The sequence below is a fragment of the Drosophila mojavensis genome, unplaced genomic scaffold, assembly GCF_018153725.1.
Source record: "Drosophila mojavensis isolate 15081-1352.22 unplaced genomic scaffold, ASM1815372v1 contig_277, whole genome shotgun sequence".
NCBI lineage: Eukaryota > Metazoa > Arthropoda > Insecta > Diptera > Drosophilidae > Drosophila > Drosophila mojavensis.
Window position 1 is genome coordinate 2162384 of NW_025318822.1, and position 279524 is coordinate 2441907.

The following is a 279524-nucleotide window of genomic DNA, read 5'->3' on the forward strand; positions in this document are numbered from 1 at the left end:
TTTGTCCTCAGCTTTATAATGCATTGAAATGGAATCCCGTTCTAATTGACGTGTCTTTGGTCAAATGTAGCAATTTTCGGATTTCTTTCCTATCATGCCAGTGGGCCAGAGGACATGCGACAGCAGCGCACGACTGCACTGCGAATAGATGGATGTGTGTGTGCTGTATGTGTAAGTGTGTGTTTGTGTGCCTGTGCGTGTGTCTATTGGTGTGTGAGCTAACGGACCAAACTTTCTGTCGCACGTGCTTTGTTGCTCTCGAACGAGCACTTGAACCAACTTGGTCAAGTTGACCCGAATCGTTCTTGGCCGGCTTCACTCCATCCTCGCCCGATTTGCCTTTGCTGCATTTCCTGGCCAGCGGTCCAAGCATTTCCGTACTTTCTTACTTCTCTTTTCCATACTTTTTTTAGTTTTCCTATTTTATGGCTTTGATTTCCGCTGCGCTGCACTGTCGTTGTCTAATTAGCTGTTCGAGACAATTGCTGTAGCTTATAATTGTCCGTGCTGGACAAGTTAAGTCTCTTAACAGATGCTTAACACAGCTCGGCCAGCTGTCCTCGAGTGGGGCTTATGAAAAACCGCTTAGGCCGACCCGAAAATGGTCTTCATGCGGCGCATTAGCATATTGTTTTGTGTTGGCTGAACTTTAACTTGTGCCCAAAGCGAAATGTGTTGCATACTTTGCAATACTTATGCAACTTATGCAAATGCCATTATCGGCCAGCAGGAGGACACGTCCAGAGCGGTGAGCGGGATCAGAGCAGACGCCATGTTTAGCCACAAATAGAAATAAACATGACATCCCTCGCATTTTTTTCAACACAGCTCAGCTCAGCTCTCAGCTTGCAAATGTAGATGGAGTTGAGGATGGGACAGAGACTGGGAAGGGACAGGGGCAGGGACAAGAGCAGTGGCAAGGAGAGGGAGGTGGCATCATTTTGGGGCACGCATATGACGCGCTGACACCAAAAACGACAAGGACAACAAACATGCAGGGCATGTCCCGTAGAAAATATGAAAAATGTAAAACAAAAATCTGGCGAAAACTTTTCTAATTTAAAACTGCCAACAAAAAAAGAGGAGCTAAAGTAAAAATAAAATAAGGACAGGAAAACGCAGCAAAGGGCAAAGAATATGAACGAGGCAGTTGTGCAAGACTATACGCAAATCTTTATAACATTTACTATACCCTGTTCATAATGTGTATACAAAGAATGTCGCTGCTTAAATTAGCACTGGCAAAAAATGGAATTCCAAAAATACACTGCGATACTTAAAAAAAAACAACAGAAGATATTGAAGACCATGACAAATAGATATAAGAAAAGAAATATTAGCTGAGTAAGTTAGTAGGTGGAAATGTTCTTCCAAACTATGTTGAATTGAAATTCATAATTTATGTTTCAGATCTCTCACCAAAAACTTTTTAATGATAAATGATATGTGTGTGCAGAGTGCAAAGGGTATTTAGGGCTTTAGGTACAGCAATATGCTTGGTTATCAGTGTAGCTGACATCTGGAAGAGTATTCAGTCAAGAAACTCGCAAATGATGTCTGTTGACAGTGGAGAAGTGAAAGTCTTTTGTTTTTTTGCTCAAGCTGGATGGCTGGATAGGGTGGCTTACTTGCTGCACATGTTGATGAATGCGAGGCCAAAGAGATTTCAACTTTCTAATTTAATGCGGCAGCCAGACGGATAACTTCAATGACAGAGACAAAGGCGACTGGCGAATGGTAAACGAAGCGAGAGTTCAGCCAACGAGCTCACAACCAAAATAAATTATATTGCAAATTACTGAGAAAGGCAATGTGGCGTATGCGTAATAGCTGCCTGGCATCAAACTCGCACAACTTGTACTGTATTGTGCTCAAACACTTTATATGCATGCTGAGTTTTTAATTGAATATAAACAGAGAGAAACGCGTAGGAAAACGTTGCAGACTATAGATATTTGAATGCTTGATAAGGGGCGTATGCGTGATAATAATTGATAAGCTGAATAAAACTAAAGTGAATGTGGAAGCACATATATGTAGAAGAGTCTGAAATAAATGGCAAGCTCAACGATTTCCATGTAAAGGCATTGAAACGAACATCAAAGGCAAATTCAATTAGCATAGGCAAAATATAATAATTCATGTATTTCCAATTAACAAAATATTTAAACACACAAACAACAATGAAAAAACCTTTAAGTGTTTAATTTTTAATAACAAATTGTTTTTTTTTTTATTTAAAAATTGATTCCACTTGACAGATAATTCATGAATTGATTAATTTATTATTAATAATTTATTGTAATTATTTTAGATTTATAATATTGCTGCAATACTTAAAAGCCGACATAATTGTTCGATAGATTACAAGAGTTCTGTGCTAATTTTTTTCAATTTTCAATTCAATTGGCTGCAAGTCCTTTTCTTTATTGTTGACTTTATCAGATTACTTCATTTTTTCGAATAGGACCCATGACTCGAGTTATGCTCCTTTTGAAGACCTTTCCTCACCTAATTAACCACCTGCCTGACAATGTCCGGCGGCAGCATGAAATTGCTTTTACGCAGTGGTATCTCGCTGTACAGACGGTCCACGGGTGCGCGTGTGTCGTAGAGTGAGGGCGACTGGCAGATGATGGCGAAAGTGCCGAACACACAGGAACACGTAAACAGCCAGAGAAAGAAGCGATCCAATACCATGGAAAAGAATTTCCAGTCCTCGACAATCTGTGAAATGAAATAAATCAATCATTTACGCAATGGCAAGCACTCAAAACTAGGCCAGAAGTAAAACTGAACTGTTATTCGATCAGCCAGAAGATTTTCCTTTTTAATAATTTTGGGATTGCTTCAGTGCTCGTAAAACATAGACGAGAGAGAGAAATGCTCGTATTGCGCTGATAAATAAATTGGTTTCAATTGAAGCCATAAAATCTCGTTTGCGTCTGTCTTTCAATAAACTTCCAGTGTAATAAAAATCTAAAGTTATGATTTAATATTTTACAATTCCATGTTGCACATTTCACAGCCTTGCCGCTCCATACCCCGCACTCGGTTTGGGTCTGTGCGGTGCTCAAAGCAAAGTTTTTTGGCAATAAACCATAATGGGAACGAGGGAGAATCGCAGGCGGATAATGTGCACGGAGGAAAGCAAAGTTCTGCCAGACGCCAAAAAAATGACAGCCCAGCCTAAACAATAACAACAATAACAGCCATAATAATTCGAGTTCGAATAGCAATACGAATACGAATCCAAATACGTAAACGAATTCAACACTCGGCTTCAATCTGCGATGGTCCTTGGTGTTGCCCAATAAAAGTGGGCAAGGCAAAGTTGGGCCTTGCCATGCTAGAGTAAGTAAGTGCTCTGTGCACCCGTCTACCCACCTCGTTATCCTTGTCGGCGTCCTTGATATGCTGCGCAATAAATCTGACCGCACGAAATGCCTGCAGCACTTCGGGTGTTAAGTTGCGTGGTATCACATTGTCGGAATCTGTCAAGACCCGTGGCGAGCGCATGGAATTGCAAAAAATTGAAATAAAATATTGGAATAATAAATAAATGGAGATGCCTCCTGCATGGCCCCCCAGGCGGATGGCAGCTCCAAATCTGCAATTGAATATGTGCACGCGCGTGTGTGTACGAGTGCGCCCGTGTGTCATATGTATATGCATAGAAAAATACAATATTATGGCCTAAGCGAAAAGCAAACCCCGCAGGCAACTGTAGCACGCTCAACTTTAAGACCAACATCAACAACAACAACAAGAACAACAGTCGAACTGAATTATGGCTGCCAGTTTATTTTCATTCTCGGCTTCCTTCGGGTCGAGCATTCCAGCACCTAAGTGAATTTTGCAACATGCAAATCAATTGAATGTCTAATTTGCAATCGAATATTCTTTTCTGCGTTGACATAAGTTGTTGAAAAGGTTCATCTGAGTTCATAGCGAAAAGGAATGGAAAACGACTGTTTTTAATAAATAAATATAAATAATACATTAATTTTGTTGATAATAATTTAACAGCTAATGTCCAAATAGCACTTTACTAATTTAAAAAATTTTAAAAACAAAAAATAATAATAATAAGATAAAATAATAAAAAAAAGAATGTTATTATTAAAATTAATGTAAATACAAATTTTTAATTTTTAAAAGACATTTATCAAATTTTGAACAGTTTAAAAATTATAGAAAATGGAAATATTTTAATTTTATTATTTAAATAAATAAATTATATAATTTATTTGTGCCTCTTATTAATTTTATATTATACGGTGCAAGCATAAATAGTCAAAACTAAGCTCTTTTAAATATATTACTTGTATATTTTAATTTATTAAATAATAATTTTCCCCATAAATAAGACGATTAAATATTACTAAATAATCTTTCTAATTAGAATTAATTTAAAAATGTACTCCTTTTGTGACTGTAATATATAAGTATAAAATACTACCTCATTTTCTTTAAGATTTTTCAACTTGAAAACCGTTTGCTGCCGCTCTAAGAGTTTATTTTTAAAGACAACGTGCCTGGGCCTCGATTAGTTTTTACTGTGCGCTTAGGTCATAAGGAATTCGTTCTTTTCACTTAAGCCGTTTTCACACATGGTTTGTTTTATTATCCCCCACACACAGACACACATACACTCACTCGCTCCATTCACATTCGTTTTCTCTGTGGAACCACATAGGCGTTTTATATACATTTACTTTTTTTTTTGTTTTTTTGCCATCAAAACATCACATCATCATCGTCATCGTCGCAGCCATCAGGAGTGTCCGGCGACGGCAAAGCGACGCTATCAGCCTTGAGAATGCCCGGCAGCATATTCGCTTCCATTTTATTGCATTATTTGCTTATTTTTATTTGATTTCAATTTCGACTTTTGGGTCGCGGTTAGCCGCGAGTGTTGCAAAAATATTTGTGTTTTTTATGGCCAGACAATTTCCCCCCACACAGTCGGCCGGCTATGTTCTTTGCTAGCAATCATGCCCCGGCCCCCAGCTAACCCCGATCTCCGGCACATCTACTCAAATACAAACTCACCCACTGAGTGCTGCATGCCATTATCGTAAGCGCCATCCTGGCTGTCTTTAAACTCGCTGGGAAAATCGCTGATGCTGTCGCTGAAAAGAACACACACACAAAGAAGCACAAACAGAAACATGGACACGCAGACGCAGTCAATGCGAAACAAAGGTTAATAAAAGCCGAACTGTGCATACAGGACTGGCGTTCACCTACCGCACATCGATCTCGTTTGTGTAGCCATTGCTGGGCGTGGAGTCGTCGTAGTCGGGCAGAGTGTACTGAGTGCGTCGCATCATCATCAGCTTGGGCATGAGGTGCAGGAACAATTTGCGACACAGCGGCGACATGTTGTGTGTCGAAGGGGATCTGGTGTCAGTTAATTTGGTTGATTTAGATTAATGCATTAATTTGTGAATGCAGCAGGAGGCATAGACATTAGTGGAGTGTGAAATTTAGCTGCAGATCTCTGAGTCGCTGCACTCACCTGAAGTGTATGTTGAGTACACAGACCGTTGTCCAAACGGACAGCGAGACGAGTATCATGGTAAAGAGCAGATACTTGCCCAGCAGGGGCACCGCCAACGATGTGGGCGGAATGATTTCGGCCAACAGCAAGAAGAACACGGTCAACGACACGAGTATTGAAATACATAACGTAACCTGTCAACGAAATGTTTACACAGTTTCTCTCTCTCTCGCTCTCCCTCTATCTGGCTCTTTCTGACTCAGAGTGCCTCTTGCAAAGCCTTCTGCTTTTATAACAATAACGACCACAACAATGACAATACAAAATAATAAAAAACAAAACTCAGACGCAAACGAACACATGGACAAACGCTTTACCAATCAATATCAATTATAGCCAATTACATATCAATTACGTATACGCCATGTGAAACAATAAAATAAGTTCAACATATATATTATTTTCATATGTTCTTCATTTTAAATTAAAATCATCAAGTGTAAATTAATTACAACAGTTTTTCTTCAATGACAAACGTGAAATCAGGCAAAGCACTCAGCCAATCTCTTTTTACTCACGCACTCAATGGCTTCTCAACAATTGAATCATACTGTAAACAATAACAATCAACACAACAAACAGCAAAGCGTTCTACTTATGCGTATGCCTGGGAACTCCTCACAAATATTATATTATGTTTTCTTAATAATGAAATGAAAATACTTATCAAGCTATTTTTTGCAACGTTTTTTTAGGTTTATAAAAATAAATTAATAAGTGGTAAATCTCATTGTAATTTATTGTAATTAATTTTTAATATTTTCAACTGAAGCAATTAGCAGATAATAGATTGGCAGCCTATACGTATATCCTGTTCTTCAAATTATGTAATATAAACAATATACAAATGCTGAGTGACATGGATAACCTGCTGGCTTATATTAATACAACTCAAAATTGTGCTCTAGTATTATATAGGTAAATTTCTTTTCAATTTTTGTTTTATGAAATAGACATCAATACATATAAATTTGCAGACTGCGCTATTTTTTACCAAAGCTATAAAGTTCATAATTCCTACGTAAGATAATTACCTAATCCATCATTTTAACAGCTCGACAAAAGATAAAATTAGATAATTCTAATTATTTTCTGTCTAGATCATTTTTAATGATGGGTAATTGTAATACTTCTTTGATAAGTTCGAGAGTTAAAGTTCACCATAAATGAATAAATCGAGGTGTAAAAATTATGTCAACGCCGAATTGAGTTTTGGAATTTTGGTACCTTTGCTATAGTTAGAGATTTTTTCCAAAACGAGAATTACCCACCCACTAAACTTTTTTTTCTCCATGATTTACCAAAATAATTTAGAGTTCGATTACTATCCAAGACGTCGTTAATCTGTTCATTTAATCCTCCACAAAGCTTAATAAATTTATTCTCGGACTTTGCTTAAATTTATAAAATTCTATTGCTACTTTATTACTCCAAGCAAATGATTGATTCAAACGAGACAAGTAACAAATATAACAACAACAAACAAACATCACTCTTTACTCTGTGTGTATGTGTGTGCGTGTATGTGTATGTGTATCTGTGTTTATGTCGGTGCGTGTGCGTGTTATTGGGTGCGTTTTAAATGTATGTATGCATGTAGGTGTTCGATGTTTTACGTGTCAGGTGAGTGAGGTGTGAGATATTTAATGCTGCGCTTAATTGCAGGACACCCGAATGCAGGAAAGAAAACTTTGGAGTGGTGGAAACTTTCGCTTTTAAATTGAAATCAATTTAAAGTATATTGATTCAATTTAATCATCTTTTGTATGCATTCGATGAAATTTACGTTATGAGATTTCACTACTCTGGAACAGCACAAATGATATTCGGCGCGAAATGAATGTGAGTTTATAGCGCGTGAATATATGTGTGCTGCATGACTGAAGGCTGGATAGGTCAGCTTGGAGTGCCTGAAACTCTGTGACTTGAATATGGATACAGTACTTAGTAAACGTATGTATATATTGCAATTGCTATTAGTTAGTTTATTCTATAGTAAATTAGATTCAAATGTAGAGCGATAGCAAAGAAGTAGATAGTTCTTGGGGAAATTATGTAAGTTGAGCTCTTATGGTGTATTTTCAATCTTTTCGTTTAGGAATGTATTTCTCTTGGAGCCAATTGGTATTAGCGAAATAACTAAAGAGCTCAGCTTTCACCAGTTAGATGTAGCCGAAGTGGAAGTTGAGTAAATGATAGATTCTTGAAAGTGCAGAGAGAAACTTAAGGATATATATATTGAGAGATGTTTAAGTGTTCTTAGTAGATTGTTTGTAGATAGTTGTAGGTGAAATCATATATGTATATGTTAACTAAATAAAACAGACAATAAACTACCATAATTTATAGCTACTATAAATTTACTGAAAAATAACAACATTCCACATGCTGGGATCTCAATCAACGTCAAAGGTCAAGGTATATCTCTTGCAGTGGCCTATTTGCATACTTAATAGATGTGCTCTTACCTTTTCGCCCGAATCGCTTGGTAGGTAAAAGACCAAAACGGTAAGAAAAGTTAATGCCACGCAGGGCACAATCAAATTCACCGTATAAAACAACGTTTTGCGCCGCATGGTCAACTTGAACGTAATATCTGCCGAAGACGTCAAATTTACATATTACAATGGCCCACCAGGAAAAAGAAAGAGAGAGAAAAAGAAAAGCAACAAACTCTTGTGCAGCTCACCTGAAAATGGCTCCAATGTGTCCGGATAGTATTCCTCGTTTTTGGTGGCCGGCACCTCGAGTATGTCCCACTCCACAGACAAGTAGAATTCACTTAAATCGATGCCAACCTGCACGAGATTGCTGCCAGGCACCTGTACATGAAATGCATATACAGACACACACACATACATATGACTCTTAGCCAGCCAGGTGCCCAAGCCAGACTCGGCAATTTGTTACGTAGCATGTATTTCCGCTACCCCAGCCCCCCTCCAACACAGCCCCCTCCGCTTGTGTCCGCATAAATTGCATTTTGTGCATTGGAGCGCAAAGCAAATTTGCATCCTTCGGTTGTGGCTTAATCGAAATGCGGTTTGGCTTACCTGATCCAAATGTTTTAGATCCACTTGGGCGCCGTTGTAGGTCCATGAGCCGAATTTCATGAAGCAAATTTGCTCATCGTAAGGAAAATACTCAACGTTCATTTCACAGGATGATTTGTAAATAGCTGGCGGCTCCCAAAACACCTCCCCAGTGTATTTCAGCGTAGCCTTCGTCATGAGGGTGACCTAACGAAGAAGTCAGATTGAGTTAGGACTGGATTACGAGCTGCTTCAATGTTGTAATACCTCGTAGTTGCCATCCCAGTTATTGTAGAGCACAATGTCGGGCACCCATATGTGCTCGGAGGGCACATACAATTGCTCTACGCCGCCGTATTCCTCCGGATCCCAACGCAGCTTGTAATCGAACCAGCGCTGAGAGCCAAACATTATAATGAATCTCTTCAAATTTAGTTTAGGTTGTGTTCACGCACCTGCTTGACCCACAAATTGGTGGTCATCACCTGATTCTTCAGATTGACCTCGATTAGCTGCGACAGCTTGAGACCCAGCCAGACGGTAAGTGTCTCCGTATTATTTACCACAGGTCGAATAAGGCGATTGTAATTGCTCAATAAATCATCATAGAGACGTTTCGTGTCCGGGTTCGCCTCGAAGCTAACAGGTGCTGCTCAATAGAAAATGCCCAAACAAAACAAAAAATCCCAAACATTGTTAGAAATTTCCCAAAACAAATGAATGCGCAGACGCCGAGCTTTTGCTCTCGCATGCTCTCTCGTTCTTTCGCTGGGCGCAGCCTCTTTGACAGCTGGCCAGCTCGGAGATACAGCATCCGATTCACACATAGTATCGGAATTTCCATGGATTTTTCCAAACCGAATTTGGAGCGACTTACGTGTTGTATTTGCCAATGGCAGCAGCAGGAAAAAGCCCAGCCAAAGCCAACGACTCATTTTAACTCTCCTTTAATTGCAGAGCAATTCGGAGAGTATTGCACTTTATATATACTTTTCTTGTAGAAGTTAATTAAAGCACTTGCATTTTGCTATGCGTGCTTTATTTGATGTAAACCTCACTCGGCCAGGGTCCAATCGTAACTGAGCAGATCTATCCGAATGCTGCTGCCCAGACGCAGCTCCTGTCAACTAAATTGTGCGCGGCCAAAGGGCGCCAAATTTAACTTGCTTTAAATTTTTCGGATTTTTTATATATTTAAGAATATTGTATTCAAGTTATTTAGACATTACCCTAAGTATTTGCTGTTATTATTTTATTAGTGAATGGTATTTATAAATTATTTTTTAAATACCCATATTTAACTGCAAATACGTCCGGCAGTAGGCGTTGTAGATTATAAATTCATTGTTTTAAATATACATATATGATAAATTTTATTTCGGGTAGAATTGCATTCTGTAAAACGTTTAACACGTGTGTGATTACTGTGTTGGTGAGTTCGAATAGAAACAAGTGTTATTAATAGAGCACAATTGATTTAGGGAAAAATCTGAATAGATGAGCTATGAATAAAAAATAGTGTTGCAGAGCTAAACCCTTCATAGGAAAGCTAATCCTGTTTTTGCATACAGTGAATAACAACCCCGAATTATAATTATTCATTATCTAAAATATTTTATAAATTATCATTGATTATAACGTAAAATGATTGATTCCTGACCCTATTAAAAAAAAAAAAAAAAAAAAAAACATTCTTGAAAAGCATAAATGATATAACTGATATCTATTATTTTATAAATAAAATAAAAAATATTTTCTTTTTAAATTTCTAAGGAACACTAATTTACTTTAAAAGTACTTTATCACAGGTATTTATTTCACAAATAAATACAACAAATAGTAAATATTAATTCTTAAAGGGAAAACAATTTAAGAATACTTTTACAATATATTAGTCAGCCAAGGGTAGTCAAGTTCTCTCAAATTGAGCTACGATCATATTATATATATATATATTAATAGGGCTGGGTTATTGGGTAATCCAACCCTCAATATTCAAGCCAAGTTCCTAACCAGCTGACAGCGTCAACAACAATAGTGGAGCACACTGTCAGCGGTTGCCAAGCAACCACTGACAAAAACAAATAAATAACGAAAAGCGAAAGCGATTGCAGCAAGCAATTGAATCAAGTCGAAAAATATATATAAGAACTTTCATTTTCAGCTGTCGATGAGTCAGAAATGGGCCACAAAAACAATTTTCCACAGGTGATGCGAGAGGCGGGCTTCAAGCTGCGCCAGTATCGAGATGGACCACTGGACTGGCGTCAGATGGGTAAATATGGATAGTTGTGGTGCCTCAGGAATGAGAAATGTTAATTTTAATGCTCGCCAGGTTCCTATGAGACGGAACGAATTCTGCGTGAGCAAAACTTGGAGGTCGTGGACGATGCACTGAAGCATTTATCGGAGGCGCCGCTGGGCACCATGCTGGAGACGCACATACTCGATGGCGGCATAGCCAAGTACTTTGTCATGTCGCAATATGCGATCCAGTACCTGCTCTGCTGCCGCACATACCTGGACGAGACCGTCGACGAGCTGCGCGAGGCGCACGAAATATCGCAGCAGGAGATTGCGAAGCTGCGCAAATCTCTGAGCGAATCGAACAACGAGGTGGTGCAGCTTCACAAGAAGATCACGCAAATCGAGACCATACGCGAGGTGGTCTTTCCCTGTCATCTGTGCACCAAAAATTTCATCAGCAACGAGGCGCTGAACGTGCACATCGGACGCAAGCATCGCGTGGGTACGCCCTCCTCCAATTTGGCTGCTGGTGGGACTGTCCGAGAAAAGGAGAACGATATGCAGCTCATCAACACCATCAAAATGGAGCTGGAAATCAAGCAGTTGAAGGAGCGTCTCAATGCCGCCGAGCGCAACATAAAGGAACGCAGTGGGCAGCAACTTCAGGATCAGACAACATCAACGATGAACATGCGCCATGTGGGCATACAAAGTAATTTGGGAGAATACAAGGAAAAGGATGAGGTCAGCATGGAGGCTGCCGAGAGTGAGGCGAGCGAACGTAAGGAGCAGCTTCACGGTCTAGCGGAACGCCTAAGCAGCTTTGAAGCTTGGCAGGCACAGCTTAAGCAGAGCAACGAAGATTTTATCCGGGGCATCAACCAAAAACTAGAAGACCTAACGTTGGCTCTGGAGCAGACCAAACGAAACGCAGAGTCGAAGGTTACTGCGCCAGCAACTGCCGAGGAGCGCGTGGCCACACCTTGCCTTGAGGACTTGGAGCGAATACTCACAGAAAAAGTGGCCGAAATCGGAAAAGTCAGCGCCAATAAGCTGGAGGAGGTAGTGCACCAACTGGAAATGGGCTACAAGGAAAAACTAGAAGCACTGGAACGGGATCTTAAGCGGCTCAGCCTGCATAAGCAACCCGTAGCTGAGGTGCAACAAGCAGCATCCGCATCCAAGATTCCAAAGCCTCTTCCCAAAAAGGAGGAAAGCATGGAGCGCATTAAGCGTCTGGTGGAGACTGAGTTCCTGAAAACCAAACGCGATGATGACACCTATTCCATAGAAAAGCCGCCACCACAGCCGGAACAACAAGCACAAAAACAAGAGCAAGCAAGTGGCAATAGCTCAAGCAGTCATCCGACTTATACCAAGCAAGCACCGGCGTCAGCGCCCGCTAGGAATGAACCAAAGCCGAAAGCCGCCATAAACCAGCCAGAGCAGCCAGAGCAGCCGGAAGCCACGGATATTAGCGAAAGCCTTAGCGGTGAGGAGAGCATCAGCGATGAAGGCAGTGAAGTCTTGACCTCTGAGCCGGAGCGACAGGTATTCATGTCGCCAAAAATCAAATCCGTCCTAAAGAATAGGTAAGTAGCAAATTTACTTAACAGGAAGTGATGTAAGAAACATCGGATGTTTTCAGACTCCCACCAAAGCCATTGACACGCAAAGATGCGCGCAAGTTGATCAACCAAAGACTGAATCCGCATGGCTTCAATATGAAGTCCAAGGCAATCTCCAACACATCCGCCAAACGCGTGAGCGCTGAACTGGCGCAGCAAAGGGCCAGACTAAAATTGGTAAGGAATATTGAATTAAATATATATTTACATATGTATATACATAATCTACTTGATCGTCTTCATGATAATAATAATGCTATATGTATTTTAATTTTTATTCTTACAGGACTATCCAAATTTCTATACAACACGCAATCGCATACGTAAATTTGTGGAGAAACTTTGCTCGGTCAAGATGCCGGAACGTGCTCAGATTTTGTTGAAAAATAAGACACCTTTGCAGCCAATGGAGGTGCCGAAGCGTAGAAATCCCTTGTTAACAACCACGGACGACGATGACGATCTTAATGAAGGTAGTGATGTATCATCGGCTTCACAGGAGATGGACAATGAGAAGGTTGATAATGCGTCAACAAGTTCCAAAGCGCAACAGCCAAATTTCAAAGCCCAATTGGAGCAACTGTTGGCCAAACCGGCGGCTCATGTAGTTTCCAAGCCCAATATGGTGCAGTTACAACAAGCAAAACCTGTGCCGTTGCCGCGCAAGCGTGTTATGTTTAATACGGGGAGCAGCAGAAGGAGCAGTGAAGATAACGTCGAATAAATTAAATACAAAAAAAAAAAAAAAAATACATTTTTTTTAAACAATGCTGTCATCCACCCGCAATTTGCGGTGTGGCAGCGCTATACAGGTGACCATCAGCCCACGATATATCGATATTTGTCCATGTCATCGATACGCGTTCACGGCGAATTTAGATTGCGATGCGGCGAAGTGTGGTTGCGCGAAAAAATTTCTTGACGTCGCAAAAATCTACAATAGCTTGCAATAAATGCACTAAAACGCAGTCAAACAATACGCAAACCAGTGACAAACGCTGAACGTACATGGCGTAACAGTTAAATATTGAAAATCCGCACCCGCAGCTCAACGCAGCTCTGTTTAAAGTGTATTACCTGACGACAACTACACAAACACTCCTACACACAGATATATTATACACACACACATATACACATATATACAGTAGTGGCCCTCTGCCCCCTGTTGTCCGCGCACACATCGATGAAATAACATACATAACGTATACCGAAAATACATAAGCTTAAGCTAAAACAACGGAGCCAGCAGTAGCAATCAGAGCGGACGCAGGTAAACAGATAAGAAAACAGACGGAGACACAGAGAAATAGGCGCAGGTGTTAGCGAAGCAGCAGCAACATCATCAACAACTACAACAATATCAGGAGCAGTTACAGTGTAAAACATGTCCGAAATCATCATGAACATTGACAGCATTATCTCGCGTCTGTTGGAAGGTAAATAAACTTATACACTTTGCACCTCAGATCACCTATATGCAAATTTGCTTTTCTCCAGTACGTGGTGCCCGTCCAGGCAAAAATGTGCAATTATCGGAGAGTGAAATACGGAACTTATGCTTAAAGTCGCGTGAAATATTCCTATCGCAGCCGATACTATTGGAACTGGAGGCTCCGCTCAAGATATGCGGTGACATACACGGACAGTATTACGATCTGTTGCGTCTGTTCGAGTACGGCGGTTTCCCACCAGAATCGAACTATCTATTCCTTGGCGACTATGTGGACCGTGGCAAGCAATCCCTAGAGACGATTTGCCTTCTATTGGCATACAAAATAAAATATTCAGAGAATTTCTTTTTGCTGCGCGGGAACCACGAATGCGCAAGCATCAATCGTATCTACGGGTAAGTAAAGATAAATGAATAAATATATAGAAAATCTAATATCTAGATCATCTATAAAATGTATAGTCAGCCAAGTATTTGCATTAATATGTGATATTGGATATTGCAATTCTTGTGAATACTGCATATTGAATGTTGTTATTCAAATGAAGAAGCTAAAACTGCTATCGATTAATGTTATTGGAATCCAAGTGAGAACGTTGTTGCTAGACGTTCTTATTGGATTACACATTGCGCACACAAAGAATACGTGTCTCATATAAAGTTTGTCACTTAAATTTCACATAACTTGAAATCAATTTTAATTGGAAATCGAAAATCTAGAATACGTACATAAACCACATTATTCTCGATACTTAATTGTCCAATTGCATACAAGCGACAACTATTCTTATATAGATACGTACTTTGTGATATAATCTAATTGGAAATGGCCTTTCGTGAGAAACGCTCGAGCGTTTATCACGCATTATTTGTTTAAATTTCATGTCTGTGCCTGATGTTACTTTTTACTGATGCATCTCTCCCGTTGACAGGTTCTACGATGAATGCAAGCGACGTTATACCATAAAGCTGTGGAAAACATTCACAGATTGCTTCAACTGTCTGCCCGTGGCTGCGATTGTTGATGAGAAAATCTTTTGCTGTCACGGTGGCCTGAGTCCCGATTTGTCCTCAATGGAGCAAATACGCCGCATTATGCGACCCACGGATGTGCCCGATCAGGGTCTGTTATGCGATCTCTTGTGGTCTGATCCCGACAAGGATACCATGGGCTGGGGCGAAAATGATCGTGGCGTAAGCTTCACATTTGGAGCAGAGGTACGTTTAGAGCTACGTGTCCTAATTAGATTATACTAATCTTTATTTCTATTTACTAAGGTTGTCGGCAAATTTCTACAGAAGCACGAATTCGATCTTATATGTCGTGCACATCAGGTTGTCGAGGATGGCTATGAGTTCTTTGCCAAGCGCCAGCTGGTTACGCTCTTTTCGGCGCCCAACTATTGCGGTGAATTCGACAATGCGGGTGAGTGATCACGAAATCTGTATATATATATACAAATATACATGTTTATACTATTCATGCATATATGTATATAATGCATGTGTACTCATACTCATCGATCCCGGACTTTAAACAACAAACGACGTGGGTGTTATCTCATTGTAAGAGAATTGTTAATGCGAGCAAATACTGTTGTCATATACTGTATAATTTGTGTAGATAATTTTTAGATTAGCACAGATTTTGAAGATAACCTTGCGGGCGAAGCACAGCAATTACGAAGTTGCAAGTAAATAAATAGGCTCAGAGTTCAGTGTTATGATAGAGACAGTTTAGCGGAAAACTCAGCGTATTGTGCTATTTTAGAAAATAGAAAATAAATGTAAACAGCGCACGCTCAAATATGGAAATTTACGTGTAAAAATGTTGGCATGCGTCAGATTTCTAATGCTTTGATAAGGAATCATATTTTCTTAAGACTTAAGGTGTATGACCATATGCTCTATATATATTATATATGTTTGCATATGATATCAAATCTTAGAGTTGGCATATGTTAGTCTTATAATGCAATATTAGAAAGCTTCATAAAAAAAATTCCATAATCGTTCTTGTATCTTTGAAAATGTCATTTACGGCACTAACAGCAGTACAGTTATTTAAAGTTGATGAGGTATTGTCATATATTTGACGTAATCTCATTACATTAGGGGGCGCTCGCAGAAATTTTCCACATATGACTCAGACTTGTAGCATTTGATCGTTGTCATCGAACATAAACAGAGTCTTTAGTGAGAATCGCAGGCTCAGATATCAGTAAACTATGATGTCGCGGTTTACGTTTGTTTAGACAATTAATATAAACAGAAAACAGAAACTGTGATTGGCAATACAAACAGAAAAACAGATTATACGCCTGCGATTCTGGTTACAGTTTGTATATTTAAGAATAATATGATGTCGTACTTATATATATTTTTGTTCTGTTTACTTCAAAGGTGCCATGATGTCCGTGGACGACACATTAATGTGCTCCTTTCAGATTTTGAAACCCGCCGACAAGCGACGATTTGTTTATCCAAACTTTGGCAGCTCAGGGCGTCCGTTAACACCGCCACGCGGCGCAAACAATAAGAATAAGAAAAAATAAGCGGCAAACAAAAAACAGCAACAATAATTTACAACAAAGCACACACAGAATCAATTCAATGCGCAGAAATGTTTGTTTTTAATCGAATATGTGTAATCGAATCGTGAGCAACGTTTTTAAGGATATGAAACTTAGCCTATTATCATTTGAAATGCGCAAAAGCGAAATACTAAAAAGCCAATTCATATATACACACACACTTACATACACATACACATACACAAATTGAGACACTTTAGTTCAAACTACTTGCAGTGTTAAACACTGCATAAGCAAGAATATCTCTTAATGTATTAATTTTATTTTGTTATAGTTTTTCCTTTGCGCAATGCAAACACAAACATAAACACATACAGACATACACACATACACGCACACACACATACATGCAGAAAGCTGAAGCTAAAGTAGGTACGAAAAGTGTACGCACACTCCAATTGTATTTTTTGCATTTTCAAATATCGCACAGCATTTGTTTTTTCTTTCGGTTCTTTGCATAGCACAACAGCCAGGGAAGGGATTATCCCCTTTGAGTATATATTAATGTTTTTTAATATAGCGAATGGTAAAATGTTATTTTTATAATTATTTGTGAATTTTAATCAATGCTTTTGATATGTGTGTGAGTTGAATGCATATGCCCTGTATAAGTATGTACGTATTCTTAGCGCGATTATATATATATATTTTTTTTAACTATTATTCATCATTAAAACTCTACTACATGTTTACTTAGTTTTAAAGCAAATGCAAATTTAGCTCGAAGGTACATAAGTTTGAATTGTTTAAACCAAAAATATTGAAATAAACAAAAAGTTGTGTATATTTTTAAATTATATGCGTTGACGATTAAATATAGAGTATGTGTAACACAAAGCTGCATATGATCGAAAATTAAAAAAAAAAAAAAAAAATGAAATCCACAAAAAATAAAGAACAAACAAACAAAAATAAAACAAACAATAAATATAATTAAATCCAAAATACAAAAAATTACAAACATATTTGTTTAACAAAATATACATATAAACCATGAAATGCTTAATAAGGCAAGAAACACATACAAAACACATAGAATTAAATAAAAAAGGTTAAACAGCGCTTAAAAAAGCAGCATACTTTTGAGTGGCACTGTGTGCCCTCTGCTGACGTCATCGACGCAGTAGATAAGGTTACAAACAACAACTACAAATTACAGCAAAATAAAAAACAATATATACGTATACAAATATATATATAATGAAACATGAAATTGTAAAACATCTGAGGCGTTCACACACATATATATATTATATATATATATATATATACACACACACTGATGCATGCACTGTGTGGATACATTCGTGTGTGTGTGTGTGTTCTATTTGTATTTGCGACAACAGTCGGTACATTCTAGTGCAAAAGTCCGCCACATTCAAGTATTATACTTATTATGCATGTACGTACGTCCCGACGTGAATAGTCCCCAAAAAGGTTTCGTTCGTATGATCCCCCCGCCCCACAAACAAACTAAAAAATAATGAATATAAAAATACAACCCGAGTTTTTAACTTGAATGTCCAGCTGCAGCCTAAACCCTTACCGAATTCACTCTAGTACTCTGTTTAATGTTGTATTGAATTCTACGTGCATAATTATATGTAAACAAAAGCAAAAACAAAACAAACAAAAAAACTTATTTAATATTATAGTTGATATTGGCTGTTTTAAAAACAAACAAGAAATTATAATGTAATATCAAAAATTGCGTCAAACAGCTAAAAACAAAAAACAAAGCAAAATATATATATAAAAAAGTCTCTTGGAATGAACGTAATAAAAACTTGTAATTTTTTGAAAATTTGAAAAGACAACTAAGAAAACCAAAACGCATTCAAAGCTAAAAAATGGCAAAAGCAAAAAAAAAAATACAAAAAAAAATAAAATCAACATGAAGCACTTGTAACAAAATAGCACTGTTTTATTAAAATGAAAAATGAAATACATATAGCAATAAAAATTATTGGCATCACGTAGTTTTAACTGAAAGTCGAATTAGCTGTGAATATGAGGTAAATAATATGGCATTTAATTAATTGATTAGACTCTTAATTATATAATGTCAATGCTTATATGTATTATTATTTGAGAACTGCTCTCTGGAATACTTTAAACGGCTTTCTTATGGCATAATTAGGAGCGTGAATAGCTCGAAATATCTACAATATCAGATAAGTTGATAGGCCATTGGCCCTCCAACTGATATTTTCCTACTATGTAATACTAATTTAATCTACGCGATTATATTTGAGAGCGCAGCTTTTCTCCAAGGGCGCGCACATTGCTCCCGAGCCTCGGCCAGTGGCCTGCTCCTCGCGTAGGCTCAGCTGCAGCAGCTTCTGACGCAGCGCATAGGGCGTGGTACCCGTTGCAGTTGTTATTGTTGTTGCCATCATGTTCTGTTGCCTGCACTCATTTGCTTTGTTCTTATCACGCTTTGCATTGTGGGCCACGCCCAGCTTGTCATAGGCCTGCTGCAGACGCAACTCATCCTGCCGCTGGTCACTGAAGCACTCGCTGGCATTGAGCAGCCGGAACTGCTGCAGCTGTAGCAGGCGCTGCAGCTCAGTGTTGCCGTTCGATTTGCAGTTGGGTGTTGGCGAGGGAGTCGCAGACATACTACTGTGAACCTGACCCTGACCTTCAGTTGCCAAGCGGCTAACGGCGCAGGCGCGTTGCTCATAGAGACGTCGATTGTAGGTGTACTCGCAGTGGGTATTGTTGCTGTTGTTGTTGTGACCAGTGCTGCTGTTGCCTTGGTGATCTCCGGTGTCCCAGCTCAGTACCTTGACGCGATTCTCGCGCTGCTTTTGCTGTGGCGCACAGCCGCAACTGCTGCACCAGCTGGAGCAATGACTCAACGTGGTTGCTGCCGAATTGCGTCTGCTGAAGTTGTGCGCGAGCTCGCTCTTGGAGTGACCCAAGCCCAGCGGTACCACGCCTCTCTTCAGGTTGGGTCGCTTTACAAACTGCGTGGGATATGCGCTCTGCCTGGACGATGACGTCACCGATAAGAGATCGCTGCGCAGTGGCTGGCGCTGCTGCAGTTTGTTGACGTGGCTCGTCGGCTTTAAGATGCTGCTTCCACCACTGTAGCCACAATAGCATCTCTTCATGACGATGCCGCGCTGTAACACGTATTCGGTAATGATGCCTTGATGACCAAAAATTTTCTATCTACTCAAAGAATGCTCAGCGACGACTGCTCAGCGTTTGGGGCAACCGGTTTGCACGAACAACTAACGCCCAGACACTAGCTGTAGCGGCGGCGGCAGCGACCTGCATTCCCGTTAGTTGGCTTAGCTGCCGGCTCGCAGCATTTGTTTATGTTTGAACAACAATTGCGCCAGTTTCCATAGACACATGCCGAACGGGCGGCCGGAGGTCCTCAGGCTGTATTTTTCATTTTTGGCTTGAAACAAATGACTTAGGCAACAAACTTCAATTATGGTTTTTTAGTGGTCTCTTGCGTCAGTGATTAGAACTAATTGGTTGAGCTCCATCGCCATGGGAACGGACTGGCTTTTGAAGTGTCGAAATAAAACGGGAATCTAATGCTGTAGGATTGCAGCTAAATCCATACATTATTTTTAACTGGTTTCTACATAGCTAGGAGAAATATGCAAACTGCGCAATAAAGTACTATTAATTAAATGAAATTAATGAGGGGATTATTTTTAAAAATAATTTATAGCTATGCTATTTATATTCGTAATGGTTGCCAAATTAAAAACCCAAAATGTTTAATGAACTAATTTTACTTTCAATTCGACTACAGAATTTTAGACTAGATATGAAAATAAATCGTCTTCTGTATGATTGTACATAAATGTGATTGTAAAATATGCATATTATATATTTGATTTCCATGATACAATACAAAAGACCTTTGTTCTTTGAAAACTTCCCCTTGAGCTCATATATGAAAACCTTATGGCCTTTCGATGCTCGTAAGCGACTTTAATCAAACATATAACTAACATTTGCTTACTACCGGCTACCCTGTAATAACACCCCAATTAAGACGTAACTCAACCTGTGCGTACCGCATTGCGTATATATACATGAATATGTATACATGTATGTACATGGTTAGTTCAATGAACCACCCCACGGCATTGGAAAGGGCATCAGAGGGTTGATGCATCGCCTGACAACGTTCGACAGTCGTTTCCACCGTATTTAACTGCAACGAGAGCGAAGTCGGCTCTGCAGCAACTTCACGATCACGAATGGACATGGATATTGGTTGCATTTTCCAAAGCGGTCAGGCGGAAAGCTAAAGTTGTTACTCACAATATACATACATACGCACATACATACATATTAACATATATGCAGGTTTATGGGCTAAAGCTCGGCTTCGACATGAATGTTTTTTTTTTTTCTGATATCTTTCGTATGCTTGGGAAGGGAGCTTTTGCCGAAGCTCGGTATATAAATCGGCCGCTCAAAGCATCCCGCCTCCATTGCGTAGTGATAAGTCGTCGTGAAGAGCAGAACCACTGAAAACAAAGCCCGCAGCAGACGCAACAACAGTCGAAACATTTGTCGTGCGCTTGTGCGTGTGTGTTCGTGTTTGTGTATCGGCGTCTGTGCGTGCTGGAATTAAAATCTTCAATTGGGCACAGTCCATATTGGCAATAGATTTCGCATATAGCATCCGATGTCGAGCGTCATCATGTCAAAACAATCGTCACTTATATTGCTGCTGCTAATCGCTCTGGTTGCGCAGGAGACCGCTAAATGTGTAACGGTCGCGCAAGATTTGCGTAAGTAATTTTATTGCAGCTCTCACAGCAGCAGCAGCAAGTGCAAATTGCTCGCAGCTGGTGATTTCGCTAGCTATGTTTTTATTATTTACATATTGAGCATTTGCTTCGGTCGCTTTTGGCTGTGGCCTCTGGGCCACCAACGCTGTTTATGGCCAAAACGTGATCAATATTGTTTATAGGTGGTAAGTTTATTTGTGGCAACATTTTGGCTAACGGCCCGAAGGTTGCTGTAATATTTTCTAATGGCTCACTATGGGAGGACAAGCTGAGCTTCCAAACTCAGAGAGCCATCGACTTACAGTGCACTGCAACTGCATCGATAGGCGCCAGTGGAAATGTTATGTAATCGAAACTGGTTAGCATATCGATATCAGCAAACGGGTTTGCACTCAGTCAGTGGACCACTTCCGCTTGCGATGACACATATTTTCCAAAATGATTATGCACAAGCAGTGGTGGTGGCTATGGCTACGTTGCCGTAGGTCATGAGTGGCTTTGTTATTTAGCCACATCTCGAAGATAAATATATTGCCTTGCGCTGCGACTTGACCTTGAGACCCACGAATATAAGTCTCATTTGTTATTTTGTGGCTTCGCTTAAGGCTTTGTGTGAAACTCGTTTTGTGGCCAACGAACTCTAGCTGAAGTACTGATCTTCGATTTAATGCTGGCACAATTACACATTTTGACGCGGGACTTCCTCGAGTTGTTTTCAATGTCATGACCAAACCTATTAATTTTAATATGTATTTATGTATTTTGTATTTTTACTGTAGCCGAAAACTTCCTGAAATGTAAGCGCGATGCAAACTTCGACAAGTGTCTTGTGGATGCTGTGAATCATGCGATTCAATTGCTTAAAAGTGGTAAGTATTAACTCCAAACAGAAAGTACAATACAATACTAAATACTTAATTAATTAAACTATCTACAGGCAACAAAGAATTCGGCATTCCGCCACTTGAGCCGCTGTCCGTGAAGAAACTTGTTATAGACGCCGGTAACGCACCCATAAATCTTCGTCAAACCTTGAAAAATGTGAAGGTGCATGATATGATTTCGACTAGCAAGATTCAACGATATAGGTAATTAACGGAATCGCGATAAAATTCCAAACCAATTATGAAATATGTTGTAAATCATATTCTTCTTCTGTCTTAACAGAACCGATTTGGATAAGCATCTAATAATCTGTGATAGCAAAACAGACCGCATTGAAATGATAGGAGATTACGAAATGTCTGGTCGCATTTTGTTACTGCCTATTACAGGGCATGGGAACTCCAACATAACTCTTGTGAATACAAAGATTGAACATCGTCTGATTGGAGAACCCTTCGAAAAGGATGGTGTGAAATATATGCGACTTAAGGAGTACCGCGTTAACATGGAACCCAAACGTGTATACTTACAATTTGAGAACCTTTTCAATGATAAAACTCTGTCTGAAGGCATGAATCGTTTCCTAAACGAGAACTGGGAGACGGTATTTAATGAACTGAAGGTTGGCTACTCCAAAAGTTTTGGTCTGGTTTTTAAAGAGCTGTCAAACAAAATTTTCGAAAAAGTTCCATTCGATCATATATTTTTAAGTTAATGCTAATATTCGATGGGGAAGTATGTAAGTTATGTATTTTATGAATTAGTTAATAAATTATAGAAAACGGTTTATTGATTTCGAAATATATTGTTTGAATTAATGGCGGTAAGTTTCGATAGGATTTTTCCTATAAGAATGTCAAGGGCTATCGATAACAAACAATATAAATATATATGTGTTTTTAAAATTAATAAAGGCAAAATATCCAGGTAATTTATAATATTAATTGAACAATTTTATTCGCCTACAGATCTACTTTTGATATAGACTCACTTTAAAAATTCAAAGTTACAAAATTTATTGGCGCCTCTTTTTAATCGATATATTTAGGAAATCACTGCAATTCGATGAATAGGTCGCTTTACCATAACTAATATTGCAGTTTTGGCACTTTCTAAGCGCAAAAATAGTTCTATTTGTTTAAACAATTAAATCTTTATTTGTGCAGAGTGCACAAGTCGGCGTTTCACCTGCCTACATGGCAGAAAAAATGACCAGCATGGATGCCACAGTGCCGGAGGCCAAGTATCAAAAACTGGCGAGTGAATACTCAAAGGTAACTAGCAACAGTTTACGCCCCATTCACAAGCGCTTTAATCTAATTTAATCCACATCCGCCCATGCTCCAAGCTGCGTGCACAAGCGCAAGTATTGAAGAAGGCGGTGCTAGACGAGCAGGCGAAGGAGGCAAGTCTTCGTGAGCAACTGCAACAGAACGCCACAGCGCTGAGGCGGACAGAGCAAGAAGTCGACTCACTAGGGTTTCGCAACAAGCAGTTAGAGTCGCGTGTCTCCCAACTACAGCAGGAACTAACGGTGCATGAGCAGGCTCGGAAGAAAAAGGAGACAAACAAACGCGGGCTTTTAGGGGGTAGTAAACATGAACCTCCCAGTGAGGCGCCAAACATAAATGCAGCTCAGGAAGCTCTTATCTTCGAGGAGCTTCAAAAGAAAATAATGGAAAACGCACAGTTGACGTCATTGGTAAATGGGGGCAGCATAATTCCAAAAATACATACAGCATACACGAATACTCACTCATTAAAAAAATTTCTCACCCGCAGATAGATGACAAGCAACGCGACTTGTTGCTGCACACGGAACGCATATCGGAACTGGAACAGAAGCTAGAGAAACGAATTGGCGACCAGAATGAATTGGAAAAGCGGTTGCGCAAAGAAATGGAAGCGCTGCAGCTGAGAAACTGTGAACTCGAAACAAAACTGGTCGATGCCGCGAGCATGGCAAGTGCTTAACAAAGAACTTCGTAATGAAATATTAACTTCCTACTTATGCCTACAGCTTGGCAGTGAGGATGCTTTGAGCGCCACTGGCAGCGACAGCACGCCGCTCCACAATCAACAGCAGCACCAGCTTAACACCAATATAGCCTTAACACTAACTGCCGAAGAACGCATCGCGCTACTCGAAAAGGAGTCGGCTCATTGGCGAGCACAGTACGAGGTGTCTAAACTTAACCAGAGCTTAAACACGAGCTCGAACTCCAACTCGAACACAAATGTGGATCTCAGCAAAACGTTGATGGATGTCAGCAGTATTTGCAGCTGTAGTACGGCTGCAGCCGGCATCACCGTTAAGCCATGCTGCCTGGAGAACAAGAGCGGCCAGCGCGCGCGTGATTCGCTGCAGGAGCCGCACGAGCCGCCCACCAAAGAGCAGCTCATATATAGCGCATTTAGCAAAAAATATGAAGAACTACTACGTCTCAAAGCGCTGGCCGAGTCGCGTGTACGGTCATTTGAGCAAGAGATATTGCATTTGCAGATCTGCCTAGAAAATGCCACGCAAGAACTGAAAGCCAAGGACGATCAACTGTCCAGCGTGGGAAGTGCCCTGCAAATGCTCGAGGAGGAGTTGGTAATCCAAATACAATTTACATGCAATGAACAAATTCTAATAACTGACTCTATTGTTACAGTCCACGACTCGATATAACTACGAGGAGCAGATCAGCGTACTGACAGAGCAAGTGATAAGCTTAAGCGAACAGTTGGCTGCGTGCAAATAAATTTCGGCCTGTCGCTTTGCTTTATATTACATGTAAATTATATAAAAGGGCCCGGCCACTGTCCAAATGCCTAGATACCGGCTGCGTTCTAAGCTCTGCCCTGTTTGTAAGCTGATTGGTTATTGCATAAACGAACCTGTCATGCAATCTGGAATTAACAGAGATGGAGCTGATAAGCAGAACTTGACATTAAGAGAAAGCCTTTAAAAAGCAATTCATTTCGATAGGTCGACGACTTACCTAATACGTAAGCCAAATACCCAAAAACCAACTAACTGCTATGGGGCAACAATACCATATTTTTTTAAATTTACAATCGATGCAGTGTGTATATAGCTGATTAAATAAATTTATATCTGTGTGTTTAAATATTTCACTAAAGTTTAACAATCATTGTACATTATTTAACTATTAACTACAATTTAATCGAGAACGATGAACCACATGAGCAGCCTTGTTCTGCGAGCGGATTGGCAATCATCCTAAATCCAGCTCGAATTAGCTCGCTATGATAATCAACAGTAGCGCCTGTACAATAGTCCAGGGACACTGTGTCAATTACCACTTTAGCTTTGTCCTCGCCAAACTGTAAATCATCTTCGTTTAGCTTGCTGTCCAAATCAAATTTGTACTGGAATCCAGAGCAGCCTCCGCCCTCAACTGTGATGCGCAAAAAGCTGCCATCGGTACAGATCTCACGCAAACGTTTCAAGCAATTTTCGCTCACCAACAACTGTTGTTGTGGAGTTGTATTTGTTGCAGGAGCACTTGCAGTTACGTCTTTAGCGGCTAGGCGCATTGAAGTTGGACTCCCATTAAGTAGAGTTCTGGAATTAAATCCATTAACTAATTATTGTCTTATAGTTTCCTGATCACTATTTCTACCTTAGCAGAACAGGTTTCGCTACCTGACGCAACAGGAAAGCCATTTTAGTAATGCGATTCCCAAATATAAATCAATTTAAATGTCTACAATCTCGTAACCAAAACAAAAGTGACAACAGCTGGGTTTTCTTTAATTTATCGATGATGCGTCGATATATTTATGGCTGCACTATCGATAGGGTCACAAATACATCACTGTATCTGCGCTTGCGCTTCTGTTTGTTCGCTTGTGGAATTTTGTACGTTGACTTTTGATTTTATAGTCAAAAAGTGTTTTTGTTAAGTGTTAGTAAATGTTTCAAGTATTTAGTAGAAATTTTATTTGACAATGACTATGCAGATGACAGTAAGCGGTAAACTTGATACAAATTGTAAGCAACGGTATAGATTTGCTGACCCCGAACGCGTTAAAAAAGATCTCGAAAACGAGCGTCGCATAACTCGTTTACAACAGGTAAGACGCAGTTACGTTTCTTCTTTGTATTTACACTATAATATTACGAAATCGAAAGGTACGCGAGAAATCCAACACTTTGGCTCGCCACATACGCCAAGAAGTGGCCACGGAACAAACGCGTCAATTAAGAGCCCTGGAACAAGTGAAACAGCAAGAGTTAGATACATGGCGGGAGCATGTTGTGGCCAAAAAATGTCAGGACTACCGTACTTCCATGTTTCAGGTAGGGGCCGCCCATCGAGCCGCCCAGGTTGAAACCGAAAACGCCGAAAAGCAAAAGCAGCTGCGAGCCGAGAAGATACAACAATGTCGCCAACTCGCAGCGAAACGTGCAACACAGCACAAACCAGCAAATGTTCTGCGCTCGACAGCAACACGGGGCCTTAATGTGGCGGGTCGCGCCACTGCAGGCACACAAACACCAGTACAAGTAGACAGACAGAGAGAAACCGGCGGCAAAGAGAACAGATTGTGCAATAATCATGCCTGCAAAGGAGGGAAAAGACATCATTCGTGTAAATGCAGTCATGATAAAAGACGTTCATCAACTAACGATCGCAATGAGAGCAACGAGGAGGAAGAAATATTCGAAATAACATCGGATAGCAACAGCAGCGACGATGACGGATCGCAACCAGCTGCCAATGATGCGAGCAGTGGGTCAACTCAGCTTCAACAGACGCCTCCAGTTATTTTAGATGTGGATGCCGAAAGTGAGGACTCACTGGAAATCTGCACACGCAATGGGATTGAAATTAACGATCGACACATGCAGAGCAATCGCAAATTTAGTCGCGTCGTTCGTCCCACTCCTGTCAAATCGTCAGGACTGCAGCCACCACCAGCATCGACCGCTGCTGCTGTGCCTGGTCGACCACGTTTCACTCAAATCAGCGACTTGGTGAGGCGTACAAGTACAAACTTGGAGGGCGCACAGAAACAAGCAGCTGAAGAGGGAGAAGACCGCACAAAAAGTCCGACGAGATCGTCGTCACGGTCCCCTAGAAAGCCAACAAAAGAAACTTCTCAAGCTGGTTCATCCAATGTTTCGCCTACTCGAACAGCAAAGGAGCCTAATCAAAAATCTAAGATGTTACCACCAGACAATCATCAGCAAATTCCAAAACGTTCCTCGTTGCGAACCAATAAGCCGCCCGTTCCTCCGGTTAAGGTAATAGATGCAGGATTGGGACGCAGCGCAGCACCGGTGAAACCAGCCAGTGTAACACCAGCCAATGCTGCTGGCACGGAAAATCCGGAGAAGGAAGCAGCGGCCGAACAGCAAGCCCGTACGAATCCCATGCAACAACCACCCGTACAACTGTTTCACATGCAGCAGCCACCAGTCGATCCGCTGCAGGTGCAACACATAAGTGTGCACCCACTGCCACCTTACATTCCTCCGCATCCAATGTACGTACCACAGATGATGCCACCCTATAATATGGTACCCTATCCTATGCCACCTTATCCTACGATGCCAACCATGGGCCAGTGTCCCGGAAAAACCCAGCCAGTTCCAACTTCGGCATCTAGTGCATCTGGTGCTCCTTCTAACACGATGACCAATAAATCGGCAGGTACCTCTAAAGGACTGGTTGGTGCAGCCAATAACCTTGGGCACGTCCAGTTCTATGATCACAATAACAAGTATCGTCGCAACTATAAGGCGCCCGAGAAAAGCGTGCAAGTGAATCAGCACGATTGCACAAATATGAATGCCATGGAAAATGCACGCATTGAGAATCAGCTGCGGCAGCTACGCGAACTGGAACTGAATAATCTACGGTACTGCTAAATTGCTATTAATAATTATCAAACAGTGGAATTTAATATGATTTCTTGTAGCCAAGTCACCGATGAACGTGGTCAGAAGGCACTGCAACGCGAGCAGGTGCGTCGCGATTGCGCCGAACTGGAGCAGAAATTGGAGGCATTAGCACAGCAGCAGCCACAACTGCTGCCGAGTGATGTTAGCTATATACTTTTCTTACCTTGTTCACTTAATCAATTTTAAATCCTTTTCCGAACAGGCAAATTTCGTGCCGAGTCACCGCTACGCGGATCTAGCATTGCGACGTGAACAGAAAATGAATGCAGCTATGGAGGAGATGCTCTTGCGTCCGGCCATCGTTACCTGCCCGGAAGTGGGCGTAACCAAGCATGTTTCACCTCGCAAAGGAAGCGTCCGTGGCAAAGCGAGCGTACCGGAGGCAATCAATGTGGGTGACCCACCGAGCAAGATAGATGATGCTGTTAGCACGGCCAGCTGCTGTTCTATATTGCTAGAGTACGTTGATGATCAGAGTAAGCAGCTGCGTACAGAGCTCAAGGGAATGCAGAGCAGTTCGTCCAAGTCAATGAAGCTAAGGAGTTTGCTGCAGCGCATCGAAAAAATTCGCACACAACTGCTGGCCGAGTTGCAGGCGGGAGATATGACGGACGATAATGCCCAGAAAGTGATCGACTCGATACGCAAAGAGCGCGCCAATATATTCACGGGCAGTGCAAGCAATATAAGCCAGCGAGAGATGGAATTGCGGCAGAAGGAGGAGTTGTTGGAGCAACGCATACGCGTGCTATACAAGCGGCAGAAGCAAAGCGATGGTCAGAAGGAGCGCAAGAAAAAGGATGATGGCCCTGTCGAGATCATAATCAAGGTGACGAGCGACGGTAGTGTTAAGCAGTGTATTCCCAAACATAAATCTATGGGCAAACTGCAGAGCAAGTCGAAACCAACCACATCTTCATCCTCCCAGCCCAGTGACAAATCACCCATAGTTACAACTGCTCAAGTCCATCGACAGAACTCAATAGATTCCAATTCAACGTCGTATCGTGAATTGCCGCCAGTCAGCTATAAAAACACAAATCCTGTAGAGGCAGTCAGCGCTACGCTGCCTGGTCAACCCGCTGCTGAGCCTCTGCATCCAATGCTCGTTCGTTATGTGGATCGCTTGCTAAGCATGTCGCGCGCCTCCATAGATCAGTTAGGCGCCTCCGGCTCTGAAGTGGCAACCCCAACGGAATCGATCATCAATAATCCTAGCAATCTGCCACTTGATTCCTTAGGGAATGACACCTTACTTGATAATCAGCGTATGGAGCGTGTGCAAGCCTTTATCCAAGAAAATCGTTGTTTTGTATCTGAGCTTGAGGACACGTTGCGCAGTCAACACAAAGATCAAGACAGAACAGGACAGGAACAGGGAGAGCAAATAGATAGGGAACGCAACATGGATGACGATCATCAGAAATGGAATACACTCTTGTCCAGGCAACAGTATCAGCCGCAGCAACAGCAAAGGCAGCAGCAGCAGGGTCGGCAGCAACTGGATCAAAGGCTGCAACAGCAGCAGCAGCAAAGGCAGCAACAGAGGCAGCAGCAGACTCAGCAGCAGAGTCAGCTGCAGCAGAGGCAGCAGCAGGCGCAGACTCAGCAGCTGCAGCAGCCGCGGCCGAACCAACCACAGCAGAGACAGCCGCAGCAATTACAACAGCGGCAGCAATCACAGCAGCCGCAGCAGTCACAGCAGCCGCAGCAATCACAGCAGCAGCACCGGCAGCAGCGACAACAACAATTTGAGAGACCGACTACCACTAACCGTGCGGTAGCAGAAGCGGATATGGCATCTCGTCAGTCGACACAGAATCAAGTAGCTACGACTACGACTGCGCAGAGAAACCAAGCCGCGGAGGGAACCAAGAGCAAGTCTCCGACCACGGAAAAATGTTCAGTACAGCAGATCGAACGATATGCCAAACTCACGGAGAACTGCACACAGCGTATTGCAGAGCTAACGGAACTAATAACCAAGGTGCGAGAGGAAAAGCAGCGACTGGTCGAAGTCACACTAACTTCGGCCAGTGAAGGGGATCGCCACTCCACAGAGTATTACGATTTGCCGCCGTTGCCAGGGCAGCAACGCTCTCGCTCCGCATCAGAGCGCAGTGACAGCCATAATACGACGACATCCCAGTCTGAAGCTCTGCCGTTGCAGAAGAACAAGCCAACGGGTGCCAGTTTGGATAGCGGTATATCTATTTCACGACCGCTAACAGCACTAGGCCAGGTAGATCTCCAAGAGCCCGAGCCACAGTCGTTGCCCCCCTCCACACCGAGCAGTGGAGCGCGTCGCTGCAAGGGGCCCCCAGCCACAATACGTCGCTATAGCCCACAGTTGACCGCAGAGGAACTGGCGCACGAGCTATCCACCATTACCGAGGTGGATACGCCAGCGCAGTCGCATATTGTGCCTGCAGCTCCGACAGCAGTTTCGTTTCCCAGTTTCTACCAGTATGCACGGGAGCTACAGCTTGACCTGTTGCACATGGATACGAATCAAACCAGTCGGCTGCAGCACGAATTTGAAGAGCTCATTCAAACCATCAAGAAACGAGGCCATGATGTTGACTATCGCGAGTTTCCCAGTATCAGTGCTTACTTACATAACATTACCGCAACAGCGACCCATATGGACAGCACGAAGGATCACCAATCCTTGCAAGCCGATGAGGTCCTGCAGCGCCTACGCGTACAGAATATCAGTATACGTGAATTTCCTAACAGACGCGACTACATACAACAGCTGCTGGAGAGGGAGCCCCCCGAGCAACGGGAGCTGATTGACAGCGCCAGCCTGGACAGCAGCGATTCCTTGAATGTTGAGGCAGAGCTGCGCCAGAGGCGCATACTCAGGTCATCTTTTAAACGGGATACACGACCGTGCGAGATGCCTGACCAGGAAATAGCCAGCAGCACACGTCGCGATAGCGCACCTCCGGATGTCACTTCATGTTCGCCCAATGAAAGTGGCATAGCACCATTGTCCAGGTCGCCGTTGACTATCGAAGTGCAGGTGGATATAGAGCGCATGGCTGCGCTCACTCTCAATCAGAGGGAGCAGCCGCAACCTGCTGAGCCAATGAACACTAGCGCCGGCAGTGCTTCATCAGGGCTCCATCAACGATTTTGTGGCGGCACTGTAGAACAACCTTCATTCAGAGACTCTGCTATGGACGCACCGCAAGATGTTAGTCAGATGGGGCGGTCACTTAATTTGCGTGAATTTCTTACCAAAGAGCTGCTGAAACACCGTGTGATCGGTAGAGGCAGCAACTCCGAGAGCACCGACGAATCGATAAAAAGCAACTTTCTGCAATCTGTGATTGATTCTCTGTCTCCAAGTTCAGCAAACTCTCCAGCGCTCGGACATGCCACCAATGGCACCAACGATAGACAAAAGACTTCGACACCCGTTGGCTCGTTTCACACCACGCAGGACAAAACGGGCTCGGTGCACAGCGTAGACACCCAACTATTCTCAGTTGAGAGTCGCATCTCCGCGGTCAACTACGCCGATGGCACACCGCCAGTGCCTTACGAGCAGCAAACCACTTCTGCGGCGAAATCGTCAGCAGGACGTAGCTCGAAGACTGCAGATCGACTATCGAGAAAATGATGTATAGCTTTACCAAGTTTTCCATGTAATTCCATTTTACTTGTATGTGTTGTTGCTCATTGTTTATCATCCTTACTGTGACATTCAACCTGCTATAATCGTCAAAACGCAATCATTATGAGAATTATTTATATATATTTTAATAAATTTATTAATTTCCACCGTTCTTAACTTATGTTTCAAGTATAAGATTTCACATTGCAACTGTTTGCTCTTTATTGATCAGATTATATCCAACCTTGAGTTATATATATATCAATGGTTTATAATTATTACATATTATAATCATTCCTAATTGTCTTATTAACACCTAAATTAGGTTAAGTGAAAAATTCTTCATTTACAAAAAATATCTGGACTATCAAAAGGTAAACGTTGCCAAAGATATATATCCAAACCAATAACCGGTTCCTCCTTTCATCATTGTATAAGATTAGTATGAAATAGGAATTTTTCACTTAGCCCTTGAATGCATTTTATGCTTACATTTAGATATTGCTAAGTACAATGCATTCGTTCAACTAAACTTTAAGGCAGTGTACTTAAATTTTGCTTAAGTAATAACCCGTACGTAGAAAATTTACTGATGATATAAAAACAAACACAAATAATATGAATCAAGTACAAATGGACGCTGGGAAAACATGAACTAACTTTAGATCATTTTGCATTTGAGTAGACCTTATGCATCTAACTAAAGAATGGACATATTTAACAAGTTAAAGTAGAATGTTGAATTTAAAAAGATTATGATAATGATTATTATTCACATTACAGCGAACGTGTTAACTGGAACTGTACTGATTGTCCAAGTCTTGATTCTGTTTAAGTAACTTAAGTTAAGCGCCAAGTCTGGAGTTAAATGCGAGCTTAATTATCATGCTCCTCGCTTGATCTCTCTCTCTCTTCTTCACGCTCCTGCTGCATACGCTTGAACGAGTTGTAGGCCACACTCTTAAGCGTGTCGGCCTCTCCTCCGGTGGCCTCGACCATTTGTCTGAGTATTCCGTGTGGCTTCTTCAACAGCAGATGTGGTACATCGAATTCCACTGCGCTGCCAGCATCCATCACAATAATACGATCCGAGTCCATGACTGTATGCAGTCTGTGTGCTACAGTCAATACTGTACAGTGCTGGAACTTGACACGTATTGTCCGCTGGATCAGTGAATCCGTTCTGTAAATATAAATATTTCTGTTTGATAAGTCATTCAAGAGTAGCTTAATTATCAACTCACTGTGGATCTACATTGGCAGTTGCTTCGTCCAGCACTAGCACCTTGTTGTTGCGCAGGATCGCACGTGCCAAGCAAAGGAGCTGTCGTTGACCCACACTGAAATTGCTGCCACGTTCGGTGACCAGAAAGTCGAGACCGGGAATCGCAGCTCGCAGTTCGACATCTTCGAGAGCGCGCCACAACTCTGCATCACTGTAGCGCTCAAAGGGATCCAAGTTATAACGGATGGTGGCTGAGAAGAGCACAGGATCTTGTGGTATAATGGAAATGCGGGCACGCAGTGTCTCCAGCGAGATGCTGCCCGTCTCGATGTCATCTATGTAGATGCCGCCCTCAATGTATGCCAGACGGAAGAGTGCGCCAATAAGCGAGGACTTTCCTGCTCCCGTGCGACCCACAATTCCCACCTTCCAGCCTGGTTCAATGATTAGGTTGAGATGCTTGAGCACAGCCGAGCCATTGGGATCGTAGCGGCAACTCATGTCACGGAATTCCACCTGCCCCAATGTGGGCCATTGCTGAGAGGGCTCCACACCCTTTGTCGTCTCCTCCTGTTCCAGCTCCGTGTACTGCAGCACACGCTCCACACTGGTCATCTGTTGCAGTGACTCTGCCACCTGACGGACACCATACTGCACCATGCCAGTTAGAATCATAGCCTGTGATATGGCCAGGCCCACATTGCCGCTATAAGTAGCTGTAAATGATTATTAAGATTAGTTGTTAAATCGGTTGCGAATGCTTTAAAGTTACTAAACTCACATTCGTTGGCGATTATAAAACTGAAAGTGACCGCCGTGAGGAACGCGCAACTGACGCAGTCCAACCACAGCCCCAATGCCGTATTGACCGCCATGGTCAGCTGCCAGACGCTGCTGTGCACATCTTGCAATAGATCGAATTCCTTGGCGACAACATCCTGTAGCTGACGTGAACGTATGATCGAAAGACCCGTCAAAGTCGAGCTCAGGTGGGAGAATACTGGACTGCGGCAAATGCCTTCTAGGCGCTTTAGATCTTGGGAGGGGCGCAGGTAGAGCTTTAATATGAGCATATCTATAATAGCCACAACTAGCATTGCAGCCAATAGTACAGGATTCACCACAGCGATCACAATTAATATGCCAAACATGACCAGAGCAATCTGTATACAATCCATCATGGCACGCGGCAGAAGCTCATCAATAGCTCCCATATCTTTGGAGAACCGATTCAGTATACGACCAGAGGGATTAGTGTCGAAGAATCTCATGGTTGCGTGCAGTATCGAGGTGAACATGCGGTCGTGTAGCACCTTGGACGCATGCATGCAGGTCTTGAAGAACAAAAATCCGCGAAACGTTGTCATAATCACGACGCCAATGATGAGAGCACCATAAATATAAATGCACTCAAAAGTGCTAACGCTGGTGGCTTCGCCTTGGGATCGCCGATGCTCTTCTTGCGTCCAGATATTTGCAAAGAAATCGGAGCAGCTGCACACCACCTGCGACATCAGCATGACGCACACCATGAAGCTAAAGCCCAAGCACGTGCTGCCCGCATGGAAGTATTCGTACCAAACACGCGGGGAGATGCTGCCCGAGCCCTGAGTCTCGGCCAGTTCATCATCATCTAGATCGGCTTCCGTTTGGTCACTGCTGTTCAGCTGTAATTGTTATTCATAATTGCTATTAAATAAATTAGTATTTTACTGATGCCCACTCACCGATTTGCTGCCATGTGTGGAGCTGCTTTGTTTCCGCAATGGATGGTAGCCATCCCGAACACCATCGATATAGGGTATATCATCGTCTTCCTCTATATTTTCCTGCCCATTTAAACTTAACGATGAGTCCAAGTTGTTACCAGAATCATCCGCTTCTTTTGGACGCTCTAGTAACTTGGCAAAGTCTAGGTCACTGTTGATCAGCTCCGCATAAGTTCCCTGTCTCAGAATGCGACCCTGATCCACAATGATAATCCAATCGGCTTCTGAGAGAAAGTGCACCTGATGGGTGACGAGTACCCGAGTCGCCTTCTGCTGAGCCAGTCTGCCACGTGGTCCAATCACTTCGTCGAACAGATGTCGTCCAACGTGAGCATCAACCGCGCTCAAGGGATCATCCAGGAGATAAATTGATGCTGGTTTGTAGACGGCTCGCGCCAAGCTAATACGAGCCCGTTGACCTCCAGATAGTGAAGCTCCGCGCTCTCCAACGATGGTCTTGTCGCCATTGCTGAGTTGCTGAAAATCTGTGGTCAGGGCGCAGCATCTCGTTACATCCTGATATCGCTTGCGCTCATACTGCTCGCCACATAGAATATTATTCCGGACGGTGCCGGTAAAAAGCCACGGCTCCTGTGAGGCATACGAGAGCTCACCTTGTATAATAACACCGCCATCGACTATGGGCAGCTCACCAAGTAGCAGCTGCAGCAGCGAACTCTTTCCAGCTCCAACCGGACCAATGACCGCACAGAGCTGACCCTTTTCTATCTGTAGATTAAAGTCCTGAAGCGTGCGTTGGGGTCGCTCCTTGTCCCAGTTGGCACTGACGTCCTTTAGGACTATTGCACGTGTCTCGCCGATGTCCTGCTGTCGTTTGTGCGTCAGTCCGTTGACAATCTCATCGCGACCCTCCAACTGAAGAAAGTCCTGAATGCGACGCAAAGAAACCAATGCTTCGGCTCCAAAGGTTACAGCCAAAGGATACCAAATGGCCGCCACCAACTGTAGGATGTTATAATAGCTTGCGGCCGAAAATACGAAATCAGCTGTAATTGTATGTCCCATGAGAGCAGCTGCGACCAGGGTGATATACAAAGTGGAACGCTCTGTGAAGACCATAGTGCTGAGGTAAAATCCACGCAGGTACGAAGCGTAACGAATCTGTTTTATCTCGCGGCGTCTGGCCTCGGCGACCACCGCCTCAAAAGGCTTTTCCCAAGCGTACATCTTGATGACCTGAATGCCCTGCACTAGTTCGTTCATGATTCCAACGCGCGCATCCGTACGCTCAGCTATACGCATGCGAAGCACCGAGGTTAGCTTACTAAGTGCCGACTGTATGGGCACCGTCTTCAGCAGTAATCCAATGACGCCCACTAAGGCCGGGATACCAATACGCAGCCATATTAAATAGCAGGTAAGCACCGCCTGGAGTGGCATAATCCAGATCCAATGCATAAATATGAAGCCGTAATCCAGGCGGTTGACATCATTTGAGAGTAGATTGATCAGATAACCAGCTGGTGTCTGGCCCGCCGTCTTCATAGACAGCCGCAAAGTCTTTCGGTAGATCAAAGAGCAACAGGCTATGCGCATTCGAGCGCCCATCAGACGTTGGCGCAGGTCAACGTGATGCACCATAAAACAACAAATCAAGGTTGAAGTGACCAAGACCGCGCCAAGACTGTAAACATCATTCCAGATATAATGAAAACCCTCCTCAAAAGCATTCATTTGGCTCGCATTGTATCCGGAATCTTCGTAGTCACTCTTCACGAGCTGCTTGACTGGATCATCGCTGTCCAATGCATTTGGCGAATGGACTGTAAACATAGATGAAATCAATTTAGGCGATAGAAATCATATATTTGTGGACTCTACTTACTCGTTCCATCATCTGAGGTTAGCCCCGGCGTTGCCACAGCCCGCACTGTGCGATTAGGCATAAGGTTTTGGTGTTCGCCTGCCCCCATTGTCGACACGGGATTAGCTTGATGCTGGAACTGCAGCAGCAGCTGTGCTAGTAAGGCTGGTATCAGCGTTCTACAAACATATTTTATTTTTATCATTGTTTTTATTACGTTCTATAATGCTAAAGCACTCTCTTACTTCATGATGATATAGAGAAGGCATATGAGGCCGTTGACTATCGTGGGTCCCAGGAAGCAACGAAATAAGGCATTTCGCAGGCGAGGCTTCCTAGATTTACGATGGGCACGCCCCAGTTCCTTGTACCACTCACTGTCACAAATAGTTGGCGTAAGTTTGGGTTTGAACTCGGAGGTCTATTTACTTACTCCTCCAGCCGATCACCCAGCTGCTCCGAATGATCCTCTTTTAGGCATTGCGTCAGATCATCTGTAGTCAGACCATTTCGTGATCCACGATACAGCAAAGGAACCGCCCAGGCAAATATCAGTTGGGAGAAAAAATTTGCGCCTTGGCGGGGATTCTTGCGTTCCGGTTTCGCGCTACTGTCCATTCTGTCATGGAAGCGCTGTGTGTTACCTTTTGTCAAGCAAAATATAACAGTCTAATAAATTTTACTGTTGATAAGCTTGCAACACAATCTCTGGGCGCGACATACACTCAGTTGGTCACATACATTCAATCAAGCCCGGCTGTAAACTATAGGGAAATCGTGACTATACGCAATGACTCCTTATCTCTTCGCACTATCACAGCCATAGTCACAGACACAGCGGATGACCTTGCACCGAATTAGCTCTCTGTATATGTACACATATCTGTTGGCGGCTCTGCACATTAGTGGCTAATAAGAGTATCAGACTATACTCTCACTGGCCCAAAATAATATATAAGGAACTAGATCATTTTGAATAATCATCGTGATTAAATTTATGCGTAGGCCACATCCATTTATAAATCAGATGTTGCACTATATTTTATTGAAGATCTAGCAGAGTATAGAACTAAAATATTTAGTTTACTTATGAAACGCATACTATATACACATAGAATAAAAACTTAATTATATAACTTATAATATTATAATCAATAGGGAAAATACAAAATAACACAGTTGCCGTTAGTACTATATGTGCAATTGCTATAATAGGGTAAAAGATAGAATTCCAAGATTTACTCACATTGTGGAGTGTACAAATATACATTTTTTTCTTATAGGTCATATTACCGATTCATTTCTGTAACTGTAAAGCTGTTACGGTTGAATGGCAAATATATACATATAATAACATAAACACAACTAGATAAATACAAATAATAATCAAGACTGAGTCTCTGAAGTGGATAATGTTTGTATTTATTTAATGCATTGGAATCTGCTCGTATCGGTCGTTCACTTAATTGTTTATTTATTTGACCTGTGTCTGCATTTGATAACACCAGACATTTGTGCGTAAATCAAATTGCATCTGGAGCGACGTTCTTATGACAATAATAATAATTTTTATTAATTGCTGTACATATCAGTCAGACAGAAGGCAAATGTGTGTGAGATCTAAGCTAACGCGATAAACAGCACCCATTTTTATTCATTTTTGCGGAACATAAATGTCTAAGACTCAATTCTTGAGGAGTTTAAGATCATTTCTATTTTGTAGACAAAAATCTTAATAACAGACTGTAAAGGTCTTTAGCTTTAGTTAATAACTAAATTACGTGACTCTAGACTGGTCTTTATGTGCATGTCTGCAGTAAGTGATTGCTGTCTCACTCTCTCTCTCTCTATGTGTCTCTATCTCTGTCTCATAAATGAATTGCATGTACTGTATACATACATATATAGAGAGGATAAAGGGTTGACAGTGCTTCAAGTTTCAGTAGAATTCCAACGTTCTCCCCAGAACAATCAATTAATAAAAATGTTGTCACGACAAAACTGTAAAAATCAACATATACATATATGGATATATACATCTGTAAGATTACAATGGTATTGTACATAAGTCGGACCGAATACAAAAGAAATCAGGCATATACATATATTTACGTATATTGAATAACACTTATAATCAGACAGCTATTAGATGTTTTCATATAGCAATAGCAGTGAATAGAATATAATAAAAAACAGACGTACATACATAAATAATTAATGAAAAATTGTTAGACTGGTTCAATCGAATTTGTCCCTTAAAAACTCTCTAGCAATGCCTTACAAATACAGAGTGTATTTAATGTTTTGCTTGTTCAAATTTTCCACTGCCATTAAAATAATTTATATATACAAATTATATACAGACGTAAAATTTAGATATTACAACCATTTTTAATCATAGGGAGTGGTCTATAAAAACAGGTAAAGTTATGGGGAGTGGCCGAATAGGAGTTACCCTGAATCCACCGCAGAGTTGTTATAGCAATCATTCTACTTTTATTTTCTACACTCTTATAATTATGTTATAACTCTCCTTCTATATATGTATGTGTGAATTTATATTTTGTTCTCTGGATTGTTGTGGCTTATGAGATTCCTGCGTCCATACTACCGAACAAATAACATGGATCGTGCGACTCACCCCGTTTCCTGATCTACCGCACCACCATCTGCCCGTTACATACAGTTTAAAAAAGAAACATGCACTGCATTTGTGAAGGGTATTAAAATAAAATTTCACGAAATTTGGCTCTTAGATATGCCAAATTCAAATATTTCACCACTCTCTCTCTCTCTCTCTTTCTCTTTGCCTGCTCTCTTTGTAACCCATTCGCTCTGCGTCTCTATCTCTCAATTTCGTTCTTGATATCAACAGTTGTTCGAACAAATCTATTTAACTGTTGCTAGAATAATAAATAATTGCAATGAAATAACAAAAAATATGCCTCAAATTGCAGAGTGTGATTAATTGTGCTTATAGAAAGTAAATTATTATACACGGGTACAAACATGCGAATGGTATGCGTGTATTTACTTTAAACCCGCCTAGCACTGAAGTCTGGCAGCGGGAAAATACATGCAATTATGTATGTATGTATATACACATATACATTTAAACACACACATGGTAGCAAATTTAATTGCCCAAATCAAAATATCGTCATTGTTTAGACTTATTACAACGAGCCGGCAAGTGTCTGTCTGGTTGCTGGCCCAGACCTGAGCAGCTGCATACTATGGGCGATTCAATGCCACGCCTCTAAGGCAAGGGTTGTTGGCCATTGACCGAAAGCAAAATGCTTAAAAATATCACAGTGGGCATAGCATAAGGCAATGAGTAACTGGGTGAATATATTAACGCATCGAATTGGGTAAATTTTATGACGTAAAGCGGCGAAATAATTACGCGAAACAAACATACAGAACATACGTACATACATATGGAATATTAGGTGAATCGTTCACATACCCTGCTTTAGTTACGTAAATATATGCAAAATATTGTTCTTTATCACATATATATTATATTTGATTAATTGTGAATATGTTTACACTTGTTTTGCTCTGCTTGCAAACTACTGCTTTCGATGTTGGCACACGTGCATAAATTTCACCAAGCATTGGGCTCCGACAAGTGAACTGGCGAACTAATAACCCGCAGATCCGACCAACCGCCAACTCGAGCACCGACGCGCCGCACAGCTCGATTGTAACTGAGAACGAATAACTGCAGCTGAATGGAACAAACCATTCACCTAATGCCCGCCAGTCTTTCGTTTTCATTCCCCCAGCGCGAAAGAGAGCAAGCGGCTTGGTTTGGCAAACAAACCGCTCGCTGAGCGAGAGAAAATGTGGAGAGCACACAAGACTACAAAAGTGTGATTTGAAAATTCAAATAATTGATATTAAGAATATATATTCTTATTTAAATTGAATTAGAAATATAAAATCGAGTGCATATATAAATATATCATAAATATTTTTAGATATGTATGTCGTCTTTTGCATTAATTAAATTTAAATAAATAAATATACATATGTATATTTAAGTACATAACACAGATATATGTGTGATTATTAAACAAATAAATAAATATTAATTAATTGATTGATCTAATCCACCTAATTGATTGAATCTCTCTCTCTCTCTCTTTTCTGTCATGAATACGATGTCAAGCGATTCACATTGATTCCTAGCTATATATAGCTATATATGCACATAAGTATATTTATTTTTGTGTGCACATATTTATGTATGTATATTTATGCAAAACCAAAACAATTCTGAAAGAGAACCGAGGAACGCTTGAGCTTGGAGGAACGTGATAATCAAAAGAAGTACGAGGAAGAACAGAGCCGTATGTTTATAATGTTTGGAACTCTTCAACGTTCGCTCGCCGAAAGCCGAATCTTCGGCCGCTCTGCGCAATTTGCATGGCCAGCAATATCGAAGGCGAACGCATTTTCAGTCCACTCAGCATCTACTTTCGTTGGAGTTTCGTTTATTGGATTTGCGCATACTATTAAGGCACACTGGCCTGAGGGACGGCCAAATAGGCGGCAAGTATCTGTCTGATAATATAGGCAGGTAGTCGAGCAATTTTGCCAAGCATTACAACCAAGGTGCCGCTGATCTTATCGCGCCTTTGAATGCTCAAAAACTCGGCCTCTTCGTCTTCGTCTTTACTCTTCGCATTTTCTTTTTTATTTTCGACCGTTATCGGTTATAAGGCACAAGCCGGACAGCATGTCGAGTCAGTTCTGTGACTGGCCTTGCCCTTGTCGTGCCGTGGTGAATTGGACTCAAAGTCGAGTCGTGGGAGAGAATCGTGTCGGCACTACGAGTATATCGCTGCCTGTCTGCCAGCTGGGCGTGTCGGAGTGTCCCCTGGCCTGATCTGGTTCCCAGGAGATGACCAAGCAAATGCTGTGCCGCGGCGGTCTGCTGCGTTGGGTTGTGCAACTGCTCCGAACGCTGCTGTTGCGCATTATGTCTCACTTTAAAGCCGAGCTGCAAACCAGCTATTCAAGCCCCAGCCTGCAGATTGTGCCCAAATATGTGCCCATACCACGCGTCAAAGGACTGCCCATTGTGGGTACACTGTTTGATTTGATAGCAGCCGGCGGTGCTCCGCAGTAAGTGTTAAGATTTCCTTGAGCTGAAAGACAGTTATCTGAAAACATTCTCGATAAAGCCTCCATAAATATGTGGATGCCCGACATCGGCAATACGGAGCTATCTTCCGCGAAAAATTGGGTGGCACTCAGGATGCAGTGTTCGTATCGTCCGCGAATCTAATGCGAAGTCTCTTTCTGCAAGAGGGTCAGTATCCACAGCATCCGCTGCCGGATGCCTGGACGTTCTATAACAAGCGACATGACTGCCAACGTGGACTCTTCTTTATGTAAGTGGCGCATAAAATGAATTGCAAATCGCACTTAAAATTCGATTCGTGAATTGTAAATTTGAGCAGGGAGGGCGCTGAGTGGCTGCACAACAGGCGTATACTTAATCGGCTGCTGCTCAACGGTAATTTGAATTGGATGGACGTGCATATTGAGAGCTGTACGCGCCAATTGGTTGACAGATGGCAAACGAGCATCGAGCAGGCAGCCGCAAATGGAGAACATTACGAGCTGCCAGACCTGGAGAGGCAATTGTATCGTTGGTCCATCGAAGGTGAGGCCATAAAACAATTCAATTGAAGATCCATCAGTAACTGTTGAATCCATCAGTGCTCTGCAGCATCATGTTCGGGTCGAGAGTTTTGAACTGCTCTGAAATGCAATGCGCCCTGGATGAATTCTCACAAATCGTCCACAAGGTGTTCGAGCACAGCTCGCGGCTGATGAACTTTCCTCCCAGGTTGGCTCAACTGTTGCACCTGCGCATCTGGCGGGACTTTGAGAGCAATGTGGGAGAGGTGCTGCAGCAGGGTGCATCCATAATAGAGCTCTGCATTAGCTTGCAGCGAGCGCAGCCGCCGTCGGAGCAGGAGCAGGAGGAGGCCTTATATCACAAGCTGCAGGCAGCGGCGGTGCCCAGCGAGATGATCAAACGAATTTTCGTGGATCTGGTCATAGCAGCAGGTGACACGGTCTGCAGCTGAGCAGTTTAACCCATCTCTAGTTACAATAATTTCCTATCAATTCCCCACAGACCGCGTTCAGCAGTCAGTGGGCCCTGTATGTGCTCTCCTGCGATCAGCCGCTGCAACGTCGCATCGCTCGAGAACGAGCTGCAGCTGAGTCGCAGCTGCTGCATGGCCTGATCAAAGAAGCACTACGACTGTACCCAGTTGCCCCATTCATTGGCCGCTACATGCCGCAGGACACACAAATAGGTGGCCATTACGTGGAGAAAGACGTGAGTTGTCCGCAGTCACTTTATACCCTTCGAATTGGACTGATGATCAGCATTTCTATTGCAGACACTTGTGCTCATCTCTCTCTACACATCCGGCCGGGATCCGGCACACTTTGAGCAACCGCTTAAAGTTCTGCCCGAGCGCTGGATTCTTGGGCAGACGGAGCAGGTGCATCAGTCGCATGGCACCCTGCCTTTTGCCATTGGCCAGCGCTCCTGCATCGGCCGACGCGTTGCCCTAAAGCAACTGCACATGCTGCTTGGCAAGTGCGCCTCGCAGTTCAGCATGCAGTGCCTCAATGAACAGCCGGTGGACTGCATCCTGCGCATGGTGACTGTGCCCAATCAGACCTTACGCCTGGCCCTGACCCTTCAACCGAAAGTGGCAGCACTCTAATATCGATTGGGGCTCATTTATAACCATTCTTCATATCCAATACACTAATGCACGTGAGGGGAATTAACTAAGCTGTAGCCCATACATATGTAGTTAACACACATCATTGTAATCTTATGTCTAATTTATGTTGGCTTAGTAGTAAAGTAAAGTTTTATATGCAGACTCGAGGTCTCTACGATGGCACTTGGTTGTCAACGAGAATTCCTGCAGTTCGCTCCAGCAGCATGAGCAACTGTCTCTCGTCCGTTATTTTCTTGCCGCCTGGCTGCAGCATTTCCTGGAATGATTTGCTGGCCAGCTGCCGCAATGCATCGGCCTCGCCGCCAGTTGCCTCCACCATCTGTGTAAGTACTCCGTGCGGTTTCTGTAGCAGCACATGTGGTACATCAAACTCCACTGCATTGCCGGCGTCCATTACTACAATGCGATCCGAGTCCATGACAGTGTGCAATCTGTGTGCGACAGTCAAAACTGTACAGGTCTGAAACTTGTCACGAATCGTACGCTGGATCAGTGAATCGGTGCTAGAAGGAGAACGGGCTTAGTAACTACGAACTGAGCATGATTGAAATATAGTTACAGTAGATCCACATTTGCAGTTGCTTCGTCCAGCACTAGGATTTTATTGTTGCGCAGGATCGCACGTGCCAAGCAAAGGAGCTGTCGTTGACCCACACTGAAATTGCTGCCACGTTCGGTGACCATGAAGTCCAGACCACGAATCACTCCTCGCAGCTCAACAGCTTCGAGAGCAGACCACAGTTTCAAGTCGGTGTACCGTCCAAAGGGATCCAGATTATACCGAATGGTGGCCGAGAAGAGCACAGGATCTTGTGGTATAATGGAAATGCTTGTACGTAGTGTCTCTAGTGAGATGCTGCCCGTCTCGATGTCGTCTATGTAGATGTCACCATCAATGTATGCCAGACGAAAGAGTGCCCCAATAAGCGAGGACTTTCCTGCTCCCGTGCGACCCACGACTCCCACCTTCCAGCCGGGCTCGATAACTAGATTGAGATGATTGAGCACAGCTAATCCATTTGGATCATAGCGTAAGCTCATGTCCCGAAATTCAATCTTTCCATGCTGTGGCCAAAGTGGGGAAAGTTCATTGCTATCACTGTGCGGCGACTGCTCCTGCTCCAATTCCGTGTACTCCAGTACCCGTTCAACACTTGTCATTTGCTGAAGGGACTCGGCGAACTCTCGAACGCAATATTGAACCATGCCAGAGAGAAGAATGGCTTGAGAGATGGCCAAGCCAACATTGCCGCTGAAAGTGGCTGAGAATGGAAGAGTTATTTCAGGTTATTTCTTAGGTTACTCTCAGACTGACTGACAAACCTCCGCTGAGCCCCATAAAGCTAAATGTAACAGCTGCCAGAAATACCGAATTGATTGTATCCACCCACAGTCCAAGCGCCGTGTTTGTGGCCTCTGCCAAGTGCCAAACGCCGCTGTGCACATCCTGCAGCAGATCGAATTCCCTGATAGCTGTGCTCTGCATCTGGCGAGAGCGTATGATCGAAATGCCAGATAAAGTTGATGTCAAATGTGAAATCACGGGACTTCGGCAAATTCCCTCCATGCGCTTCAGGTCCTGCGAGGGTCGCAGATACACCTTCAGTATGAGCATATCCAGGACAGTTACAACCACTACAGCGGGACACAGCATCGGATTGACAACGACAATCAAGGCCAATATACCGAATATAACCAAACCATGTTGTATGAACTCGAGCATATGTCGAGGCAGCCATTCGTCCATGGTGCCAATGTCCTTCGAGAAGCGATTGAGTATTCGGCCGGAGGTGTTATTGTGGAAGAACCGCATGCTCGCATGCAAAATGCAACGGAACATTCGATTGTGCAAGACTTTCGATGCATGCATGCATGCCTTGAGAAACAGGTAACCGCGAAATGTAGTCATGAAGACCACACCCAAAATGAGACCTCCATAGATGTACATGCACTCATAGGTGCTCAGACTGGTGGGCTCGCTTTGGGAGCGAAGATGCTCCTGCTGCGTCCAGAAGTTGGAAAAGTAATCGGAGCCGCTGAAAACGATTTGCGATAGCAACATGATGCATACCATGAAGCCAATGCCCAGCAATGAGCTGCCCGCCTTGAAGTATTCGAGGAAGACTCGTGCGGATACCCCTCCCGTTGCCTGAGTCTCAGCTAGGCTATTGTCCTTTTCAGGGACCTTCACATCCTTACCACCTTCTACCTACAATGCTCAGTCAATTAATAATAAGCAAGATTAAAGAGATCGACTTAAAACTCACCAAATGGCTACTCTGACTGCTATCCCTCCTCGTGCGTTTTCTCAACGGCATAGAATCATCGGGAAGAGCATCAATGTCCTCTTGCTCATCGTGATCTTCAGGTTCATTGGGTGGCAGAGCGTGTGCCTGCTTTTCAGCGTTCAAATCTTCAGTTCTTACAGGAGTTTCTAGTAATCTTGCTAAATCCACATCGCTATTGATGATGTCCTGATAAGTGCCCTGGGCAACGATTTGGCCTTGCTCCACTACGACAATCCAATCGGCTTTTGGGAGGAAGTGCACCTGATGAGTGACCAGAATCCGAGTCGCCTTCTGCTGAGCCAGTCTGCCACGGGGTCCGATCACCTCGTCGAAAAGATGTCGTCCAACATGCGCATCGACCGCGCTCAACGGATCATCCAGAAGGTAAATGGATGCATGCTTGTAGATGGCACGAGCCAGACTAATGCGAGCTCGCTGGCCACCCGATAACGACGCTCCGCGATCTGCTAAGACGGTCTCATCCCCATCGCGTAGTTGCTGGAAATCAGTAATCAGAGCACAAGCGCTGGTGACATCCACGTATCGCTTTTGATCGTATTTCTCCCCAAAGAGAATATTGTTTCGCACCGTTTCACTGAACAGCCAAGGCTCCTGAGATGCATAAGAGATCTCGTCGTGCACAATGAGACTGCCATCAATGATTGGCAGTTCTCTAAGTAGCAACTGGAGTAGCGAGCTCTTCCCTGATCCAACGGAACCTATGATGGCACAGAGCTGGCCCTTTTTGATGCGTAAATTAACATTGCGAAGCGTGTGCTGTCGTTTTTCCTTGTCCCAGCTGGCATTAATGTTATTTAGAGCAAGAGAATCCGTTGCTGTGTCACCTTTTCGTGGACCTTCCAAACTTTTTTCCCGTTCCTCCTGCAGCAGAAATGTCTGAACACGAGCTATAGAGACCACGGCCTCGGCTCGCAAGTTAATGGCGAGGGGAAAGTAAACGGCGGCAACGAGTTGCAGTGTGTTGTAGTAAATGACCACGGAGAACACAAAATCCGCCGTAATGCTCTGACCCATGAGGACGGCTGCAGCCAGGGTCAGAAATAAAGTTGTGCGCTGTATGAAAAATCTGGTCGTGCGCTGAAATCCATATAGATAGTTGGCATAGCGCAGCTGCTTCACCTCACTGCGCCTGGCATTTGAAACCACAGTCTCAAAGGAGTTCTCCCAGGCATACATTTTGATCACTTGAATGCCCTGCATAAGTTCGTTCATTATGGCCACCCGCACATCTGTCCGCCGTGCAATGCGCTTCCTTAGAGTTGCGGTCAACTTGCTCAGGGCCACTTGCACTGGCACCGTCTTCAGCAGCAGTCCCAAAACTCCGATCAGTGCTGGAACCCCAACTTGCAGCCAAACAATGTAGCAGGTGACCAGTGAGTGGATAGGCAAGATCCAGATGTAATGCGCAAACACTAAGGCATAGTCCAGTCGGCTTACATCGTTCGAAATGAGATTGATTAGATGACCAGCTGGCGTACCGCCCACTGTGCGCATGGAGAGTCGAAGGGTCTTGCGATAGACCAGCGAGCAGCAGCCAATTCTCATGCGAGCGCCCATCAAACGTTGGCGCAAATACAGATGATGCCACAGAATGCAGGAGATGAAATTGATGGCCACCAGCCACACGCCAAGACTGTAAACATTGTACCAAATGCCATCCGACGTGCCTAATGACCGAGTTTGGTTGGAGCTGTTGGCTAATACGATGTGGAAACAATCAAATGATGTAATTTGTGAATATTTTGACTTCTACTTACTGTCGACGACATTTTCCGGCGAGGATATATTGAATGTACCCGACGAATTATTATTGAGCAATTGAGGCTGTTCATTAATTTTATATAAGACAGTTTCTGCCACTTTTTGTTGCAACTGCAGCAGGAGCTGAGCTAGAATTGCAGCGATCAGCATTCTATAAGATGCGCGTATTCATAAATGATTCAGCTTTTAAACAAGTAAGAAGACTCTAGTCGAGACTGCTCGACTAGGAGATACCCTGAACCCTCTAACGTGATATTCTAATCACTCTGCACTTCTTTTCGGCACACATACACACACACGCCCGTATTAGAGCGCACTCTGCTAACTGCGCAGTAAGCAGCGACTGCGCTTGGGCTGCGCTGCAGTGTGGGCAACATTATAAGAATTAAATTGTTGATTAATTTAATTTCTAGACGTACAATCTTAATAAAACGTTCAGAACATAATCATAATCATAATCGTCTCTAGTACTTGAAATACGCCTTTTACAAAGGTGAGGGTGAGGGGGTGGAAATAAGGGTGGGGGGTAAATTACAACAAAAATCGAAATTATGTAAAATACATATAAGTCTACATTTAAAATTTGGAAGCTCTAGCTCGAAAGGTGTTGGAGATATAATTAAATAACTAGCTTTCGATAAGGTTTTTAATCGATAATAAAATATCGGGGGTAGTTATCGATATATAGAAAAAAACTATATGCGCGTGATATACACGGACCTAGGAAAAAGAAAAATTCAAGTCTCTAGCTCTTATATCTTCTGAGATCGACGCGTTCATACATACGGACGGACGGACAGACAGACGGACAGGGCCAAATCGACTCAGCTCGTCGCCCTGATCAAGAATGTATATACTTTGTGGGGTCTGCCACGCCTCCTTCTGCCTGTTACATACTTTTAACAAAACCATTAAACCCTGATTTCCCATTTTCAATGGGTTCAGGGTATAAAAACGTATTACTCACTTGAGTGCAATATATATGACGCACAGAATGCCATTGACTACAAATGGGGTCCAGAAGCATCGCAGCAAAGCATTGCTAAGTTCGGGTTTTCTTGACTTTCGTTGGGCGGTCGCTAGTTCCTTAAGCCATTCACTGGAAGCGAGCATATTTCAATCAATTGAAATAATTCTATCCTGATAATAATAAATACTCACTGCTCCAGTCGATTACCCAGCTGTTCGGAGTGATCTTCCTTCAGGCACTCGGTCAGATCGTCCGCATTGAGACCCTGCCGGCATCCCCGTAATAACAATGGCACAGACCAAGCGAATGTTAGACGGGATAGAATACTGGCTTGCGCACATGGATTTTTACGCGAAGGTTTGGCACTACAATCCATTTTTAATTCGAATTTTTAATTTGTGCGCGGAGTGCACAGCACGTCCGATCGCTTTAATCTCGCTGAAAAAGTGTGCCGCCGTCTCACACAGCTATACGCCCAGCCCAAAATAATCTTATCGTGCGCGCTGAATGTGTAAAATCCACAATCTTTTGAACATAAATGCAATTTAATATAATCTTATAGCATAATCTAAATGCTGAGCACTTCACGAATTATATACACTTCACTTCATTACATTTCACTTCCTTCACTTTGCATAGTAAGCTGTCACCTGACTGATGAATTCCTACGCCTCAATCCTTATCCTTATCCTTATCCTTATCCACGATAAGCTCATTAGGATTGAAACTTGTGATATCTAAAAATATTTAATTATATACATACATATATAAACGATACGAAACAAATACTTGTTTTGTTTTGTATTAATACACGTATAAATTTATATAGCATATATATACATCAACATTTATTCCAAGAAATTTGTGTAAACATTTTATACGGTTTTTGGAATTTCGCGAGTGCAACAATTCTATTTATAGGTCTATAAACAAAATCAAATTTGCATCATGCAATACGCACCATACAAAATAAAAAGATTGCTGTATTCAATATTTGAGAATGCCATTGTTCATCAACTAATTCAATTATTTATAATAATTGTGTGGCAGCTTTTCACTGCTAATGGAATAGTGACGATGCGTGCTTGACATAGCAAAAATACAAGATTAATCTTTATTTATTAAAAGCGATAAGACATAGTGAATACTATGAACATTTAAAAAGCCGTCGAGCAATCGGTAATGATGAGATAGTTTATTCATAAGCTTTTCACTGTGGGAAACGTTCAAAATGTTAATCATTTGTATAGTTCACTGCCTTCAAAGTCAAAGTATTGGCCAAATTTAAATTACATTTGCAGATTACACAAAAAGCTCGTTCAGGTTTTAAAAATATATAAATTTTATAATCAGAATACATATATAAATCACTTATGACAACAATGCCAATATCATGCAGTATATAAGGAGCACTGTACAGAGAAGCAGTAGGCCAATTATTGCCTCACCGCACCACAAGTGGCCAAAACACAATGCAAATATCATCAGACATATCGAGGGTATGGAGCCGAGCGGTCGTAGACTAACGCGCGGTGGTAGCTGCTTCTCGTAAATATCCACGTTGCCATTGCTTTTTTCAAACCACTTTTCTGTCATGGGCGCGTACAGCAATTGGCGTGAGAGCTTTCCATAAAAGTCGTCTCGCTCGTAAAAAGCTGCTATTCGGCTGCCATACTAACAGGAATTTTACGCAAATTAGCATCAATTGGATCCCACAAAAAACAGGGTGCTGGGCACTTACTTTGTTGTTGATAGCCTCCGATATACGGTGCAGCAGTCTCACCAGCGGTTTAATCTCGTTTGACTTAATTGGCAGCAGCGCAGGATCGACTGTGGGCTGCATGTTGGAGGTATTCAGTGACATTTGATGGGGAGTCAACATTGATGCATCCAGCACGTCATTCGAGTCGAAAAAGCTAAAATCTTGCAAAGAAGGGGAAGCCGGCGGACTCGGCTCCGCTGGTAGGGTTTCGTGCATAGACAATGTGCTCGGATCCACCTGATGAAATATGTAGTTTTACTTTAAGAAACACAGACAACTGGGACAAGAGGGACTTACATTGAAGGTGCGACAGAATGCATCTATACACTGACGGAGCACCTCGGGTATGCGACTCAGATCACGTAGCATTATTTCATCCTGCGTTGTCTCGCCAAGAATCTTCTTCAATAGATTTTTAATATAGCCCTCTGAACGTTGTCGGTCCATAATCTCCTTACGCAGCGTACTAATTATATTCGTCAGCACAGAATTTCGTGCCATGCTTATGCCAAACAGAAAGCTTTGAATTCTCGAATGCATATGCTCACTAAAAAGCAATGGTATATTGGAGCTGACCAAGGGATTCCATTGTGCATTGTAGGAACTGTTGTGTGATTTGCTGAAATTTAAATGAATGAAACCTGATTGCAGTTGCAGCAGACACGATTTGCAAATCAAACCTACTTCAACATATTGACCTGTCGCTGAGGCGAGTCAAAGCCATAAGAATTGCCCGAGTGCAGTCGCTCGAAGCGCTGTAATCGTTCAACCAAATCCTGCTGTGCGAACGTTTTGGCCAGGCGATGCAGCATGTAAGCATTACGATATACCGAGTAATCCAGTCGCTCAAATCGAGGCAACAGCTGCATAAAGATATGTGTATAAACAATCAGATTGTCTATTATGAAGCCGTCGTAGACAGATGTAATAGGTGGCTCATAATTTATTCCCATGCTGCAAGAGAAGAAAAGAGAATATAAATATGAATATGAATATGAAGGCAATTGAGACTTCTCAAATGCTACCACTCACGTTCGATTGGTAGCGCCCATAGTGTAGCGCCACGGTTGAATGTAGCTCAGCCAGAGCTCCAAAACGACACTCAACGAGCTGTCCAGCGGCCAGCGATCGATCAGACTGCAGAGGAAGGCATAGATGCGCCCCTTAACCATGTTTAGGGAGAGTTTTCTCAGCTGACAGAGCGGACTGTGATCCATACGAGAACCATTGGCAAAGAAATGTATCTGCTTGACAAGCGTACGAACGCCTCGCACAAACTCGCTGCTGGGCAGATGGTGCTCCGATTCGACGTCATAACGCAACCAAATATCAACGAAGAAATGCACCACAGACTCGGAGCGCCAGGTATAGATCCGGCTGGCAGTCGCATGGCCATCCGCCGAAGACTGCGACGACGTGTTTGCCACCCCTACACTTTCAGCCTCTCCATTTTCGTTGCGATAAGAGCTGGGCAGCTTAAGATAACGCAGCTGCCGCTGCGGCTGCAGCGACGGAGCGGGCAGCTGTTGCGGCGCCTTGACACTGTTAGCATAGTTTGATGGTTCAATGTTGGCATTTGGATACTGGGGCAAGAAGTTATCCAAATACTCGGCAACCAGCAGCTGATAGACTGTCTTCGTCCTCTCGCTGTGTATCTGCATAGCAATGGGATTGATGGTGTGCAGAGGCTGCAGCGCGTGCAGCACAAAGTGAAGCATATAGAAGTCGAAGGCGTTGAGGGAGAGCGTGGTCAACTGATGCTTTATAGGGTCGATGTTGATGAGATCGGAGTAGAACATTGGACCCCCTTGCAGCATGCTTATGAATTTACGCTGTGAATAGAGAATATAAGTTATGTTTACTACAATATTCAATGTTCAATATTCGATTTAATTAATTACCAACCGGCAATAAATTAATATCTATTTCGAATTTTGTAGTCTCGTTTAGCAGTCGATGGCAGATGTGCATCCAAATGCCGTTCACAGCAAAGAATTGATGCAGCCTGTTGTAAGAATGCACCGCATTTTCCAGTGTTGTCGTCCGTAATCCCCATCCCAGCGGATTGCTATTAACTCCAAATATCGAGTGGACAATGAGCGGGTAAATGTCCTGAATTTGACGAATGGTGCAGCGGTCGAATAATAACTCCAGTTGTGCCAGTTTGTCAAGCAGCGGAAGGCTGAGCACAGCCAGTATGTGGCTCTGCAAATTTACTCGTAATTTTAATTAATCAACCACCGTTAAATAGCAAATTCTACTTGCATTTATATTTTCTGGAGGCATCGGCTGAGACATGCTGTCGGCGTTTGAACTATGACTCTCAAACTATTTTTGTATCAAACAATTTTAGCAAGCAGAATAGCGTTGCCATTTGTGTCTGTGTCTGTTATCGATAGTGTAATTGAATGATGGAAAGGTGAAGGTGACACATAAAATAAAATCGTTTAACATAAGAATTAGAAGAAATTGCAATATATATTTATGTGCCTCTTTACTTTAAGCATTACTGTTAATGCTTATGAGCTTAGTAAGCTTGGTCAATTTTATTCAGGCAGGGCTGCAACAAAATATTTATTTTCTTTTGTGATATTTTATCGGTTGCTTCGTACGGTCATATTGTTCGCGGCCGGCATTTGTTTTGACATTTCGCAAAACTTTTTATTTGTAGTTTTGTATAATTTTCAAACATCAAAATGAAACGCCGCAGTCAAACAAACGCGCAAGCGACCAAGGAAGCCGACAAGAAGTCTAAGGAAAAGATTGGTACACTTACCCTGGATCAGTTCAGCTCTGATGTTATTTGGCAGGTGGGTGCTCCGCAAGACCTAAACGTTTACACATTATATGTGTTGCATTGATGCTGTTTTAGCTGGCATCACAGTACTGGTCGCCTGAGACTAAGGACAAACATTTGCCATATAATGCTGACATCATAGAGCGCATATATGCGGACGAGATTTCTAGTGGAAAGGGCAGCGCACGTCGCATTAATATGCTAGAATTTAGCCAGTACCTGGAGCAGTATTTGTGGCCCAACTACAAGCGCAAGTCGGCTACACACGCACACTTAATGTCTATCGTGATTATGTCAAACGAAAAGTTTCGGGAGCGCGTCGAGGTTTGGAATGTGTTTGAGCAGTTGCCGGAGGAATTCCCGGGATTCTTTCGTCACGTGCTGGAGAGCTGCTTACCCGACCAAGCGACAAAGCAAAATAAGAGCACAATGCGCGAGCGGACAGCATTGCTCATGTTTCTAAATCACTGTTTCAATAGCATGGAAATCGAGCTTTGTCGCGAGCAGGCAAAACGCCTCGTCTCCCTCTCTATGTGGCACTGCCTACAGCCGCGTATGTAGAATAAATCGTCTGCATGTATATATTTATTTAAATTAATGTGTAAAATTTGTAGGTCGTCGCGAACAAGAGCTGCGGGAGGTGCCCGAATGGCGCAAATACTGGAAGCGCTTGCAGAAAAAGGAAAAGGAGAATGTAAAGCCCGATGTCATGTGGGAACGTCACTTTATGCAGAATCTAATCATAGACTTTTTGCGCATACTGGAGCGCATTCCATTGGAAGGTGATCTCAATAGTAACGTGGTTCATTACTGCGAGCGCTTCTTGGAATTTATCATTGACTTGGAGGCTCTGTTGCCCACGCGTCGCTTCTTCAATACCGTGCTGGATGATTGCCACCTGATTGTGCGCGCAGTCATGAGTCCATTGGTGCAGCGGGAAGAGGGCAAACTATTTGGTCAGGTATGTATCAGACTTTTTTTTAATTATATCTTCTATAAATTAGCTTTAAGTACAATTCCCAATGTTTAACATTGTTAAACTACAAAAACACTTAGCATAGCTACGAGTAGATCTTACAATTAGTTGATGAAAAACTAAGGCCCAGACTCAACTATAACTTGGCTTTGGAGCAGGGGTGGAGGGCACTCAATATTCGTTGCCGTTCATGTAGTGCATTTCGTCACCCCAATCGTTCGCTGAGGGCGGCTCATTGTAGCAGCAGGACTTCTTCAGCAGATAAGTCACATGACGCTGCCTCAGCACGCATATGTAGAGCAGCAGCGGCGCCTGGAACGCATTCACTATGATATGTGCATAGAGCAGACCGTCCAAGGCAAGCCATGACATGGTCAGAAACAGCCAGGAAAACGACATCACTAGCAGCATTAGTGAGAACATGATAAAGCTGCAAGACAATTAAATTTATTCAATATCGATATGGAGGATAGACGACATTCAACTCACTTGGCCTTCAGCTTGTGTGCAATTCGTCCGTAGACGGTGCGCCGATTGATCAGTTTCCGCGTGGTTACATAGAAGAATATGTTCACTATAATCGTGCATGCAATGGGTGCAAAGAATATGCAAATGCCGAGCCAGCCAATCGTCTGCTGCTCGCCTCGCATGTTCTCCTTTTTGTACGAGTCCGCGTCCAGGAAGAAGTGTGCAAATACAGCGAGCACAGCCATGGTGGCCGTGCAGCCCCAGGCATAGAACGAGTAGTAGCAATACTTACGTCCATCGGTGACACGCAGAAATACATTCCTCGACCGAAATGTTTTCCATATGTAGTAGCCGAAGCTGTTCAGCCAGAAGAATGCGGCCAGAAGGCTGAAGCAGAGTATTATATCAGCCACAATGAAGCTGACGTGATTTGTGAAATCTGTGAAGATACAGACCAGGTCTGCCGCCTGACTTACCATCAGGCACATGGCTATCGTAGTCACTATATTCCCAACCAGATCTCTGCTAAACGAAACAAATGTGTCAATGAATAACATTATACATATAGTACTCCATATTCAACAACTGATCTCACCTTAGTGTGGGCAGTATGAAATAGATAATGGCGATGATCAGCAAGATAATCAGCGATATGCCGTGGAATAGGGGATTGAGTATTTTACGCAGCAAGAAGTTCGAATCATTCCAATTATTCTCCTTCCTGGCCAAACAGATGTGCGCAAAAAGGCTGTGTTTATGCTCTGGCGAAATGGCCTGAAATATACAAATTATTGTTGTTGTTGTTGTCGTATATTTAAAATACAAACCTTATCGAGGCAGTATTGACCCTGCTCATAGTCGTAGAAACGTGGCTTTTGCGCCTCAGCCAAATCCTCATCATAGTCCGTCTGCACGCCGCGCTGCTCGTCAGCCTCGTCCTCTGTATTCGTATAGTGCCGCAGTTTGCCATCATCCAAGAGGACCAACTTGTCGTAGCTCTGCAAGGGAAAATCATAAGTTAGAGCAGTTCCAATTGTCACTGCAGTTAGATGTGCTTACCCCCACATAGTCCAGAACAGGCCACATCTGTTTGTTGCCACAGTTGGGCAGGCCTATAACGAACTTAAAATGGGCCACTGGTCTGTTCTGATCGCCACTGTAGCTGGTGAACATCGGCTCGAAATAGTCTATTAAAGGCAAATACAGATATACGCATAAGGCATTAGTGCCGGATCGCATTAATTGAATAAGAAGAAGAAGAAGAAGAAGAAGGAGAAGGAGAACGGAGCGCATCAATAGAGCAACGGGGCAAGCACAGGCGAACAAAGCTAATCATAAAGCACTCCATGTCTATAAATATTTACGTGCTCAGAGGCAGCACAAATCCAGATTCTCTTGGACATACACACGCACACACACACATGCATAGACACATATATATATAGCTGCATTAACAGCATCAATTGACGCCAGACAATATTTCAGTTTCCAATATTTTCTGCAAGTTGCGTTAATTGCTTTAGCTTTCATTTATGTAGTTGATCATGTTGCATGATATAGCAGTCGAGTCGAATGTTAATAGAGGTCTTCGTATTTCTTTGAGTAGTCTTAATTGATATGTGAGAATTTGGTGCACTCCGACTTAAAGCTAGCTCGGAGGCTGTCTAGTATGAATGATACTAATAGATAAATAAATAAATATCCAACAAATCAAAATTAGGCGTGAACTGTTGAGTAAGTTATACAAATAATAGCGAACTTCTTAAATGCTTTGCTCGAATGGAAATGCGCCCAGTAAATCATAAATCATGTTAGCTCTGTTTATGAAAGAATAAAAAAGACTTTTGGCTAGCTGCGCCCATTCGGTTGCCCTATTGATTGCCAGCTAATGTGGCATTTATGTTTGGCCATATGTTGCATGCCAAGAGCCAAAATCCAATAGAGTTGAATGACCAAGCCGACAGCGGAGTTGAACTAATTGTGATTGGCGTCGCCCTTGACAACGGTCGAATGTTATGGAGTATTCCCAGCTATCCCAGATATCTGTTGAGGCTTTGGCAACTTACCCGTCTGGTTGACCTGCTGACACGTATTGTTCACGTGGATCTCGAACTTCTCACAGCATTTGTTCACCAGCACCAGATTGGGATCGTGGGCGACTGGCACTGCCGCCTGTATTGAGCTGTTATTGCCCACATGAGCGGAGACGGCAACGGCTAGTAGGGCGGAGAGAAGGGCCAGCAGAAGGCAGCTGCACTTCGCCAGGTAGGGCAGAATTTGCGCGCCAAGCGTAAATACGAGCATCATACTCAAATACACACAGCTAACTCAGATACACCTACGGACACAGACACTGACACAGATACACGTATTCGTACTCAGAGTTGTAATCGAATGCGTCATCAAAGCTGTGGCTGATGCCGGTTTCGAGCCAAGATCATGACTTGCATGCCAAAAACTCAAGCCACAGCAGACGACGAGCGAGAGTTTCTTTTCCTCACTTTTATTTCTTTGTAGAGTTCAACACAAATGCAAACAAACACACGTTTAGGGTTTCCGGGTGAATATGCAACTAAAGCTAAAGTCAAGCGAATCTGATCGTTTCACATAGTCTGCCGAATATACACGAGATACTATTGCTTATTTGATAAACAACTTTTGTTTGCCCTTTACACAGCAAGCGCACAAATTCCCAAAGACAGCCAACCGCTGCGAACGACAACTGACTGAGACTGCGGCTGAGAATGTGAATATGACTCTAGTGCGGCTCTCCCTCTCTCTCTCTCTCTCTTGGTTTGCCTGTGGAGCGCGTCGGCTCGCGCTCTTAACTTCTAGTGACTAGCTCAAGCAGACTGAGAGAGCAGCAGCAGTTGGCACTCGCTGAGTGTAGAGTTTGCTTCCCCTCTGAGTCGTCTCTTCTGCTCACCACATTCCACAACAGCAACCACCAAGCACGACAAATCGTTGAAGCAGGGCTTTGAGTTAATCTCGTTCTCTCCCTCTCTACATACACAAACTCAAGCGTTTTTCGTTTGCTTTGTGTAAATTGAACAACGGAAATTATCAATTGGAGCAAAAGAGGCGACTCAAAGAACCGGCAATTCCAAATGTGTGTTTGACTGCGTGTGTGTAGGTGTGTGCATGTTTGTTGTTTGTTTGCCTGTCCGTGTGATGATGTGATAAGACGCCAAGGCACTCCATCCACAGAGTTCGTATATGGCTGGCGTCTTTGTGCATCCCATCACAATGCATCTGCAACTGCAACTGCAACAACCCCTCGTTGCCATTGAAAACTCGTGCCTTGTCTTTCATTGCGTCCCACTAGTCATCACTTGGGAGTAGAGGCAGAAGCGGAACCCCAATATGTTTGTACGCGCGTCTCCCTAAAAGAATCCCTTCTCATATCACACCTACCACAAACATACAATCTACACCCATATATTTTCAGTTTTCACAAAAATCTCTGTGAAGAGAAGAGATTTCATGTCATTAGTGTGGGAATTTTTGTCCTTCTAATATATAAATATATTAAATATCATTCACATATCTTGTTTCTCTGCTAGCCTAATAAGGACTTCCGTCAACTGGACAAACTGCTTTTTGTTAACTTGTTCGTATAATTAGCGTTCTACACTCTCCCAATGCCAAGTTAAGGTTGACATTTTGTAGACTTTACGACTCGCACAGCTCTTAGTGTATTGTCCAAAATGATGACGTAGTGGAATTAAGCGGCTATTACAGACCGCCTCCAGGTCTCTCTCTCTCTCTCTCTCTCTCTCTCTCTCTATAGCGTCATGTTACCTGTGCTAGCGACTCGAAGAGAGTTCTTTCTAGATGCTTGTGTGCGACTCTATATATGTGTTTGTAGAGTTCTGAGCACAGGTAGTGGTAATAAAAAATACGTTCCATTCAATGCACGCAAAGCAACACAGGAGCGGTTCAGTTAGAGGCGTCCTAATAATGATGACTGCATCAGATGCATGTACAGTACCGAGCAAAAATGAGTGAATGTTTCACAACTTTGACTTTCATCACGCATAAAAATTAAACCATACAAGCAAATTAAGATTTTGTTTTTTATACTTGTTTATTAGTTTGTTCTTAACAAATAGAAAAAGTTGCAACGCTAAATCAGCTAAACTCAATTAATGAAAAATAAAAAACCAAAAAAATCCACATAAACTCAATTTTGCACGTTTCATAATTGCCAATACTTTGGCTCTTCTACTTCTCTTCTCAGCCGAAATCATCCAGATTTCCCCATAACTTTGCTCCTGGGGTATTCTTCTTAGTCGTAGATTGAGCATGTAGATTTACCGTTATCTTAGTCCTTTTAATATTCTTATTTGTAAAGCGATTTGAAGCACATTTTCTTTTCGCAACAAATTTAAAATAATTGGTGAAATATAATTTTAAAATGTGGAAAATTTCAGTCGACATTGAAAATAGTGGTGTGTGCCTGACCGGGAAGGGATTTCCTTCGCTTATTATTGCCGAAAAGCTTTGAATCAGCCAAAATTTGACTCCGAAAACTCAAGTCAAAGGTTGCAAAAAACTGTTCTCGGGCTCTGATGCTCGCCTAATGATGTCGAAAATTAAGAAAAACAAGCTGCTAGCACCAAAGGGTGTTTCTCTAGTAATTAATAAAAATGTTAGCAAATGGACTGCTAGAAGAGAAATTCGTGGCTTCGGATATGTATCATTCGTTAAAAAACAAACCTGCATTGTCCGAAAAGAATATGAAGGCGCGTTTGAAATTTGCAAGGGATCACAAAAACTGGAGCATTTATGATTGGAAACGAGTTGTTTGGTCAGATGAATTAAAATTTAACCGTTTCCAATCAATTGGAAAGCAATATTGCTGGTGCAGACCTGGGGAACGCATTCAACGACATCATGTAAAGGAAATCGTCAAACATGGCTGCGGCAGCATTATGGTTTGGGGATGCTTCTCTTGGTAGAACGTTGATCCTCTACATAGAGGAAGGATTATATGAATATTCTTCAAACCCATCTTCCCAAATTCACTGATAAATGTGCGTGTCCCCACAGAGAAAAGGGTTTTAACAAGATGGCGATCCAAAACATACTGTAAAGATTATTTAGGAATGGATAGGAAAGCAGAATTTTAAGCTAATTTTCGCTCCATACATATAGAGTCTATATATAAATCCTATCCCGACTTCAATCCTATTGAAAATCTGTGTTCAATAGTGAAAAGACGGCTGGGACAGTATGATGCAGCCCCAACGAACATTGACAGCTTATGGGAGCGCGTAGAAGCGGAGTGGAGCCAATTTCCGAAAGAAATGATTCAAAGTTTGGCTGAGAGCATGCCAAAAATAGTCAACAAAATTATTGCTAATAAGGGTTTTAGACTAAATATTAAAAATGTTTAGTTTTTTTTAGTTTTTAGTAGTTTTTTTTTAAACGTGCAAAATTGAGTTTATGTGGATTTTTTCGGTTTTTTATTTCTAATTTTTTGAATTTTGCTAATTTAGCCTTGCAACTTTTTTGTATTTGTTAAGAATACACTAATAAACAAACACACAAAAAAATTTGTTGATTTGCTGGTATGGTTTAATTTTTATGCGTGATGAAAGTCAAAGTTCTGTAACATTCACTCATTTTTGCTCGGTACTGTATATGTAATATACAATATCATGTTTCTGTTTTATTGCTAGTATATAATCGTTAATATTAATAATTATTACGAATATCGATATTATATTATAATGATCTAATTGCTAACACTGTCCAAAACATTCTATATAGCTCTTAGATATGCTCAAGTTTTACACCCGTTTCGAAATCAACGATGTGACGGGCAACTCGTTGACTGATCATGATATGACCCAGCTTCATTATAAAAAGATTACGTCTCTACAGCGCGCTGTGTTTGCCAAGTTCTCTACGTTGCGCATCTTTGCATTATCCAATGTGGCGTCAGTTGACACTCGTGAATCGCTAGAGAAACATTTTGGCGCATTGGATGCAGATGGGCTAAAGCAAATAGCCACCTTTCTTAATCTTGTGCCCGAGGAAGCCGTGGAGCCATTCGAATGGCATCGCTTGGATGAACAGTTCCTGCGTGAGCTGCTCATCATGCGACATGAGAAACGATGCTCGCAGCTGGAAGCGCTGAACGAGATGCCGCTGTATCCAACAGAGCAGATCATTTGGGATGAAAATTTTGTGCCATCCGAATATTATACAGGCGACACTTGCCTGGCTCTGCCCAAGCTAAATCTACAATTCCTCACGCTCCACGATTATCTGCTTCGCAATTTTAATCTATTTCGTCTGGAGTCCACCTATGAGATTCGACAAGATGTTGAGGATGCTGTCAGCCGGATGTTGCCGTGGCAGTCGGAAGACGGTGATGTTGTCTTTGGTGGTTGGGCACGCATGGCACTGCCTATCACCAGCTTCGCTGTGGTCGAGGTGGCCAAGCCGCATCTGGGCGAGAAGAAGCCATCGCGAGTGCGTGCCGATGTGGGGGTAACGCTCTCAGTACGCCGCGAGATTAAGGAGGAATGGGAGAATCTGCGGAAGCACGACGTCTGCTTCCTTATCACGGTAAAGCCCACGATGCCGTACGGCACAAAGTATAATCCCCGGGAACCGTTCATACCTCAAGTAGGTTTGGTTAGCGTGCGGGGCTGCGAGGTGGAAGGCATGCTGGATGCTAATGGGCGTGTCATTGAGGACGGGCCAGAGCCGCGGCCCATGCTGCCGGGTGAGCAGCGAAGCTATCGAGTGTGGCTGGACTCCAATCAGTATCGCATGGACATGGACGACTTGCAAGAGGTGAGCTTAGAATATCATCAGTTGGTCGGTAATGCTTACTTGATTTATTTAGGGTGCCGACGACGTCTATGAGAGTTTCAACATTTTGATGCGTCGCAAGCCAAAGGAGAACAATTTCAAAGCCGTGCTGGAGACCATTCGGCATCTTATGAATACAGAGTGTGTGGTGCCTCCCTGGCTACATGACATACTGCTAGGCTATGGCGATCCGGCAGCGGCTCACTACAGCAACATGCCTAATCAGGAACGTACTCTTGAGTTCAATGACACCTTTCTTGACTACGAGCATCTAAAAGCCAGTTTCCCCGATTACGAACTCAAATGCGAAGCGCCTGAGGAAAACAGGTCCCCGCCCTATCGTCTCACATTTGAAGATGTGGCTGAGCAGCGTGACAGTGATACGGAGGAAATGGAAACGGATCAGCCGCGCATTTCTAAATCAATTGTTGTACAGCCTTATAAATTCGAGGCGAGAGGTCCCTATCCTAGCGACAAACCCAAACAGTAAGTGTGTATGCCAAATGTATAGAAACAAAACCTTATTAAATTTGCCTCCCTAGGAATTGCATACGCTTTACGCCCACACAAATCGAGGCGATACGCGCTGGCATGCAGCCGGGTCTTACCCTGGTGGTTGGCCCTCCTGGCACAGGAAAAACAGATGTCGCCGTTCAGATTATCTCAAACATTTACCACAATCAACCCAATCAACGCACGCTGATTGTGACACACTCAAATCAAGCTCTGAATCAGCTGTTCGAGAAGATTATGGCTCTGGATATTGATGAGCGGCATTTGCTGCGTCTGGGTCATGGTGAAGAGGCGCTAGAAACCGAAAAGGACTTCAGTCGCTATGGACGTGTTAACTATGTGCTGGCCAAGCGTATGGATTTACTTACTCAGGTTCAGCGATTGCAGGAGGCGTTGAATGTTAGCGGCGATAATGCCTACACCTGCGAGACGGCAGGATACTTTTATCTGTACAATGTGATGGCACGTTGGGAGAAGTTTCAAAGTCAAATGCTAGCTTATAGTAAGGAAACGGATATGATTAAGCTTTGTGCGCTGTTTGAAGCTGAATTTCCGTTTTCCAAGTTCTTTGCCGATGCGCCACAGCCACTCTTTAAAGGAAACAGCTTTGATAATCTTATGAGCATAGCTCAGTCTAACTTTCGATATATATCCGACATATTCACCGAACTGGAGGAATTCCGCGCCTTTGAGCTGTTGCGCACAGGTTTAGATCGCTCTAAATATTTGCTTGTCAAGGAGGCCAAAATCATTGCCATGACCTGTACACATGCAGCGCTCAAACGTAAGGAGCTCGTGAATCTAGGTTTTCGTTATGACAACATATTAATGGAGGAGTCGGCGCAAATCTTGGAAATAGAAACATTTATACCGCTACTGCTGCAGAATCCGCTGGACGGTCTCAATCGCCTGAAACGCTGGATTATGATTGGTGATCATCACCAGCTGCCACCCGTCATTAAGAACATGGCGTTCCAGAAGTACTCGAACATGGAACAGAGTCTGTTCACTCGTTTGGTTCGCCTGGGCGTACCAACTGTTGATTTAGATGGTCAGGGACGTGCACGTTCCAGCATTTGCTCGCTTTATAGATGGCGCTACAAGAAACTGTCAGACCTGCATCACATCTTCCAGCATGATGAATATAATCACGCAAATACTGGCTTAGTCTACGATTATCAGCTTGTTAATGTGGAAGATTTCAAGGGCGTGGGCGAAAGTGAACCGAGTCCTTATTTCTATCAGGTAAGTGTAAATATTATTGAATATTCATGAAAAATTGATTACCAAGCTTTCTCAATCAGAATCTTGCTGAGGCGGAGTACATCGTTGCTCTTTACATGTACATGCGTTTGGTTGGCTATCCAGCTGCGAAGATATCAATTCTGACCACCTACAATGGACAGAAGCATCTCATTCGCGATGTTATCAATGCTCGATGTGGTAACAATCCGCTTATTGGTTGGCCGCACAAGATCACCACCGTGGACAAGTACCAGGGCCAGCAGAATGACTTCATCTTAATTTCATTGGTGCGTACAAAGGCTGTTGGCCATTTGCGAGATGTGCGTCGCTTGGTTGTAGCTATGAGTCGAGCACGTCTCGGATTGTACATCTTTGGACGCGTATCGTTATTCAAGAATTGCCTGGAATTACAGCAGACCTTCAAGTTGGTAAGTGGAGCAAGTGAGAAATGCTAGACACCGAAACTAATCTAAGTATATTCCAGCTCATGCAGCGACCATTAAAGTTGCGCCTGGTGCCAGCCGAAGAATATCCAACCAAGCGACTTACGAGCGAAACGCCATCTGACGATGTTTGTAAAACCATAGAAAACATGTCTGAGATGGCGCAGTTTGTCTATGAGCTTTACATGACTAAAATGGAGGAGCTCAAGAAGACGCTGCCCACTGAGGAAGAGATGCAAGCCATGCGTAGCCAGCTACCAAAGGACGATGCAGATGATTCTGATAACGATGCATCAGCGATTGCAACGGAAGCCAATGAACAGCCGCCTCAGAAAAAGGTAGCAAAGGATAATACTAAAAAGACGCAAGAAGCATTTAAGCCCACGCCAATAGTTAACGAGATCAACGTAGACGAGCCTGAAATGGAACAGCAGGAAACGCAAGGCCAAGAGGCTGACGCTACCACTACAGAGCAGGAAACTGTTGAATCGAAACAGGAAACTTCTTAGCGGATGCACATAACATTTAATTCCAATCATTTTTAACAATTTATTAAATGCGGCAAAATGACCGCACACACATAATATACCCCTTTTACTTCTTCGGTGCTGTAATGCCCTCCAGCTGGGCCTTGAGCTGTGCATTGGTCTTCTTAAGGAATGTGATCTCCTCAGTGAACTTCTTCTCCTCGGAGGCGCGCAATTCGGCATTACGGCGTTCCGCTTGCTCCTGTTTCATTTTCATGTCGGAAATGATTTCCTCCAGAGCTTCCTTATCTGACTCCAATGTCTTTACACGATCGCGCAGCATTTCCTTCTCTTCGTGTGCCTGCAGAGCTTTTCGCATGCCAAACGCCACAGAGCTACAGTAGAGAGTTTCGTAGGCTTCCATAGACATTGCAATCTCGTCACGAATGCGCAACAGGAGTAATCCGCGCTCCGAGCAATTGATTGTTACCTGTCGTATAATCTCATCTGTATTAGGAAACTTATTATAGTGTGTATGAAAGTAAATTCAGCATATAATAGTTCACCAAAGCACTGAGAGTAGAGCTCGCGACGAACGGGGCAGATGCCCGTCTCGCGGGCCTGTGTTTGCTGTAGGCGAGTATCCAGCATTTCCTGTAAATTGATAACATCCTGGCGAGTGGCCGGTGTGCTGGACACAGACTGCTGCCACAATTGACCATCCTCTTCCCAGCAGCGTGGAGGTAATATAGAGTTCAATATCTCCTCTGTCTCTTTCTTGGTATCTAGAAGAGCGCCTGCTGTTTGAGGGCGCTTCATTTCCATCTCCGTCAGCGGAGCGCCCTTCTTGTCCGGATGCTTGACAACCAGCACCGGATTATTGTAGCGGACCAGGGTCTGGAAATGGCCCACATTTGCAATTTCCATTTCATCCATCTTGCTGACTTTGGTGCTCTTCGATCAATTTCAAATCAAAACAGAAAAACAATAAGGTAATCTATGGAAAATATAATTGTGTGTATTCGATCCGACGTGTTCAACAATTTTTGTTGATTTGAAAAGCTGAAATGCCTGTATTGGGGAAACATCGAAAAGAGGCCTGAGTTTGTTTATTGTTCCTAGCAACTGTTACAGTCGAGCAACGGAGAAAACTTTTGTTTACCAGCCAAATATCAACAGGTGGAAGGGGTTTGTTAACCAAAGGGGATGTGGCTTACAAAAACATATGCTATTTGTTTATTTGATTGTTTATTATATCGTATTCATACTGTAAATGCAAACAAATGAGTTATGACTCTGTTCTCATGGACTCCATAGAACAGTTGATGTTGCACAAACGTCTTCTATGTATTTATATAATAATATCTTGAACTAAATATAATTAACTTAAGTGTATGAGCAAGCGCGGCTAATTAAACTATGAACTTAAGGACTAATAGTTAAAGACCGAAACTAACGTAATACGAATTGGAAGAGCAAATAATTTAGTCTTTTTCTAAATGGTATAACTTAGTAATACATAAAAGTGAGTTCGCGTTTAAACTAATATCGCGGCGTTATTCAAGTCGAGTAAATCAATTATATTAACCATAACTATCGCTTACATATTACGCTAGACATCCATATTTTCAGTAGATATATATAGGTATATATTTATATGCATGTATATATATATATATGTGCGGTTAGTTCATATATATTATTGTCATTATTTATGCGGGAGAAATTCCACTATGGGGTTTAGTTTGTAGCCGTTTACACACTAATACGTTAGTATTATAAAGTTTCGTTTTGTTTCTTGATTAGTTGAGCTTGAAATATTCGTTAGCATATTATATACCACTACGCTATGTATATATATATGTATATGAATATAATTGTGTATATGATAGTGTCTATATATGCACTTATATAAAGTTATATTTACGCAACGGCTAACTCGGAATATGCAAAAATTATATGAATTGAACTAAATCGTATCTACGGGTTCTCTATATAGTTAGCTACTACAACATTTACAATTCAGATTTTAGCTGCAGATTGAACTGCTTAAATAAGCTCGGCTACGGCGTCGTCACCATCCCGTATTGGTGCCTGGAATGTGGAGCCCGTGAACTCGTACATCTGCAAAATGAAGAGGACCCAAATTATTTTCTATTATTTTCTATATGCATTTCATTGGTCAATATCTTACAGAAGGAGCTCGATTATTGCGGAGCGTTGCATAGTCCGCAAAATCATTTCCATGCGGATCAATACGTGTTAGAAGCAGGCCAGCACCGCCAATCCCACCGCCACTGGCTGCACCACCGCTTCGCATGGAAATGGAGCCACCACCACCGTTGCCACCAGAGCCGGCAGTCAGGCGATTCTGATTGTTGCGTGGCTGGATGGTGGCATACGTGTTGTCCACCGACTGGCCATGATGCACCTGTTCCAGGGAACTGCGATGATCTAAATGACCTGGAGCATCTGAGTTAGATATGTGATCAGGCTCCGAAAATACTTGCATGGTCAACTCTTGCTCTTCATACAGCTTGAGTTTTCTATGAATAAATAGTAATTAAATAAATGAATGAAATTTAAGTTAAGATTAAGGAGTACATACTGTTCAATCCAGAGCGGATTCTCCGTCGTATTCAAGTCCTCGATTATTTGCTTTTTGATCAAGGCCTCCTTGCGACGTGTCTCTACGGGCACTGAGAGATTCCAATGCTTCAGACAGCAGCAGAGTACAATGAAGCTAATGACGCCCACAAAGAGCACTATGACCAGTGCGACAAGACCAGCCACGGCCAAATCAAACTCATCCTGCACAATCGCTATATAAGCAGGCACAACATTCTCTATGGCAAAGCCTGCATAGTAATCCTATAACGGGAGATGCGCGTGGATTATATCATTGATTATTGAAATTTTAAAAATATATACCTTGAGATAATCATAGTTTCTGTCAATGTCCTTCAGAATTTCATCGACGGGGGCTATTTGCTGTGATTGCGGATCCACGGCATGGAAATACAAATCGCACCAATCCATGCGAATACGCCCAATAGAGTCCAAATGGAAACGAATTTCGTCCACAATGATTCGATGCTGCGTAGCATTGCGTAACTCGGCTATGATCTCTTCCTGCTCCTGATAGACTTCCTCTGGCGGCCGGGATAGAATCACCCTGACCAATTGAGTACCATCAAATACCCAAATCTAAAAACCATAAATTATTAAATATAATCTCTCATTGTCTCTCGCTGCCTGTTATCTTACATTAACTTTGGTGTTCGCCGAGCGTTGCGGTTGCTCCAGTTCTCTAGCCACAATCTCCAACTCAAACCGATCTTGGTTGTACTCCGCCATTATTGTATTGGCTGTGATACGGCCATCTTGCGATATGGCAAACGGACTGGGGACAATGGAGCCCGTTGATTTTGTGGCACCGAATTTGTACAGATTTGAAGCAACGATCATGTACTCAATCTTGGCATTTTTACCCTGATCCGCATCCGTAGCATTTACCATCGTAATGGCCGCATTCATTTTGGCATTGGCATTAACTCCCGCATAATAAACGGGTTTCTCAAATACCGGCGCATTGTCATTTACATCGAGCACGGTGATAGCTACCTTGGCGACGGTATTATCTCGATTCAATGTCTTGATCGAAAACGAAGCGCGCTCCTCTTCAGATATATGTAAATCCGCCTTGATGCTGGCCAATATGTACAGAGTATACGCATCAGTCTCCTCACGATCAAGACTCTTATTGGTATAAATATCTCCAGACAGCTTGTCTACATAGAAAGCGCCATCTTCATTACCCAGTAACATGTAATAAAATATGTCCCGATTGTGTTTACTACGCGAGGCGGCTTGAATGTGCCCAATCTTGACGTCACGACCGCTGTTCTCATTTATTGAAACCTTGTACGGATTAGAGGCGTCCGGGAACTCTGGACGGTTCTCATTCGCATCTACAATGCTGACGGTCAGCAAGCGAAGGGACTCGAATGGGGGATTGCCAGCATCACGTGCCACCAATATGATATCATAACTGCGGAGATATTAAGGAAATCTAGATAAGAATTGTCCGTTTCAAATAAACTTTTCTCTAACTTACTTGGCACGATTTTTGCGATTGAGCTGCTGCCTCACGCGTAGCTCCCCGCTGGCCTCATCGATCTTGAACTCAGCCGTCTGCTGCACATTTTGATTATTCACCTGCAAATGATAGCTAACCTTTCCGATACCATCAGTGTCATTGTCCAACGCCTTGACGGTCAGCAGCAAATAGTCGGGTTGCACGATGTCGCCGGGAATTTCGATTGTGGCATTTGACAGAGCCGGAATCACAAACTCTGGACGATGGCGATTCACGCGCAGAACTGTGATGACGGCCTTTGCAGTTGTCTCCATGGTGCCTGAGCCCTGAGTGTCGCGAGCTGAGATCGTTAGCTCGTAAACACCATGCTTGCCAGCCAGACTTTGTGCTGGATATATTATGCCGGACTGTGCATCAAGCTTGAACAATGCCAGCTCATTGCCCGCTGTTATTATATACCGCACATCCCCATAAAGTCCCTCATCCAAGTCAATGGCCTGCACCTGCAGTAGTGCTGCTGGCGGCTGATATGCTGCATTTTCCGAAACCGTCGAATTGTACACGGATCGGGTGAAGACCGGAGCATTGTCATTCACGTCCAAAATATTGATGTGTATCTGGATAGATGATGAGAAATGCTGCATTAATATATATGTATATTTATGGGGATCTATCTGTCTAGAGTTCTGCTATATATATACATCTATATCTATATCCATATCGTTATCTAAGTATATACCTATCTATTGTCACTCACCGTTGCTGTTGCCGATTTCTGTACCGTGGCTGGTGCCTTATCCTGTGCCACAACCGAAAGCGTGAGCTCTTTCAGTTGCTCGCGATCCAATATGGATGCATTGGCCACCATCACATTGCCCGTGTAGGCATCGACGCTAAAGTATTTATTATTCTCGCCTATCAGGGTGTACGTCAGCTCGCCGAAGGCCCCCACATCGCTGTCGTGGGCCTCCACCTTGCCAGCAACTGTGCCACGTGGTGAGTTCTCAGTAATGTTGAAATAGTATTCAGCCTGGGTGAAGTGCGGCTCGTTGTCATTCAGGTTGATAATATCGATGACAATGTCCGCCGTAGCTGTCAGTGGCGGCACACCGGTATCGCTGACTGTTGCCGTGAGTTTCACCTCCTTGACGGCCTCGTAGTCCAGGCGGGCAGTTGTATAGATGGTGCCTGTGGTATGATTGATGGCAAAGTAATCATTGGCCGTTATGTTGAATTCGCCAATGCTGGAGTCCTCGTCGCTGGCCTGCAATGTGGTCAGCACGGTGCCAACTGGCTGCTCCTCGACCATTTGCAGCTTTATCACCGGCTGTTCGGGGCTCCACGGCGCATTGAATCTCTGTGTGGATAGAAAGAATGTGGAAACGAGCATGTTGTTTATGAAAATTCAGTCACATTATTATTTGGAAATTTAGCTGTTCTCAGGCGTTTGAAATGGTGCAAGATATGTCCTATGGAAAACTAAAGCTGCTCTTTATAAATATCGTTTCTGTATTGTATAAGGCAACCTCTTTGAATGTCCACCGATTACATCTGGATTTGCGGGAAGTCAAATTGTTGGTCAATGCGGCCAAGCAGGAGATCTGGATCCAAGAGATTTTTATATTCCTCATATCCGGCTTGATCCTACTGCGCTTTGTCATGTGCTTTGTTGGACTAGCATCAAATATCGTTGCAATGTAAGTTCCTAAGATAATCCCTTGACTACGTCAACATGCCTTTTCCCCCTATCTGTCTAATATTATCGAGTTATTAGTTAATAACTTGTTTGAATATGCTCCATGTCTATATTTTATACTTTGCAAAAAAAAAAAAAAAAAAATTATAATTTATCTACAGCTATTTCCATCTTTAATACAATATTATCGTTTGCAATGGATATCATATCATATATTGATTGCTTCATTATTTTTTGCCCTGCATAAATCTCAGCTATCCAATCCTGACAAATTCCCAGCCCGAGCTGCTGATGCCTACAATCATTGTGCAGATCCTTGACAGCGTGGCATTAAACATCTACGAAATAATTTTGGGCTATGCATGCATAAAGTATTTATACCCGCAATCCATCTCGGTTTTTGTGGTATTCTTCGCAAAAATGACTATTAAAACCATCTGCTACATATCGGTGCTGTAAGTGGCCTTTGACTAAATGTGCTGATTGTGATCATTTCTGGCAAACCATAATCAGCAACAGATCAGGAATAAATAAATCTCACACACCTCACATTTTACTCTTTCCACAGCAATATTTTCTCAGAAAAGCAGCACGAAATTATGTCACACATGACCTACGCCGAGAACGGAGCCAATCTTGAGCGCGAAAGCAGCGAAGAGTTCGAAATAGCGCATGTACAGTTTCGGCCAATCAATTCGTAATAAAGTATAAATTTATAAATTTGATAGTGAAAAGGAACTGACCGGTGGTATTTTATTCACATCGATGATCTGTATGATGAGCAGGCCGCGCCCTTGCTGCACATTGGGCGCAGTGCTGTCCGTGACGAGGACATTGATGCGCATTACCGCAAAAAGGTTGCGGTCCAATTGCCGGTTGACCAGAACCTTGCCATTGCGAGCGATGGCAAAGTATTCCTTGAACTGTTCGCTGTGTGGCAGCTCCTTGCCCTCCTTGTCGATAGCCGTGATGTCGTCGGTGGCAGCAAACTCGAGGGCATTGTGCGTGGCCACATCGGGATCTAGAGCGATCAGTGTGTAGACCAGGTGGCCAACAGGCGCGTCTGCACGCACCTCAGCATGCTGCGTGGCTGGCACGAAGTAGGGATCCTTGTCGTTACTGTTCTGCACATTGATTGTCAATGTGGCGGTGCCCGTGAGACTGGGCGTGCCCAGATCGGCCGCCTGCACCTGCAGGTGATATGTGTTGCGCCTGTCGTAGTCGAGTTTGCGGGAGACAAACACCTCGCCAGTGCGCTCATCAATGTCGAAGTCATTGAAGCTGCCCTGTTGTATGCGATAGCGTAGCTCCGCATTCTTGCCCGTATCCAGATCGGTGGCCAGCAGCTTCTCAACGCTGGTGCCGATCTCCGAGTTCTCTTCGACGACGGCACTATAGTTTTGCTGCTGGAAGTTGGGCACATGGTTGTTGACATCGCGCACTGTAATGTTGACGCCGCAGTTAGCCGTGAAGAGTCCATCGTTGGCTTCGACCACAAATATGAGCTGCTCGCTCTTCAGATTCGTTACATCCAGGCTGGCATTGGGGCGTATGCTGATCTGGCCGCTTCGCTTGTCAATGTCAAAGATGCTCTCGATCTGCGGTGAGCCAATAATCCGGTAGCTAATGCTGGACATTGTGTCCGCATCGCGCGCCTTAACAACCAGTGGCGAATCAAAGACCAGGGAGCCCTCATCCACACTTGCCCTGTAGAGGGGGCTCTCACATACGGGCGGTGAGTCATTGGCATCACTCACTGATATCCGCAGGGAGACCACAGAGGTCTGGCCTTGTCCATTGTCGTCGGTGGCCTGCATAGTAATCAAAAAATAAAAATCAGATTGTGTGAGAAATATATCGATAAGAGATTTTCACAAATGGCGTCACTTGAATACCCTGAAGTTGTTAATTCATCCGCTAAAAATAATTAGTTCGACGTTTTATGCGATCCCAATTAGTATATATGTAGGTATGTACTAGACCTTGAGCATTATATGCTTTTACTCCTTAGAGAAACACCTAACGTTTCATATCAAGCATACATTTTACATTTTTAGCTAATAATATTTGTTTTAATACAAATTTAATTTAAATCAATACATTTTCTTGACTTTTTGTTTTGAGTTGTAAGTAAACCAAGTGTGATACATTAGTATATACATCACATTCTGCTCTCCAATTGCATCACATAGTTTAGTGCCCCAATAAAAGCCCACGAAATTCATTGTTTGTCAACCTCTTCCCACACCCACCTTGTATGACAAGAAGTACGTGGTCTCCGTTTCATAGTCCAGACACGTCGCCGGCGCCTTGCTGCTGGCGGCTTTGTCGTCATTAGCAGCTGCCGCCGCTACCGCTGATGTTGCCGCTGTTCCCGCTTCTGCTGCTTCTGCTGCTGTTGTTGCTGTCTCCGACTGCAACGGCGCCTGCGTGATTAACGTGTATTGCACGGTGGGCTCTGTGTTAATCTGTCGCTGGTCGAGGCTGTGTTCCGCCTCCATGGAAAGCATTTCGAGTGCGTGACCGTCGCTGTCATTCTCATGGAGGTCACGTCGCTGGCGCCTGTTGCTCTCGCTCTGGCAATCGCCCAGGGTAATGACGCCCGTTTGCTCATTGACATGGAACAGCTCGGCGCCAGTGCCGGAGAGGCTGTAGCGTATCCCTGCATCACCGAAACTGCTCGAGTCCACATCCTTGGCGGTAATCGTAGTTATGTACTGTCCGGGTAGGGCTGCCTCGGAGACTATAGCCGAGTAGCTCTCCTGCTCGAAGCTCGGCTTGTTGTCATTAGCATCCAGCACACTTACAGTTATGGTGGCTGTGGAGGAGAGCTTGGGATTCGTTTCCGTCTCCTCCGCAATTACCAACACTATGAACTTCCGCTGATTGGGATTCTCGTAGTCCAGAGTCCCATTGGCAACACGTATGTTTACCTGCGAGTAGCCAGTGACTAGCTTAGGCTCTACGTCGAACACCCCGGACACATCCTCTAAGCGCAGCGCAAACTTCGAGTTGATGCCCACATCGGCATCACTGACACTCATGTCCAGGGCCAGTGGAGTACCCTCCGGGGTGTTTTCGAGCAGCGACACATCGTATTCCTTCTCATTAAATTTGGGTGGAGAGTCATTTACATCGCGTATGGTCACTGTTGCTCTGGCTGTGGCACTGGTCAAGGGGTCATCACTAGGCACATCATTCACCACCTCGCGGGCCCGTACCACCAGTGAAATCAAACCAGTAGAATCTGTCAGTGCCTCACGATCTAAGGGCTTCGCGGTGCGAAGTTCGCCACTGTTTGCGTCCAGCAGAAAGTAATCATTGGGATCTGAATGGATTTAGAGAGACGAAATGCAATCATGAAACGATAGATTGAGTTAGGATCTCATAAAGAATGTCTTCGGTCTACTCACTGCTCAGCAAATCGTAGACAATTTTCCGTGGTTCGCCCTTGTCACCATCACGAGCATGAACGGTGAGCACCAAAGTGTTGATGGGACTGTCCTCGTCGATGACCGTTGAAAGAGATCGCTGAAACACTGGCGGCTTATCCTGCACATCCTTGACGCGTGCCTCAAAAGTGGTTTGAGTTTTGTGCACTCCATCGCTTGCCTCGATTTGGAAATGATAGATCATGCGCTGGTTGTAGTTCAATGTATCGTTGACCACCACAGCAGCCGTTAGGATAGTCGGCTCCCGGGTTAGCAATTGCAAATGGAATCTGCAAAGATTAGTTAGATTTAGCTTGATAGTTATCGTTAATGTATGTCTGTGACGTACTTGCTGCATGCTTCAGGACTCTGTTGCTGTGGCACACATTTGAGATCAAGGCTGTCACCGATTGTGTCGCGATCCTTGACCAATATTTTGTCAAATATTGTGGTGCCAACAACCGCATCTTCATTAACGTCCGCTTCATAGGGGGTCTATCGGGTAGTAAAACAAAAATAATGTTAAGTCTCGCAATAAATCTCAGTGCTCCCATTCCAACTCACATTTTGAAACTCTGGCGGATTATCATTCTCATCCAGTATGATGAATGTAATAGGCTGTTCCACCACATTGTCCTGCTCGGATTCGCCGTTTGGATCCACACGATCTCTGATCGATACCAAAAATGTCAAGCTATCCGTTTCCTCGCGATCCAATGGCTTAATCAGTGTTATATTTCCAGAAATTGGATCCACGCTGAAATGATCGGAGCCAATGGAGCCAAATGTGACATTGCTCTCCTCAGGATCGTAGCCCTTTAATCGAAACACCACTGAGCCCACTGGCTTATTCTCGTACAGCACAATATTGTTGAGTGTTTGTGTAAAGACAGGTGGCAAATTGGTCTCAGCTGCAGGTATATTTAAAGGCTTTATTATAGCTTAGTCCATTTGGTAAAATTGTACAAAAAATACATACAGCTGACGAGGTCCGATGCCAGACAGATTATTAACAGCGTCAGCGTCCACTTCATTTTGTCGACTGAAAATGAAAGCAAATGTGTGTGTTTTTTTATTTAAGGGATATAGCATATAAACAAACTAAGCCAACAGATTTGCCAAATTACAAAATAAGAGAAAGAGAGAAAAGGAATGCTGTTTGCTTGTTTCCACTCTTGGATTTGCATTTTTTCGGCCATTTGTTGCGCAAACAAACAACAAAGATAAATTAAATTTCATGCTGAAAATTCAATTAGCTGACAACACACAACAGGAAGGCGCGTGCTATGCTATAGTAGGGCGAGCAGGGAGGGGCGTCGAAGGGGATAAGCGAGTGGCGTCAACAACAATGGCCATAACAATATAACGATGCTGATGACAAGCAACAAGACAACAACAACAACAACAGCAACAAAGGCCAGCAAACAGCAAGCAGCAACCAGCAACCAGCAACATTGTTCCAAATTGTGCACTTTAACTGGAGCTGAAGTCCGGGAGTTCGGGACTCGGGCATTGGGCATCTGCCGGTAGTTGGCCGCTTAAAGGCGCCAACGTTTTTAATGTCCCCGGCACGCACGACCGGAGCTTTGTGCATGAGGACCCAGCCTTAAAGCGTATCTTCCAACAGCAGCAGCCATGGCTCTGCTGCTGCCTGTAATCTGCCGGTCAGAAGCAGAGCTTGCCCACAGGGAGGCCATGGCATGGTCCAGATGCAGGGCCCGCTCCTGAACAGACAGACAGCCAATTAGTTTTGCATAAAAACTCCACTGGAAATATTACAGTAAAGCCTCGCATTTTCTGTGTGTTTTATTAGCACAGACTACACTACACGGGCCGGGCAACGCCGGGTCGGACCTCAGGCCAAATGTCCGCAGGCTTATGTGGTCCATAAATAACCTATTTACCTGTCCGATACCATTGACCATAAACCGAACACTTTACGGTTTCGCGAAAGCTGCAGATTGTTTGGCATTTCAAGCTCCGTATTAGCACCATTCCATTGAGATAAATGAAACTGCAATTTAAATTCTATTTCTGACTCCAAATTAACATAAGTATAATGCATCTAAAGTAATTATTTCAAACTCGTTTATATATCTATTAATTTAAATAAGCTTTAAGTATTTTTGTATTATTTTTATTTTATTTTTTTTCAATACTAATCCAAAGTGTAATTTTTGCATTCACAGAGCATTTTACACTTAGAAATGTAAATTCTGAGCTAACCATAAATATTTTGTTGGAATCCAATATATTTCCGCACAGAGGAAAATGGAAGCTTTAATGCAACTGGTTGCTGCTGCTGTGAATGCAATATTTACTCTCATGACTTGGCTTATTGCTGTGGCAGTTGCAGTAGCAGTTGTAGCTGCATTTGCAGTTGCAGTTGCCATTTTGCCGACTTTACATTTATGTCCTGCTAAATGGTGTTTAGTGCTGACATGCATAGTTTCTTGTTTTGAGACAGGACAGTTGATTACGAGTGTAATTTAGGGATATTTGAATTATGTAGCCAAATACTGAGCAGTCACATGTCTATTGATTGCAATCTGGCCACAGATATCCTTGCAGCTCCCATGACTCTTAATGTCCACAGTCCAGTTTGTCAAGTAACATGTACTAATTGCTGCATTACAATGGTTTTTCAATGTAATTGCCATACTTTGCATACGAGCTCTCCAATTTGTACAGAAATTCTCTCACAAAAAACTAAGATACGAATTAATTGCGAATATAAATGCAAATGAAACGACTTTCCTAAACGGAAGTCTAATTAATAGACACACTCCACAGCTAAAACATACTTGTGGAATTTTCATGAAAAAAGCTAAGAATTTAATACGCTTTCGATAATACGTTACAGCTCATTCTGATGCACTTACAATTCATGTGCTCAATCTAAATATTCGATCCCATCCATCAAAATCATCAAATTTCAATCATATAGTAAAATTTATGTGGTTTATATGTGTGAGTGAATTTTTCGTTTCATGTTTGTCAATCGATACTCAAACCTGTTGAGGGATATTTGCCGTTGCCTCAGCCTTTACCTTTGCCTCAGCCTTTTCCTATGCCTTTACGCATTCCCTGAGATTTAAGCCTTCGATGGCAATGTTATACCTTTTATATATATATATATATATATATATATATATATATTTTTTTTTTTTTTTTTTTGCTGACTTTTCTTCATCTTTCTGAGTCATCATCATAAAACGCAAAATCTACCTTAAGTCAAATTTACTTTATGCAAGGGTAAGGTTGCCATAAAAGGTGAGAGCTGGGGCAGCAGCTCGGACCATCTCATGTTCCTATTGCGTATCTTCGTCGTCGTCGTCGTCGTCGTTGAGTGCTATGTAAACTTGGCGTTCATGTTCCGTAATCCTTCATGCAGATTGCCTTTCATATGGCGGCAAGGAGCAAGGCATGCCAAACGTAATAAATCATATTTATTTAAAATAAATTGTATTTCTTCTGTTCTGCTCCCAGCGCAGACAGCCAAACAGCCAGGCAGCCTCAGCCAGCCACCGGGCTAGCCAAATCGCTTTTCTTGGGGCTAAGGGCAATAATAATTGAATTATGTGCGCATCAAAAACTTCTTAGCCTCAGCATTGCCGCCAGTTGCGACTAGTTGCAAATCCATTTTGCGCTTTTCTTGCCCACTTTTTGGAGGCAAGCAGTAGCTAATCCCAAAGCTGATGCAGCAAGCAGACTGCAACTGAAATCTGGATGCACTAATAACTTTTTGCTTCTCCTTCCCCTTCTCCATCCCACACACTCTCACACTTTCGTGTTCAGTGCCACCCTCTCCCTCTCTCTTTCTCTCTCTCTCTCTCACAGCGTGCCGCTGCCGGTAACATAATAAAAATGTCAAACTCCTTATGCTGTCGTTTGTAATACATCTTAGTCAAAATATGTTCTTTATGTCTACAACGTCTTTGCCGAGCTTATTTCCTTACACTGCTTTTGAGTTGCTCTGCTGTCTGGCAGTTTTTTTTTTTTTTTTTGTCTTCGGTTTTTTATTTTGTGCAACATTTGTTATGCAGCACGATGATGATGATGATGATCATGATCATGATAATGTTGATGGCGACAGCGATGGCGATGACGACGACCATGATGACGATGATGATATCGTGTCGTGTCGTATGCGAGTTCACAAAGTGCTCCACTTAAATATGCTATGTAAATCACCTGTGCGAGCTACAGCTCTACGCCGATTGCTCATCCAAACAACCCCAACTCTGCTTTACCCTCGGTCCCCATCTCCCACTCCAGCACCATTCATATAGCTCTGAGCAGCTTGCCAGTGCTGACATTTTCTTTATGTCCTGCACTTTGTTTGGCCCGAGGCTGCATCCAGCCGTCACCAGATTCTATTTAAACGGCATTATCTTCAGTTGCCTTCTTATCTTCGCTCTGCTGTTGCCTCCATGCAACGTCCTATGGCTATATCTAATACATACAATCAATTCACACTAAGGGGTATATTGCCACCGTATATCAATGTCTAAAAGACTATATGATAATTTTAGCAATTAAGTCGATTAATTTTCTAGTATTTAGAGTCTGCATACGAGATCCACAAGCTTAAATAAAATGTCACCCACACTCATTTTATATCTGTTGTCATTATGGGCAGCACTTACAGGATATGTTGCAGGGCAGTCATTCTCATGCCACTCATGAATCGCATTTAAATTGCCTTTTTTATATACGTCGCCTGTTTTATTTTCGAGACGCTTTCGCACTGCTGCCATATCTACGCGCTGCGCCTCTCGTTGGCCCGGTTTGCAAAGCGGCCTTTTCTTAATTTATTCATAAGCCTGGTGGCACCGGCACACATCTTGAGTGGAGGCAACAACATTACTATTACTCATGTGGGTGGCAGCAGCACACTCCACTTAGACACACACACACAAGCACCCACACTGACACTGACAGCCCACCTGCATCAACAACAACATCAACAACAACAGGAGCAGCAGCAAGCTGTGGCAACCACGTGCGTGCGGCATCGTAATTCAACGCCGCTTGTTTGTTTAGCTCCGGCAAAGGCAGTTTGAAGCAATTTCCTTGGCTTGCGCCACCTGCAGCCAACTCCAGCCAGTCAGCCCGTCAGCCACCCAGTTAGAGCGGTGTTCTCTACCTATTTTTAGCGTCCTCATATAATTATGCTTCGCATGTTGTGAGCCTTGTGCTCATTTCGCATTCACAACGTTTGTGACAGTTTAACAAATTTGGAATTCAAATTGCACCGTGCACCGCGCATCGCGCATTGGTCCTAGAGCCTAGAGACAGGCTAAGAATGAGACGGGTCGGACCTGAGAACCCCTTGCCCACACCTGTTGTTACTCAAGCTGTGCATAAATCTGTGCGAGCGTTAATCGCTATCGCAGTGGCTTCATACTCAAACTTGTCTGCCAGTGGCTCACTTAATTTCCAAAATCCACATAATTATGAGTGCTACGTGCCGCATCGGTAAAGTTGCTTTCCCGAGGCTTAAGGAAAAGCCAAAAAGCAGCGCCAGCGTAGGTCTTATCAAGTTTTCTCTCGCGGCACCATTGTTGCTTTTCCCACGCGTATTAAATTGGAGCCACCCCGACGCGGAGACAGGGCAACCCACAAATCTTCACCCGGGACCCACTCAGGTGAGTTGAGAACGAACTTTAAAATACTGCACAAAAATTAAATTAAAATTGTTGATTTTCGCTTCTTTTTTTTTTGCTTTTTGGTTTTTCTGCTATCACTTTCCGTAGGGTAGTTTGTTGAGTGTCTGCATATCGGGAGAACGTTCAGCAGCGAAGCCGCGTGTCGATTGTTCACCAGAAGCGTCTCCCTCAAGCAGCAGAAGTTTAAATTGGTTTTATGTTAAAGCCAAATGAGTGACTCGAGTTGTGCCTGGTATGAGTTTTTTCAGCTGGGTTGGACTGGGCTGGGCTGGGTTGGGCCAGGGTGTCCTGTTGCCAGTTGAGTGCCAGGAAATGAAATTTCTTGCGCATTCCTTTTTTATTTCATGTTTCTTTGCTTCACATTGCACAGCTTAATGGAATGGTAACTGCCATTGGGGCTCCGAGACTGAATCTTGTAACTGTGGAGCCGTTGGGGCACTGTTTGCTCCCGGGACCCCTGTCAGTTGACGAGTGGCCGCTTAAGTTTGACTGCTTGTCAAATACAGAAAATGTTTTGAAATATTTCATGTACTTGACAATATGGTAGCCATCTCCCTGAATAGTGACCCGCTGTGCAGCTGTTTTACCCGCACCACCCCAACACAGCGCCAGCAGCTCCAACAAAGCGCTCAAAATAAATCACAGTAATGTATTGGCTGAGTTTACTTTGACAAAGACGTTTCAAGGCTTTAACCTTTAGAAGAGCCGGTCATTACGGAATTTAGCTACAAGCATTTTGGTTTGAATACGACATTTAAATATATTTATTGATTATTGTAAATCCTCAAGGAAAGGCTATATTTTAAATAATATTTGTTATAAGAAGCTGCGAATAATCTACCCAAGTATATTTAAACAGCAAGGACAAACAACAAGGATCAAGTCCCTAGTAAAGCTAACAAGAATATTCTTGTATTATATTGCCCCATTTCAAAATTTGATTTCATATTTTTCGCCGCTTTACCACAACCCAGGCACAGCATTGGTGTTAAATGTTTGTTAATGGCAGACTCTAATGCGACGCAATATATAAAGTTAAACGCTTAATTTTTTTTCTCATTTCTTTACGCCTATGAAACAGAAGAAGAAGAACAGAAGTTTTTATGCGCTTATTGCGCTAACGTTGGAGTAACTTTTCCTTTCAGCTGGCGCAAGGACTTTCGCAGCTTTGTTCAAGTTTGGTCACCCAGACAAATACCGACTGCACTTATCATCACATTGTCACAGCCGCAGTCGTTGTTGCAGCCGCTGTTACAGTCACTGCTGCTGCCACTGTCATATCAGCAAAAACAGAGTACAAACAAAACAGCGGTAGCAATAACAATAATCATCAGTTTAGCTCTAGCCGCTTCTACTCTCTCGCTTGGGTGTTGGCACCGGGTTGGATGCCTCCTAGGCCTAATGCACTGGCACGGGCCGGGGGGTGCATGCAGGACAATATATATAGTTTGCATGTGTGTGCGTGCACAAATGTTTCTAGTTGCATATATGTATGTATATTTGTATTGAACAAAGCTTGTGGGTTGCAGGGCCATTATCAGTAGTTTGCAAGCTGCAGAAGCAACACGATATTCAGCTAAATACATGTTACCAATACTAATTAACACGGCATTAGTTTGTATATGAGTTGGGCAAATTTTAATTGAAATAATTTAAATGTGTAACGAAATACAGAAAGAGATACAAATACATAGATGAAATTGACATTTGAATGCCATGATTAAATCAATTGTCTAATTGACGTTCGAAATGGAATTGCTTTTTAATGAAAAGTTTATTATACTCGTTTCAAATATTTCAGATTCGAATTCCGCACACAATATGTGCAATTATATTAACTCAGTTTGTTATTGAAATAATCCACCTTATTTACAAAGTGCTACTAGCTATTTGTATTTACTTATTCGCAGCAGAAAAGCACAAGTGATTGGCAGTTGCAAATGCAATTGCAAGGAAATATTGATAATATAATATAGCAAATGCAGGAAAAGGAGAAAGAGCAAAAGGAAGAGCAAGCATCGAGTAGTCAAGTATCGAGTATCTATGCCGTCATTTTGGCCCTACGGCACGCACCTGACGTCGAATATCGAATTGCGTTCCGATATCCTTTCGAATTGCTCTCAGTGTATATTGCTGTATCTGTATCTCAGTAGCAGTATCTGGCAGACATATCAGCGGCGAAGCAAACAGGCAAGCAGCCAGCTAGGCAGGCAGGCGGCACGTACTAGGAAGCACTTAAAATATTTGCGTACGCATGACTGATGATGGCTGCGGCCATGCCCACGCAACCAAGTTTCCACATAGAAACACCAACGAGCTTCAACTGCACCTGTATCAAGAGTATTAACAGCAATATTTCATGCACTTGTTTGCCAGAGCCGTACGCAGTCTAAGTACTCCCCACAATATTATCGAGCCTACATTGTCTTCAGTGCGTTCGTCTGTCGATTTATTGAACATTGAGTGCCAAAGATGATTGCACAAATGACTGAAATAACATGGCCAAAGCTCAAGATTAACTAGGTCTATTATACGACTTAAATGGCGGTGCAAATGAGTTCGGCAATGTGTTTGCGAGCCGGAGCATTAGATACAGTTTCAAATATGTATATGTAACGGGGAGAACTGTAGATAATCGACACTAGAAAACACCTGTTTGTGCTCTCGAAAAGATAATTTATTTAATCAAACAAATGACAATCGAAGCATTAATTGTTTTTAATTTATTGTAAGCACGCCCTCATATATACATCTCTGAGTTTTTGTTATATTCTTATGAAATATCAAAATAATATATTTATGGTAATTGATCGCGTATATAAGTTAAGAAAAAGTATATCAATCAATCAGTTAAAATTTTCCGCTCTTTAATCAATCGAAAATTTTAAAATTAATCAATTTTGTTTGTTTAAAAATTTGATTAATCTGCAATAAGTGATATTATCTGAAATAAAACATAGCTAATATCCTCAAATTACTCAAAAAATATGACTAACAAAATTAAGAATTTGTATCTGTGCTGAAAGTATATTCTTATTATTTCACTTATAGTGGCCACACACAAATAAAGTTCAGGGTTAATGGTGATGCATATAGACCAAAATAAATAGTCGTTAAGTCAGGTCATTTTCATAAGATTCGTGGTGTCTTCATTTAAACCAAAACAACACGTAAATCGCTTCGTAATTTTTTGGCTTGAATAAGCAAATACAGACGCACACGTTTAAAACTGATGATACAAATAAGCGATGATAATGATATTAAAATGCAGACTAATATTCCACTTTGTCGAAAATTATGACTTGTGATTTATGGGCTTTGCTTATCAGAAAATCAGTTAAGCGCATTTGATGTCACAGAGAAAAATTAACGATAAAGAATAATAGAAAATAACAACAATATTATGACAGTAAGGGAATTATATCATGACAGCCACAAAAACAAGCTGAGAAGACCAAACTGTGACTCGTCTAGTAACCAAGTACTCTGTTATGTGTATCTCAGAGTTTCGGAGAGTTGAGGCGAGCCAAGACAGAGAAGTGCGGAACTGGTTTAGATATAAATACATATATATATACAAAGAAATGAAAGAAATAAGGGCTATTATCGTTATTACGTGAGCGAAATAGCCAACAGAATCAGCAACAACAAGCTTAAGAACAAGAAGAAGAACAACAACATAAAGAGCAAGTGGAACTATAGCACATATTAACAAACAATAACAACACCAACAACTACCGGAAAACTGAAAAGAATGAGAGAGAAAGAGAGAGAGAGAGAAAGCGACAGAGTCGAAGACGATGATGATGACGACAAAGTCACCAAGTGCACAGTGAATGATGTAGGGTAGGGCACCAGGCGCCGTAGCGGAAGTCAAAGGATGTGGCAGGAGCAGCAGGAGAAGCAGCCTGGAAGTGATTTCAGTAAGCACTTATGACACAAGTACTTTGCTGCTTATAGCTTTATATACGAATATATATGTATATGCATATACATGCATACACACACACATAATATACACATATCTACACAGACGGAAACGTATTCACGTATTTTGCAACCGGACTGGATGTCCACTTATCGAATAACGAAATTACATATGTTGAATGTTATGCAGATGTTTAATAAATAAAAAAAAAAGAACTGAATATTTGCCATACAACGGATATTTCAAGCAACATAAAACAGCAAATTAATAGCTTCATTATGCATATTTGTTGCAACAATATCCTAAAGGAAGCGTATAAACAATAACAGAGAAACAAACGTGCAACTAATTGAAATTTTTGATTAGCGCCGACAAAATACACTTAATTAATGGATATAAATTTCTATAAATTTAATTGTTGAAATAGGTGAAAAATAAATTCAATTAAATGTATACATTTTTTATATGAAATTAAATTTAAAATATTAAAAAATAAATAAAGTAAAATAAAATTAAAAAATATAAGAAACAATGACCAATCAGCTCAAAGCGTAATGTTTACCATTTTCCTAGAATGTAAAGACTCCTTAGTTTTAAAGGGCATATAATGCTTCCATTAAGAGGATTTGAACAAATCGCGAGTCTGGCACATGTGAAACACGCTTTAATTTTATTTGCTTTGCAGATTCTATTCAAATTACGAGGGATTTGGTGGCATTCAACATATGGTCGTATGCCATTGGATTGGGCGGCGGGGCAAATGCCAGCGAATTTAAACTGCTTATTCTGGGATTTAGATATAAATATGCTCAATGGCGCAGGCCATTCCAAACAAGCACAACAAAAGTAATCATGTAAAAAAAAAAAAAAAAAAAACATATTTGAATTGAAATTTAATGCAAATGGAAGTGAGTGTGTGGGTGAAAATGTATTGCATACTTGTGGGCGCACAAAAGAGGTGGCATATTGCGAATAGGCGTGGCATTAGCATTAAATATCTTTTTGTTTGTCTCTTGCAGCTGTTTGTAATTTTGTTTCATTTTTTTTCAGTATGATTCAATTTACACATTCAATCGTAGACGGCACCCCATAATATTGTTGCATAGTTGCCGATGGGTTCTGGCAAACCTTAAAACATTTCTGTTGTTGATTGTTACACGTTGACACCAAACAAACAAACAAAAAATACATAAATAATGACACATCCCGTCACTGCCGACTTAATACAAAGAAAAAAGTCGGTTTCAATATTGAAATATTTTATGAAGGGCGAAATATCATTGAAATGTCCCCACTAAAAATCTCCTCTCTCTCCACTCCATTTTCGCAGCACATGCCACTCCCGTTCCATATAGTGGGATTGTCGACTGATGCGTGAGTTTCGGCCTTTTCCTGATTTTTTTGCCAGCCCACTGATTGTTTTCCTTCTTTTTTTTCGAGAGGCGTTCCGGCGCTGTCGTTTTGCTCCCTGCTGCTGTTGTCGATTGCGGCGCAAAAAGTCAAAATCTATGCGTGGCTTTTCCTTCTTTTTTTTTATGTTATGTTATAAAATGGTTTTACCATCGACTATAAATTGATAAATATGATAAATAAAATTAAATTAAAGAAAACAATGTAACAGCGTCGTTAAAAATATCGATTTGATTGGAATGCAAAAATCAACAAGATCGATCCTAACTGCCACGCGAGTTTAAAATTTGTTGATATTAAAAGTGTGGCAGATGGTCGATTCATTAAACTGAAGACTCTTATTAATCCTTGTTCTATATTTTTACAAACATGATGTACAGTTAGTAATACTAATATTTTAATGTTTATCTGATTTCAATGAATATATGAATATATATATTTTAATAATCAGTTTATTATTTGTTTGAACACATACAAAGCCAAATAGAGAATATTAAAATAGTATTCTTATTATTACCAAATAACTCTAGGTCTATATGTGTGTGAATACATTCGAAGACCATAATGCCAGGGTATTAAGAGAGAGAACCCTCGGCACCTAATGCGCGATTTAAAACAAATTTATCTGTCATTTTCTTAAACGCCTGTCCAACAAAGGCATCCGCCTAAGGCTGAAGCTGTCATCTTAACTGCCAGAGCTCCGTTTTATAGACAATTGCATTCGGGGCCTTAACCCGCCAGGCACTCAAATATTGATTTATTGAGTTGCTCATATGAGCGAGCATGTGGCTCTGTGTCCTTGTAGTTGTCGCTGCTGATGCATTTTTTATATTTGGCCACAAAGTGCAGAGCAAATAGTGCATCGAGTCGCAGGGCTGCGACTGTTGCCAGGAGACACAGAAGCGGCTGCAGTGGTATGTTTTAAATTACTTTAGGTTAACCTCAAGCTCTCCCTGGCACTTTAACACAGTAAACTTAAAGTTTAATGTCTTTTATGGATGCTTGAGAAATTCTGTGTGTGTGTGTGTGTGGGCGTGGAGTGGGGCGTGTAGCTGGATGGAAGCTGTAGAGCTGCTTAGGAGCTTAGAGCATTGAACTTGACTGCGGCGAGACTGGGGTAAAGAATGTCAGAGCTAAAGCAGAAAAGTAGCTGTATGTCTCGTACTATAATAGAGTGTAATCCAGGAGCACAAAAGCCAAAGGCTTATGATGTAAGGACACATAGAGCAATTTAGTAAAAGATAATATTTAAATGCTTCGTAAATGCCATATGGTTCAGTGCATCCTTTTGCCATAGAAACTTGTATTAAAGCTCATATTTTGTTATTTGGAGCTCAAATTAGCTACTTTAGTTTGCATAAAATATACTCTGCTCTAGCAACGCTCTATTTACTATCGCCATTTATCGCTGTTCCCTCCCGAACACAATCCTATTCAGAGATGCCCCAAGGCAGACGATGCAGCCAAGCCACAAAACGGCGATTCCCGATTTTCAGACAGAGTCATAACAAACTAAGCCGAGGCGAACGCACTGATCACCCTTGAAGCATATATCATCTGTGCTTTATACCACACTCTATGGCTGCCTGGATTTTCACACAATAGGTGCTGGCTTGGAGTTGCTTGCGGGACGAGCTATAAAATTGCCGCAAGGAGCGCGATTACAAATTGTCAAAAGAAGCGAAAGAGGAGAGAAAAACAACTGGATGAGTTTTATAGTCGCATAAGTGCAGTGCAGAAGTTTAATTTAAAACCACTAAGATGGGAATTTTCTTTTTACGGCCCAGCGCTCTTAAAGGATTTCAGGCGGGCGCCATATATGAGATAGGGGAACCATAAGAATATGCACTCTTAATGTAGTTAAGCAGGTTGTAAATGCCAAAGAGAAACAATTGACAGCTTTTAATGAGCGGCAAACACAAATAACGAGCCCAGCAGCAGCAAGCAGCAAGCAGCAGGCAGTCGACAGTCGGCAGGAAACAGCCAACAGCCAACCGGCAGCAGCCAGCAGAAAGCAAATTGAAATTGCAAAGTGCGCGTATTCGACTTTTATTGCATTGCACAGGACAGCCAGGATAATGCCTGGCAAAAAGCTGCTAGCTTACTTGCAGAAATTGATGGGCTACAGACTTCGACGCTTAATGGCAAAATGTAAGCGAATGCGAAATTCGCCGCCATCGTCGGCTAACACTTTTAATGGCAATCGTAAGCCCAACACAGTTAGACAGCCGTTTGCCATTGCAAACAGAATTTTTAATTAACATTAGCATCCGGATCTGCCCACATGAAATGAGAAGCTTAGTTGAACTAATTGTATGAAAAACTTAAACTAAGCCAATTGATTATTTTCGCAACACTTCTTAAAGCTAGAAATGTTAAAAAAATAGTCACACTAAAATAAAGTAGAATATAAAGTTCATGAAATTATATAAATAATCCATTTACAGTAGGGTATTGGAGATATTTAATAGTTAATTACCATGAATAATATAAATGATTTTAGAGTTTAACAATTCTCTTAAAACTAAACATTGCATTTAAAACAAATGATTGGATCTTACGAACTGATTAAACTAAGGATTGTAATTTGGCTATTTGGATATTTCACGATATGTCTTCTTCTTCTTCAACCCAACCCACAATTATTATCCAAAATATTTATTTTTGTATAACTATTTTTTAGTGACGTCTTTTATCCAAAAAGCAATGTTCTTAGCTAACTTTAGTCATCTAATCTCTAATCATCTACCTTTCACTGATTAAACTGTCTATTATTCAGTAATCAGCCCAAATTAAATCTTCAACCTATAATACTGCAGCATATATATTGTAGTCAGACCAAATAGTAATAGATTAACCTTTTTATACATTATTCCCTACTTCTAATACCAAGTAGCTTCGATTAACACTCGATTTTGCTTATGACAAATTGCTTGCATTTTTTTTACTTAAAGGCTAATCTTTGTTAAACTTTGCTTAACTTGTACACGCTGTTTATGTATAGTTCAATACCGTTGCATTAAAAGTTAATGTTACAACTTTCTACAAGATGCACTGATAGGAGATGCAAACAAATGTTGGCAACCTTTTTTATTGTGTTTGTCCCTCAAGTTAAACTCAATTGCATTCCGTTTTTTTTTGCGAAAGTTATGCAGCGAATTGTGCGAAAACTGCAGCAAGCTGACAAAAGTGCATAATTCCATAAAAGGCATACAAATTGAAACACAAACAGAAGAGCTCCCTTCCCCCTGATGGCATCCGCTGCGCTTCCTTCTATAATGTCGCCCAGAATGGGGACTGAGATTGGGTCTGAGCCTGGGTCTGTGTCTGGGAGTGGCACTACGGCTGGGACAATGCAGCAGTGGCTGCAAATTTGCAAAGTTTTTCGGGCGTGGAGAGATTCTATTAAAAATATTGTCAACTCAATACAAGGCTACAGGGCCAACAGGCAGGCAGCAGGCGGGCATCTTGAGGCAGGCATGAGTTGATTGTCGTAAACAAAGTTTTCATAAAGAATTTTTGCAATACCACCAAAAAGTGCCAGCTGACAAATTGGCATCCTCGAAACCAGCAGCACACAAACTGCAGCCTCTGCCTGCTTATGTTGTTGTTGTTTTATTTCTATTTTTATTTTCTGGAAAACGAAAATCGCAGTAAATTTCAAGAAGGCATAAAAAATAAATTGACAATTTTGCTGCACGTTTTTGTGAGGCCACAAAGCTCAGGCACAGATACACACATACGCTTATTTGTGTGAAACCACAGCCAGAGACACTCATTTTTCGTATTCAGCCCCCAAAGTTCCCGCTCTCAGTTCGCGTTCTGCAATTCGAGGAATGCAACGCGGCGGTTTCTCCTCGGTTTGCCTTCTGGGTTACCAGCAACGATGAATTTTGTGGTTAGTCCCATGCCAGAGCGTAGGTGTTAAGGCTGGCTGATGGTGGCTTCTCGTTCTGGGTGTGCTTCTGCTGCTGCTTTGGGTTTCGCCGCTGAACCACAAATTAAAATGTGGCCAAATTTTCACAAAATTTATTGTTTGTCCCATCTTGGCAAAAGGACAACGACAAGGCTCAACAGCAGCAAATAAGTTAAATGACTTTTATGGCCAAATATTTAAATGCCAAAATAGAAATAAGCAAAAGGCGGACACTCTATACGCTTTCTGTATGTGCACAAAATGAAATGAATAACATGCTTCTATATATTTTCAAACCAAAATCCTTAGAATGAATAAACAAATATAGAAAATATATATTTAAATGGATTTCAATTCCATTCCAAGTTATAAATATAGAAAATGTTATATGCATGCAATGATAAGGTAGATATTGTAGTTCTCAATCAATAACTATATTAGGTCAACCAAGAATTTTTTGTTCTATTAAAGATAATTTTTCTTGAAGTCTAAAAAGACTCGCATAACCGATATTACAAAACCACGAGTCCAATAAATATTTTTTGTTTAACTGCAAACTCATAACCAAAATATATATTGTTTCTTTTTGTCTTATTCTAAGCTAACTCATTTTATTTATTTATATTTATTTACTCTATAAACTTTGAAAAACATGCGCCATGAGTAAAATGTTTATGAATTGGAAACAAACTCAAACAAACTATAAAAATTTGTGTGGGTGTAAGTAAACAACTGAGTGGGATTGTGGATAACCAAAATCAATTTACAGGAATAACTTTTCTGTGGTTTAAGTCAAAGCACCATCAATACATTTTCGTTAAAGCAAATCTGAAATCGTCTTAGCTTTGTTGGCCACTTAATAATGTAAATGTAATTTAACTGCTGGAGTTTGCATTCATTAAATTTGCTTAAGCATTGTAAATAGAATATTTAATATCATTTATAAAAGTGGTGTTTCAACTTTTCAATAATTTGGCCTTGTTTTGCCTTTCTCTAGCGTAAACATTGCGAACTTTATTGGAAGTTACGGAAAAACTTGGCGAAAGGAATTGAAAGGAGAAACAAATGTCCGTGGATAATGTGCTGCAACGCCGGCAACAATAAAAAGGATAATGCGACAAGTTGAAAACGAGCCAAGGCGACCGAATGACCGCCATTTTTGGGCGAGCCCGCAAAAGTTCGTGCGGCACAAAAATATATGGCAAAAACTTGGGCGCATTTAATGAGTTTATTGAACCAATTGCAGAACTTGCAAACTGGCGTCATTTGCCAGCTTTCGGTGGAGTTGGCAACCGTTTGCTTTGGCATTGTCCAGTGCCCGCTGGCATGTCCTGTTTATACACCGGACACAATGCTCGCAACGGATACCGTTGCACTCGCAGCTTGCAAGTGGCAACAGAAAGTAAGTCGGTGATGCAAGCGGCTGTGACTTTTGGCAACGGGACAACGGGAAATATTCTTATCTTCCGGCAAGAAGAAAAATGAAATTTTATTTACGACAAAGGATTTGGTGATTTCCCCTAATAGTTAATTCAGCCTCTGCTTCAGCTTCAGCGCTGGCTTCAGTTACAGTTCTAGATTCAGCTTTGCCGTAATTTTTTGTCTTTCCTTGGACTTTCTTAGACGTGGCAACAAAATTGCGGCAGACAGAAGTCATTTAAGGAGAATTTATGGGATTTTAACTGACATTTAAACAGTCAGAGCCAGAGACCGTGCCAGACCCACAGCCAGAGCTAGAGCTAGAGCTAGAGCCACGGAGCAGGAGACGCAAATGCCAACGGGGGCGAGCAGGCCAACTTGTCGGCCAAGATTAGCGACGACTGTGCAACAAAATGTTATGGACAGCCCGAGATAATGGATGCTACTTGGAGAAAAATGAATTGTAATTACATTTGCAAGCTGCAGAAATGTTTGCACTAACGGCTGAGCTAATGGCCAGCTTAGTTAGCTGAACTCACAACTGCAATGTAATTGACTGAAAAAAACTATTGAGACTTCAACAAGAATGCAAAAACCAACCTTGTACTTGTTACTGAAGTGCATCTTATCTTAAGATCTTACTTTAATGAGCAAGACATACTTGAAACTAGAATTTTACAGAACTCTGGCAATTACTTGTCTATTTAAGTTACATACCTTCGAAGCGCATCGTGCTGATAATTTGATATAGTTCCTGAAAGAAACAGATATAAAATAGATTAGAGCAATGTTCATAAAACAAATTCACACTGTCTTAATTAATACCCTTAAAAGAAATTGAGTCTTGTAAGTAATAATCCAAACAAGCTCTTAATCTGAAAATGAAACACAATTTTATGGATTTTTATATTTTTAGCTGAACTACAATAGCTTATATACTATGTATTCCTTTTATAAAATCAGCATTCCATGCGAAATCCGCACAAGACTTTTTTATCTTTATGTTATTTTTTATTTTTATAAGCCTCATAGTTAAATAATTAACTTAAAAACAGTTCTGTAAGCTGTCCAGCTCTGTGCTCAATATACATAAATGCAATACAACTACGACAAAAGGGAAATCCCTTTCAACCGAGTTTTTATATGTTTTGCGCTGTAAACCGAAACATAAAGAACTGTGAAGAAAAATTAAACAAAAATTAATGTTTACCGCTATATGTAGAGTTGCATATTAATATATACTTGCCAATGCCATAATGCGGAAGATTATATGATTATTTAAATTACTTTGCCAAATATTAAATTCATTCGTTTAAAGTTTCAATTTAAAGCATTTTTATTTTTCAATTTTAAATTAATTTAAACAGCTTGAGGCATTGTAAAACTATAACTTACTAACTAGCAAGGACCACATGCCAAACATGACCAACAGTATGCAAAATGTGAAAATGTTTCGCCTTTGAAATTTTAAGAAAATGTAAATTAATTACTGCACTTTACACAATGTCAACACGAGAGAAAGAACTGGCACACTTTTCTTTAGAAGCCAGAGAAAACTCTACTGAGCAGCTAATTACAGCACCTTCGATAAGTCAGCCACAACTAAAGCAGGTCATGCTAGAGGCCCTTTTCTGATAGCCAATTTTTGCAACTTTTTTTTTGCAACTGGCTGAAACTTTTTCCACTTTGCTCGCCCGAGTCTGGGAGCAAACCTAGTGCAATGCAATGCGCCTGATGTGTCGCTTTTAGCATATTTTCATAATTTTCTAAAGCTTGTTGAAAGTTCATTTAAGCAAAGCCAGCAAAAGGTAACACACAATTTGGTACTGAAGTGTATTCGTTTTGATTTTCTGCTACTTTTTTCTCTTTCTTGACTGCTATTTCACATCGATAGTTCCAAACTTTTCCAAACTGCACTTGTGAGTTGTTGTGAGTGCTCGGCATGTATTTAGATGTTGCTGTTCGCTGTTCTTGTTGCTGCAACAGTAATCGAAAAGTTAATTCTCCGAAAAACAAGGTAATTAGTGTAGCAGTGCCCATAAAAAGCAAACGAATGTGCAAAAATAACGAGAAAAGTTTGAAAAGTGCACAGTGCGACTAGAGTGAGAAAAGGTAAGAGCAACAGCAACAACAGTAACAGCAAAATCAGCAGCAGCAACGACGGCAACAACGGCAACGGGAAAGGCAAATGCAAAGGCAAAGAGCAACAAGAAAACTGTGTGGCATTGTTGTGTTGCTTGCAGCACGCTGTAATAAATGGCCATGCCGAGAGAGCTTCATAACAATAACAACAACAGCAACATCGTCTACAATGGCCGTGCGACTATGCCACAGGTAAAAGGTACTTGCTGCAGAAAAAGAACAAGCCAAAAAACAGTTTCCACTCGTAGCAATGTGCCGCATGCAGGGTTGCCAGGTGCAGCACCGAAGCCAATGTGTTAATATTGCTAACCGAGTTAGTCAAATAGGTATTACATTTAATTAATTATTTCATTACACACCAAGTTGGCAAATTAATTATTATGAGTGTAATGCATAGCATATGAAAGAACTAAATACACCTAATAGTTTAAGCAGCTTTAAATTGTTTTTAGCAATCGAGATGAAATGTAAGAAGAGAATGATCAATAAGATATTAGCAGCGTATGTAGTTATATTTTTATTTTCATGTTCACAATACTCAAGTATATAGTACATAAAAGTAAACGCCCTCAGCTCCAGCACGAACCTTCAATTAATTAATAAACAAAACTTTTAGTCGCTCGAGTGGCGTAAACAACTTTGCCGACTGTCATTTGTTACGCCAGCAACTTGAGACCTTTGCCACCATGTGGCTGGCGGTAAACAAGCCGACCTACATATTTATGTGTGCATGTGCCAAACAAACCCTTTGCAGGCCCCCGCTGACCTTCTCGTCCCTCTTTCCCTCCCACCTTTTCGCACTGTTTTGCCTCTGCCTAATGACAGCATAAAGTTTTTGTCACCACATCAATCAAAAGTTTTTCATCAACGTCATCAGAGTTATCAACGTGGCCCGTAGGCGGCTACAAACTACACCAACAACTAGAAATATATCAACGCCTCGATTTCATTTCTCTGGTCATGTTGGCAGACAATATCAACAACACAGTAACCGAAGCAGAAAAATCATATATGTAGCCAAGAGTGTGCACGCCTCGTATACATAATGTGCCGTTGTCTAGCACCAAGCGACACATAATCAGCATCTGAAACGCTCTGACCCAGCTAAATGTCCACATAATTTATGCTTAACAACAACAGCAGCCGTAGAGTTGTTGACCGCATGCCAGTAAGACAAACAAATACGTTTGCATCTACCTTACGAAAGAAAAATTACCCCACAAAGCCTTCAAATAATAACAATAACAACAACAACAACAACAACATCAACAGTAGCTGGCATTTGAAAATACCATCAACTAAATTGAGGCTTAGCTAAATAACTGAAATAAAATGACAGAAATGCCTGAAGTGCCGCAAAAATCTTTTTAAGCTGCAGCCCTCTGCGTATACGTAATATTGATAAGCCAACCACAGTTCATCTTCATCACTGGTCTACATAATCAGCATCAGCATCTGCGAATGGCCGACGTAGGCGCACATCGTAAGCAACGTTACCACACCTTAATCACACTTATACATATATAAATATATATATGCGATTATATATATAAGTAAGAATGTCTATATAGAGACGTGACACAGCAGGGATCAACCACCTCCTTACTCAGCCCGGTCCCGTCAACGACATCTTCATCTTTGAAATGCGTTTAATTATGTCAAAGCTGCATAGTGGAACCTTTTTTGCTAGGTCCTGGTCCCTTCACTGGCCTCAGGACAGGAACACACAGACAGATGTCATCTCCCAACGAGATGCGAAATGCGATTGGGAAAGAGAAGGCAAGAAGATTGAAGGGAGCAGCCAACCTAGCGCTCTTATATACCGCATATACCTTGAGCCATCACATTTTACATTTGTTTTATTTGCGCGATGTTTCACATTTAGCTTTGCAGAGTGGGCTTTTGTGCATAATCGTGATACCGTTAGCCGGGCTTTGGCTACCGTCTGCACTCCCCGCTCAACCCGCTCCATTCGCATTACAAATCCGAGAACGTGCTTCCACCCACCACAGCTCAGACTGTGACTGCGATGTCTGAATGGACGCTCTGACTAAGAATATAAGCTACCAATTACCAAAGTGTTTTACTCTAAAGCTGCAACAGCAGTAGTTCTGCTTCCGCTGGAAAAAAACGTCGACATGAGCTATACAGTCAAGTGATAATAAATTGCTATTAAATGAACTTAAAATACACAAGTTAAGTTCTTCTGACTTAATCAGAATGAAAACAAAATGTTTAATTATGTCTATTTTAATTAGTTTTGCATATCTTTGACTGTAGCCAATGTTATATGCTTGTCAAAGGTACACAATTTACTTACTGTTGTATAACAATTGAGTTTACCTCATACATTTACCTATATTTATTTACCTATTGAAGCAGAATTAGGTTAGCATACTTATTTCAAAATGCGGGCTTAATGATGCACATCGCATCAACCTTCTGATCATCTACTGCCCTACTTTAATCAAGCAGAAAAAAAGAGAAACTACTTCCGTCATTACAAACTCAATTTCTACATCGGAATCGTACTATGTATGTATAACTGTTGATATGAATGTAAGCTCAGGTAGCTGTCGAGATGAAAACCCCAAAAGCCGTAATTACTGAATGGCGCTGTTTACTAAGAAAAGAAGAAAAATTAATTTAAATATGGACATATGTGCTACACGAATAGATAATCTGTAATATGCTTACACTGATCGACAAAAATAAAAAAGTAAGATTCATTACTTTATTTTTCTTAAATTAAGAGGGTATGTCGCTGACTTCTCACACATTTTATAAGACAGAGGTTAAAATGTGAAGAACTCGCAGTTTGACAGTGGCCCTTCATAAATAAACTTAAGCTTGACACACAAACTTGCAAAGTCAAGGTGAGATGAATTAAAAGGCCACACACAATTATAAAACATCTTTTATACAAATTGCCATTTAAAACAGTCATATCTAAAACCATACAGAGCAGATGTACATTTCGACAGGATTTGGATCCGCAACAGATAACCAAAATCTGATATGCTCACTTTATAAATGTGCAGGGTATTCAGAAAAAGAAAAAAAACATAGACAGCACAGCAAATTCAATTGGACTATTCAAGCTCAAAGCACAAGCCGTGCTCATCTTATTAGCATTTCAGATTTAATTTCGTCAAAGTGGAGAAGTCAACAGTCGAGGTCGACCAACGACAGCGTTCATATGGGCGGACAGCTCCAACAACTCCGTCCCGTTGGTCCGCCAATAGAGAGCGCGTCTGCACCCACATGTGACCCACGTATGTCAAAGCCATGAGTATTCGACACATATAGATCGGAATGCTAATGGCATTTGCTATCTTTACACCCACCTGTCCTTTATTCGGCTTTGGCTCCGTCAAAGGGTTCGAAGCACGGCTGACTGGTAGGTTCATTGCTATTTCAGTTAGTTAACCGTACTCGACACGTTCCGCTTGGCTGGGTCAATATGCGAGTTGTTGCCGTCTGTCTACTCAGCGCTTTAGTCTGTAATTAAACATTTTTTGTACGCCTCTGGAATCTGTGGAGGCAAAGGTGAAGGCGAAGATTTCTATCTATGTAACCAGCTGTCGCTCCACCTGGCTCGGTCCCTCTGTGGTGCCTAACTGTTGCCCTGTTAGCTGGCAAATTAATGACTGTCGTTCGTTGCCTGGAGTCAGTTCATTCACCATTCACCATCCAGCAGCCAAGCTTGGCTTTGCTATTAGTGTATAAGCCCCAATTAGTCCTAACGCTAGTTTACAGACCCAGTTCTCTGGCCCATCGCAAATTCGATTTTAATTGGCAACTCTTAGCAGCGTAGAAATTGATGAGTAAACTTCGCTCAAGCACTTTTCTTTGTTCTCGCTCTTCTCGTAGCTTAAGCAAATAAATAAAGATAACAAGTATTCTTAATTGAATTAATCAAATTACAAGTAGAAATAAGTAGGCAAGCATTTCCAGGTAAATATATCCTGGCAAACACACCAGAATTTCAGTTTATTTTTGCCTTAACGAGAATTTTACAGTTTATCAAATAAGGCATTCTTTTTTATTGGGCCTGACTCAATTTTTCGCAATTTGTTGGTTCAATAAACCATAAAGTGAAAATTGCATTTCCAAGTTCGAGCACTCGAGTCTCGTGTGTGTAATACATAAAATTCATAAATACAATTTGAAGAGGACATCACTCAGGCATAGTCCAGTCCAGCACAGAGGCTGATAGACCCACACGTTACGTTGCTGTTGGCACTCTGAAAAATCGTTGCAGGATTTATGCAACACAATGAATTTATATAACACGCTCATACTGTATCAGGCTTTTTGTGCAACGGCACCGAAAGAGACAAGACATCAACGTCAACGTCATTCACTTTTTCGTGTCTGGCCAAACACAATTCTGTGTGTGATATTGTGCATTTTGAATATTTATTATAAGCCCTCAGCAATCATACTCATACCATGATCCTGACCAACACGTTATATATATATATATGTATGTCTATACAAATAATTCCGTACTCTTTAGTAGCTTTCATTGTGGGGCTCAATAGCCACCCACTATAATATTCAAAAACAGTTGAATCGAATGCAAATAATTATTCGGCATTATACAAACCGGCTGTTGGTTTAGGAATATCATGATATCATTGGCCTACCCCACTGGACTAATTGCATGAATGCGAAATTAACAAATTACGCATACGCCCCATACACACGTACACACACACGACGTACACACACTCCCATCTGCCCGTGCACACTGAGCCGGTTTGAGCAAACATGTTTCTGTCAGTTCGTTGTTCTTTGTGCAGAAGAAGAGATGTTTTAAATAATTACTGCCTGGCTGCAGCGCATTGAAATTTCATTTTACGGCCATTTTAGCCTTTGTAGTCAGCGGTATCACTGCATCTGCCGAAATTAATTTTTGATTTCTGTTCAATTTATTAGGAAATTATTTGCTATGGTAATAGCAAGTTCGTCTGGACATGGCTGGATGGCGATTATTGCCTCATGGCCGACTTTAAACAAAGAGCATTAAACTACGGCTGATTTCGCAGGCAAACAGAACCAGCTATTGTTATTAAACACTCTCTCTTACACTAGATTTAACTGTGCTTGTCAATGAAATGCTATAATCGACTTAATTGTTGCTTAATTAACTTTGAATACATTTATGCTTTTAATCATACAGAAAAGATTAAAATTTAAATTGTCATTAAATAGATGAATATAAATACATACGCGCAATCAGATTTAAACTCAATCTGATCGAAGGGTTTTAGTAGACCGTCAGTGGCTTGGAAAGCGTAGGTATTGTGCCAATAAAAACCCATATGAAATTGGCGTTCATTTTTATTATTGAACAAAAGATTTATGCCCAGGACCAATATGCATTTGACAGCGCTCGACTGAACCGACTGAAGTATGATACTTTGGTACAGCCCATAACGATTATATATACATACATATATTTATAAATACATATGCACGTATGTATGTATATATAAATCCAAGCACTTCACTTCATATGCCACACAGAAAACGACAAACTAATTCAATCTCTGGCGTTTGTGCACTCTTTTATCACTCGACGGCCAGCCAATTCCCAACCAATTCCCCCCACTCGACTCCGCTCTTTACAGGCCTAAACAAAAAGTCCATTCGTGTGAACTGCATTTTCATTTGTATAGAATTTTCATTGCCAGTCCGAGTGTTACTCTTCGCTTTTGGCTTTCACACATGTCCCCACAGTCGCCAAGCTAACTTGAACATGGGGTCCGCATGGGCATGGACATGGACATGGGCATGGGCACGGGCATGGGGAACAGGTCCATGTCTCGTGTTGCTTTGACAGTTTTTTGGCAAAATGCCAGACGGCCAGGGGCAACAATGCCACTGCCACTGACACTGCCACTGCCACTGCCACTGGCAATGCCAGTCTCGCACTGGCTATGGAGTGCAGACTCCCTCACCAGACCATCGAGGAATGCGTGCGGAAAATTTAGCACGTTCTACGTGCCATGGCGGCAAATAAAAAATTGAAGTAAATTTGGCAACTGCCTGACTGCAGTCGTTAGGATACCAAATCCATGGCATCAGCATTTGGTGTCGTCAAGGTTTTTCAAATAAAATTAAAAAGCGAAAGACGACGCAAATGCAGCAATGCGACATTGCAGTCAAACAGACTAACATAGACGAGCACACATACAGAGAGCGAAGAGAGAGACAGTCAAAGTAACAAAAGGAGTCCATCAGACAGACAGACAGCTAGACAAGACGTCGCCTGGCAGCAGACAGGACCATAAAATAGGTGTTGAGTTGCTCAACTCGATCTTGATCGTCTTACTTTAAGTATTCTTGCGAATACAGATTTAGTCTAATATTAATTCAAACTGACTGCTGGCAGTCAGGCTTACGTCCATTTGAACACTTTAATTCAATATGTTGAATTATGTGGTCAATATTCTACAGAACGGTAGCAAAATAAGTAATACACGAAATCTAATAAAAGTACATTACTTTAATAGAGGTGTACATTAAAATAAATTGAATTTGTACTAATTTATCATTTACTTAATGAAACCATTTCCAATTCACATTATTGTTGCAAAAGTTCATTTCCCTCATATTATTGGCTGTCTCACTAATATTAAAGTTAGTTGACTAAGCCCGAAACCTCGACACTTCAATTACTTAAAATTGAATGAGTTTTGCATGATTTTAAAGGCATTCACAAGTACGTGACGTATACGCAATGTGCCCAATAGCCTAAGCGAAATTTGAAAAAAGTCTTGCTTCCTCGCGGCCTGCTTCGAGCCTGGGCTTGGTTGATCTGCTCAGTGTGGGCGAGCACTGAGTAATATTTATTATGGCAGCCGCGTCGACCGCCCCACTTATTAATATGCAGAGCAGCCGAGCAGGTGTCTTTGCTGCCGTTTTATGCCACAATTTGAGCCACGTGGCGTTTTTACCACCATCGCTGTTGCTGTCCTGCTACTGCTGCTGACAAGGCTTTAATAATGTGGCCATAATCGTTGGCAGAGATTTTACCAGCTGTAGCTGAAAATTAACAATATCTAGGCAACATTTCGGCAGGCTCGCAACTCAATTTTGGCTGAGTTGAGCTGAGTTATTGGCAGCAAGTTGAACGGACGAGCATCAGAGTGCATATATGTCGGTGTATCCTGCACGGCAAGCAATTTTATTAGCGTGCGACAAACACCCACACACACATCGACACACAGCCACACACACACAGAGATACTCATGCACTCAGGTACCCGTTACCCACATGAACTGCTCATCAGCAGCTTGTTAACTGCTCGTTGTCAAGCTTTCCAGGTGGCTCCCGTCATCGCACTGTTGCCAACTGTGGACAAGGCAACTAGTGAGTAAGAACAACAGAAAGAGTGGAGCTATTCCCCTAGCCCAGCACCTAGTTGACCGCAGCCCGCAGCCCGCATCATCGGACGGATAAGGGCTCAGTAAAATTGTATACAAGCAGACAACATGCTCCAGTTCCATTTGAAGCGTTCAACATGGCACTCAGGATTCCCTGCGGCTTCCCAGAGTCCAGCACATAGACGATACTTAAATTAAGAACTAAGCATGTTGTCTGACTGATTGAAGCTCCCTGTTTGATGGCAAATCCGTTCGTCCGCTTAAGCCAGGTCCTTGTCATGTTCTCATTCGGCTAACGCACTGCAGTGGCAGCTGCAGTTTTATTCAATTACTACTCTAATTCATCACTTCAACTGTTTGCCGAGTTTGTCAATCAGAAATGGTTCCGAGAACGAATTTCTCTTGTAACTTGATGATGTTCTTTTCAACTGATTTGCCTATACAAAACAAATATTGAAGCACAAATAGAAAGTAGTCTGCTGTATGTCAGCAGGCAGCTAACTTTAACTTTTACATGAAACTACTCCACTTGTAACTGAAATGGCATTGGCATTGACAGTAGTCATCAATTTGGCTTTGTTATTTAATTTCTTGTGCAGTCAACTGCCAACTAAATCTGATTTTGACACAAACTGAAATGCGTGAAAATGTATAAGCGCTAATTAGTACAGTATTTCATTTTCAATGAATCAATGAATCATCAGCTGCACGTATGTGCACGAACCGTAAAAGTATTTTTATTAAACATTTATTTGAAATTTATCATTTTAAAATTACTAAATAAAAACTATATGTAAAGCTCAATAATAATTCAGGTGCCAATCAAACTACAGCGAATCAATAAAATACAACATGTGGATTACAGAAATTTAAAAGCAAATGATTTTTTAACTGGCAATATTAAATATCAAAATAGTTGTATTTATTACTAATTGTTATTGGTTTCTTTATTACGACACAGTTGGACAACTGTTTTCATTAACATCAGCATATGTCGATAACAGTTGCCTGCCAGCATATCAAATGTCAAGCGGGAGAGCGTGACCGAAACTACGAATGCTGCACGGGTGAGTATTCTTTCTCATATTCATACCCTGCACTGAAAATATGAATACCAGGAACAGTATCAAATTAAGCATGATTCTTTAACATACAAACAGAGTATGCATAAGAGTAGAGCTATTCATTCGCCTGTTTCTCTGCGTACAGCGTATCATCGGGAAGATGGTTTCACACTTTTGCCGTTGCTTTTCTTAATTTTCCGCATAGAAATCGGTTGCTTCCCCACGTTATGCTGCATCCAATGTAAAACATATGCATAAATTAATGTTATTACGAACATTGCAAGCATTACAATATTGCATTTGCTGAAAAAATGTCTGTTTCTCTGTCGCTCTCTTTCAGTGTGCAGGTGTGTCTTCCGTTACACGAATCCGAGGAGTCCTGCGTCCTGCGCCCTGCTTGGCGTTGCCTTCTTGCCACATACCTTCGTTAGCTTTGAAAGCTGCGGGTTTCGTTTTTGGCGAATTTGAGCATCAGTTTGGTCTTTGGCTACGGTTTGACATCGTTTACACTGCTGTCTGTATACCAGTGTGGTAGCGTCCTCCACGTTCACCTCCACCTCCATCTCCGCCTGCACCTGACAGCTGCTGCTGTTGCTTCTGCTGTTGCTGTTGCTGTTGCTTGGCTCTCACATAAAAGCTGCTCCAATTACTGTTTGCATAGTTGAGTGTCGTCGGCGGAAATTTGTTTATTTTACGCGCGTTGCGTTTTGTCTTGCTTTTGGCTCGTTGCCTTTTTTATTGGCAACGCTGCAACGCCAACCCGCCACGGAGAGCTAAGGAAGCAACGTCAGAGGTAGGGCACAATAAGGATAGACTTGCATATCCCTGCTGCTGCTCCTAAAACAAGCTGACAGCTAAATGCGTCACAGTCATCGCAGATTTCATTTGTGCAAATGTTTCGATGTGTTTTGCATTTCATAGCGTTGACATTTCACCCCTCGAAAATGCCTCGCACACCTGACACCAAAGCGCCGAACACAACACACCTCTGAACCTGCCAGCTACTTTCAGTGAAACTATTCGTAAATTTAGCTGGCTTTCAGTTGACTTTTGCTGGCAGTAAAACAAGCATGGCACTTGACGACAATATAATCTTACGACGGATATTTCTCAGAAACAATGCTCAAAATTTATGAAATTTTCCTTTTTCTCAATATAAAGTCGAAATCAATGATTTTTTTTTTTTTCAATATTAACTAACGTTTTATATTAATTAGTAATTTTGAAAAAAAAAATAACATTAGAATATAAATGGAGAACTTTGAATATGGATCGCCTATTGAAACATTGCCAAATCTCAAAATCTTGAATTCTTGATTTTTGCTTTGTTGTATGAGTATTCTCCGTTCTTATCTTTTCAGTTCTTTAAGGTAATTTTAAAATGGTGTACTGCTCTCAATCATATAATAAGCTTCATATAGTTGTAAATTATCACATTATAATTAAGCTACGTGTTTAATTTCGACATGAATTAATTTAAAGTAAGAGCTAACATTTAATATGAAAGTCAAGCATGCAAAGGTGTAATTTTATTTGTTTTCCCATATTAAAAAAAAAAAATAATACTAATAATAATGATATTGAAATTACAAAATATTCAATTATTTTAATATACTTTTTATTAATTATACTCATTCACGAAAGTGAATCAGTATATTGGTTTTGTGCAATGTCCGTCTTGCTGTCCGTCCGTCTGTCCGTCTGTCCGTCCGTCCGTCTGTCCGTCTGTCCGTCTGTCCGTATGAACGCAATCTATTTCGGCGCTATTGAAGCTAGAGACTTGAAATTTGGAGCACATACTCGTGTATATCTCCGATTTATAAAGTGTTAAAATTTTCCCGATCCGCCCACTAGGGGCGTGGCAAATCGGAAAATGCATTTTCCGATATACCAGAAATCATGATTGTTGAAGAGCTAGAAAGCTGAAATTTGGTATGTAGGTCCGCGCCGACCACCCAAGATCACAAGCTATGGCGGATATATCTCCGCCCATTGGGGGCGTGGCAAATCGGATAAAACTGTATCTCCTAAAGTTGTAAACCTAAAATGTTGAAATTTTGCATGTCAGCTAATGTTATGATTCTATAAAGTCTAAATAAAATTATAAGTCTACACCCATTAGGAGCGTGGCAAATCGGACCTGAAGATATAGTGATTATTCAAATTCTGCTATTTTTTTGACACTATTGATGCCAGAGATCTCAAATTTGTTATATATACTCGGGCTGATCACCCAAGACTAAAAAGCTTTGTCGGATATATGTCCGCCCACAGGGGGCGTGGCAAACCGCAAAAATGTATATCTCCTAAAGTATAATAGCTAGAAGCTTCAAATTTAGATAGTTGAGTTACTGGTAGCCTCCTCTATCGATTCCCTAAAAAATAATTTTCACGCCTCTTTAGGGGCGTGGCATATCGAAAAATACCCTGTAATTTTCACATTTTTTGAGAGTAAGCATTCAAACTTTGCAGTTAGGGTACTGTTATCTCGTTCTAGAAACTGACCGAAAATGAGGTGTCTACGCCCAGTAGGGGCGTGGCAAATCGGAAAAGCCTGTATATTCTACAGTATTAGAGCGAAACTTAACTACTAAATTGTTGATGGGATGTGAATGAGTATTCCGCAGTCGGTAACGCCCGACTGCAACGTTCTTACTTGTTTTTGATATTGTTTTATAATTCAAAATATCAATATTTTGCAGAAATTAGCATAAAATTAATCTCTTTAGAAAACATACAACACACTTTGAGCCATTTGAGAACAATGATTATGGCCGTAGAATTAAAATAACGCGTATGATGAGGTAGTCTTAGAGTGCATGCCACATGTTTAATTACAATTGCATGTTAGTTAAATATGTTTGTTGTTGTCATGTACTAGTTGCTTCTAACAGTTCCATTAACCAAAAGCAAAGTGAAGCCAGTCAAAGCAAGTAATTTATGCACGCTGTTGTGTTGTCTTGTAACTCGGCTACCCACACGCCCATTTTGCCTAGATAGTTGGCCTGATTGGCCTGATTGGCCACACCCAAACAAACATACGAACTGCCCGCCCCAAAGCTAAACATGGGCGAATATAATTTAATTAAATGAAATTTCGAACGGGCGCTGAACTGTTAACTGCGAATGCAAATTATTATTAATTACAGCAGCCCGACGACAGCGGAGCAGCAAACGACGACAAATGTTTATATGAGACATATGTAACCATGTGCATATGTATGCGTGTGTGTAAGTCTTAGTGTGCGATTGTGTGCATATGTACGGCTTTATTGTGTGGCAGCCCGCCGGAGTCATAACGTTGCAATTGTCGCCAGTTCATTGCAACCGAGCAGATATCCAGGTGATATGACCGTTCCTAGTTGTTGCCCGTTGTCTGTTGTGTGCTATCTGTTGTCCTTGCTGTCAGCCTTGTTTGTTTCTCTGGTTGCCTGCTGGTCCCTGTGTAGTTGGTAAATTGAATTAATAGACCTTCAACTACATTTCCTGTCCCCCATTTCAGTCTGTTAAGCATTTGCTGTTTGTTATTTGTCTATTAGCCTTGTTGTCAGTATCCAGATAAGCTTCTCACTCTGCCTGTCTCTCATCTGCATAGCATGAAGATGTGTTACTAACAAAACTGAAACCGAAACTAAATAATCACCAAATTTTATTTGGCATCAGTTAATGTTTGAACTTTAATTGTCGTAAATAAATTTTATACATAAATAAATGAATGGTCAGATGTCCTATTCAACTGTTGATACTATTAAAGAAATATATATATCTTTTTCTCTCTTTTTCTTTCTCTCTCTCTCTCTCTCTCTGTGGAGGCTGCTCTTCCTTCCTCTCTATCTGGCACACTCTATCTATATATCTACCTCTCGCTGTCTCTTTCTATCTTACTATCTCTCTCACTTAATCTATCTATCTCTCTCCCACACTGTCTCTCTCAATCTCTCTTTCTCTTTCAGTACTTTTCTCTCTGTCTCTCTCTCAATCTCATTCTGTCTCTCTATATCGCTATATCTCTCTCTATATCCCGCTCTCAGTAAAAATAAATGAAAAGTCTAATTTAATTATGCACACCGTAATGCAAAGAAAAATATTTGCTTTGTAAATAAATGTAGTCTGCAGTTTAAAATTAGATTAAAATAATCACACGACCTAATTGCTGGAAACTAAACTAACTAGCCAAAGTGGATGCGAATGAAAATATACGTATACTACATGTAGTTTGCCAGCTCCGAAGAACATTGCATTTTTGCGTAAATTAAAGGAACGAGACGCTAACTATAATCAAAGCCATTTCGGGCTGCTAAGCAGCCAAATAAACTGAGCCCAGCAAATGTTGTTAAATGCTTTGACCGGAATTTGCCGTAAATCACGTCACTTTAATTCAATAACAAGTTGCCTCGGCAGACCCGAACAAAGTTTGTCCAGCAGCAATGCCCAGATGTTGTCACTTCGGGAAGTTGACTTCTAGTTGGATCCCATGCCGCTCAGCAGAGGCATTGATTATGTTTATCTCTGATGGCAAATTATTCATTTGCTGGGCTGCAGCCCGACAACAACATCAATGTTTACAGACCGCTGTTCAATGTGGCCGTAATTTGGCCATTTCATTCCGGACGAGCACCAACGTCGATTACACTAACTACACAGTGCAGCAAGTCTGGAGCTTACTCGATTGACTTGATTTGAACCATGAGGCCATGGCTACGACTCCTCCACTGCTGTTTAAATGGTTTTTGCGCTTTACCATTTGCCTTCTACATTTTATGTTCATTTAAAGTGCACAGACAAACACAATAAATACAAAACGTATTCAACCTTGAACGATTTTACACAATACTCATAAATAAATATATAAATATATATATACAATATATATATATATACCGTGGAAAAAGCAAAGTTGGTCTGTCAAAGTTTGGAGTTTGGCAAATGTCACGGCAATTGAAAAATTTATGTTTGAATTGTAATTTTATTGTTGTTGTCGTTGTTGCTGTTTTTCTTCTTCTTCTTTTTTCCAACTTCATCTTGTTCTCTTATTATGCAAATCGACAAACACAATTAATGACAATTACGGTCCATTGATGATGTAGAAAATTGTCATTTGAAATTTGCTTTTACAAATTCTTATTAGCATTGCCGAAAGATTTATATTTATGTATTTATTTCGCCCTTACTTGGGCTATCACTTATTAAAATTTATGCGGGAAGTTATCTGTCAGGTCAAAAGATGCATAAATTAAATAAATCAAAAGTTTACAAATGCATAAATTATAGGCGCCAACAGCAAATGGACGATGAAAACTTGCTCCTTAAGTTTTCTGTCCCTCTCAGAGCAATTATTCATAATTACTCAAATCCAATTTAACGTTACACAACAGCAACAGCAAACTCGTGTTCATTGAACTACTAAGTAAAGTTAGTTGTTAACTTGATGTCTATAACTACATCCATTTAAGTTGTTGAAGCCAAAGCTGTTTATTTTTAGAGAAATAAAATATTTCTACATAAGCCACAAAATTGTATTTCAGCAATATTTTACACATTTTCAAAGGAATCAAATTCTATTTGTTCAATTTATGCTTGCTACTGTCTGAGTCGATTTGAAGAATCTGCTGCGAATAATTCCAGTCTAAAGTCACGTTTCATAAAAAGTCTTTGATCCACCTAGTATCCTCAACAATTGTACGTCTTTAAATCAATAAAACTGTCAGCTTGCAATTCTTTTCTATATAAAATGCAGGATTCAATCAGCAGGCATGCATAGGCACCAAAACGGTCACCACATTGAACGCTGTCAGTAGCAACAAAAGAGCTAAATGCAATTGGTTTCACAATTTTGCTCAACTGCTAAATATCAATATGTTGCCAACATGCACGCAGCACCAAATATCAACCATGAACACACAAACACACACGCACGCACACACAGGAACACGCAATCAATTCAAATATATTTATATGCAAATTGATAAAGCAGATGGTGGAAGGCAGCTTGTTCGTCTAGAAGCTACCCAGGAGTAGAAGCAAAACACACATTTGACATATGATTTCATATACTCTGTGATGGTTGCATAAATTCATATCCTAACCTATCCAACCTAACCTATCTAACCTATTCCATCTAACCTATTCCATCTCCATCATCTATGGCTTTAAAATAATTTAAATTAAATAATTAAGTTAAATAATTTATGCTTTTAATAGAGATAATAGCAATTGTACAGAGTTTATTAAATAAGGTACAACTCAAGCTAGCTATCATCAAATTGTGTCTACGGGGTACAACAATCAAATGAAAATGAATTCGGTCATCAGGTTATACTATGTCCACACTTTATTTTGCCATATAATAATGCTATGGGGCGAATAGGCAAAATGTGGTTAATGCTCAGTCGATTCCATATTTGATTGAAGCCAATTTGAAGACCATAATTGATTTTAAATAAGTTACAATATGGTTAAACAAAGACTATCAAACGATGAAAATTAATGACAAGGACAGGTGAAATATTAATAATTTAGAAAGTCAAATTCTTAAATGTATTGCTGGAATTCAACTTCAGGCAAATGTATTGATTTAATATAGATTTCAACTGCTGTTATTATTAAAAAGTTTGAATGACATTTCTGACTAAAATAATTTAAATATTTATTTTTTTAAAGTATTATAAAAGTATGTCAGATATTTCTGTGTTTTATTTACTTAAAAATTGTTTTAATACAGTTGGAATTGTCATTAAAGGGTCAGTCAATGTTTTATGGTTTTTATTCCCAAATATTCAATCCACTCTTCTTCGGTTTTATCAATAATCTATTCGAATTGGAAATGCGCAAAAGCCCAAAGAAATTTTTGCAATGTAAATTAACAGTGAAAAAGCCAAACTATGCAATAGCAATAGCAATAACAACAACAACCAGCCAACAACAAAGAACCATAACCCACAAAAAAAACATGGCACACATAATACATACAATACAATACAAACATTCACACACAGACAGAGACTTGCAAACACACATTTATTTTTTCTAGAGGCAAAGCGTAAAATTCTTCTATGAAATAATCCGCAACGACAAATATGCGCGATTTTTCCGTCTCTCTGTCTCTTGTTCGCTCTCCCTCTCTCTAGCTCTCTCCCTCTCTGTGTCTCTCTCCATGTGTCCATGTTTATTTGTGTGGCTTGGCCAGTTGGTTAGCCAAGCTTCGCACAAAGCACTTTTAAGCACACCAAAATACACACACATACACAGATTGCATGCACGTATGGGTGTACGAATATTTTGGTGGAGCCAGTTACCAGACGCCAGTGCGCAGCAACAATAGCAACAACTCGAAAACCACCACATACATAAACCGGTTCAACGAAATTCCTATCAAACCAGCAAAAGCCAACAACCAACAGCCGAGCCAAGTCAGACTCGAAGCCTTCTATGTCGAAGATTCGGCCTGAAGTGGCAAAAGCGGGAACAACAATGGCAACAGCAACAGCATCAGCAACTGCAACAACAACAACAGGAACAACAGCAACAGCAACAGCTGGCACTAAATGTCAAGCGAGTGAACGGTTTCTGACGACGGAGGTGGGTTCGCTGGCTCAGTGGGTTGGTAATGGTAGATGACCGCACACCAAGTGCAGCGGTGCAAAAAGCAAAGAAATCTGCAAGCTTAGAGACTAGAAGAAAATAGGAAATGTAAAACTAGAGCTGATTTGACCGACTCTGATTGGAGATGACAGCGTGATGGCAAACGCAAGCAAAAGAAAACAGAAAAATAGATAACAAGAATGGTGTGTAGAAGTAAGTTGATTAGAACAAAGACACGTTCCAGTCAGCAATAAAAAGAACCGCGCTGAAAAAAAAAATTGGTTTAGATCTGCATGGCATTTTTTAAGGCATCTGAGTCACTATTGTTTCAAAATCGACCTTCTTTAAATTATAAAACTATTGTCTTCCGATTCATCTAGGCTTAAAAAGAAACGGTAAATACCAATTCACTAGCTTATAGATTTCTGATTTTGCATATCAAATTGTATGTTTGTTGTTCATTCCAAATAGTTCCAAGTTTTGTATAAATATAGTTACTTTTTAGTGAGAAGATATAAGAAAGGTAAAGACTTCATACCAACTGTTAAATATTTATATTTAGTCTATATCCGAGGTTAAAAATACATACATCTTGTTGCACCTTAAACGGTATATCGTTTCCCATCAAATATGACGCAATCTCAGCAATCCAAAAAGTAAATAAATAAAATATCGGTTACGTGTTGCATGAGTTTCCACTTAAGCTTCATCTCTAACTCCTGCACTACGACTACGACGCAGACGACGACTTGAACGACAAAACGGCGACGGAAAATTTGTTGTAATCAATATGAACTGGCGACTGGCGGCTGCCGCAGATATCTGCACACACAGGCTATATATCTTCACTGTCTGCCTGTGTGAGTGTGCTCTTGTGCGTGTGTGAGTGTGTGCGAAACAGATTTGTGAAAAATGCGGAAAATGGCAAAAATGAATTCGATGAATTCACGGCAGACATTGCGTATACGCCGAGTGAGAGTATTGCGAAACACATTGCAAATGTACATTGGGATGCTGGCAATTGCTGCGAATCGGATGATTATGGGAATGACAGACTCCTATCTGTGCGGTCCTCTGGGAAGGGGGCCCTAAGTCTCTCTCCATCCCAGTCTCCCACTCTGCCATTATGATAAATCGCACCTTTTATTGCAGCATCAGCGCATGGGTAACTGATTTATAAACGTCCCACCCTGCCCCGCCTCCCATTGACAGCTGGGTTAAAGAAATAGACAAAAAAGATGGGAGCATAGAGCAGGGAGCTTAAGAGACAGAAAAAGCATTAAGCAAACATGACATCATTCGACAGCTACGACAACGATGCCAACATTGTCGCTTTTCCTCAGATTGCGTTTGACTACGACGAGAAAAAAAAAACAGAAAGCAAAAAAATCCTCACTTTTTCCAACCGCCCAATTTGACATCTCCCAACCATTAACACGCGCTCAATGAAGCTCGCACTTGCATTGCGTGTCTGCAGAAGAGAGCGGGACATGTGGGGCGAGTGGGGCATGTGGGCATCCCACAATTATGAGCGCATATTTTCAGTGGACTCGCTGAATACTTCGTATATATGAGTCTATCGGATGTGAATTCGTAAAAGCAGTAATCACCATACGAGAATATGCATATTAAGTACCGAAAATTTTTTACGTTTTTAAATATGCTTGGTGGAAAATGTGAGAACTAATGATCACATTGTTCGAAATGCTGATATATTTAACTCAAAGGCTTTCAGCTTTGCAATACTTCAAGTACACAACAAAAATAAACAACAAATGTGAAGTGCGCTCTTGATATCTATTAAACAAATGAACACTTTTTAAGATATGTTGCATTGTTATTGGGAAATTTTCTCAAGAGATACTTGAAGCCCAATAGACACTTAAAAGACTGTTGAATAATAATCCAAATGAGTTTAGAGAGTTCAAATTAAATGAAAAATACAAAATTGCTATAAAATAAATGCCTTGGTAAGTAAATCTTTAATTGTTAAATCTATAGTATATATAAAAATAAATAATAAAAAGGCTTAATTATTAATAAAGTTTAGTTTATTTTCTTATTTTTTATTATTTTGTATGCTAAACAAAATTAGTCAAACATAAATCATATTTTACTATTCTGATATAGGTTGACCTAAAACTGTGTCAGCTTCTCGCACATACAGTATCAACCCTTTTTTATATGTGGCAATCGCTCTACAGCCACTACCCGGAAACATTTATACGGGAGCATACATATATGCATGTCCCCATTGGCCCATTAAACATTCATCATTTTTCGTGGCCATTCGTCATCAATGCGTGCAAAAGTTAACGCTGCCAACAAAAGAAGATTACATACAGCAGCTTTGCCAATATATACCCTGTAAATTATTTCACGACTAGTTGTATGTATTAGAAATTGCCTTTTAGATATTCTTTCTTTTCATTTTGAAAAGTTGTAGATAAATAAACAAAACATACATATATATACTGTATATTTTGCTATCATTACAAACCTATGTCAAAGCTCTGCCTTGCCTTATAAAAATTGCTATAAGTTTAGAAAAGCAATTATAGGGTATCAAAGCAGGAGTAGGCAACGAACTCACTCGATCCATTTTTCTCTTTCTCTCAATCTTGACTTCTCTATTTGCCGACACTAGTATTTATGATGTATATGTAACTATATATTTTTGATATGGCATGTAACACGTTTGGCTGTCAAGCACACGAGTCGAAATACTTTTGCTGCATTGCAGCTGAAGGCAATGTTGAACGAAAAGGAAAAACTTTACTGCAAACGGCAACTAAAGGAACAGCAATGAATATGTTAAAGGTAAGAATATCAAATGAAATATGAAAATGCGTATGCGGTATAGACTCTATATTTGACCAACATCGAAAACGAAATGGTAAAGAATATTGAGACACCTGCAAATAAGGTCAATTGAGACGAACGAAGCACAAAAGAGACACCAAAAGACAACAAAGTGATGGCCCAATGTCAGTCAACAGTTTATTTGCCTTTGTGGTTAGCAGCAGAGGCAGCAGCAGTAGCAATAATCAAACAGCTCTTCTGCTTCGTTCACTGCCCCTTAACTCATTATCATGCTATGGGCAAGAGTGTAGGCAAGAGCAAGATGAGCGAATAAAAAGCTGAGCCAGAGATTTCGATTGAGTGTGATCTGCTGACTGGCCACCAGAGTCACAAAACCGGTTGCTCAAGCGATGCTAATGCAGAACAAGAACAACTAAACAGTATTCATTGGGACATGCAGCGAAAGTGGTGCCATAGAAAGTTTACGCAAATGAGCCTGGCATGGGGTCCGACTCAGTGTCTGACTCTCAGGTGCTTGCAACTTTGATGTCCACTTGTATATGCTGATAAAACTTTTAATTAGACCCCAAACTGCAACAGTCAACTGTAGTCTGAAAGCGCTTTGACCATGATGTCATTAAAGTATTAGCCTCTTTACTTTTTCATGGGACAAAGCAAAAAAGTATAAATAAAAAAAATTTCATTAATAAGTTTTAACATTTTTTAAAAATGTATAAATAGTTTTTTTCTTTAAAAATAAATCATTAGTTATTCATTAAAAACATTTTAAATTTAATAAAATTAGTAATAAATATACATAGATTTTAATTCAATCAAAAATGTTTACATTAATTGTTTAGTTTATTGAAATTTCTTTATAGACATACTCTAATTTCCTCTTAGGTTTCTCATTTGGCTCGCCCTGATTTTTCTTAAAATATATATATGTACATTCATTGAGAAAATTCTCCTGAGTTCGTTTTGAAAGCAACATGCTAAGAATATCCGGGATTTGAGAGTTTTTCTGCTATCAAGTTACTGGTAACTAGAGCATCTCCTCGACTGAGAAGCGCCTGTCAAGCAAATCTGGTCAAGATGAAGAAAGAAAAAACCCGAAAATACAAAGTGCAAAAGTGCTGAGCATAAAAAAAGTTTAGTAATATTATGCTGAGTAAGCGGCAGGAACATAAAAAGAAGGACACGGCAAATTTTGAAGTGAAATAGTGATGGGCACGCCAAAGGAGAGAAGCTGCCTGTTATCCTTCACTGTAGCTGAGCGAAATAGTTAGCTGGGTGAATAGGATCAAACAATTTGCTAGTTTACACCTTGGACGCTTTTAATTATACGCATTGTGCCAGGACGCCGACGCGCCGGCCTCATTAGTGGCCTCCACTTGAGACTGGAGTGCGCACCCTAGCCCTGCTGTCAGGCAGGAAGCTTCAAAAGCAAAAACAAAAATAACTAACATAAGTTGATGTCTGTTGCGAAAACTTGGGAAATCTCTTGAGCAAGTGACCTATAAGTTGGTTACAAGCATAACAGCAATAGCAACACTAACAACAGCAAAAGCAGCAACAACAAGAAGTTAACAAATGCCCACGCAGGATATGCCCCGTGCATTTATGTTTGCTTGTTTATATATCTGTCTATGTGTGAGTGCTGCTTGTGTGTGTGCCGCTTGCCTAATGAATATGCTGCCCCGGGGGAACGTCCCGAGCGCAACGGCGTTTACTTAACAAACTTGGTGTTGGTGTTGCTGTTGTGAGTGTTGTTGGTGTTGGTGTTGGTGTTGGTATATCCACGGTTCTAATTGCTTTGTTAGGCACCGGCGCCACGGTCTAAATTACGATGCCGTCGTGATGGCGGTGGCGTAAACGTTTTTGAGGTATAGTTATACTACAATCTAAGAGTTGGTCCACAATTTCTGGGCTTAAAGCTTCGAATTTAAAATAGTCGCGGTGACGATTTGTAAATCAGTCGATAAACTATTTGAAAATACCCAAAAAGTCAGCACCTCTATATACATTTAAAGGACCGTTGTAATGAGGATATCAAAATGTGATTGGCGTACAATGCATCGAGTACGTGTGCCAGCTGTTCATGAAGTGTTGTAGATATTACGTAATTTCGGACTTGCCGCTGTCGACCCAATTACTTGGCATGATCCGTAGCAGCTTAGCCACTGATATCTTACAGACGTTGCAGCAGAAAGTGGGTTAGTGGCACAGACTGTGATTATATTTCTTCATCTGCAAGCTTCAGCTGTATGATCTACTCTGGCGAGCTTTAAGCGATTATAAAATGATTTAAAATAATTGGCAAAACGCTAAAGCTTTTACATTGTTGCCAAAAGTGAACAGTTTTAACTGTCGAGCAAGTTTGATGCCAATTTATTTATTTATTTTAATAAAAGCTTGTTTTATAAACCAACTCATTTTACCATTCATAATTTAACTGACAAAAACTTTTTCTGTTGTATGTATATAGCTCGTTTACTATTCATAAACTTCTAAAACTTTTCACACTGACTAAAAGTTTCCGTATTAGTGTTTTCATTTATTTATAGCCTAAAACAATCAATATTCATTAGCACTTCATTTAGCTAACATTTTCCTGTTCTTTGCCTACAACTTTTCAAATCCTCTGAAATTACTTTCTAAACATTAACTTGGTTGGATTTAGGTGTGCCACCGGCGTGCAATTATGTATAAACACAATTTTTTTAGTATTTACCAAGGAAACTTCACAGAGTGTTTGACTTATCTACAGATGCTCGGCCATGAAGGGGGGAAAGAGAGAGAAACAGAGATACGCCCTAGGCGTATTGTTCGTACCCTGGCCATGTCACAGCCTTGTTGCAAGCAATCTAACTTCAAAAGCAACTTCATTTGACAAGTTTAATGCAGTTAAACAACAATTTGAAAATGTGAAAAAAGTTGTTTATTGCATTACTGCTGCTCGCCGACTAAACTTTTCAACAGAAGCCAGCGGTCAGTTACCAGTGGCTAGCGGGCAGGGGTCATTTAGCCAAGCCCAAACCAACTTCGGTTTACCCGCGCACCCGCTGTCACTCATAAATGTAAAACAAATCGCCAAGCCAAGCGGCTATATGTAGTGTCCCATAAGATAATACACTTGCAGAAAACGAGCTATTCAAACTTTGTAATAATGTTAGTAGACTTGAATCCAAGTTCAGCATAATATTGTTATTATATTCCATTCTCAATTACAGACAATGCACTAGTTGACACAGCCTTCAATTTATGACTGGAATCATTAGAAAGCTAGGATTATAGCACGTTGCACAGGTAATAGTATTTCCATTTTGTTAGGGCATATTTACTTGAATATGTTTGTAGCTTTGTGGCTTTTGAATTTGTCAACAGAAAATTAAGTTAAAAACTTGTTGTTCCCATATGGATGGGAACGTGTGGCTCCCTACTGATGCGACGTGTTGGCATACCACTAAGTGAAATTAGCGGTTGTTACTAATGAAAAGTGGTTTTAGGACGCCAACGAAGTTTTGCAATTTTCGGTCATAAGCACGACGATAATGGAGTGTTTTGCACTTGCCATTTGCTCTAGTGAAAAGCTTCATTGTGAATAACCAACGAAAAACAAATTCGACATTTTTATATATAAAACAAGTAAGAAAACTCTAGTCGAGAGTGCTCGACTAGATACTACCCTGAACCCAACATATAAAAATGCCCATTTAGTATGGCTGAAATTTAAATTTCGATGTATTTAAAAATATAAATAAAATACCAAACTCATTTAATAAAATATAAAAATATTTTGAAACAATTAAAAAAGTTAACTTCAGTTGCACCGATCGGGATTTGAACCACAATTTCTCGATCATGCGTCATGCAGCTAACACACTAGGCCATTTCACTCCTCCTAGTGGCGCTGGCAAAACTCAAATAGATTCACTGCTGCAGCGCCATCTACCAAAACTAAACGAAACTAACTGCTGATGTGATTCTAAGAATCTGCTAGAATAACCAAACTATTAAAAACGCACATAAAGTATAGTTAAAATTTCAATTTAGGTGTATTTAAAAATATAAATTAAATAGAAAACTCATTTATGAAAATATAAAAATATTTTAAAACAATTAAAAAAAATTAACATCAGTTGCATCGATCGGGATTCGAACCGCGACTTCTCGATCAAGCGTCATGCAGCTAACACACTAGGCCACCCCACTCCTGCTAGTGGCGCTGGCAAAACTCAAATAGATTCACTGCTGCTGCGCCATCTACCAAAACTAAACGAAACTAACAGCTGATGTGATTCAACGAATGTTTCTAGAAGAAGTTTGAATGTATGTGTGCACACGCATACGATGCTGTTGTAGCTGCTGCACGTGCGTTTGTTAATTGGCCAAATATTTGATTATTTTTTTATTAATTTTTGACTGAACGGAATTAAATGAAACTTTCAGCATATGATCTACATATTATATTGAATATTTGAGAAATTTAAAAAAAAGAAAAATCATTCACAATTAGCTATAGTCGCATCTGATTTGAACTTGAATATTTCTACTCGATAAAAACATAACGAGATGATTTAACGAATTTTAAAAGCAAACTCGACATCCGCGCTGTATATACGGTCATTTTTTTCGGAAATCGACGCGTTCAAACATACGGACAGACGGACAGACGGACAGGGCCAAATCGACTCAGCTCGTCGCCCTGATCAAGAATATATATACTTTGTGGGGTCTGCCACGCCTCCTTCTGCCTGTTACATACATTTCAACAAAACCATTATACCCTGATTTCCCATTTTCAATGGGTTCAGGGTATAAAAAAAGGTACGAAAGCGCACAAGCTAAAAGAGGATTAGTTAAAGCTGAAACATTTTCGAAGCAAAACTTTCAATACATTATAGATAGTTACGTTAGCTAAGCTTCAATATGCAAATAGTATGTAGTTGCAAATATGTACTCAAAATACTATCTAAGCTTCACTTTGAAAACTTTATCGAATTACAAAATATTACGCATTGTTATACTTTTATGCGAGGCATAACTAAAATATTAGTTACTTAACGCATTTAACTAAAATGTATATTATAACAGATTTAGCTTGTAGTAGCCAAACTTTAAATTCCACAACTGTGTACAGGGTATATTATACTCGATTTTAAATAGCCCTCCAACTACTGCTATTTGCCTTTGCATTGGAATGTTACTATTTTTTGTTGTTGCTACTTAATACAACTTGAATGCAGCGTCCTTTGGGAAAGTTGCTTAATAATAATTGGTATTGCCTTTTCGAGAAGAGTGTGATGCCAATAATCACATTATTATTGTTGGCAGCAAGCTTTCCGCACGTTATGCGCATAATTAAAAATTACTTGGGCACACACTCTCCCTTGTGCTGACCGTGTGCCCCGGCTGGGTCCTTTCAAAAGACAACGCGCTGCTCCTGCAGCTGTGCGCCCACGTTGCGTCTTTCTTCATGCATCTTCTTCGACGAGAAGTGAAATTAATGGCTTTTCTATTATTTTGCGCAAAGTTTCGAAGCGCATTTGACGTTGATTGCATTTTTTGCGCTCGCAGCAGCAGCAGCGGCAACAAAGACTCCACGAACGGATTCACAGCTGCTGGGAGCTGCTTGCTGGATACGGATACAGATACGGGCTGCTAGACGCTTGATTAAAAATTTAGTGTGAGCAGCTGATGCACTGGCGGCCATTTGCGCCGCACACCTCTCGTCCACCTTCTCCCACACCACTCGAACTCACATTTGGCCATTAAACAGTGGATCCAGGCGGATTGCACTGCATGGCAAATATCTTTCAAAACAATTGCAAAATTGTGGACACCCACAAAAAATAGCCACACACAAAAGTGAATAGCTCTGTAGCTTGTGTCCAGAGTTTAGATGTGATGTGTGTGTCGTGAGTGCTTTTAATAGATAGATGAGGCAAACAGAAAATAGTGCACCTGTTCAATGTAAATCGCATTTACATATATATTTACAGACACTTATTTAAATGATATTAATTACTATAATTGTATATGCGCATTTTAAATTCATCTACAATGCAAATTGAAAGATCCAGAAATGATTCTAAATGCATACTCCTTGACATGCGAACCACTTGATTTATCGAGTAATTCATAAAGTCATATATTAATTTCAATACAGTTTTCAGCAAAATAATTTGTGGCCGGAACTTAATAGGCTCACAATTCGGTACACAAGTCTATTTTATTAAAGCCTTTGAGTTTACTTTAATTTTGCTAAGAATTATAATAAACGAAACTCTGAATGCAATTCAGGTCTACAATAATCCTATTAAAAGGCTGCTAATTATATAAACAAAAACACAACCTCGCCTTTTTGTGTACTTCCAGGGAAAAACGTGTTTATAATATTATGGATATTTCAGCAACTATCCAAAGACAAAATCGCTTTTCAATTCAAGCAGTTAGCCTCGCTGGCGCATTTTCATTTTGGGGCATGGGGCCAGACACACGCCTGGCGAAAAGAAAAGCGTTAAGTTGTACAAAATCAACTTCCTTCCTCGCTTTCATCCTGCCGTGGCTAAGTGGTAGACATGCTCCCTGGCTGGTTGGCTGGTTGGCTGGTTGGCTGGTTGGCTGGTTGGCTGGCTGCCTGGCTGCCTCCGTGGCAGACTGACTGGGTGGCTTCTGGCGGCCAAATGTAATCCAGCGTAGCCGCCCGGCTTGGGCCAGAACTTTGAGGCAATCCCAGACGGGGCAGCCGAAAACTTTTGAGCGCATTTTCGGCCTGTAACATAAAGTTGTCTGCGCGGCGCCATCGAACAATACAAAATGAATGGCGGCTAAGGTGGACGAGGTGGTGTACGAGGCTGGGACGGAGCAGTTCAGACAGCAAAGACTCCACATGCACAAGCCCCAGCAGCAGCAGCAGCTGACAAGCAAAACAAGCAGTTAATTTCCAAACTGTGCAAAAGTAGCCCCGAAAAGTGCGACAAGCTGTGCAGAGGGGGTGGGGCGATTGTCTGCTAGGGTCGTTTCGTGGTCAGACTTGATTTGATACACCGCAACTAGTTCAAAACTACAGTAGGGGCCAGGGCATTAAATGTACTGGAGTATTGGCTGGGTGTGTGGGACTGGAACTTAAACTGGACTGGTTTTTAGCTGGGCGCAGCCTAGGCCCGTCCCGGCAAAAGAACTACAACAACAGCTGAGCGGAACTCGATGTACTGACTGGCTGGTCAGCGTCAGCGTCAGCGTAAAAACTATAAAACTTGTTTCTGTCCAAATACGGAGGCACGTTCGGAACCACTGTCCAGCTCTCTCGGCCCCTGCTAACCTCGCTTGTGTTTGTGTATATACAAAAGCCCGCGTCGCTGCAAGCCAGTCTAAAATATCTTCCGGCAAGCACCGACAACAACGACGCAAACAACAACAACACCAACTGTGCAGCACGCCATTTGGACGCAGTTCCGTCGACGACTTTCAGAGATTTTCTATTGTTAAGAAGGCGTTTCCCAAAAAGCCGCCGCCGCCGCCGTCTGTTTTGGTCTTTTCTTGTCTTTTTTGCTTTTTTTTTTCCTTCTGTTTCACGCCGTTCGCATTTTTCCCATTGTTTGTTGTGATTTGGAAAATTACGAAATTCTCTAGTGAACGAGGCTGAACCCAGTGAGGTGGCTGTAGGGTAAGAGTACGAGATATGCATCTATTGTAGTTTCGCAATAAATTTTACAAAAATAGAGGATTTAGTGCTTTTATAACTGAATGTTTCGATCTAATGGCTACATAAACTATAGATAAGGAGAGCAGAGGAGATAATTGCGAGGGGACAATAAGTGTTTAGTGTTAAAAATATAATTAAACAGTACAAATTTATTAATGAAACAGCTCGTGCCTTTATGCATTTATCGCTAAGTAAAATTAATTTGGAATTAAGTTTGCGTTGAAGCAAAATATACTAAATAAACTAAATTTTCAACCAATAAACTCATCTACATATATTTATATGTACAATTTACTTGAAGACATTTAATCCTATTGTTCATTCTAATTCTAATTTTTAGCTTGAAGCAATAATCTTCGGTCCGTTGATCAATTTTTGTAAGTTTCAATTTTATTACATGTTCACATTTTCCACAATCAATTGTGTCCATTCAATTTGAAAATAATATTATTATATGTGTTTTTGTCTCTCATCATTATGGCAGCAATAAACTTACGAAATGATTGAAAGGTCAACAGAGTAACGAAGTTCAATGCCATAGATCATACTCTCTCTTTTTCTACCACTCTCTTCATCTTGCTCTCTCTCTCTCTCTATATATATATGTTTCAAATTTATTTCGTTAATTGATTATTAAAAGATCATCAGAAATAAAAATAAAAATTAATTAACTGAGCGCTTAAATTGAAAATAAAAATAAAAAATAAAAAAGACCTTGGTTCAATTATAAAGTGATTTCAGAATTAACAATCACAGCAATATAACAAAATCGTTTAAAATACATGTGCATATACATACATATACATATATGTAAATATATATGTAGATATATTTATGCACATATATATGGAAGGACCTCTCAATACATAGACAGTTATAATATATATTTTTAAATTATTATATTCTGGTATCTTACAGAAATAAATAAATGCAAATAACTTTGTTGCATTTTATTTTGTCTATTTTTAATTTTAATCCAGACTTAAAATTGCAGAAGCTCGATTTGTGTCATATGACACAAGCGTGAAATCAATTTATTTTAGTCTTGAAATTCACCCAGTTTTTTTTATTCACTCACTTCATATTCCATTCGCACCTGATGTGCAAATTACCTTAACAACAACAAGAATTTGCTGCCAATTCACGTACCCCCAAAAGTCCCATAACCCCAAAGCCTATTTACCTCACAAAACACTCTCTGCACATTACATTAGAGGCAATAGCGATTCTTAATTAACATAATTAAGTCAGTTGGGTGGAATATGTGTTTTTTTTTTTTTCGTTGCTGTTTCTTTGATGATCTGAAACTGGCATCCTATTGGTAGATTCGCTACTTTAACGGCAAGTAGGAGAAGAAGACCCATAAACAACGAACAGAAAAAAGCTACAATGGGTTAGCGGAAGATTTGCAACTAACAGATACCCCATTTTTAGCGCAAAGTTGACGTAAAAATTTAAAATTTTAGTTTATGCATAGATTCGTATAAGGCATATTTAAAGAAAAAAATTCTGTTCTTATTTGAATTCATAATTATAGTATATTAATGCAATTTACCTTCACATATAATTTATTCATTCTAGGTACACGCAATGCGAACAGGGTATAACATGAATAGTAAGAAATCAAATACATGGGAACGATGTGGATATGAAACAATATGTAGTTTCTACGCAAAAATCTCTTTACATCGGCCGACGCGTCGGCAGGCGTAACAGCAAAACAGAAATAATAACATGAAAGACTGAAACCAAAGGACGGCAGGGGCGAACAACTCAAAAAAGAGAAGAAGACGTGGCAGCAGCAGAAAATTGGCGTTGATGTAGTTGACTTACCCACTGAGGCTGAGGCTGATGCTGATGCTGATGCTGGTGCAGCGGCTGTGCGAGTGAGAGAGCCGCTGGGCGGCTGACCTGAGCTTTGGGGGCCACTCGCTGTCGCTTGGAATGTGGCCGCTGTTGCGTTTTTTTTTTTGTTTTTTTTACGTGTTTTTGTTTTTAAAGCCAATGCCGGCGTCAATTGTTGTTTCTGTTTTGCTGAGCAAAAAATGTGACGGCACTCGTTCGCTGTCTCTCCGCCTCACCCTACGTTCATTTAGCTCTTTCTTTCGCTGCAATAAACAACCGTTACTTTGACTGAAGGGCAAAAACACACACACACACTTAAATATATATACACAGCCATGCAAACACAGAAACCACACCGCAAATATCTCAAACAATTACACTTTGTGATTTTGTTCACTTATTCACATATAAAACAGGTTTTATTCCGAAACATTTTTTTTTTTTTTTGCTTTTTTTTTTTGCTTTTTTAAATTAATAAAAATGAATAAATATTCAGCAAGAATAAATACATTTTTTATGTGACGTTTCGCGGCATAGCGCAAAACAAGAACAAAACAAAAGGCACGCGACGCACGTATTGCTGCAAGCAGCAGCCAGCAACCAGAAAGCGACGGGCAGCGACGCGTTGGCCTCTGCTACCTCAATGTCAACGTCGACGTCGCGACGCGTCGACAACCGCACATTGGCTAAATTGAATTTCTGGCCTGCAATTTGCGCTTTTAATTGAATCATTAGAAAGAGGGCAAAAAGATTATGATTACGCCATTTATGCTCCCAAGTTGAGCCCCCCACTCAAATGTTCCCCTTCCCCAAATATATTTTGTAATTGTTGTGATTGCCTTTTGTTTGTTGTATGTGTTTATATTTGTATTTGCCTATCTTTTGACTATTTGTTTATTTAATGCCAATTGCATTGGCAACTGAAATATTTAATTACAGCCCCAGGCGCAAATGCAATTCAAAGTAAATTAAATATTTGTAATTGCTTGTAATTGAACTGTTTTAGTTCACAATTAAATTGTTGCTGCACACTCACACACACACACACACACACATGCAAACGGATACGCAGCCTCATGCACAAACAAAGACAAAAACCAGACAGACAACTATTTTTACAGCCTACGCCACCGCCTGCTGTGCTGCTGCTGCTGTTGCTGTTTGCCGCGTTCGTCGCCACAGAACTCTTCGACTTGCTAACTTCTTTTCCTTAAAAAAAAATTTATTTTCTGTTTTCTTATATTTTTGCTCTTTTCCGTTGTTCTCAATATGCATTAGCTATTACTTGGCGGTATTTAAAAACTTACATATAAACAACGCGCAGAAGAACTTTAACACAAACACAAACGCGCGAGCACTGTTCAGTGAACTGATTTTATAAACAATGCCGCCGACGCAATTTAAATCGACGGCCGCGACACACCCGCACGCGACCAAAGAAGAAGACAAACTAATAACAGGTGTTCAACAGGTGACCAAACTGCTAACTGCACAGAAATGTAAATAGCGATGCCAACTTGTTTTTTGAACAGTTCATTTTGAGTTTAGCATTATGAAAATCAGCTGTTTTGTAAATGTTAATTGACATTCAACAACATGGATCATTTTCCTTGACTATCTTATACAAAAGTACAGTATACGAAATTGCTGAATAGCCAAGGGCAGAACCATGGCTTTGGTAAGCTAAGTTCCATACCAAAAGCTTTCATTGCTAATGCGAAACTTAACTATTCTTCGGAGATTTGTGAAATAGCTAAATTATAACCACAAAGCAAAGACGTAAACCTAAATGTAAGTGTAATACATCAACATCAACTAGATGGAGCAATGCCATCGCCGAATTTTAAGGAGGCTACAAACCACAAATATCTAACATAGCTTGAACTATAGAGAGCGCAACGATATAACTTCACTTCAGCAAATACATCAACCATAGTATTTAAATCTTATGCTTGAACTGCAGGTTCCGAATTTCTAGTCCTTTGCAAATTTTAAACTATAAATGGCGCCAAATAGTCACAATTAACAAGCTAAGACATCAATCATAGTTTTTAAATCTTGCATAAAACTATAGATGGTGCAATGTTATAGCTTGAATTTAGCAAGGCAAAGAATATATATAAAAGATGCAGTTTTGTGACTTCGACAATCAGAATTTTCAGAAAGCTGCGCATTCTTTTGAAACTCCAATAAAAGCCCAAACAATTAAAGACTGTAATTTTTTTTTAACAAATTTTTTGTATTTGTATTTTCAAATTTTTTTTTGAATTTTTTAAATTTTTTTTCTTTTTTTTGTAAAACTTTGTTTTAAGATTTATGTTTTTGTTTTGTTTGTATTTGTATATAAATAATAATACTTATGGCTACAATATAGTAAACGTTTTTCGATTTTGCTTGATGTTGTTTTGTTTTGTTTTTGTTGTTCTTTACTACCAAATTTTACTTGCTGTGTTTTGTTTTTCTGCAAAATTGCTATTCTTCCAATTACTTATGGTATGTTGGTGTGAGTGCAAGTGTGTTTGTGTGTGTGAGTGTGAGAGTGTATAATCGAAAAACTGCAACAATTGCAACTAACAAAGCTAAAGTTACATGTCATACGCGCTAATATAGATATATTTATCATATATATACTATATATGTATATATAATTGTTTTTACTTTTAACTTAGATGCTAGAAGTTGTTCTCTTCATTACATTTGACATTTTACAATATATACACTTAAAAAAATTTGCTAATAGTTTTCATTTATCATACCATTCTCCTCTCTTAGTTCTCCTTTTTCTCATTTTCAATACAATTGCAATTATTTGCTAGCGCCCCCTGGCGGCGATTGCTTGTTGGCTGGGCATTTGGGTAAAGTGGGATTGAGCCGCTTTTTATCGGGTGGGTGCTGTCGAATAGGGGGAAGTATTGGGTGAGGGACGGGGAAACATGCACGTTCACAACCTGAGCATAATTCGAAATTACTTTAACAGTGTTTCTGTTTCATTCATTCCGTTTCATTTCTTTGCTACAACAATTACACATATTGAATACTGCTTGGAATTGGGCTGTGGCGCCATTTGGATGGGCGTGACCAGCACGCTAAGCCCAACGGCTGCCACGGCCGACGTCTCCGGCGCAATCAAACACCTACAACTGATACTAACTGCCGACCATGATGTGAGCGGGCTGTTCCAGCTCGTTTGAGCTAGCGACGGTTGCGCTTAAGCCGTTCTTGAACAGATCGTCGGAGCTGAGCTTGCAGCTGGGCACCAGCTCGGTGAACTCCGATCCGAGACCGAACTCCATGTCCAGGAATCCGTACTCCCACGTATTCGCACCTGCCGACACATTCGAGCTGATGCTGCTCACATAGGACGACGTCAGCGAATGCGTTGCGGATGAAATCGTCGACAGAGTTGTGAACGTGGCCGTTGTGGACGAAGCTGAGGCGGAGGAGTGACTGCTGCTCTGGCTGGCGCTCGCCTGTACCGTGGTGAAGCTGCCACTGAATGCGAGGGTGGAGCCACTGCTCGCTATGCACACGGGCACCGCTGTGGGTGTGGCGGCCGCCGGCAGTATGTTGAACAGATCGTTGTTGTTAAGCGGATCCAGCGCCGACTGCGAGCTGAGGCTGAGCACTGAGCTCCAGTTAATGGAGCGCGTCGAATCGTCATCCGCATAGCCCGAGTCACTCGAGTCACATGCGCTGACCGCACTCGACGCGGAGCTGCTGAGGCTGCTGCCGCTGCCACTGCTGCTGCTGCTGTTGCTGCTGGTGGTGGAGGAGGCGCTGGAGCAGACTGCGGCCTGGCCAGCTGTAGCTGGGGCGGTTACGCTGCTACTGCTGCTGGTGCTGCTGCTGCTGTTGCTGCTGCTGCTCGAGCTGACGATGGCAGGGATGACGCTGACACTGCTCACCGCACTGGCAGCGGGTGGTGCAGGGGCGGCTGCTGTAGCTGCTGTCACTGCCACTGGTGTCGCTGTCGTCTGACAGGTGGGGAAGGGCGTGGCACGGCCAGATTGCGATTCCCGGAAGGGATAGTGATCGTACGGATGCAGCGTTGTGCTGCAGGACGTATCACAATTGCTGGTCGCCGAGGCGGCTGCCACATGCCCGGACTGTGCCACTGGAAAGCCACTGGGGGTAACTGCAGCTGCTGCAGCCCTGTACGGCGGCGGCGGCGCCTCCAGCCGCTCGTGATAGCCGAGCGGCGCTTGCGGCTGAAAGCTGGGCGCCTGCGCCAGCTGCTGATAGTGATCCATGTTGGCCAGCCGAGCGCAATTCAGCACAGGCGCATAGTCTTGATGGTGCAGCGGTGCCGGCGGAGATTGCTGCTGTTGTTGCTGCTGCTGCTGCTGTTGTTGCTGCTGCTGTTGTTGTTGTTGTTGCTGCTGCTGTTGATAGGCCGGATGATATTGCGCCGCCTGTGCGGCGGCAGCAGCTGCTGCGGCTGCTGCCTGCTGGTGATGCTGCTGCGCCGCATGGTGCAGCTCCTTGGCCTCCGTCTCGATCTCTCGATCGATGCGCTTGAGCGTATTGCAGATGAGCACCGAGCGATAGAGTGACTGCTCCGACACCTGGCGAAAGCGTGAGAGCTTGAACATGGACAGGTTGCGAATCTTCAGTCGCGTGTCCTTGTAGCAACTGCGATTGGCGCTGCACCAGCCGCCACGTCCGTCGCAACAGCGCTTCAGCGGCAGCCCGTGCAGCGGCAGTGGCAGTCCACCGGCCACAAACGGAGCCGGAGCGGCGACTCCATTGCTGGTGGGCAGCGCGCTGGTTGGCGTCGTCGTCGTTGCACTGCTGCAGCCCAGATCCATGTACGACTTGCCATTCTCGGCACAGCGGATGGTTTGTTGTGGTGCTGGCTGCGCATAGACGACGCCAACGCCGCCGCCATTCTCATAGAACTGCTGTTGCTGCTGCGCAGAGCTGGGCGTGGCCGCGGCACTGCTCGTCGCGCCCGCTGAGCCGGCGCCAGCTGCGGTGCCTGTCGTGGTCCACTGCGGCGGTGCAAATCCTCGCGGCGTCATATGCTGCGGGCTGCCGGTGCGCGAGCAATTCTGCTGCGGGAACGGCTCCGAATAGTAGGAGGGTCGGCTGCCATAGCCGGGAGGATAGCTGCGTTGCTGCTGCGCTGCCGCTGCCGCAGCCGCAGCTGCCTGTTGCTGTTGTTGCTGCTGTTGCTGTTGTTGCTGTTGCTGCTGTTGTTGTTGCTGCTGCTGTTGCTGTTGCTGCTGTTGTTGCTGGGCAAAAGGATGATAGCGAATGGGACAGTAGGTGGGTATGATACTCTCCTCCTCCTCGTAATCGTCTTCAAAATCATCATCATCGTCGTCCAGCTCGTCCGCGCTCAGCAGCGTCGTGGCGAGCGTCGAGCGCGTGGCAATGCTGCCCCAGGGATCGCTTGGCACGGCCACCGCCTGCAGCTTGGATATGCAGTCGACGGGCTCGCTGTTGACCGCCGCCACAGGCGACGCCGCCGTTGACCAGGGCTCGCAGGGCACCGCGGCCACCACCTCCAGCTTGGCGATGTTGTCCTCGGGTATCGCAGCGCTCGCTGTTGGTGGCAGCGGCACCTCCGCAGGACTCTTGACATTGCTACTGCTGCCGTTGGTGGTGGTGTTGTTGCTGTTGTTGTTGCTGTTGCTGCCGTTGTTGTTAGTAACTTCGTCACCGTTGCTAATAATACTATGCGCTGGCTTTACGGGCTCCACATTATTGTTGTTGGATTCCGTTAGCTGTTCCGTGGGCGTCTTTTGCTGCTGCTGTTGCTGTAGCGGTTGCTGCTCCTCGAGCGATTCCAGGTAGTTGTTGTTGTTAATGGCCCATTTGTTGGCCTTCACCGGGGGAGGCGCACAGTTGCCGGTGTACGTGGTGTTCGCATCCTTGCTGTCAAAGGTCAGCTCATGCTTCCGCTTGGTAGCGGCTGTTGCTTGAAGACCCATTGCTGAATTAACCTGCAAGCAGAAAAGTGAAATTATCTCGATTAAAGTTTGCCGCCAAAAAGGATCTAGCAGTGCGAAAAACTGCAAGTCATGACTTAAAAATACCCTGTAATTTAGATGACTATAAACGTGCAGAGAGCAACTACTACTAATAAGAATTCATAATACTAACTCAACTATGGTATATATATATAGATCAGGAAACAGAACTTCCTTGCAGTCCCATATAGCTCATAGAGCATAGCCCATAACGAGCATCTGAATGTTGTCTCATAAATTGTGAGCCACTGCACAAAGAAGCAGCTGTAGCAGCAGCAGCAGCAGCCAGTGATTGAGCCACCCAAACCCACCCAAGTACGCCACCAATAGCCACCCAGCTCTGGTTTGCGATTCGCAGCCAATGTCAGGCGCCTGTCTACGTGTCTACGTGCCTAGGGCCCAGGACAACGACAAAGGGCACAAAAAACTTATCAAGAAAATGGAAGTCAGGCGGCAGCCGAACGAGCGACAACAACAAGAAGAACTCACACCCAACAAGCCCAGTCGAGCTCATCGCAGCCACCACCAGCACCACCAACACCACCAACGCTGCACCATAATGAAAACGAAGAGACAGACACACAGCCAGCCAGCCAGCCAGCCATCCACCCTCGCCACTAACTGGCTGGCATTGCTCATCAGTGCTGCTGCTGCTGCTGTGGCTGCTCGAAATCTTCTTAAAATAAAACAAGGCAACGGCGAGGGGGAACGCTGCAGGGTCAGAGGCATCAGCGTGGGACTGAGACTGGAACTGGCAGCCGCTGAGGCTGATGGCTTCAATGTCTTCGCCTTTAGCTGCGTCGTCGTCGCCGTCGTCGTCTTTGCATTGCGTTCATTACTTCCGCCTTTTGCGTGAGTTTCTCGAAACTATTTTTGGGGGCCGCGTTTTCATGATTTTCAAAATCCACAATGAACAACAATGCTATAGCAAACGAGCGGGCGTTCCATTTCGTTTCATTTCAAATTTACGTTCCATTTGTGAACAGGCTTTTGGATCCATGGGAAGAACTAAAAAGTATTTCAAATACCAAATTGATGTGATGCCCTATCAATTGTATTAACTCTGATTCTCAATCAACTGCATGATAATGATTATGATAATTAAGAATATTACTAATAAACTTTAAAAAAATATTACTGCGGTATTCTATGTTGAACTTGAGTATTATATCAACAACTCAACTCAGATCATCAAAATTCATCTATCTTCTAATATATGCATCATCTTTATTTCCTTATATTGCAGTACTACAATATTGTTAGCCGATTTCAATTTGAATATTTGGAGCAGTGTTGCCACCCTATCTGAATGTCTATGAAACACTATCCTCTTGCTACAGCAACTCAACAACTCTGTCAGCCGTGCAGCACATGAAATTTGCTAACAGCACAGATGTGTGAACGTTTCGTTTCGTGCCGTGGACGAGTCTTTGTCATGCTTATAAGGGTTGCCATATGCTCGTATATTTCTGCATTCAGAGGGGGAATACGAGCCCGAGCCTGAGCCTGAGCCTGAGCCGCTGCCGCAGCCGCAGCAACAAAACGCATCGGGGTGAGTTTTCGTTTCGTTTCGTTTTCGTTTGCAGTTTCTTGTTTTTATACATATATGTATGTATGTGTGTGTATGTATATATATATATATATATTTTTTTTTTTTTGTTATCGTCATCGAGGTCGTCGTCGCATGTGTTTCACATTTTCCTTGCCCGTTTTTTCCAGCCCCGATTGGCCGCCGTCTGCTGTTGTTGTTTGCCTGCCGTCTGCGAGCTGGTTCGCTCTTTGCATTTGGGTCTGCATTTGGCTGCTTCTCAGCGACGGCCGCATCACCGTCATCCATTTCATCCCTCTCGCACGCTGTCTGCAGCTGTATTTACGGCATAGGGGCTCTGCCGGTCTAGACTTATGACTAACTGCATCGAGCAGCTTGCGTCAACTGTGGCGCATCTTAAGGCGAACTCGCAAATGCCGAGCTGATCGCAGTTCCTCATATAACTTTTGTCATCGATTCGCTGTTCGCTGTTCGTTGTTCGTAGTTCGTTCTTTGTCAGCTGTGGAGTATGTGCGTGTGTGTATGTGTGAGTCATTGCTTGTGCTTATCTACATCGCTTATTGCTCATTGTTTGCTATTGTCGCTGACCACTCGGCGTATGTGGAATGCTATTGAAAAGCTCATTGCGCATACGCCGCGTGCGCAAGCCGAGTTGAGCGGTTTTCAAAAGCTGCTGCGGCTGCTGCTCTCGCATTAAAAGCTCAGCTGCAAAGCTGCAAACGGAAATCAAAAACCCAAAAACAACAAACAAAAATAACTTTCTACGCTAATTTGCCTTCGAAAAAAAGTTGTTACAACAGCGTGCGGAGAAATTGTTGTTGCCGCAGTTGGTGTGAGTTAAAAAGCGTTGCTATCATTATAAGCAACAGCAACAACAATAACAACAACATCGCTGGCCAACAATCAACGGCCGAAAGTCATCTTCAAAACAGCCAAGAGAGCAGCAACATGATTTGAGCTGCGTACACTGAGATTGCAACTGCGACTGTTGGCAGTTGAATTTTATTGCCACACCAGCATCAGCATCAGCATCAGTCAGCTAGCCAGCCAGCCAGTGCCAAGTAGCTACAGCTATAGCCACAGCAAGAGCAAAAGCAACAGCAACAGCAACAACGGGGCACTCACAAAAGCCAGTCAGGCAGCCCCGTCAAGCGTTCGTTGCTTTTTTACGCTTCGCCAGCAACTCGTTTCAGCTGGCGACGACGACGACGACGACGGCGGCGATGGCGGAGACGGCAACTGGCTCCAAATTGACGGCTGAGGCTGACTCGAAAGCTCGCACGCAGCGGTGCAGTTGTTACTGCTGCTGCTGCCGCTGCTGCTGCAACGACAACAGCCAGCACAGCAACAGCAACAACATCGTCGTTGTCGCTGTCCGTCGCTACCTTCAAATTCCACAATATTCAAGTTTCAGGTTATGAGCCAACCAGGCGGCCGAACAAACGAACCAAATGAACGACCCAACGACCGTCCAAGCAACCAACCTGAGAGCCAGTCATCGTCAGCAACAGCAACAGCAACAACAACGGCAACAACAACGGCAACAGCAACACGAAATGTTTGCCCGAAAGCCAAAGCCAAGCCGAGAGCCCCAGAGTCTCGGAGCCAGGCCAACAGTTGAAACGTCGCAACGTCCGCTTCAATGTACAGTGGCGCAAAATCATGGGAAAACTTTAAATATTTTCAAAATATTTATTAATTAATGGATTAAAAAACATTAATTGAAACTATTTTATAGCTAATGCAAATGTACAAGTAGAAGTTTTGATTATCATTAAATCATATTTAAATTTATTCAATTGAATTATTAGAATTTAAATTTGACAAGTTTATTTTTTTAGTTGATAAGTTTATTTTTTTCTGTGATAATCAGTAAATAAAGTCATAATTTTAGAAAAACTAAAGCAAATGTAAAATTGGTATTATGCTTCATTTTTGGCAATCAAAGTTTTAGTTTTCGTACCACTGTGCTGGCCTTGCTTGGCACAACTCAAAAGTCGACTTCAACAATAAAGTCGGTCGCTGGCTCGACTGCCTGCCTGCTCAGGGGTCTGGGCCTAGCTCACAACTCTGGCTCTGACTCGGGCTTTGGCTCTGGCTATGTTTCTGTCTCTCTCTTTCTGTCTCTGCTCTCTCTTTCTTTCTCTCTCTATGTGTCTGTCTGCGGTGCTGTGTTTTGTGGCCACTTTGAATTCTTTAGTTGAAACAACGTGCGATAGCAGCAAATACGAAACGAAACGCAACAACAACAAACAACATCGACGGCGACTGAAAGAAAAAAACCCAAGTTTCAGCTTTCGACAAAGCCAAACTGCGGGCCAGCTCTCGACTCAGAGCCGCCGATCTCACAAGCAATTTAAATATACAAAGCGCAAAGAGGAAGAAGAAACTTTATAAACATAAAAAAGAGCGCTGATGAAGAAGAAGAAGCAGAAGAAACCGACAGAAAAAGAAAAAGACAACGAAGAAGCAGCTACAGCAACAGCAACAGCAACATTGGAGCAACATAATAAAAACCAGCTCCAACTTTTCGAGACCGAGACCCGAGTTCAACTTGGAACTGGCGACGGCTACAGCGAATGGCGGCTGCTCATCATAATAAAAATGAATTGAATTGAAGACGGGCTCTGCTAGCGGAGATGCTCTCCATGGTGGATGGTCTCTGGGCGAGGGCGTAGCGCTCAAGATGACGGCGCTGATATGTGCGACGATTGCTCGTTGCTGTTGTTGTTGTTGCTGATGTTTCCCATGCTGGTTGTTGGCATCGACTCTGGGTGAAAACTTGGCTGTGCACCCACAACGAACAAAGAGCGTGCAGAGGGGGAGGGCGGCGAGTAGTCTGGGTACGCAGTTATTTGCTTATAGCGGCACATGACGTTGTGGGAAAGCAAAGGGTTTGTTTTTTCCGCCTTTTTTGTAGTTTTCAAATGGAACTAGCCTAAATACGAAAACAATCGCAGTCGCAGTCGCAGTCGCCGTCGCAGTCTTGATGATGTTGCTGCTGATGAGAATGATAATTATGATGATGATGATGATGATGAGGCTGTTGCAAGGTTAATACGCTTGCAAGGCGGGTGGAACGGTAGCGGGCATTGGGTAGTTTGTTATATGCGCATATTTTGCGTCGGCCATTTCATGTTGCCGCACGAAGTGCGCTACACGACTGCGAGAGTCCGATGTGGATGCTCGATGGCGGAGTCGCCGTCGCCGTTGTCGTTGTCGTTGTCGTTGTCGTTGTCGTCGCCATCGTCGTCGTCGTCGCTGTCGACGTCGACGTTGTCGATTGGCACTGCAGGAAGCGCCGCACAAAAGCGAAATCAGCTGTTTTTGGCGAATTTAGAGCAATTTTCAATGCGGCCGCTTTGGTGGTTTTGGTTTTTCGATATGTATATGTATGTGTTTGTATATATGCATGTACAATATGTGCCTGTGTGTGTGAAGAGGATTTTTTGTTGCTCTTTTTTTTTTGTATTTTGCTGTGCCGTGTCGAAGATTTATAAGCAGCGACAGCAGGCAGAGAAGTTGGCGTCGCGCAATTGGTGACATTGAAAATTTGCAAGGCTCAGCTGATGGACGGGGCGTAGGACGGGTTACGGACTGCGGGTTACCCTGTCAGTGTGTCCATGCACGTAGTACATATGTCTGACAGTCAGCTGAGGCCATTCACACACACACACACATACACACATAAAGCACGCGTTGGTGGCTGCTGTATAAGAATGGCGCCCCAGTCACGGCTTTTGGTCAATGAACCGACGTTGCTCCTTTTTTTTTTTGCATATGTATAAACAAAGGAACGCGCGCCGGAAATTGAAAACCGAATCAGCTGATTGACCGAATTCGAGGCAAGGACATACAAGTATTTCTTGAAAAATGAGCTGAGCACTCAACAATCCTGCGACCCAGTGCCTAAGCTCAGCTACGCTCACATCTACCTAGGGTCGAGCCCTAATCCCTACAAAGGATGCAGCGCATTAGTCACGCTATTGCATCGGGGTTCAGGGTTCGGCAACCGAACTCTAGCTCTACCTGCGAACGATCGATCAAAACTGCAACTAACTGACACATTTTCCGAGAGTTGGGCATAAAGATAGACGTATCGATTGTGCTGAGGGGCTGCGGGGCATCAAATCAATTTGAAATCAACCTGTACAGGTCACCTAATAAGAAACGGATTAGAGTTGATGGGAAAAATATAATTTGAGTAAAAATAGCTCTTTTTGTGGTATAGCGAATTTAGAATTGGTTAAGATATACTTATTTATATAATAAGTACTATATATATGTGCCTAACTCTCTAATGCTTAAACTTTCTTTCTAACTTTAACGTGTAATTACCCAATTACCCCATCGAAAGTTTCAAGCGATAACTGTTTTGTTCTATCCTTCCCCATTGACAACTGGTTATCTATCGACAACAACAGCAATAGCGCCTTACGTCATTGCTCTGCTAGTTTGCCCCAGCCCTGAGGATCTCGCTTACTAACTGGCTGATTGACTGATTGAGTGACTGCCTGCCTGAGTACCTGACTGATAGCTGAACAGCTAAGCGCAATGATCACACTATCGCGTATCAGTACATCAGCATGCAAATTGGTGGGAGCGTGAAAAGCTAACGGCGATTGTTGTTGTTGCTGCTGCTGTCGCTTATCACGAGCAGCTGATAAGACAAATGCGAATCAGCATCGAGCAGCGCCAAGTGCGCGAATTGCTGCGAACCAGGGCTGGCCGAAAAAAAACAGCACGGCACACAGAACGAAAAAAAAAACGACAATTGCCGTTAACAATCGTCATCGTCATTTTCGTACACTGCGCAAATTGCACAGCGGCTATGAAACGCGGCCGTGCCAGTGCCACAAACAACAACAGTAACAGCAACAGCAATAGCAACAACAACAGCAACAGCCAAAGCTATCAAGGCGTACGTTCACCAAGCCGCTCGCAGCGGCCCGCTTGGTAAACACAGAAATACAACAACAAATACTATTGAAAAAATGTCTGTAAATATGTATGCGTGTGCGAATGTGTCTGTATGTGTGCACACAGAAATATACAGCCAGGCCCGGCCAGTCAGCTAACAACGGCAGCAACAACGTTGACGTCGCTCTACACACAATTTCCACATCGCAGCCGGGCCGCGCAATGCTGACTCGGCGTCAGTGTGGAATGAGAGAATGTCATATAAAAATACACACAAACACATACACATACATACATGAGCAGCCAAACAGCGAGAGCGAGCGAGCGAGTACAGTCGCACAGTTAAAAATAAAGTGTGGGTCGTAACGGAGAGCGGGGAGAGTTGCCGAGTAGCAGAAGAAGAAGAGTGAGCGTGTATGCGTGCGTGTGCGAGTTTCTGTATGCGAGTAAGTGAGGGTAAAAACAACAAAGCAGCGACAGCGACGCTGCTGCTGCTGCTGCTGCTGGTAAATAATGATGATGGAACAACAACACAGCGCTGTATTCGTGTCTGTTTGTGTGCATGTGTGTGTGCTTCTATGTGTGTACGTGTGTATATACTACTGCTGCTGTTGCTGTTGATAGCGAGGGACGTAATATCGCAACGTTGCCCGTTCAAACGAGCGAACGAACGTTCGTTCCGAGACTCGAGTTTAATTTTGTAGTACGTAGCAGAAAAAGAGGCAACAACAACGACAACGACGAAAAATAAATGATGGCGGCAACGACAACAGCAACGACAACGACAACAGCAACGGCGACTGCCTGTGCGACTGACTTGGCAGTGTTGCGTTCCGATTTTTGTTTCAAATTGTCGTTGTTGCTGCTTTTAGGTTTCGAAAACACTTTAAAGCGCAAAAGAAGAAGAAGAAGCACCAGCCGTAGCAGTAGCAGCAAACACCGTTTTCTAGTGCATTTCGCTTAGAATGGCAAAAACGGTTGGTCAGACTTTTATTTGAGGGTGCGCTTTGCAGTGAATGCTCTGCTCCTCGCTCGCATCGCTAGTGAGCTCGAGTACTCGCATTGGCATTCGTAATCATGCATACATATACACATATCTATATAATATGTGTATATACGTGCATGTTATTTGTTGGTGTGTGCATACGTATGTCGTATGCTGGCCTCGCATGTTTGCTGATTTGCCAAAGGTTGCCTCTGTGGTGGATTATTATTGAGGAGCAGCGCGCGTAAATTGACTTATTTTTGAATGAGAAAAGCTAACTTAATGTTATTTGCTCTATATGTGCACAGATGCCGCTCGACTTTTGTATTTGAATGTTTGCGAATCAAAGCGATCTTATAAATTTATATGTACTCAGATATTTATTTTTTTAAACCATATTATATGTAGATATTCATTTACTGCATTATATGAACATAAGGCAATGATCAGATCATACTAAGAATCACTTGATCAATATTAACAATATTTACTTTCTCCATTAGCATTTATTACAAACAATAATAAATATACTTGAATAATAATTTTCCCAGCTTATTACGGCTCACCCGTACACCCAATAAATCTACCTCGATCTTCGGCAAAAAGGTTCGAAACTTTGACAGACAAGCTTTCAATCCTTCTGCTCCTTAAATCGGCGTATCATCGTCAACGTGACCGTTTCCATCGCTTTAACGGTACTACGCTACAATCCAGAGCCGAACTCCCCCCATTCGAATCCACATTCAATAAAGTAAAGCACAGCAACAAAAACAACAACAACACAACTGTCGCTTTAACCATAACCGCCCACTAGGAGGGCGCCCAGCCATGACTATGACGGCGACGTTGACTCCCGCTACACCAAAAGCTGTCCGCACACACACACACACACACACACACTGTTCAGAGCAGCCATCAAGAGCGAGCACAAAGGGGAGAGAAGGATAGAGATAGACAACCCCCAACACTCCGAACTGTTTATAAAATAACCTTATTTCGCACATACAACACGTACAAATGTATATGTATATATGTGTCTTTATATATATCAGTATATATGTATACGTATATATAAATATGTATGCGTGTGTTAGCCGCTAGAGCTCTAACGCCCACGGGTTTGCCACGACCCCCTTGCCTCCACCACTCGGCTTGCCGTATCCTGTTTGTCCTCTGCGTCTCTTGCTCTCGTACTTTATGCCTGACATTATAATAATATTATATTCCTTATAATATAATGGGTTGGCAGCCAAAAACCACCTACACATCCATAGCCAACCACCCAGCCACCCACACATTGGTGTGTGGGTGTGCATGTATGTGTTTGTGCGTGCGTGTGTGTGTGTCGACCCTGCGCACTGGAATCGAGCGAGCGACTCGAACCGGCTTTTATAACCGAACCCAAGCCCGAACACTAACCTCCACAACCGACCCCGACTCCGAGCCTGTGCCGAATCGAAACGAAACGAAACGAATCGTAAGCGCTGGAGTGGCCTGGGGTGGCTCGGTGGTGGATTCTATGCGAGTGTGTGTGGTGAAATATGCCATGACGTATAAAAGCTAAAAACGTTGGCAAATATAATGAAATTGGGTGAAATGCGCTCTCGCCCTCTCGTTGGGCTGACATAATAAAGCCTACCACCAGCCCGCCAGGATGGCACGGACTACGGCGCGGTCTTCGGCTCTGGCACTGCCACTGCCACTGCCGCTCCGACTCTGACTCCGGCGGTGGCTCTGGCTCTGACTCGGGCTCTTGCCATGGGTGGGTGATTGGGCTGCTAGCGGCGGTGGTGAGGGTGGTGGTGGTTTTTGGGCCATGATGCCATGAAAACCACTTTTCGAATTGCACGTTGTACGTGGGCAGAGCGAGAGACGTCCTCGTTGATTGTCAAACGTGGCGCAGGCCGGGCGGGGGAAACGTAACGCTACGCAACGCAACGTAACGCATGAGAAATGAAAATGGAAGAGCTTTGTAACAGCTAAGAGAGAGGGCAACGCTGGGCGACGGGGGGACGTCTTCGTGTTACTGCGCTGCCGCCGCACGATAACTTTAATTTAGCTTAATGGAAATTTCTGCTGGGAAACGCTTCAGTTGATTATTGTTGTAGTTGTTGCTGGGTTATCCTTTGGCGCACAGCGTCCGAGTGTCTGAGTGTCCAGCTGTCCGACTGTCCGAGTGGCGAGCGCGCTTAGTAGGTGACGCAACCGCAAATTTGCGGCAAGCGATTTAATAATGTTAATTGTGTGCGTGCATCTGTGGCCAATGCCATAAATGTATCTGAATCTTTATATGTAACTGATGCTGATTGTTGTTGCTGTTGTTGCTGCTGTTGTTGCATCTGCGAGTCACGTCATCGTTGCCGTCATCATCAGCAATGCCGCACCATTTACGTCGCCGGTAAATCCCCCACTCGCCCCGCCCAACTCACAGCTGCAAGCCCCAAGCTCCCAGCGTATTAGTTAGCTAGTGCAAACAAGTGCAAGTGATGCGCACTCATTGATAAGATTTTGTGCAACACTCTGGCTGCAGCTACAGCTGTTTGTCGTTGTTGTTGTTGTTGTTGTTGTGGCTGTTGCACGCTTTGGGCATACATTAGCCGCAACTCGACTCTCCACTCTCTCCTGTCGCGCGTAGTAAATCCACCATATATAAGCATGTGGCACGTTTCGAGTTTGTAAATCTGTTAAGCAGCCCAGTCAATCGGTCAAGCGAGCCTCTGCTGCTGCTGCTGCTGTTGCTGCTGTTACTGTTGCTGTTGCTGCCACTGCTGTCCGCACCACACAGCGATGGTCAATGTCTTGCGCTTGTCAATTTGTCAGCTGGTTTTGAATGGTTTGACAAATTTGTCGAGTCAATAGTTGGACACCAAGCAAGGACGCCAAAACACTCGAGCAGACAGACACATTGTTGATACATTCGCACTGAAGAGTTCATGCCACAACTTATTTCCCATGGGATAGTGGAATACGAAATATAAGATCAAAAATGTCTATAAGTTCAGAAACAGTTATTGCTATTTAAATAAATGAATGGAGGTATGCAGTATAAGCTGTAACTTTATTAAAATCATCTTATCTGTCCACATAGGACATTTTCCCACGTTTTTATGTCTCCTCATCTCATAGCAACTCGAATGCCAAAAAAATAAGGAAAAACTTTTTAATAGACGTAATTGGGTCTTGGACTTATCTAGATTTCAAAATGAGGCTGGATACACACATGGCACATATCTTTTGTTTTAGAATAGTGAGGACCGTAAGATCTGTCATAACAATATCATTTGTTTTGTAAAGTGTCGTCATATAAAGAAGTTTTGATAAGTGAACATAATATCAGTAAAATATAAATACTACTCATGTATTAACTTTATGTATGTATAAATAATCTATTATATTGATAATGATAACTGAACAGAATGAAAAGAACTATGAGAAGCACTTAGATATTAGCTGTTATGTGTGTATATGAAATCTAAGGTATTATGAATTTTTGTTAATAAAAGCTTTTTAATTCTCTTGGTCGATCTCTTAGCCATTGAAAGCTTTGAACACGAAGTTGTTTTTCCGTTTAAAGTCGTGACTTTAGTCGATTACTCATGCGCGACAAGTTGGGCGCCCTCTGAGCTGCTTACCTGCTGATGGCTACCTGGGCATACCTCTTTCTCTGTGGGTGTATGTGTATGTGTTTGTGTGTGTGCGTGTGTCAGTTTCTCAAATGGCCATGCGGCATTTTGTTTACATTTTTGCGTCAAGGCTGTGCAAGAGGACAGAGTTTTACGTGAAGGACAAAAGGAGCAGACAGCGCGACGAATGGATGGGGCTGGGCCGGGAGGGTGCAACCCTTAAACGGCTGATTCCCTTCGCTTTTTTGTTGTCGTATTATTATTTAAACTTTATCATTGAGAGGTTTTCGCTTTCCGTGGTGCACTTGACCGCCAAGCAACAAGTACAAGAAGCAAGCAAAATTAAAAAGCCAGCAGCCAGCCCAAATGGGTCGCAAAGGATAATAATGCCATTAATGGAATGGAACACACACACATAAGCAGCACACATGTTGAGAGAGAGAGAGAGAGAGAGGACGAGGACGAGGACAATGACGATGACGACGACAACGTCGACGCGTCGCAAGTCGGGCCCCCAAAGGCATTTTTATGGCAGCAGACATATACGAGTGTGTGCGTGTGTGTGTGTGTGTGGGTCCTGCCTGCCACATGCATGCAAATAAAGCAATGCAACCACAGCAAGTAAACCACAACGACCGAATGAACGACCAAGTCGCGTTGCGCCTTCGCGTTTTCATTCATAAAATCGAAGAGCAAAGAAAATGGCACAGGAGGCTGCCTATAGCTCTACCACTACCACTGCCCCTGTCTCAGCCCCTACCCCTAGCCCCGCACTCATGCCTCATGCCTCTCATTCAGCCTTGCCGAACTGCACTATCTGTGGGCTGTGGCACAGCTACCAATAACTCAAAAGGCGTGCGCATGCAGCGCACTTCTGTTAATGTATCTGAAAGTGAAATCAAACAACTACAACGACAACGAGAAGAAGAGGAGCCAAAGCTAGAGCCGATGCTAATTCCGGTGTCGGAGTCGAAGCCGGGTCCGGGTCCGGGTCCGGGTCTGGGCCCATGTCGGACCGACGCCAATTTAAAACTATTTGTGCCGCAACAACAGCAACAGCGATATCAACGCCAACGTCAACGCCGACGACGACGCCGACGCGTCGATGCTTTCAGCGCGCTGTCAACGTCGCTGTCTCTGTCGCCACTGCTGTCATAGTCATCGGCGTCGTCGTCGCCGTCGCTGTCGCCGTCGCTGCTTGCTCAATTAAGTGAATTAAGTCTCGTGTCGGAATTTGCACCACCCTAAAAAAACAATAACAACGCGCACACACACAGACACGCACTTACACACTCACGCACACACATACCAGCCATACCATGCCAGCTATAAAGAACAATTAAAAATGAGGCACAGGGCAAATAATGAGAGCAAATTTTTGCGAAAATTTATGCACATGTGCCGAAGCTAAGATGCCCTTACAAAAGAACAATCCTATATCAGTGAAATGATATATAGCCCCATTTAACTATTCAAATATTTGAATTGTAATAAATGTAATGAACGGTAACTCAGACAAGCCTATCTATCATTCCCATAATTTATATTATATTTACATATATGTTTTAGAGTCAAGAAAACAATATTATCTTCAACTAGAAACTATGCAGCAGATACTTAGGCTGATAAAAATAAAAATACAAACAGTATAAAACTCCATTTATTTTTCTGCAAATTACTTAACGAACTTATAATGGCTTTTCTTTTAGCAAGTGCACAAACGGCTGCCGCATCCGAACTAAGAAATTAATATAAATCTGACGCGTCGACTGCGATTGGGACGACAGCAGCGACGCTAGCGTTTTACAACACGCTACTTTGGCCGCTAACGAAAGAGAAAACTTAATGGGCAGCGACGTCGGCAGAGATTGAGACTGAGACTGCGACCGCGGCGACGTCCACTAAAAGTTTGTTGCTGTTTTTCTTATTATTCTTCTTTATTTATTTATTTACTTTTTTACTGTTTCCTTTTGTTTATGTATGTGTGTGTGTGTGTGTGTACGTTGTGTGCCGAGTACTGCTGAGTGTCTGTAATTAATTAAACGGCCGCAAAGTCAGCTGTCTGCGACGCGGCAGCGACGTCGCGACGTCAGCGTCCAAACAATTGTTGCATTAGACAATGAAGACGTCGACGCCAGCTTAGCCGGCAGCGGCGTCAGCACCTCTTTAGCATATTGCGTTAACGCAAATGTGTGCCAATAGATGGCGCTGCATGATGGTAGCGCAAGCACGTGCAACTTTTTGCATTGTTTACATGACAGAGGAGCTCAACTGTTGTTGTTGCTGTTTTTGCGGTTGCCGTTGTGCTTGCTGTGATACACGCTGTAGGAGTAACTGTCCCTGCGCCTGTGTCGGTGTTGGTGTCGGTGCCTGTGCCCGTTATTATTATCCTGCCTGCAACAAAGGCCAAGTTGCACACATGCATATGCATATGTATGTGTATGAAGTGCACACACAGATACTCATGGAGCGACGTAGACCCAAAGCTAACCAGCCAACCCACCAACCACCCACCCACGCACGAGCAACATACACTGGCAATGCCAATAGGTGTAGGCGGCGCTGAAAATTCCGTATTGAAACCACATGTTGAAGCTTCAGTCAGCATTTACGCGCATTTCTAAGTAAAAGGTGCAACACACAGCGCGGCACACACAAAATATGAAAGCTACCCACAGAGTGGGAGAGGGCGAGAGAGAGAATCAAATGATTCACCAAAAAATCTAAAGTGCTTATGAATGGAAGCGTCAGTTGCGGTCGGTTTATTCGGGCAGACGGGGGCAACACAATCTGTTATCAGCGTAGAGTGAACTTGAGACAAGTTCATGCTGCACTGATAAGCCAGTCCAGGGGCTCGATAAAACTAATTGCGAACGTCAACGTAAAAAGGTAGATAAAACTTGTCTAGCTTAAAAGCTCGCGAGCGGCTAGGATCGTTAAGCTTAAAAGCTGTGCTATATGCAACAGAGTTTATTCTATTTGTTCGGTAAACTGGGCGATATCAGATCTTACTCTAGAGTAGAGGTGTTTCTCACAGTACTCAGAGTTACGAATGATGTTATTTTGGATTAGATATTTTCCTAGTTATTAAATAATTGAAATCAATGTATTATATATAATACATATAGAGAGTATATCCCTTACCATAATATAATCATAACCCAATACTATGAATGTTTCAGAAATAACAAACGAAATTCAAGGTACATATGCCGTTGTTATGATCAGCTCGCACACGGGAAAACCCTTATGCCTAGTCAGGAGCACAGGTAGTTTTCAGGTACAATTCTTTGGTTAATGAAGCCCGCCAAATCGCAGCTCCAATTGGCACTCGATTTCAAACTAACTGTTGGTCAAAGTCTTTAACTGATTTTTGATAACTGATATTGATATATTATTTAGATATATAGGTAAGTCAGTAAATGCTGGCTGATCTATGATCTATGTATGTCGACTCACCTCTGTGCACATTTTCGGCCGAGCCGTTTCGAGAGATGTGGGATAACTGTGTTTATCCAATTTTTCCAAATAGCCAATGGCCGTAGCAGGAAAATAACTAAAATATAGTTGCAACAGCTAGCACCTGGCTTTTCGTTGTATTATCGTCACTGTTACCAGTTTATTTGTATTATTTTGTGTTAGTTTTAAGTCACTAGATATACATATATCTTCAGCGGAATTTTACAGGGCAACCAGCAGTAGATGCATGGAGCCAGCCGCATGGTCCACCACATCACAAGGAACAGATGACATATTGGTGGCACTATTAGTACGTAAACTTCTTATTGTTTTCCCTGTGATTCACTTTTTAATTGAAATATATATATTTATTTATATATATTTTAATATTTCCAATTGAACTAGTTTAGTATTAATTGTATGCACACACTTTTTAGATTGCAATGTTATTTGAATGAATATTATTTGTGGTTTGTTTTGATAACTTTGAATTACGCGCGCTGCTGCAACTACGGGACCAGAAATTTACGTCGAATTCTTTTCGTATCGTTTTGCGTTCGACACGATTGCAAGAGCGACGTGTACCTCAGTCTGCCATGCTAAAATCACAAATAAACTGGCCAGCGCTCAAGAAGCAGGCAGCAGGCAGCAAAACCAGCAACGACGCACGCATACAGATGTAAGCAAACACATACACGAGCGCACGTACACAAACGCTAGCTACAGATACTTTTAGTAAATGCACCCCTGTACAGGGTACACTCACACAACAGCATGAACAACCGAGCGAGCGAACGAACTAGCGAACGAGCGAACAGACGAACGAGCGAACGAGTGAGCACGACAGCCGCTCTGCTCGCACCAGGGCAAGCGAACGACGCGCACTTATGTAAAAAGCATTGAAATTGAACGAGTTTGTCGGTTGTCAGCGAACGGGGAGGGTAGCGACGGCAACTCTCTAGCTGCTGGCATTGCCAGCTGCATGGGAAATGTACAGCATTGCCAGCATGATAATTTCAGTGAAATAAAGACAACCAGCAACAGCAATAGCTGCGAACCCAAAGCCAAAGCGATATCGCAGCGAACGTTGTGCAAACGGCCCCGGCTGCCGGCCGTAGGAGTGGCAGTGGCATCAGCAGCGGCTGTTATTTAAACGCTGCCAGCGTTGCCAGATCGGGTGTGCTGTTGAGGTGTAATATTTGAAAGTCGATTGGATTGTATAACTGGCTGCCAAAACAACTCAACGGCATTCGATACAGCTCCGAGTTTTAGCTGACTTAGCAACTTAAGTACCATATGTTAATACGTAAAGTATTTTTATATTCAAAACAAAATTATATTCAGAATAGATATGATAAGAGAGGCTGTAATAAATATTACTACTATATATAAATACTTTACTAAGGAATCCAGTTCATTTATAGTTATAAAAAAGGCAAATAATATAAAAATGTTATATATGGTTATATGGTATATATATAAAACATATAATAAATAAAATAACGATATATTAGACAGCTAAATACGATTTTAGCTAATTGTTATTATTTGTGAAATATATATGTAATGTCAATTAGGGATTCAGGTACAAAAATAACTTTAAACTAAAAATTCGCTCCCTTTGTCTGAGTTTTTCGATTCCCATGTTATGACGATGCACAACAGTATGGCAACTCTATTCAGTGCTGAGTAACTGTCTACACACACAAACGCACACGCATACAATATATAAATTTATATATGTGTATATATATAAATGTGTGTGTATATAAGCATGTATATTGCGTTTGTGTGTTGGCAGTCTTGTCAGTTGGGAATTTCGTGTAGTGTTGTGCTGGGTCGTCGTTTATATAAAGGTACATTTCCACAACGCACACACACACAGGGTAGAGACTGACGCATGCATGTGTGTGTGTGTGTGTTGTGTGTATTTGTGTGCATGAGTTTCGCTGTGGTATGTGCGAAGGCAACGCAAAGTGGAAGCAGAAGCAAAACTGAAAACTGCCGTCGCAGTTGCCGTTGCCGTCGCAGCGAAAACTAAAACTGAACTCGAGCTGTGGCTGTGGCTGTTGGGCGGACGATGGTGCTGCTACTGAGGCCGTTGCTGTTGCCGTTGCCGTTGCCGTCGCTGCTTTGTTCAACATTTTTGTTTATTTCAGCGCTGTAGCTGTATCTCTCTGTTCGCTGCATTTGTATCTGTATCTGCGAGTGCTGCTTGGGCATTTGGGCACGTCGTTGTCCAAGTTGCTGTTGTTGTTGTAGCTGTAGCCGTGCCAGGTACTTTTTGGTTGTTGTTTTTAGCTCGTCGCCCGCTTCGTGTGCGCTCTGTGCTATTTTATGCGACGAACTGACTGACTGACTGACTCGCTGGCTGGCAGGCGAATGGTGTGTGTTGTTGTTATTGTTATCATGACGCAGCAGCAGCAGCAACAACAGCAACAGCAGCGGCGGCAGCGACGCTATCGCTGTGCGAATTTCGCCTTGAAACATTTTTGCCGTTCGCTTTGCTACTGCATGCTAGCTGCTAGTTGTTTGCTTCTTCTTGTAGTTGGGCCAGTTTATCTTTTGGCCAAAAAATTGCATTTATCCAATCGGAAAGCAAATCGCGCGCCAATTCTAATTCGCTTGCCGAATTTTGATTGAAGGTCAAAGCAAGCGGCGCTAGCTGCGACGCCAGCGTTTGACTCTCAGTCTGACATCGACTGCGATATCGCCATCGCCATCGACATCGACTTTGAGTTCTTCTGCAGGCTGCGGACCAACGACGACTGACTGCGCGGACTCTAAACGGGGTGCCGCTTGAAACTGAACCTGAACCAATTTCTCGGCATTTGTATTTCGCTTTTGTTTTTATTTCCCCATTGTATCAGCCTCTGCCTCCGCCTCCGCCTCCGCTTCTGCTGCTGCTGCTGCTGCTGCGGCTGCCCGATGCGTGCGCCGCTGTCGCCCGTTGGCTCACATGATGTCATTATATTTGGCAAGGCAGAAACCAAACGGGACTCCTTGCAGCCTTTCTGCCAAAGTACCCTGTGCCACAAGCCGACAAGTGCATGTTGACCTCTGACTTAATGTTTGATATGAATATATACGTACTTATGCCATGTATCTCCATCTCCTATGAGAATCACTGTTGGAATAACAATTGGTCCTAGCCAAAATGTTTCAATATTGAAATAATGTACAGATTATGTTTGACATTATTATTATATGCTATTACTATATTCATTGACCATATTATGTTTCGTTTCCAATGCTTATTATGGAAATTTACTAAATATATATTTTATCTGTATTTGATTCCAGTTTTGATCTATCATTAATGGAAGTTTTCCTTTCATATTAAGATGAAAAATTCTTCACAAGGGAAGTATGCAGATATTATCAAAGTTTGATATCAAGTTTTGAATAGAGTAACTCAGGTCTTCTTAGAGATATACCTTTATATGCATATGATTTATTTAGTTATTTGTCTTCTAAATTCAATTTTACATAAAGTTGGTGAAAAATAGAGGGTTACTAACATAGCCCTTAAATGTTAGTGTCCCTCCATGTTGCACATAGTTACAGCTGTGCTTTGCAAGGTATTTGGCAGTCGGGCATGCAACCTTGCTCCTTGCTCCTTTTACGTATTTCTTTTTTTTTTTTTTTTGTAATTTTTGTTTTGTTTTTGTTTTTTAGCCGTGTCGGGTAGTTGTTTAGTTTAATTCGTGACGGCGTCGTTGAGCAGCAAACTTTTCACGTGAGAGTAAAAGCGGCGTCGCCTGGCGCTCTAAACGTTGTCGTCGGCGTCGGTTCGCTAGATGCTGTGCGTTGTCGCAGCCACAGCCGCTGTCGACGTCGACGTCGCTGTTTGCGCCGACGGCGCTGGCGATTTGAATATGTTATGATGTTGCATGCTGCTAACTGGTTTGGTTTCTACTCGCGTATTATTCTCTATTGCGTTTACTTCCGAGTTCAATGCAAGCGGCGTTGGCGTCGACGTCGGCGCTGACGTTGACGTTGCTGTTGCCGTTTCACGGTGGCAGCTGCGTTGTGCAACCGCCCACACGAATGTTCATCCAACGCCTCTTGGAGTGTGTGTGAGTGTGTGATTGCGTGTGTGTGTACGTGCAAATATTTTTGCTTTGCCAGCACTTGCACCCACTTAGAGGCAATGGCAACCCCATCAAACCACCTCGCACCCCCACCCACACAGTGCCCGCTACGATTTGCCCACATCTGTCTCCATTGAGTGCTAGCCGCTTTGCCGGCACTCTCAAACGCACACACACATGTTGCATCGCTTTTAGATTTAGACGGGTTTTCAGTCAAACGCGATCGTGTTGCAAAACAGGTGGCAAAGGCAGCATCCAACCAGGAACCATCCTGCATGTTATTTTTATTTTTTCTGCTCACCTCACGACTTGGACTTGTTGCGACTAAAAATCTATTGAAAGTGGTAAGGCATTGTTTTTGTATTTTTGAGAATGCTACAAATGCAACATGGCACACTTAAAATTGCAATAAGTTGGTCCAAGCTATGGGTAGTAAGAAAGCCTTTAAATATTTTTTTCTTATTTATTTTTTCTAATTATTATACTGATATAAGAGATAGGTTTGGCTACTATCAGATATCATATAGCCTAGCATTGTATGTACATGGTGAACTCATTGTAATCGAATCTTAAGAAATCGGATTAGCCGATAATTCTGTGTTTAAGCTGTCTTCAAATTTAGACGTTACTTAGTTTGTAATATGCAGTAAGATCTCTGATTGTCGGACACCCACTGCCAAGAGAGCACATCTTTCCAGTGCATGGATTTTAGCTAAGTTTTTCAAATGATCCGATCACTAAATGAGGCAACTCCAAAAGCAGAATTCGTCCTCTTATTACAAGTAAAAAGGGCCATGATAAAACATAATTATGGTTCCAACTGTATTCTAATTAGCTTTAAATCAAATATCTCATACTTTATTAATCTCTGAATGAATATCATACACAAGTGTAAGTAAATATATATACATATATGTATGTATGTGTGTATATTTACGTATAAACCATACCGATTTAGATGGAATGCCCAAAAGCATTATTCCTTGACTTCATTAGTTTAATTCATACATTTAAGGGCTGCAACTATTCGATTTTGCAGTTGCTTTACTTTAAAAAATATTTGAAGATTAAACCTGGTCATAGAAATTCAGCCTAATGTAGCCCATAATCTTAAAAAACGTTAAATAAGTAATTTCAATTGAATATGTGCAAAATACATTCATATGCTAAATGATTCTTTTGTACTATAATATCTTCATATACATATACATATACATATACATATCTACATATACATACTTTCATTCTTAGTTAATTTTCGATCCCAATTGTAGGTCTTATGCATCAAGATTTTTAAAATTCGCTATCCACAATCAATTTTTCTTTCAATACATTGTCTGTAATCTACATACATATATGCTCACACACATGCATACATACATATATTTATTTCTTTTTGAGTGTATAGGAGACTTTCTTCAGATTATGAAAGTAGGTCTCATTATCTTAAATCAAATGGTGATAGGACAACTTGTGCTTTTAAGTCTCACAGAATAAATAAAATATATTTAAGAAATTGGAATAGAAAATAGAAATATTGTAAACCTATAGAATGTTATTTTAATCGTGTAGTAATATTCAGAAATCAGGCGCAATTGTTTCATAACACGTATTACCTTTATAATACATGTTATGTCTTTGGGCTTTCCCCAATTTCAACGTTACAATGCGACCCATCAACCTGTTGAAGAGGCAGCTCTGACCTGACCAGCTGAACAAAGCACTACCAACTGATATTGATAAGAGGAGCATTCAGAGTCAAACAGGAAGCAATTGCGGTTGCCAACGCACAGAGCGATAGAGAGAGGAGCCAGGAACAATCAGCGAGAGTAGGAAAACAAACATTGGCACAGCTTGAATCGAACCCACAAAGAACACGTTCCAAGCAGCGGCTACACTTGTTCGAGAGCGAACCACTCGATCTTAAAATCTCGATCGATTGCCTTCCCGTTCATTTCCGCTTTGCTAGATTGTTTTTCGCAGCAGCAGCAGCAGCAGCCAGCAGCCAGCAGCAGCAGCCAGAAGCAACATCAAGCGGCAACAATAACAGAGAGATACTCGTAAACATCGCCATTTGAACATAGATAAAAGGCGCTCAATTGGAACCGAGACGCAAACACACAGCGATCATCGGAGCAAAATGAAAAAATATTACACCTGATTGCCTTGAAAAACCGAAATCAAAACAAAGCAAAATCAGATGTACGGCGAAAAACGTACATACCCACATAAACATGTTTATATGTATGTGTGTGTACGTATTTGCGGCGACGGCGACGTTGAGGCAATCAAACAGAAAACCGATCAGCCAACATGTTCTAACTGCGTCGCCAACATCGCTGCTAAATAAATGCCTCTCGCCAACTCTCTGCCGCAACACACAGCATCCAGCCACTTCCTACTTCGACTAGAAAAAGCTGCGCTCAGCTGTGCCAAAGACGACAGCAAGTTTTCAAAGCTCAATTGCTTGTGTTGTGTGTGGCGGCGACGGCACACAAAATTGCAGAGAAATTCCTTTGGCTTAATTAGCCTCTTTCGTTCGAGGCGAAAATATTTTCAACTGAGCAACGCAAGAAAGCGGCACAGCGAGCAAAGCAGCTACAGCTAAACAACAACAACAGCATCTACAATAACTACAACAATACAACAGCGGACAGTGGGCTGGAGGGTAAAAACAACTCAGAGCTCAGCTCAGAGCGGCTCAGCGCTGCAGCGCACAAATGAAACCAGTTTAGTTCATTTCGTTTCGTTTCGTTCATTAATTCAAAATTTCCATTTGAAACTTTTTTGTGTTTGTGTATGTGTGTTCCGACTCTGGCTCTGGCACTGGCTCCGCTCTGCCGCAGTCGTTGCTGCCAATGCCCATGCTCTCTGCCCTCTTGCCCCTCACCGCTTCTTGCTCAACGTCATCGTCATAATCAGAGTTTTAACATTTTATGTACAGTGAGCTACAGTCAGCACTCGAGTTGTTGTGCACAGCGTGCACACTATGCCGATATAACACACAGCAGTATTTTCAGGCAGCTCTCACTGTATATACATACATAGACTTCATACCCTCGCACACACAAACACACACACATATATATACGCATATATACAGAGAGCCGGAGCCAGAGCTCGTTTCGTTGGAACGACGCGACGTTCGGTCGTTCGTTCGCTCGGCTGCCTCTCCCACAATCGCAACGCAATTGACTCACACTGCTGCCTTTGTTATATACACATAACCTACAAAAATATGTATGTATGTATGTAGCTACGGCTCTGGCTTTGGCTCTGGCTCTGGTACGAGTGCCGAGTAAATGCGATACGATATTTGTGCGGCGCATCGTGTGCGCTGTCAGGCGGTTCGTCGTTGTGAAGGGGATTTCAGTGCAGGGGCAGGGGTCGGGGCAGGCAGGCAAGCAGGCTGGCTGGCAGACAGGCGGCATAACATCAGCAGCAGTACAGCAAAATAAGTACATAGGGTTGTCAAGCATTCAAAATGCCTTCGGCATTGAATTCACATTGTAGGCGTAGATGATTTGTATTTTGTAAATTTGATGTTTAGCAGAGTATAATTTTTTCTTTATGATTAAATTAAATACTCGCATTTTGTGCTTTTGTTTTTTTGCTATGCGTGTATACTTGTAAAAAATATAAAAAGAAAATAGTAATACATAAATTTATATTAATTATGATATATGCATTTGATGCATAACATGTCGATCTGTATAATATGTAGAAAAATTTTGCAGTGAAATCTAAAATGAATTGAATAGAAAAATATCGCTTTGAGTCAGCAAAATACTTGGCAGCCCTGTTACTATCGAGTTTTGTATGTCTGTACATGCGCTGACGCTGTCACGGCCTCTGCCTCTACCTCCGCCTCCACTTTTTCTTCTTCTACTTCTTCCACTAACTCTGCCTGTGCCTGTGCTCTGCCTGTACTGTGCTGTGCTGTGCTGTGCCTTTGCCATTGCCTCATGCCTTGCCGTCGCTTGCCTGACTGACTGACGCTTGCCTCGGCGCGTATGTGGGAACGAAATAATACCTATAAAAAATTTTTTTTCTCTCGGTTTTTTGCTGCTGCTGTGCTGCTGTGTTGCTGCTTTTGCTGCTACGACAACGAAAAAGAGAAAGACTTGTGGGTAGAAAACCAACAAAGTAAGACTATAAACTACGGAGCAGAGCGCACAACGACAAGGGCCTGGACCGGCTGCGGGGGTGCTTGCCATAGGGGTAGATGAGAGGGGATGGCGGCGGCAACAGCAAACAAAAATTTAAGATACTTTTTCGTTTGAATGGATGTGCAGCAGCAGCAGCGGCATCAGCAGCAGCAGCGGCTCTGGATGCGAGATCTGTTAGCTCTTAGCTCTGGCTGCTGCAAATATGTTGAAATGAAATTGGTGAACGATGGCGGCGACGACGGCGACGACGACGTTGCTGGCCGAGTGCCGGTTCGGGTAATGGGCTTCTGCCACGGGGGTGGCGGCCAAGTATTTGGCAGCATTTTGCTATTACATTTTGCTACTTGAGTGTGTGTGAGTGTGCTGTTGATGTTGTTGCTCGCCGTCGCATCCGAAAAACTTTAAACATGTTCGGCTGCTGCTGTGTGCTAGTTACTCGAAAATATCACTAAAATGCTGCAGGTTCGTCGCAGATGAATGTGGAACGGAACGCCAGCCGCCAACAGACGCGGACGACTCGAGCCCCGAGACAACAGACCGAAAAACCAGAGACCAGACCGGACAGAGAGACCAGCTGTTGGCCTTGTGCTGTTAATGCTTTGCAGTTGTTCCATAGCTGTAGCTGTGGCTGTGGCTGCGGCTGTAGTTGCCTTTGTATCTGGCATTATTTTTGGAGATGTCGGCGTCGTCGTCATCGTCGCGATGTCTGTTGTTGTCGTTGTTTCTGCCCCTCTGATGGATGACTCGACACAACGCTCGACTCGCCTCGCCTCGATTTGAATCGACTCAACTCGACTCGACACTCGAGTTAAAAATTATCAAAACAACAAAATGTGTATGCGACTGTCTATTTTCGCTCTGCTGTTTTGGATATTTCAGTCTGTTGAAACGATCGTGCGTTTGTCTGTTGGCCCGACCTATAGCATTCCAGTTGGAGGCAGCAACGCAGATCGCTGATGAGTGCAATCAGGTGCACAAATATATCGTATTGAGAACGTTGACTAAAATATTATAATACATACTTATGCGCAGCCAAAAGTATTCATAACTAGGCCTATATTTAAGTGTCTGAAAAAAACATGACATGGCACACAAAGTTGCTGAAGTGACCTAGTCACAATTGGTCTATGGGTTCGGGTTCATTAATCTATTATTATCTATGCCGCGTAGGTATGCTTTTGTAATTTTATGGGAATATACTAAATGGGTCAAATTATTATTTAGACGAATTGAAATATGAAAGGATAAACTTGGAGATAGTTCTATAGTTAAACGAGGAGTCTATAGGTAATATAATATAATTTACATATGTATGTATATATGTTTATTAACTAATTTTGAAAACAGAAGCATTACACGATTTTCAATTTACAATGGTTTCTGGGTATACAATTAATTTATGTATATTTAAGTAAAATACCAATTTGGAATTATAAATATACATATTACAGATAAATATACATATATGTAATTTTATAGACAATTTATAGAGAATAATAGAAGCATTAAGAATTCTCATCTACTTCAGTAAGCTAATGACAGTCTGGAGAACCTAATGCTAAGTTACTTAACCCCCTCGTACTTTAAGCTCTGAATGGAGCACACAGATCCTCTTTGGTGTGCATCCCTTGATTTGTGTCTCGATTTTAATTTCCAATACTCAAGCCAGCTACTGTTCTATTCCCATTCTGATTGCCTGTCCTGCATATCCCAGGCGGATTAGAGTTGGCCAACAGCAAAAGCTTGTGACCAGCTACAACTTTATTCTGCAGTTGTGAGCAGCAACAGCAGCAGCAGCAACGGCAGCAGCTGCAGCAGTAGCTTTGATGATTTTACAGTTGCCATACCAGTTGCCAATTACGCTCCTTTGATGCACTTATACACATATGACCGACCACCCACTCCAGCTGCTCTCTCTCTCTCTCTCTCTCTCTTTGGCTCTGGTCGTGGTTTATGTCCGCTAGCAGCAACAGCAGCAGCGTATTATGTTGCGCTCCACTCGAACGAAGAAATGCGATTGCCGATTGAGGTTATAATGGATTTCGACAGTCCAAGCTGTGCCAGTAACGGCGACAGCGACGGCGACGTCGCTGCCTCTCTGCCTCTGCCTCTGCCTCTGCTTGCTGCAACTGGCAATGCACCGCCGTTTCTTGCATTTTACTTTATGATTACGTTCGTTGTTCCTTTTTGCGCTTATTAGTTTAATTTGTTTACGCCGCTGTTGCTGTCTCAGTGGCCTGCAACGGGATGCGGATGCTGGCTGCTGGCAGCGCGCTCCATTCAGATTGTTGTTGTTTTGCTTAACTCCTTATTGCATGCAACATGCTGTCGAGTTGCTGCTGCTGTTGCTGGTGTTGTTGCGGCGAACTCACGAGTGCGCGAGTGCTCTTGTCGCGCTCGCCTTGCCTTGCCTCTCTCTCTTTGTGGGCCAAAAAGACTTCAAACAAGTTCGAATTCGCGACGTTGTCGTCGTCGTCGTCATCGTGCAAGGTGCATTACCAATCCGATTATGTGTGTGTGTGTGCACGTTTGCATTTGCATATGCAAAATATTTAGTGTGGCAGCAGGGATGCCGATGCTTGCGCTGACGCAGACGACAGCGGCGACTGCATAGTCGCGCAGCATCAGCCGAAAAATCTCAGACAGAGTCACATGTTGCATTCGACTTTAATTTATGCTGATTGCTCTGCACTTGCACATGCTAGCTCTCGCTCTCGCTCTCCGCTCGCTCGCACTCACATTCGCATTTTTGCTAGACCTCTTTATGGCTTTTGTATAAGTTTACAGTTGAAGCTATCAATGTCAACAGGCAGAGACGCTGACGACGACAGCGACGCAAGCATTGACGCTGACAGACAGGTAGCCACCGTCATCAGCTCAGCAGGGGTAGGAAGTTGAAGGTCGTTCGTTCTCAGACAAACATATACATACGCACACAAACACTCTCACACACACACACACACTCCAACATACAAAACACGCTCACACTCATATTTATTTATTACTTTTTATGTTGTTTTAATGATGACGACGGCGACGTCCGTCTCTGCTCTACTTCTCGTCTGCTCTACGCCTATGTGCATCTCTGTCTAGCACATGCGTCGCCAGCCTTTGCTCCTCTGAGCATTGGCTGCGATTATTTCGGGTTATTAAACCAACCACAACAGCAACAGCAGCAAAAGCAACAACAACAATAACATGATTAACAACAACAACAGCAGCGACAGCCACTTGCAGTTTTTGAATTGCTGATTAATTTTATTGCCTTTGCCTTGTTGTAATTGTAATGATAAATTCGTTTTTTCGGTTTTTGTTTTGATCACTGGTTTCGCGTGCCGCCACTACAGCATTGCTTCTCCCCTGCTCACGCCCCTTCGCCCACACTCGCCGTCTCTCTCACACTCTCTCGCTACACGTGACGCTATGTTGGGTGGCTGGTTGTGCTTGTGCTTTGCTTTGCCTTTTGGACAATGTCTGCCAACGCCGTCTATAATTTATTAATTGTGCTCAGAACAGCGACGGCGACGGCGACGGCGACGACGGCGACGTCGGCAGTGACTGCGACGTTGTTACCGATGCCGTTACCTCTGCTGCTGCTGCTGCTGCTGCTGCTGCTGCCGTTGCCTTTTTTGTTTTGATACGCGATTTCGTGCGCCACGGCGTATGAATGGCAAGTGGTTAAGGAGGTGGGCGTGGGCCTCGAAACGAGTTGCAGTTGCAGTTGCGACGCCACCTCTTAGCAGCTAGCTCCTTACAGGGGCAACAGCACCAACAACAACAACAACAACAACAGTAACAGCAACAATGGAACAGCTGTTAAGTATCGCACTGCCACAACAGAAGGCTGGCAAATGAGGTTATGTTTGCATAGCAGCCAAATCATGATTAATGTAACATGCAACAACGGCGCCAGTTGGACCTCTGCTTGAAGCTGGCCATGTATTAAATAATATTCTCCTATAATGTCAAAAAACTCGATCGACCTCAGTAGCAACACGACCGAGAGTAAAGCAAATAACTAATATATTTAAAATTCAAGGTCTTAGATCTTATTGGTTCGCTAAACTTAGCTTCATCCGCATGTCAAATAGTCAGATGTGTGCATGAAGATTTACTCTATAAGTTAGTTATGCTTTTATATTATCTCCAATCTCAAAATAAATAAATAGAATGTTTATGTTCCTTAGTCCTTAAAAGTTATGCCTATGCGTTGGCATAGAGAGTTATAATATTTATCAATAGGAATGATTGAAAAATTGTCTAATATCAATAAAATGGTATTGTTGACCATGGTCTTTTCGGCTCAATCACTTTTAAGCTGTTCGTATCGAGTCAATAACTTGGTGGGTTCGATTTGTCATTTAATAGAGAAACAAAATTACGTATGGGCCGGCGGTTCGTTCGATTCGGTTTCGTTTGACAATTTGAATGGTTTTTCTCACGCTAAGCAGCGCGGCTGGCGTTGACAGCGACTGGGACAGCGACAGCGGCAGCGGCAGCGACGTCGACGACGACGTCTGTGGCGCCGGCTTGTCTTTTATTCATTCATGCCTCGGCCTCTCGTTGCTCACTCGTTTGTTTGTTTGTTTGTTTTTCATTCATATTTATTTATTTAGCTAATAATATAAGTCAAATCGAAATTATTTATGATACCGGCATCGCAATCGACGTCGACGCTGACGTCGGCGACCCGGTCACGGAACGAGGGCCAAGCCAGCTGTATGAGCTTGATTTTTTATTATTATTATCATTATTCGTTTTTTTCTGTTTTGATCGCTATGTAAATGGCTGTGAGATGATTTTTATTGTTTTATTGCTCTTGGTATTTAGCTGGGCAGCTCATTGTTGTTGTTGTTCTTGTTGATGTTGTCGTAGTATTAGTCGTAAGCTATCCGAGAGGGAATATTTCATTGACGGCAAATGCGACGGCGACGACGACTGTGGAATTCGAGCAGTGCCAATTGTTGATTGGGGGACACCCATTCAATGAGTCTGTTCAGAACAGCGAATCCAATTAGATAGCAGTTTTTAATTTCACAGGAGTTATTTATAGCTTGTGTTTCTCTTTAAAATATCTGATTTAAATTGCATTCAGAATTGCTTAGCTTTGGCTTGAGTTGACTTTATATAAATATTATATAAAACGATTATTCTAAAGCTCAGATTATTCTAAAGCTATAAACAGTACTTCACTCCCAATCAGACCAATATGTGTATCGGATTGTGCACGCTAATTGGTCCTACTACGCAAAACATCTCTTTTATTTTCTTTTCTTTTATTTCAGCGTTTTTAATCTGTTCTCTGCCTTTTCATTGAGTTTGCCGAGTGAAAAGGATTAGAGCGGCGCAAGCAATCAAAGATTGGGGAATCCCTTTTAGCTGCTATGAATTATGTACTCAAGTACCACACACACACAAACACTTGCACGTATGTACATATGTATATTTGAGCGTGTGGCAAATGCCAAAAGAATTAGCGAATGCCGAAGCGGCCTGACAACAAAGTCATTCAGAGTCATTCAGTCAGTCAGTCAGCTTGCTGCCTCTGCCGCCGTCGCCGTCGCCGTCGCCGACGACGCAACGGCAATTTTGCTTTTATGTATTTTCTCTTGATTAGAAACTGCAAAGCAAAACAAAAAACCGGAAAAAGGGTTATTTTTTATTGCTTACTTTGGCCTCCATCGCTCGACGCTGCCGTCACCATGTCTCCCACTGTGTGTCAGTGTGTGTGTGTGTGTGTGTGCGTCTGTTTGTGTGCTGTATTTTCTTCTTAACTTTTGGCGATTCGCCTTTTTTTTATTATTGTCGCCGACTGCGCCGTCGCTAACTGCGCCGCTTGCGCTGCCGTCGCTGTTGAGCTTTTAGCATTTTAAATTGACGTTTATTATGCGCATTTATTGTTGTTGCTGCTGCTTGTTTTTTTTTTTTTTTTTTTTTGGTGTACTCAACATGTTGTGCGAGTATCTCTCCTTGTTGTTGTCATCGTCTCGCGTGGCACTGCCGGCGTCGCTGTTGCTGTCGACGGCGACGTCGCTGCTCGTTTCTTTAGTTTGTTTTGGTTTTTAATTTAATCGTTTTTGTGCCCCCCGCACCGCGTCCCATTGTCGACGCTATCGTTATTGCTCTTGTTATTGTTGTTGTTGCTGCTGTTGCTGGTTATCGTTGTCGTTGTCGTTAAATGTGTTTAGCACGTGCTGCCTGACCGGCCTCTCTAGTCTCAGCTGTTGCCGTTGCTGTTGCTGTTGTTGTTGTTATTGCTGGCGCTGCTGTGGCTGTTCGTTTTGCTTTTGCCCTTTTGTGTCTGCTCTTGATGCTTATTAGCGAGTGCCATTCAATTCTCACTCCTCACTCCGTTTGCTCACTCGCTCATTCATAGTACTACTATGTACACACAAACAGGCATACGTGTGCCTTCCTTTATGTGTATGTGTGTGTGTGTGAGTGTGTTGCTGTTGCGGCAGGTTGCTACGCTTGACGCTGTCGCTGCTTAGAAACAAGTGGCCAATAAATTATGGCCGGCCGCAAAGAGCAGCCCCCCATTATTATTGCCCTTTGAAAGCCTAATGGTAAATACACATAAAACCGTTAAATGCCCTCATATGTACATGTATACTTTTTTATGTGCGTATTTGTGCGGCTGGCTAAAAAAAAACGAAGGGTTCTGCTGCGGCTGCAGCTGTTTGGTTTTTTATGGCACGGAAACTGACCTAAGCTATGCAAAATCGGGAGGCATTTGCATGAGCGACCCGGCCACAGGCACCGATAATGAAATGTGCTCCATCTCCATTGGGGTGTGAGAACTGACGGCGCGTCGTCTCCCGCCGTCGGCGTCGCAGTTGCCGTTGCCGTCTCCGTCTCCGTCGCAGTCGCAGTCGCTGTTGCTGTTCAATGCCCAAGCGCAAGTCATGCTTGTTACAATATACATACATATTTAAGCGAGCATATGTATGTGCTTATGTGTGTGTGTATGTGCACTTTGTTGTGGTTGCCTGTCACTGTGTCAAGGACAAGTGGCATCTTTGTTTATGACCACTTTAGAAATCAGCCAAGCCAACTTCCCTAATCAACTTTGTTCGCTTTATTTCAGCCGAAGTTCATTCAACTTTTGGCATATGCTTAAAGATACTTATGTACATACATATATACATATACATGTATGTATGTGCTTATCAATGTACATATGTGATTATTAACAAAATATCTAGTTCCTATATTTGATACGAATCAAGATAAGCATACTTGGACTCGAATCTATAACACATATTGAACGATTTGTCATAAATGTGATTATTGTTATCGATTTACCCTCCAACGAAATTATTGGGCTTAATTACATCAGTCAAATATCGGTGTATATTTAATCCTTAACGGTGTAGTCTACATAACTATGTGTGTATATACATGAGTATGTATGTTTGTAATATGCATAACTATGTAAGTACCCGTATTAGCATATTGACAATATTTAAATTTTTATTGGATCTTACCTATTCTTGATTTTAGGTTGATTGAGATTTTGGTTTATTTGAATTTATTTTTCATTTGACAAAGCTATTATTAACTTGGGTGTCCTACAAAGATCTTTAAAACCCACTTTTGCACTATCGTTGACCGAGAAATAGAGCGGAATGAAAGTGTGTTGTATGGGAAATTATTAAATGGAATTTTGTAGCACAAAAAGTTTTCCGAGGTGAAGTAGTTTGAAAATTATCAGTATGCTGCACTCATCATATAATATAATGGAACCCTTGGTAATTGGATAATTTCGAATAATTGTAAAATATCATTTTATCACTATCACTATATTTATGCAGCTTACTATACTATATATATATATATGTATATACAAAGATGTATATGGAATGGTATTTTTAGTTCCATATACTATGAATGTGAATATATCAGTACAAATGTTTATTCTGCCACTTTGAGTATAGGCTGAATACTACAAAATATGTCTATAATCAATCGAAAATCTTGGGAGGTGTAGAACCAAAGAATGTTATTAATGTGGACACAAAAGGATAGCCTTGGCTAATGACGATTTTCAGCTAAATAAAATATAAAGGTCGCAATCCTAACTCATTGAACTACCACTAAGTATGAGTTCGTAATACCACATATGCACATAGAGTCAAGATATAATGTTGCGTATCTGAGACTCAGATGCCGCACATGGCAAAGTTACAGATGCTGACATTTAAATGCCAATGTATGTGTGGTATACTCGTGTGGGTGTGTGCGTGTGTGTGTAGACAGTGCCTACACCCCCTGACCCCGACCCGAATTATGGCCTACCCACACACATTTGCTATCCTCCATTTGGCATTTAAATAGTCCACGCCACATCGCCCCGCAGCGCACCGCACCGCATGGTTCAGTGCAGTGCATAGCACGCACACAATGGGCGACGTATGACATTTTTGCAGTTTTTGTTTTGCTCGCCGGCTTCGGCAATGCGGTGCCACCCCCAGTTGGCGCTGGCTCGCTGGCTCGCTGGCCCCGCACAGCCCCTGAACATTCCACGGTCGCACCTCATCGAAAACTTTCATTTAATTGCTGAGAAGAACAAGCAGAAACAAGTTGAAAGAAAAGAAAAAATATTTGCCGTTGGCTTTTGTTTACATTGCTTCGATTGTGCCTCGACATGGGAATGAAGAAGCATGGGTGAATGGTGAATGGCGAACGAATGGAGGAATGAGCATGCGAATTGATAGTGATGTTGACTGCGACGGCGACGGCGGCGGCGACGGCAACAGCGACGTCAACAGCGACTATGCGTGTCTGCCTGCTGAGTGGCTACGTGATGCGTGCCAACGTCTGTTCCTCTTCCACTTTGCCCCCACCCCTCCTCCACCGCCCTGGCCGAGCAGCTGTGCCCATTGGCATTCCCCAAATGGCTTTTCAATTGCCTCGACCGGTAAACGCACACCAACGAAGAAGCGCAGACAAAGCGTAAACGCTGCTGAAGCTCAATAATCAAAACAAAAGAACTGAACTATCGCATCATTATCATCAGTGAGGCAAAAGCTACTCCTTCTAGGGTTAGGGTCGCTTGCTGTTTATATGCGTGTGTGTGTGTGTGATCATTGACTAAGGATCAGGTTACTCACGTTGCTCGCTTCGGTCCACATTTTCATTGTTTTCATTGCAAGTAATCGAGGGAATTCCTTGACTGTAATAATTCTTTTGATTTTTGGCGCCTTTTTTAGCTGCTTCTCTTGTTATCGGTGTTGTTGTTGTTGTTGATAGATTAGCTGATTGGGGCAGCAGGTGCAGCAGGTCCCTCTAGTGTGGCCTCTGCTGCTGCAGTTGGTAGTAACAGTTCCACATTTTGAATGCACAACTAACCGAACAACGCTCGAAATGAAAAATGTTCTTTGAAATTTCGCACTGGGCGCGTAAATTAAATTTAAGTAATTCGCTTTAGCTTTGGCGCTTTATCAGAATTTTACGTATTTTTTGTCGTTGGCCGCGTTGTAGTCGTCGTAGTTGTCGTTGTCGGTGTCGCTGTGTTGTCTTGTTGTGCGAAGTGCAGAGTTCGTACTGAATTGCTTTGGACCAGGCCAACAAGCAGTCAGGCAAAGCAGGCAAGTCAGCCAGCCAACTAGTCAGCCAGTGTTGCCCTCGTGCCGAGCCGAATCAAATAGCGAGCAGCGAGCGACGAGCCTCAAACTCGTCGGCAACCCTGTCACATGCGCACATTAGTTGTTGCTGTTGCTGCTGCTGTTGCTGTGATTATTGTTGTTGCCTTCTCTGCCTGTGAATTTTCCGATTCGCCTTTTCAGTTGCTCCGTGGAAAGCTGCCAGGCGGGCCACACCAGCTGCCAGGCTGCCAGGGAGCGTGCGTGCGGCAACGCAGCCACTAAACCCAAACCCAGGCTCGAGCCCAAACCCAAACCCAAAACATCACATGGAGCATGGAGCGCAGTGCAGGCATGACTCTAGCTCTGGCTATGGCTATGACTCTGACTATGGCTCTAGCTCGTACATTATGAGTCGATAGGACCTCCCCTTCCCCACCCATCCCTACACACATTGACAGTTTAACTATTTCAGTGCATGGCAAACAAAGGCGGCGTTAGCATGGTTATGTTGTTTGCTCGTTTTATAAGGTCGATAATTCTGATTGCTGCGTAACGGTTTTAATCGATGCGACATACTGGGCACCAATATAAAACTTATCGATAAACATATTGAGACAAACACCAAGACTCAATGATAACTGATCGTTGGGCTGTTATGGTCTATAACTTATAGACGATCTAAGGGATCATTAGTTTTTTTTTTTAAAATATATTTTATTTGATATATTTGATGGATATTAGTAGATCTATCGATCTATCGCTATTGGGAGCATCCACATTAATATTTGAAATAGTTACTAGAAATAAATTTATTTATACGCGATTATATCTGGAAAAAATGTATATATAGGCGATCCTAGGTAATAATTTAATAAAGATATATACATACGAACTATTTTCTACTGAATTATCGTATTATTTTTTCAATTCGAAAAAAACAAAGAAAATGTATTGTTCATAAATAAAGATTTCCAAAAACTATTATCTCAATATTGCAACAATCAATTCGAATGTACAGAATAAATAAAAAATAGAAGATACAATAAATAATTGAACTATTTTTTCTAGGAATTTAATTTACAAAATTTTGAAAATAAATTAGTAGTTAATTAAAATAAACTAGAAAAATTTAATCAAAATAAGTCAACAAATGAACAGCATAGCAATGGTAATACTTTTCAAAAATTATTTGCAAAATACAGTTAACATAAAAATTGAAAAACATAAATAAGAAAGTAAAATTGTGAGATCATATTTGTAAAATATATTTAATACTTTCGCATTTAAATAAAGCTCTGAGTTGTTGCTCGCATAATCGAACAAATGATCGTTTCACATGCTCAGATCTGCGTCAACTGATCTTGGCAAACAGCAATTGCAAGTCAGGTGCTCAGGCGCTTCATCATGATCATCGTCGTCATCCACTCGACAATCATTATCAACATTCATATCATTATTCGCTGTGGCTCCACAGCAGAGTCGACCACATAGCCGAACGACCTTTTGCTGACTGATAAAAGTGGGTGGTTACTGTCGTTGGTTTGGGGGCCCCTGCGGCTGCTGGCTGGCAGCGGCTTAGCTGCACACACTCACATAAATCTATGTACATATACATATATATATATATTATATATATATATATATATAAACTCATGCACAACAACAGCAATTCCCCATTCCCTGACCCGACTGACTGCTGATTGCTTTGCTTGCTTGGTTGCTTGGCTGACGTGATGGCATTGCACAGAGACACACACACATAGAAACATAGAACACACACACACACACATACACATCATCATATATACATGGTGAGTGCGAGCAGCCACAGGCATAGACAGAGAGGGAAATTGCTGTTGCTGTTGCTGTTGTTGTTGCTGGTAACTGGGTGGCTCTTTGTTTTGCACACGCTCCACGTCCCCCAAAAGCGGAGCTCGTGCTTTGGCCGAGCCACTGCCGAGCGCATTCGTGCGATTCGCCTCGTTCGCTTTAATATAAATTGAGAATTGCTGTTGTTGTTGCTGTTGCTGTTGTTGGTGCTGTTGCTGTTGTTGGTGCTGGTGCTGGTGCTGCTGCCACTGCTTCTGCTGCTGCTGGTGCTGCTGCCATCGCTGCTGTTCGTGTTGTTGCTGTTGCTATTGCCGCTGCTGCGGCTGCTATGTTATTTGCAGTTAGCGCATAACGAACGCCAAGCCAAGGCAGAGTTGTAGCTGGCAGGCCGAGCCAGACCTGGTCCAAGCCAGCCAAACAACCGTCGACGGATGACGACGTTTTCCGACTAACAACGGACGCGCATTTTCCACCGTTTCGAGGCGAGCGCATTGAAAATGTGCGACGCAGCGCAGCGCCAATGTTTGGGTACCATCGACCATAGATAGAAGCGGAGCAGGACAGGGCAGGGCTGGGGGCGTATGTGGAGGGTCGGGGCTATGCTATGGTGCTATGGGGGAATTTAGGGTAGCTGCTGGTTTAAGCCCTAACGATGTTGGCTCTCTGGCATTCATTGTTCGCCTTCGAGCTCTGAAAATGCCATTTGTTGTTGCTGTTGCTCCGTTGTTGCTGATGCTGCCATTGCTGCTGCTGTTGCTGTTGCTATTGCTGCTGTCGTATTTTTATTTCATACACTTTGCGTATCCTTTCATACACACAGATGTGCTGTGTGTGTGTGTGTGTGTGCTCGTTGCTGATTTGTGCGCAAAACTTTTACAACATCGCCGCAGTGAACCGAGAGTAGCAGCATCAGCATCAGCAGCAACAGCAACAGCAACAGCAGCAATAGCAACAACGGTATCAGCAACATTAACGAGAAAAAGCTGCAACAGCAACAGCAACAGCAACAGCAACAGCAGCATCATCATCGTGCTTGTTGTTGCCAGTTTGGACTCTGGCTTGCCTATGAAAGGTTGAAGCCGGAGTCTGTGGTCTGCTCTCTGTTTCCATTCCAGTTTCCATTCATACCTCTAAGCGGGGCTAAGCCGTCGTTTCGCAAATAGTTCAAATGTGCGATATTTCGAGTTTTTGGGCGGGAACGATTTGAACTGAGTGCATGTTGCGAATTGTCCGATGCCGCTCATGGGGATTGCCATCGTTGCGAATGACACCTGCTCGTTTCTGTCTGGGCACAGAGATAGAGGTTGCCGCCATTTGAGCCATAGATTTTAAGATTGATATTAAAGAGGTTACAATATTTTAGCCAATCAAACAAAGTACTATAAGATCGGTTAGGACCCCAAATATTCATAATGATAATATACGTCATTGCGCCTTAAACTAAGTCTTAATTGCTATATTAAAAACATTTTATTTCAAGTCTATTTTAACAACATCTTTAGGACATTTACTAAAATAATTTTCATTAATTCATTATAATAACTTCATTATTATATTTTCCATTAGTATGTTTATTTTTGATTTCTGGGCCAACTCTTACCTGTGGACAGAAATGTTTACAATTTATTGATATTTTCTCTGCCGCAGGCCTTCTATGCGCTTCTCATACCACACTGAGCCTGACGTGTTGGACACTTGCTCGGTTTGAGTATTCGCTTTGATAATTTCGATTTGAAGGCTTATCAACCCCACAATCACAGTGAGCACTCCCTGATAGAGTTCGTCATTATTTGATGCCTCCCAATGCTTACGGTATGAAGCTCGCTTCAGTTTTTGCAGTCAGGTGTACGATCAACAATCGGCAAGAAGGATTTCAACATAGCAATATGGCTGGCTTTAATGAGAGCTTTCACTGTATATACACTATATGATATACTCAAGTACATGCACATTTATATGAACACTCGCATACACACACAGTCACAATCACCACATACAAACACATACAGAAACACACATCTATAAGTAAGCATATGAAAGCAAACAAAGCTGAAAATGCGGTAAGGCAGTGGCGTAGTAAAAGCTGAAAGGGGATTCAAGTTATACAACAAACTATAAATATTGTTTATTGCCTGAGCGCAAATTCTGATTTTGAATTCTGTAAAATATGTACTATTTTGAGTATACATACATATCAAATTTGAAAAATATTCATTTTATTTTTGTTTTTAATTTTATATATTGATACATTGCAATACATATATTAGAGCCAATATTGAAATAAAATTTATTTTAAATTAAATTGTAGACACTCTATTACAATTTAATTTATAAAAAATGGGATCTACATAAATGCATTTGATTTTTATTTATTTTTTATTGTATATATATTCTTGTAAATAATAAAAAGATTTTGCTTCATTATTTGAGCTTTGTAATATAAACTCTTTTATTATTTAGAGCGTTTGGGCGTTTTTAAGAAATCGTTAATAATAAATAAATATATTTAATAAATCTATTTTATTTTTATATATTTTTTTTCAAGAGGGTTAACTTATCTAATATTATATAATAATAAATAAATATATTTTAGAAAATTATATTTATTTATTTAATTTTATTTTTATGTATTTCAAGCTGATATTAAATTTGGATCTATTTGTGCTAAATTTATATGTCCATTAACCCCCCTTGGCTGTGAGATCTCTGGTGCTGTTGCTTTTGTTGCTGCTGCTGCTGCTGTGATGCGTTGGTTGTCTGTTGTTGTATTTTGCCGCAGCAACAGCAACAGCAACAACAAGGCGCATTCGTTCGTTAGATGACTGGCTGTGTGTATCTTGTATGTATGTGTGTGTATGTGTATACAGTCCTACATTTCCATCGATTTAATCTATCTGACTACGACATCACACACACACATACCCACGTATATACATATATATACACAGCAGCTACAACACAAAAACCCACCCCACAATACGTTCAGCGGAGGCAACCGTCTGACAGTTGGGCCGTCGGTTCGTCGTTTCGTCGGTTCGCCGTTTCGTTTGCTGTTTCGACGGTTCGGCAACATCGGTCCATACAAATAACGAAATGGCAATGGGGTGTACGATGGGCCTGTGCCCTGCCACTTTGACTGGGTGGTTGCTGCTCGGTGGCATGATGCTCGTTGTGGAAGTGGCTCTCGCTCTCGCTCTGGCTCTGGCGCTGGTGCTGGCGCTGGCTCTGGCTTTGGGCTTGGTTGGTTTTAGTTCACATTGCTTTTGGCCCCGACTTGGTTTGAGTTTTGGGTTTGGGTTTGAGTTTGGGCTGGGTTCAGCTTGTGCCGTGTGGACGGGCGTTTTTGGGTTGAGTTGGAGCCGCATAAATTTCTCGTCTCGTCTCGTTCGTCTAGTTTAAATGCCTGTGTGTGCCATTGTGTGTGCCCTGCCGTGCTGTGTGTGTGTTGTGTGTGCGCGCCCGGCGACGTCAACGGCGCCACAATTGAACTGTCAGTAATCTGGGAGCTGGGGGACCAGGATTGGGACCGGGAACGGGACTGGCAATAGAATCGAGGTAGTCCCATTGTAGCCCGTGCTACGTAATAAGTATTCGAATAGTGTTGGAAAATGACAGGAAATATGTGAGGAATAAAGAGCTTAAGGTGAAACTCGAAAGATATAGTTTTAGATGTTAGATTTAGCACTTAAATTTGTGAATCATAAATGCCCTATGGCCCTGTTGGCTAGACGTTAAACAACACTACATATTTATGAAGACTCAAAAAGTCAAGAGAAAGTAACTCTTTTTAATCTATGTCCAGGACTCTAATCCCAATGAGTATTTCATAATAATATTTGATTGTAGATCTGTATTATGTAAGTTGGGTATCAAGATTAAAGTAACTATGCTCTTCATCATCATCATCATCTATTGCCTTTGCTCTTGGATATAGCCCATAACAATTTTGTCAGGTTTTTGATAGAAGAGCGAGCTTTAATTATTATACATAGTAATTATTGATTTGCAGCCCAGCTGGCGATCTATGACAAAATAAAGTGATGTGAAAGTGTGGAGAGAAATAGGAGATATTTACGTCTAATAGTAAAAAAAAAAGTCAGCCTTATGGACATAAAGGACTTCAACAACTTTAGAGCTATCACAATCTTATGATTCGTGTTGGGTTTTTTAACTGCAACTTACAATATAAATAATATATGTGAATCCTATTATCTATGATCAGGAAATCTGCGAAGATATTTGATCGGAAATTCTAAAAATTTGTATTGAGACGATTTGATTTGACATACTATCAGAAAATATCAGATATAGACACACCTGTTCGAGATGTAGTTTTTGCTGCATCTGAAGCGGCCAATGAGTTGGTAATAAAGCACTTCAGTGCTATTACATATCAAATGCTAAGTCTGCTGGCAGCTTTGAGCTATCTAGATAATTTACAATCCAGATTCTTGATCCAGAGTTTCCGATTCGACTGGCAGCTAGTGTCAAGACGCTGGTTATCACAGATTGGCGTGAGTTGGCAGAGTTGGGAAATGGAGGGCACTACGACGAAACTCAGCAACATCAGTAGCGTCGCCGTCGTCATCGTCGTCTGTGCTTTGAACTCAGCTCGGCGCCAACTAAGTAGAATGCCATGTGTTGTGTAGTTTATCCACTGGTCAACAGTGAAAGGGGGCAAGTGCAGCAGGATTTCGTTGCTAGTTGGGGCCAGTTAGTGCGTGGAGTGAAGGATGAGCGGGCTGCAGGGTTAAGTCCAAACCAATGGGGGACAACAGTCGTTGTGGCGTCTGTCGATGAAACTAAATAGTTGCATGTTACGTATACGTAGCGTAGTACTACGATGGCTAGCACTAACGTGTGTAGACGCAAATGCAAATACATTTGCGCACACACACACACATACACACATGTCCACTCTCTCACACACACCGACTCACATAAAACAGATCTAGCTATAAACAGGCGCATGTACATGTGCATATGAAATATTGACCGCTGCATGGCGTTGCATTGGAGAATTCGGAGCCCAGTTTGTGGTGTCGGTCTCAACTAAGCAGACTTTGGGGGACTTACGCATATAACTAGATATGGTTAGATGGCTGTCAATCTTTCAATGGTCTGAGAGCAAGGCATGTAACTGCAAAGCAACCAAGCTTAGTCTACGACAAAGTGAATATTTGCTTGAATGTTTCTGAATGCTGTGCCAACTGACTTAAATATATAATATTTGTTTCTGATTGACATGTACATACATATTATTAATAATAATAAAAAATTCATTATATTAATAAAATAAATTTAAAATTACGAAAGGACATGTGGCCAATCTACATTCATTTCTTTTTTCATTCACTATTGTAATATTGTAAAGAATAAAATAAACAAAAAAATAATAAAATGAAAAGCGATAAAAATCTAGAAGAATTTTATAAAATTTACACATTCTAAGCTAGTATATTTTCCATTTTGTAAGAGTAGGACAATAAAATTTATTTTAACTATATTTATAAATAAATAATGAGCCTAGCATTGAATAAATTAAAATTTGTATACAATTTTCCTTATTATATGAAGTATGCTGATTGGTCATTTCTGTAACAGAAGACAGTTCTAAAAATATAATTTTGGCTAATGCATATCAGCTCAGATCCTATTACATTATTCCAATTACATTTACTTTATTTTCTTCTGTTTTCAATGTAACGAGCTCTATATTATAATAAAAATCGAAATATACGACTTAATATAGATGCAATAATATCAGTTAACAATTGTAAGTTTATTATTACATCATGAATCGATGGTTTTGTACATATAAGTAAGTATTTGTAAGTAGATTTAAATTGTTTTGGCTCTAAATATTTATTATTAATTCGTTAAAATATGCCTTTTTGATTAATGCATAAGATAGAACATAATAAAATAATAATGGTAAAAAATAACATAATATTCTCAATCGAATAGCAAATCATAATGTGCTGAAATGGTAATGGTAATGATAATGATAGCACCATGCACAACATTCTGAAAGCCTCAAATATTGAGATGCTGCATCCAATTAAGTGAGTGTACTTGCTTACAATCCCAAGACCAAGGCACAGCAAATTTGGCGAAGGACGTCGCCACTCACAACTGTCGACTAACTGTTGACAGTCGGGCTTAAGATACGCTCTTGAAGCAGCATTCATTCAACAAGTTGCTGGCTATAAAGCTGTCCGCGATGTTGCTGCTCCTGCTCGTGCTCCCGCTCCTGCTCCCGGTGATTTAGTCCTTCGTTTCTCCAGCACATTAAACTGACCTTCACTGTCCTCTCACTCATTAGCGTATCTACTCATAACTTCATTCAGTTTCATTCACATATACATACACACACACACACACACGCACACCTACAACAATCACTTGGGGCGGCAGCAACGTTCATTGAGAGTTTTTCACGCCTAATTAAAAGAACAGCCCAACAACGGTAATAAAAACGACAGTTCCCAAACAGCTGTGAACTGATTTTTTTCTTTCCTCCTTTTTCTTTTCATTTTGCTGTTGTTGGCATTGTTGTAATGTATAAACAGATTAACCGCAAGCCAATGGGCATAGGGTTGGGTAATGAGGTTGCGGAGGTAGGGGAGTCAGGATCGGGCTTTCCAAAAAGAGGGAGAACCACTTGTTACCAAGCGGCGACTCTTTTGGGATAGCGCCAACGCCAAAACGACGTCGCGACGGGAGCATTGAACGTAACACTTTCGCTGGCGACTGCGGGCGACGACGACGGCGACAACGACGGCGACGCCAACGACGACGTCGATGACGAGGAGGAGGAGAGTAGCATTGACTAATGATAGATGGATTGCTGTATTGGTGTATTGGTGTGCGGCTGACTGACTGCCTTTCGGTGGATGCTTCATGTTGTTGATGGCTTTGAATGGCAGGTTGCCGGCGCTCTGCCTGTCCGTCTGTCTGCCTGCCTGGCATGCATATATTACAAGGGTCCACAAGCACCACTGCCAGCACCAACAGCAAAATACCATAAATAAATAAAAAGCTGTTAACAACAACAGCAACAGCAACAACAACGGCAAAGGCAACAACAATAAATTGTTCAAGGTCGCCGCTTGTCTGCTGCCTTCGCTGGCAGCATGAAAAATGCAAAACAAACGTCGACTGTGACTGCGACGGCGACGTCTGCGTGAGCGTCACCGTCAGCGTCAGCATTCGCGGTTGCTGCGGCCCCAACAAAGTTCTGTCATAATTCACATGCGATGCGAATTCACAGCGCACAGATGCGAGCCGGGAGTTGGGTGTGTGGGGGGCGTCTAGTCGGGAGCGCAGCTGTGGAAATTTAAGTTTAGCAGCTGGCGAAAATGTATTAAAAGCAAACGCACGAAGCAACAGACGACGCAACAGCAGCAACAACAGCCGCAGCAACAGCCGCAGTAGCAGCAGCAGCCACCAGACATCTAGTCACTCAGCCAGCACAGGCTTTCAACCCGTCCCACGCCTGACTGCCACCCCTGAGCAGCTGCATGTTCCGCATCCCTCTAAATACAATCCACGACGGGGTGCATTGGCATTGGGCTCTGTCTACGACTCCTGCTCTGCCTCTGCCTCTGGCTCCAGCTCCGGCTCCGGCTCCTGCTCCATGTGTGTGCCACCTCTCTTGCCCTGTGCATACAAAACCATAAATTGAAAATACGAAGCCGATGCCAACGACGACGCTGACGCTGACAGTGAGCGCGTCGTCAGCGTCGACGTTGCGCCACTGCCGACGTTGACAGCGATGCCAACTGCGCTGTTTGCGTCGCAGTCGAAGGGGTTGCAAAGTTTTTCACTTTTCACGGAGAGCAACAAAAAAAAAAAAGCTGCACACATACACACACACACACACAACATAAAATCAAATTTGCTGGCAAAGAAAAACTTTCGCTTCGCGGCAACAACGCTCCGACGTCCTGAAGGATTCACGCCTTGCTGCCCAGTTGCCTTTGCGCTTATTAAGCGTCCCCACCAGCAGTTGAACACACACACACACGCACCCATAGTCTGTGTGTTGCATTGCTGAGTGCGGTTTCATTGTCAGACGCGACACCCCAGACAACAATAGCAACAGCAGCACAGGCAGCACTGGCAGCACTGGCAGCAACAGCAACAATAACAACAACGCCTATCCTGTTGCCCACGCCTGTTAGTTCTCCGACAGCTCTCACATTTGCATAACTCTTGCACGCACTTTGACATGTGGCTGTTGATATTTGGAGCCGAGTGTTTTGGTTTGTCTGAATGAACAGAGCCATTCGATGTGTGTGTGAGTGTGTGTGTGTATTTGGGTCACACACGCACTCGCTTTGCGCCAGACTCCGACATCTACAAGTCCCGCATCTCCAACTCCATCTCAATCTCCACCTCCATCTCCATCTCCAACTGCGATTCCACATCCTCATAGCGGCCACTCACCAAAATTGGCGCACACGGCCTGCGGTTAGTCGAGCTGACCTTACACAGCGGGCAGCGCCCATGGGGCATGGCGCTGTATGGGCTCGGCTTATAAGGCTGAGGTGTCGCCCCGTCGCTGTGCAATGCATAACCAATTAGTGGGTCATGTTACGTACTCCAGCAACAATGACGAGCATTACGAATGGGCGGGAAGGACACTCATTAGAGTAGGGCTTATCTTCAAAAATTGGCTATTGCAATACACATTTATTTTTGAGTAGTGCATAATGATGATGGCAAACGATGCTCAGGTTATTCACTAATATACACTTGAAAATAAAACGTTAAATATAATTAGCCCTTATATTAATATCGATGCTAAAATCCATAAAATGTATCTCTGTCTTAAGGACCAAGCATTAAATTTAATTTTAAATTAAAACTTTATAGTCAAAGACTATCCAGATTACGAACTTGGGGAAATCATATTAATGTTTATACTGATGAAATGATTCATTATTTTATTATTAATAAATATTTAAACTATGTGATATTCATTTAACATCGAAAGAAATATAATATATAAATTAATTACACTAAATCAAGTCAAGTACAATTCACAGATCGAGTTTTAAATTGTTAATGCACACCTAACTTCCTCTGACCTGATAGCTATTTATTCTTTTCGAACTCAATCGTGAATGTGTTTTATTATTGTAAAATATTTTCATAAATTCCATTAAAACAACTTCTAATTAGATGACAAGTTATGGATCTACCTAGCTATCAAGCAACTGATGCAAATGCAATTCAGTCGAAAACAATAGTCTGAACATGCTTGGGCCATAACGAAGTTTCTTTGTTTTAATTGCAGCTCACAGATTACAAGACATGATTCAAATTTGAGCTAGCTCAAAAGACATTAGCCTGCCAGGCGTTTTGGCATAACAGTTCGAAGGCATTCAATAATTAATGCCGAAGCATCTTTAATTGTGAAACATCTTACAGTTGAAATCCTTTGTTTTTGGCCTAGTCGATTTCTAATTTGAACTCAACACATCTCATGGCTTAAATGCAAGAAATTTAATAAACATTTCTGGTGGAATATATTTTCGGGTTCTTTGGTTGTGCGTTAGCCCGCTATTCGCCCTCCCAATTCCATTCAATCTAATGCCGCACCGAAGCCAGACCCGTCCGGCCCACATCCACCAGCCGAGCCAAGGCTCAAGCAGACCTTTCAGCTACTCGTGCACAGAGACTTGACTAGGAGCTGCTGATGCTGATGCTGCTCTGTTGTTCTGCTGTTCTGGTGGTCCTTCATTGCTGTTTGTAGAAAAACAAGGCGGAGAGGCGGCGCTTGGTAGGGCGAATCACATTACAACAGCAAGAGCAACAGCAATAGCAAGAGGAAGAGCAAGAGCTAGAGCAAGAGCAAAAGCAATGGCAACAGCAATAGCAACGGCAGTGGCAATAGCAACAAGAACAACGTTGTACATTCTTGGCGTGTTAGACTTTTTACAACAACAAGAACAATAATAATAACAACAACAATTGCAACAACAACACCAACAACAAAAACATGGCATTTTCATATGGAAAGGAACGAAGCAAGCAAACGCTTTTTGCTCGATTCGCATTCGCCTGTTTGGATAGCTCTAGCTGCCTGACTTCAGTTTCTATCTGCGCATCTCTGTAATCATCATCAACACCACGAGTCAGCCAGGCAGCCATCCTGTCCTCGTGCGCAATATCCTTGTCGGAGACGGTCCTTTCAGCCCCAAACAGCATACTGCCTTCGTCCCTCTGCTGCTGCTGCTGCTGCTGCCTGTCCCGCCTGTTATCCTGCCCATCCACAGCCAAACACATTTTCCATTTTCGTTTTCATTTTGGCCCAGAGACCGAGCCAGAGCCAGAGCCAAGCTAAAGCCAAAGCCAAGTCGACTGGCTGCCTGCCTGCCTGCCAAGGCTTGCCAGCTATCCTGGCTGCCTTGCTCGACTCGAGTCGAGTAGAGTCCTTGCTGCTTCATTATTTCAGCATGCTGCTCGATGCCTTTTCTATCTGATGGATACGTATACGTACCGTGTGCTCCGTTGTCGTTGTTGTTTTTGTTATATCTGTTGTTGCCGTCGCTCTTGTCGTTGTTGTTGTTTTTATTGTTGTTGCCGTGAATTTGCAGCATTTTATCCTTCGCTCGAGCATGGAGGCAACATTGAGCGTGTGTGTGTACGTGTGCGTGTGTCTGTTTGTGCTGACAATAAAAGTTTCCTACATACACACAAACACATGCGCATGAAAGCATAATGCTTTCAGTGTATATATATGTATGTGTATGTATGTATATAGATATACCTATATATGTGTGTATATGCATATGGTTGAATGTGTGTTTGTGTGTATTATAGCTGTATGTATAGTCCATCGTATTTCAGAGCAAGTTTTATACCCTATAACAATGAAACGAGTAAAACAGCCATAGACGAATTATCAATTCGTTTGCTGCGTTTGGCATGGAATACAAATTGAATAGTAATAATAATAGCAAAGTAAATTAATGATTTTTGTTTATGGTAAAATTTAAAAAAATTGTTTAATAAAAAATATATCTAAGGCAGACCATATAATCAATTTTTTAACATTTTATTTAGTTCTTAAAAATGAAAAAATATATACATTTGTATACACATTTATATTTAAATACATAATTTGCTATATGTGTATTTTTTTTTTTTAATTTATAGATCCTCAGTATATAAGAGTCATTTAAAAATAAAACACCATTTATAAGAACCGAACCGAGCCGAGAAGTAGGATACGAACTTATTCAACCATAATCGAGTCGCTTTTTATTTGCTTATCAATTTTTTATCATCGGAAAATTTTAGTTACTTAATTATTGGGTTGTCGTTCACGGAAAAATTCTCCCATTCACATTAAGCGTTTTACTCTAAGTCAAATATCAAATATAAATAATTCATAATTATTTTCTTATTTTTATCGTTTGCTTATAGAAAATCAAGAAAAAAGTATGGGATGGGATCTAATACCTGTATGATCAGAAAATTAATTTTGATTTAAATGGCAGAGAGTACAGTTTAAGCTGTAAGCTTATTCACAATAGATTTTAGAGTATTCGTGAGTCTGCTGTTTTCTACTGCAGCAGTCTGTTTTTTGCTGTGTTCGGTTGTCGCTGTGCCGATGCGGACAACGTTGCTGGATGGCTGACTGGTTGGCTGGTTGGCAGGCAGATCGTGTGGTGGGTGGCTGGGTGGTTGGGTGGTAGCTGGCTTGGCTGGCAGACATTTGGGTTCCACGTTGAGCTGGGGCGGTGGTGTCTGTGGGTCGCATAACGGTTACTGTGAAACTTTTGCCCTATTGTGACAAACAAACGACAACGACAACGCCAGCGACGCCGAGGACGAGGACGAACGACTGGGTGGATGGGTGGATGGGTTGCTGCCCGAGTGGGTGGTTGCTGGCTGACAGGCAAACGGGCAAACGGGCAAACGAGCGGCCGGGCGGTCGTCCGTACAAGCGGTTGGGAGTGCGGCATTCACCCTAAACGAATGTAACCCGCGCCGGCGTTCGCGCCGTGCTTCACGTTGGGCTCGTTGAATAGCAAAGTGAGCGACCGTCCGACCGAGGGACCGGCTGACAGGCGAGCACGGCCTGAAATGTGTGCCGTTATAGAGGGTGTTCCGTTGCAGCCCCAGCATAGTGGACAGCTCTAAGCTGGCTGGGACACCCTTTATGCGGCTGTCGCTTCCCTTGGATTTTTATGCATTGGGCCATGAGTTGAGGCTGCCTAACAGCCAGGACAGCCGGTAAAGAGCTCCCCCCAACTCTTGAAACAAACTATTGTTGCTGTCGCTCTGTGAAAACTAAATGAATGAGGTTTTTAGCATGTGTGGGTGTGCGACGGTGTGTGTGTGTGTGTGAGTGCGACCGTGTGTGCAATCCTCTGCGTCGTATTGGCAAACCTAGCTGCAGGCGCGAATGGCTAGAAATCATGCCCAGCTGTTCGCTCTGACTCTAGCTGAAGGATAGCTGCGGCGCATGGGTTCTGCTAGAGTTCGCCAGGCGAGACGTAAATAGCTAACCCGTTACGAACGGTATCCTTGAAATGTGGCGGTGTTTTCAAAACGAGCTGCTGGCAGCGTTGCTTTGAGCGCCATCGATAACTTTTTGCCCACGCCATTATTCGCAAAAAAAAAAAAAAAAACAAAAAAAAACCAACAAACATAAATGCAAAACACAATCAGCACAAGTTCAGTTTTTGGGGGCGCATGACGCATTCGCTTTTCAGGTTTTATCAGTTGTTTCTTACTCGCCGCTGCTGTTTGTTTTGATGACACACAGCGAATAAAGCTGAAGCCGAAGTCGCTGGAAGGTCCCAAATTGCTGTGCGCCATTGACTTGGCATTATTTCAACAGAAATCGAGAGAGCCCCATTTAACCCAACTGCTTAATGGGACGCACGTACGCCTGAAGAGTTTTCAAAACTGTGGGAATCAAATTGACTAGAAGCGGGATTAAATTTGCAAAGGCAATATGGTTAAATAGTTAGATCTATCAAATACAGCAGGAATCTCTACTTGATATGGGCTTGATCAGTTGGTGTCTTTTGTTAACTCTATAATAATTTTGGATAACTTTTTTATACACATATTTTCATTAGGCCGAAGTCCTCGGCTTTACTCTATAAGGCTTAATTTTAAGTAAATATGTTTTTATGACAATCGATAATTTTAAAACTCACCATGTCAAAATATTGGTTGAATGGCAAACGTTTCAGATTTGATCTAAGTTAAGATTTCCTTATATTTCTATGATAGGTCACTATCTAGCAGAATTTTAGGCCATATAAATTTGATGATAATTAAATTTTTCTTTTAAAATTCTCAGATCATTTGAATTAATATGAAAACAAATTCTAAGAATTTTCGAAAACCAGAGCTAAGGGAGGATGTTTATATATATATATATATATGGATATATGCAGAATCTGAATTATATAACACTTGATTAAAGAAATCAGGTAAAATATATTTTCTTTTAAATCAAAGTCTTTTTATTTAATTTTACAAAATTATTTTCTACATGGTTTTGTTTTATTAGTTAATGCTATGGCTAAATTAAGCTGTCCTTAATCTGATCAGCCGCTAACTATAATATTTATAGCTAATACATTCGTCTGAACTTCCAATAATATAATATATTTGTACTTATACCCTTCATGTGCTCTAGATATACATATATATTTACCCCAAATATGATAATTATTTCCCACCTACCCATATGAGAGTAAGGCTCCCTCTATTTTTATACACATACATCGATCGATGTTGCTGTTGGGTTTTCTTTTCTTTTCGATTTTTTTTTTTTTTTTTTTTTTTTGCGTTGCGCAAGTGGCAACTGGTCGTCGTCGTCGTCAACGTCGCTTTTGTTGCTGTTAGCCATGTGCTTGCTTGAGAACCAGAACCTACAAACCAGCCAGCAGCAGACGGCAATGGTCGTAGCTCGACTGCTCGAGCCAAAGACACAGTCAGAGTCAGAACTAAAGTCCCAAGCCCTACGTTTCAGAGCTGACGCTGTAAATGGGAATAAGGCAGAGGCAGAGGCAACGGCAATGGCAGCGGCAACAAAATTCAAGCAGTGGAGCCAGAGCCCAGAGTTGTTGGCGGTGACGGTGCCGGCGGTGCTGATGTAGCCTGTGCTGGAGCCAGTGTTGGCTCGGCACTAAAGCACATGAAGCAGCAATCGTATAAGAGCGGACCGACATTCGACATTGTTGTTGTTGTTGCTGTTGTCGACTGCAGGTTCTGACTCAGGGCTCGAGCAGAGTGTGCTCCGCTCTGTGGTATGCGGCCATGTGCGTCGCTTAGAACGAAAACAACAACTACAACGACAACGAAGACGACGACGTCGATGAGGACCGAGCACCGAGCACCGAGGACGACTATTCAGGCTACGGTATGCCCTGGCTTTGGGGGCCAGCTCTAGCAAATGTATTGTCACAGTGGTGTGGCATTTCCTTTATCGTACTGAAATGTGGTGTGAGGCGCTCTGGGGAGAGCTGGCGGGAATATTTTAGGCCTCGTACTCAGCTCCTGGTAGACAGCACTAGCGTTCCAACACTTGGGCTGCCGCCCACTCCTTGGTGTTTTCATCGTCGTCGTTGTCGTCGTCGTCGTCATTGTTGTTGTTGTTGCCGACAGAACTGCGTTCGTTGGGTTCGCTCGTTCTTCTTGACATTTGCGTTTTGCCCTGCCGCTTGGTAAGGTTGAATGATTGGAGTGAACAGTGGATCTACGTGATTAGAATGGAGCAAAGGATAGAAATATATATGTATGATAAAATCATATTAGGAATAACAATATACCCTCAATACTTTTATAAGTATTGGCATAAGCCAACTCTGTACTATAGTACTTTCATATTAAAATATTAATTTATATTAAGTCATATTTATTTGGAAAACAAAACATACAAGAACTTTCCTTAAATTTATCTAAGTGTCATATGACCTAGATAACTAATTCTAAACTCATTTTCTTCATTGCTTATGGTAATATTTCTTGTATAATCTATAATTTGTAAAAACAAAAATGCTTGTACAGTTAATAATTTATGACTGAACCGAAAGTGTTAAGGAAAGTTCTAGTCATTCGTTAATCCAGATCTTTCTTTGCAATTGTACTTTGCACCAATGTGCAGAGCTTAAGCGAATATTCGTTTATTCTGATTACAAAAGGCGGGCATGGGAGGCTATGGCAGAACGGGGGGCCCAGGCACAAATTCCAACTTTACTTCAACTTTAATGTTCGGTCACTGTCGGTGCTCTGTTCTCAGCTCAGCTCAGCTCAGAGCCCGCAGTGACGAAGACGACGATGAATTCGACAACGAACACGACGACTTTAACTCTAACGATGTTCGCTCTTTCATTTGGCATACTCTTGCGGCAGAGTCGATTCAATAAATCAATTAAGATGGCTTCAATACATTAACTAGTATTTAAAATAGATATAAAATATTAAATTATTTCTTCAATAATATTTTAGATATTTTAGATTGAAAATAAGATCTCGAGATATCAGCTATATAGAGTACTATAGAGTATGTAAAAGTAGGAAAAGTTACAAAACGAACGAAATAAACTAGAATTTAAATTTAAGAGAAAGCAATCAATAAAATGTTTATAAATGATAAATGTTTGCAATATTTGGAATCTAATAATAAATTATTGTTCATTTAAATAAATTCTTGTTTCTCTAGCTCTAATTTAGGTTTTATCAGATCAAGCTCAATTAAATACATATTTAAATAATGATGTTTACGAAATTTCTATAAACTTCTTTTACTAAGATGCAGGGTATATCTCTCTTCTCTTCTCTTTTCTTTGGAGAGGCAGCTAAAGCTGTGCTGCTCGTTGGATAGTTGACGGGCTGGTTGGCCTGGCACTGTTCAGAGTTGCAAGCAACGCCATCGTTGTTGCCTTCAACGTCTGCCGCTGTCGTTGTCGTTGTTGTTGCTGTTGCTGCTGCTGCTTTTATTATAAATTTTTGCTGGCACTGTTGGTTCGTTCGGTGCTGGGTTTTTTCATCGCTGTCGTCGTTTTCGCCTCAGTCTTGCCTGACGTTATAGCAGCCAACGCCATCGCATGCTTCACCTTCGCCCCACCGCACACACACACACACACACACAGAGGCACTCAAACAGTCACACACTTTGTGCGGCTGCTTTCCCTTGTCCCACTCTTCCCGCTTCTACATCCCTACCTAGTTCTCACTGTCTCTCTCTCGCTCTCTCTGCCATGTGGACGCCCTGCTCCCCACATTCGTTGCTGCTGCGACGAAGTTTCTTGTTTTCTTTCAACGTTGCTGCCGCTGCCCTCGCTGCTGCCGTCACTGCTGCCTCTTTGCTTGTCGTAATTTTACTTGATTTTTTCTCTTTTTTTTTTTTTATTATTGTTGTTGTTGCTGTGTGCTGCTTTCTGTGCGCTCGTTCGTTGTTCGTTGGCGTTTTTCATTTGCGTTGCTGTTGGGGCTTTTTTTTTGCTGCCACTGCTGCTGCTGGCTCTGTTGCCGTTGCTGTTGCTGCTGCTGCTGCTGCTGCTGCTGCTGCTGCTGCTGCCGCCAGTGAGTTGGTTTCGAAATAAACTTTAATGCGAACATTCGTTTGGTTAAGTTTCAGTTTCTGTTTCTGTTGCTCTGTTAAATTTTGGTAAAATTGTGCGCAGTCAGCTTCAGATGCAAATGCCGGCACAAGTCTTATGATTTTAAATAGTATATAGAATATAAACGAAAAATTATATAGAATATAGAATCTAAGGGCTCCATATTAGTCGATTAGGACTAGAAAGTATGGATAGGTGAAGAGTGTATTTCTCATTCGCAACTAAATTACTCTTTAAGTTCTATTATATTGAGAGTCTAGCAGGCGAGCAAATACTGATTTGCTTTAAATGGGTTCCTGAGGCTAATGTTACCCAATTGCTGTAACAGCTGCGCGCGTTTTTCAAAAACCTTCGCGCAGGCGAAGGCAGCCAACCAACGAAGAAACCAAGCCGTAACAGCAACAACATTTAAGCTGCCAGTTGGAATGTTGCTGCGGCTGCTGCTGCTGCTGCTGCTGCTACTTCTGTACATTAAGCTTAAGCTGCGTTGAGTTGAGTTTCACTATAAAATGAATATGAGTTTTCGTTGCTTTTGCACGCAAACGCACAAACGAACCAAAAGACGAAACGAAACGCTACGAAACGATACGAAATGAACGAACGGACGTCCTCGAGCAGCCCAGCCAACAGCAACCACTTCAGCAACAGCAACAGCAACCAGCCAGCTCCCTCCTCAGGCGTCGTACCATGCCATTCGCTATACAAACTGAAAATATACAAAAAGCAACAACAGCAACAGCAACAGCAAAAGCAACGGCAACGGCAACGTCGACATTTGGGACGTTCGTTCGTTAGTATCGCAACAGCGAACAGCCGGAGTCACAGCCATAGCCTCATATACACAGCAGATACAGATACAAATACACAGCCCACACACATACAGATACACACACATATATGTATACACACATTCACACATATGCCCAGCTACACGCGCGCTGGAAACAACGCCAGCAGACGATAGCGAAGAGAGACGAAACGAAATATAGCGAAGAGAAGAGTGGAGAGGTGAGGCGAAGCGACCGACCGACCGACCGACGACGACGACGATGGCAGCACTCGAAAACGACAGCATGAATAATGCCTTAGATTGGGACTACACTGGGGATAGCTATGCGCTACAATATATAGGAAGAAGTGGAAAAAAACTTTTCTTATATAATGAAAAATATAATTTTAAATGAATATAGAAGTCGGCTCTATAAACTAAATATTGGCTAAAGATCATTCAGTTAGTTGTATTAAAAACAGATAAGTTAATTAACTATACACGATCGATATAGTTAAGTTATTCAAGGGGCTTTATGACATTGAATTAAATATCTATTGAACATATTTTATACTTAATTTATCTTTAACTATATACTGATACATATATTTTTATTTAATGATGAATATGGAATCATTTTACGATTTTCTAACTTTATTTAATTGCAAATAATTCTATTTAAAAGATGATCATATTTTAATTCTTAATCATAAAATTCAGCACTTTATATATTCACATGACCTACTTGAAGAATAGAATTCGAAGCATTTCCAACACTGAAACCCATCTGGGACGGACTATCTACAGCTGTCTTAGTACCCTACGAAGCGGCTGTTCTGACGCACAAATCAAATAACGCCAAGACTCATGCTGCGGCTCGGGTCGGCAATATTCTTTGGGCAGCAGCCCGGCACCAAAACCAAGAGTAACGCCGACGCCGACGCCGACGCCGACGCCGATATCGACATCGACATCTACTTTGCCGCTTGCCCATCTGCACGCCCGCCCGCCCGGCCGTTCGTCTTTGTCGGTTGGTTGTCGTCATCGCCTGAATTTGAATGCAAAGTCGAAGAGTTGTTGGTTTTGTTGTTGTCGCTTAGGTTGTTGTTATTGCTATTGCTCTTGCTGCGAATAGCAGGCTGAAGCTGCTGCTGCAGCAACAGACAACAAACAAACGAAACGAAAATATATGAAATAGAGAATTCGCTCTTCCGTTTTGTTTCACATTCACCTCAGCTGGATGCAATGCCTTGAATTGTTCAGTGGAAATCAATGCCGGCCTCCCGTGGGCCTTGGCGGCTAATCGGCTGCTCCAAAAACAAAATGGATCCACAAAATGGCGACTCGTAAATGACGCTTCGGCAGTAAAACGAAGACAATCGGCGATCGTACATCCTGTTCAGCAATGCTTCGCAACGATTTTATCCATGTCTATAAATGGACGCAAGAAATTCCACCTGTATACTTATTTTTTAACCTACAATATGCACTATGCTTTAAGCAAAAAATATTTTTTTCTATATTAACATATTTATTATTTTCATCCATTATTGATTGTTTGTGCTATATGTACATACATATGTACAAAAATATAGATGTACATACATATCTATTTAACTGTTTGCTAGATAAACTACTTATTAAGTAGTAAGTAGTAAGTTTTAATTTAAAGACAGGCTACCATAACTACATTTAGCATTTTAGCTTGAGCGCTCATGTCAAGTGTGAAAAAAAGATCTGTTTGCCTCTGGTGTCTATTATTTGAGGCAGAAAAACCAACACCTAATCAAGTTTGTAAAAAATATATTAATTAAGGAGCCACTGTCGACTGTTTTCTGTACTATAGCTAGTTTCCAAAAATTGTCCAACAGAGCGCGCCCTGGTATCGTATACTGGGTGTTGGAGCAATGAGCTATATACAGCGAGCATGTAGTCGTGCCCATAATAACCGATAGAGTAAATCTATGATACAATCAGTAGAAAAATTTAGCCAATTAGAATACTGGTGGCAAAAATGTTTGGGTATGCTAAAAAATGAACGAAAATACATTGTCGTCTTTAACCAGTGTAGGTTTATTTATTCATACTATCACTTGATATGATATTCTTTATTCAATAATAATTTTTCAGTTAATATTTTATATTAAATATTATATTTAAAATTACATTTAAAAGGCTTTACGACTCATCGATATGTTGCAGAAATTTCCAACAGAGTGCGCCACAAGCGGTAACAATTTGAGTTAAGTTGGCTGCGTCTGTGCTAAACAGCTGTTTGCAAAAATTAAAACGCATTGCCGGTTAATAAAGCACGCATAAAAATGATGCAACAAGCTAGACACATTGTAAGTTAATAGTTTTACTACTTTGAACAATGAAATGTGAATATAATGGCACATATTTCTGAATTTACAGCTTAAGCCAGTGCTAAATGGATTTTGGACTCTGCCGGCACGAGGTGTCGCAAACACGACGGCCACAGCGCCCGCCAAAATTGAAAAAAGTGCGTGGAAAATCATTTTTAGATCTGCATTAATCTATTAACAAGTCCTATTATACATTTCAAATTTATAGCTGTCAACACAGTAACTATATTGGGGCGTGTGGGTGCAGATCCACAACTCCGCGGCTCGGTGGAGCATCCGGTGGTCACCTTCTCAGTAGCTACGCACACCAATTACAAGTGAGTAGAAATGTAACACATATATACATATAATGTAACTGTAACACAAATATTTCTTTCGCCAGATATGAGAATGGGGACTGGGCGCAACGCACCGACTGGCATCGAGTGGTAGTCTTCAAGCCCAATTTGCGTGAAACTGTGTTGGAGTACCTCAAGAAAGGGCAACGCACCATGGTGCAGGGCAAGATAACATACGGCGAAATAACCGACCAACAGGGCAATCAAAAGACAAGCACCAGCATTATAGCCGACGATGTGCTCTTTTTCCGTGACTCGAATTAACAATTAACAAGCCAAATATCTTCGTAATGTTAAGAACAAAGTTGAACTTGAATGCATTTAATTGCCTACTTATTCATACATATGTATCATATAAACCGTTATATTGAATATTAATTTTCAAAATTTATGACGAGCTGTAGTTGGGCGGGGTTTCTTGTGGCGTTTGTCTTTCATTATCTTGCCTGTTACTTTTCTGCATATTTTATTATAGCTTATAATAACCTTGTTGGCCAATTTGTGTAGCTTATCCAGTTTCTTTTCCAGTCCAGCTATTGCTGATAAATGATAGTCCATTATCCTAGTTACCTATGGAAATATCTTAAAGCATGTGTCATAGATACGGTTATTCTATATTCTCACCAAATTTGGGGACTCTAAACGCTTGATGGCTTCTTCGTTATAAGCTTTAAGTTCCTCTTTTAGGTTGTTACATTGCGCAGTCGATTGGTCCGCCGATAAAAGTAGCTTCAGGAACGTACGATAGCTGCTAGGTTTCAGGGGTATCCACTCTGGGCCCTTTGAGAAATCTATGTAGTTGGCCTGATATCGTGATAGAAGTTTATCCATTTCATCCAACTGAACTTCGTTCTCCTGTAATTCGAGCTCCGTTTGAAAGATACACTCTTGCATTTTGTTAATAAGCATATCCACGGTAATAAGCTGAAGACGATCGATTAGTGGCGAAAATCTGAACATTACTTCGTTTCAATATCTTACTTGTTTCCCATTCTCCAAGCAATTGCTTTCTTGTTCACGTATGAAATTCATTTTAAGATCAAATTCTTTTGCCGCCTCTTCAGCTTCTTCTAATAAAACTCTGGATAGCATGTCCAAATATAAAAAGGACATTGGATCCGATATCGATGGGTCACTCATTGCTAAAATTTAACACTTAAAAATTTTTTTTAAAAACAAAGATTAAATTTAGTAAGGCTATAAAAAGATATAATACATATGTATGTTTGAAAATAAATAGATATATTGATTGATGGGAATTGCTATGAAAAAGTTACTGAGAAATAAAAAAGAAATATGTTAAAAAAAAAAAATTGTATTTGAATGAAATAAAAAATAAATATGACTTAAAATTAGATTCCATGCTAAAGACCTTCATGAGGTTCTTTGCAATAAGATTTTTTAAATATTAATTAACATAATGATTATGTGAAAACAGTTTAAATAAAACATATGACTAAATATATTCTTTACGATTCAAATACTTTTCTTTTTATTTTGCAAATATATATTATATTTATCGGAATTTATTCTGACAGAGCAGAATATTGGAAATATAATTATATTATTTTTTTATTTTAGATTTTTTTTTTGTATTATTTTCTCCATCACAATGAATACCTGTAAAACAGTTGCGTGAAATGATAATCAATGTAACTTAATCCATATCTAATACTCATTTAGACGAGCCTTCAAGCTTTAATAACGTAAAATTTGGCTCTGAGCGACTTGGCAACTAGCAATTACATCTAATCTTGCGATCCACACGCTGCTTGGAAACACATGATGCTGATTTATAACACACACACACACACACTATCCCTCTCTTTCTGTTGATTTGTAAGCTTATCGATCTAGAATTATGTCACAGAATTGAAAAGCAACAACAATGAGGGCTACAACAAATTTAGCAAACACAAACACCGCGATCCACTCTCAATCGTCGAGCTCTTCTACACATATCGGCGGGAGCGTTTCGTTATCTGTGTGAGTGCGAGTATTTGTTGGGTTTATATGATATGTTCATGTATATGTATGTGAGTGTTATTCAGTCACGACTCGAAACTCATTTCGCGTACTCAAAGCCCATTCAGTTCGCATTTAGCTTTTTGCCAGCACGGCGGCGCTTGCCAATCTCCAGCGCACGTTACAAACGGCTTGGGGTCTCAGTCCCGCTTCTCGTGGCTCTGATAATCCAAATACCAACTTATTTACATCAAGTGTATTGCGATCAAGTATAAGCCATCAGAAGATGCAAATTGTTAACACTTGATTTATTGAGTTGAATCAAGAGGGAAGGTATTTCTCACCTGGAACAATATTTATTGTTGAACAATTACGCTATTTATCTAAGTGAAAATGGCTGTGGATTACGTTTTAGAGGACTTAATGGGCAAACTGGGTGAGTAGATAGGTCAATCACTCCACCAACGTTACAAAGTGAGTGGCTGTCCTTATCACTGTCGCATATCAGCAATGCGTTCGCTTATCATGTGCCCGGCATGGCGACTGCGTTGTTTCCGTTTATCCAAGTCGAAAATGCATTAACTACATATTAGATTCAGTTATCCGGCTGTCACTTTTAATTATCAGATGCGAGATATTGTTATCTCTTTGATATATGTCCGCATTTTGCTCGTCCCTTTGATTTCGTATATGTATGCGCTTGTGTACATACATATACACATAATCTTGCATATTTTTTATTATCATCGTCGGCTAGTCAAGTTTAATACAATTTTAATTGCCCCTGTTTGCTAATTTAATAATCATCTCAAGGTAAAGAGTCGTGTATGACTGACTGACATTTAGTTACAATTTCCTATATGGAGAACGCAACTCAAGTCAAAATCGTCGATCATCAGCCATCGATTGTTTCCAGTCGGACATATATGAGGTTAACTTTTACAAATATATCTTTGGGAATGTACTCCGACCGCATCGTCACGCGGTTGCAGATGAGCTGCTTATTAAGTTTTAGAATGGGATTGCGGTTTATTCAGGTAATTCACACGTTTATAGCTAAATGCGAGCAGTTGGAAAACCTCTATAAATATTGCATTGTAAGCTAATTTTTATTTTTGTTTGTTTTTGTTGTTTTTTATAAATACGCGCGAACTACGCTCTAAATTTACTTTAAACTTACATAACCTTTAATTAACATTGTGTAAGCCCTAAAACCATAAATGGAAATGCTTATCAATGACGGAATTCAATCAGTTTTATTTTGTTATTGATGCATTTATTGGTTAATTGGATAGCAAGAGTTCGTAAACTGCATTTGGCAAACTCTTCAAATCGAAACATATGAATTTTGACGCGGCCCACGCCGGTCTGTAGAAAACAAGTTTTTGTCATTCGATGCCAACCAGTAAGAGACTAATGACCGCATTAGCCACTTTTTCGTCGCATCAAAGTATATGTTAACATCTTGTATTTACATACATATGTATATCGCAAGTACATATGACGGCAAAAGATTTGAAAGTCCGAAAACAGGTTATACAATTTATGTTCTTCTAATATTTATACCTTTCATTATTTACTTATTGTTTTATTTATTTTGTTTTGCTTTGCTCTACCTCTTAGTGAAGGTGAGATTTGAATTGTTTCAATATTCCGTGACGTTCTAGTTCTTTTAGCGCTGTCATCCAAAACATGACTCAAGCACAGTGAAATATATATTCAGCGATTATATTTACCAAATGTTTACTACCAAAAAAAAAAAAAAAAAAAAAAAAAACTATTATATATAAATAAATATACTTGTGCTGATAAGAGCTCTGTTGGACTCTGAGGAGCAAAGGTCACAATGTTCTGTATAGAATTTATTTATATTTAACCTATATGTTCATATATACATATTTTATGAAAGAGTGCTGTATCAGTTATATAGGTGTGTAAATTATATTTATATGAGTGTTAGTCGAACTATTCAAAATGAATAGTAAAGGGCTTTGTTATGATAATGCAGTGCAACCTGTGGCGATTTACATGTTCCTCATGTCCAAATAGAATCAGGGCGTAGTCTAGGTCAAGTTTACATACATCGGCTCCATATATATTGCATTTTTGTATATATAGAATATAGAATGTTCTTTTGTTTATATTTACATTTATTTTGAATCGCTTGCTCGATAATGTGGCTACTGACCTATAGCAAATATGTACAACAACACACAGATTGTACCAATTACTTGCTGTAACACACTCGCAATTATTAAACAAACTTTTAAATATGCATATGATTGAGGAAAAATCCATCAGCACACTAAAAACCATATATACAATCCATACAACCGCACATTGTAGTGGGGCCAACCACAGTTGATGCACTCGATTCGTTTGTGCAACATTTGGCATTGTTCATTTTGTGGCTCACAGTTGTGCAATGGCTTAGTTATAGTGTGTGTAATTAAAAGCAAACATAAGTTCTAAATCAATGTCAAAAAATTTCAAATGTTAACGAAGAGAACGGAGAACGCAATCAAAATGAAACTTATATTCAAAGGGGGATTTTAATTATTTGTTTGTTAGTTGCATGATTTGAGCGAGCACTAGAAATATAATTGATCTTTAAACGATACATAATAGAATATTATTACAAACTTTTATAGTAAAATATAATTTTTTCACACAGCATAGCTCGCATCAATTTAGAGTTGAGTAAAGTATTAATACGCCAATCACTTTATGATTGATGGGTGTTCGTATTTAATAAGCTTTTAATTCGTTTAATCTGTTGATTGTTTTTGTTTGTTTTTTCATTGAGAGTCAAAGAGCAAATTTATATTGCTCTTTTATCTATTCAATAATAACAATTTCCGTGCTGTACATACAATATGCTCCATTTATGATGACAGTATATTTCAAATACATGGTTTATGTCATGTTTGATTACCAAGATAAACAATTCGTGTTCGTTATTGTGCCTAAGGGCTGTGTTCCACTAAACTGGGCCAAATACCCCACAATGCGGCCATAAACTGATGAAGTACTCTATGGACTGATTTTCTGATTATCCGATATGATTTCGCATTCGTCCGTTTGATTTCATATTCATTTTCAATATCATTACGTATCGACCGGTCGGTCGGCTGTATTTCTGATTATGCAATTGAATTTAATTAAAGATCGCCGGAGTGTGGAATTGGTATTAATTAAAAACTACATTTTTGTGCCCGAGATCTGTGACATAATTTCACACTTATAGTGTGATCAGTTCAGCAGTTTTACAAATTCTTAGACAATGGTATCACGTCTGGGAATTGTCTGTAACTTTTCTGGCATTCGTTCGTTGTTTCTCTTTTTGTCCACTCAACTGGTTGAACACATCAATATTGATATTGCTAGAGTAGTTGGTACCGCAAATCAATTGTAATTGTCGATTGAACATTGGACCGATCAAGTGACAAATATCTAGGCTACGTCCAAAGAAATTTACAAAGTGCCTGACCTCGAGAAGCCAGATCACAGCACAGCACAGAACAGCACAATACAGTACAGTACATGCAAAAAATATATCAACGCCAATAGTTCTCATAAAACATAAAAGAGAAGAGTAAACAGAGAAAAGCAAAACCAACTGTTGGCAAACAGTTTTCCGCGCATTTGTATGCCATTCAATTGAAATCGAATTGAATAAATTCCACTTGATTTAATTGCAAAGTCTGCCGAGTGACGACAATTCTATCGGCGCCGATAAACGCGTTGAGTTACGCCCAACGAAAAATATCTGATAAACCAATTTGACAACAAACAGAACTCTGTTGTCATAGATGATTATATCATATCAAGCACGACATGTGAAAGTGGATAATCCAATCCTTTTAAAAGCATTAATCTGAAAAATATATATGACATGTCAATTACATATTCATTTGCAATTGTAATCCATGTTGGATCAGCGTTCAATAAAACAAATACTTACCAAATAGCCAAGTAGCATGCGCCTTCCTTGCTTATCTTAGCTCATTCATTTCGTATTTATTTGCAATATTGTTGATGTCTGTTTAATTAAATAAAGCAAACACAAGTGCTTTCTATTATGAGTATAACAGTCAGTAGCCAATATAAAAGTGTAGATATATAAAATATTCAATATTAAGATCCTCCAAATTTTATAAAAGAAGTTAGAAAGTATTGATTGTACTGATTCTTGGCTACTTTTTCCTAGTATCTTTGGTTTCATTATTATCATACGATAAGAAACGAATTCCATTGTGGCCAAATCAATACGTCGATAATCTAGTTTAAGTCCCGACAATTCGCTCAAATCTATTTATTTTTCTTCTGATAAATAAAATTCTGATAAGCCATTCGGAAGAATGGTATCGCATTATCAACTTCCGTCCTAGACAGCATTTAATATTTTATTTAATTAAGATTCGCATATTGACTGATTAAATTTTTGTTCTTTAAGGTGAATTCGGCAAATACCAATTCGCCCAATTTTTCCTGCAAGTGTTGTCCGCATTGACAGCGGGCATGCACATGCTGTCCCTGGTGACTGTTGCATCAGTGCCCGAGCATCGCTGCTTTATAGCCGGCGTGGATAACAGCAGCCTGTCCCAGCTGCCATGGAACTCCAGCGCCATCCTAGAAGCCATTCCATTAAAGCCTTCCGGCGAGCTGGACTCCTGCCATATGTACAATGCGAGCGCTGGGGATCAGAGCCAGATACCCTGTGAGAAGTATGTGTACGATACAACATACTATAAGACTTCCCGCACCATCGACTGGGACTTTGTTTGCGATCGTCGCTGGATGGGTGCCATCATTCAAACGGTCTTCATGTTGGGTACATTCACGGGCGCTGTTACGTTGGGTGGCCTGGCAGATAAGGTCGGCCGCAAGACCGTCTTTTGCTGGTCGGCACTGCTGCAGCTATTTGTCGGTGTAGGCGTGGCTTTCATTCCGGAATACTTTTCGGTCATGGTGGCGCGTTTTATCCTAGGTATAGTGGGCTCGGCAGGTGCCTATATATGCGGCTTTGTACTGACAATGGAGCTGGTGGGCGCCACCAAACGGACAGTATGCGGTATTACATTCCAGGTGAGCACAAAATTTTGATTATCACATTGTAATACAAAGGTTTTGTCATATGAATATTCTAGATCGATATTCTGAATCTAAAAACCAAACTCAATCAATTCACAGCTTTGAGAAAATATAGGTCAAGGCTTTTAACAAAAAAAAAATTAATACGTCTCGAAAACTTGTAATGAAATTAAAGCTTAAACCGTGAAATTTACCAACAACGCCAATTGAATAGATGCCGACTCTATAGAGAAAATATTGTTCAAATCAAATCATTTCTTTCATGCAGCGTTAATTGATGTCTTTCTTTCTTTTTGCAGGCTGTCTTTGCTGGTGGCATAATGCTCGTTGCCGGCTGGGGTGCCATTATTAAGGATCGTCAAATGCTGCAGGTGGTATATGGGTTGCACGGTTGCCTGTTTTTGGCCCATTGGTGGCTGATGGATGAGTCGCCGCGCTGGCTGTGGATGCAAGGACGCGCCGCCGAGGCAGTGGACATTGTGGCAAAGGGACTACGCATCAATGGCTCTGGCATACCCATAGATAAAGACTACTATGTGCAGAAGGCCAAGCAACAGGCTGCTGTTGAGGAGAAGTCGAGTGCTGGTCTCGGCGATCTCTTCCGCACGCCCAACTTGCGGATGAAGACCCTGAACGTGTGCCTCTGTTGGTTCGCTAACTCAATTGTCTACTATGGCCTGTCGCTGAGTGCTGGCAAGCTTTACGGCAATCCCTATCTGATACTGTTCCTTATGGGTCTGGTGGAGTTCCCTAGCTATATAACCATTGTTTTTGTCCTGGATCGCCTGGGACGTCGCTCCATAACCTCCACTCTGATGCTAGGTGGCGGCCTCTGTTGCATTGTGGCCGCCTTCATAGCACAGGGAACCACATTGTCCACCAGTATTGTGATGTTGGGTAAGCTGCTCATCGCTGGATCCTTTGCTGTCATCTACAACTACTCGGCGGAGCTGTTTCCCACTGTGGTGCGTAACTCAGCCATGGGATTGGGCTCAATGTGTGCCCGTCTCTCTGGCGCACTGACACCCCTGATTACTCTGCTTGGTGATTCATTTGATCCCAAGATTCCGGCTGTGCTGTTCGGTGTGGTTGCCTTAGTGTCCGGCTTCTGGGTTATGTTCCTGCCGGAAACAATGAACAAGCCCATGCCAGAGTCCATTGAGGATGGCGAGAACTTTGGCAAGGGTGACACCTGGTTCAGCCAATGTGCTGGCCGGAAGCCACGCCAGGATAGTATTTATCCCGACGATCCTGAGCAAATGGTGCCGCTCAAGACCATCGAAAGTAAATAAGATATGCCAAAGTTTTGTTTTGTTAAGCTTAAGACACATCTATACCGACACATGCCCACATACACACTATCAGCTGCTTTTGCGGTGTTACTTTAGTTAGGTTTCATCATGTTAATAAATTACATAAAGTACATCTTTTTGGAGCTATGGACCAGAGACATGCAATCAAATGATGCTCTGAAGTCGCCGTATCTCACTGTTATTTCAAATATGTGCTTTAAGCTGTTTTCATTTTACATTTGAAGAGAAACGTAGCACTAAAGAAGCTTGTAGGATTGTCACATGGAAGATATATTCCATGAGAACTATAGTTCTGAGAAATGGAGGTGATCCAAAATATCAGGTTAGCAAATTCATTAACCACTATGACAATCAGATCAAGCTTAAAAGTATGCTGCTAGTATTGTTGCATGTTTATCTATTTATATTTCGGGCCGATATTTATTTGTTATGTTACATTTACTAATAATTAGAATTATATCTGAGAGTGATGAAATCATTTGGTTATCGTCGTCTTCAGAAGTTCGGGGCAATGGTCCGTTAATAACTAATAATTTGATTAAAACAGTAACAGGTGGTCTTTAAGTCAAATTCTATTTTGGTTTCTGTTACAAATCAGATGTAATTGAGCTGAATTTATATTCAGTAACAGCCTTGTTGAAAATGCACAATAAGTATGTGAGAGCCTGGGATGGGATTCACAAATCGCTGCAAAACTGGCAAACATATGGCGACCGCATTGCAAACAATTCACATTTTCTCACGTCAATTAAAGGACTTTGTATTGTTTTTTGTTTAAAATGGTTTTTGATTTTGGTTTTTAGGTACAATGAGAACATTCATTTTGAATTTGAATATAATTTCATTTTTCATTTACTTGTTATTGAATTGTAGCTAATGTGTATACATATATACGTATTTCAATATCAGATATAGATATCCGAATTCTCTCTGGCTTACAATTAGATTAACATTTACATATAAACTATATATATATATATATATATAAGTGAACATATACATAGTTTTATATCCGAATTTCCGTTTGCGATTTCTTCGTCATCTTGAGTGCAAAAGTTCGTTTTTTGCAGCTACTTGCAAACATATTTTGTTATATTTCTTTTTTAGCATGAAGGTACATTTAGATATTGTGGATAGCCACATCGATACAAATTGAAACAGACACCAAGAGAGAGACAACGCGATTTCGTATGCAAACAACAAACACATCTAGAATCAATTGGAGTTAACAGCTCCACTTGGCGTACATTAAGATAAGCTAATGTTTGTAAATGCTCGACGGCAACGCTCGCAGCAAATCATAAGGAGACGGGAAACCGAAACTTCAAAACGCTCCAAACGTGAGAGTACAAGTACTTAATATAAAACATAGCTACGTGTAAATTAATCACAATCGAATTTTGTTTTTAAGAAATTATTTACAAAAAATTCTCTCAACCGCCAGGCTGCCCACACTGCTGCCCATTCACAATGGCCAAATGTTCAGTCATCTGGCTTGCCATAGCTCTCATTCCAAACATTTCGTATTAAGCTCGTAGTTTGGCGCTTATGCGCGCTCCGGACATTTGGTTTGTACAATTGGTGCTTTGGGCTGGAGTGCTGTGCCTACGCTCCCGGTCTCGGGCAGCACAGCGGTGTGCACAATAATTGCTGGCTGATCCTCGCTCTGTGGGTGCAGCTCGTGGGATTCGCCGGGCGTCAAGCTGGCCAATGCAGCGAGCAGATCGTGGTTTACCAACGGCTCACCTTCCTCGCGCGGCTCCCAGCCGGCTGGTGGTGAGGCGGGCGGAGAGATAAGGAACTGTTTGACCGGCGCCGGTGGCTGTAGATTTTTGTTGTTAACAGGTGTCACCGGCTGAGCAAAGTAGCAGGTGATCACCGTCTTTTTGTTAAACTCGTATTGGTGCAGTTTAATGCGCGCGTTGGCCGCTGCAACGGCATTGTCATAGTTCACCCGCAGCCGGCGAAAGCTGCGCAGCCACTGGAAAGTAGCCGACTCGCTGAAAGTACGGAACAGCTCCTCCATGTCGTGCTTAAGCTCGGGATTAGCAAACACCTCCGAATGTATGTTGGTCACTATGATCGAGGTGGGCAGATCGTCAAACGAATCGGGATCCACCTCCGGCTCCGTATCGGTGTCCACGTCAGCTTCGGGCGGCAGCGTCGGGTGCTGACTGGGCAGACCGTCGGCTGCGTTTATATAAATATCCTGATCCGGTGACAGTTTGTCTATGCTTCCGCCGCCGCTGCTGTTCTGCGTTGACTTTAATTTGCTGCTGTTATTATTATTATGGTTGCTGCGTGGTAGTGTCGTCGTTGGTGTGACATTGCCGGCATCCCCATCTGCGCTCGCCGCGCTGGCTGCGTTGTTATTCGACTTGGACGTGTCGGACATGGCTGGGCTGTAATAGAGAGCGAGAAATAAAATTAAGTCAGTGTGAGTATTTCAACTATCTACAAAGCTTGTACGCATACGAGTTGTAAAGTGTGGAGCAAGATGTTTCCACAAACTATTTCCAACTATGTGTGAGAAGAGAAAGGCATCTCCGTTGTTCAAGGTCAGAGGAAAGCGGAAGTCTGTATGTTAAGGCAAGTGGAAAAAATTTATAGCCCACTCCACACTCCGCTGCTCACTTCTGGATGAAGCTCTGCCTTTTGCTAGAACAATTATATATATTCTGCTTTCAAAGGAAAATAGACAAGTTAACCAAGAAACGAACCTGACTGTTTTTTTTTTTTAGCCAGATAGTCAAATTAAGGACAGCAATCATCCTTTCATCATTGCCTAACTAATTTTTGTGGTCTATCACCAACAGAGATCATTAGCACCTTTAATTTATAATTGCAAATTAATGTTAATTTATCTAATGATACTCTTTTTGGTTAAGCGTGGCCACACACAAAAAATGCTCTTAAAGAATGAAACAGATCCTTTAAACCAACGTGTTAATTGCCACATTTTCCTAATTGCTAACTACTAAAACTCATTGACGTAAAACCGTTGGAGCAAGTGCTCCAAAATATTTACGACCAAAAAACTACAGACGTGTCTACAGATATTTAGAATACAAGAAAACTAGTAAAAAGGAAAAAAATAAAAACTAAAAGAAGGGGAAATGTGGATTGGGGTGGTGAAGTAAACTTAAGTATCGCCACGTGAAGGCAATCAATAGCGACTGTGAGCTCGCTTTGGTGACGCACTGTTGATTCACAACTGCTCTTGATTTTATTGTTATATATACATATATATCCTATATATGCTATATACCCTAAATATAGGTTAAATGAGGGGCTGGGTGATTAATAGCATTGGCGAATTTTTGTGAATGAATGAAAATGAGCAGAGTCGGCGCGACAAGGCTACGGCATGGGGACAATGACGTCCTCGTTGTCGTCGCCTTTGACGTCGTCCCTGCCATAGGCGCTGCTGTTATTAGGTTTGTTGTTGTTCTTTACGGCAGCACCTGTGACTGGGTTCAATTTGCCGACACGAAGCCAAGAAACTTTTACCCACTTTTATTATGATGATTACTATTTTGGGCCAAGCATAGTTTTAGATTAGCGCTCAATTGTATGCTATAAAATGCGTACTTCCTTGCAGACTGAGCGCCCGTCTATTTATATAGCGTCTAGCAACAGTGAACAAATATCTAGGCTTGATTAAATATTTGGTTAATATTAGTTTACAACAGATGACTGCTATTTTATTGTTTTCTTCACAGCTAGGTAGTCAAAGTGTTTTTCTATATCACAAAAAAATTATTAAAAAGCACAATAAAATTCTCATATAGATTTTTACAAAACCATTAAAACCATTTTTCCCATTTTTAATGGGCTCAGGGTTTGAAAATGATACAATATCAATCAGGGCAAAATATAGTCTTACTTGAATTTAAAAAGATATGGGGTAACAACTTCTATTGCTTTACATTTTTATTTTATTTAATTGCAATTATGAAGGAAAATCTTCCCACTTTCAGACACACTTCAAACAATCTAAAATTTAAAGGTTAAAATAAAATATCGAATCGCAAACCAGCATCTACTATGGCTCATCGTCTAACTTTAGTTACATAAATTCTGTATAACTCGCTCGTTTGTGCGTCATCAATCAATCAGTCGGGAGACACAAAACGAAAAGAAAAGAATTATACCTGCATTCGCTGATAATTGGACTTCAATCACTGTTTTTTTTTTTAATAAATAATTTCAACTTTTATTTCTACTGAGCCAAATAGAGTATAGGAGTCGCGTACTTTTTTAAGGCTCGCTCCCATTAACATATCTAAGCTGCCATTAACTCATTCCCTGCAATTGCAAATGGATAATTTAATTGAAAATGTGCTGGCGATTGGCACTTTTGTGGTTTGTTTTTCATTAAATTTAAATGCAATTACGAACATGGGCAATGTGCTATCTAGCTATTGACAGGGCTATTATGGCAAATTGACACATTCCCGTGGTTGAGGGCGAAGGCAACTGTCAAGCGCAGACTTTAAAGTGCGCGACTCGGGGCTCTAGGACGCTCAGCGGACTAATATCCATGTCACTGGACAAGATACGGTGACCGCCCGCAGTGAAAAGCTTTGGTTGTTGTTTTCGCGTTTTGTTTTGTTTTTTTTTTTTTGTTATTGTGGCCACGTTTCGTTGGCTTAGCGTGGCGCACAGATGCAAAGTACGAGCGCGATAGGAAGTACAATAAAAACAATGGCCAAATTCAAACAGTAGCCCCAAATGACGACAGCGACGCAGTAGACCTGAACGTGTCCACAAGAACGAGGACAACGTCGATGGCACTGGCGACTACGACGAGTTGATCTATTTCTGGATGATTGATTTGCTTAAAAAACATATACAAACACACATTGAAACATATACACACACATACACCCATAAAGTTCTTGCTCGTGCGGAAGTTAAGCTCTCTCTGTGTTCGCATGACGTATGCATTATTATGCTGAGTTTCGTTCAGTGAGCCTTTTACTGAATGGGTCTGCTGGAAATACGTTTCAATTGTAGTCTGAAGGTGAGCGTACTGCTAGGTAAATGGAAACCAAAAAATGCAAGTAACTGAGGGAGGTGATGGGCGGACTCTCTAGTAAACGAGCGGCTTGCATGCAAATTGTGTGGCTGCCTGGAGGACGTCATCATTTGTTTGCATGCCAAAATAATAGCAAAGTTCTCTTAGGAAAGGCGCCATAGCTATAAAAAGCAAATGTGGGAAGCCTGGCTTAAAATATATAAACGAATAAAGACAAAACAACGTCCAGCGCGGCTCAGCCTGATGATGAATTGGCCGACGCTCGTTATCCTGCGACCTTCACTCATTCATAATTGCTGTCATTATTATATCAAGTTGGTCCCTAGCAAATTATAAGAAGCCTCCGCCTAGTTTGCATAGTGGGCGTCAACCTGGCAGAGCTTGGTATGCTAAAATGTTGGCACACAAGTACGGAGAATTTTTGTAAAAAAAAAAAAAAAAAAAATATTCTGATTGCCATAAATAGATCAAACGTGGTAGTGCAGACAATGCAACAGCCGGTGAGAGTTGAAGGAGCTCGGTCAAGCTTGACCTTTGAATTTTACCAAAGCTAAACACATTCATTTCAATGTTTGAAGCATAACTTTATTGCTATTTTTGGCTTCTGCTTATAAGTTCTTGTAACTATGGCAAATTCATAGAGCTTTAAATAAGACTTAGAACTAATTTAATTGGATTCCACTTGAAAATACAATCAAGTCCTGATGAGAGCGTGCCTGCTAATAGTTAATCAGAGAGAGTGCAATTGCAACTGAAAGTTCACAGTAGTCTGTCATTTCCGTCGCCCTTCGCCTGACCTTCAGGAGAAAAACAGAACATGTTTCATTGCCAATGCGTGGGATAATCTAATTTGATTTCAACCAATCAATTCGAAACTGAACCTGCACACGGTATTCATATGTGGCACGTATGCTCGTATGCTTGCAACGCACATTTATTCAATATTTGATTCATGTGTGGGCTTGTTTTTGCAATTGAAACATGCCCAGTTCAATATTTAATTAAAAGTTTCTGAAAGTTGATTATGCCGCATTCAATGCGTCTGACCCATGTTCCGATTTCCATCTGTCCAACCCAATGCAAAGAATTTATGAATTACGCAGTATTTAGTTTTACTTATTTTATTTAATTTAGACTCACAATTTTTGCAGTTTTTGCTTTAAAACAAAATGCGATTTGCTTCTTCTGTACTGTAGTGTATGAAGACAGCAAATTATTTTTATTAACAACATTCTCTTTCTGCGTTTGCATGAATAATGTAAAGCCTTAAGCATTTCAAGCAACAGCAAAAGCAAAAGGAAGCAACACCCACAGCTCGAGCTATTTATGTACCTAGTATGCGAAACGCCCACCTAAAAGTCTGCAATGCTTTTTATAACACTCTATATATAATTTAATTGAGCATCATATGACGCGTGCAGCTTGCCAGGCTGCCACCCAGCTGGTTGCAAGTGTCAGCGGCAGCCGGTTCGTTAATTGTTTATAAAGGTGAACCGAACATTGTGTCATAATGCACCAATACATGTAACAACACAATACATGTAAGTGGATATGTGCCTGCACATAGTCATGCGTGTGTACACACTGCGTATGCACAATTTTCTTTATGTACTACGGAGCTGAAATAGGGTGGAAGGCTTCCGCTTGTGGATTGCCGTGTGGGCATGTCGCATGCTACAAATGCCACGGATTTCTTATCAATGGAATGCTTTCACTGCATTCAAAAATTCCGCTGAATTAGCAAGCACAGTTTTAACCCAATCCTGTTGTCAATTCATTGAAGTATATTATTGTTGTTGTTTTTTTTTTACACTTTTTCGCATTTGGTTGACTAATTAAAGGTAATCCCTTAATCCATTTGACAGTTGCCTACCGCATCGTCATTTATCGCGGGTTCGGCCCCACGCTGCCCACTCACTACGAAGCGCACACACATAATTCACCAAGTATATATATGTATATATATTTATATATTACACGTATGTAACGTTAAGAGTCATCCCTACGAAACTATATTTGTATCTATAATGCCCGCATGCGATTAAATCGAGCGCGTGTGGTTGGTTGGGTGGCTTTGGGTGTACTAGAATAGCCTCCGCAGCATGGATTGTTGCGGCATTGTGACCTTTAACATTGATGGCGTATTGCTGCTAGCCTGTCGCTGGCTGCTTCAAAGCTGCCTCAGAATGGCACAGCTTCAATTTCTGCTGGCTCAATGCTTTTGCCCGTCATGACAATGGCAGCTTTTGTAATTACCCGACACATTCAGGCACAAGCTGTTAATAAAATCGTTTACACGCCGATAAGCAGGCAATCCAACAAAATTGCTGCATTCCATGTATTCAAATAGATGAACAATATTCAAATTAATTACCTAATAATAGAAGCTCAGTATGTAATTACGATTCCACAATCATAAGATCAACTATTGTTAGGAATGAAATTTGATTGTAAAAAATATTTAGATAACCTTAGTTTCAGGCAAAAACATGATGTTTTAAAATTTTTTAGTTTTTGCATTGAAGTCTTTATAAATTTATAATTTGATATAAGGGAATTTATAATTTGATGTATGGGAATTTTATATAAATTTGATTAAATCGAATGGATTCATATAACTTGATTTGTTATATGATTAATTTATTTGCTGGCTAGAATATGTTAGCGCAAAGCTTTAATAGACACAACCTGTGGGGTTAAAGCGCCAAGCAACCTTTCAGTTGAGTATGTGACATTTGACAGTTATGAGAGCTTACTCTGGCGCTCTCAGCAGCAGTTTGGGTTTCAGATTGTTGGTAAAGAGCAGGCAACTACGTTATACACATTTTTAGCATCTGAGCGGTGGCATATAGGAGAATAATTAATTGAAAATTGCGGCATATCAAAAGCAGCAACTGCTGGCGACCATAAATGACGTATGGTTAAAGAATTCTTATAAACATATTTATTCAATTTGAGAGTAAGTCTTAAAAGAGCTCAAAAACATCAGTTCCACTATTTTCTTCAAGTATGAAAGGGAAGCTCTTTTTATAAAGCACCGCTCAAACCCAAACATATTTAAATCCATATTCAAAGTTGGCTTTGCGTTTTTTATATAAATTTTGTTAAAAGCCCAATGTGGATTTTCTTTGGGTAACAAGAGAAGTTTCAATTCTCGAATGTAAAGCGTAAGCCATATACGGTTACTCCGAAAGTCCTTTTAAGGTTGATTTCCGGAAATGAATAATTAAATCAAATAATTCTGAAGAAGCTTTAACAATTTATTAATAGCTTATAAATACGTCATTTCTTCATTCAACATCTTTAACATGAAAGCAGACGCTTGTTGTCGGACTCAACACTCCTGACATTGAGCGCTGGCTTCGGGGGAATATTTCGGGACCCACACAAATGACAGCCGTCCACCCACTACCCCATCTAACAACTAGATATGCTCACAACTTTTGATGGTTATCGAGCATAGCCTTGGGTTTCTGACACATTTTTGCAGACAGGCCCTTTTGTTGCTGGCTGTCAGTAACAACTGATGACATGCCAAAGCTGCCGCTAAAATAGTTTCATCAACTTATGCAAAATGTAGCCAATGCGACATGTGTTGCCAAATCCGAATAGGGAGTTAGCTTCTAAATGAATTATAAATATGGAGTAGAAGGAATTTAATATAAAATAATCCTCCACACAAACACGATAGCAATCGTGTAATTAATCATCAGCCCCTTTAGATAGGTATTAAATTTTAATACATATTGAATGAATTAATATATATCAAATGATAATGATGAAACGAAAAAGAAAATTATTTAATATATGAAAACGTAAATCATAGATGGTTAAGTTAAAATACAAAAACTGATACTTTAGGTAGAGTGTAGGCTCCTACTTAAGTCGCTATTTTCATAATTTGAGGTTCACATTGTCATACAGTCTTTTATAGGGAAATGTAGCTTAAAGCTAATTAAATTTTCAGACGATTGCTATAATTGATATAATAGAAACTTTTATGGTCGTCTTTCGTAAATTTGATTTAGCATAGATGTGAAAATTGCTATAAGTTCAATATATAAACTTAAATATCCTCTAATTTCTATTTGTATATCAATTTTGTATTTATAGGTGCCTATATACTTTTAAAAAGCATAATTTTAGCCATCTGCAAGGGTATTAGTGTAGGGGTTTATTTGGGGATAGCTTGTTAAGCACGTTCTGTTCTGCTAAATCGTAATTCATTGCCGTGGTGGTCGTCATTGCCCGGCGCTTATCATTGATAGCCCGGCGTTGACGCACCAAATGAACCCGGTTGCAGCTGATGTCGACAAGTTGTCCCCAGTTACCGACTAAACTGATAACAATTAACAGTTGTTATTATCGTTAATTGAGACGTACGCTCATAAAGAGGCATTGTGTTGCCAGTATTTATGCCCCAACTAGGTATGCTTCAACTCAAGTCAAGGCGTCGACAATGCCAATCAGCGCACTGATTCCATTGTGCTCAGCGAGCCATTCCACTCGCGCGCTCTGACGTCTGTTCAATTGCAACGCAGTCACCCAGTCTTAGTCTCGAAACTAACCGATTGACGAAAGAGCAGCCCCATGCTCAGTTCGTCAAGTGCCAAGAGCAGTGTATGGCGAGAGACTCGAGTTATGAATGAGTGACTGCCAGATGCTCTGTATGGGGCATTCAAAATGTTATTTAACTGGGATAAATGTATTTAACATATTTTTGTAGAAGTCACTTTAAATTTTCGTTATAGTTAGCCGCATAATAATAATGTAATATAATTTAATCAAATATACCTCTATCTCTAAAGGTTAATGTTTACAGGGTATGCCAAAATAGCGTAAGAGAAAAGTGAACGCAATTTAAAAATAGCCAAAGACGCGTTCAAATGGCCAACTGATATGAAAACAAGAACAATGAGTTGATTTATTTTAAAACTCTTCAAATTTTTTTGCGTCAGCATCAACGCAAACTATGCAAATAGTACGTAGGCTCTTTGTACATATATGTATATGTACGAATACATATGCAGACATAGAGACACGCCCATTGACCGCCTTTATCAAAATACCAAAGACTTTCGATTTCTGTTTCATTCGGATCGGATTGTGGCCAATTTAATGACAAAATGTATATACATAAGTAAGCGAGTGGAAAATTAAGTCTATAATAAATATAAATAGCATTTGAAAATAAAACTCTGAATCTGAATTTGTTGAGCTGACTAATTGACTAAATTGCAAATCAAACGCCTGTGTAAGCTGTTAATTTACTTAAAATAACCCTATTCTTTAAGTTTTAAAGCAGCGGAAAGGATGTCAATAGCTCATCCTCTGATTAATCGTCTGCGGTCAAATGCTATTGAACGGGTTTTTCATCCTACTTATCTTTAAGTCCTAAAAGTTGAAAATGTAATTATGACGTGATTAAAATATTTGTATAATTTTGATAGCAAATGAGTTCATAAATTAAGGAAGGCGTACTTGCATAGATTCTTGCCAAATACCAATAACTGAACTGTTTGGCCAGAGATTTCTTTTTATATTTTGCTAATTTTTATGATAGCCAAGACAAGTTGTTAAGGCGATGTCTGGGAGCCAAATTGGTGACAGTCAAAGGCTTCCAAACGGGCACTGTCCCGTGGCCAGACAAAGGTCGATATAGAAACCAAGGTCGAGCTTGGTAAGATGTGCTGCTACAGTGCGTGTGTGATATAGGTGTGTGTGTGTTTGTGTTTTCTTGGAGGCAATGTCTACGGCAACGCCCACAGCAATCGCGAAGGAGAGTAAGAGAGAGACACAGAAAGAGAGAAAGGCAACAAAATATATAAAAATATTTGCACAAGAGCCGATTTTTATTTGCATTTGTGAATTTATTGCTTTTGCCTTCTCTGCTTTCGCTCGGCTTCGACTCAGCAATTTTCATTTTCTGATTCTTGTGCTGCTAAGGGAATTTGTTACAGCGAGGACCGAAAGGCAATGGACGCTGTACGCGTTGCCCAAAGCAATTAAAATTTTCAAGCAACCAGTAGCAGTAGCACCGACAGCTAGAACAACAACTACAACTACAGCTGCATCACATCTCCAGACAAGGACGCCTTTGTGTTTAGAATTCACGAGGCAGGTGATAGGTGTTTGGGGTTACAGGCTGCCAGTCACGGTCATGGCTGAAGGAACCCCTTCCTCAACATAAAGATGCGATATGCAAGATGGACACGCCAGCTGATGGCCAACAGACATGGGCAGGAAATTCAATAAAGCAAACAAATTTACATATGTGCACAAACAACTAGCAAAAAATATAAAGTGCTTTGATCTAAACTACAAAATACCCTATTATGAATTATAATAATATTTTTATATGTAAAATACATTAAAAATATTTATACAATTTGTACTGTTTTATATAGTTTAATAGGGAGTTATGCTACAAAAATAAATATGAATACAAATCTTGATAGAATGGTATCTAATCATGAGATGGAATTCGCTCAATTGGGATTACAAAATATTATGTTGCTAGAATTCTAAGGCGCATCGCCATTGTGCGCCGCTGCAAATTAATGACTATAGAGCCATAATACCTCTCAATACTGTTATGTGTAGGGTATTAATGTATTCGCACCCACGCAAATAAGAGTGTCATGGAAAAGGCAGATTTGGAGTGTGAAATATCGAACTTCCCATACACTTTTTATAATAACAACAATTATACAGAAATATGTAAATAAAAGCGAATGGGCAATCTTAAATATACATTTTAAAAGTATTGTTATACGTATTGTAGTCAAAGAAGGTACCCGCTATAATATCGGATGTAAATATAATGTTTATTCCTGAATTATATATATAGATATATATTTAACAAAATATATTATCAGTCAATACGAGTAATCTCATAATGTACGGATGGCTAAATAAAATGAATAATAATATATTTGTAAATCAGTGTAGTTACTACTACTACTACGAGATTCCCTGCACTTGTTGAAGAATTGATATTTCAATAATTCTTCGTTTATTTTCTGCACATAGAAGAGTGCACATAGAAGATTACTCATACTCATACACACACATTTGCACGCACTATCCAAACCAGAACTCTTTAATATTTTAAACCCCTTTTTATTTTATGCAAATTTCAACGGAAAGGGGTGGACTTGGGACCGGCATCCAAAATATAACAAATATCAAAGATGTATAAGTCGGGCTAAATCGACCCATCCCATCGCCCTGATCATATATGCCTGTTACATACATTTTAACAAAACTATTATACCCATTTTAAATGGTTTCAGGGTATAAACGCGCAATTTATCAGAAGCGTCACAACAAATTTCCTCTGCCCTTCGAAATGTGCCAGTTTTAATGGGGGCGAGAATTTGTGGCAAGTGGCAAGTGGCATTAAGCGAAAATGTGGCGAAGGGGAAGGCTGCTCCGGTTTTAATTACGTTGCAGTGAAAATGCTACGCGTATGCTGTAATACGAATAAATTGAATTTGCAGCAGAGCGGCAATGGCCGACAGTTTCAATGTTTATAAACAAAACGTGAGCAAACAAAAGCGAAAGCAAAACATTTTTATACACACACATAGCCTTATACGTATACACATTTATGCACACTCATACATATCCGAATATAAAAAACTTGCATCTATAGACGCCGCCTTGGTATATGCATTACATAAGCAAATTGGAATTGCGATCCTCACGAATTGTGTTCGTCAGCATTAAAAATAAATAAATAATCCATTTACTTACCGTTTGAAAACTACTTCAGAACACTGACGCCGAAAACGCCGACAAATGTTGTGTATGTTGTTATCTATTCAGCGAAATTTGAGAACGATCCGAAACAGTCAATGGTATATTCTAAATGTTAATTCTGGCGGATATCGTGGCCGAGATTATTTAGTGTATAATGCAAAAGCAAAAAAGTTTTGCTTTCTGGCATCTGCTTAGCACAATTTGACTTTCCGACAGTCAGAACGCGACACAAACACTCCCCACAAGTTTCGCTTCAATAATATTTGTGTTAATTCCAGTGTAGCCAGAAAGTCCACTTCTTCATAATATACTAATAATGCACTTAAAATACGGTACTACTTTTCAAAAATACCAAATTGGTTTAACAGCTGACACAGTGCAGCCAACTTCATTGCACAGCATATGCTAGCGATAAGGTAATTGATTATTTACTTCAAGATATAAGTCGTAAAAAATTCTTTAATTATTTACTAGATGTTAATTTAATTTTTAAATTATTACCTATGCAAAAATTGAAATGCGTGCATATATCAGGTAACAATATTTACTTCGAGTATTTAGTGATGTGTCACGTAACCGTTACTTGCTAGCAGTTACATAGAGTGTCCCACCACTAGTTGTTATTATTTGGTGGTGCGTTTAATTAATATTTGTTTTCAACCGTAGCGTTTAAAAATAATTCAATTAAAAAATATATAAAATACAACAATATGGCCAATGTTGAGTCAATGATTGTGGAGGAAAAGACGCAGGTCAAGCAAATCGATCGCGAGAAGGTTTGTCACAACTATCATTTGGCGAACACGAATGCCGGCTATTTCGGTTAATATGCTTCCTCTTCTTGCTGTCATTGCAGACCTGCCCGCTGCTGCTGCGGGTATTCTGTTCCACGGGCCGGCATCATTCTGTCTCGGAGTACATGTACGGCAACGTGCCCACCAACGAGCTGCAAATCTACACCTGGCAGGATGCGACGCTGCATGAGCTCACCTCGCTTGTGCGAGACGTGAATCCAGATACGCGGAAAAAGGGCACATACTTTGACTTTGCTATTGTGTTCCCCAATTATCGCAATAATCACTTTCAAATGCGCGAAATTGGTGTAACTTGTACAGGCCAGAAGGGCATCGATGACAATAAGACGCTTGCTCAGGCAAAGTTCAGCATTGGTGACTTCCTGGATATATCCATAACGCCTCCAAATCGCATGCCGCCTACGCGACGTCAGCGCCCGTATTGAGTTGACGAATTTTACAGGCTATTCATATAATTTCTCACTTCAAACTTTACACACGATAATAATAAAGTACAGACGTAATTACAGATTAGTACAATTAAGGCGACGACTTAAGAGCTCATTGACTTAAACAGCTAAGTGGAGTTTGGATGCGTGCGTACGATTAGTTCCTGTAGATACTGTTGGGACGCTTGGACTTCTTCTTTCCGAGCTGTGACATATCGATTTCCAAGCCGTTGGGCAACACAGCGCGATTTTCCTCGTAATTGATGAAGCCATTCTCCTGTAGATCCTCCTCATTATTGCGCGCATTGGGATCGCATTTGATTCCCGTCTCATAGTTGTACTCACGTTTGTTGCCATCGGGATCAATGTAGCCATAGGTACCCCTGCATAGACATATTAATATATATTTGATTTCATTAATTTCTGATTCACCACTCACTTGGTTATGCAGTCGGTGCCAATGAGTTCCTCCTTAAAGGAGCCATCGTCGTTCTCATAGCCCCAGGTGATGGACCCATCCTCGTTCTCATCGCGCCACTTGCGTATGGTTTGGGCGACGGGACGTTGGCGACGCTGCTGTTGCGCGTTCTGTTCATCCTGTAGCTGATTCTGATCGATGAGAGGGCGTGGCTGAATGGGCTTTGGTCTTGGACGCTGTACAGAGACAGGTGCTGGCTCGGGACGCACTGCAGCCGCAGGTCTCGTGCGTATGACTGCGACACGCTGTGGTGGAGGTGGTGCCGCCGTAGCAGTGGGTGTTGGGCGCGACAAATCGAAGCGCTGAGAGTTTTCGAAGCGTCCGATGCCAAAATCGTTGAAAGATGGCCGGTTGATGGGCGTGGCTGCAGCAGGACGTTCCGAAAAGCGTGGTGCTGGCAAAATTGCTGTCGGCTGGGTGTCCTCATGCTGGAGCAGCTGCTGTACAGGAGTGGCAGTCTCCACGGGTTGCTGGCCATTCAGAAAGGCTGCGGCAGCCTGCTGGAACTGTGATTGCTGTGCTTGAGCTAGCTGCTGTTCGCGCAGCAGATTGGGCAGGAATGCGTCCGGCTGCTCATCCTCAGCGGGCTCTGTAACGGGTCGCTCCTCCAGTAGAATGCGCTGCGTAACAGCTGGCAAGTGCTGTTGCTGCTGCTGTTGCTGACGCAGCGTCACGCCAGGTCGACGCACTCGCAGCACTTGCTGGCGCTGAGGTATTGGCGCTGACACGGGGATTGCGCCCGGAATGCTCAGCCGTGGCGGATAGTTTTGGGCTTGTGCCAAGACAACGACGCTGCACAACAGCTGCAAATCGTAAGAGTTTATTAGTGGAATTGAGGCAGGGCTATAAAAGGCGTGGTCTGTTGAAACTGTTGCGGTTACTTCAACCCAGCGTGGCCAACATTTGATCTCTTTTGGCCACGCTTCTAATTAGCTGTGCGTACTTAATCAGCAACGGGTATTTTTACGAAACGTGTGCTCCACATACGTTCCACAAATGCACGAGGTATAACGTTTGACTTTGCGCTTGTCGTGCACTTCTTAAGCCGCTGTCGCCATAAACAAACTGGTTTACATTTATATGCCGCTTAAGTGTTACAACAACAATTTGTAATTGTAACGCTGTGGCGGGCATAACAACAACAACAACAGGAGTAAGTAACTGCAATAGCAACAAATGTGGAACATAAAGCAAATCGCAAAAATTGCTCGCCCGCCTCGCTGGTTCGATCGATCATAACAACAACCACCATCGCCAGCACCACCAACCACCGTCACCTACAACAACCACAGCAACAGAAAATATTTGTTGCTGCTGTTGTTGTTATCGGCGTCTCGGGCCGGATTGCGTAATTTGCATGCCTCAGCAGTTGGCGGCAGCCTAAAGTGGCACAAACTGGCAAAAGAAAAAACTCCATTGAGTTAGTTATGCGAATTTTTCCGTGGCATGTGGAAACCATTTGATCTCAAGCACGCCGAGTTTCCGGTACTCAGAAAAATAAAAAGAAGTCAGTGTCTAGGACAAGTGGCCGCCAAATCAATGGAAGTCGTCTATTGCGAGCTCGAATACTTTCAAAAATACCAGTCGTTGAGTCAATGTTTTGAGTTAATTTTTAATTAGGTGCCGCTTTAATAGCGATCGAGATCTGCGACACGGGCTATGGTCCGCGCGCCAGGTTAACAAAACCCACAGCAGCTCCACCACTTTTGCTTTCGCTTGGAATTTTTGTGCCACATTTCTATACTATGGGTAGTTGCAACGTTAAATAGATATATTAAGCGATTGAAAGATTCGACTTTATACGAACTGTGCTTTAAGAACTTTTCACTGTATGTAGTACCAAATGGATATGAACTAAAAATGTTAAATATATTTTTATTTATTTGACTTTGAATAAAATCTGTAACACGGCCTTTGAAAACTGGTTTAGTTTAGGTTAACTTGGTAAAAAATCAAAATGCATTAGACCAAATTACATTGATTATTTGGCTTGGGATACATATATACTTTATAAGGTAATATTTTATGAAATATATACATATCTTTGATATCACTACTACAAATAAATTCGACTAATATTCAAGTATTTTTATAATATCAGATCAATTTAGTTTGATTTTGATTTTCTGTTCTCAATTTAGTATTTTCCCTATTAATTTCTTAGCAACATTTCAAGTAGAGTACATAGATATATCCATTTTGTATTATTAGTTTATACAAAATGTAAACTATGTTCATTCATATATAGGTATAGTTATTGTACTTTACGCTTTGCTACTCAATTAAATGCACAGTGACTTCAGCTTATGCAAATTTGTATTATGCATTCACTCCATAAATATTGTTGTATAAATAAGTGAGTAGTTATTTTTTGTTGTTTTTGATTTTGGTTTTCTTAGCTCGATTTTCACAGCTTTCTTGGCCAGCAGGGTGCTGCTTGGCGTTGTTTTGTGGGCATTCAAGCTAAACATTCCAATGACCAACTGCAGCTTGGCTGGCTGCCCAACTCTACCTGGTCAAGTGAACTATTTGGCAAGGCGTTATAATATGAATAAAAGCAAAAGAGAGTGAGGGAGAGAGATAGAAAATCGAGCTCGCTTTACACGCTTTTGCAAACACTTGCAACGATGCGAGTATTTTTTGCTGCTTGGGAACTTGATTTAATTTAATTAGTTTTTATGGCTGCACCTTAACGACGTGGTTCAAGGAAACCGAAAACAAAATATTTCTTGATTTTCTTCTTATTTTTTAATTTTGAGACAAGCCCTAGCTAAAGTCATGTGGGCGTAGTCTGCGCTCTTATTCGAGTGCGATGAGAGAGGAAGACGATGTTGATTGGATGATGGCTCATTAGCAAAAATAACCAGGTAAAGGACTCTTGGCCTTGGTTACAACTGAACGGGCTATTGACCGAAAGGGAACGAAAACACCGAAAAACTTTATTGCACTCAAAAGATATTTCTTGAACGTATCTCTTACTCGACTGGAAATAGTTGTCAGTGCACTTTCAGAGCTCAGATATGTAACGCTTTATTTATGCTTATATGTACATATATACTTGTATACAAATATATGCTTATACATACATAAATATATGTATGTAACTATGAGTGTGCAGCGTACTCGTGTATTACGTAACACACTACGCCCAATTGCGTTATGGAGCAGACTATCTGAAAAGCGTTTCAAGTTGTGTTGGAGTAGCTGCATCTACAAAATGTGTGTGTGTGTGTATGGGTGTGTGCGTGCGGAGAATTTGCATTAAATGTGTGCAACTTACGACTTGAGTGCGTTGAGCTGAATCTCAAATAACTTGGTCAGTGGCTTGCGGACTCTGCCAATGCAAGTGAGCCGGGCCAAAGCGACCTTGAGATGCATAATCCAAGCCACCGTAAAATATGCCGCGATCAATTTTCTGTTGAATCATATAAAACTGCTCTTAAAATGCCCAAACAATTTGCCGACAACTATTGCTCTGAGTTTTACTATTATTAAGTTGTTTTTATATTTGAAAACCAATTAGCCAAAGCTATGGCCAAATTTTTGGACAAGCCCCAAGTCAAGCAATCAATCAGTAACATTAAAATCCTATTAGAAATGGTTATTTATGGCTTTAAAAAAGTTTCGCAATCTATGATGTTTGGTAATATTTGTATATATCTGAATTAATATTTGTATGTTAATAAATTCTTTAAAAAAAAATCCATGAAAATTATTTCATTCAGATGTATCTCAAAATCTCACGAATTTTTAATTACTTTCCCCAACAGGTTTCATGGTAATATTTATAAATAAACCAATAAATATTTATTACCAAGACTCAGAGGCAAGTTGCAAAGATAATGCTGACTGCGCTTATAGCCACTGAACATTATTGGTTTACTTTTAAAAATGTTGGCACACTGCCGTCATTCAATGGGGCGGAGACAAAGCCGAAAAAAACTCGTTAAATCTGTGACCTGAGGGCTTGGTTAACCAATTTTTTCAATTGGAATTCTTTGGTACCCATAAAAATAGACAATTGTTAATGATTGAATCGCATATTTATGATATCGGGGATTTGTGTTGCGTTTGCTATTTGACTTTTTATGATCGGCGAACGAAATGTCAATTGGTCATATTTAATTGCGAACTGCATTGCATTGAGCTACAAGTACACTCATAGACTTTCTATTAAATGCAAATAAAAACGCCAATGTCTCAATCGGTGCTCAGAGATGGAGATCGAGATCTTAAGCCTCAAACCAAACGACCTTGGGTGTTCCCATGCATACATGCAGCCGGACAATTGCAGTTTTGAGTAACTGAGTGAGTTTTCCAAAGTGAACATTTGTATTTAATTCTGCACTCAATGTGTTTTATGTGGATCTCTTTCGAACTTACCGCGACTAGTTGCAGTTTCATTTTGTGGCCGTTTGTATAACACTTCCGCAATGCTCCGACTCTACTTCTGATATAGAAAAACTTAAACTGTTTTATTTATTTTGAGACCGTCGTCGCTTAGGTAGATACTTTTGGCCAGCCGATAAACGTTAAAAATGCTGGGCGCCCGAGTTGCCGAGTCGGTTTTATAGCCCCGTCGCAGCTTTTCGTCTCTCATGTCCAGCACACACACCTGGAAATTTATGTGAGGCGTGTTGTGGCTGCCATGTGAACGTTTAAGCAGTTATAGCCGTTAACGCATCTTGAAATGAAAGTGAACGCAATAATGTTTTCAAATCTGCGATGGTTTTCGGATACATATTGCTTGTGTTGAGAATTGCATGTGTGCTCTGGGAACGTGCTTCAATTTTTAAACTATTATTATCGCGACTCTCAGCCAAAAATAAATACATGTGGCAGCACTGTACGTTGAGCTTTGCCAGCTTTTGAAAGCGTTGCGCTTTTAAAATACAAAGCCCAATTTGTGCTTGAACCACTACAGGGCGTATGTGCGATTTTACAGTGGGACGCACTAGGTTGTAGTATTGGCTAAATAGCAACGAATATGTAGCAGTAGCCTTACACATATAATTCACCTGATGAATGAATGATATTGGGGAAACTATGTTATGATTTCATATAGTTTTCGATTAATAGAGAAATTGAGAAAATCTATTCATATTCCACTATCTGATCATGCTCGATCAATTTTGATATTTTTATTTATTCTGTTTTATTTTATTTTATTTTTTAAATCAATGAACTTAACGTAAGGTAAACACTAATCGCAAACTTGATTTAGTGTAATGCTTATTTTTTACATGATTTACACAACCTTAAGCAGAAACCAAGAGGAGCATAGGTAGACAGACAAAGGCATATATGTCGATGATTAGCTATGTAGATGATAATGATCAGGACACTTTCTCTTCATTGTTAAATATAACTTTAACTAACTTAATATCACGAAGGAAATACGTCCGTTTAACGATAATAAATCTAAAATATCCGAGTCTACAGATAATATTAACAATTAACAAAAAATTTTTATAAAATTTCTAAAATTTAAATGATTTATAAATATACATACGTGTGATAAAAAGCAGAGAATTTATAGACAAAGGCTGAGAGAAATGATTTTGTGAAGGCCCATTGGCCGATATTGCCAATATATCACAGTTAGAAATGTACATAAAATAAATACATATACGAAGAGATAAAAACTATTCGACGTCCTTCATCAACATGATGGCAACAGCGCCAATCAAACCGCAAACTCCCATTATATTCAGAGGAAGCAGAGCGTCATAATGCTCCTAGAAGTTTGAGAAAAATAAATTATTCATTGGAAGGGTAACAATAGTTGGACCTCAGTAACTTACCAGCTGCCACAAGGAGGGGACCAGAATGAGAGCTATGCCTGATGCCAAGTTACCCATGCCGACGCCAAAGTTGCGAACAATAGTCGGATACTGCATAGCCGTGTAGGTGGGTATAATGGCATTATTGGCGCCTATTAAACACTTGGCTGGAAGGCAAAATTCAGGTTACATACAAGTACAAATACAAATATATATATTAGCTACTATCGGACACTCACCTATGGTGGCGAGAGCAATGACGCCTGACTGGTTGTGTTCGTTTTGGGGCACCAGGTTGGTGGCCAGACAGCAGAGGCCAGGCAGCAACATGTAGCCCAGCAGGCTGCGCCTGATACCGGCTTTGATGACTATGAATATGCTGATGCATATCGAAATGGACTCCACACTGCCGGCTACTGCGCTATTTATGTAGACATTGCCACCCAAGTTGTTCAAGTGGAGCGTCAGGCCAAAGTAGATTATAATTAGGGTGAACCAAATTATCAAAGTAAGCAGAGTGGTCCGCCAGTATTTGCTACCAAAGACCACAAACAGCGGATTTACATGCACATTCAAGTGAGGTACATCAGATGGTATCTTGTTCTCCTCAACGATTGTGGTGACAGCTTCTGTCTGGGATGTGTCCTGCCGTAATTCAATGGGTACGGCGGCTTCCAGCATCTTTTGATAGTTGTTGGGCAGCACAGTGCCGTTCATCTTGGCGGCGCCCTCAATTAGACGATTCAGCTCCTCTAGGCGTCCCTGTGCCAGAAGCCACCGTGGAGATTCCGGCAGCCAGTACCTGTTGAAGCAAATAGAGAATCAATGCCATCTCTTTGTATTTATTGCCTGACCAATGACACTTTGGAATTTTTCATTTTCTTTCGAGCAAGTCAAACAATGCCAATGCATAGCTACTGCAAATGCGGCTAATCTGAGCGAATCGCCACGAGCATCTGGGATAAACATTGAGGAATGTGTGGAACGTTGCCTTTGTCCGTTCGAAATCTAATTGATCCTACGCAACAAATGCTGTCAATCCTTGGTCAGTGGCTGTCAGGAATTTGTTACACATTTCGTTTTTACTTTGATGTTAAATGCGAACGTGAAAATAACAATGAAATGGTTACCTAAACTTTTTGCTTGTCTTTTTTTTTTATTTGACGCACTAAATGCGGTTTCAAGTCACATACTCGTAAACAATTCTGAAAGCTCGAACTTAAAACGATAAATTCAACAAATACAGACTTAAGCACAAAAGCAAGACACAGAGCTCTAGTCAGAAGTAGACGACTCGGAGATATCTTGCAGCATTGTAGTTGCCCAATTTACATATTCAAATATTTCAAATAACTATTTCCAAATTTACCTACATTATTTTGAATTAAGTTCTAACTACTGCCCATTTTTAATACAAATTTAGAATATGGATTTATTACTATATGTTACATACTTCTACCGAAAGCTTTGAAAACCTATTTACAATAAAATTTTTGTACATGTGCTACACGTAGTTACAAAATACGTTCATTTAATAAGTTGCTAACAATTCGTGTCACTCGTAGCAATTTCCTAAAGATAATTTGGATATTTATGTATTTAACACTACTTTAATATAGGCACATGACTAAGTGACAAATTAATCCAGAGATCTCATGGCTATCTATGTATATTTATATATAAATCCATCTTTTGTGATTGCCATATTAATTATTAGAAAATTATTAACACTAATTTCAATTCAGCTGGCAAAACTCGTTTAATAATAATAATAATAATTATATGTACAGTGGTAAGTACAAACGAAATAAATATTTAATATTTAGCGATATGACTTATCTTACACTTTTTTAAGAATTGCTTGAAATGAAAATAAATAAATAAATAAATAATATATTTTAAATAGATCGTAGATAGTAAAAAGTAGTCAAGTACACATGAAACATTAATATCAGTTTCTATACTTGAAACCGGAAAGATTTTTCAGCTGATTGAATTCTTCTGAAATTGCACTATAAAGTTAATTGCGTTGTGTTAAGGATTTATTAATAGACTAACAGCTCAAAGCAAAAGCGAAAATTTGTTCAGCTCTGACATTCGAAATGAACATAAAAAAGTCTTAAAATGAATTTGCTTGACTGAGAAATCCTGTTACGCGTGCTTTAAAAGAATTATAAACAAATATTTCATTCGGAATCAAAAATGTTATTATCTTCGCATACAAATGTATAAATTAAGCTTTATCATAAATAACGCAAGTTGTAAACACAGTTTTGAATCGAGATTAGAACGTTTAAGATTTTAGCAAGATTTACTAATTACTCATTTAATAATTAGTCAAAACAACAAACAATGTAATTAACACAATACTGAAATCAAATGATTTATGTATAAAAATTTTGTATTGTATAAAAGCATTTGTATTGTGTTCAAGTAATTGACTTTTAGACATTACGCGTGTGCAAACATACAGTGCCATACAAAATATATGTATATTATATGTATATATATTAATATATTAGATGAGACAGAAAAATTTAATATAATATAATATTCTCTCCTTCAATTTTTTATGGATAAAGATTCTTATTTTAAAATAATCGATCTATGGAAATTTTTAATATTGAACAAAATCATTATAATCTAGCACTTACCAAATCGATAACATGACTAGCCATGGCCAGGATATGACCAGCTGCAGTGTGCGCCAGTCTCGGATCAAATAGGCGATGCCAGAGGACAGGACATAGGAGACGGCCACTGGCAAAATGTTTAATATGCCGATTATTGTGCGCCATTTGCCGGATACCAGCTCGACGACTAGCACGAAGCTAACAACAGTCACGGTCATTGATGCGAATCCAATTATAACACGTAGCGACATGAACATGGCCACCGATGTCGAGAAGGCCAAAATACCACCTGTGCACCAGTGGGATAGAAAGAGAGCAAAAACATGTGAGGCAGACAGTGAGAGGGGGTATGAGGGAGTCAGGTGGGAATGCCAGGTGCAAGGCCAGGCACGTAAATAAGAATGTAAACTCAATTAAAATCTGTGCTGCGGACAAATGCAAATGCATGTGTTGCGAGTCCATACCGCACACTACAGACACCCACAGCCACAAAGACCCACACCGACACGTGGTCTGAAAAGTTTAATTTAAATGACATTTAGAAGATAGACGCCATGGCTGGACTGGACCAGCACATGCAATTTGCTCAGTGATTGCCCTATAAACTATTTAGTGGACTTACCGAAAACGGTTTGTATAAGCACAAAGCTCATCAATGTGTGTCGCCGACCAAAACGGTCCGAGATCCAGCCGGACAGCACGGCTCCAGCTGCTGCGCCTATCAGAAAACACATTTCCACATAGCTTGTAATGTTGTTGTCACAAACTAAGCCGAAATCCTGCACCAGGGTCTTGGCACCGCCATCGACATCGGAGAACTCAAATTGGTGACATTTTCTGTAGCCCACTGCAGAGGTATTGCTCGGCCAATTGATCAGTTGTCCATTGTCTAAAATCACCTGACTATAGTCAATGTCTAGCAGTTGGCAGCCATTGGGGGTTTGACTGAGATTCCGCCATTCCGTGATGCTCAGGTTCTGAAGGTTTGCTGGCCTGGCACACCAAAAATCCTTTGGCGCGGTCTAGAATGTAGAATTAAATGAATTAAAATAAATGGTACAATGAATCTCCAACTTAATTGATTATAAAAATGTTAGGTTTTAAATAAAATACTAAACGGGTTTAATTTGGTTTGATATTTACTTCGATTTCTGTTAGGTATAATCGAGATTGGTTTTTAGATAATTAAGTAGATTATGCATTCAAAAACAAACAAAAGATTCTTTATTTAATTTCATTTAATGATTTTTTTTTTGCAAGTCATTTTTTCAATGTTGATTAAACGAATGCATTTGACTAGAAGAAGCTCTTAAATTTATATCAATTTTTTGACTAAAATTTGTATTTCGAATAATTATTAGAGAGAAGAATTAGAGTAAAACGATTCGTAGCCAATGATATTGTTTAAGTCTGCCTTGTACGTAATATATCATTTAATGATTAATTAAAATTATACATGTTTTATATGTATGCATTTATATATGTATATTTTTATTCATTTAACACCTATTTTTACTGATTTCACTTTCACCTGAATTTTTTCATTAGTTATAACCGTTTGAATGTTTTCTCACTTGAGAACCAAGCTTTATTGCTCTATTGAACTTCATTTCATTAGCAAAATCGCTTTAGTTGAATTTGTTGATTCCGGTACCATTTTTTTTTCTTGATAGTTATAGTCGTTAAAACACTTTACATTTTATAATAATTTTCTCAAATTTGTTTTAGCTGTCTATGTTCATTTTAAAATAATTGACTTCCCTAGTGAAAAGTTATAAAGCATTTCGAATGTTTGAGCTAGATTAGTCTGCCAGTTATATTGCTAGCCAAATCAAATAAAAAAAAAAATTATTTTTTTATTATAATTGCAAATAAATAACAAACTGTATGTTTGAGGTCATACAGTAATACAGTAATACAGTAATACAATAATACAGTAATACAGAAAACTCCGTTAACAGCTATAATTCAAAACATTATTTTCAAATTGAATTTTATTTGTCATATGTTTAGATTTTTAATAGAACAACTACAGCAACTAGAGTAGAGCTAGAAATAGATATAAAAGCATCAAAAGAGGAATAAATAATATGAAAATTATTTTATATGTAACAATGTATTTAAGTAATACTTAGCACATGGTTGAATTAGGTAGAAGTAATTATAAAAAACTAATTTAAAAAACTATTTGCAACCAAAACAGATCTAAATTGAAATAAAGAAACTGTAAGTTGAATTGCCTGCGCAATGCCTGCTTTTTATTATTTATACCGTATATAAAGTATTTATGTTTGATTTGTATTCAATCGATAAGTCGATGTTAGGCTATACAATTAGCTAATGGCAACTGGCGCTTATGGTACTTGGAAATTGATTAATTAACGCTGCATGCATTTGTATTTTACTTTGGTCAATGGCGAAGTTTATGTAGATGTTGGCAGTAAAAAAACAACGATTGCATGTAAAAATAATAAAATGCAGGCCAATGACTTCTCATGAGTATTGAACATGGCTGTTACAGCAGGCGGGAAATTGGAAAACATACGGCTGCCTGGTTGGTTGGGATTGCCAGCGAGGCTGGTGACTTTAATATGGAACAGACAGTCGTCAATATCAAGACATAGGAGAGTGGAGAAACAGGGGTAGATGGGAGGTCATTCACCGGACATGAGTACTCGGACTAGAGCTACGGCGCATGGAGCGTATACGCTATGCGATTGTTCAACAGGTTGATTCGATTCCGCTTCGTACGTGCTTCCATTAGGAGTTGGTGTGGTTGTTTTTGTGTGTGAACAAATGGTTTCAAGTTCAAGTTGAAGTTCGTACTAAAACAACACAAAAGCATTAATAACAGCAACGACACCAATGTCGACGCACGTGGAAAGTAAATTAGTCGATTTAATGAGAGCACAAGTAAAAGCTAATGCTTAGCGAAACTACCGGCTGGTCTCGTTCCTTGATTATATATGTGGACATATAGCAATGCTGTTATCTATCCGTCTGTGCCGTGCTCTCACGCCATAAACTGTGAGTCCGTGTAGCCGTTGTTTGTGGTTTTAACTGTTGCGGCGCATACCTGTCACGTTTCAGGCATTTGCATACAAAACCAACATAGAATTTTATAGCATGGGCTCAGCCGCATGATCCCCACCAGGCTGCAACCATCAAGCCACACCACCCCACTGCACTACCGCTTATAACTTGTGTCGTTTTGATGAATGAGTTTGCAGATACATTTGCACGAGCTCGAGCCGATTGTTGACAGCGAGTATCTGTGTGCTTTTGTCTTATTTAATATTTGTTTTTTATTTTTATTTTTTCCACCTGATTGCAATTTAATATAATGACGACATCGGGCACACTGGTCAGCAGTCAGGCAATGTTGGATTGAAGTTTGCTTAACTGTTTAGAGCCTTTGTTAGAAATAAACAATTAATTGATTCCAATTAGGCTTGAAATTTCAGCCGACAATGCCTCTTTATATGAATAGCAAAGCGAAAAGTGTGATGAGCCTTGTTATGTATTTAAAGTTTCCAACTCTTATTTATGTGCTGATCATATCTAAGCTCATTTTAAAATGAAAGTAATTATTTATATTATTTTATGTAATCCATACATAATTTTTTATTAGAATATGACGATTTTGATGTAGACATATAAATACATTTTTAGGGGCGAATACTGAAAGATGACTGATTACAAATACCCCAGCATCACACAATAGATCTTGCAAGCCTGTTGGCTTTTTTGCATTCTATAGCCTATTATTAATTTTGCTTCATTGTGTGGGGTCATTGTATGATTACTAACCTACTGCAGTGGTATATACTTATAGATCAAATATATTCTGATATATTGGAGAACGGTTGGCATTTATATAAACGTAAATTTCCAAAGAGAAGTTTAACCAGTGTACGTCTCTCGCAGGCAAACAAACTGGCCCAGCAATATTTGCGTATTTTTATTATTCTTAGTTAATTAATATATTTAGACACATTTAACGGTCGCCATTTGCTCGGGGCGCCGGAGTAACCTTTCAAAGTTAACCTTGGTTAGCGCAACCTCTAGCCAGCACCTGATATAGATCAGTGGGTGTGGAAATTAATTGAAAACTTTTGCAGTCGCAACAACTCACATCCAAGTTTAAGGTGCTCGAAAATCGAGCATTTCAGGTAAGGTGAGTTAGTTATCAATATATGTTATATATCAGGCATTTAAGAACTCTGTCAGCTCAGCGCAGTTCGATTGAGCCAGCTGGTCTAACCAGAATTGAATAAAATTGCTGAGATTTGTGAAGTATTTAAACAAACGCGTTTCTTAATAAAAGATGAATAACAAATTAAATTATTATATCTCTATTTAAAAGCGCTTTAGACTATATTTAGAAAATTACTCATTATGATCAGTTATGCTGTTTTAAACAACATTTCGTTTACTACATTCAGACAATTCTTATCAACACTACGACTACTTATTATCACAAAACACGGGGCAATTCAAACAGAATGCTATAATTAAAGTTTTTCTGTGATTGTTCGCAGAACATCAAAGAAGGTTACAAGTTGTTGGGGCTTTTTCGTGTCGCTATTGAGGCGTTGAGGTGCAACGACGCTCGCAGCGACTGCGACTGCGACTGCGAGTGTAACTGCAGTTAAGTAACTTATATGGCCATTGTAAGGTCTTGGCTCTGGGGATCACTCACCTGAAACACATAGACGAATATGTGGAACGTACAAATGGCCTGGTGGATCGATAGCAGAGCGCACCACATGCGCTGCCAGCGGCTAACGGAGCCCAACAGTCGTTGCAACGTCTTCATTTGGAGAAGTTCCAACTGTTCGGTGCCGACCATGGGCGTGGCTAGCAACATGGGCGACGACTCGCCAGCTGTATTTATCTCGACCGTTTGCATACTAAGAGCGCTCGATTTGAATCGAATTAGAGAGCAAAGTCAACCGACTACCACTTGCGACACAATTAAACTGATTTAGAATGTTTGCGAATATATATATTTTCAGTTAAGAAACGCACTCAAAGCAGCAGCAAATGAGTAGAAAATGAGCACATAGGCATATGCAAAGTTCGATTTTTATGCGTAACTAATGTTTTCGTGTGTGATTGCTGAGAGCCTCGGCCATATAGTGGACCACAAGCGTGCTCTTTACTCTTACAACTGAGTTGTTAGACGGGCAGGTGTTGAAATCGAAGTGGAAGTCACTGTTGCACAGGTGCGCCATCATACAAGATTTTTAAAGGGGTATTCAGATAAAATTGAACAAAGCCGAAATGACGCTCAAAAGAGCTGCGCTTAACTGATGAACCGAGCTTTAGCATAAATTAACCCAGTTGAGTGTTGAATTTAGTGAAGCTCTCAAGCCATAAATCTCAGAGACTCTTTACGAAAAAAATAGGGATTGGAGCAAAAGAGTGAAGCCATTTTTACCACTTTCTTAGTGTTTCCAGAATGACATTTCTAATTTTAATTTAACATTTTTAAAAATATTTATTTATATGAGAATAGTAATATATATATTTTTTTAATTATTACAAAAATTATATTTTTATTTGTATAAAATAACTAGAATATTTGTAAGATTTTAACATATTAATTTTAACATTCACGTGTGAGCAGTGTCAGCTCAGCTTTGCACTTGACTAAAATATTGCGATTTTTCATATTTTATCTCAGTTAAATTTTAAAGCTCAGTAGCATATAGAGTGGGTAGGGTTAGGTAACGGAGTCAGAATGAACAATATCAAAAATTATGCCGATCCCAAAATTGTGTTAACATACAAAGTCGGACATTTGCGTAAGCATTTGCGTACTAATATGCAAATATCTGAAATATGTATATGTAAAAGTAATATTTTGTTCAAAAAGTAGTTGACAATATATTTTTGATTTTTGATTGCTTACATTTTTTAGCCCACTTTTAATTATAGGCCTTATGTACCATTATATTACATACAGATTTCATGATAGCAATACGTATATGGAGTTTCATATGATTGCAATTTTTTATAATATTACATCATATGCAACCGATCAATTAGTTAAGCTTAGGTAACATTAGCTGCTCGTTAGTTAGCCAATTTTATTTCTGTTCTTATAAGAATGGCCCCTTGATTGGGGGTTACGAACATGAAATTATTGACTGGTTAGTGGTCGTACTAAGGTACATATATCTTAAGTTCTTGACTTCTTGATGCTGCAATATTCTTTCGTATTTAGTAAGCTCTATTGTATGTACACCGTACATGTCAAGGTACACTGTGGTTTCTTTCTTTTTTCTGTATGTTTTGGGCTACCTTTTCAAATCCACATTAGCACGCTAGTCGATTATCGTTATTATCGTGCCCCGAATCAAACAATCGAAGTGCTTAAATCGGTGTTCGCAATTGACTTGCACGCAAATTTATCTAAGTTTCTGACAGATATTCGCTGTGACAAATGATGGCAGATTGCAAACTTGAGAAGCCCATTGGGTGCGTATAAAATAAGTATGAATGCTTGCAATGCAAATTTGTCGAAGGTCGATCATGAGCGGATTTCATGGCACACGCGACATCAACAATGCCTTAAAGGCATGCAATTTTAACAAATTTGTGTTGTATGTAGATTATACCACATATGTATTGCAAGTAGGTATTATTATTCGCACTCCCATGGACATTTATTAATTTCGACGTATTGCTGACAGGGTAAGAACCAGAACATTATCAAGTGGTGGCGGGCCGTATACTTATGATGCCCGGGGCTTTTATGTTATCACAAGTTTTCTATTTCAGCAAGATAACAGACTACCAGCGAGCGTCGAATGTGAGATTTGATATTATTTATTTTTCTTTTTGCACTTACTCATTAAAAAACTACTGAAGTGTCCACTGCTGAGGATCGATACGGTTGTAGTATTTTAATTGAAGCCATTTACGTCTTATTTATGAAGTAAGCTTTTGGCACACATTTCTTGGTATATTTTGATAATGGAAGAGATCAAACGAAATTCAACCAATCAATCGATTGATCAGCACAAGTATAACTTTCTCTTCCCATCACCGAACCAAATCAATTATTAAAACTGTTGTAATGCATAATTGCCCTCGATCTGTCTTACCACACAAAACACTAAGCAAAAAAACACCGCAGGCAATTTATAATTTGGCTTTGAGTGAGCGACGCAATCAACTGTGCAAATATTTGTCAATCCATAAACAGAAACTTACCTGAAACACAAACATAAACAAGTGAAATGTGGTGGGCAACTGGAAGAGGCAGAGCAGAAAGGTCCACATAAAGCTCCATTTGCTATAATGGCCCAGAAAATTGGATAGAACATCGCTATCAACATCCTGACTAAGGTCCTTGACAGGGCTAGCGACTGGCACGCCGACAGCCATCAGGCCGACCTTCTTTATGTCGTCGGAATGGCGACGAAAATCCATTGCAATTACTTTTATTTCCGGTGTGCCTGGAGCTGGCTTTGTCTCTCGGTAGCCGCCATAAAGGTTTGAATCAAGGCTGCCCCGTGAGCTGCCAACACAATCAAAATTCAGGGAACCGCGACGCAAGACACCACTCATAGTGCAATCGAGGAAATAAAAAATTTTTAATAGTCTAAGTGAAACACTTCTTCAAATTATTTCCGCTTCTGTACATATATTATTGCCTTTCTTTGCTGATCAATTGTACTGTTCGAAGTCGCGCCGTCGATTGTTTGCTTTGCTTTTCGCGACGATCTAAATCCGTTAAAAGTTCAGTCAAGCTATTATAAATGACGAAAAGCTCAAAAGCTCGAAATGGCGGCATTGCCAGCTGCGTCAAATCTAATTGCAAAACTTCGCCTAAGTCAACGACTCGAAAGTTGTCGTAGGTTGAAAGCTTTCCGCCTAGAGCCATATGTTGCTTGCAGTAAACATTTCCACACATATACATATATATTTATTTATTTTTATTTTTGTATTATTTTAAGCATATTTGTTTTGACACTAATTGATTTACGTTGCTTTGGTAATTTTGATTTACAACAAATTCATATATGTGTATGTCATAATTAACATTATTATTTTGTTCTTTCCTAAAATCCAGTTGCGCATTGAGCATATAACATCAGCTTTAAAGACGATTTAAGATGGAATATCGAAAAGTTAACATAGATTCTTACTTTCTTTTCATTAACATTGAAAAACGTAACTTGATAGCTCTCGCATTATCCTTTAACATTACAAATTCATCTGTTATATATATATTTTATGTTTTTTTTGTTTTTTTTTTTTTTTTTTTGAATCTTAAACTTACATGTGATTTTTTAATTGTATTATTTATTATTTTCAAATATAAATTTTGCATTTTTAGATAAGCATAATATAAGTTTCTACTTAGCTCGTAAGTACAATTCAAAATAATTCATAAACAAACATAAAAGCCTAGAGATAAGAACAATAATATTATAATATCTTTTGTAAGTACAACAAGCATTTTGACGGTTTCATATAGCAACAAATTTATAATTCTTACGCGATTTATTAATTATATTATATTCAACTACATACATTCATAAATTTAAATGCATTATTGTGGAAATTTGTAAATTATTGTTGATGATATTTCGTTAGAAACAAATTTGCAATATGAGGTGTATGAACAATCAACAAGCAGCATTACCTGTTCTCCATATGCATGTACGTGTCTATATACAAATACATATACGTCTAAATATATTTATAAATATGTATACATAATTAATATTTATGTAATATGCATAATTGACCGATATTTAGTAAGCGAATAATTGACTACATTTACCAGAGATAACACTTCTCACTTCAATTAATTAATTACTTTAATTTGTTTTGCATGTTCTATATATGTATATTAATTTGGTAATAGACGAGCACATCGAAGACGGCAACAACAACGAGATTATGTATACGTTGACATATTGACAAGACATATTGACAAGAATTTTTTGACTTAAATGTATTGTGGCTGTTGATTCCGTTGCTGATAGAGTAAATAATTGAGCAATACTTTTCAAATATATTCCTTTTTAGTTATTCGGACACCCGACGAAAGTCTCACAAAAATATGAACAGGATACGAGTCTAATATTATCAATATTATAAGCAAACAAAATCTTAAATACAATTTTGTATTAAATAAGAATGCCTTTATAAGAGGCCCTAAAAATAAACAATAAAAAATGAAATTTAATAATTTCTAAATCAGAAAAATGATTATTGAAATAATTTATATATTAAAGTTCCTGTTGTATTATATTTATGTGAAATTTGTACATCTTCGATGATACCGAAGAGATTGACCTACTCCGAATTGTGACTTCGTTAACAAGATTTATTTATTTACTCTTACACTATTATAAGCTAAAAGCCATTATTACATTACGAATAACATTTTTGTTTTAATATATTATTTCATTTTTAAATACTCACTACTTGCTACGCAAATAAGGTCCTGCCTGACTTTTAGACTTATGGCATTCCATGGACATTCGATTAATTGCGCTATTTACTTGAGTTCTTGGTTAGTAGAAGGTGGCGGTGGCTGAGGCGGTGGATATGTCAAATCGGGGCTGGGCAGCGATTCAAGTGGGTACGGCTTGATATTAAGTAGTTCTCTGGTAGCCTGTGTGCTCATTTACATACTTTGGACCAGCCAAAATATTTCTTAGGTGACAGGAGTATTGGGAGTGCGGTGAGGCGTATTAGAGCAACGCGTCTCTAATTTATTACACCTGCTTAGCTGCATTCTGGCGATTTGTTGCGGACGGGGCATTTTTTCGCACCGCTGTCTCCGGCAGAAAGAGCACCACAAAGCCGCCAAAAATGCTCCCAGCGGTAAGCAGCGTCATTAGCAGGTGGCCTTCGATTTTGTTCTGTGCAAAAGAGAATACAAATTTAATATATGTTGGTCTCTTAGTGTCCAATTTCATTTCATACCAGAAGCGATAAGTAGGGCGTTAATATGAGCGCCAATCCAGCAGCAACGTTGCAAGCGCCCACTCCCACATTGCGTATGGGCGTGGGATACAGCTCGGCGGTGTAAACGGGCATGATGGTATTGCCAGCGCTGATCGTAAACTTGCCCATCATCAGGAATGTGATCTTCAGCCAGAGCATGTCCTCCCGTCCCTCAGTGATCGCAGCACAGCAACAAGCGACGCCGGCACAGAACAGGGTGGCACAAAAGAGCCATTTTTTGCCCACCTTGGTGATAATGTACATGGCCACCGCAATGGCAGGTATTTCGACTAGGCCAGCTAGCGCCTGCAAGAAAAATCGCGGGCAGACAGATCAGAAAAACAGATCTACTCGAATGTTGGCGGACCGCACTAAATCAAAGCGGCATCAAAGGTGCGCTATGCCATGTCAAAATAAATTAACTAATAAATTTTCTACGGAAAAAATACTTTGGATATTATGTTGTGACAAGTGCTGCTCACTTAGCGTGATATTGGCTAGATTATATGTTCCTTCCAAATTGTAGTTATTCTAGTATTCTATTCTTGTCAGGCAAACTGTATAACATTTTGTAATTTCAAAATCTTGGCTTTTGCTTTAGAAATTCGATAAACATGTTTTTAGTGCATACAAAATATATCATAGTTTATAGAGCTGTCAACAATATTCAGTTATAAAAGTTGGAATGTATAGAATTTAGTAATAATATCACTTAATGTTGTTTTCATTCGGAATAAAATAATAATTTTGAAATATTTAAATTTATTACATTTTATAGAATATTCGAAATTATAATTTATTAATTTCACAAACAGCAGACAGCTTAAAAAGTTTTGTTTAAGTTTTTCAAAAATCTTTTTCATGCAACATTTGCCTTTGGCACCTCGCCAAATTCCGCACATGATTCTTAAAAGTTTGAATGAGGATAGAGGGGGTGATTTGGGCAGAAGCGGCAGCAGCAGCAACATCCCCAACCATTATTTATTTGAAGCTCTTGTAAGCAACATCATAATTTGATAGTAAACACATTTGCCTGTCCTTTTGACCGACTGTCTGCCTTGGACGTGGCACGCTGACACGACATTCAAATACGCACATACACACACATACAGCCATAGTAAATAGACTGACAGATCCAATTAGTGGACCGATCTGGACTGGGCGGGCACTTAGCACTTGTTAGATGTTAAATGTGTTCGCGACGCACTTGTCACTAGAAAATTGAGACTTGATGTTTGATGGAAACAATTTGAATTAAGTTACAGAGGAAATTTCGGGCCTGGAACAGAATTTCTTAATGCGCTTAAATCAAGTGAAATCAAGCGGTGCCTCGATGCCCTAAATGTTACTTAGCGTTCATGTAAAATGTTGACAACTTACCGAATTCAAGTAGACATTGCCTCCGAACGAGCTCATATTCAAGATAATGCCGTAGTAGACCAGATTCATGGTGAACCAAATGCACAGAAAACAGATGGAGATGCGCCTCAAGTAGCTGGACCGGAACAGATATGTGACGTCTTGTGAGCTGCTCTCCTGCGTAGGTGGCGTCAGCTGATAGTCTGGGGGCAGCTGGCGTCCATTGAATACCGCCGCAGCTTCAATGATGCGTTTCACTTCCTCAATGCGACCCTTGACCAGCAGCCAACGCGGTGATTCCGGCACCACAAACCTGCCAAAGAGAAGCACACCCGACATAGTTTCAGTCTCACACTCATAAATTAGACACCTCCTCGTCTAGTCAGAGACGCCTCGACTGTATAAATGTGTGTGCATGTTTATAATTGGGACACCCACGCGCAGTTTTTTCTTTATTGCCATTTATTGCTCAGCCGATTCAATGATCAATGCGGTACACACACATAGGCAGGCATAATAGTTTACTTATTGTTTATGTGTACACGATATTTTATTGGCAATTTACACCTTTCACGCGCCATGTTTTGTTTATCTTTGCGAACAGATTTTGCTTCAGCTGGAAATGTGATGAAATTAATTGATCTTACCAGAGAAAACAGAGGAAAATGCCTGGGAGACCAATGCACAGCTGCAAACGTTGATAGTCTTGCGTCAAATAGGCCAATCCAGATATTATCATATACGATATTGGCAGTGGGAATAGGTTGTACATGCCGGCTATTGTCCGCCACTTGCCATCCACATATTCGATTGCCAGAATGAGGCCCGAATAGGTCACAGAGACGGAGACGAGCCCCAACAGGGCACGCAGCGTTAAATATAGCTCAAAGGAACTGCAAAAGTACAGCCAAAGACCTAAAGGGATGAGAATATTAGTAATAATAGGATTGAATTTTAATTTACATACATATATGCATTGAAAATGAGAATCAGGGTATGTTAAATGTATGTGACAGGCAGAAGGAGGCGTGGTCGTGTCGGTCTGTCTGTCTGTCCGTAAGCAGAAGTAAGTATTACGTATTTCTTCTAAGTATTTTTTATAAGTGCTTCTTATTCGTGTTTCCTCTAAGAATTTCTCTTCGAAGTGTTTTCTCTTAGTATTTCGTCTAAGTATTTCTTTGAAGTATTTTCTCTAAGTCATTAATGCTTAGCTGCACGATCACGCACTTCACTTCACTTCACTTTACTGCACTGCACTGCACTACTGACCCCCACGGGGCCTGGGCGACTGAAGAAATGCTGCAACTGCTGCCCTATATATAGGGCGACTCTCACTCAAACTCTGAGTCGCACTCAAATGTTGAGCCCGAAGCCAGGTAGGTCTCGTTGCAGTCGAGCTTCAAATAACCAATGGAAACACCCTCTGCTACGTCAGGCATTCTAGCTTCGTTAGTTTCGTAGGGATCGTTGCAGTCGAGCTTTAACTAACCAATGGGAGTGCTCTCTGCTACGTCAGGCATTCTAGCTTCGTTAGCTTGTGACCTCTCTCTGCTGAAGGCACTCTCTAACTGCATTTTACTTAAATATAAGTATCAAATGAATACTGCTGCATACATATAGACAACTTAATTGATCTTCTGTAGTTTTAGACAGACAGAGGCACAGACGGAGAGGCAGATTGCGAGACAGACAGTGAGGCAGGCAAAGAGACATATATACAGACAGAAATACTAACAGATCTATAGGCAAGCATACACGCATAGTTAGATCGGATTGCCTCGTTACATATATGATTGATAAGACTAAATGTTGATATGCCAAATATGCTATGTACATTAAAATTAATAATAATTATTATTAGATGGTATAGAGAATAGACTCTTCTGTTCTATAGCTCTCTTTACGGCGAGGACTTCTGCATAGTCTGCCTCTGGCTATTCGGTTTAGCACTGCCCTTTTTGTCCATATGTGCTTATTGCCCTAACTAAACCAATTTTAAATAAATTTGAGACATGTACCTCATAAATGGATAGGCAAAGTACACACAATACATTGTAAGGCATCACGTTGTTGGCCAATTCATGCCGATAGCTTATTAGGAATGTCCTTTTGTATGCAAATTCCAATTACATTGAACGTGATTTAATCAACAAGGTTAACACAAGCAGGCAAATGCCGCAGATGCTGCAGTTGCAGCTGTAGCAACCACCTAACGTTGACCCCGTCGCCAATGCCAAGTTCAAAGTCAAAAGGCGACACTGGCGGCATTTGCCAATGTCACTTCCGTCTGTATGTCTCTGGGTGAGTGTGGGTGTATTGAGAGCTGGCAGTAAAGGTCACTGCGGCAGGATAATTATGTGTCAGCCAATGATGATGATGATGATGGTGGTGATGATAGTATAGGGCTGTGGATGTTATGTGGCCCACTTACCGAATATGGTCTGCAGCACGGCCGATATGAAGAGCATTGTTTTGCGACCAAACTTGTCGGAGAGGTAGCCGGAAATAATGCCACCTGTTGCAACGCCCAGCAGAAAGAACATCTCGGCCACATTTTTCAAATGTTCCTTGTCGCACACCAGATCCCACTGCGAGGTCCAAGTGTTACCGACATTGTCGTTTGTCGCATATTCCCAGCTGTTGCAGGCAATCAGCTTCCCGTCGTTGGCAGTCGTAGCTGCTGCTGCCTGTTGCTGCAAGCGGCGATAAACACGTTAGTTACCCGTGGCTGGTTGTGGATTTAAATGGGATTTCATGCATGAACACCCTATACATACCTCCATTTGTGAAGGCAGCGTTTCATTGCTCAGCTGGCTCCAATCGATGCCAGCGCGCATATGACAATTGTCCTGGGAGCTGCTCAGATTTCTCCAAGCATCCACGGGCAATTGCAGCAGATGTGGTGGACGCTGGCACCAGAAGTCCTTGTTGGCCGCCTGGTAGACGGATGAGGATATGTGAAACGTGTTTGGCACCTGGAAAAGCGACAGCAGCACTGTCATCAGTAGCTGCCATTTGCCGTAGTGACCCATTAGATCGCCAATCACATCGGTCTCATCCTCATCTTCAGCTGGCCCAGTTCCGGGCTCCGTCGTTGCCATCGGCGACTGTGTGGGCGTGGTTATGGGGGACGGTTTGCCGGCTGTGTCGTGCATGACGCACAAAGGAACTGCAAGGTTGGCAAAAATGAAAATTTTGTTTTATGACTTGAGCTGGATGTGCACATAATTTTTATAGAACGCTGGGAACTCCTTTAACTTAATCTTAAACTCACATCACGCCAAAATTATTATATACTAAATTTACTTGTTAGTATACTGTAAATCTGCAAAGACGAAATATTTTCTATAATTTATGTATTGAATTTGCATTCCAGATGAAACAATTTTGTTCAGTTATTCGCGTTCGGGCATTTTTCGGTAATTTAATTACTAAACTAAAACATTTTTCTATAATCTTCTATTACTTCACTCACTCATTAAGATGTTTGATCTCTGTTAGATCATAAATATTCATGATTTTGATGTTTACCTTAGGGCTTGGCAAGCTGCACGCATATTTCGATTATGCTTAATGGAAAAAAGCATTCGTATTAATTTTATGGCGCGTGTCAGGAGCACACAAAGACGCAATTAGTTAAGTGGCCAGTGACCAGTGGCCAGTGGCTAGCAATGGCTATAAACCAAGTCAGCCTCTCAGAAACAGGCAAGCGGGCAGGCTGAAGCCGAATGCAGCCAAGTCAAGCAGCAAAGAAGACTCTATTTCATTTATTACGCGAGCCCGCAGCCGTTTCCCCCCGATTGGCCGCAGCTGCCACCCCTTGCCCGCTGCTCGTAACCTGCGTTCGATGGAATTCAATCACATCGTGGGCGATTAACCACAGCCGGGCAAAGTCCGATCTGAGCCAGAGCAAACTGAGCAAAAGTTGTGTGGGCACACACAAATACAAAGTAAAAGAACAAGAATAATAGCTAAGATTTAATGTAATTGCATTGGATGGGGCTCGAAGGTCTGGCCGGTCGTCATGTTCGTGTCCTTTTCTCAGTTGGCTAGTTCAACATTGTTTTTTTTTTATTCTGTTAGTGGCTCTTTCTTTCAATGCGGTCAGCGCATTGGCTTTGTTAGGGATTTGCCAGCTCAGCCAGTGAGCCAGAGCCAGAGGTAACAATATCCATGCCAACAACTAACTAATACAATACAAAGAAATAAAGTTTGACTTAAATCTCATTGAGCCGCCCTCTTTTAGCTACACTAATCCTTTGCAAACTTCTCATTGAGCCTGTCTGCCTCCCTGACTGCCCTCCTGCGTGGCTGATAATTAAACACTTTGCTACACGTCAAATGAAGTCAATTTCACATTTCCTCAATATCATTAAGTATTTACTACGCCCATGCGTGGATATTGAAATAGGAAATAGGAAAGCAAAGTAACCAAATGCTTGCACAGGCATATTCAATCTTATGGATATGTTAATGAAGGCAATTAGAGCCGTAGCAATTAGATTAGGTCAATAATCTCTGATTTAGATTTCTGCTTGCTGTAGCTAAATAGTCACATATTACGATTGAAGTTTGCTTACTAATGGGGATCCAGACACTAAGTAATGTTTGCGATTGTACAATTATCTTAGCTGAAGGTCAAAGTAAGTTAACAAACATCAAATTAAGTCTAATATATACCCAATGCACAGAGTGCGCGGCAAAATGTTGTATCCATACATTATATTATAATTCATTTATATATTTATGAGAGCTTCAGCTTTAAAATTACAATGAAAATTAAATTAACTATCCAGATGCTCATTTCTGAAATGATTCTCTACATATTACCGCATAATTCAAGCGAAAATGCACATTCCTTTTCCTGCTGCATTCAACACGGCTTAAATTAGCATTTTGCATATGTATGCCGCAGATTTGTGGGTGTTTATCTCTCTCTCGCTCTCGCTCTTTCGCTCACTCAGTCTCTGTCTCTGTTTTTCCACATGTGGCCAGTGGCCATATGCCGCATGCCACATGCTGCATGCCGCATGCCGCACGTGATAGGCAGTAAAGCGCAAATTTTCACGCACTTGTAAACACAATAAGCGAAGCGTATACGCGAAAAGCCGCAAGCCAGGGCTGCCTGGTAGGGATTGAGGTTGGTCCGGCGACTGGATAGGGCTGCAAAAACAAGGCGCAATGGGAAGTAGCAGGCTGGCCGGATAATTAATTATCAATTTTATAAACGCCATGCGCTGCAGCTGTGACTTACACATGCACACAAATATGTCATAGCTGTCTGTGCCTGCAGTGCGCTGCCTTTTCAGTCGGTGGAGTCGCGTGGGGAAGAAGAGGACCTGCAGCATACCTACAACAAGTAGTAAATGTTTGTTTGCTGGCATTGCCGTTGACAACATAGTTAGCACCCATGGACAGGCACTGCCTGAAGGTCGTCTCACGCAGCAGGCTATCTGGGATGGTGATAGAGGGCTGCTGAACGGGGAAGGGGGCTGCTGATCCAATGTGTGTCGGCGACTCAGTCTCAATGCTATAAACTACGTCGTCACCATTACAATTTCACCTTCAACTCATTCGCATCAGGCGGGCACACATGCCGTATACACAATCTTACGCCACGCTGAAAATAACACTAATTGCATTTTGCACCTGTCGCCCGACTAACTGGCCAAGCCACCTAATATATCAGCCTACCCAGTGCCAGGCCCGCCTCCATTTTCATCAACACAATACCCATGTTTATGCAAAATAAAATCTACAGGTTATTATGTCAAAAAATTCAATCAACTGAAGTACATCATTGCAGCTGAAATACTCTATATAAATATTCTATACAATATTTATATATATAACCGTACTGGCTCAGCTAGATGTACTTTTCAATTGCATTATTTCAATAAATTTCAGTTGCCATTAGCAAACGGTCTAAGGCATTAAATTTACATATCTCAGCAATTCTACAAGACTGTTTGCTCAACATGGAATGGAATTGATTCCAGTTGTGTGTTGCTATTATTCTATTATTCACAGACCAATTGTTGATTTACTGTTGCCATTCACCGTTTATAAATATTTGCAGTATTTATTTATTCGAAAGTCATAAGTATTTGAAATATTCAATGAACTTTTAGCGAATAGCAAACTATATTTAGCGTTGGCGCTCTGACGTAGTTTGCATTAATCGGACGATCTGGTTTTTGTGGCCAATTTGTTAGCCGATTGCTCCTAAAGATTTTGTATACAAACTGGGCATAAATTTTCGTGTACAAGTCGCAGCATACGCCACTCTATGCAAATGCGACTGCAATGGACCATGTCAGTTTTCTAATTACTATCACATAGTAAGACTAATCTATGCATATTTCGATCGTACAAAATATGCATATTTATTGAAAGCATTGAGAGTCAGTTCACTCGCTGGCTGGCTCTCTGATAGGTTTATGATATCTGATACGGATGCATTTGAGTGCGATCTTTTGACACGCTCCAGCAGCTAGCTTTGGCTGACTTTACTCATCGCTCATCGCTCGGTCAATTGAAAAAGATATATACGATGCTCAAATAATGATTTGTTTCAATTGAAAAGTCAATGCCAGCACTCAAAGCCCTGGTCCAAGCGGATCCACCAACGGTGCCGTCCCCAACAACAACATCATCGTCTAGGTTTATTCATATGTATAATTAATTAAACGCTGAAACAACGCCCGTCTCTAATTAATTGGGCGCTGAGAAAGCTCTCACAGTAAATAATATTCAAAACTCTGCTCAAATTTACATAGTTCAATTTTGAATTATCTTTGAGCATACATTGCGAAATGCGCAATTCCGTGATTAAAAATTTCTTTGGATTTATTATATATTGTGTTAGAGCTAATTACTGATGACACACAGCTAAATAGTTCAATTGTTTAATTACATTTATTAGCAATTAATAAAATAAAGTAAATAAATCACTAATTAAAATATTAAACAATTTCCTAAAAATTGTCCAAATGTGCACCAATTTTACCTAAATTAAGCGATTTAGTGCTAACCCAAATTTGCATAGCTCTTTTCCAAACAGCCGCAATTAGCTGCAATTATATGCACTGCCACAACCAAAAGTGACACAAACAGCGAGTGTAAATTATAAAAAAAAAAAAATAATAATAGAGATTATAAGCGCCACAAAACGCGAGAAATGTGCTAAATAATTTTATACAAAAGAAATCGTTTAGCTCTGGGGAAACGTGGCGACAATCGCAGCAGGGGAGACTGCCTGAAAGACTGAGAGATAGACAAGCTGTCGCTGTAATTAGCAGCCATGCATATAAAAGTGCATTCACTTTCATCCTATGACTATGAGATGTTGATGATAATGATAATGGCTATGTTAATGATGACGTTGACAATGTGCAATGCTGACGATGCTGATGATGATGATGACGTTAAAGAGAGGACGCTTATGACGTGCCAGGCAATTTTCACATTTAAAGGATTTATTTATTATGCATTGCCATTGCAGAAGCCCCCAGCGTGCATGATAGGCACTTGCATTTAGATTATAGAATACTGCCAAGTGGGTAATACTATATAGTAGAAATCATTATCTGTGCACACACGTGCATATGCGACTATATGTTAGTCTTATAACTAGCTCTTCAGCGTGAGCAGCTTCCGCTGTGTCCACAGCACGAATAAGATGCCGACACTTAGCCGGATGACAGCTCATCTCTGGGCAGTGGTCGATCTGTCGTCTGGGCTGTCTGGCTCGTCACTTCGCTGTCTAATTGCAACAACAACGAAATCCGCAAGTATCGCGACGTGACAGGTCGGATAAAAAAATAAATTTTTGCGGCTTATGAGTAATATACGAGTATTCATTCAACAAATGCGCTGCACGGTGCTGGCTCCGGTATTGGCATCGTCTCGTTGGACGCATTTGCAAATGCTATAAATTCATTTGCAATTCTTTTTCATTATATTTGCATAATTTACGGTCTTTGCCAAATGCATTTATATAGGCTAATGCCTTTATGCGCTATAAATTAAAACAATTAACTTTTTATCCAAGCGATGTACGTGCTGGATTTAAAATTTCACGCCTTGCAATTATCGTTATTGATTTTGGCATGTGGACACACAATCACTCACACATAAATACTCACAAATAAAACAAACATACCATAACCCCAACATACAGTTGCTGTGATGTAGTATATGGGCTTCCTATAAATCACCAAAGATTTATGGCAAACTATTGCGACTAATCGTTCAGTAAATCTAGCTGCGAATGAATCAGTTTTATATAGCGCAGAAAATAAACTGCGAGCCTTTTGCCGATTTAATGACTGCGTGAAGAAATTTACGCAGTTCAAAAGAGAAATAGAACAAAGAGAAATTTAATTAGTCGCAGAAATGCCGATCAGAGCTATGTCGGTATAAAATTCCCACAAGAAAAAAATGTTCAAAATATGTATTGTTTTGCGTGATATACAAAAATTCAACAAGTTTAATATACCATTTTCAAGCAATTAATAAACATACCCAAACTTACTCCAACTTTGCATCAACTATAATTAAATGAAAAAAATTTAATTTGTAAAAAAAAAATTCAATCATAATAATCAATTTATAAACAGATTCATAGGTAATGTATAAAATAGATTTCTAAGAATTTATTTAATTGAGGCTTCCGTTTTCACAATTTCACCCATGTTTCTTAGAAAATTGTATATAATTTGGTATATCCTCCTTGTATGCATAGTTCGAACGCATACTTAATGTACAGAAAACGCAAATATCAAATTTCCAGCGGCTCATTTGCAATTGGGATGTAACTGATTTTATGGGCCACACATTTAATGGAGGGACTCAGTTCCGTCTTTGATAGCCACAAATTGAAATCGGCCTAACAATTTCGTCAACAACTCTCATAAAATAAGTACGAGAGATATTTACAATGCCAAAGATTGAATAGAAAGGCATACACACCCACGCACACTCACACACTCGAAAATCAAATGGAATCAAATCAATTGCGAGGCATTTACAAAGATTTACATTTTCGCAGAATTAATGAGGTGGGCGTATCTGTGTTTGTGTGTGTAACCTTTTGGCAGTAAACTGCAAAATATGTTGATATATTATGCAAATGTTTCCATTGTGTATCTTTACCTGCTGGCAATGTTTGCAAAAAAAAAAAAAAAAAAACATACATTTGCCACAATAGCAACAAAAAGGAAAATGTATCTCAGAGTACATTGCAATATTGGCAGATCCGTTTTGGCCGCAGCTCGGACTAGTTCGCTGCCATTGTTAGGCCGCATTGAAGAGTCCTTATAGACTGCCTTCCATCGTCTGCTAGCTGGCCAGCTGCCTGGCGGACTGGCTTCATGATATTCGCATTTGTTGTAAACAGACCAACAGATACACCGGTCCCTAGTGGCTGGCATGAATTTATATATATTCTATTTTATTTTAGCTGCGCTAACAAAATGTAGGTCATCAGTACCGTGGCTATCCATGAGCATCCACCTACATCCTTATTTTCGTAATTTTATTCATTTTTTTTTTTTTTTTTAAATATATGTATGAACGTCCATTGTTGTGAACATGAATTCGCAAATCTATTTCCATTTCGATTTATTTGGGTGGCTGTTGTTAATGCTTCTATGAAGCTACAAAGATGCCCTTGCAGCTGTTCTCTTCTTAATCGAATAGCAAATCGTTTAGCCATTTCAAATTTAGCCAACTAAGCAGCGATAGTCCACCAACATACAAGCACAGACATCCCTATGTCCCCATTACTTTGCCTTTTGCCGTTTGCCGTTTGCCCCTGGCCTTGCCCTTGCCCGTGCCCCTTGTCTTTCCCCTGCCACACTGTGAGCGCCTTTCGATTACAATTTCAATTTCAAAGTGCGCACTGATTTGCTACTTTCATGTGCTTCCAATCAGTCGTTATCGAGGCACAGCTTCCGCCATTAGCATAACCCAACATCGATGACTGAATGACTGGATGGATGACTCGTGAGCTGGAGGCGACGCCAACCGGCGCCAGGTGATTGCCAGCAATGTTTGTGTCTCTGTTTGATTCATTTTTCTATTTCTATTTTCATTTTCCTTTTCGTTTTTTTTTTTTTCTTGCATGCATTGTTAAGACTCGGATTCCAATTCCAATTGGCTGCATGCACAAGAGAGGACTTCGGCATGTATTCAGTTGCCCTTGGCCCTTTGTGGCTGGCAAGTAAGCCTTTAATATTTGCTGACTAGTAGATAACATTTTATGACATGTTGGTTAGTCTAGAGTATATTAGGAGTAACTTTTACTAGTAGAAGACATAAACTATCTAAATCTCGTAACGCTATCTATTAATAGTAGATTTGCTTGTACATATCCATTAGGGATTTTTTTGTTTCACAAAAAGACTAAAATATATTAGATATTGAAGTAAGGTTTGTGTTTTCCAAGAAGCATTAAAAACATATTTTCTTTCAAAAGGTTCATTTATGATGCAAAGCCTTTGAAGAGGGTACTTCTATTCTAGAAAACATAAGTAACTTGGCCCTTTAATATAGCATATAGCATAAATGGTTGTAAGATAATTAGAGTGTGATAAATATTCCCTTTACATTATTTTGTAAATGTTTACTTATTGAAATTCTTCTTTTAAATAGTTTACCTTGGAACAATTGCTTGAAAAAGTTGATAGCAACTATGACTGCGCAGTTTATATATTATAATTATTATGATTTTTTTATGATATGGCGTTAACAAAAAATATTTCAGATTTTTAACAATTATATCTTGAAACAATGCGATGTGCAGACATATTTTTGGAAAAAATCTCATATAAAATAATACAATGATGACTCGGTTTTAACGACACGACAACATGAAGTATAATATAGTTTAGTGCAATTGTTTAATATGCATTATTTTTTAAAATTTCTTTTAATTTTTATTTAAGTAACTGCCATTGTCGCAACAAAGGTTTATAAGCCAAATAGTTCTATAAGTCGTATACAAGCATATTTAAGAGCAAGCATTGAGTTGAAAAACTTGCGAATGCAAGTAGCTGTAGCATTTATATTTATATTTATTTTATATTTTATATTTATATGCCATTCAAAGGGTATATATGATATGTACAGAAAATACATAAAAATGTTCGTATACACGTGGACACACAGTTCAGGCAGCTGCTCTGCAATCTGTCAAGATAAAGTCATTGTTGTTGTTTGTAGTCGTTGTTATCCTTATTGTTGTTCCTGTTGTTATTTTTGCTAGCGCTATTTGCTCTAATGCACACACACACACAAACACACCCACGTACACACCATCTCGCACATACACACAAAGACACCAAATAAAATAGAAAAACAGACGGATAGACAAACAGGCAAATAAATAAACAAAAGCAAAGCAAACACCGCTGGCGGCATATCCGCGAGCCATGCAAGCATCAGGAGCTGCTCTAAGCATAAGGACAGCTAGGACACAATGTGTATGCTGCTGCTGTCAACATGGCGATGTTGGCAGTGCCTCGTAATGAGCTTACCTTATTGCTCTTGCTGTTGCTGTTGCTGTCGCTGCTGCTGCTGCTGCTGCTAGACTCGGGCTAATCCAGAAACGCGTTCTGCTGCACAATTGGCACCAAAGCGATGCTGTGCTACTGCTGTAGCCTGCCTGCCTGCCTGACTTCCTTATCCCGCTTTCGGGTGCTGTTGTTTCGATGCCCTGGCGCGGAAATCCGTTACCCGCCTTGTCGCGTTTCACTGCTCGTTGCGTTGATCAATTTTTAAAAGCGCACCAAACGGAAGCAGACACGTAGAACCAACTGTCCCGTAACTTTGTTGCTCCTCTCGTATAATGAACCTTTGACGAGTTAAGCGTTTTGCATTGTTCATGACATTACGCATACGAGGCGTAAGCCAAGACAAAATTGTTTTTTGTTTATTTATTATTGTCTACTATGTTTGCGGCGAGCTGTGTGTTGCAGTCGCAGTGCTCTCGAATCGTAAATGCAACTGTAATTTGCAATTGCGGATTTCGTTAATGAATGCTAGTGAGCGGGCGCGAGAGAATCAATTTCGCATTTGTTACTCATACGCCGCGTGGTGAGACAAACGAAATATTTTCGCGCGCTTCGCTTAAACGACAGCGAAGTGCAGTTTGGAAAACAAATGCAAGCGAGAAAACAATATAATAAAACTATCAACAACTACAGCTACATGCAATTTTAGACGAGCACAATTTGTTTTAGCTAATAGTCAAGTTAATGGGGGACACTAAGCATATATAAAAACAAAAAATTATTAGCTTATGGCTCTTGACCAAAAACCAAGTGATGCAAGAAATCTTTGCTTCTATTACTATTTTTGTTGTTGTTGTGTATGTGTGTGTGTGTGCGAGACGTCTACTATGCTCTATTTAACAGCAAATCTCGTCATAGTTGTCCAAACATTACCGGGTCGCCTTCAGTCTATTACTTATAACAAAAACAACTATAAGTATAAGTATTTCTATAATGGCACATATTTGTATGTATATATGTATGTATATATTTTTATGTGCTTGTATGTCTGTGTGTATTTGGATATAATAATATTGTTGCCGAGCTCGCATTTGTTGTTGTTGTTATTATTGTCACTACTGCTGCTGCCGCTGTTGTTTAATTTATTTATTTAATTTTATACTATGCGCACTCACGCACCCACAAAACGTTTTGTCTTTGGCTGCTCACACGAAAAAACTCTTCCTGCTGTTGCTTCTTATGATTCTGATTCTCTATGCGATGTCGATGTCGATGGCGACAACGATGGCGACAATGTCGTCTCTGTCCGCTGCTGTTGTTCTTGTCGTTGTCGTTGCTGTTGCTGCTGTTGCTACTGCTGATGATGCTGCGGCACAAGTTCACACAACCACAACGAATGACCGAGAGCAACTGAGCGCTCGTGCGAATTGCGAAGAACTTTTATAACTTTTGCTCCTGCACGCAACGACCAAGTACTGTGGTTTCTCGGCCAATTCTCGCAGTTGAAAACAAATTTCCTTTTTGCTTAAGTCAGTCAAACCCATTTAATGTTAGAATTTTAGCACAGAATATCTCAACAAAATGTTTATAGCACTTAATGGATTTTACGTGAAAACTCATATTTTATCCACAATTACTTATATTAATAATTTATGGGTAAGAACAGGTGTACATTTTAACACAATACGTCTTAACCATAATATAAAAATATTAATCAATATATTTACTAAGCAAACTGTATGCTATTAGCTTTTTAGCCTATGCAACTTTAGTAGTGCAAACATGAATCTGACCCACTGTGCAACGCTAGCAGCGCTGGTGGCTACGTTAACGCCGTCGATAGCGAAAGCGGCAATTGCTGTGGGGTCGCAGATGCTGCGCTAAGACCATTCTTTGGCAGTCGACGTCGACGTCGGCGTTCTAACTAACAGCTGCTGCTGCTGTTACTGCACCAGCTGCGCGCTCTCTCTTCGCATTTCGTTCTCTTCGAGTGTGCTCTCTCTTAGTTCGCCTCGCTTGGCGCGAAAAACTGTTGCTGTTGTTACTTAATCGCCGGCATTATTTTACTCAACAAACCGATACACTACAATTGTCTGACAGCTTGTGAGCTATTCCATTTAATTTGATGAATCAAAATATTGAACTTATTTTTGTTTTATAAAAACAATATATAGGCATTATTATTCTGTTAACTATTCGTTGAGTATTCAGAATTTGTGATGGAAGGACATAATTTATTATTGTTGGTTGTAATTTGGTCTTCAACAAAAAGAGTATGTACTCTTCTGACAAAAACAATTGCTGACGTGTGATATATTATGCACTAAAAATAAATCAATATGCATATGAGAAATGCGTTTCGCGTCAAAGTTACATTTAGTGCTTAGCGGCTCTACAACGTGCCCCATCTACATATATAGTTCAATGTACAATGGGTTCATGTTCTTTCTCTCTCTCTCTTTCTCTCGCTCCCTCTCACTCTCTCTATAATTATAGTAACAGTCTATTTGGCATTAGCCGGCACGTGGCCAGCACCGATCGCTGGGCGACGACACTCAGTGACAATTTGCTTGATAAAGATCATCAAAAAAATGCTGACAATTTGTTGACATTTTTGTATAGTTATTTGTTTCGGGGTATTCTGTATTTTTCTTTCTTTTTTTTTTATTGTTGTGGTGAGTGATCTTGTTGATGAGTATGACGATTGTTTAATGGAAATATTCATTTACTATGATAAAACTGTGACAAAAGGCGGAAACACCGATATATAAATGTGATTAAACATATGAAATTGTATTACATTGAGCTGAGTAATAGACCCATTGTTAATATATTTTATTTAGCACTTTACTCGCACAAAGTAGAAAATGTTAAAAATAAAACCATTATAAAATACGTTGACAATAAATTGGCATTTAGAAAATACGCCATTAATGATACAAAATAATGATATTCATATTTATCATATAATTATTTTCTGAGTGCAGCAGCAGCGTTTCTTTCATATAGCCTGTATTTTATTGATTGCAACTTCTGAACTAATATTTACTTGAAAACGACTTTTTAAGAAGGGCTATTATTTATTTATCATTTTCACACAATCCAAGAACAAAGGGCTAACACTGTTTAACTGCTTTAGGTGTCGCTAATTGAGTAAAACATCTCCAAAGCGAATATTCAATTGTGATAATATACAGGTTTCAAAAGCTAATAGTATTTATTGGCCATACTCTAAGTGATTATTTATATAGGTATACCACATACTTGTAAATGCACAATAAATTCTATTATTTGTTAACTTCCAAAAAAGGCATGGTACGCTGATTGGCAAGCAATTGTTAGTCATAGAACATCCTGTTGTTCGCACGGAAATTATTTATTAAGATAAAAAATATAAACTTTTCTGGGCTAATGAATCACTAAATATATTTTTTAATCAAATAATGAGTAAACTTAATAAAATTAGCCTAATATATTGGTTTTTAGGCTTATCCAAAATAATGCTCGCATGCGATAAAAGTTGCATGCGATAAAATTTGCCTTTCCACTTTTTGCCTTTAGTGTGTTTTTATAAAAATGTATAATAAACTTTAATATTGTTTTTGCAGATCGAAATCGAAGAGCATTTTGCTTATTAATGATTAACACTTAAATAAATAACAATTCGTTTGTTGATTTTATATGTTATTCAATGAAAAGAATGCGCAGCTGGAGATGAGGCATTGATTAAGATTCTGCACGGCGTGATATCAGCTCTGCTATATATATGGACGTGTGAGTATGTATAAGTGTGCTTGTGCATATTCTAATTAGATTTCTGGCCGCTACTCGATTTTCATAAATTAAATGACAAATATTTCGTATTCGACTCTGATTAGAACAAAAAGCGAGCCGCCTGCAGCTCAGTTAAGCTTCATAAGCGGGCAGCACTTGCAGTGTGCAAATGTCACTGATTTATGGCTAAGACCGGTGTATGTATGTGTGTGTGTGTGTGTGTATGTATTTGGGTGTGTGCCAGTTGGTTTTGTTTGACCAACTTAACTGGTTTAATAGCCCGGTGCCTAGGTAATGGCGCGTGTGTGGTACTCACTTTTGGCCTGCTCCTTCGACGACAGCAGCGGCCGCTGCAGCTCCAGTTCCAATTCTAGTTCAAGTTCCCGTTCCATACCAGCTGCGATGTCATGGGCCAAGCAAGCGTCGCTCTGACGTCTTGGCATTTTGTGTGGGCTTTGTTATTGTTTTTGGTCGTTTTGTTGTTTATAAATCATGTATATGATCAGTAACTAATTATTATTATTTGTATTATGCTCAGAATGCTTAGTTTGAGCTTTGATTTCAGTTTATTTTTACGACTTGGCGCCCCCGTCTTATCAGCAACGTGTGCGCTTATCACCGGCACTTGACCATGCGACCAGCTTGCTACTGGCAAGTAGGCGACTAGTGAATTGCTCTATATCTAAAGCCCTCCACTTACGCATACGTCACGACACTTAATCAGAAGCACTTTGCTAAAAGTTGCCGTAGTTAGGATTGCGCACTTGTCCCACATATATCACGTTTCAATAGCCCGCACTGCATATTCCAAATTGGGCAAACGTGTTGGCATTTGTTGGGATTTACTTTATTAGCTTTTGCAAAAATGAATCGATTGGGGCGTTGCTTGTATTGTAACTATTTTTTGTATTATTTTTTGGTCTGCCACTGCTTGAATATTTTTAGCCATTTATTTACGAGAATTGTCGCCGTTTTTGTTTATACATATATGTACGTATATTTTTTTGCGCAACGTGCGAACTGTGCAACGGACAGCGGCCAACTGACTTACTAAACGCTGCTCTGACCAGCCTTAAAGTCGCTTCACTTCTCTTCTCCTCCGTTCAGTTCCGTCTCTGGCCATTGAGCCGCACAGTTGAATCGAGTAGCCCAAAAAAAGAAAAAAGTCGCTAAAAAAATATAATGATAAATTCGCTGTGTTGCTGCCGGTTTTTGTTGTGTTTGTTTTGGTCTGATATTATAATTGCGAGTGGGTAGCGGTAAGAGCTCTTCGATTGGAAATCGGATGGAATTGGAATGGGATTGACTGGGATGGGAGCTGCTGTTGTGGGATTGGCGCATTAAAATGTATTTACACGTTCATTGAATATATTTAAAGCGACTCCCAATTGTTTATCACAAAAAATCAAAACAAAGCACTTGCTATGAAACACGGTCACGAATTTAATTGACAGCTGAATAACATCGCCAGACGTCGCGGTGAACTGAAATAACCCCGAGGTTATGGATGGCATAATATACTACTTGCAAATGTTTAGTAAGTAGGAGCTAACCCTTATCCAAATAAGTGATGCGTTGTTTGCGAATATCAAACAAAAGATGACCAATGTTTGAGATGAAGTAATTTTTTACGCAATTAATTTTACGTAAAATTGAGATAAAGAAATTTTTTACGCAGTAAAATTAAATAATATTATTTACATAACAATTTTAAGACGCATGTTCAACTACTCTTGAAATAAGGAAATTAATAATTTAATTTAATTTAAAGAGACAAAAAATTTAATTATTAGTGTCTACTTTCATCATATAGATTAGACTGATTTCAACAAAAACCAATTCAAAGATAAAACGATCGTAAAAATAAATGCCATGGTGTTCATTGTCAGCTTGTTGTCTATTGAATATATCAGCCGATATCAAAATTATTAAATCAGATATACGTGTGTTTGTAGTTGGTCTGTATATTTTTGAAAAACAGGAGATTAGATTTCAATTGAGGTCTTCAAGTTCTGCCGCGCCAAACTTTACCCCAAGAACTTACCCCAAAAGCGAAAGTTAGATGGGTTTCAAACCGAAAAGCACGAATGTGAAAGCTTTCGTAATATCCTCGTTGGAATTCACCTCGCATCGACGCTGTTTACTTTTCCCAGGATGTTGCTCGACCATAACCGCATAATAGGGCAGAGATTTAGCACGCATTAAACAACATCAAAATAAACAAACAATTTCGCAGACAATTGCTTCAAGCAGTTCAAGCAGCTACAACGAATTGCGGTCGACGGTTGAGGGAGGGGTTAGTCCTTAGTTTAGCACTGGAGGTGGGGTGGGATTATCCTGTGGAAAAGTATTCGCGCTTTGCTGGTCGTGTGTCAGCGTACAAATTCACAGACAAATTTTCCCTGGCCTTGTTCTGGTGTGGATGCAATGCACTAATCGATATGTTCCAGACGTAAGTCCTTTATCCACATAGTGAGTCGAAGGCCAGGATAACAGTTAGGGATGCTTGGAGTGTGTGCGAATGAGAGTGTGTTTGATGGCTGCTGCTCCAGTTGAGTACACCATAAAAACGTTTGACACTATCAATCTGTTTTTTGTTGTTGTTATTTTTAGTTGGCTACGAGTCGACCCTTGAATTGAATTATGCGAACATGGCTTGAAGCAATTGGATTGAATAACAGTTATATAGTGTCTTAGGATTAAAAAACGTTTATTTTATTTATCACGGGAAAATAAGAGGAAATAGAAAGGAAAATGACTTAAGAGAAATTCACAAAAAGCTGATTTCAAAATCCATATCTATATAATCATTGTAAAAATTTGTTTTAAAACATTTAAAATAATAAATGTACTTTACTTTAATATCAGCCGATTAATTTTATATTTGATTTTTTTTTTTTTTTTTTTATAATTTAAAATATAAAATTTATTTTGTTGGAACTCCTTTTTTAACTTGACCCAATACAAATAGAAATCCTATTTTAATCCTTTTCAAAATAAATAAGTATCTGTATATGGCCAATTATTTGGTATGACAGGCGACAAGTACGATAATATGCAAATCAAATGAGAGTAAATTTTATTTCCGTTCTTTCCCACAGTCGGATCAAGTCCAAGTGGATGTGTGCATTGGCGATAATCGCGTCGCTCGGGCGCACTCGTTTGAAATGCGATAATTTAATTGTGGTCCAATGACATATCCGCCGCATGGAAACAACAACAACAACTACTTCCACTTCAACAACAACCACAATGGAAACAACAACAAGAATAGTAGGTGAACGATGTTCAGTCGAGGGTAGCTAGAGCAATTGCCAAAGTTAAATTAACAATCGTGTTTACATTGGTTTGTAACAAGATTTCACTTAAGGATGTCAGCTTTGGGCCTGCACCGGTATCCTGGACACTTACCCTGCATCAAAACTGATTACTGTCATCAGGTCTTTGTGACGCGGAGTGTGCGCCGGCGCGTGTGTGCCAAACCAATTTGACTGGTAATGAAAAGGTTTGCGCATCCGCATCCGCCCTGACATATTGTTTGTTCATTGTTCGACTTTGCCTCGAGCTGGTTTTTCGCGCCTCGGGGTTAACGCACGTGACCTGGTCGCCCGCCGAGGCGGGGCGAGAGCTCTGACGTTGCTAATTTGTGCGTAAACCAAAACATCAAATAAACATAATTCAATTTCAACAATTGCTCTGACTGTCTGCGGTTTCAAGTGGTGCTCTGTCCGATACAGATACAGATAGACACATGAATGGATATGTCTCCCTATATATATACTGAGATAGTGAGAATGCGGCATTCGTTTAATGAGCTGTAAACTGTAACGGACTGCTCTGCGATGTGATCTAATTGTTGTAAGCTCTCACACAATTTGTCATCTCGTGGGAATCTCACTGTTTCGAGTAACCCTCCTACTCGACGCCTAAAATGTCAACAGGTTGAGCTCCGATCAACTTTCAAAACGAGGCGCCATCATGTTGATCTCACATTACTAACAGCCCAGCAGAGAGCTTTACCTCGCATCCATATTTTTGCTGGGGTAAATTTAGAGAGAGAGATACCACCATCGACGGCTGTCTACTTCTGGGGGTCTACCTCCCACACTGTTTTCAGAAAAACATGGCGGCTGCCTGCTGTGAGCAATATAATGGCAAAATGTCAAAAACAGGTGAGGTATACAAAGAAGAAGAAAAAACAACTTATGATAAGGTTGCTTTCGGTTATGAAGACCGGAATGTGCACTACATAAAACAGGAAAAAAATTTGGATATTCTAGTTTAGTTAATAGTACACATTGTTAAAATAGAGTCTATGTATATAAAAAACTACAATTTTGTGGATAATCAGTTTACATATTCTTATTTTGCTTAAATATCAAATTTAACCTTTACATAATATATAATCTTCAATTAGGTCTGAAAATATCAAATTTAGTCAGTCATAGGTTTCATTGAACAAATATGCCTTATTATTTTCTCACAGCTTCCGACAAGCAATTGCCTTGTGCGAAAACACCCTGTAGTACTTGACAAGCTCCGCCCCTCAGAAGCCACGGCGAATAGTTGCAAGGACATTTAGGGGTTGATGAGTACACACATGCAAACAGGCACACAGACGAAGCAGCAGAGCTGCGGTATTTCCAATTGGATCGACGATGCTATAAAAGGCTCTGAATTCCCTGGAGATGCTCTCATTACACATTTAAACTTATTGGACATCGCCCGCGCGTATATTAGGTTTAAGCTTAAGGTGTAATAAATTAATTAGATTTTACAAAATCAATAAATTGAATAAAGAAGTTAACTAAAATGTCACGGAATCAATTGCCAGATTCATCCTCATCACCTCCTATAAGGTGAGAAGCTGTCAAAACATAAAAAGTGAAAGAATAATTTTGATATTGTTATTTATTATTGCAATGTGTAATGAAAAATGTGTTTCCCGACGGCGCTTGAAACTGATTTTAAAATCATAAATTTTACCAACAGCCATTTACCATATCACAATTTTGACGATGATTTAATCAATGAGCTGCCATCCTGCATATATGCGGGTCAACATCAGAGTGGGGTCGGTGCAGCTAGCGGCGGAAGCTCCGGTTTGCGTCTTAATTCCAGCAATTTGAGACATATTCAACAGCATTATTTGCATCAGGGCAATGGTATGTAAATTTAAATATTTTATACAATTATTTATATAGTTTTTTGAGACCACTAAAAAAATTGATTTAACTTATACGATAAATGCCAATTTTCAATCATATCATAAAAACCTAAATAATATAAACTTCGAAAAAACGAACCTTGTTATTGTTGGAAAAGTGAAGTGATTTGAAAAAGATCATTTTAATAGATATCGAATATAGAACAAGATTTCTCAATTCGGGATAAAATAATAGAAAGTATATTAAGAGAAGAAAATACAATTATGGCATAGGACTGAATTCAAGTAGTGGAAGCTCTTCCTAAGACTTCATTAATGTTGCATATTGATTCACATGGCTCATTAATAATAAGTTTAGAATATTTAATACATGTAATTTTTTCCACACTGAATATCAACAGATAAATCCTTTCGGAATCAAATCCGTAGATATCTGTGGTATATTTGTTGTTGCATAGTTTAATCAACAACATAGTGTAATAATTCATTATTATTTCATTTTAGAAAACATGCTTGATTCATCTACAAATTCTAATAATCTGGTGTCTCTGAACTCAAATAATGCCACACCAATGATGTGCAATAGTCCAACGGCGACCAGTAGCGGCGGTGGGGGTAATGGAGTTGCAAGCGGTGGCGGGGGCGGAGGCGGAGGTGGTCCAGGACCTAGCACAGCAGGAGGAGCCTCGAGTGGAAGCTATGGTGCAGCCGCTGCGTCCAGTTACAAAATCCAACGGCAACAAGCAAATGTGCGGGAAAGGAAACGCATCCAGAGGTCCGCACCAACTGGGTACACTAAATGGTCTTTTCCATTGCACACTTAGCTATGCCCTGCATTGCCTACAACAAGAGCTAATGAGCATTTCTTTCTCTTTCTCCCTCTCTTTCTCTTCCACTATCCTTCTTTATATATTTTTTGCGCTCTGCAGTAGTATAAATTCCGCATTTGATGAGTTGAGGGTCCATGTGCCCACATTTCCCTATGAGAAACGTCTGAGCAAAATCGATACCTTGCGCTTGGCCATCGCCTACATATCACTACTGCGTGAGGTGCTCCAAACTGATTACGATCCACTGACCTATGTGGAGAAATGTCTACGCGGCGAAATCAAAGCCGACCGAGCCAATTGGAATACAAGTGATCTAACGGCACGCCTCTCCTGGATCAATTGGGAGAATCTGGGCGTCCATCCAGGACGACGCACCCTCCTCACATCGCTAGCATTGTCTTCGGAGCCAATGTGCGGTGCACATTGTGGTATGCCATAAGCTTACTGCGATTCGTTAAAATAAGCAATTTGTTTTTGCCAACAAATTTTTGTTATTCAAGGAATATTGAAAATATTCCCATTGGATCTCGAGCAGAAAGTTAGTGATTCTGGACTTACTTAAAATATATATATATTAAATTATTTTTTAATTTAAGCAGATATAAGCAATAAAATAGTTTATCAATATTTCCGGCATAAAATTCCAATGAGATTTTATGCCTGCATACTTAACTCCGAAAAGTATGCATATTGTAGGAATGCTTAGTAAATTATGTATCCAAAATATGTCTTCCCTGAAATACTAATAAAAGACGATCTCATTATCTAACAAATAGCAGTAATATTTATTTAAAAAGCATATTAGTTGCACTAATCAAACGACACTTCATATCATTTAAAGTTTACATTTGTTCGCTGGTTCGTAGAGTTTGGCCTAAAAGGCATGTGTTAACAAATCAATTCCTCAAATTATATTTCAGGATATACATATAAATATATATATATATATAGTATCAGTGTAGACAGTGAGTATTGCAACGTGCTCATTGGCAAACTATAAATACAAACGTCATAGTAAATAGCTATAGTGAGGTCTTCGTATTTGTCTGTTTGTACATAGCAATCAACTAACAGGCTTTCGCAAGTATTTAATAATTGAAAAGCTTTTTATAAAATAGATTCATATATAATCTAGAAATTTTCTACAAAACACAGCATCATATAAAGTATATATTAATATATGCTACAAAATAAATATTTTTTATAAACTATGAAAATAACAGCACACCAAAGAAACTAAACGTTTTAAATTTACAGACATACATAACAAATACTTGTATGTGGCGTATATAGGCGATTGATATACATTATATCTACATATGTATGTATGTTTTCTGCTTACATTTTGGCAACAACTACTATTAACGCACAGACACATATGTACACATACATATCGATATTGTACATATGAGTCTATGTAATTAGATTTGCTTGTTTATCGAATTGGAATTTAACTTTGGTATCATATTTAGTTTTGTTTCGAATAATACTCAAAATACATTGGCTACTATGAGGCTATACACAAATACACACGTAAAATATTACATATATTTATATGGATTGGACACATATAAGCTACATCTCTAATAATTGAATTTTACGATTGCTTTCTTTTGTTTCCATATTATTTTTGATGAGGGTCTTTTCTCTTGTTACTTTTTGTTCTATTTTGATTAACTGCTTAGTTTCCATTTAGCACAGCTATTTTGCGCAAGCTCTCAACCTCATTGCGTTTCAAACGCAAGGAAAACATGGCTTCTACAAAGCTATGGCAGTCGGTGACTATATTATCCTGAATCATATGATCGCGAAACATGGTGGCTAGTGCCGCAATATCGTCACAGCGCAATATATCATTCTTATGTGTAATGAACATGGCCAAAGCTGCGCGAAATACAATCTGCAAATACATATGCAATTATTATACATTGTTAAAGCTCATATTCCACGACTTGCCTTATAACCTTCAGCGAAAACACAATCCCATATTCGCAGCACAGTTTCCACGGGCAAAACTTCGGCAAATATGCAAATGAACCATTTGCTGGCTATCACCGCATAGGGTAAATCTGTTTAAAGCAAAGAATATTTTAAAAAGGTTGATATGATATTGTGCTTGCTTAGCGATATCCTTTACTTACTCATGTCTTCCACGTGTCGGTTAACAGCCGGCACACGTCTTATGACCAGCTCCCTGAACACAGCCAAGTCTCGCAACAGATTGGCCATATTATGTGAGTGATACTGCGGCACTATATTCTCAACGATATGCTTCAGCAGCCAGAAGGACTTCTCCTCGTCATCGGTGACAATGAGCAGCAGGCCGGCTATATAGTTGAGACCCTGGCAGTAGCCAACATCTCGATTATGATGCGCATAGGCGCAGAGTATGTTAAAGAGGCGCTCCTTCTTGGCATCGAAGTGAATATTGTCGGGAAACGTTCGAGGTAGATCGATTGATATGGAATCGCAGATTTCTTTGTTGAAATGCTCGATATTTAATAAACTATGATAAAGGTTAGGATTTCGTTGCTTTGCTTCATCGGCACCACTAATTTTCATCCAAACATCCGCGCGATATGGACCTGGTATGCCCTTGCGTATATATCGCTTTAATTTCGGACTTATCAGCCTGAAATCCGGATTCTGTTGAAGTAAATTCTCCCATTTAATTCGCCGGCGCGTCAATATCTTTAAATAACCATCCATAAACTTCCCATAGAACTTGTAATCGAACTTATCGCCACGCTTAAATCCGTACTCGTCCACATCGCTGAAATATATTGAAATACCTGTCATTACTAAGCACTAAACTATAATCATATGAGAATATGTGGTCATTTTTGATAATACTGACCTGAACTTGGAACTTGCGGTCGCTTCCATATGAATTATGACTAGTTTTTATTGCTCAGTTGGTAAAATTAAATATTAATTTTTTCTATTTTTCTTTGTTTTTAAACGGATTTCTGTCCGTTAGTCAGTTGTGCTTGTTGTTGCTGCTGCTGTTTGTCAGTTGTTCTTTTTGGTTCATGGCCCCCATTAATTGCTTTTTGGAATTGTGTGCACGTTCGACGCTTCCGCTGGCCGTTGCTGCCACTGCAACTTCAACTGCATAAATAATAGACAAAATTAAAATGAATAAGTAATCTTATTTATTTACACTCTTTTTCCACTACTATTTACATCGAATGTCCTTCGGAATTTCCTAAGCAGTCGCTGTTGCTTCAATTGTTGTTTTTGTAGGCGTTTTTAGCGCGCCTCGAGCACTGATAACATTACAAATCGCAAAAGCAGTGGGTGGTCGGTAGGTAAGGAAATTTTTATCACACGCCTAACGTTTCGACTTTCACTCTGATTGCAGTGCAGTATTGAGTTTGGGATTATAGTACTTTGGTAGCAATAGCTGACAATTGCTAATTGTTTGTTGCTTATCAATTCCAAGGGTTTATTTATCTTTTTTCTACTTCTTTCCGAGCGTTTTTCATTTTTCGATCAAACACAAGTGTAAGGCGTTATGTTAAGAAATGTCAACGAAAAGTCTTGCAAATTGTTAATGGATATGATCGGAACACTCACTTGCTGGCGTCACATTAAGTGCATCCTGGACTTTGGTGATGGAATTTTAAGTAATCATGTACAAATTATTTCATCTTATCTCTATTTTACTTTTCTCGCAAATCGCGAGACCAGGTAGCAGCACAACAATGTCTGCTTCTTCCATCGTTCGATGGTCACCCTAATGATAACAGCAATGTAAAAATAACTGCATAACATTCGCTGTTCCTAACAGTGAGCAAATTATACCAACTGTAGGAGTAACAAATTTGTGTCTTACAAGTAACCTGAATGATTTTAATACCCAAATATAATACTATATGCATTTATTGTAAGGTATTTGTTGTCTTTGAGAGCTAGTGGCAGTTAATTAGGGACACATGCATATAATTCCATTTATTTGAATAAAACAGTTTTTCTACAGCGTTGCCAGATGCAGCTAAATGACAAACAGCTGTGTGTTCGCCGACATGCTGTTCTTGTCAAGCAATCGCAACGTGCCGGTGACACATTACGCAATGTATGAAACAATCTAAGGTAAAAGGCAAACAAATTTTTGACAAGCTATAAATTCATGTTACAAATAACGTTAAATTTGCAGACGCTTCACCAAGATCACATTCAGGTTAACAAGGAAAAAAAACAATGCTGCGCAAAGCGTCGATGTTAGCTGCAGCTGTGGCCGTAGCTCCCACCGGTGGAAATCCACCACCGAAAGATTCGCTTGTGTGTAAACCAAGTGAATTGCCGATCTACGGTTCCTTGCATGCGTCAGAGTAAGTGCATTTACTGTGTTCTGATATACATATATCTATGTTTTTAAATCTATCAACATGCAGGCCACAGAAACATCCGGAGCACAAGCCGACAATTTCCCCATTGCAGAATACTCTGGAAGACGGCGTCCGTTATGTTCGGCAAGAAGTGGGAAAGGGCTGTAAGGTATTAGGCGAACAGACTGCCATCGTTAGCGACTATTATAATACGGCGAAAGATCACACGCAACGTTCCATTGATTTTCTGAACGAGCCACAGAACTCGATGCACCGCAGTGGAGCGATTGTGATGGGTGGTCTAGCTGGTTTTATATTTGCTGCTCGCGGCGGTTTCTTTAAGAAAGTGCTTTACACCACAATTGGCGCTGGCACTGTTGCGTCACTCTGCTATCCACGCCAGGCGGAGGAGAATGTGCGCATTGTATTGTACGAGGGGCGCAAGATATTTGCTGTTGCCTACAACTTCATCAAAGGCGTGAAGCCCGGCGAGGAGGTCTCCATCGAGCCAATTCAGAAGTTCCCCACAACTCTGAAGGATCTCAAGTTTCTGGCAATAGATCTAATCGACGAGGCTAAGGAAACAATCTTCCCCAAGAAGAAGTAAACATAAGCAACACGCAAGCAATACGATCCAACTGAGCTTTGCTAAGATTTTAGTCAAATTTTATTATATCAGTCGAATCACGATTTCCGATCATTCATATATTTATGTGTGTAGCAGCTTACTTACTTTCTGTTGACTCTGTTGGCCCACTGTGCCATCAGCAATAAACTTAAGTTGAGCATAAATTTGTTTTTTTCAGTGGACCACGGACAGATTTTCGCTTATATTGTTTGGCCATTGATTGAATATTCAAACTGGTGTCAAATGTCGTCGGCTAAAAAGTGAAATTTTGCTGTACTGTGAGCTGGCGAAGTCTTCAGTCGAACTCGTACTTGTACTCATACTCCATTGCGATTCTGCCAATCATTCCCACTCGATCACTGAGAAGTTAATGAATGGATCGAAATTGAGGCTGCCGTTAGCTGCAATTGTTGTTCATCATTTACGCACTTGACCATTGCGGGAAACTGAAGCTGAAGCATCTCAATTGAAGATTGTAATAATGATAATGCATAATTGCTGTATGCTATATACTATGTGTTCATGTAATTGTCGCAGCGAGGGTAGATTGATCAGTAATGGGTCCAGTCTAGACACATTTAATTTGTTGTGGATAATGATAATAATAATGTGGTTTTATAGAGCACATCATTAAATTATTCGGAAGGAAATGCAGGTTGTTACCATATATAAAAGATTAATTTTTTTTTCAATTTATTTCACCTTTAAGGAATATATATTTAGACACTTCAGCTATATATTGAATGAATTATTTTTCTTCTTCACAAATTTACAATATATTGTCAATAGATTTATTTGAGCTCATCTTTATAAATAAACTTGTTCTTTGGGCAAGATACAACATAATGATGTTTGTATGCGATTTGTTTCATAAGTTAAATAGATTTAATTAATTATTAATGCCTAGACTAATATACCAACAACTTTACAACGAAAATGACTTTTTGTTTTGTTCCGTTTTTTTTTTTTTTTTTTTTTGTTCATTTTTGTTTTTGTTTTTCTGTTTTTATATATATACACATATTGATGCAATTATATAATTTATATATATCCATATGTTAGACAACTTAAAGACAATTTTTGCTAGACTAACTTAGTGGGCCTGACTAAGTGTGTGCGGTCAATGCAAATTGTTAAATTGAAGCTAACTAAGCTTAAGATTCATTTAAATTAAAATCACACAATCTTAAAACATACATTTAATAATTTAAAACAATAACAAGAGCTGAGCATATCGACGATACAGATGCAGCTATCATCTCACATGCTCCAGTATCCAGGGCACGAATTTGGAGATGCGTGTGCAAACGCCCGGCAAATTGGCCTCGGCACAGCCAATGCCCCAGGATATGATGCCGGCTAGAAAGAAACGTCCGTCCTGCGACTTGGCCTGCAGAAAGCGGGAATTTCAGTTGAACATAATATTGTGATTAATTAAGATAGGGGGACTAGGCTTACCTGCAGTGGGCCACCTGAGTCGCCTTGGCACGAGTCCTGACCGCCCGTTTCGTAGCCAGCGCATAAGAAGATGTCTGGAATGAATTCCTGGCGGCCGGCGCGCAGAAACATGGACTTGCAATTGTCGTTGCTCACGATGGGCACAGAGACCTGCATTCAGTGTGAGTGAGAAAATATGACAGCGATTTGTTGCCAGTTTGCTTACCTCCTGCAGCACCGAGGGCAGTGTGCCGCCCTCGCTGAGTCGACCCCAGCCAGTGACCGTGGCATTCATGCCAATCAGCAGACTCTCCGTTTCGGGCAAACAAATGGGACTGACATGCGGCGCAAATTCTAGAGGTTGCTCCAGCTTAACCAGTGCCAGATCGTATTCGTATGTGAAGAAGTTGTATTTGGGATGCACCACCTTCTTCGATACGGCGCGCTCAATGTATGGCAGCTGCTCCTGCACATGAGAGAAGTCATACTCGCCCACGCGTATGCGAATCTGTGAGATGAGCAGACTGCAAATGAGTAGACAGAGGAAGAGAGAAAGAGAGGGACAGTGTGTTAGATAATAATAATGTTGCATGTGTGTGAGTGTGTGTGCTTGTGTGATGCAGTTGGTACTTGGTACTCACTCGTCTACACAGTGCCCCGCCGTGGCTATCCAGTTCTCGTTGATCAAAGCGCCACCGCAGCGATGTGTGCTAGAGAAGCCAAAGAACGAGGTGCGTCGCACAGACACCTGCCAGGGCCAACGACCGAATGCTGCGCTCTTGCCGCCCACAATCCGAGTCTCTGGACGCGTCAGCATCGGCACTCCACATTCTGCACACATACATACATACACATATATGAACATATATATATTTATGCGCAATTGGATTGTGTCAAATACATTAGGCGTGGCTGTACTTGGACTTACCGCTGCGTGCCGCTGAAATGGTCTTCACATGGCCAAGCATGCCGGCCTCGTCTGTGGAGGAGTCCGTTATCTCATTGGATTCAATGCCAGCCGTGGGCTGCTGAGATGTTGGACTCGGACGTGGTCTGTAGGTTGATACAGCAGCCGCTGCTCCCGCCGTTGTGGATGTAGATGTAGATGAGGATGTGGAAGCTGTTGTCGTGCTTGTTGTGGTGGGCCGCTGGTCGGGCTTGGTGGGTTTCCTAGTGGTTGTTGTTGTGGTGCTGGTTGTTGCTTTCGATGTTGTTGTTGTCGTTGTGCCCTTTGTCGTTGTTGAGGTTGTTGTTGTTACGGCTGATGTTGATGAGGAGGACGCGACTAATGATGTGCCCGGCAACAGCTAGAAGGTAGCCAAAAGTGGTAAACATTATGCTAATAGTTACCGAAGGAGCTCAACATATTTCACATGCAAAGAATCAATTTTTCATTCCACTGCTAAATCTCTGCGGAGGCCAAATGAAATGACTTTGCTCAAATCAACGTCTGTATACCCTTACCTTACCTACCAATAACCGAACTGAGGTTATGAAAAACCCCTCTATATTGTCTTGGAAAATACAAAAATTTAACAACATATTAATTATTGAACTATACAAATATTTGTGTATTTTATAAAAATAATATAAATATATATATATACATATACGTAGATTTTGTAAATTCATAAATACGAATGTATATCTTTATATACCAAACCATAATCAAAAATATATATAAAACTCTATATAATCTCTATCTTTCTACATGTTATAAATTTGATCAAATATCTGGAAATTTACTTTCCGTTAATACACAAATATTTTTTAACAACGCTTAAATAATTATTCAATTGAAATACTTTACTTGAACACTTTGTTGATACCCTAACGCTTGCCAGCAAGTGCAGAACAACACACCCCAGAGACGAACAGCTTGACTACGTCAGCATCAGCACAAGACAAATCTTACATCAGCTTAGGCTCTGGCTTTGTGCAAACAATAAAATGTCCCCGAAGGCTGTGGCCTCAGTCAGAGCATAAGAGCAGCAGAGCATCCCAGCCTGATCGAGGAGTAAATGACCTCGTCGCTCGTTTGTTTCGCTTTCGACATCAATGCATCACACACACACAGAGCGTGTGGCACAGGATGAGGAATTGTGGCAAGCAGACAGAGAGATGAAGACGCGTATTTACATACCTGAGGCCTGGTCGGTATGGGTTTGGGTTTGGGCTTCGGTCGCGTCTGCATCATTGTCGTAGTCGTCGTCGTCGTCGACGTCGTTGTCGTTGGCAGCGGCGTTGGAGGCCGCTCGTAGACAATCGGTTTCTTTGTGGGCTTTGCCGGCTTAGAGGGACGCATGGTTGCTGGCAAATTGACTATGCCGGGCTTGGTCCAGCCGGTGGGTCGCGGCCTGGTAATAAAGCTTGGCTCGGTGGTCATGTGCCAGTGGTGGTGCTGTGGCTGCTGCTGAGGCGGCGGTGACTGCTGGTGCGTTGATGTATGCCAAATACTATCTGTTGGTGTAATTGTTAGTTGTTTGTTTGTTGTTTGTGAGTCCATAACTCTGCCTTCCATAACAATGCAACAGGCGCCACGCTCTATACTCACTCGAACTGCTCGTCGCCTGGCTGGCTGCACTCTGCAAATCGGGCGGCGTCGTTGGCTTCGGATGTGGCCTGGATAAAGTGCCCTGATGCACCGGACCAGAAGGACGAATGACCAATGTACCAGCGCCATGTGGACGTTCAATAGTTGTCATACCGCTGCAATAAATAAAAGAAGCAAATATTCGATAATACTTACAGAAAATAATGAAAAATATTTATTTTTAATGTTACGGAAGGTAGCTTTAGTCATAGTTCATCTATTTGACAATATTCATTTGTAATTAAATAATTTAACTAAAGGAAACGCATTCTCTCATCACCACGTATTTAAGTGGAAGTACTCAAACACAGTTCTGTTATTAATCATAAAAAAGGCTCATCTTTTTTGTTTAAATATGTTAAGCAGACTTTTTGACCTGGAATAAAAAATACAAAAACAAAATATATAAATATTTATGCCAACTATTTTCTGACCCGCAAAGCTAAAATAATGTTTACTTATTTTCTTTTAATCAGAACTCAAATTAATTTTATTGTTAGCTACTTCTTGTCACAAATCGTTAATCACTTATTACATTTGAAAAAGTATTATATATTAAAGCTCGTATCTAACCAAAGGTATACTTAAATATGTAAGTCAAATGAAAATCCGAAATTGTCTATAATTTTTTTATAATTAATTGGGCTTACTAAGCTTGCGCTACTTTCAGCAGTTAAACAAAAAAAAAAAAAAATTTTTGTGTGCGAGGAAATTTCTTGTACTATCAATGGTATATAAATTTCAAAGGAAATTGGGTTAGAGCCGCCTTTATTTACCCACCTGATTAGCGGCTTGTGTGGCTGTGGTGGCGGCCGGGGCCTCATCGACAGGGGCTTGGTGGGTCTCGTGTATGAGAAGCCCGTGTGGGGCAGCACAATATTCTCGGTGTAGTTGTGGGTACAGCATGAGCCAAACATGAACGAGTCAACGCACATGCCCACGTGCTGGCCCTCGGACTTGATGCACTCCCAAACGAACATGCAGGTGCCCTCGATGCGGCCAAAGGAGCACGGCTTGGGACTTATCTTAAAGTTTTGGCTGCGCTGCAGATCCGCAGGCGTATAGTAGCCATCCAGGCGATGTGGACTGCGATAGAAACTGGGCAAGGATGTGCTGTCGTCATCCTCATTTGTGGAATCGTAATCAAAGCTGTTGGTGTTGCTGCCGCTGCTGCTGCTGCTACCGCTCCCGCTGCCCGTGTGCTGTGGTGTGATAAGCGCCGCCGTCGCCGCGGCTAGGCAATTGACTAAGATAAAGGCTACTAATACTGCTACTATTTGGTGTCTGCTGCTCTCTGGTATCGCTGCAGTTGCTCTGTTGACTAGCCAACGCTGTTTGGGCCACATCTTCGGGTCTGTGCTGCTGCCAAAAAAAAATGAAGAAAAGGAAAACGAAAGATAAATTTTAAAAAAAGTGTGCTGGGGGCAATTTAGCATTAGACTTGTTACCTGCCGGAACACTGGTCATGTTCCAGATGCCCCCATACCCTGCGCTTCGCTTTACCTTCTGATCCCTACTAATTAAGTGCACTTGTCGCATGTTGGGTACTCTAAGCAACTGCAACAACAACAACAACAACAACATTAGCGTTAGCTAAAAAACGGGCATGTCGCTTCAGCGATTTCTACTCTTTATGATTGCCACCTGTTTGCAGCGGCTGCCGTTGGTTGTTCGTTGTTATTGCTGTAGTCACAGTTGTTGCAGTTTTTTGCAAGACTGCGAGCAGCCAGTGACTGGTTTAATTACAACTTTTCACTTTTGCCTCATAATCAGTTTTTTGTTTGGGCGCACTATAATAGAAAAAATTTATTGTGATCGCACGAATATGTTTTACAACAGACGACACATGCTACAATTAATAATATTGTCTTGTGGCAAGAAGAAACAGAGACCCAAGTCAGATATCTTGGTCAGGCCGGGCCGGGCCGGGCCGGGCCAAGAGCTCATCAAAGCGGAATCATTTTGAAGTTTAATTAAAAGTTTACTCAATTCCAACGCAGAGCACACGCCATCAAAGTGGATGTTCGCGTTTCAGCTGATGCCACACAATGCAACCACCCACAAGCACGAGTACAGTAATCATATTAGCCCCTACAAGCCAAATGGGCCGCCCCTACCCCTACCCCTGGTTGACAACTCACCTGTGTCTGTGTCCGATTAAAGTTGCTTGCTTCATCGGTAACGTGCCGGGCGCATGTCTGCAGTTATGGAGTAGAAGAAGCGAAAGGTTTGTTATTAGTTGTTGTTTTGTTATTTCTGCTCGAGAATGGAATGTAGCAGAGCTATAATTAGTGGATAACTATAAATATATACTTCTATATGATTGGTCATGCATGCGGTGCAAGCGCTACATACGCCCACCCACCAATAAGAGCCCTACCATAGTGGTCCAGGCAATTGCATGTCTTTATCGTATATAGACTGAGGCAATATTGCCGATTATAATCGTCGGAGAATACAAGTGGAAATACTTTTCGTTGTGCTCCTTATACATATGGAATGGGAATGTCTTTCATATATTATGTAATTGAAGAACTGCATAAAAAAATATTTTTAGGTGTATTAATATATAAAAATTAAAAAAAAAATCCACACAATTGCTTTTTTCACTGCCGAAACAGGGTTAATAACAAAAACATGTAAGAGCACAATAATGAGAAAAAATACAATGATCAATAAAAGTCGTGTTCGCTAATTTATGAAGAATATTGTGACATTGAGAGAAAAGATAAAAAAGCCAGCGAAAGGGAAAGTATCAAATGAATATAAACCTCGCATATAATGGTGATTCGCACTTAAATACATTATTATAACCATTTACTTGAATAGACCTTTAAAAATGGCAAAAAACAAAATAATAATAATAATATTAATAATAATACTGTAAAAAAGAAATGGAAAAATGTATAAAATATGATTTTCGTTTAATTTCATATGCACTACAAATATATTTTAACACTTGAAGGTTTTTAACTTGTCCTAGTTTAATATAGACGTTTATTCCTTGGATATGTTATATCAGTCGAGCCCTGTATTGATAACAATTAACTTAAATCATTGACACATTTGAAAATGCTTGAATTAATGGGAAAGTTTATCGTAAATATTCTCAAGCCCCGTTTATCACTCTCATCTCTTCAATTTAATGGGCGTCATTTACACTGATGGTAATTACTAATCATTCAAACTGGAACCGAAATATTTCTGCACGTCATGAGCCAGCAGCTGATGATTGAAACTGAAAATGAGATCGAATGACTTTAATTTCAGTATTTGATCTCTCCACGTCTATTTATCGAGCGTTTCCGACCTCTATTACAACAGCTCAATGTACAACTGTTGACGCCAAACGTAATATTCACTCTAATAACTTTATTTCAGTTTGAAATGAAGACAGGCACCAGGTCGATCCGCCAATCGGCCGATTGCTCGATGGGAACTGGGAGCTGCCACACGCCATTTATGAGCCATTGAGCGCCTGAACCGTTGCAAATTAATTTCGTTACGTTTTCATTTCCTCAACAAAACGATCAGTTTAGCTGCTATTGCTGTGGCTCGTAGCTTCTTTTATTTTTGTATTAACTAAGAGACCCGAAAGGTAATTACCCCGCCTAAGCGCCCAGCAAGCAGAAGCAGCACCCGTACCAAAAGCAATCTTTTGTGCTAATGACTATCTTTTAGAGACCCCTCGACTAACAAAAAAACCAAAACAAAAAATAATAAAAAAAATACAAAAAGACAAGTAGCCAGAGACTGACAAACGATTAGACAGAACCAAACCCGAAACCCCGGCGCTGGCCATGCCAAAGGCCAAATAATTTTGTGGCAAAATCTTTACTGTTCAACAAAGTATTAGAAAAATGCTGCAGTTGAGAGAGAAACTGACAAACGCGGAACAGGGCAACAACTGAGGTATACTGCTGCTACGTGTGGATCACAGACCAAGCGGCAACCGATGCCACAACAGGCAGCTAGTTGCGCAGTAATTGTAATAAGAATTGCGCAATTTGCGTCAGTCACTTAACTCCAAAGGCGAAGGCGACGGCAAAGGCGAAAGCGAGGGCTACCGACACCAGCTACCAGTTACCAGCTTTCGGTTGCAGTTGCAGTTGCAGGTTCGATCTGCTATAAAGTGTGGAAAAGTCACAGGCTGCCTGGTAAATGGTGGGCTGGCAGGCGAACCTGCCCGGTAGGCGTTTTGTCAATCGACAGACGATCGACAGGCGACGGCATAGATGACAGGCCGCCCAGGCTAATGAAAAAGATAAACAACTGGATCACACGACCACAGACCAGACACGCAGCTGGGCCGCTGCTAAAGGCCGGCTTCTATCTCATACGTTAGATAGCACATGTCCATCTACAGCTCGACGTCGACGTCTACGTCGACATCGGCATCTTTTGAGCCGCTCTCTTGTTATAATCACAGCGCGTAACGTAAACACAATTTTTGAGTGGCTTCTCCATGTGAAACACACATTGCCTGGGGCCTGATACGACGACGACAACGACCACGATGATCAGAACAGTGAGAATTAAAAGTCATTGTACCTATAAATCAATATCGCTTTTACTGGCTAACGTAATAAATATTGTCTACGCAAATAATACATGAGTAAACTGTTAAAGCACCACACAAAAAGCTTGCTTCTATACGTTTTAAACAATTATGAAAAGAGATTTGATATAAATCAGATTATTATATTAATATAAATATTATGTATTTATTTGAGCTAAGATCGATTGCCCAAAACTTCTAAAGTAAAATATATTCTAAACATATTCAATGGAAAAGAAAAGTAAGGCTCATCTGAATTCAAATGAAGTCAATTTTATGATATTCCAACTAACCTAAGTAATCTAAGCAATATATCGCTTGAGCTATAAGATTGTAATTAAAGGTGTTTGCCGGCTTTAAATGAAGTTGAATTTTCTATTTATTTAGCTGTCCATTAACTGACGACTATCACTGTCTAGCTATCACCTGGCGCCTATTTGTTGAGCCGCAACTTTTAACGCTGCACATTAATCAATTATGTGCGTCAACATCAACAGCCATCACACATACGCAAGGTGAGCCCATCAAGGAACAGAGCGAGCTCGACTCTGCATCGTTTGCATGCACTTTCCATGCGGCAGAGAGTACTGAAATAAAAGCAACACGCGGCCGAGCTGTTAGGTGTCATAGACTGGGCCACAAACATAAATCACTCGGCTGGCGAGTGTCTCTGGTTTATTAACCTGCCTCAGCTAATGGCCGGCCCCGTGCTATGCAACCTGACGGCTTAGCTGCACTTGAACCTTTGACTGCACCACTCTTAAGCCTCTCAGACCCAGTGGCCAATGCCCAGAGCACAGTTATTGTGGTTGTGGTTGCCGTTGTTGTTGTTGTTGTTGTTGTTGTTGGTTCTTCTTTTGTTTGTCTGTCTGTTTGTTTATGTTTGGTTTTCAGCGTTTTTCCTCATTTAGAGCGACCCCGGCGGAACCTTTTGCCTTGTTCCCATTGTCCAAATATTTACTTTTTTCTATGCCCTGTGCAGAGCAGCATGACGCTGCTGGTTTTAAGGTCGAGTTCTGCGGCTTCTTATAATTTCATTTTACCCTCGAGCCGAAAGCAACATAATTAATATGGATTTAGTTGTCTAGTTGATTTGTTCTTGGACTTGCAGCGCTCTTCCCAGCTTGATTGGCCCAACCAAGCTGTTTATTCATGGCGATCCATTCTAAATAAGTTACTTTATTTTCAATATCATAACGGTCGCACCTGTTTCAATGGAGTGAAAATTAAAGACCCTTAAAAGGAAAGGGCTCCATCACAATGGGAAACATAAATCCAACTCAATATCAATCATGATCATGGGCTACGGAAGTGAGCAACACCAACAAGTGCGCCCAAGTCATTCACAAACCAACAAAAAAATATATATGCACACATATATCTATATTTATACGCAGCAACCAGCTCCATCGTCATCGTAACTGTTGTCAAGATCTGACATGCCGGCCACTTGGAAGTTGAAAACGTTAAAAGTTAAGTAAAATAAAATCGTGCGGCAATCACTTTTGATTATTGAATGCTCCACAAAGAGATCGAACAATGAGGCTCGAGTCTCTGTTCGTGAGTGTGACAATTTGACAGATTGAAAGTGAAAATCTTCAAAATAAACGTCTTTAAATGTCTGTAATGAACACAGACCCGGCCAGGGCAGCCATACCCAGCCAGGGAGAGGTAATTTGCATGAAATGCACGTTGCTGCCGTGCCCACAGCCAATGCTCGAGCACGCCCCGAGCATTCGGTTGCCCATTACCCATTATCCATCCACTACCCAGCTCCAGACTCAGTGGGTCAATCAGCATTCACTTGTCTCATTTTCAGACTGTAAATTGAATAGGGCCCAGGGCGAAGACAGCCAATTAAAGTGAATAGCCAGCTAAGTTGACCAGATATTGGATTATTCATGCACATTATTGCAACGAGCTGAAACAATATGATTTTCATGTATTTCCCACTATCCCGACTGCGACTGGGTATTGAGACTATGTCAAGCGATTTCGTTCAGGCGTCATAATAAACAGCTCGTCAATTGAATGCAAATAATTATTGGTTTACTGGTAAGTGTTGGCCATTGATAATCACGATTAGACAGACAGACAGATACTCGCTTGTAAATAAACGAGTAGACCGCATTCATTCATACATTCATTCAACAAAACTGGTAATTGTCAGTTTGCTGTGCGGTCATATTAATTATAGTTTGTAGTTTATATGGTCGAGTGCGAGTGCGAGTGCGGGTACAACTGTGATGTCATTGCATGTCAATGGCCTAGCCTCAGTGATGACACAGCACCAACAACAACAACAGCGACAACAAATGAAAACAATAACAACAACAAAAGAAAGTTGTTATTAATGTATTTTGCTTATAATTCTCACAGAGCTACACACTCCTTGAATTGCTTTCTATATTACTGATTATGTGACTGACCTGTCTAAAATGCATGAAATTGACTACAAATGAAATATTTATGAAGTGAGTATGCCAATTAATTACAATCTAAAGTTTTTATCTTAATGTCCTCTACACACCTACACCTCGCCGTTGACAATATCTTTTATTGAAGTAAAACGCCCCTGAAAGGCTTTATCAAAGGTTTATAAACTATATATTTGATAAAGTATTTCTCTTTTATATTATTTTCCGATTTTTAGACATGTTTTTATATCACCAGGTTTATATATTGGATTTGTTTATCATTTGAATTATATTGCATGTTTGTTTGTTGTTTAGAGCTATCATATATATACTCTTTTTTATTCAAACTCATACAAAAACTTCAAAAACCAGAAAAAAGTAATAATATTAGTATGTATATATATAACTGCACCTATGAATTATCTTTCTTTCATTTTCCTAAGCTATCTTTACGTTAGCAGTTTTATTACGGTCAGCCAAGAATAATTAATGGATATTCAGACGCAGATGCATTCGTTTGCATATTTTAATATAGTGGGATTTTGCTATCAGATTAGACTACACTCATTCTTAGAAGCTCATGCCTGTTAACGGTGGCAGCACATCTCTATGATATAACTGTGCATGTTTATAGCCAAGGCTGTTTGCGGCTGAGGCAAAAGTAATTTCATAATTTTCTCGAGGAAAATGTTAGCGCATTTAGCCAATTTTGGGACCGAGGTATGGCAAACAAATTTTGACAAATGGAATAATGAGTTCAAAAATTATATAATAATCCGAAGACGGTCACAGTTGTTGGCTGAGCTGCAATAAGATTCGCCAAAAGCAAACAACACTCACATGAAGTTACACACAAATACACACACACACGCACACTCGAATTTGCCGTCTGAAGAAGAGAAAAAAAATTCGTTTTACGCGCAAGTGAATTGGAATTATGTTTTACGAGCGCGCGCCTTGATTGCAATCGTCGTGGGGGGGAGCACGGTAATCGTAATGGCAAGGGGCAGAGTTTCGGGAGCCGCATTGCAACAATTATTCTGCTCGATGACTTTCGCTAATAAAACGACATACGGCCACGCAGCGGATGACAGAGCCTGCCAGCAACTAGTAACTGGCACTGACTCAATGCGAAAGATGGCTTCAGGTTTTATTATCGTAATACCGAGATAATCGCCGCATATGCCAGACTCTTTCATTGCGCACATACATACGCTTATGCTGATGTATGCGCAATAGTTTATAAACAATTTTATTGCAAAACATCGATATGCTAGTAACTCGTAAGCTCACACAGTCATTTGCAAATTAGAATGTCACATTACGTATACGAAACTTGATCCAACTTTATGACGACGCAGTGAAGCAATCAAATTAAATTTAAGCAGCAATTTTCGTTTAGAATGTGAAAACGTTTAAAACAAATGAGCGAATAGCAATTAAAAACACGTTTATGTTCATATCTGTTATACAAGAAGACAAGAAAGAGGCCCAGTGGGACTCAGGCCTAGCGCTTACAAATGATTGTCAAACAAATTGGAATTAAAACTTAATAAACTCATCATTGGAATTCGTTAGGCTCATAGCTAAGAGAAACTTATATTGGCTGTCGACAAAAAAAATAGTTATAATCAAGAGCTGACTGATAATAAAAATGATATTTTACAACATATCTCTCAAATTGAAATATCACACTTTTCAATTTGAAAACTTCTATTATAAATAAAAATGGAAATGCCAGCTACTTAATTTGAATTTTAATGAGGAGAAATATAAAAAAATTGTAAATTGGATTTTTTTTTTTACTTACTAGACTTTTCAATTAAGTATTAAGCTCCCAGACATAAATGGCTGTATTTGGATCGTTGCACAGAAATAATAGTTGAATGTCTTTGAAGACTTTTGGGCTACTTAAATGCGAACTGATTTTCACTAGTCGTAAAGAACAATGACCTGGTGCTGTAGCTAATCAAATTTGATTTTCACTGGCTGCCATTTTGGCCACTGGGATTTTGATTCGGTTTACACGCACTCGCACTTTTCTGTGCCGCTCTCCACAGATTTCGTTAATTATTTTGTTCGACCGGCACACTTTCCAACGTTTTCATGGTTAGTGGAACAGCAAGTCGACCGATAACTGCGTGTATGATCCAGTAATGGTAATCAAATATTTTGTTTAATTGATTTTCACTCTTTTCTTTTTTCGAATGCAATAAACTTTAGTAAATATTTGTGGGCGAGTTTATGGGGCAATAACTTAACAATCACGCCAACACTTCCAATCAAAACTAATTCACCACAACTTCTTTTCGACTTGGTCTTAATTAAATTCGTTTTAAGACCATAGGTTTATTCTTTTTCTTTTTCGGTTTCCTTTTTTATTACGATTATCTGTAAATGCGATATTTGCTTTTATTTTATTGCACAATTTTGATTTACGATTTTAGTTTTCCTTTTATTTTTGTTTGATTGCTTCTCACTTTTCCAGCAAGGGTCCGCTTGTGAGTTGATTCGCCTTTCTCTGTCCAATTTCTACAAAATAAAACATAATTATATACGTTATAAGCAACTCAGCGAGCAAAATCAAATAAAACGCTTGGGAATTTATGCAAAAAATATGTCGATAAACTTTGAGATAAGGTGCAGCTCGAAAACACATTCGGTGACCCTATTTGGGCCTGTCGTATTTGCATTTGATGTGCCACGAAATGCTAAATGGAATAGCCAAAAAAATACACACACACAAACAAACGGCCACTAAAATTCAAATAAACAAACGAACTAGTTAGTGCAGGTAGCTGGAACGCTTGGATAGATCAGGTGGGCAGAACTGGATGCTAATCTTTTTATGTGAAACACCTATGGGCATTGGAAATTAAATACGAATCTACCGTTTGGCCGATTTCGTCTTTCAGTGACAGCATTTTTAAAGCCTTTATATAATTTATTATGGTAGACATATAAAACTTTATGAATCTACAAAAAATATTAATAAAACTTGTTTAAAAAAAGTACAAAATGAATGAATGCAAAATGCACATAGTTTCATCTGGCAGCTAATCTGTCAACTGTAACTGTAAGATCGCTATTTGGATTGTTTTTTATACCGCCTGAATTTGTTTTCTCTTAGACACTAATTCGACGTTGAGTTTTCTCCTATCTGCGCAAGTTGCCAGCCAAGCAAATCATTCCCTTGCACTTACTGTCACAAGCAGCAACAGCAGCAGAGTCTCAGCCACCAGCTTCCCATCTCAGTTGCAATGGAAGACGCAACCACAAACACCACAGATACCACAGTTGCTGCTCATTAAACGTACATTTGCACTTCTTTTCGTTTTGCAGACAACGAGAACTTGTCAACAATTAACAATTAACTGGCTCAAATGCCGCTATTACTCTCTGGCTGTTGCTGTTGCCATGGCTGCTGCTGCTGCAATGTCTGTTATAGCAGCAAGTTCGTTTCCTAAGTCTTTTGTTTGTCGTATGTGCCAAAGTGCTGCCAATTTTTATTGCCAACTTATCGCTTCATCCTGTCTGCAGCTCTCGGCATCTGTCGCGGCCCCACCGTGGTGTCGTGTGTGGTGGTTGTTCCCACTAAAAGTGCTGCTATTCAAATGCTGTCGCCGTTGTACTTCACTTAATGAGAACCGTTAGCCAGGCCCCAAGTTGATTTTCGCAACGCATTCGAAGAACAAACATCAAACTGTTAGTGGTTGCTACTACTATTTTTCTTCTTCTTCTTCTATTTTTTTTTTCTAGTAGCCTAGCGCCTTAGCGTTAACTTAAGTCAGAGTTTTAGCTGTTTGTTGCCTTTGTTTTGCTTTTTGGTATCAAAACTAATTTATATGCAAATGCAGTTCAAGTAGCAGCAACAAAAGACTTCGTCGTCGAGTGCAACGCGAAAACTCACAGCAACTATTCAATAAACAGACTCAAAGAGAGATTGCAACTGAGAACAACTCGGGACGTTGCACGGGCCAGCTTCTAAGTGGCATTCTTATTCTCTGTCTTGCGAAATGTCTCAAACGGTACGACTTCTGCTTCTGGCAGAGGCAACAGCAACAGCAGCACTAACACCAATGTGGCATGATTTACCGTAGAGAACAACAAAGAAATTAATTAACTGCACCTGTATGGTTGTGAGCAGGGTGTGCGTGTGTATGTGTGAGAGTGTGTATTAGTTCATGTCTTTGTGAGAGCATTAGCTTTGCAGTTAAATGCTTTACGAGTAACTCGCCAGCATCTGACCGCAACAGTAACAGCAACAGCAACAGCAACAGCAACAGCAGCAACACCAACACCAATGCCCAGTGCAAGCCAGCGTTTTCATTTGACAGTCAGGAGCAGGCCTACTGGCCAGCACAACTTGCAGCACAGCTGAAAAACTGGCTGACTGGCTGACTGGCCAGCTAGCTGGATGGCTGGCTAGCTGGCTAGCAGCAGCGGGCACCACAATACGAGTATTAACTCACTTTTGCCTGCGTTTTTGTTATTTTGCTTATTTATTTTTTCTTCTATTTATTATACTAGCAAAGGCGACAGCAGCTGCTGCAGACGACGTCGCCCAATGTTAACAAGTGCCAAGTCGAGTGCTGTATGTGCAGCTGTATGCCACAAATGTGAACTAATTAGTGTGCATGTCGCTGACAGAGTTATCGGCATGCAAAATGCAACAAAACCTGTGCACAGGTCATTCGCCTGGCCAACCAGCCAGCCATCCAGTTAGCCAGTCAGCCTGACGGGCACTTGCTTTGCTGTTATCCTTTTTGTCAGCTTTCACGCACAACGCGTCGACTGATAAATTTTATTTCTTAATTAGCAGTTGCTCCAGTTGCGCCAGTTGCCAGGCCAATACAGCATCGGGGCATTGAGTGTTAATTTCAAAATTTCAACGCGTGCCGCTGTTGGGGCTGCTGCGCCTGCTGTGGCTGCTGGAGCTACAACGTACCATGTTGCAATGCGTTGACAGCGAATGCAATTTGAACTTGATGGCCGGCAACGTGACACGCATATTAAGCACCCAAAGAGCCAGACGGGGCCAGATACCAGAGCTGGGCTCCGGTTTTGTAATATAGGCGGCACTTTAAATACGCATAAAGCGGCCGCGCATGCGCAATTAGTCGTGATTGAGTCGCAAGTTTATTTAACCGACGAAAAGCAAAAGGTAAAATAAAAAAGAAAAAAAAAAGAAGGCAACAGATAACAGCAAAATTACCTAAAAAGCGTGGAAAACTCTCACTTTTAACTGACTGATTTCGACGAGTGTGTGTGTGTTTTTTTTCTCTTTATTTTTTGCTGTACACTAATTTTGGTTATGTTCAATCGATGATCGCGAATGGCATTAACTTTTGTCGATCGATTTCATTTCAGAAATTTTTCAAAAATTTATGCGTCTTTTTGATTGATTGCGTCTTGTGACTTTGGCTAGGTCTGTAGCCGCAGGCAACTTTTGATAAGTGTTATAAAGTTGAGGCACCTTTTAGAAATCAATAACCAGAAAGCCGGTGGCAATCAAATTGCGTTCCAATGCGACACTGAACAGCTGCGGCTGCTGCTACTTCGGTAGAATTGGCAACGCGTCGACAGTTCAAAATTTGCAGGCTCGCAAACGCAACGGTAATCAAAATCAAGTCCGTAACCGTATCCGAACCCGATCCGCACTCGTGCGCTGTGTAAACCAAACTGCGGCCGGCAAAGCAGCAGCCAGCGCATAAAACTGCGCCACTTGCGCCGCTAACCGTCTTGCCAGATGCCCAAAGAGAGTTGGAGTCACAGCGCGGCTCGCCAGAGAGAAGCAAAATGAGAAAGAAAGAGAGACCAAGAGCAAGAGACGAGAGCGAGCGTGCGAGTCCAAAGAGAGATTTATGACGGACAAGTTTGTGCCTTAAGTCTTTTGTCGAACAGCTGATTGGAAGCCCCCAAGCCAGCAGCAGTAGAAACAACAACATCGAAACTCTTAACTTGCATATTGATAAGTGAACGACGAGTGGTGCGAGAGTACCAGTGTACGAGTGTATATAAATGTTTACGGTTTGGCGACCTCGACCCCCCAGGCGTGTGATATCTATGTATATAAATTTTAACAACTTTTCTTTTGGTTTGGCCGCAATCCCAGTGCTGTTGTCACTGTTGGTCACTTGCCAGTTATTTTGCAAGCCCGCCCGCCCGTGTGGGTGATTCATGATTCAGAGGCTGAGGCTGAGGCTGAGGCTGAGGCTGAGGCTGAGGCTGAGTCTGAGCCTGATGCTGATGCTGAGACTGTGTCTACGTCTGCGTCTAAAGACTGAGACATAAATTGAAGCCTGAGTCGTACGATTATTTAATCTCCATATTAACGCAAGCCGTATTTGGTCAGTGTGCGGTTTCTTTATTGACTCACTATATTTTGAAAGTGGGTCAGTGTTAAAGATTTTTTATGTGATTTTTTTTCGGGGCTTTCTTATGAGCTATCAGTGTAACGGTTATATAATATTGGTTTGTGCTGAGTGCAGGCTATTGTGCTTCAATGAATCACAAATTGGTGATTGACACCCACGGATTATGAGGGCACAATGTGGATTGTAATATGGGGAAATATTATGTGATGGAGTCGCATTTCTCTCAGTGCACAATAAGCTTAGCGTTCTAAATAATACGAAAGTGATCGCACCTCCTACAGCTCTCAACTCTTTTGATAAACGATCACTGATCTCTGACAATTGATAGTTCGAATAGTTAATGTGACATGAGTAAAGTTAGCCGCTGCGATCAAATGACGATCTCAATCGCCAAATCGATTTGTCAATATGGAGAGTCTCATGTTAACCATTCTAACTTCATTCAACGATAGTTACAGTTCAATGAACTGAACTGAAGAGCTGCGCTTCGACACTAACACAAGCACAGCTGGCGACAATGAATATGAGACTGGTAAGGTAAGATATTAATTCATGGCTGACTGCTCCAGCTAAAAGATGACATTCCAGATCAGATCTGACTGAGCAATTTAGTGACAGAATACTTAACACCGATTGCTGATAACTTCTGTGCTACTCTGGCATCAGCTCTGCGCCAGTGTAAACCAATCATTAATCAGACTGAATTCAATTTTAATTAAGTGGAATGTCCAAATGCAAAACGGAATGAATTTACGATACAGAAATACAAAATATATTTAAGATATGCTACAGCTTGATTATAATCATATATAAAATGATATATCCCAAACTAAAAGTTTGATTAAACGAAATATCAACAGGTGAATATTTGGCTATGTGTCTTGTTATGTATAATAAAAATATACAGATTCCAAATGTTAAATCCCTAAGAATCATATTCGTTTGCGATGTAAAACCCAAAAACGACCAAAATAAGTGGGCAAAGCTGAAAGCATGAACGTTCACTTATTGACTGGAGGGCACGTGCACGAATTTTGCATTTCAACTGTCCATATTATTTCGAGGGGTGTTTAGCTTGTCAAGTGTTTGAAGCTGTTAGCAAACTATCGCCAATGAAAAGAAAATGAAAGTGACTGTAAGACTTTGGGCAAGCGTTGATTTTGTGTCTTTTTGTTTTTCGTCAAGTACTTTATCTTTTCATTCATTCCCAATTATAACAGTTTGGCATTTGTTTACGAACTGAATAGAGGAACATTATTAATTATTTAGCATTAGCCTGAACAAATATTTCAATACAATAAATCATCGAGATTTTCGTTTCTATGCATTAATTGACTAAGCCAAACAACAAGCCTTGAGTACATGTTGTTATAAACTTTATTAATACAATATTAAGCTATTAAGATTTCTAAAACCCCATAAATACATTTATTTAACGCTCTGCATGAGATTTATCTTTATATTCGCACCAATCAATTTGGCATAAACTCCAAAACAGAAATTAAGCGGCTGTTTTATGCCCGAAAAATACCACCTTACTGACCCATATAGCCTCGGCACAAAACTCCGGGCTGAGACAAACGCAGCCCGCCCGGCCCCAAAGCTAGAGAAAAGTCCAAGCCAGGGGCCAGCTGAGTCGGACCAGCCCCAGTCTAAGTGGCAATCGTTGCTAGAGACTTGATTAATCGTTTACACGTGAATGAAATCGAAGAAAAAATCGTTTATTCAAATGGCCAGCATACATTAGAAAAAGTCTAAGACGCTGTTGCTGATGCTGCTGCTGCTCACATTGCTGTTGATGCCAATATATATTGGCAATTATGCTGCGGCTGATTAGGCATGGCCCATGGCATTAACTGGGCCCGATCCTGCTGTCAATGTCAACTGTACGCAGCTGATTGACATTTGCATAATATAGTGGAGGGGCCGCGTCAGGGCTTAGAAGATGTGCGGGCCTGGCCAAAGTGAAAGTCCATGCGAGATTAATAGGTCGCAATTTGTCATGCAGCTCTACAGAGATGTCTTCTTGGCCTGGTCTGCTCACTTGGCGTGCACATCATGTCATTTTCATTCATTGTAATCTTATGCTGCCAGCAGTGCCACAAAAGCGCGTCAAATGACATGTGCGAACTCAATCGATTACCATTTGAGTAGGAAGTGTGCGAACTTGTGATGGGTGAAAATCGAGTTTGTGTCTTAAGTCGTTCGTATTTGGTTCCGCACTTGGCGCACACAAGCGGAAATCTGACAGCCAGCACACGCAGACAGTTATAATCACGTATAGACCATCGCACACACACACACACACATGAACACACATGCACATCCAGATACATATATGGACACACAAGTTAGCAGAAAAATAGCTAAAACCTTTGGAATGTGGTAATTAATTAAGCCAGGGAAAAGCGCAGAAAAGTGGCTGCAACAGTCAACAGCAGCTGTCGAAGAATTTTTTCATTTGTTCCATGTTAACTTGAAGGTTACCGCACACAGTAGCAGCCGATGCTAGAAAAGCCATAGCTCTATGTAGTTCTAGTTGCCGGGTTGTGGTGGAGGCCGAGGCGGGGACGGGTGCGGTGGTGAGCAGTGGCCAGGGCGATGGCAAGATTCACTGGAATCCAAACATTGCATGCATGAAATGAGCGTAATTATTAAGTACCAAGCGAAGATACTAAGCTGGGCCACAGGCCACAGCCTGCGATGGGCCAAGGCATTGCCATGTCTTTATTTAATAGTTGTGTAAGTATTTTTCACAGCAATATTGAATTTTCCACACACATATGACATGGGTCAGTAACCTAGAAATGAAAATAACACCTTGCCGCTGCCAACTGCCATAAATGCGGACGGAATGGAGCAAACGATGAGCCATGCCAAGCCAGAAACTAACCCGACCAAACGACCAAGCGACCAGGCGACCAACCAACCGTCGACCATCGGCCAACCAACCGACCCCCCTGTGTTTGCTAACGTTCCAAGTCCATATCTATATCTAAGCATGTGTATGAGTCGACGTCAACATCAACAAGACGAGAGAACCTGTATGAAAGACAAGACTTTGCAGAGATCACTAGAAAATTTGTTAAACCGCAAAAGAAAATGTTGAAAACACGAAGCCCAAACCGCAAAATGTGGCGAAAAATGAGCGCGCACTGGAACGCAGTCCAGAATGTAAATTAAAACAACACTTAAATAACTAAATAACCTCCTAACATCTCTTAATGGGCGAGCCCCAGTCCGAGTTTCAAGTTTGGGTTTGAGTTTGAGTTCCAAAAATGAGCCAACACAATGAGAGGGGCATCGACACCCGGCCCAATTGCTATTGTCTGGCCGCAAGACCGTCACAGTCACTTAGCAGCTGGCATTATGATATAATAAACAATGCTGCCGAAAAGTCACAGTAGAACTGAGCCAGGGCACCACAGACCAGACCAGACTACCCGCCAGCAGGCCAGGCAGAAGATCAAATGCGGTCAGAAGCCTTGGCCTGGCATGCGTGTTACGAAATGGCGAGCGATGATCTTTAAAAAATCGCCCAGCACCAGCGTTCAAGTCGTTCGTAGATTAATTTCGAGTGACAAATTATACATGGAACATAACGGCAGTCCAATATTTATGTGAAGATTCCCACTAGCTGAGCCACAGACGCAACCGCCGCACCATCAGACACATGCGTGGCGATCAGTTTAGGACTGGCTCTTCGCACGAGGCCGTTGTCTTAGCCAAAGCTCCCCATCGGTGTGGTGCAGTTGACAGCTAAAATTGAGATTAATTGTGCTAAATTAAGTGAGTGAGAAATTACAAAATTATTGCAACGTTGCAGTTAGAAACTGCAATCAGTTGCATCAGCCGCTGCCGCAAACGCAACCTCAACAGTTCCTTCCTGGATCTGAGCTGTCGTTGTCTAAACTTGAAGGTTCCAACAAATTGTGCTGGGCTGTTTTGGCAGCTAATGCTCGTTTTGTTGCCAGCGAAAATTACAGGTGTATGTGACTGAAGGCAGCAAAAAGATGCATAGGTGTGATACCATTGCCACAGCACATAAATTGCTGAAGGCTGTTGATTTGCTAAAGTGCACTTACCCCACCACACACAATCAAGCACTCAGATAGGCTGCTAAAGTTCCACACTTTTTCCTATGAGAGTTTCTCTGTGTGTGTATGTGTGTGTGAGTGAGTCATTAATTAATATATTTTCATGAGAAAGTTGCACGTTTCTATGGAAAAGAAGCTAAGAATAATGCTTGCTACACGTGACAAAATGTTAAGGCTGGATTAGAGCGACACTTGGAATTACATAAAGCGATTTATTTATCTTTTAAATGAAAATGGAAATTAAATGTTAACTAATATGTTATATTATATAAGACTATTATTAGTAGCCCTCGATTCTATGCATGTATAAAAAGAAAGAAGGAATTCAAGTTTGATTACATTAATAAAATTGTGTAATTAACATTTGTCATCATATTTCATTTAAGTATTTCTAGCCAAAACTCTATTTAGCAGTCATTAGCGCCACAGCAAAAATAACAAATTTAACAGATATATGGCTTGTTAAACAAACCTTGACCCCAAATTAAAACATATTTACACAAATTTCTCCAAGATAAAAGCCATACTAACTAATTGAACAACAAATCTGGCACCAGAATTCGTCAGCAGAAATTTGTAGCCTCCAATTTGAGAGCTCCGTAATGGCTTTTAGGCTCAATCATGATATATTTAACCTCAGCTACGACTTGCTCCGTTGCTTCGGCCACAGTTTGAAGACCATACGCCCACATGCCCAGAGGTGACACATCAAAACGGAGCCACATACCAGCAGCAAGTCCCTTTGAGTCAAGCTATGAAAAGGCGTTGCCCAATTGCAAGTGCCACTGACTGTGGCAACTTTGGCCACGGGCCGCACTCGAGTGAACTATAGGAACGTCAAAAGCTGTTACAAATTGTGCAATTGGTTTGGGCTAATACTAATACAGCACAGCACAAAACATTTCTCTCTCTATCTATCTCTCTTTTACGATTTAAGTTTCTATACCTCTAACAGTGTGAAACTGTGCTTGTATATATGTCTATGTATATGTGTGTGTTCGGGTGTTTGTGTGCTCATCAACCCGCCACCGGCATCGCAGATGTGCCGAAGAGGAAGCACAACAAACTAAAATGGTATACGACCACTGCAACCTGTTTAAGCCAAGGCAACAACGTTGCCCAGCCCCAGCCACGACTCTAGCCGCAGCTCTAGCATCAGCTCCAGCCACACTTTACAGTTTGATTTCTCACGAGGCAGCCGCAGTCGCAGCAGCCGCAGGACCGTTACTTACTTACATCTGGTTCCGCACTTCAAGTTCAAGTCAGACATGTGGCTTGCCCGGGCAAGGAATGGCACCAGACCCAGTTGCAGTGCCTGTGCCTGTGCCTGTGCCAGTGGTAGAGCCACTGCCAGTTCAGCTTACAAATTTGAATAGGGATTTTGTTTTCACTTCTGTCTGGGTCGCCTTCAAGTGGCACAAGGTCAGTGGTGTCACGGACTGGGCCACTGATTAAGCCGTGCTGTGTCCAGCTTCACTCTGGGCCTCTGAGAGCGAGTTATGTAATAAAATCTAACAAGTATACTGTTTAAGCAGTTGTAATTCGAAACCAGGTATTCATAAGTAGACGTAATCGTATCTTGAGTTAAGATTTCCTCATTTCGCTGCTTTGAACGGTTTAGTTTATTGGCAGCAGGAAAAGCGCTGCCAACCAGTTTTCAGAGAAGACACAATATTCTGCAGAGAAAAATGCGGCATATCAAAATATTTGTAAATAATTCACTAATGCGAAACTCAAGGTAGACGATAATAATAATGATAATGATGATGATAATGATGACACAATAATGAGTTCTAGTTCTAGCCAAAGTCGGCAGATATCGCAACGCATGTAATTGTCGGCATTGCATTTGTCAAACGCTTTTTTCCGTCCTGAATAGCTGAATAGCTGACGCAGTGCAGCAATTAAAAAGAGAGTCTCGTGTCCAGGGCCACGCACCGGACTTGAACTGGGAATACAGCTTGGGGGACTGGGATTGATGCTGTGATTGAACTGCACTTTGCGACCAGTCAGCCAACCGAGAACCGAGTGGCCAAGCGACCGACCGCAGTGCGTGGAACCTGTTTAGTTGTCTATATTAGATATGAAGCAACGATAAGTGGAGCGCTCTGATGCCTTTAGAGAGCTGTGCGAAGATTTGCAGCGGCATCACTACCGGCAGCATCAACAGCATCAACAGCAGCAGCAGCAACAGCAACAGCAACAGCTTCCAGCTTTCAGCTACAGCAGCTGAGATCGTCAATACAAACATGGCAAAGATATCAGCGACAAGCTGACATTCTCTAATAATTGGCAAGTGACATTCCTTCGCGCTTTGAATTTACAGAATTTATGGTCAAAGGCACTCCACTGAGTGTACACCCTGCCCCCACACTCCAAACGAGCTATGGCTCACCCAATTCTGGGCAAGCGAGCGTGGCTTGATGCACATCCGCCAGCACATTGACTGAGCTCCTTCAAGTCCATTACTCCAAATTATGTGGCCGGCTGTATGCAAGTTTACAGCTTTGTGTGTCATTAGCTACCAACTCCCAGGCCGTCAAATCCCCCCAGAGCGAGACAGCTGAAATCTGTGTGTGCGTGTGCATGTGCGTTTTATGTGGCGCCGCCAGCATGAACATCTATATAAAATATATAACCATGTTAGTCTCATCGGCAGCAATTAGCCGAGTGAAATTCAACACTAGCTCGTGAGTCCATTGTCCAAATGGAGCACTCGACGGCGGCATCGTAAATGTCCAATTGGTCAATTGCTGAATATCTATAGAAAAAGTTTATATCCACTTCTGTACGCTCTCCAAGGAGTATCTCTAGATCATTATTAAAGATCGTCTGTTAATTGCACACCAATTTAGTTGTGCAAATCAAAGAAAAAAGTTTCACATTCAACAACTCATCTCAACAGCTTTCCAATATAAATTTGTATTTATTTATCAAGTTTTGTACTTAACTCGATCAAGGGCAATTTATTTGTTAAAGTTACCACTGCAAGAAGTTGCTTTTCTAATACTATTTAAATAGATAAGCAACCATATTTTGTATCAAACTGAAGACCTTTTTCACTGTGGCTATAAATTATATTACAAGTTATACAATAAATTTGATTCAACAATTACATAATAGTAGCAATTCCATTTGTAAGCATAATTTATGTTATTTGATTTCCGCTAACTTCAAAAGTAGAAACCGACCCATACTTCTTTGAATGTATTTGTACCAACTCTTTCTCAATTAGCTACCACTAACCTTTAAAGGTAAGTTTGGTCGAACTTGTAAGCGATTTCAAAAATATATAAATAATCTAAATTCTATGAAATACTACAAGAATCTAGAATACTTGCAGCAGCAGCGAGTGTTCCCATTGGTCCCTTAAAAATAGACTGCAAAGATCCCTACGAAGCTAGAATACTTGCAGCAGCAGAGAGTGCTCCTATCAGTCCCTTAAAGGTCGACTAAAAAGTGCTCCCACCGGTAAAGGTCGACTAAAACGACCCCTACACAGATGACGAAGTTAGAATGCTTGACGCAGCAGAGAGTACTCCCATTGGTCCTTTAAAAACGACACCTACCTGGTGTCGAGCTTAGCATTTGAATGCGACTTAGCGTTTGAGTGAAAGTCGCCCTATATATAGGGCAGCAGCTACAGCATTTCTTCAGTCGCCCAGGCCCGGTGGGGGTCGGTATTGCAGTGCAGTAAGGTGAAGTGAGACGTGTGATCACGCAGTTAAGCATTAAAGACTTGGAGGAAATACTTCGAGTACTTAAGGAAACATAGACTAAATTCTTAGAGGATACACTTAGGAGGAAATTCTTAGACGATATACAATCTTAGAAGAAATGCTTAGAAGATATACTTTGAGGAAACACTTAGAGGAATAGAAGAAACACTTAGAGGAAATACCTAGAGCTCTCATATCTTCTGTGATCGACGCGTTCATACACGTTCGCAAACTGGACACAGGGTAGCCTTTAGTCGAATAGAATTACCCGACTTTCCTGGCAACTTTATGATCACGTATAACGAAAAGAAAAAAAGCGATTTTCGGAATCTCATCAAAATGTGCAAAAAATTATTTTCTTTATTGTTTTGTGAAATGCGTAGAGAGCAAACAAACGGATAATATTAAATATAATTTGCTTAACACGTTCGCAGAGCAGAAACCGAAGTAGCAGCAGAATCAGCTTAAATGCTTAGTCTCGCAATTAAAGTTGCGAGCTTTTCACTTGCAGCCGCATCTATTTCTATTAAAAGAGCCGTTTGCCCAAGGGCAATGCAAAGCAAAGCAAAGCCAAAAAAATTCCAACAACAAAATCACATAGCTGAATGAACACCGCGGCTCATGTACGATGTGGTATGAAGAGCAGGTATTTCATATCTGTCTATCTGCTATTTGCTTGGTAACAATCTTAACAAGCACCTGTCTTGGCAGCCGCCTGGCAACGACCGTCAGCGAACACCTTTATTTAAATAAGCCGCGGCTTTAGGATCTGTCTGGTGCGTGGTCCCATTTCGCGCGCTCCAAATCTAACAACTTCAGTTGACCCAATGCTAAGCAGCTATAAGTTGGACAATGGCCCAAAGCAGTTTAACGGACGTATAGTCCACGCTCACGTGCTGTTGCTGTTGCTGATGTTGTTGCTGTCGCGTTGTCGTCTTTGCTGAGCTAGAAAAAAAGGGTGGAACAAGTCTTGAGACATCCATACTCCATACTCCATACTATGCCAGGCAGTCAGCAATGAAGTGAGGCAAAATGTGCTATGTCCAAGTCCGAGCTCGAGCTGGAGTTGGAGTTAAAGCGGGAGTCCAGCACCTGAACTTGTTCCACGAAACGTGTTTGGTATTTGCCTCCGAAAATACAGAAGAAGCAAAAATAACAAAAACAAACGCGAACAACAATTTTTGCCATGCCTTGCGACTGGTTGCGACCAGGTGAACAGGCGACCTGACAGAAGCGGCAGCGGTTCTCCATGTACTTGCCAAACGTTGGCGAATATGATTACCGGAGACACAGATACGGGCCGGCACGTTGGCCCAGAGCCAACAATCGAGTGCCATAACCAGCCCCCAAGTGTGGCCACAAATCGAATTGCAGTTAATTAATAACATTGAAAACGACTTTGTCTCGTCTCGGGCATGCAACAGGTGCGCCTAATTTGGGTGGCGCCCCACGTTCACGCCCTTTTTCGCAGCTGTAAACGAATCCTTCGCATTGCACCTGTCCAGACCAGAGCTCAAAGTGCAGTTAGAGGCACAGAAGAAGAGATATGGAGAAGAGCTCTCTCGTTTTACTCTCTGTGGCAGCCAGTTTCTGCAGATCTTTGCATAATTTTAATTTGTGGCATAACTTGTTTGGTAATTGAGAATTACATTAATTTTCGTGGCAAGTGCGTGCGTGCGTGCAGAACTAGTTCGACGCCAGCACAGCACAGCACAGTCATCGTATGGGTATTGAGTCATTTGGGGAAAAGCGGCAATAAATTGGCCAAGATAAGCGAACGTATGCCAATATTTATACCACTTCGTGCTCGCATCGACCGTTGTCTGCCGCCGCCGTCGTCGTCTGCCGCCTGTCGAATATTTCTCTAATGATCAACCGTTGATAGCTACCCGCAAACATATCTATCTTTTATTGCACGCAATTTCCTTCCAGCGCAATTCGTTCTGCAAATCATTTCGCATTGCGCATAGACAAACATTTTTAGTGGATGCTGGCGGCGCAGTCGCCACGCTCTTGAAGATAATCAGTGGGTAGTCAGTTGGCCAGCAGCTGCAACGGCTGCACCAGTAGCAATAGCAGTAGCAGCCACAGCAGTAGCTACCACAATTGCAAAATTTAGACGCGCCACTTGGCAAAGCCAAAGCGTCCACCTCTATCTCTGCCGGCATTAGCATAAGTAATCAGAGTTTGTAAATTGCATCTAATTATTGTGATCGAAGCTGGCATTGCATAGCATCAAAATCAGACGTATCTTTAGCCGACTGTCCATCTCTGACATCAACAAGGCAGTTATATTCCAATCAATTTCTAAACAGCTGATTGCCCTCAGTCTTACAAAAAATATATGAACCATGATTAAGTGAATCGCATTTCCTTAAATCTTCTTCAATTATATTTCCAAAACCTTAGCTTGTTTGGGTTGACTTGGGCATTTCACTTTCTAGCAAATGCAAAGTGCTCAGAGAATGTTACTTGATTGAAATATATGATGCAGTTATTCAACTCAAATGCAATAAAAACCCTCAACTCTTTCTGACAGATTAACTTTGATCACTTAATACCGAATAAGAACCAATGCAGCATCAAGCCATCTTGTTGGCAATATAAATATACGTATTGAAGTCAAGCTGATTAGTTGGAAAAACACAGAGATCTTAACTTGTTGAACTTCCTGTTAAGTGTGTGGTTACTGCGAAAAGCCCCACACACACACACATACACATACAGACACTCACACAAACAATACTCATCTACACCTATTTCGATATGGGCCAATTGATTTCATTGCTAATGATTGTTAACGGTTTCTCAGACACTTGCAGCATCAGCTACGGAAATCAGTGGTTACCAGGCAACGCCCGATTCTCTAACTGCCACAGCTGCAGCACCACAGAAATTGCGAGCTCTATCATACCTCGACCAACTCTATTTAGTAGACGCACCGAGCTGAGCATGCCGACTGCCTGAATGGGTGAGTGGCTGACTGGCCGGCTAGCTGGCTAGCTGGCTAGCTGACTGGCTAGTGGATTGGATGACCGGTTAGATCCATGTGGTTGGTTGGGTTGGTTTATCTGGGCAACGATTTGGCGCACGTTTTTGTGTGTGGCTCTCGTACGATGGTTGTCTTCTGATTGATTGTGCATTTCGTTTATTGTCAGTGGCTGGCTTATCACATCAATTGCAATTTGTTAGCCACATGCTTCGGGCCATACGCGCCGGCTAACTTGTGTACTTATAATGCCCATGCTTATGCCTATGTAGTTTTTCCGGTCTGGCTTGGACTGGCAATTTAACATCCCGCGTGCCTTAATTAAGCCTTAAAGTAAAGCACTTTGATTGATTTACATACACGCCACATGATGCATTCGCCTCAGGTTTTATGTGCATTCTGCAATTAAGAGGTGCATGCCAAAGTTGAGGACCAGGCAAGGGACAGCGATCCGGTGACGATTCCCGACTACTGCATAATTACCCTATAAGACTCAATTAACTGTAAATTAAAGAAAATGCTCGATTACATTATGGCTGCACTTAATGTCGCGTGTGATAATGGACCGAGCCCACAGAGCTCCAACTGCGACAGACTGAGACTGTGACTGAGACGCCCAGGCAGAGGCAGTCCACCAGAGACTGCAAAGGCAGACGAAGTCGAAGTGGAAGTCGAAGTTGGTTGGAGACGAACACGACAAGATCAGCACTGGGGTAAAAGCATCTTCTTTTTTCCTTGAACAGCAAGTCGAATTAGAGCGGGAAAATGTACGAAAAAGATAAAAGCAGAGAATTAAATAACAAGGCACTTAACGTTTACACTTAACAAGGCGACGCTGTCGAGATGGCCATAAACTGGGAACTGGCAACTGGGAACTGAGCTGGAGTTGGAGACTTGCAGCTAAAATGCCATTAAGTGTCATTGCTCATTCCTGCGAAAGATTGATATCAAACTTTAAATATGCGTACCAGCGAATGGGGCAACACATAACACAGAGAACAAAAAAACAAATAGGAAAAGCAAATACAACAGACAGACCGAGTCCCGAGTCCCGAATCCCGAAACTTGAATTCCGATCAGCGCCTTGTGTACATACCACAAACTGATGATGTTCGTGAACACGGAGTGGCGACTCAATGCTGCAATCGGTGCAGGTGCCGAGTGGTAATGCGGTCAGTTTGTTAGTTAATCACATTACGAGGAGCACACACTTCCGTTACCGTAACCGTTACCGTTACACTTTACTCTCTACACTCTATTCTATATTGGTAGTGCACTAGAAAAGGGGGCTCACAGAATCCTGCTGGATCCTTTTGGATGCTCGAGCGATGTTCTGTTGTTCAATTGTTGTTCTCAGATCTGCCACTGGCCGGTCGCACTTGGCCTAGACGAGATCTTGACAAAACTAACTCGATCAGCATTGATCAACACACATTTCAACTGAAAATCAGCCGACGCCATCGCAGCAGCAGCAGCAGCAGCGGCGATCCGCATTGCATCCACAACTCACTTACTCACAATCTTCAAATGTGAGCAGTGTGCAAAAAATGTATGGCCCAGTTGCCTGCATCGCGCTATACGCTACGAGATGGACTGCGGCGTTACGCTGCGATCTACTAATGAATAGAAAGCCACAGTTTGACTCCCAAATCGACTGATAACAAATGGACTAAGTGCTTTTGGCCACAGATCAATCAGTAATGGCAAAAGAAAGTCACGCCAGTTTGGCACCCACAGCTCAAGACTCTCGACTGAAAATGAACGTGGGAAAATATTACGTGATACTGCGTACTCAAAGTAAACTTTACAATTTTTACTGAATGGTGTCTAATAACAAGCTAAAAAAAAAAATAATAATAATAAATAAAACAAATGCTCAAAGTAATTTATACAAAATTTAAAATTTATATTCTCTAAATGGAAGAGAAATAAAAATGCTGAATTCTCATAATTAATTTAACCTAAAATTAATTAATCAAAATACTCAAGTGCTGTAATTATAAATCGTTCAGATCGATAAAAATTAGTAGTTTATTAGTAATATTCTCTGGCATTTCTGTATAACAAATTGAATTCGCTGTCTTCTATAGCCTATATATTAATCAAGTAGCGCATTTGAAATGTGAAAAATCTTTGTACAGCAGCGACGTCAATGCAGGCATCGACGCCGACGTCGACGTTCGGCTC

The 279524-nt window shown here is 40.9% G+C and overlaps 30 protein-coding genes and 1 long non-coding RNA gene across 52 annotated transcripts; 13 read left to right on the forward strand and 18 right to left on the reverse strand.

Moving 5' to 3' along the window:
• Positions 1–2202: 2202 nt before the first annotated feature.
• On the reverse strand, positions 2203–9687 carry LOC6574110 (acetylcholine receptor subunit beta-like 2). The gene is made up of 11 exons (XM_002000132.4): positions 9476–9687; positions 9054–9247; positions 8866–8994; positions 8620–8805; positions 8256–8388; positions 8035–8162; positions 5525–5700; positions 5254–5406; positions 5056–5135; positions 3388–3494; positions 2203–2727 (listed from the first exon to the last, which is right to left on the reverse strand). Exons 1-11 carry the CDS (start codon positions 9531–9533, stop codon positions 2512–2514), a joined length of 1560 nt encoding a protein of 519 aa, XP_002000168.1. The 5' UTR covers positions 9534–9687; the 3' UTR covers positions 2203–2511.
• Positions 9688–9893: 206 nt separating this feature from the next.
• Positions 9894–13493, forward strand: LOC6574111 (zinc finger protein DZIP1). The gene is made up of 5 exons (XM_002000133.4): positions 9894–10030; positions 10763–10873; positions 10934–12437; positions 12494–12650; positions 12760–13493. Exons 2-5 carry the CDS (start codon positions 10780–10782, stop codon positions 13195–13197), a joined length of 2193 nt encoding a protein of 730 aa, XP_002000169.2. The 5' UTR covers positions 9894–10030; positions 10763–10779; the 3' UTR covers positions 13198–13493.
• Positions 13350–17242, forward strand: LOC6574112 (serine/threonine-protein phosphatase alpha-1 isoform). The gene is made up of 5 exons (XM_002000134.4): positions 13350–13912; positions 13974–14322; positions 14859–15144; positions 15205–15352; positions 16330–17242. The coding sequence occupies exons 1-5, from the start codon at positions 13861–13863 to the stop codon at positions 16479–16481; spliced, it is 987 nt and encodes a 328-aa protein (XP_002000170.1). The 5' UTR covers positions 13350–13860; the 3' UTR covers positions 16482–17242.
• A 1198-nt stretch (positions 17243–18440) lies between these two features.
• LOC6574113 lies at positions 18441–20195 on the reverse strand. The gene has a single exon (XM_002000135.3). It carries the CDS (start codon positions 19637–19639, stop codon positions 18752–18754), a length of 888 nt encoding a protein of 295 aa, XP_002000171.1. The 5' UTR covers positions 19640–20195; the 3' UTR covers positions 18441–18751.
• Positions 20196–20987: 792 nt separating this feature from the next.
• On the forward strand, positions 20988–22981 carry LOC6574114 (protein takeout). Of its 2 annotated transcripts, none has more exons than XM_002000136.4 (4): positions 20988–21295; positions 22075–22164; positions 22233–22383; positions 22463–22981. In XM_002000136.4, the coding sequence occupies exons 1-4, from the start codon at positions 21190–21192 to the stop codon at positions 22893–22895; spliced, it is 780 nt and encodes a 259-aa protein (XP_002000172.2). In that variant the 5' UTR covers positions 20988–21189; the 3' UTR covers positions 22896–22981. The 2 variants fall into 2 exon arrangements, with proteins under 2 accessions (XP_002000172.2, XP_015022756.1); XM_015167270.3 differs by lacking the exon at positions 20988–21295 and adding an exon at positions 21687–21776.
• Positions 22982–23233: 252 nt separating this feature from the next.
• On the forward strand, positions 23234–25314 carry LOC6574115 (protein phosphatase 1 regulatory subunit 21). The gene is made up of 5 exons (XM_002000137.4): positions 23234–23454; positions 23529–23882; positions 23963–24142; positions 24201–24776; positions 24838–25314. Exons 1-5 carry the CDS (start codon positions 23377–23379, stop codon positions 24925–24927), a joined length of 1278 nt encoding a protein of 425 aa, XP_002000173.1. The 5' UTR covers positions 23234–23376; the 3' UTR covers positions 24928–25314.
• On the reverse strand, positions 25259–25950 carry LOC6574116 (iron-sulfur cluster assembly 2 homolog, mitochondrial). Its single transcript, XM_002000138.4, has 2 exons — positions 25813–25950; positions 25259–25754 (listed from the first exon to the last, which is right to left on the reverse strand). Exons 1-2 carry the CDS (start codon positions 25854–25856, stop codon positions 25343–25345), a joined length of 456 nt encoding a protein of 151 aa, XP_002000174.1. The 5' UTR covers positions 25857–25950; the 3' UTR covers positions 25259–25342.
• A 77-nt stretch (positions 25951–26027) lies between these two features.
• Positions 26028–31897, forward strand: LOC6574117. The gene is made up of 4 exons (XM_032733869.2): positions 26028–26266; positions 26325–28057; positions 28118–28241; positions 28303–31897. Exons 1-4 carry the CDS (start codon positions 26141–26143, stop codon positions 31729–31731), a joined length of 5412 nt encoding a protein of 1803 aa, XP_032589760.1. The 5' UTR covers positions 26028–26140; the 3' UTR covers positions 31732–31897.
• Positions 31898–31903: 6 nt separating this feature from the next.
• LOC6574118 (ATP-binding cassette subfamily C member 4) lies at positions 31904–40267 on the reverse strand. Of its 2 annotated transcripts, XM_002000140.4 has the most exons (8): positions 40014–40264; positions 36978–37188; positions 36790–36921; positions 36566–36723; positions 34678–36503; positions 33732–34617; positions 32970–33666; positions 31904–32908 (listed from the first exon to the last, which is right to left on the reverse strand). In XM_002000140.4, exons 2-8 carry the CDS (start codon positions 37160–37162, stop codon positions 32602–32604), a joined length of 4191 nt encoding a protein of 1396 aa, XP_002000176.1. In that variant the 5' UTR covers positions 37163–37188; positions 40014–40264; the 3' UTR covers positions 31904–32601. The 2 variants fall into 2 exon arrangements, with proteins under 2 accessions (XP_002000176.1, XP_043864282.1); XM_044008347.1 differs by lacking the exons at positions 31904–32908; positions 32970–33666 and having other exon boundaries at positions 34616–34639; positions 40014–40267.
• Positions 40268–41288: 1021 nt separating this feature from the next.
• LOC6574119 (cytochrome P450 315a1, mitochondrial) lies at positions 41289–43473 on the forward strand. Of its 2 annotated transcripts, XM_032733867.2 has the most exons (6): positions 41289–41680; positions 41740–41949; positions 42019–42224; positions 42281–42642; positions 42705–42911; positions 42976–43473. In XM_032733867.2, the coding sequence occupies exons 1-6, from the start codon at positions 41457–41459 to the stop codon at positions 43306–43308; spliced, it is 1542 nt and encodes a 513-aa protein (XP_032589758.1). In that variant the 5' UTR covers positions 41289–41456; the 3' UTR covers positions 43309–43473. The 2 variants fall into 2 exon arrangements, with proteins under 2 accessions (XP_032589758.1, XP_032589759.1); XM_032733868.2 differs by lacking the exon at positions 42976–43473 and having other exon boundaries at positions 42281–42634; positions 42705–42902.
• LOC6574120 (ATP-binding cassette sub-family C member 4) lies at positions 43304–49112 on the reverse strand. 2 transcript variants are annotated; one of them, XM_002000142.4, is made up of 7 exons: positions 48564–49112; positions 48370–48501; positions 47399–47553; positions 45600–47338; positions 44656–45541; positions 43892–44594; positions 43304–43835 (listed from the first exon to the last, which is right to left on the reverse strand). In XM_002000142.4, exons 1-7 carry the CDS (start codon positions 48746–48748, stop codon positions 43484–43486), a joined length of 4152 nt encoding a protein of 1383 aa, XP_002000178.1. In that variant the 5' UTR covers positions 48749–49112; the 3' UTR covers positions 43304–43483. The 2 variants fall into 2 exon arrangements, with proteins under 2 accessions (XP_002000178.1, XP_043864283.1); XM_044008348.1 differs by lacking the exon at positions 48564–49112 and having other exon boundaries at positions 47399–47530; positions 48370–48494.
• A 433-nt stretch (positions 49113–49545) lies between these two features.
• Positions 49546–52501, reverse strand: LOC6574121 (sphingomyelin phosphodiesterase 4). The gene is made up of 7 exons (XM_002000143.4): positions 52400–52501; positions 52040–52339; positions 51167–51966; positions 50819–51088; positions 50432–50753; positions 50114–50371; positions 49546–50046 (listed from the first exon to the last, which is right to left on the reverse strand). Exons 1-7 carry the CDS (start codon positions 52430–52432, stop codon positions 49744–49746), a joined length of 2286 nt encoding a protein of 761 aa, XP_002000179.2. The 5' UTR covers positions 52433–52501; the 3' UTR covers positions 49546–49743.
• Positions 52502–52719: 218 nt separating this feature from the next.
• LOC6574122 (RNA helicase aquarius) lies at positions 52720–63988 on the forward strand. Its single transcript, XM_002000144.4, has 8 exons — positions 52720–52944; positions 53007–53484; positions 53546–53892; positions 60151–61185; positions 61238–61689; positions 61746–62961; positions 63021–63389; positions 63446–63988. The coding sequence occupies exons 1-8, from the start codon at positions 52831–52833 to the stop codon at positions 63911–63913; spliced, it is 4479 nt and encodes a 1492-aa protein (XP_002000180.3). The 5' UTR covers positions 52720–52830; the 3' UTR covers positions 63914–63988.
• On the reverse strand, positions 53894–57234 carry LOC6574123 (probable G-protein coupled receptor Mth-like 5). 2 transcript variants are annotated; one of them, XM_032733825.2, is made up of 6 exons: positions 56442–57234; positions 55435–55562; positions 55203–55373; positions 54971–55149; positions 54397–54900; positions 53894–54337 (listed from the first exon to the last, which is right to left on the reverse strand). In XM_032733825.2, exons 1-6 carry the CDS (start codon positions 56680–56682, stop codon positions 54079–54081), a joined length of 1482 nt encoding a protein of 493 aa, XP_032589716.1. In that variant the 5' UTR covers positions 56683–57234; the 3' UTR covers positions 53894–54078. The 2 variants fall into 2 exon arrangements, with proteins under 2 accessions (XP_032589716.1, XP_002000181.2); XM_002000145.4 differs by having other exon boundaries at positions 54397–54897; positions 56442–57232.
• On the reverse strand, positions 63907–65001 carry LOC6574124 (putative inner dynein arm light chain, axonemal). Its single transcript, XM_002000146.4, has 2 exons — positions 64438–65001; positions 63907–64378 (listed from the first exon to the last, which is right to left on the reverse strand). The coding sequence occupies exons 1-2, from the start codon at positions 64805–64807 to the stop codon at positions 63999–64001; spliced, it is 750 nt and encodes a 249-aa protein (XP_002000182.1). The 5' UTR covers positions 64808–65001; the 3' UTR covers positions 63907–63998.
• Positions 65002–65102: 101 nt separating this feature from the next.
• LOC6574125 (cadherin-87A) lies at positions 65103–121442 on the reverse strand. 2 transcript variants are annotated; one of them, XM_044008345.1, is made up of 15 exons: positions 121293–121442; positions 90160–90196; positions 74077–74139; positions 73662–74008; positions 73447–73592; positions 73080–73387; positions 71919–72994; positions 70410–71477; positions 68728–69327; positions 67989–68587; positions 67139–67922; positions 66803–67078; positions 66480–66742; positions 66066–66417; positions 65103–65995 (listed from the first exon to the last, which is right to left on the reverse strand). In XM_044008345.1, exons 2-15 carry the CDS (start codon positions 90170–90172, stop codon positions 65921–65923), a joined length of 5970 nt encoding a protein of 1989 aa, XP_043864280.1. In that variant the 5' UTR covers positions 90173–90196; positions 121293–121442; the 3' UTR covers positions 65103–65920. The 2 variants fall into 2 exon arrangements, with proteins under 2 accessions (XP_043864280.1, XP_043864281.1); XM_044008346.1 differs by lacking the exon at positions 121293–121442 and adding an exon at positions 119974–120132.
• On the forward strand, positions 69344–70404 carry LOC26528570. Its single transcript, XM_015167273.3, has 3 exons — positions 69344–69667; positions 69921–70121; positions 70235–70404. Exons 1-3 carry the CDS (start codon positions 69423–69425, stop codon positions 70365–70367), a joined length of 579 nt encoding a protein of 192 aa, XP_015022759.2. The 5' UTR covers positions 69344–69422; the 3' UTR covers positions 70368–70404.
• Positions 121443–122320: 878 nt separating the features above from the next.
• Positions 122321–158295, reverse strand: LOC6574126 (AF4/FMR2 family member lilli). Of its 2 annotated transcripts, none has more exons than XM_032728846.2 (2): positions 157873–158295; positions 122321–125933 (listed from the first exon to the last, which is right to left on the reverse strand). In XM_032728846.2, the coding sequence occupies exons 1-2, from the start codon at positions 157906–157908 to the stop codon at positions 123132–123134; spliced, it is 2838 nt and encodes a 945-aa protein (XP_032584737.2). In that variant the 5' UTR covers positions 157909–158295; the 3' UTR covers positions 122321–123131. The 2 variants fall into 2 exon arrangements, with proteins under 2 accessions (XP_032584737.2, XP_032584742.2); XM_032728851.2 differs by lacking the exon at positions 157873–158295 and adding an exon at positions 140497–141114.
• A 15353-nt stretch (positions 158296–173648) lies between these two features.
• Positions 173649–177830, reverse strand: LOC122757059. Its single transcript, XR_006356958.1, has 2 exons — positions 175966–177830; positions 173649–174913 (listed from the first exon to the last, which is right to left on the reverse strand). It is a non-coding gene; the product is annotated as an uncharacterized LOC122757059 (long non-coding RNA).
• Positions 177831–179783: 1953 nt separating this feature from the next.
• LOC6574129 (single-stranded DNA-binding protein, mitochondrial) lies at positions 179784–180631 on the forward strand. Its single transcript, XM_002000151.4, has 4 exons — positions 179784–179894; positions 179965–180052; positions 180124–180232; positions 180298–180631. Exons 1-4 carry the CDS (start codon positions 179871–179873, stop codon positions 180515–180517), a joined length of 441 nt encoding a protein of 146 aa, XP_002000187.1. The 5' UTR covers positions 179784–179870; the 3' UTR covers positions 180518–180631.
• LOC6574130 lies at positions 180538–181530 on the reverse strand. Its single transcript, XM_002000152.4, has 3 exons — positions 181235–181530; positions 180878–181177; positions 180538–180823 (listed from the first exon to the last, which is right to left on the reverse strand). Exons 1-3 carry the CDS (start codon positions 181391–181393, stop codon positions 180635–180637), a joined length of 648 nt encoding a protein of 215 aa, XP_002000188.1. The 5' UTR covers positions 181394–181530; the 3' UTR covers positions 180538–180634.
• An 811-nt stretch (positions 181531–182341) lies between these two features.
• Positions 182342–188815, forward strand: LOC6574131 (organic cation transporter protein). The gene is made up of 3 exons (XM_002000153.4): positions 182342–182654; positions 186675–187306; positions 187612–188815. The coding sequence occupies exons 1-3, from the start codon at positions 182612–182614 to the stop codon at positions 188602–188604; spliced, it is 1668 nt and encodes a 555-aa protein (XP_002000189.1). The 5' UTR covers positions 182342–182611; the 3' UTR covers positions 188605–188815.
• A 638-nt stretch (positions 188816–189453) lies between these two features.
• Positions 189454–201704, reverse strand: LOC6574132 (protein sarah). The gene is made up of 2 exons (XM_015167274.3): positions 201425–201704; positions 189454–191027 (listed from the first exon to the last, which is right to left on the reverse strand). The coding sequence occupies exon 2, from the start codon at positions 191018–191020 to the stop codon at positions 190172–190174; it is 849 nt and encodes a 282-aa protein (XP_015022760.2). The 5' UTR covers positions 191021–191027; positions 201425–201704; the 3' UTR covers positions 189454–190171.
• Positions 201705–202040: 336 nt separating this feature from the next.
• On the forward strand, positions 202041–202768 carry LOC6574133 (histone deacetylase complex subunit SAP18). Its single transcript, XM_002000155.4, has 2 exons — positions 202041–202206; positions 202287–202768. Exons 1-2 carry the CDS (start codon positions 202141–202143, stop codon positions 202668–202670), a joined length of 450 nt encoding a protein of 149 aa, XP_002000191.1. The 5' UTR covers positions 202041–202140; the 3' UTR covers positions 202671–202768.
• On the reverse strand, positions 202680–207700 carry LOC6574134. Its single transcript, XM_002000156.4, has 3 exons — positions 207535–207700; positions 203113–203954; positions 202680–203056 (listed from the first exon to the last, which is right to left on the reverse strand). Exons 1-3 carry the CDS (start codon positions 207553–207555, stop codon positions 202831–202833), a joined length of 1089 nt encoding a protein of 362 aa, XP_002000192.3. The 5' UTR covers positions 207556–207700; the 3' UTR covers positions 202680–202830.
• Positions 207701–208707: 1007 nt separating this feature from the next.
• LOC6574135 (organic cation transporter protein) lies at positions 208708–219406 on the reverse strand. Of its 2 annotated transcripts, XM_032731741.2 has the most exons (7): positions 218788–219406; positions 216270–216454; positions 212190–212589; positions 211589–211856; positions 209174–209736; positions 208956–209101; positions 208708–208889 (listed from the first exon to the last, which is right to left on the reverse strand). In XM_032731741.2, exons 1-7 carry the CDS (start codon positions 219146–219148, stop codon positions 208797–208799), a joined length of 2016 nt encoding a protein of 671 aa, XP_032587632.1. In that variant the 5' UTR covers positions 219149–219406; the 3' UTR covers positions 208708–208796. The 2 variants fall into 2 exon arrangements, with proteins under 2 accessions (XP_032587632.1, XP_002000193.2); XM_002000157.4 differs by lacking the exon at positions 216270–216454 and having other exon boundaries at positions 218792–219406.
• An 89-nt stretch (positions 219407–219495) lies between these two features.
• LOC6574136 (organic cation transporter protein) lies at positions 219496–239235 on the reverse strand. Of its 6 annotated transcripts, none has more exons than XM_015167276.3 (8): positions 235630–235827; positions 234445–234913; positions 225682–226073; positions 225336–225597; positions 223552–223819; positions 222926–223217; positions 221525–221851; positions 219496–221460 (listed from the first exon to the last, which is right to left on the reverse strand). In XM_015167276.3, exons 3-8 carry the CDS (start codon positions 226057–226059, stop codon positions 221314–221316), a joined length of 1674 nt encoding a protein of 557 aa, XP_015022762.2. In that variant the 5' UTR covers positions 226060–226073; positions 234445–234913; positions 235630–235827; the 3' UTR covers positions 219496–221313. The 6 variants fall into 6 exon arrangements, with proteins under 6 accessions (XP_015022762.2, XP_015022765.2, XP_043864224.1 ...); XM_015167279.3 differs by having other exon boundaries at positions 235600–235827; XM_044008289.1 differs by having other exon boundaries at positions 235596–235827.
• A 3020-nt stretch (positions 239236–242255) lies between these two features.
• LOC6574138 lies at positions 242256–244769 on the forward strand. Of its 3 annotated transcripts, none has more exons than XM_044008284.1 (5): positions 242256–242366; positions 242681–243053; positions 243187–243359; positions 243866–244163; positions 244291–244769. In XM_044008284.1, exons 2-5 carry the CDS (start codon positions 243007–243009, stop codon positions 244628–244630), a joined length of 858 nt encoding a protein of 285 aa, XP_043864219.1. In that variant the 5' UTR covers positions 242256–242366; positions 242681–243006; the 3' UTR covers positions 244631–244769. The 3 variants fall into 3 exon arrangements, with proteins under 3 accessions (XP_043864219.1, XP_002000196.1, XP_043864220.1); XM_002000160.4 differs by having other exon boundaries at positions 242258–242366; positions 243866–244151; positions 244291–244768; XM_044008285.1 differs by having other exon boundaries at positions 242261–242366; positions 243866–244136; positions 244291–244766.
• A 183-nt stretch (positions 244770–244952) lies between these two features.
• Positions 244953–247916, reverse strand: LOC6574139 (growth hormone-regulated TBC protein 1-A). Of its 2 annotated transcripts, XM_015167281.3 has the most exons (6): positions 247771–247916; positions 247378–247660; positions 247049–247302; positions 246333–246964; positions 246148–246260; positions 244953–246091 (listed from the first exon to the last, which is right to left on the reverse strand). In XM_015167281.3, exons 3-6 carry the CDS (start codon positions 247075–247077, stop codon positions 245873–245875), a joined length of 993 nt encoding a protein of 330 aa, XP_015022767.1. In that variant the 5' UTR covers positions 247078–247302; positions 247378–247660; positions 247771–247916; the 3' UTR covers positions 244953–245872. The 2 variants fall into 2 exon arrangements, with proteins under 2 accessions (XP_015022767.1, XP_002000197.1); XM_002000161.4 differs by lacking the exon at positions 247378–247660.
• Positions 247917–248184: 268 nt separating this feature from the next.
• LOC6574140 (MICOS complex subunit MIC27) lies at positions 248185–249314 on the forward strand. 2 transcript variants are annotated; one of them, XM_002000162.4, is made up of 3 exons: positions 248185–248286; positions 248351–248525; positions 248589–249314. In XM_002000162.4, exons 2-3 carry the CDS (start codon positions 248395–248397, stop codon positions 249127–249129), a joined length of 672 nt encoding a protein of 223 aa, XP_002000198.1. In that variant the 5' UTR covers positions 248185–248286; positions 248351–248394; the 3' UTR covers positions 249130–249314. The 2 variants fall into 2 exon arrangements, with proteins under 2 accessions (XP_002000198.1, XP_043864221.1); XM_044008286.1 differs by lacking the exon at positions 248185–248286 and having other exon boundaries at positions 248304–248525.
• A 495-nt stretch (positions 249315–249809) lies between these two features.
• Positions 249810–278725, reverse strand: LOC6574141 (serine proteinase stubble). Of its 5 annotated transcripts, none has more exons than XM_044008283.1 (11): positions 278434–278725; positions 261966–262687; positions 255322–255378; positions 253961–254542; positions 253142–253296; positions 252731–253047; positions 251516–251894; positions 251229–251418; positions 250814–251111; positions 250609–250758; positions 249810–250540 (listed from the first exon to the last, which is right to left on the reverse strand). In XM_044008283.1, the coding sequence occupies exons 3-11, from the start codon at positions 255354–255356 to the stop codon at positions 250406–250408; spliced, it is 2241 nt and encodes a 746-aa protein (XP_043864218.1). In that variant the 5' UTR covers positions 255357–255378; positions 261966–262687; positions 278434–278725; the 3' UTR covers positions 249810–250405. The 5 variants fall into 5 exon arrangements, with proteins under 5 accessions (XP_043864218.1, XP_032583870.1, XP_043864216.1 ...); XM_032727979.2 differs by lacking the exon at positions 278434–278725 and adding an exon at positions 265632–265832 and having other exon boundaries at positions 253961–254539; XM_044008281.1 differs by lacking the exon at positions 278434–278725 and adding an exon at positions 265632–265832.
• Positions 278726–279524: the final 799 nt, after the last annotated feature.

Coding starts and splice junctions, on each gene's coding strand:
- LOC6574110 (XM_002000132.4), bottom strand. CDS start 9,533: ATGAGTCGTTGGCTTTGGCTGGGCTTTTTCCTGCTGCTGCCATTGGCA. Junction 8,389..8,619: donor ATCTAAAACATTTGGATCAG/GTAAGCCAAACC, acceptor TTTCATGTACAG/GTGCCTGGCAGCAATCTCGT. Junction 5,136..5,253: donor ACAAACGAGATCGATGTGCG/GTAGGTGAACGC, acceptor TGTTCTTTTCAG/CGACAGCATCAGCGATTTTC.
- LOC6574111 (XM_002000133.4), top strand. CDS start 10,780: ATGGGCCACAAAAACAATTTTCCACAGGTGATGCGAGAGGCGGGCTTC. Junction 12,438..12,493: donor AAATCCGTCCTAAAGAATAG/GTAAGTAGCAAA, acceptor GGATGTTTTCAG/ACTCCCACCAAAGCCATTGA. Junction 12,651..12,759: donor AAAGGGCCAGACTAAAATTG/GTAAGGAATATT, acceptor TTATTCTTACAG/GACTATCCAAATTTCTATAC.
- LOC6574112 (XM_002000134.4), top strand. CDS start 13,861: ATGTCCGAAATCATCATGAACATTGACAGCATTATCTCGCGTCTGTTG. Junction 14,323..14,858: donor AGCATCAATCGTATCTACGG/GTAAGTAAAGAT, acceptor TCCCGTTGACAG/GTTCTACGATGAATGCAAGC. Junction 15,145..15,204: donor GCTTCACATTTGGAGCAGAG/GTACGTTTAGAG, acceptor CTATTTACTAAG/GTTGTCGGCAAATTTCTACA.
- LOC6574113 (XM_002000135.3), bottom strand. CDS start 19,639: ATGAAGAGATGCTATTGTGGCTACAGTGGTGGAAGCAGCATCTTAAAG.
- LOC6574114 (XM_002000136.4), top strand. CDS start 21,190: ATGTCGAGCGTCATCATGTCAAAACAATCGTCACTTATATTGCTGCTG. Junction 21,296..22,074: donor AACGGTCGCGCAAGATTTGC/GTAAGTAATTTT, acceptor TTTTTACTGTAG/CCGAAAACTTCCTGAAATGT. Junction 22,165..22,232: donor GATTCAATTGCTTAAAAGTG/GTAAGTATTAAC, acceptor AACTATCTACAG/GCAACAAAGAATTCGGCATT.
- LOC6574115 (XM_002000137.4), top strand. CDS start 23,377: ATGGCAGAAAAAATGACCAGCATGGATGCCACAGTGCCGGAGGCCAAG. Junction 23,883..23,962: donor ACGCACAGTTGACGTCATTG/GTAAATGGGGGC, acceptor TCTCACCCGCAG/ATAGATGACAAGCAACGCGA. Junction 24,143..24,200: donor TGGTCGATGCCGCGAGCATG/GCAAGTGCTTAA, acceptor TTATGCCTACAG/CTTGGCAGTGAGGATGCTTT.
- LOC6574116 (XM_002000138.4), bottom strand. CDS start 25,856: ATGGCTTTCCTGTTGCGTCAGGTAGCGAAACCTGTTCTGCTAAG. Junction 25,755..25,812: donor GCGAAACCTGTTCTGCTAAG/GTAGAAATAGTG, acceptor ATTTAATTCCAG/AACTCTACTTAATGGGAGTC.
- LOC6574117 (XM_032733869.2), top strand. CDS start 26,141: ATGACTATGCAGATGACAGTAAGCGGTAAACTTGATACAAATTGTAAG. Junction 26,267..26,324: donor GCATAACTCGTTTACAACAG/GTAAGACGCAGT, acceptor CGAAATCGAAAG/GTACGCGAGAAATCCAACAC. Junction 28,242..28,302: donor CACAACTGCTGCCGAGTGAT/GTTAGCTATATA, acceptor TTTTCCGAACAG/GCAAATTTCGTGCCGAGTCA.
- LOC6574118 (XM_002000140.4), bottom strand. CDS start 37,162: ATGGACAGTAGCGCGAAACCGGAACGCAAGAATCCCCGCCAAGGCGCA. Junction 34,618..34,677: donor CCACACATGGCAGCAAATCG/GTGAGTGGGCAT, acceptor TAACAATTACAG/CTGAACAGCAGTGACCAAAC. Junction 33,667..33,731: donor TTTTATAATCGCCAACGAAT/GTGAGTTTAGTA, acceptor AATCATTTACAG/CTACTTATAGCGGCAATGTG.
- LOC6574119 (XM_032733867.2), top strand. CDS start 41,457: ATGACCAAGCAAATGCTGTGCCGCGGCGGTCTGCTGCGTTGGGTTGTG. Junction 41,681..41,739: donor GCAGCCGGCGGTGCTCCGCA/GTAAGTGTTAAG, acceptor TTCTCGATAAAG/CCTCCATAAATATGTGGATG. Junction 42,225..42,280: donor GTATCGTTGGTCCATCGAAG/GTGAGGCCATAA, acceptor TGAATCCATCAG/TGCTCTGCAGCATCATGTTC.
- LOC6574120 (XM_002000142.4), bottom strand. CDS start 48,748: ATGGATTGTAGTGCCAAACCTTCGCGTAAAAATCCATGTGCGCAAGCC. Junction 47,339..47,398: donor GCCGGAAAATGTCGTCGACA/GTAAGTAGAAGT, acceptor ACATCGTATTAG/CCAACAGCTCCAACCAAACT. Junction 44,595..44,655: donor CTTTATGGGGCTCAGCGGAG/GTTTGTCAGTCA, acceptor TTCCATTCTCAG/CCACTTTCAGCGGCAATGTT.
- LOC6574121 (XM_002000143.4), bottom strand. CDS start 52,432: ATGTCTCAGCCGATGCCTCCAGAAAATATAAAT. Junction 51,089..51,166: donor ATGGGCGCTACCAATCGAAC/GTGAGTGGTAGC, acceptor CTTCTCTTGCAG/CATGGGAATAAATTATGAGC. Junction 50,754..50,818: donor CGACAGGTCAATATGTTGAA/GTAGGTTTGATT, acceptor TTTAAATTTCAG/CAAATCACACAACAGTTCCT.
- LOC6574122 (XM_002000144.4), top strand. CDS start 52,831: ATGAAACGCCGCAGTCAAACAAACGCGCAAGCGACCAAGGAAGCCGAC. Junction 53,893..60,150: donor AGGGCAAACTATTTGGTCAG/GTATGTATCAGA, acceptor CATTCTATATAG/CTCTTAGATATGCTCAAGTT. Junction 63,390..63,445: donor TACAGCAGACCTTCAAGTTG/GTAAGTGGAGCA, acceptor AGTATATTCCAG/CTCATGCAGCGACCATTAAA.
- LOC6574123 (XM_032733825.2), bottom strand. CDS start 56,682: ATGATGCTCGTATTTACGCTTGGCGCGCAAATTCTGCCCTACCTGGCG. Junction 55,374..55,434: donor CTGTTCTGGACTATGTGGGG/GTAAGCACATCT, acceptor TTTCCCTTGCAG/AGCTACGACAAGTTGGTCCT. Junction 54,338..54,396: donor GCACACAAGCTGAAGGCCAA/GTGAGTTGAATG, acceptor ATTGTCTTGCAG/CTTTATCATGTTCTCACTAA.
- LOC6574124 (XM_002000146.4), bottom strand. CDS start 64,807: ATGGATGAAATGGAAATTGCAAATGTGGGCCATTTCCAGACCCTGGTC. Junction 64,379..64,437: donor GCTCTACTCTCAGTGCTTTG/GTGAACTATTAT, acceptor TTCCTAATACAG/ATGAGATTATACGACAGGTA.
- LOC26528570 (XM_015167273.3), top strand. CDS start 69,423: ATGGTGCAAGATATGTCCTATGGAAAACTAAAGCTGCTCTTTATAAAT. Junction 69,668..69,920: donor GCATCAAATATCGTTGCAAT/GTAAGTTCCTAA, acceptor CATAAATCTCAG/CTATCCAATCCTGACAAATT. Junction 70,122..70,234: donor ATCTGCTACATATCGGTGCT/GTAAGTGGCCTT, acceptor CTCTTTCCACAG/CAATATTTTCTCAGAAAAGC.
- LOC6574125 (XM_044008345.1), bottom strand. Junction 72,995..73,079: donor TGTCTACGATTTGCTGAGCA/GTGAGTAGACCG, acceptor AAATCCATTCAG/ATCCCAATGATTACTTTCTG. Junction 71,478..71,918: donor CGTACTTCTTGTCATACAAG/GTGGGTGTGGGA, acceptor ATTACTATGCAG/GCCACCGACGACAATGGACA.
- LOC6574126 (XM_032728846.2), bottom strand. CDS start 157,908: ATGAAAACAATGAAAATGTGGACCGAAGCGAGCAAC. Junction 125,934..157,872: donor TGTGGACCGAAGCGAGCAAC/GTGAGTAACCTG, acceptor TTCTGCTTGCAG/GTTAATTCAGCAATGGGTCT.
- LOC6574129 (XM_002000151.4), top strand. CDS start 179,871: ATGATGCAACAAGCTAGACACATT. Junction 179,895..179,964: donor TGCAACAAGCTAGACACATT/GTAAGTTAATAG, acceptor CTGAATTTACAG/CTTAAGCCAGTGCTAAATGG. Junction 180,053..180,123: donor GCCCGCCAAAATTGAAAAAA/GTGCGTGGAAAA, acceptor TCAAATTTATAG/CTGTCAACACAGTAACTATA.
- LOC6574130 (XM_002000152.4), bottom strand. CDS start 181,393: ATGAGTGACCCATCGATATCGGATCCAATGTCCTTTTTATATTTGGAC. Junction 181,178..181,234: donor GCTTGGAGAATGGGAAACAA/GTAAGATATTGA, acceptor GATCGTCTTCAG/CTTATTACCGTGGATATGCT. Junction 180,824..180,877: donor GTTTAGAGTCCCCAAATTTG/GTGAGAATATAG, acceptor ATATTTCCATAG/GTAACTAGGATAATGGACTA.
- LOC6574131 (XM_002000153.4), top strand. CDS start 182,612: ATGGCTGTGGATTACGTTTTAGAGGACTTAATGGGCAAACTGG. Junction 182,655..186,674: donor GGACTTAATGGGCAAACTGG/GTGAGTAGATAG, acceptor TTGTTCTTTAAG/GTGAATTCGGCAAATACCAA. Junction 187,307..187,611: donor TATGCGGTATTACATTCCAG/GTGAGCACAAAA, acceptor TTCTTTTTGCAG/GCTGTCTTTGCTGGTGGCAT.
- LOC6574132 (XM_015167274.3), bottom strand. CDS start 191,020: ATGTCCGACACGTCCAAGTCGAATAACAACGCAGCCAGCGCGGCGAGC.
- LOC6574133 (XM_002000155.4), top strand. CDS start 202,141: ATGGCCAATGTTGAGTCAATGATTGTGGAGGAAAAGACGCAGGTCAAG. Junction 202,207..202,286: donor AGCAAATCGATCGCGAGAAG/GTTTGTCACAAC, acceptor CTGTCATTGCAG/ACCTGCCCGCTGCTGCTGCG.
- LOC6574134 (XM_002000156.4), bottom strand. CDS start 207,555: ATGAAACTGCAACTAGTCGCG. Junction 203,955..207,534: donor TGAAACTGCAACTAGTCGCG/GTAAGTTCGAAA, acceptor TACGATTTGCAG/CTGTTGTGCAGCGTCGTTGT. Junction 203,057..203,112: donor GGCACCGACTGCATAACCAA/GTGAGTGGTGAA, acceptor ATGTCTATGCAG/GGGTACCTATGGCTACATTG.
- LOC6574135 (XM_032731741.2), bottom strand. CDS start 219,148: ATGAGTGGTGTCTTGCGTCGCGGTTCCCTGAATTTTGATTGTGTTGGC. Junction 216,455..218,787: donor TATGTTTGTGTTTCAGGTAA/GTTTCTGTTTAT, acceptor AGATAAATACAG/CTGGCGAGTCGTCGCCCATG. Junction 209,102..209,173: donor CATTGCTCTCGCCACCATAG/GTGAGTGTCCGA, acceptor TTTGCCTTCCAG/CCAAGTGTTTAATAGGCGCC.
- LOC6574136 (XM_015167275.3), bottom strand. CDS start 238,637: ATGCCAAGACGTCAGAGCGACGCTTGCTTGGCCCATGACATCGCAGCT. Junction 225,598..225,681: donor CGCTGCCTTCACAAATGGAG/GTATGTATAGGG, acceptor CGCCGCTTGCAG/CAACAGGCAGCAGCAGCTAC. Junction 223,218..223,551: donor ATTTTCCTCTGTTTTCTCTG/GTAAGATCAATT, acceptor TCTCTTTGGCAG/GTTTGTGGTGCCGGAATCAC.
- LOC6574138 (XM_044008284.1), top strand. CDS start 243,007: ATGTCACGGAATCAATTGCCAGATTCATCCTCATCACCTCCTATAAG. Junction 243,054..243,186: donor TCCTCATCACCTCCTATAAG/GTGAGAAGCTGT, acceptor TTTTACCAACAG/CCATTTACCATATCACAATT. Junction 244,164..244,290: donor CCAACTGGGTACACTAAATG/GTCTTTTCCATT, acceptor TGCGCTCTGCAG/TAGTATAAATTCCGCATTTG.
- LOC6574139 (XM_002000161.4), bottom strand. CDS start 247,077: ATGGAAGCGACCGCAAGTTCCAAGTTCAG. Junction 246,965..247,048: donor ACCGCAAGTTCCAAGTTCAG/GTCAGTATTATC, acceptor AATATATTTCAG/CGATGTGGACGAGTACGGAT. Junction 246,261..246,332: donor CCGACACGTGGAAGACATGA/GTAAGTAAAGGA, acceptor TGCTTTAAACAG/ATTTACCCTATGCGGTGATA.
- LOC6574140 (XM_002000162.4), top strand. CDS start 248,395: ATGCTGCGCAAAGCGTCGATGTTAGCTGCAGCTGTGGCCGTAGCTCCC. Junction 248,526..248,588: donor GGTTCCTTGCATGCGTCAGA/GTAAGTGCATTT, acceptor ATCAACATGCAG/GCCACAGAAACATCCGGAGC.
- LOC6574141 (XM_044008280.1), bottom strand. CDS start 254,616: ATGCTAAATTGCCCCCAGCACACTTTTTTTAAAATTTATCTTTCGTTT. Junction 253,048..253,141: donor CCAGGCGACGAGCAGTTCGA/GTGAGTATAGAG, acceptor TTACACCAACAG/ATAGTATTTGGCATACATCA. Junction 251,419..251,515: donor CATTTCAGCGGCACGCAGCG/GTAAGTCCAAGT, acceptor GTATGTGTGCAG/AATGTGGAGTGCCGATGCTG.